Below are 257144 nucleotides of genomic sequence, written 5' to 3'. Positions count from 1 at the left end.
TACGTACAGTAATTGTAATATTATTTTACGTACGGTGAATGTAAAATTATTTTACGTACAGTAATTGTAAAAATAATTGCTGAAGGGTACATCGGTAATTATTATTTACTGAAATAGTATTTACGATGAAATAGTACATGGATATACATGTATACGTAAATAGTATGTACATGTACAGAAATACGTAAATAGTATGTACTCGTATATGAATACGTAATTAATATATATTTGTACAGTAACACGTGAATAGTAATTATGTGAATAGTAATTTTGTAAGAAACTAAAAATTGCTGAACAGTAAAACATTATTACTGTTTCGACATTTAAGGTTTTACGTAACGCTTCTAAATTCACTTCTTATCTATTCTAGGTGATCGACACAACAAGTAAATGATTCGCTTGCGGAATTCTGGAAATTACGCTCAGGATTATAAGGTGAGTAAAATCTCACAGTGATGAATCTACCTTTGTGGAGATTCATGATTACGCTAAATTTAAAAGAATAAACTATGATATGTATATGATATAGTTGATTGTGTATGTGTACAATTGGTAAAATAGGTACATATATATGGTTTGCTATATTATATAGTGTCGTAATTTCCATTTGCGAATGAGTTCATTATAGCGTTACTATTTATTTATTTATTTGAGCATGTCACTTTGATTTGTACAATATCATGTGATGATTGTTTGTACGTGGTTTTAACTTGAGTTATGTTAAAACGTTTTTGTGGTGTGTGGACCTGTCTTCGGACGTGTTGGCATGTCGGAACCTAGACTTGGTCGGGCGACAGTTACGATACAGTTAGAGTTCTAGTCTGTCTGTCGGGGTACTAACATGAGGGGTAACAGAGGTGTATATGCGCTTATTAGTACCCATATTTTGGATGTTCGGTAGCAAGTGGTTGCCTAATGTCGGGCGGCGTACTAACATGAGGGGTAACATAGGTGTACTAGCGCTCATGAGTACCCGTATTATAAATGTATTTGGATAAACAGAGGGGTTGCCTGATTTCTCATTAGCACTTATATTTTCAAATATCATTGGATAACCAGAGGGGCCGTCCAATGACTCATTAGTGCATTTATGATTAATGCTTTTTGTATGTTCTTATGTATTTATATGTGAGTTATGTTGTTGTTTTACTCATACGAGCTGCAAAGCTTACCAGGTTTGTGTTTACAATCACAGTGCACCTATTCGATGGTGTAGAGGATAGTTCCGCAGGTGTGGATTAGCGGAATCGACGGACAACTCCGAAGACTTGAAGTTGTTTTATTTTATCTTGTGGTAAGGATTGAGAGAATTTTTACATTTCCATTTAATATAATGCTTGAATTATAAATTTAGTTTGTAATAATCAATGTAACTGAGTTGTACCATAAACTCAGTAATGATCCGTTGTGACATTAAAATAATTTCGATTTATTGAGATTGTTTTAGAGTTTTTCATGGCTTGGGATTCGAGTTTCATACTTGAAACTTCGGGGTCGTGACAGTTGGTATCAAAGCCTAAGTTGTGTATTTGGCGATTTATCAATATCATCTAGGAGCGATGGCCCGACTGCAGCGGACCCCCATCACATGCTCTTAGGTATTGATATGTCCCTGGGTACGCAAAAGTGTTAGGAGCTACTCCTTAATGGTTGGTCCTCTAGTAAGTATTGTGACAATACTTCGATGATTCACCTTCTTTCTGAACTCATAAGTTAATATATGTTGGATCTATTTTGTTTAGATTCAAGACTTCACATTTATTGACTAAGTGTTTAAATGTTTCAAGGTGATGAATTTGGAGAAGGACTGTGCACAGGGCCGAGGACGGGCGAGAAGTCGAGGCCGAGGTAGGGCTGGAGGCAGAGTCCCCAATATGGAGAACCTCTATAAGGAGGCGGCACCACAGGAAGAACAGGTTGACCTCGCGGCTGTTATTAGATAGTCGAGTGCTTAAGCTGATCGAGGACATCAGTACTCTGTACGCCTTCATTTCATGGGGGCTTGGATCATATGGTAGCGGACCATTGGATTGAGAGTATGGAAACCTACTTCGAGATGGTGGTGTGCTCTGAGATAGAGAAGAGGATGATAGCCACATTCTTCTTAAAGGATGATGCTCTGGATTGGTGGAAGAGCACGAGGCGGACTGTGGATGTGTCTACCTTGACCTGAGATGGTTTCACAACACTCTTTATAGAAAATTATTTTCCAACTATAGTGCAGGAGGATCTAGAACTTGAGTTCCTTGAGCTAGTACAGGGAGATATGATTGTCAGGGAGTATGAGGCCCGATTTCCACAGTTGTATCGATTTGTCAGACCACTGGGTGCAACCTCCTTAGCCCAGAAGTTTCTACGAAGACTTAAGCAAGAATACAAGACCATCATATCAGCACTTTGTCTGTCTACCAATGAGTTGATGTATGAGAGTGCCCTGAATTGGGAGTTCACAACGTCTTACCTTGCCTACTAGCATGTCGGGCATTCACAACGTCTTCCACATTTCCATGTTGAGGAGGTACGTACCAGATGAGTCACATGTAATTGATCGTAGTACCATAGAGGTGAAGGAAAATGCCACGTTTGTTATTGAACCGGTTCGTATTCTGGACAGATCCACAAAGAAGCTCATGAGGAAAGAAGTAGAGTTAGTCAAAGTATTGTGGAGCCATCATGATAAGGGTGATGCCTCTTGGGAATTAGAGTATGATATGAAGGCAAGATATTCGCAACTGTTTGTTGAGTAGAGAACCTGAATTTCGGGACGAAATTCCTTTAAGGGGGGTAGATTGTAATGACCCGATTTTTCAGAATCAATTATATGAGTTCTTAGGACTTAAATAAATTTTGTAAAATTAATAAACCGCATTTGTTTCGCTTCGCGATGTGTCGAAATCGAAAACGGAACCGTATTCGAAAAACTAAATTGGAAAAACATTATGTTTCCGCGACGCGAGAATCGACTTTTACTCCGTCGCTCGTTTCTAAAAACTTCCTTCACGAGAGTTGTAGAGCTCGTTGATACGAGTTCGTGGAAATGTCACATGTTCAAATTGGACGTTGTACGTGGAAGTTATTAACAACGGAAGTTAGTTTCCGATTTTAGAAATACGTAGAGAATTTTAAAGATAGGGTTTCCATTTTCGAAAACCCCTCTCACCCGCCTCCCTCTTCTCTCTCTCTCTCTCTCTCTCTCTCTCCCCATTCTCTCCCTCCCTAAGAGAATTTCGCCGGCAATCTCGCCGACCAGACCACCGTGGGCCTCACCGCCTCCCCCAAAACCTTCGCAAGGCCCTCCGCATCCAACCCCGAGCTCGACACGCCTCATGTCGCCGTTGTGAGCTCTTGCGCGACAACCCGAGGCCCCGCAACTTCCTCCGCCGTCCGAGCTGCTCCTCTGGCGGCTAGCACATCTCCACCTCTCCTCATCCCTAGTGCCACCTGCAAGGCGATCGGAGCCAAATCGCGTCGCCGTCCCACCCTCTGCTCAAGCTCAAATCACCGCCTTGTTCGAGCTCTTCCGGCGACTTCCGGCCGTCCTAGTGCTTCGCATATGTATGGAAATGCATTTAGATGATTATATTGTGTGATTGCGTGTGGTTTGGGTGCATTTGTGGAGGAATCAGAGGAGGAGGAGGATTGTGAGAACCGCCGCCTTAGGCGAAGCGTGAAAGAGCGTGAGGAGGATAGGAGGCGGTCTTGGGCCGTGGAAGGGAAGAGGGGAAGGAAATGAGGAGTTTTAGGCGGCGGCGCGTTCGAGCGGCGCGTGAGTTCCACGCGCGGCCACTGTGGAGAGGCGCGGTCGCCGGAGGTGGCGTATGAACCCCACGTGCGGCGGCGCGTAAACAGTGATTTTCAAAACAGTAAATTTTGTAAAATTATTTTACGTACGGTGAATGTAAAAAATCATTTACGAACGGTGAATGTAAAAAGTAATTTGCGTACAGTAATTGTAAAATTATTTTACATACGGTGAATGTAAAAATAATTACTAAAGGGTACATCTGTAATTATTATTTACAGAAACAGTATTTACGATGAAATAGTAAATGGATGTATAGGTATATGAAAATTGTATGTACACGTACATAAATACGTAAATATTATATACTCATATAGGAATACGTAATTAATATATTTGTACAGTAATACATGAATAATTATGTGAACAGTAATTTCGTAAAAAAAAAAACCAGAAATTGCTGAACAGTAAAACATTATTACTATTTCGGCATTTAAGGTTTTACGTAACGCTTCTAAATTCACTTCTTATCTATTTTAGGTGATCGACACAACAAGTAAAGGATTCGCTTGCGGAATTGTGGAAATTACACTGAGGATTATAAGGTGAGTAAAATCTCACATTGATGAATCTACCCTTGTGGAGATTCATGATTACGCTAAATTTAAAAGAATGAACTATGCTATCTATATGATATAGTAGATTGTGTATGTGTATGTGTATAATTGGTAAAATAGGTACATGTATATGGTTTGCTATATTATAAACTGTCGTAATTTCCGTTTGCGAATGAGTTCATTATAGCGTTGATATTTATTTATTTGAGCATGTCACTTTGATTTGTACAATATCATGTGATGATTGTTTGTACGTGGTTTTAACTTGAGTTATGTTAAAACGTTTTTGTGGTCTGTGGACCTGTCGTCAGACGTGTTGGCATGTCGGAACCTAGCCTTGGTCGGCCGACAGTTACGATACAGTTAGAGCTCTAGTCTGTCTGCCGGGGTACTAACATGAGGGGTAACAGACGTGTACCAGCGCTTATGAGTACCCATATTTTGGATGTTGGGTAGCAAATGGTTTCCAAATGTCGGGCGGCGTACTAACATGAGTGGTAACAGAGGTGTAACAGCACTCATGAGTACCTGTATTATAAATGTATTTGGTTAAACAGAGGGGTTGCCCGTTTTCTCATGAGCACATATATTTTCAAATATCATTGGATAACCAGAGGGGCCGTCCAATGACTCATGAGTGTATTTATGATTAATGCTTTGTATATGTTCTTATGTATCTATATGTGAATTATATTGTTGTTTTACTCATATGAGTTGCAAAGCTTACCAGGTTTGTGTTTACAATCCCGGTGCACCTATTCGATGGTGTAGGGGATAGTTCCGCATGTGTGGATTAGCGGAATCGACGGACAACTCCGAAGACTTGAAGTTGTTTTATTTTATCTTATGGTAAGGATTGAGAGGATTTTTACATTTCCATTTGATATAATGCTTGAATTATAAATTTAGTTTGTAATAATCAATGTAACTGAGTTCTACCATGAACTCAGTAATGATCCGCTGTGACATTAAAATGATTTTGATTTATTGAGATTGTTTTAGAGTTTTTCATGGTTTCAGATTCGAGTTTCATACTTGAAATTTCGAGGTCGTGACAATATTTCTTCCTCAAACTGTGAAGGTTCATAAAAATAAATAATAATAAAAGGGAAGAAACAAAAAAAAAGGACATTAACAACTCATTGAATTTTCATATACAATATATATAACGTGATCGCATGCTAAAAGATATTTACAAACTACTCAAAAGTATCAACAGTAATTTAGGTTACAAATAATTAATTACTTAATTTGATAAAGCAAATAAGGACCAAATAAGGACCAAATAATGGCAAGTTGCCACATGTTATAAAATATTTTACTTTTTTACCTCTATTTAACTCATAGTGTTTGCTACTATCAATGGAAATGTTATCTGCTACTGTCGATTATAAAAACTAATTGCTACTGTTGACTATAAAAACTAACTGTTACTGTCGAGTTAAAACCTAGTTGCTACTGTCGATTTGGAAGGTACATGATATTGTCGACTTTGAATCTAATTGCTACTGTCGACTTGGACTGCTACTGTCGACTATAAATCTAGCTGCTACTGTGTTTTTTGGTGAGCAAAATATCAAATTTTCTCAAAACATATGCAATATGGTACTTGAATGAAAGCTCATGACATAAGAAACAACTTTATATATTGGCTCACTTCCAAATTGCCGATGGTTTGGCTGGAAAACTTAAATTTCCGAAAAAAAAAATACTAAAAATGAGGAGAGCGAAATTTGTTAGATGTATGAGTGATATTTGGTAATTTTCACGAAAACAATGGTATTTTGGATATTTTACATTAATTAATTAACAATTTTTTACTTATTCTTTAGGCTTGAGCTTATGTCCTAATTTGAATAAGAAATATGAAAAGTGAGTTTTTAATTAATTTAAATGTGGTCTAATACCATTAAGTAATTAAAAAAAAATTTCTAAAATTTGAAACATGCTTAGGTTTGTAAACCTTTTAATAACATAAACTGATGTTGATGTTGTACGTACTTTATTAACGTAATGAATGACTTTTTGGTAGTGTACGTGAAAGTAAGTTACACAATAAACTACAACGTACATCTACGAATTACGACGGCGTACGTTTAAACTTATCGAAAATATATTAGTACCGAATGTATAAAGTCCGATGATGATAACGTGTGTAGAAATGAAGTTTCAAAAGTACGTTGTAAGTTTGCCACAAAAGTTAGGTATATGTAGAGTTTGGTCACGAAGCAAACTATTCTTTACGTGGCTTCGTCAACCGACTAAATCCATGCCGCTGGTCCAGCTATATAAGTCTATATGGCTAAGAAATTCATTCTATTACTTTCCCTAATATTGTCTCATAATTTGAAAGCTTCATCAGATTCGTAATTATATTAGGCAGCTACATCTCTAGCTTTCATCAACATGGGTGTTCTTGCTACGATTGCGAAGAATTTGGATACCATAATCGGGTACGTATTTAGCTTAATGTCATCATCGAGTTTAAACTATTAATCACAAGATTGTTCGACTCTCATGTTGAACTTCGCATTCTGAAAATTATGTATGTCCTAAAGGATTTGGCATAAACAAAATATAAATGTGTGTACTTCTTCTACATTTAAAAAAAACGTAAACTATATGGATGATATTAAAACTTGTAATTTCTATTATTATGCTAATTTGAATTCGTTATCCTTGTGATTTAATCTGATTTCATCTACTTTTTCATTTTGTAGGCCAGGAATTACACTTATTTTTCCTTTGTAAGTAAAGCAACGAAATCTTATATATTATTACATTTACTGTAAAACCAATGATTAAAGGCAACAATTAATTAGCTAGAGTGACTAAACGTCAATAATTCTTCTCGATGGATAATCTTATAAACAGATATGCAACAATGAGGGCAATAGAGACCCCTTCGGCACTAGACGATCAGCAGTGGCTTACATATTGGGTTTTATATTCTTTCATCACATTATTCGAGCTGTTCTGCTGGAAAGTCCTGGCTTGGTATGCTTGTTTCTAGCTTATATATATATATATAAATTCAGAAAAGATATAAATTAATTCTTATTAATATCATAATTTTGCATGCATGGAATTACAGTACGTCGATATATTGATCCGAGGTTTCTGGGTGTGCAGGATTCCAATATGGCCATATATGAAGCTGTTGTTTTGCATGTGGTTGGTGTTGCCAAAATTCAATGGGGCAGCCTACATCTATGAAAATGTTGTAAGGAAATATGTGAAGCCTGGTGAGTATATCAATTTCGTCAGCTTCTCATCATCAAAGCGCCCAGAGGGACAGAATAAGGTCCTCCAGATGATGAGCCTGGATGCCAGGAAATCCGTAGAGCGTTTTATCGATCAATATGGGCCCGCAGCTTTCGAAAGAGTCGTCAAAGCAGTACGTGAAAATTCAATGACTGATTGTAGTGTGTTTATATATATACTATAAAATCCTATTCAGTGTCATTTATGACTACTATTGAAACACTTCAGTTCTGGGGTAATCTATTTTGCAGGCTGAAAGAGAGGCAAAGAAGCACTGAAGTGTAATAATCCTAAATTTTTAAAACAATATTAGTTTGATTTGAATTCTATAAAGTTATGAAATTCAATTAAAACGAATGTGATTAGTTGCGATGTGACGAAACGAAAAACGGAAACGTTCTCGGAACGTTTAATTAGAAAAACGTTACGTTTCCGAACGAATTTTATCGACTTTTATTCCGTCGCTCGTTTGGGAAAATGTCCTTCACGAAAGTTGTAGGGCTCGTCGATACGAGTTTGTGGATATGTGACGCGTTCTAATCGGACAATGTACGTACAAGTTATTAACGTCGGAAGTTAGTTTCCGATTTGGAAACTAGTATAAATAGGATAATTGTGTTTAGGGTTTTCCATTTCAGGAAAACCCTTCTCTCTCATTTCACTCCGCCTCCCTCTCCCTCTCGCCCGACCCTTTCTTCTCCCTCTCGGCTGCACCTCGATCTCCCTCCTCCGAGAGAGGTGCTCCTCACCGCCGACATCAGCAGCATCACGACCACGACGCGACCATTCCCCAAGCAAGGCACGGTCTCCAACGACGCTGTAAAGCTCAGCGCGACTCACAGGGATCGAATACAGTCGGTCCAATGGAACCATCATCTCCGGTGACGCACGTGCACGGAGGAGGGCTTTTCGACGCCGATCCTTGCCTTGGTGCCCTCTACCTTCAACTTGGAGGCCAAATCCATCGATCTGAGTTCTTCCCGAAGAGTTTAAGTACCATCGGCGATCCGAGCCGTTCCGACGTCAAATCAGAGGTTTTAGCTTCGATTAAGGTATGATTTGATGTAATTGATGGTTGATTGTGATTGTTGATGAATTTGTGGATTGATTGGAGAAGATCGGAGGTGTGGGAAGAGGAGGCGTTACCGCCGCCTAGAGGTGGCGCGTGGGAATGCATGGGTTAGCTTAGGAAGGGTCTGAGGTGGTGGGAAGAAAGAGGAGGAGGTGGAGAAGAGTTTGGGCGCGGCGGTGGCGTGCTACGTGCCGGTTTTGGGCTCGGCGCGTGTGCCCCACGCGCTGCCACAGTGAGTGGCGCGTAAGCGCCACGCGCGGCCTGCCGGAGGTGTCGCGTGTACCCCACGCGCCGCCACGTGCGGCGGCGTGAACAGTGATTCCGAGAAGGGTATTTTGGTAATTTACTTACGTACGGTAAATGTAAATTTTATTTACGTACGGTAAATGTAATTAAATTTTACGTACGGTAAATGTAAATATAAATTACTTTCAGTAATTGTAAAAAGTAATTTGTAAAAGGTAATTTAGTAAATTTTATTTACTGAGATTGTATTTACATTTAAATAGTATGTATACGTACAGAAATACGTAAACATTATGTATACGTACAGAAACAGTATGTATACGTACAGAAACAGTATGCATACGTACAGAAATACGTAAATAGTAGGTATACGTACAGAAATACATATTATTTTGTATATTTGTACATTAATACATGAACAGTAACAGTGAATAGTGACAGTGAATAGTAACTGTGAACAGTACATTCGTAAAACCGAAAATTGCTGAACAGTAACCGATTATTACTGTTTCGGCATTTAAAGGTTTACGAAACGTTTCTAAAATCATTTTCTTATCTTTTCAAGGTGATCTATAAAGCGAGAAAAGGAATTATCTTTGGAAATTGTGGAATTCCGCTCGACTCGATAAGGTGAGTAAAATCTCACATAAGTACGAATCTACCCTCGCGGTGATTCAATATTTTGCAAGAGTATTTAATAATGAATGACAAACATGTATACAATATAGTGGATTACATATATACTGTATAAATGGTAATAAGTACATATATATATAGTTCATTATATTATATACTGTTATTAATTCATTAGAAATGGTCATTTCAATGACGAGAAATTGTGTATTGAGCATGTGTTTGTGAAATATGACATGTATAGGAAATAGTGGACTATATATATATTGTATAAATGGTAAATAAGTACGAATATATATAGTTTGCTATATAATATACTATTATGATTTTTATTGTGATTATATCGAGCATAATTTTGAAACGTACAATATGATGTGTGATTATTGTACGTGATTTTAACACGGAAATTGTTAAAATATGTGATTTTTCTTCGGACGTGATGTTTGTACAATATGATGTGAGATTATTGTACATGTTTGGCAAGTCGGAACCTAGCCTTTGGCCGGGCGAAAGTTACGATACAGTTAGAGCTCTAGTCTGTCCGCCATAGTACTACATGGGAGGTAATAGGTGGTTATCTGCTCATGAGTACTCAGATTGTTTTGGATGTTTGGTAGCGGGTGGTTACCCAATGTCAGCTTAGTACTGTATGTGAGGTAACTGGTGGTTATCTGCTCATGGGTACTCAGATTATTTTGGATGTTGGGTAGCGGGTGGCTATCCAATATCGGCGGTGTCTTACGAGAGGGGTAACAGATGTGTACCAGCGTTCTTGGTACCCGTATTATAAATGCATTGGGTAACCAGAAGGGTTACTTAATTTTCTCATGAGCGTTTCATTTCATATTCCTTTGGGACAACCAGATGGGCTGTCCATTGACTCATGAGGGCATTTATATTTTTTGATTTGTGATTTTTCGTATATTTTGATATGCGAATTATATTTTAATTTTACTCATACGAGCTATAAGCTTACCGGGTTTGTGTTTACAATCCCGGTGCACCAATTCGATGGTGTAGGGGATAATTCCGCAGGTGCTGATTAGTGGAGATTGAGTGACGACTCCGGAGGCTCGAAGTCGTTCGTATCCTGCTTGTGGTGAGGTTTCTAGCGAGGATTTGTGTGTGAGAATTGGTGTGGTTTTATTTGTGAGTTTTGTGAGAGATTGTGAGGATTATTACATTCCATCTTATGTAATGTTAAATTATAAATTTGGGTTGTAATAATTGGTGTTCTGAGTTGTATTGAGAACTCAGTGATGATCCGCTGTGCACTTAAATGATTTCGATTTCATTGAGATTGTTTTTGGTGTTCTAACGACTTTGGAAATTTTGAGTTTTTAAAGCTCGAAATTTTAGGGTCGTTACAGTTGGTATCAGAGCCTAAGTGTGTATTTGGCGATTATCAATATCATCCGGGAGCGATGATCCGACTGCAGGCGGGCACCCATCACATGCTCCTCGGTATTGATATGTCGTCGGGTACGCGAGAGTGTTTTAGGAGCCATACCTTATAGTTTGGTCCTCTAGGGAGTATCGTGATGATACTTCGATGATTCATCGTATTCTGAATTTCATGTTGATGTCTATTGAATCTGTTTTAGTTGAATTCGAGACTTCACAAGTATTGATTAAGTGTTTCGTTGTTTGAAGGTGATGAACGCTGATAAGGGCCGAGGACGGGCGAGAGGCCGTGGTCGAGGTAGGGCCGCAGGCCGAGTCCGCAACGTGGAGAACCTGTATGAGGAGGCCGCTCAATAGGAGGCGCAGGTTGAGCCAGCTCCTGCGGTTAGAGATAACGGTCGAGTGTTGAAGCTGATCAAGGATATTAGTGCACTGTCAGCGCCGACCTTTCATGGAGGATTAGATCATATGGTAGCTGACCATTGGATCGAGGGTATGGAGACTTATTTTGAGATGATAGAGTGCACAGAGATTGAGAAGAGAAAGATAGCTACATTCTTTCTCAAAGGTGATGCTCTAGACTGGTGGAAGAGCATGAGACAGACTGTGGATGTGTCTACATTCACATGGGGAGGTTTCACCACCATATTCCGAGAAAAGTATTTTCCAGCCTCAGTACAAGAGGACTTAGAGTTGGAGTTTCTAGCACTGGTGCAGGGAGACATGACCATTAGAGAGTATGACGCTCGATTCTCGCATTTGTATCGGTATGTCAGGCCTATGGGTACGACCGCTTTAGCTCAGAAGTATCTACGAGGGCTGAAACAGGAGTACAAGACCATGATATCAGTCCTTTGCCTGACTACTAGGGAGTTGATATTTGAGAGTGCGATGAGCTTCGAGCAGGCTGATAAGACTCGAGCAGGAGATGTGGGAAGTAGGGATGCAAAGGGAAAAGGCAAGGCAATCTGTACGGGCAGCGAGCACTCAGGGCCGAAGGGTAGGCATGGAAGAGGCCAAGACCCTACTATCAGGCCCCGACAAGGGCACCACCCCTAGCTATCAGGGCTGCACCAATTAGACCATTTGCATTGGTGAGGTGTTATGGCTGCAATGAGATGGGACATTACGCCTCAGCATGTCCGAAACCGAAAAGAGCAGGTTGCCACCGGTGCGGGCAAGTGGGACACATAGCTAGAGATTGTACACAACCCCTTCCGGGTAGACAGGAACGGCCGCAGAGACAACTACCAGCGGGCCAAGCTAGAGTGTTCGCAGTGGGTCAGCGAGACACAGGGGTGGAAGGTACATTATCACTTTTTGACTACCTTACTAGAGTACTGTTTGATACGGGAGCATCGCATTCATTTATTGCTAGTTCGGTAGTAGAGATGCTAGGATTGATTCCTACATCTCTTGGGAACGCTTTATGTGTCACTTCGCCCCTCGGAGTGTCACTTGAGTTAGAGACAATCTGCAAAGCTTGTCCGATTTTGATTGGAAGTAGAGAGTTCTCTGCTTCGTTGATTGTGATTCCGGATCACACTTATGATGTGATCCTGGGGATTGATTGGTTGAGACCAAAACATGCTGTGATTGATTGTTTTGACATGGTGGTGTCATTTCATAGACCTGGGGAGCCAGTGTTTCATTATCGTTGCCTCAAGTCTGATAACGCCATGAGATCAGGAGTTTTGGCACATGTGGAGTCAGTGGATCAGAAAGTAACTATCGCAGACATTGTGGTAGTATCTGAGTTTGGTGAAGTGTTCCAAGAGATACCGGGGCTACCTCCTCGAATAGTGGTAGAATTCTGCATTGATGTAGTACCCGGTACAGCACCTGTGTCAAAGGCGCCCTATAGAATGGGACAGAATGAACTTAAGGAGCTGAAGGTGCAAATCGATGAGCTACTAGACCAAGGGTTCATTAGACCTAGTGTTTCACCTTGGGGAGCACCGGTGTTGTTCGTGAAGAAGAAAGATGGTTCTCTGCGGTTATGTGTAAACTACAGAGAACTGAACAAGGTGACCATCAAGAATAGGTACCCCTTACCTAGGATTGATGACTTGTTCGATCAGCTCAAAGGTGCTACGGTGTTCTCTAAGATTGATTTGAGATCCGGTTATCATCAGCTCAGAGTGAAGGAAGAAGATATATCGAAGACAGCCTTCAGGACCCGGTATGGACATTATGAGTTTGTTGTCATGCCATTTGGTATAACGAATGCACCAGCTATCTTCATGAGTTTGATGAACCAAGTATTTAGTCCGTACTTGGATGAGTTCGTGGTGGTGTTTGTGGATGACATTCTGATATACTCCAAGACACAAGAAGAACATGTGGTGCACCTGAGAACAGTGTTGCAGACCTTGAAGGAGGCGAGACTGTATGCCAAGTTAGAGAAGTGTGAGTTCTGGAAAGAAGAGGTCAAATTCCTTGGTCATGTTGTCTCAAAAGATGGAGTACTAGTGGACCCTTCAAAGGTAGAGGCAGTAAAGAATTGGAGTCGTCCAAAGAACCCTACAGAGATTCGTAGTTTCCTCGGTTTGGCAGGTTACTACAGGAGGTTTATCGAGGAGTTTTCTAGTATTGCATCTTCATTGACCAAGCTGACCAAGAAAGATACTCCGTTCGTGTGGACGGATGCATGTGAGGAAGCATTCAACAAACTAAAGATCAGATTGACCACCGCTCCAGTGTTGACGATTCCATCAAGTGGTGGTGGCTATGTCATTTACAGTGATGCTTCGCTCCAAGGTTTGGGTTGTGTGTTGATGCAGCATGGAGGAGTTGTTGCTTATGGCTCGAGACAGTTGAAGATTCATGAGAAGAATTATCCGACACACGACCTAGAGCTTGCGGCAGTTGTGTTTGCCCTGAAGATTTGGAGACATTACTTGTATGGAGAGAAGTTTCAACTCTTTTCAGATCATAAGAGTTTGAAGTACTTGTTTTCTCAGAAGGAGCTGAATATGAGTCAGATGAGATGGATGGAACTCCTCAAGGACTATGACTTCACATTAGAGTACCACTCGGGGAAGGCAAATGTGGTGGCCGATGCCTTGAGCAGGAAACCGAGAGGCGTGGTGGCCTCACTTATGGTCCAGGAATGGTTCATGCTCGAAACTGCATCGGAGTTTGATTTAGTACCATCGGGAGGAGAACCAAGGGTTTTACTTGGTAGTGTCACGGTGCAACCCATATTGATCACGAGGATCATACAGGGTCAGGCACAGGATAGACTCTCATAAGCTAAGTTGGCAGATCTTGTAGTTGATACGCTTGATGAGTGCCCTTCTGAGTGGAGAGTTGGACTCGATGGAGGGTTGAGGTTTGGGGCAATATTGTGTGTCCCAGATTGTGATGATCTTCGGGAGGAGGTCCTTCGTACGGCACATCGTTCACGTTATACCGTTCATCTAGGGAACACCAAGATGTACAAAGACCTTTGCAGGCAATTCTGGTGGAACGGTATGAAGAATGATGTAGCGGAGTTTGTATCGAAGTGCCTTACATGTCAGCAAGTGAAAGCAGAACATCAACGACCAGCTGGCATGTTGAAACCACTGACTATTTCTCTTTGGAAGTGGGAGCAGATATCTATGGATTTTGTGACCGGATTGCCAAGATCGAAGAAGGGTCACGATGCCATATGGGTGATTGTCGATCGGTTGACGAAGTCGGCTCATTTTCTCCCAGTGTCGATGAAGTACTCAGTGGACGTGCTTGGGAAACTATATGTGGATGAGGTAGTGAGACTTCATGGTGCTCCAGTTTCTGTTGTTTCTGATCGAGATGCACGTTTCACTTCGAAGTTCTGGGGTGGTTTGCAGAAGGCGATGGGCACCATCTTGGATATGAGTACAGCTTTCCACCCTCAGACTGATGGACAGACGGAAAGGGTGAATCAGGTGATGGAAGACATGTTGAGAGCATGTGTGCTGGATTTCAAGGGTAGTTGGGAAGATCATTTGAGATTGATTGAGTTTGCCTATAACAACAGCTACCATTCTAGCATTGGCATGGCACCTTATGAGGCACTTTATGGTAGACCATGTCGTTCACCGATCTGTTGGGCCGAAGTTGGTGATGAGGCACTGATGGGTCCAGAGGTGGTTCAGGACACCACGGAGAAGATCTCGATCATTCGGGATAGAATCCGGACCGCTCAGAGCAGACAGAAGAGTTATGCGGACTTGAAGAGGAGACAGGTGGAATTTGAGATCGGTGATCATGTGTTCTTGAAAGTTTCACCCATGAGGGGTGTAGTGAGATTCGGCAAGAAGGGAAAGTTGGCACCGAGGTACGTTGGGCCCTTTGAGATACTTGAGATGGTGGGTGAACTAGCATATCGACTAGCCCTGCCTACTAGCATGTCGATCGTTCACAACGTCTTCCACATTTCCATGCTGAGGAAGTATATACCAGATGAGTCACATGTGATCGATCATAGCACCATTGAAGTGAAGGAAAATGCCACTTTTGTTGTTTAGCCGGTTGGTATTCTAGATAGATCCACAAAGAAGCTTCGGAGGAGAGAAGTTGAGCTAGTCAAGGTGTTGTGGAGTCACCATGATGAGGGTGATGCATCTTGGGAGCTAGAGTCAGACATGATGACCAGATATCCACAGTTGTTTTTTGAGTGAGTTTGAATTTCGGGACAAAATTCCTTTAAGGGGGTAGATTGTAATAACCCTAAATTTTTAAAACAATATTAGTTTGATTTGAATTCTATAAAGTTGTGAAATTCAATTAAAACGAATGTGATTAGTTGCGATGTGACGAAACGAAAAACGGAAACGTTCTCGGAACGTTTAATTAGAAAAACGTTACGTTTCCGAACGAATTTTATCGACTTTTATTCCGTCGCTCGTTTGCGAAAACGTCCTTCACGAAAGTTGTAGGGCTCGTCGATACGAGTTTGTGGATATGTGACGCGTTCTAATCGGACGATGTACGTAAAAGTTATTAATGTCGGAAGTTAGTTTCCGATTTGGAAACTAGTATAAATAGGATAATTGTGTTTAGGATTTTCCATTTCAGAAAAACCCTTCTCTCTCATTTCACTCCGCCGCCCTCTCCCTCTCGCCCGACCCTTTCTTCTCCCTCTCGGCTGCACCTCGATCTCCCTCCTCCGAGGGAGGTGCTCCTCACCGCCGACATCAGCAGCATCACGACCACGACGCGACCATTCCCCAAGCAAGGCACGGTCTCCAGCGACGCTGTAAAGCTCGGCGCGACTCACAGGGATCAAACACAGTCGGTCCAATCGAACCATCATCTCCGGTGACGCACGTGCACGGAGGAGGGCTTTTTGAAGCCGATCCTTGCCTTGGTGCCCTCTGCCTTCAACTTGGAGGCCAAATCCATCGATCTGATTTCTTCCCGAAGAGTTTAAGTACCATCGGCGATCCGAGCCGTTTCGACGTCAAATCTGAGGTTTTAGCTTCGATTAAGGTATGATTTGATGTAATTGATGGTTGATTGTAATTGTTGATGAATTTGTGGATTGATTGGAGAAGATCGGAAGTGTGGGAAGATGAGGGGTTATCGCCACCTAGAGGCGGCGCGTGGGAGTGCATGGGTTAGCTTTGGAATGGTCTGAGGTGGTGGGAAGAAAGAGGAGGAGGAGGAGAAGAGATTGGGCGCGGCGGTGGCGTACTACGCGCCGGTTTTGGGCTCGGCGCGTATGCCCCATGCGCTGCCACAGTGAGTGGCGCGTGAGCGCCACGCGCGGCCTGCCGGCGGTGGCGCGTGCACCCCACGTGCAGCGGCGTGAACAGTGATTCCGAGAAGGGTATTTTGGTAATTTACTTACGTACGGTAAATGTAAATGTAAATTTTATTTACGTACGGTAAATGTAATTAAATTTTACGTACGGTAAATATAAATATAAATTACTTATTTACTAAGATTGTATTTACATTTAAATAGTATGTATACGTACAGAAATACGTAAACATTATGTATACGTACAGAAACAGTATGTATACGTACAGAAACAGTATGCATACGTACAGAAATACGTATTATTTTGTATATTTGTACATTAATACATGAACAGTAACAGTGAATAGTGACAGTAAATAGTGACAGTGAATAGTAACTGTGAACAGTACATTCGTAAAACCGAAAATTGCTGAACAGTAACCGATTTTTACTGTTTCGGCATTGAAAGGTTTACGAAACGTTTCTAAAATCATTTTCTTATCTTTTCAAGGTGATCTATAAAGCGAGGAAAGGAATTATCTTCGGAAATTGTGGAATTACGCTCGACTCGTTAAGGTGAGTAAAATCTCACATAAGTACGAATCTACCCTCGCGGTGATTCAATATTTTGCAAGAGTATTTAATAATGAATGACAAACATGTATACAATATAGTGGATTACATATATACTGTATAAATGGTAATAAGTACATATATATATAGTTCATTATATTATATACTGTTATTAATTCATTAGAAATGGTCATTTCAATGACGAGAAATTGTGTATTGAGCATGTGTTTGTGAAATATGACATGTATAGGAAATAGTGGACTATGTATATATTGTATAAATGGTAAATAAGTATGAATATATATAGTTTGCTATATAATATACTATTATGATTTTTATTGTGATTATATCGAGCATAATTTTGAAACGTACAATATGATGTGTGATTATTGTACGTGATTTTAACACGGAAATTGTTAAAATATGTGATTTTTCTTCGGACGTGATGTTTGTACAATATGATGTGAGATTATTGTACATGTTTGGCAAGTCGGAACCTAGCCTTTGGCCGGGCGAAAGTTACGATACAGTTAGAGCTCTAGTCTGTCCGCCATAGTACTACATGGGAGGTAACGGGTGGTTATCTGCTCATGAGTACTCAGATTGTTTTGGATGTTGGGTAGCGGGTGGTTACCCAATGTCAGCTTAGTACTGCATGTGAGGTAACGGGTGGTTATCTGCTCATGGGTACTCAGATTGTTTTGGATGTTGGGTAGCGGGTGGCTATCCAGTATCGACGGTGTGTTACGAGAGGGGTAACAGATGTTTACCAGCGTTCTTGGTACCCGTATTATAAATGCATTGGGTAACCAGAAGGGTTACTTAATTTTCTCATGAGCGTTTCATTTCATATTCTTTTGGGACAACCAGATGGGCTGGCCATTGACTTATGAGGGCATTTATATTTTTTGATTTGTGATTTTTCGTATATTTTGATATGCGAATTATATTTTGATTTTACTCATACGAGCTATAAGCTTACCGGGTTTATGTTTACAATCCCGGTGCACCAATTCGATGGTGTAGGGGATAATTCCGCAGGTGCTGATTAGTGGAGATTGAGTGACGACTCCGGAGGCTCGAAGTCGTTCGTATCCTGCTTGTGGTGAGGTTTCTAGCGAGGATTTGTGTGTGAGAATTGGTGTGGTTTTATTTGTGAGTTTTGTGAGAGATTGTGAGGATTATTACATTCCATCTTATGTAATGTTAAATTATAAATTTGGGTTGTAATAATTGGTGTTCTGAGTTGTATTGAGAACTCAGTGATGATCCGCTGTGCACTTAAATGATTTCGATTTCATTGAGATTGTTTTTGGTGTTCTAACGACTTTAGAAATTTTGGGTTTTTAAAGCTCGAAATTTTAGGGTCGTTACATGAAGTGATCCGGCCGGATATTTACGCAAGGTTCACGACATTGATGCATGAAGCAGAATATGAACTAGCTAGTAGTATGGGTGTAATTAATGGGTTCAGCTGCTGTGCAGCAATGTATAATATACATACATAATTGAATGTTGGATATAGGGTTGTTAGAAAATACACGTATTGTGTGTGAGAGTGTGTTTGGTAGATTCTGCAGCTGCATAGGATGCAGCTACGTACAACAGAATTTCCCGTAATTATATGCATGGTTTATCATTTGTGTGTAGCAGATCACCTGCACATTTATGGTTGTGCTGAATGAAATATCAACTTGTTTTTCTGTAAACTTTAAGTTCATTAGATACTCCCTCTGTTTTTTAATATAAGTCGTTTTAGGAGTTTGCAACAGATTAAAAAATAATTTTAATGACAATGTAACCCATATTTAAGACTTCATTGCTCTTAATTACTACTCATCATTTTTCTCTTTTATTCGTGTCATTATTGTGGCTCAGAAATAAATTAGGAAATACTATAGAATTAAAACTAAAACGACTTATATATTAAAACGAAAATCAAAACTTAAAACGATTTATATTTAAAAACGGAGAGAGTATAATATATTAAAAATATTATATGATTCATGTATGCAATGGTGGATTTATAGGGCAGAACCAGATAAGTTTTAGAAGGTTACTTTGAGTTTGAACATGACATTATTTTAGTTCAGTTTCAGACTCTGAGCTGATGTTTGGCAGTTATATATATGATACTAGTTTTATTTGGTTTGAATGTCATGGGGTTTTAAATTTATAAAGAAGATTATGTTACCAATATGACTTAAGGAGAGCCTCTCGCTACGTCAAAAGCTAGGCATAATTAGTGAAAGAGCACTGTTAAGGCGTCAGATTCGACTCATAATCCTATATATGTGGCATACATTGTCATCTTGCCACGTCACTGACATCAGTAATTAAAATAGTTATTAAATGTCATTTTAATGAAAAGACAATCATATCCTTATTAATTCAACGGTTCTAAATCATTATAAAAATTATATTTTTGTGGTTCTTTTTTTTATCATTTCTTTTTATCATCACGATAATGCTTCCAAAATATAATTAAAATTTAATATTTACAAAATTATGCTTGAAATATATATATATATATATATATATGTGTGTGTGTGTGTGTGTGTGCAAAAAGTAAAATTCATCCGATTAAAATATAGACATGTGTATCCTAAATAATTTTGTTTGAAATATTTTCATATTTTTGTAATCTAATTAATAATTCGATTGAGAATATATGGTAATTGTAGTAATTAATTATAGCCATTAATATAATTCGTAAATGTAAATAAGATTTAGAAATTGAAAAAGTGATGTGTCACAATCCCGAAATTTCAAGTGTTAAACTCGAAATCGAAGTCATGAAAAACTCTAAACCAATCTCAAATGAATCGAAATCAGCTCATACTCACAGCGTATCGTAACTGAGTTCATGGTACATCTCAGCCGATTTGATTATTACAAAACCATTTTATACTTCAAGCATTATAACAAATGGAAATGTAAATTCCTCTAAATCATCACCACAAATAGAATTAAGGAAACTTCTACATCTTCAGAGTAGCCCTCATATTCTATCACCATCGAATAGGTGCACCAAGATTGTAAACACAAACCCGGTAAGCTTTGCAGCTCGTTTGAGTAAATCAACAGTATAACGCATGGTATACAAGAGAAAATATTGAAAACATTTAATTATAAATGCACTCATAAGTCACAGGACGGCCCATCTGGATGTCCAATAATATCTGAAAATATAAGTGCTCATGAGACATTGGGCAACCCATCTGTTTACCTAAATTACATTTATAATACGGGTACTCATGTGTAACGACCCCAAATTTTGAGCATAAAAACTCAAAATTTCAAAGTCGTGAAACACCAAAAAAATCTCAATGAATCGAAATCATTTTAAATGCCACAACGGATCATCTCTGAGTTCAAAATACAACTCAGTCAAACCGATTATTACAAACCAAATCATAATTTAACATTATAACAAATGGAAATGTATAATCCTCACAACAACCTCACAAGATAATCACACAAAATCCTCACACAGGCTGGAACTGAATATCTTCAAGTCCTCTGAGCGGTCCTTCAATTCCCGCTAAACCACACCTGCGGAGTTATCTACTACACCATCGAATTGGTGCAACGGGATTGTAAAAACAAACCCGGTAAGCTTTACAGCTCGTACGAGTAAAAACAACAATAAAACTCGCATATCAATATATACGGAAATCCACAAAAAAACATCAAATATAAATGCACTCATGAGTTAATAGACGGCCCGTCTGGTTGTCTAAAATATGAAAATGAAAGTGCTCATGAGAAATTGGGCAACCCCTCTGTTTACCCAAATGCATTTATAATACGGGTACTAATGAACGCTGGTACACATCGGTTACCCCTCACGTAGTACACCGCCGACATTGGGCAACCTCCTGCTACCCAACATCCAAAAATATGAGTACTCATGAGCCGATAACCCATATGTTACCTCACGTGCAGTACTCCGGTAGACAGACTAGAGCTCTAACTGTATCGTAACTTTCGCCCGGCCAAAGACTAGATTCCGACATGCCAAACACGTCTGAAGACTGGTCCGAAGACATATCAACATTTTAACAATCTCCATGTTAAAATCACGTACAATAATCATCACCTCATATTGTACAAAAATCAAGTCCGAAGACAAAACTCGTCAGAAGACATCAATCACGTCCGAAGACAAATCAACATTTTAACAATCTCCATGTTAAAATCACGTACAATAATCATCAGCTCATATTGTACAAATTAAATCACACGTTCGATATATAACTCTCGTCATCAAAATGACATAATCACGATAAAATCATAACAGTATAATATTATATAGCAAACTATATATATATATGTACCTATTTACCATTTATACAATATATATATATATAATCCACTATATCATATACATGTCATATTTCATTCTTAAAAATTCTGCAAAATCTTGAATCTCCGCAAGGGTAGATTCGTAAATATGTGAGATTTTACTCACCTTCTTTCCTGCGTGCAACTTCCACGACACTGAAAGTAATTTCCTCACTCGTTTCGTCAGTCACCTAATAGCATGATAAATGCTTAGAAAATGATACTTGGGGTGTTGTTCATAAAACATTGTTCACAGAACACTGTTTATGTTTTACTAATCACTGTTTTTACTAAAATAATGTTCACAGTTACCGTTTTTACAAAGCACTGTTACAGAACACTATTCCCCGTACTATTCATGTAGCGTCACTGTTCACCGACTGCCACCAATGATCACTAAATTTCACCACCACAATCTAAATGACATTCCTAACAACTTCCTAGTTCACCACAAAGTCTAATTTTGAGCCTAAATACTTCAATTTAACAAGAACCGAAAAGCCCCAATTTAAAAACCTAGAATTTATTTTCTTCGATTCTCCTAGCACACAACGATTGGGGTTAAATCTTTTGGAGGGTTTGTAGTATGGAATGAGACCTTCAAAATGAAACAAGAATCGTATCAATTGGTTGCCGGAGGAGGGAGATCCGACGAGTTGAAATTCGGCGAAATATGCATTTTTGTGAGAACTTCCGGGCTTCACCGCTCTTAAACGGAGGCGATATGGCGGGTGACGCTACCACCAATCGACAGGGGATGCAGCAACCTTTCAAACGTGACCGGTGCGCTGCTCTATGGTGGCCGGACGGCGGAGATCCGGCGGCCCAAAGTCGGCTGCTCGGGAGAGAAATTTCTGGATTTTTTTCAGGGTGAACAGTACCCGTGAACAGTACCACTCCGAATTTCTGATTTTTTTTCCCCTTTTTCTCTTTAATTCCCCTATTTATACTATTTTCCAAAATTGTCCAAATATCTTTTGATTCGTAACTTCTTCATACGAATTCTGATTTAAGCGTGTCTCGTTTCCACTAATTCGTATCGACGAGGTCTACGACTTTCATATAAGAAGTTTCCTAAGAATCTCAATGAGTCAAAAGTCAACTTTTAGACTCGTCAAATTGAACGTTTCCGAACAATTAATATTTCGAACCCTTTCGTTTTCATTCTCAGCTAATAAAATTGGACAATGACCAACTTAATAATATCCGTGAACTCATTGGAAATTAGACATGAATTTTTCGGGTTATTACATCATGAGACCCAGATACTCATCTGTTACCCCTCATGCAGTACGCCGCCAGACAATGGGCAACCTATCTATTACCCAATGTCACAAAAATATGGGTACTCATGAGACCCAGATAACCCATCTGTTATCCCTCATGCAGTACACCGGCAGACAGACTAGAGCTCTAACTGATTCGTAACTGTCACCCGGCCAAGGCTAGGATCTGATACTGCTAACACGTCCGAAGACAGAAAAATATTTTAACATGACTCAAGTTAAAACCACGTACAATAAAATCCTCACATATTATTGTACAACAACCAAGCGACTCTTGCTCAAATAAAGTAAATATTGGTGCTAAAATACAACCCCTTTGGAGATAAGAATGAGACCGTATATAATATAACAACTCATATATATGTATCATATTTACCATTTATACACATACATAACCCACTATATCATATACGTATAGTAGTTTGGTCTTTTAAATAAAACGTAAATATGAATCTCCGCCAATGGTAGATTTGTCATAGTGAGATTTACTCACCTTATGTTCCTGAGTGTAATTCCACAATGCCGACAGCAAATCCTTTACTTGTTTTGTCGATCACCTAGTTGTATAATAAAGTGGTTAGAAACGTTATGTAAAACCTCAAATGCCGAATCAGTACTACTGTTTTACTGTTCAACAATTTACGGTTTTTACGTAATTACTGTTTCATTGTAATTACTGTTCCAGTAAATACTAATCACCGATTTACTATTTAGAAAATTACTTTTTATAATTAATGTACATAAATTACTTTTACATTACTGTACAGAAATTACTTTTTATAATTTACTGTATATAAATTACTTTTTAATGTATATAAGTTACTTTTTTTATTAAAAAAACACTATTCGAAAACCTTATTCTTGCTCGGTTCTATTAGCATCAGAAAAGGATGGATCGACAATTTCGATAGTGTGATTCAATTGCTGGTTTCATTAGCTTGCTTGCCAATAAAGGATGCTTAGTCCCTTGGCGTCTAAAGAGTTTATTATTTAGCTAACTTTGCGGTGGATGATGATGGACAATATTGGTGAGATCGACACTTGCCTTCCCTTTACTTCGATCGGCTACTTTTGTTGATAATTATATTTCTCCACGCTTAACCTAGCTAGCTAGCATCACGAGTTCACGACACGTACTTTGTATTGCTGTTCCAAGAGGTTAACAGGCCAAAGGTATGTTTCAGAAGTAGCTAGAAAGTTTGCAAGAGAAACAAAGTAAGGTATATGTATGAATTTTGATTTAAAAAAAAGGGTATATGTATGAATCATTTAACGAAAATTCTTTACTTGGCTTTGTCAACAGACTCAACCCTGCATGCATAAATATTAAAAGTAATTTATATTTATGCACATATAAACCATTACTTTCCCACCAATCTCTTGAAGGCATATTATTTTGTCTCATAATCAGGACAATATATTGCAGGGCGAAATTACTTGTGAAATCATAGAGGCGCGCAAGTCAGGCAACTATAGCACTTTCATCATGGGTGTTCTTGCAGCGATTGCTAAGAATTTGGATACGCTGATCGGGTAAGGTTTATGCCAAAAAGAAATCATACCCAACCGGCATATTTAATATATCTCCTCTATTTTATATAGTTTAAGCTGTAAATATTGCTAGTGTAGGGTATTTTTGTACGTTGAGCCCCTGGAAAATTCTAACAAAATAAAAAATAACCCAAGGAATAACATGCATGACTATATGAACTGTTGACCAGCGAAATATATAGGATATTACTGTATGAACAAGATTATCTGAATTTTTGTTTTCTATCCTGCAGGCCCGGAGTGACACTTCTTTATCCTCTGTAAGTACAGCACACCCCCACAAATCTCGATCTTAATGTTTATTTGAGAACATTTATCGATCAATATTTTTTTTTTTGAGGAAACATTTAATTTAAGGCCTTAGGCTAGAAGTTTAGGGATAGCTAGCCAGAAGTATTAACTATGATTATACAGATATGCAACAATGAGGGCAATAGAGAGCGCTTCCACACTAGACGATCAGCAGTGGCTTACATATTGGGTGATATATTCCTTTATCATATTATTCGAGTTCTTCTGCTGTAAATTCCTCGCTTGGTACGTTAATTAACTTCCTGAATAATAATTATAGCTTTGCATGCATGCATGGATTTGATTAATAAAGTAGAACGTTAATTAATTGGGGAATTGAGTGCAGGATCCCAATATGGCCATATGTGAAGTTGTTGTTCTGCATCTGGCTCGTGTTGCCAACATTCAACGGGGCAGCCTATATATATGATAATATTGTGAGAAAATATGTGAAGCCCGGGCACTACATAAATTGGAGTTCATCGTCATCCTCCAAACACCCAGAGGGACAGAAGAAGGTCATCCAAATGATGAGCCTCGACGGAAGGAGGTCGGTGGAGAGTTTTATCGATCACCATGGACCTGAGGCTTTCGAAAGGGTCGTTAAAGCGGTACATACAAACTATAACCAACATATACTCGATTCAATATGCTTAGGTCCTACGTCTGGCCGATTCATACTTCTGGGGGTTAATTTACTTTGCAGGCTGAAAGAGAAGCTAGGAAGCACTGAGATGATCTAGCTAGTTCGTAAGGAAAGACATGCAGCTCAGATCGGTGAACATATATATATATGAGCCAGTAGTCAAATATATACGCAAGTCAATTCTTTGTTTGTGTAAAGAATGAACTAATAGAAGTACAGAACTTTTCTCCTTTTTTAACATATTTAGCATAAAATATCATTTATGCTTTCATTTATACTTAAAAATGGTGTAACAGAGGACCGATGCCTCCAAAACTCTTATAAATTTGAAGAATATACGACAGTGATTGAGTTGAAATTAGATCTTTTAATTCCAAAAGTCTTTGGCCACTTCCACTTCAAATTAATTGGGGTAGTAAAACAAATAATTTCAACCATACGAGCACGAAATGGGTATATTGTACATGTATACAAGACTCGTGTAGCAAGTGAATTTGGGACAAACGTGATTCGACTTTCTCTAAATCTACTGATCAAACATAGTATACAAATTCTGATCACAACATCTACCGCATGTGATTTGATATGCCAAACTTTTCATCAAACACATTTTCGATTATTCTAGCAGGAAAGGAGTACGTCGTGCTAGACGTCATGATCCATTTTACACCTTAAGAAGACGCAATTAGTATTACTGCAATGGTGGATCTAATTAGGGGGCGCCAGTTTAATTTGGAGTGAAATTTATCAGTCACTAATGTTTTAAATAGCTAGGAAGCAAACTGTATGCCTCAAATAGGTTTTTTAAGTTTTAGTCCCTGCAAGTTTCTGGGAATTGTGCAGAAAGAGTTTAAGAACAAGGTGTTTGATGATTTCTAGTCTAATGCTATTAGAGGTACTTTCTTCCTGCCCGCAGGAATGATGTCTTGAAAATCCGCCTCAGAATTTCATGCATGAAATCCTCTTTGTACATAACTACGTGTTCTATTGTTTTAAGCTACAAATAACAAATTATCACTTTTGCCTATCCTAAAGTTACTTCAAAACATTTTCTCTAAACAGGGGGAACAACACTTGCACACTCATCTTCTGCAATTCCACCAAGCACGTTTAATCACCCAGTACACGATTGAAGTTTGAAAGGAACTAGGGAACTATACAGTAACCATGAGCACATGATTAAACCAAATATCCCAACATTACAATGTCATATTTTACAGATGTCACATTGAAAAAACCTGACTACAGAAGAAAGATGCATTCTAAAATCTCCAAGCTAACTGGAAGTGTTGGAGTTGGTACTTCAAGTAGAACAACCCCTGTTACATTCACAAAATGTGATCTCTGTTAAAGATTAGTAACCGGTAAAGTAATGAAGAGTAAGCAAAAATAGGTTTGTTTTGATTGGACTTACTCTTAGAACTTGTAAATTTTTGTTGATTTCGTCTGAGGGTCAGGTTCTGTACAGCCATTTGTTGCTGCAACAAAAGGGATAGTTGAATGCATTGGCCTGCAGTTATCTTGTTCCACATTCGGAGTGGGTTTAATGATATGTTTTGCCCCTGCAGATAGTTTCATGGGACCTGATCTCCCTACATCATCCACTTTGGAAGACTCGATGCGGAAACTTCCCAATCCATCCTTTCGAGTTTCATGTAGGATGCACTCCGAACCACTTGCTTGCTTCTGACTTGATTCAAGCCCAAGTGCTCTGAAATTTGACTGCATTTCATCAATGAAATCCCCATTTGACGACAATCCTGCCATGACTCTTGACTTCTCTTGCACTTCTAAGTTGATTATGTTAGGAAGGTTTGTTGAATCAACTGCTAATCTCTTGGTTTTCTTGCATGGATAAAGGTCTTTGATACCAAACCTTTGAGGTTTCATTCTGCCTTTCAGATCCTTTCTGTTTCTGTAGCTCATCATGGCAGAACTGGGATTTTCTTCTGGAATGACTTGAAAACATTGATGCGAAGCCGCAGTTTGAGGAACTTGTGACCTCTTCACTTGTAAATGAGATGATTCGGATGAATAATGCATGGAGGGGGCATTGAGATTGTTATTTCTGGGCATGATATGATGAAGGTATTTGCTAGTGGTACTAGGAAAAACCTGTGCCTGAGGAGGTGTAATTGGCGGGTTTCGCTGAAGTGTTGCATGCAACAACCAAGGAGGCAGGCCAGCCTTTGAAGAATTCTGAAACCATGATGGTTGGAAATTTTCTCTACACTCTGGATTTAGGAAAGGGAAGTCAAATGCTGATTTTCTAAAATGAGGTTGATGCGGCTTGTAACTGGTTTCTGGTCTTAAAATTCCATGCTCATAGGTAACTTGCGGAGTAGAGAATACAGGTGGCTGAGAACCAAACAGTTGAGATTGTAGAGATTCAGTTCTAGGTATGAAAGGTGTGCGAAAATTGTGTTCCCCATTGAACATTGCAGGTGAAGGTGACTGAGAAAAATGCAGACAACTAACAGTTGGGCTTTTGGAGGTGGTATGGCTGCTGTACTCAAAACCCGAGCTACTATGACATGCCTGGTAGGGGTGAGGAAACCTAAACTCTGGAGCTTTCATCCGTAAATTTGATTGTTGAGCCTGTTCACTGCACTCGGATACCATTTCTTTCATTTTTGTTGATGTTGTCGGTTGATAAAATTTCTGATGGAAATTCTGCTTCAATAAAGGATTCAGCAAGGAGTTATTTGAAGGACAATGCTCAGTTATAATTTCCTTATCCATCCAAACCTTTTCATCCTCAAACCCTTGAATCTGTCTGCTACTATTACCAATTGCAACATCTTTTCCCATTAACCGCATTGTTGGTTGATTCATATTCAGCGGCATGGGGCATGAAATTTCTTTGGGAACCATTCTGCCTATGTTTTCGTTCTGTACCTGGTCAAACTGCCTGCATCTACTGCTAGAGATACTGAATAAATCCAGGTCTGAATTAAGAGGACGAAAAGAGTGCCTGCTTCTACTCTCAAAATCAAGCTGGTGCACGTCTGGTCTCTGAGCATTTCCGAAGTAAGTAATACCTACTCTATCTGTAAATTGTGAACTGGAATTCCCCCTCACATGATTCTGCAACGGAAACAAATTCAACTGATCAGTTGGAAGTTCCGTCTCTTGAAAATGCTGGTTGTATGCAGGTAAGCTACTGGAGGATCTGGCTACAGTATTCAACTTCCCCAGCTGATCAAAACCACTTCCACCCTTTGAACTAAACTGTATTAGCTCACCATGTGAATTGAGAGGCAAACCATAAAACTTATCATCCAAAAGCCTTTCCGTAAAGGTAAGTGGTCTTTGTTTCCACTGTGGAAAATGATATGAGCTACCTACTATGTCCATAGGCGGACGTATTGATTGGTAGGGCAGACCATGATCGCTCATTCTATCTCCACCTACGATGTTCATAGGTGGACATATGGATTGGTAGCGCAACACACGATCGCCCATTCTATCTCCCTCAGATTGTGACAGAAACTGAACTCTCCCTTGTGCATTCTCATTAGAAATGAAATTACGTATAGAAGGTTCAAAAAATGCTCCAGAATTTTCTTTTGAACTCGGTGCAGAAACTCCATGGTCAGGATGCACAAAATGATCGATCATCTTGCCACTGGGACCAAAACCTCTGGGAACCCTATCTCCTTGAGTATCTTCACAGGAATCTTCTAGAGCAGATATCAGCCTAGGAATGCCAGCATATGCAGGTTCACGTGCAGTGGTCAGGTAGCCTTGATTGAACATGTGCAAATCAGTATCTGGAACTGCAGCAACTGTATTTGCAGGCTCTGATTTCTCAGCCAAATGCTTTGCCTTTTCTTGATGATTAATATGTGTCCTAAGGAAACTCGGTATACCTACGTGATCATCAAGTTCAGGATATTCATTCCTGCCAGCTTTACTGAAAGCCTCGATTCCGTTATCAGTGCCAACAGAAACATCGTTTTCTCTTCTGTCTACCTCAACTGGGGATGCTTCTTTATCACTATCAGCAGACTGATCCTTCTCCGATGAACTGGTTAGTGTATCAGAAAATAAGTTATGCTCAAAAGAAGATTTTTCATTCTTACTTGGACCAAGTATGGCATCCTTGCCAGAGAACCTGACATGCCTTCTTAAATGTTGAAAACCACAAGTATTTTCTTGATTATCATGTTCCATTCTGTATGTAGAGTTCTGCCTACAAAGAAGATGATTCTTGAGAATGCTGCGAGTGGGAGACACTGGCCTTTTCTGCTTTGGAATGAATTTGGATGTTTGAGCTACTTTTCTCTTCTCCGTACATAAATTTTTCACATTTGGTGTCCTTGCACGACCAGTTCCAGGATCAGAAACATCTACTGCAACCTTCTTATGCAGCTTTTTGGCAAAATTGACTGGAGATTGCTGTTTGAGCTTGCAAGAATTTTCCTGAACCAGAAAGGAAGTCATTACACCATGGCATATGATACTTTCTTATAACACTACAAAAACAGCCTGAAGGTCAAAAATATGAATTTTACATATGGTACAAGACTTTGATCTTTGTAAAACGGTCAACCATATAAATTATGTTATCCTACTCAATACACCTATGGTGGTCATCACTCTCATCTATACTACTATATAAAGCCAGCACCCTCCAAAATCACCAAAATATTTGCCTAGAATGCCCTTTTTATTAGACTCAATTACACAAGGATTATGTGTTATAAAAATCAAAATAGATGTAACCACAATTATAATCTGTTTTTTTTTCATCATTACACAATAACTAATAAATTAACATGTGCATCGCACCGGTATGAGTCTAGTGTCAAGTAAATTTCACTTCACAATAACCCTTGCTCATCCTTCTCATTTTTTCTTCATGTGGTGCAGTAAATAAAAAAATTCTTTATTGTTTAATTATAACTTTGTTTTGATCTAGAGCATTTAATTATAATATAGAAGATACAAGCATTATGATCAATCCTGTACCAATCAACATGTATATCTTGTGTGCAAAGGGACTGTACTAAGCTAAATCAATAAATAATTTACCACATCTTGTATACTTGGTATGTGATTAAGTTTATTTCTGATTCTTCCACACTATGTATCATATACAGATAAAAAAAAGGCTGCACAATCGATTGCATAATTATAGCATGATGCAAGAAAAAATCAACAACATGCCCAGCTTGGCTCTATCAATTGTGAAAAACAAAAAACAGAAGACGGACGAAATTTTATTTGAAAGGTTTGAAGAATCTCAGCGTTAGCTTCATGGTGCAGCTTATGAAGGTAACAATGACTGGCACGTAACGATTCTCATTAACTCGATAAAGCTATAAAACTTTGAAGTCTTAATAAAATAAACGATGACCCAGCCAGAGAGTTATTTACTGCACTTAACCCAATCATGCACTTGATTCTTTCTAACCATATGCCTAGCTCAAGCAGTCTTGAAATTTAGCTAACTGCCTAACTCATTGCAGAATATATATGACATGTTGAATTCCATTATAAAGTCTCTAAGATGTCATAAAATTATACATCTACCTCAAGAGGTTGCCAACACATGCAATCAGTTTCATAACAGAAGTATATTGGTTCACAGAAACAACTGTCCTTGTTCAGATTAACTGTACGTGTCAATCAAAACGGCCGCATCCTCCCAGGGAGAATCACTGAATTAGACTTGATCATGTGAGCATGTAAGAGCAACCAAGCTACACTCCAACAGTCTCCAATGGGTTCTTCCTCAAGAGGATTGAGTAAGAAAAAAAAAACACATACACACACACATATATATTTATCATAGATGACCTTATTCACATATTTCAATGTAACTTCAGATGAGATGATTCCCAATCATCACATCTCAGTTACCATCTTTCTTCCCATCTTTGCTTCCAATTTAGATTTCTTTATGACAACATATCCATATATGTATAATATGATGATCACTTTCTAAAACTAATCAGACTAATAATTGGATCTTCTATATTGAAACACCTATATAGTTTCAAACTTTCAATACTTCTGAATTACTTGGCCATGCCAGAAAGATTAAGAAAATAATTTACCAATATACTGCTCCAGATTCAAAGACAAACACCCATTGAACTCTTCTTAATTCGACATTATTCCAAGATCTCAAGAAACACGATCCAGACAAACAGTTCATGCAGGCATAATAAGCTCCAGTAAACAATATATCGTTCATGTGATCATGATGTTTTCTTGTTCTAATCCTAGAAAATTAATCCCGACAACCAAATTAGGCATGCAAATCATACCAATATATATATATATGGCATTCCAACTCCAAATCATCAGTACACTTAACTTTCACCAGTATCATCTATATGACCTTCAAACACATAAAATAATGAACAAATGGATGTCTGGTTTCAGAAGTTGAAATGGTGGAAAATCCCAAAACTGTTAATACCAACATCTCAGCTCGCCAGCTGAATGTGAATGCTCAAAGATGTATATATTCAGTTAGTGTTTCATGATGTTCATCTTATATCTGGCCGAAATTAATAAGTCCAACGCCTATGCATGATAAGCTCTAAAACGAATGGACAGACAAACATCGCGGTACTCTTCTTACTCTTCACTAGCAACTACCAAGAAGTTCATACAAAACAACACTGCATGCCGATATCGATCACCTGACAAGTTACTAATGATACGCTGGCCATAAATTCGGTGTTGATTCTCCAGATGATCATCAACCAACCCATTAAACCAAAAACCTCTAGTTGCCCAGTTCTTAATCTTCAACTTCTATATAATATATTCATATCCCACGTATCAAATACTAGCTAGGCATCTGATCATACCCAAATTAATATGATTTTATCTTCTCCAAAAGACTAGAGCAGGGAAGCAATTCAAATCATTATTGAGCCTGGCTACTAGCCTGTTAAACGCATGATACACTTGGAATGCTAAACTAGCGAGGACAAAAACCCTCCATGAGCCTATATAAAAGCTCTACATTTCTGCCCAAGCCGTACTGAACACCAGCTGGAGAACCACCCCCACAAAAATCTCTTAATTGATACTGTTTAAAAAAAAACTTTTTTCATCGAGTAGTTGACACCTATGGCTGTAGTACAATCACAACCCCAACACCACTCACTGCTTCAAACGTATTGCAGTGTTTTTCTGCAGCCTTTTGACCAGTAATTTTATGCACAGTGTTAAACAGAAGGGAGCAGAAGAAGCCAGTGGAAAGAATATTGTAGCAATCAATTTACCACCCCCCAATAGTAATTAATCAACAAATATTTCTTGCTATGAATCATGAAGAATCACACACCCAATGACCACTAATCGAAATCAAAGCTTAATGATAGCACTACGTACCTTGTTTTTCTTCGTCTTCTTCTTGTTGAACTTCTTGTGGCAATTGTTGTTGTCTTCCAAAAGTACCACAGGCTTCTGTTTCTTTCTTCTCTTCGCCTTATCCTCTAGTATTGTAGCAGCAAGGATTTGATCTAGGTCTGAATCTTCCTCACAAACTTCCTCCTCATTAGTCTCATCAACTGTTGGGATCGGCGGCGCCACAGCGAAAATATCGGCTATCGATCTCTTCTTGGGTGCCTTGGACTTGGCCTTGGCGGCGCCTCCTCTCTTCCCCACCGGCCTCGGCTCCTCCCTAGACGCGTGAACAAGACACCTACTGGCATGCGCGTGGACAGCATTGGCACTCGCCGCTTCGAAATCTTTACAAACCGGAGTAACAAACGTCGACCCGGAAGCTTTCTCGGCCACCTCAACCTCCTCCTCCTCATGAGTTTCAGGCATAGCAGTGAATTGACGGTCGTCGTTGGATGGGATTTCTTCAGCGCTCTCTTTGTTGGTGAGGGTGATGAGGGTCTCCTCCTCTTGAGGTTGGAAATTGGATTTGATGCGATCGAGCTCATGGGACCACAGCTTGAACTTGGTGACAGTGATCGGCGGTAGCAAGGACTCAGCTTCCTCTCTGCTCATAACCTTATCATCATCACCATGATCGTCGTCGATGAAAGGACAACACTTGAACACGTCCACGCTCCTCATCTTCGCCGCGTACTCCCTAAAACACAAGAAAATAAATCAGAAGTTCAGAACCAGCAAACAATAAACCATAGAAAAAGGCTTGAAAAGACACAGGCTGAGTGAGCTTACCGGATGGAGAAGGCTTCAAACGCAACAGCCATGGTGGATTCTGGAGAAGAAACGAGCGAGGGCGCTAGAGATAAGGGTTTGGAGAGATTCTGAGCTAGCAAAGCTAGGGAAGAAAAGAAAGCTAGAGACTTTTAGAGAGAGAGAGAGAGAGAGAGAGAGGGAGTGAGGTGGAGAAAGTAAGAGAGAGAATGGGGTTTGTTTGTTTGTTGTAAATATTATTAGATGCATTAAATAGTAGTATTTTTCCCGCTCGAGAGAGAAAGGAAAGGGGGAAGATGGGGTCTGAGACTGACAGACTGAGAGGACACTGAACTGTGTGAAGAGGTGGTGGTGCTATTTTCAATAATTTTTAGTTATCCTTTTGCTTCTCTCTCTCTCTCTCTCTCTCTCTCTCTCTCTCTCTCTCTCTCTCTCTCTCTCTCTCTCTCTCTCTCTCTCTCTCTCTCAGTTTGCTTTCCCCTTATTTATGAGAGAAAGCGATGTATGAGACCCCAACCAAGGTGCTAAAGCGACCCAACACAACTAGACCATCACAATGTCTAATTCTTTCCTTCCCTCCATCTCCATCCCCATCCCATCTCTCTCATCCTCCATTCCCAACCCCATCCCATATTACCTAATTTATAATTTAGTTTTTATATAATTCTAACTTACAAATTTAGTATGTGGAAGCTGTAAATTAGTGATGTATTCAATTAGGATTCTATAGGATTTTCTTGTATTTGAAGAATCTTTTGAAATCTTGTGGTATTCAATTAAGATTTTAAACAATCCATTGAAATCTCAAGGTATTCAATTAAGATTTCAAAAACTTCTATGAATTCTAGTGGTATTCAAAAAATCGATTGATTTTGAATGATTTCATTTATTAGTTGATTTTGTTGGATTTTGAAGTATTTTTACACTATATCATGCTTGTTAGAAATCAAGCATCTAGACATGAGATTTTGATGTATTCTCTCTCTCTCTCAATAAGATCGAAATTTTTTATGTTTGTTCAAATCAATACATAGGAATGTTTGTTATTTGCTTAACATGTATGCATAAAGAATGTCGTTCCGATGAATTTTCTCCTAAAATATAAAATGATGAAGAACTTGATATGGAAGACGAGAATCTTGAACTACTTTCTCAAAGTCAACTACAACAAAGAGCATAGGCTAATGCTTGGAGACTATATTGTTGAAGCTATGTGGGAAGATAGACCACGGAATGGTGATAATGAAAGTCAAAAAGATAACAATGATATTGAAGACAATGCGAATGAAAATAATGAGGACAATGCGAATGAGAGGGATCATGAAGACTATGATGACAATGAGGTCGGAATGGATGAGTATGCAGCCTGTTAAAAAAGAAAACCAATTTATTAATTCTCCATGTTCTATATTTTATTATTTAATAATAATATAAAAATCATACATGCACTTGTGAAATCCAAGCAAATCAAGACAAATCTGGTAAATACAATACAATGAAATCTGGCTGAATCTATGTGGAGTTGAAATAATCTATGGATTTTCAGAATCCATTGATTATAATAAATCAATCAGAATCATTTGAAATCAGAGTTGAATACACCCCCTTAGCATGTGGAAGCTGTAAATTAGTGATTTTCAGAGTAGGTGAAAAAAGTAAATGATCTTAATTAGTGGATTTAAAGTCCCTAATTTTCATTTTAGATGATTTTTTTTTCATTTCGGACTTTCAAATTCATAATTTTGTAATCTATATATTTCGTGTTTAATTATTTTTTTAGTTAGTGTTAAATTATTTTAAGCAATTCATATGGTGTCTCTTCTGTCTTAGTAGTAATACTTAATCGGTAGGATTTGGCATTTTAACATACATGCATTTTTTATATAACAGAAAATTTACCTCACAAGGTCAATGTTAGTTGAAAATAAAAGAAAAATCACAAAGATGGTTTTGATGGGGGCAACGGATTTCTTTTTCGGCGGAACTCTTTGGCTACAGCTCGGGTTCCTCCTAGGTAGACGATTGTTGGTTCTGTGGTTTGTGCTGGTCTCCGTCTATGGCAAGCAACGGTCACAACTCACAAGTGATGGATTCGGCTCTGTTGGTAGGGTTTGTCATTTTCTCATGCCTATAATTGATAAATCTAATAGAAAAGCCTAGTTTTGTTGTGTTAATATTGGTTTAATATATCGTGTGATTGTATCGTACTAAATTCATCAGTGTATCTATAAAAATATCGACTGACTTTTTATTTGTTATTTTCTTTTGTTATAAAAATGAGTGTAACCAAGGGTGAACTTCTCCAACATTCCAATTTATCACAAAAACAAAATAAATATTTCCAGTACCATTTGCTCTAATAGCATTAATCTCTCCTTGTAAGTGAGATGGTGTGAGGTCGACTTACAACAAACTCATTGTACCATATTTAGTTGTTGTATTTGATAAAATAAATATAAGGGAGGGGCATATATAAAGTGATAACTAAAACTTAAGGTCATTAAAATTTTATATTTGTGGGGGATTTGATCTTGAGTGGGCTTGATATTAACAAAACTTTAAAAATTAACATACAAACTATAGTAAATGAACATATGACATATACTTTGTTAATTATTTCCCAAATTCTTGAGTTCCCCACTAACACACCTAAATCCGGGCCTGCATCTTTGTACATTGAAATTTAAGACTCTATCGAACTCCAACCTATATGTTCCTCTTATGTTGCTAAGCCTGTCGATCTAATCTTAATGACCTGCTCGTCTCTCAGTACGTAGTTAATCGAATTACTTTAACTTGGTCAATGTTGGCGCATTTTGTTGTCAGAGTTGCAAATAATTAAGTGAGCTTTAAAAAGTAGAAAAAAGGAGACGAACATATGGTCTTTTCTTTTACTAATACATGCAAAAGAGCTTAAAATTAGAGGATCCCCAGGGATTGAAACGTCCTGATCAATATCATCAGGCCGGGTAACTTACCAAAGACCATATGATGATATTTATGAATGTGCTTGAAAGTGAGAGATTTGGACTAGATTGCCCCTAGGGCTCAGATATAGAAGGTCTCGATCGGAACTCGGATAATAGTTGACATCTGTGGAGTTTGGCAAATGAGAACTAGTATTGAAATATAATCGATCAGTTAATCTTTGACGATTATGGCGACTGTTCTATATATATGATCAAGTAGTGATCGATTTCAGATCATGCAGAAAACTGTTTTTCACGGTATCATACATCATGTTTATCTATCTATATATATATATAAGATATTGGTCACTGTTCACAGTTTTACAAACTCGACAGTTTATTTTTTAAGTTTCAATTTCGACTGATTACTTCTTATACTTTTCAAATTCGAATAATCTGGTTATTCTGTCATCTTTCCATCCAATTTGAGTGTAATAGTTTGAGAAGTAACTAATATTTTGTTTATATATATATATATATATATATATATATATATATATATCTTGTTAATAATTTTGAATAATTTGCATATCATCGATCATCATATGATATACCGACTCGCAGAAGTTGAAGAACTATTCAGCAAATCATCAACATAGGATTCTGCTAGCTATATATATATATATATTCTGCACGTACGTACAATACAATTGCCTTGTATCATTAAGACAGATGAATGAAGCTCTGGTCCAACTAGCTAGTTCTGAATTCTATTTAAACTGAAGAATGCAATCCATTACTCTAATATATACTTGCACGTACCCAAATTCACCAGATCGAGCAAAGACATGAATTCCAAGTCTGCTTCTGCTCTAACCCTAGCGTAGTTTGAAATCATCTATGTGAACAATGGTCTACCGTCTACATGCAGTTATTTTGCTTATGGAATTTGGAGTTTTCAAACTCACATGCAGTTACCTGTTATATACTGAATTAACTTTCTTAGCTGTGGAACACTGGAACTTCTGAGTGTTCAGACATTTTAGTGAAATCCAGGCCCTACTTGATCGATATTTAACCTCACCATATCAATACACTATACAGATGTTGTTTATAATAGTGGACCACGATTGACATACATGCAGTACAAATAAATTTATCACGTATGGAAGCTACATCAATGGCCTGTTGGTCCCCGAAGAGACCATGGATTAAATAGCATGGCACAAATTTGTAACTTATAGCTTCTTTCTCCGGTCCAGAGCCACCTCTAAATAACTTAGCTTGGCTAGCTTTGCAACATTGAAAATTAGAGATTTGGATATATGTATGTATGTATGTATAAATATATGTATTATGTCCCTCTTAGCTTGCACAGAATGATGCATAAAAATCATTTAGAAACAATATATACGTACGTAGAAGTGTAGACCAATTTGTGCAAAAGCGCGCCTGCAGGACATATATACCTAACAAGCTAAGAAATTAAAATATAGATGATTAATCTTAATCAACAAAGTGGAGAACTTCAACGTAGAAAGTTAAACTAATTAGAATTAAGTTAACGTCAATGCTCGTTAGTTCGTTCGAAAGTGTATGTTGATCAACGATCTAAACAATCTAAAGTTTCGTATATTGATAATGCTCGCTAGATCATTGGAAAGTGAGCATTTTTTTCGAAATAACGTTATATTATTTTATATTTGCAGGCAATTAAGAAAATGTTAGGAAGCTTTACAATATTCAGCGATGTATAAATCTCCAAGTTTATAATCACGATAGGTACACAGCCTACTTACACTACTCAACTTTATATAAGTAACTTTAAAGTAGAGTTCGACCTTGAAATTAAAGTACAAATTAAGTTCTTTATTTAAGGACTCAGCTTTCTAATTAAATAGTTCAGACAAGTTTAGCGAATTGTAAACACTTCATTTTTTCCCAAACCTTGTTTTGATTTGGATTCGTATGCATGTTATAGTATTTCGATCTCATGAAAAATCGCTTAATATCGATCTAATCGTATGTTTTGAATCATCGTTCTTTTTGGATTTCATTTGTAAGAATTCGACGAACTTAATTGTCTGAAGATCCGTTGTCTAAATATCTAATTTGAAAGTGAATCGTATAGCTCTCTAGATTATGTATCAATGTAAATTCAAGGTAATCGAAGTTTTCTCAAGAGAAATTATAGTAGATGGTACGGTGTTGACATGGTTGGAGAGTGAGCCTTCCGGTACGTACTTGCAGCAAAGTAGATGAACAGTGATTTAACACTATGGGGGGGCATGCAAGATCATGATGGTGACCGTTGATTTCTCTAACCCTATTTCTTAAAGAGGCATCTATTCTCCCTTCCACGAGACCCCACCCTACTTGCTTTAGAGGATCATGCATCATGCTTCCCATAACATACATACATCCATGCATGTATGCATGCAATGGAGTCATGCATAGACCTGCCACATATATACGTAGACTCGTAGAGATATATTTATTCATGTGATGATGGCGACAGGCGCTCCACTACGAGCTAAAAGTGGGTCCCACCTACCGGAAACATCTGTCCCGCGGATAATTACATGCTTCTACTTATTGAAAAATTGAAAAGAAAAAAGGTGAATATATATATATTTTTTGTTTTTTTAAATGGTGAATACATATCGTTCATTTCACTGTTCGTTGCCATCACCCAGTGAAAAAGAAGAATCTACAACTCAGCTGTACACAACACCTCTAACAACAATACGACAACATTGCAGATACTATATTTTTCTGCAAAGATATATGTGTCTGTATCTATATACAGTCTCTTGAAAGTTGAAACTATTATTGGCACATAATCGCTAATTACATATAAACGTACACAAAGTAAACGGTTTAAACAAAATGTCAATCGTATTCTATTTTCTACCCAAGAATATTTTTTGTTTACTTCAAATTTTGCACTCTATTATTTGTGTTAACATGGGTTGAATTGTGTATACATATATAATGTGTATAATATTCACATTGTCCTTTTTTTTTTTTTCTGTTTTACTTCTTTTAACATGTATGTGTGTAACTTAGACGCGGGCTCTAAAATAACAGACTGTCACTTATTGTGAATCGTTTGATCTACTTGAGACCCACATTGATCGCGCTACACCTTATTTTTTATCCTAATCGGAGGACTACTACCCGGCTGCGCGCTGGACGCCTATAGAAAATCACCAGCACTTCGATAAGGGATCGAAGAATAAAACAAGCACCAATATTAAGTCGTGGTAAACTCTCAAAATAGGATGAATGGAAGAAGGCCTTTATGAAATATATTGATGCAGCATTGAAAACCCAAAGAGATTCGAGTACTTCAACAACTGATTGTACACTCTAATGCATGTAGCACACTAGCTCGATCCAATCTTTTAGCTCATAATTAACAAGCTACTGAAAAGCTACAATTACAGGAGAACAACGATGAACTATATACCCTAGCTATCAGTGCAGCCATACCCCTAACTGACCTAACCAATTCAAGTTAACTGATTTTAATTAGTAGCTAGCTCCACACATGTAAGTTCATTTACAACCGGCCATATACCTCCGCCGTGTAAAACAGTCACGGCAGATCGTTGCCCCAACGAGATCGATCCATCCTCAACTACAGTGAGGTATAACAACGTTAACACGCATGAGCAGGATTGTAGAATGAACGAGGTACTGGTATTTCAAGAATTGTTGTCGTAATTTTCTTAAACTGGGATGGATCATTTCATAAGCCAGTGTACTCTCTCGTATCAGTCGTATGAACTCAAGGATATTTAGCTCCTTCGTACGACTAACCGGCAGGTATAGATACTGTTCGAAGGAACTATCACATCTCATCATAATATGGCATTCACACTTTCACAGGCAGCTGATTCTTCTTCAATCAGATCAGACTGATGAGAGCATCGAGCAACTAATTGAAGTGGGAATTAACTGTTTAATTTCGCTTTCTCATCAAGAAATTAGGGCTAGTTTTCCCGCCTTTTTTCTTTTGTTTAATCGTTTTCAGAAGCAGCTTTCTATTTCTGTCCTCTTCCTTCCTGACGCACGTGCTGTGGTGTCCGGCCATGGAAGTACGTGCGGTGCACCACTAAATACTAAAGGATGTCACTACCGATTTCTAAACTAATTCTCAGTTTCTCACCCAAAATAATAAACAACAAGATAATTAAGTAATAATTAGGTGATTTATTAGATGAAAATTTAACCTAACGCTAACCATGATCTGATGATCTATGCGTACAGGCATCTCAGTCAATTTCATAAACCTATTGCAGTCTTGCACAACGTCATGTAGTAGAGAATTAGGTACGTATAAAATTAAAGTATATATGGAAGATTACGTTTTCTTTGCTTTCATGTTGTAATATAGAAGCTTTACGTCTTCTCAGCATGTACGTGTAATCGTGTAGATATTATTGGTGGCTGGCGTCTTTAATTTTAAGAAGCTTTAATTAGCAGTGGCAAGGTGTGTATATATGCTTAACCCTATGCATCAAAGGATCGGACTTGATCGAATTCATCGAAACAAGGGTTTCGTGTATTTAGAGCTAGTTCATCAGCAGCGAATAAGGTAAATCCTAATTAATTTAGCTTTGTATTGGTCTCGTCTTCTCCAGAGACCTTATTGAGATTTAAGTATTGAGAAGTGGCCGGTCGAGAGAGACGAGATAGTTTTTTAAGTGTGGGTGTGTAACAATGATCAAGATGTCCTTCAACGTTCAAAGTTTAAACCACGGTGGGTGACGCCACACATGAAACATGTCTCCAACAAAAATTTGGTGCTTAAATGTAATCTTATTTGATTTCTACTCTAAGTGTTATTGAATTCGATTACATGCAAATTTAGAATAGGTCCTAAGTCAATCTAAATGTTAATTGAAATTTTGCATGATTAGATGATCCGCTAAGGCTCTAATTATATTGGTGTCTATAAAGTATGTAATTGGTCGAATTAGAATGCATGATAAGTTCGAACTTGTAATTATGTAGTGTAATGGTAAATTTGGTTTAAGTTTGTTAAAGAGAAGTCGATCATGTAAATAGTAATTTAGGTTTTATTTTAGTAATTAATATTCAATCTCAAACCCCCCTTTATTTGTTAACACTAAAAGTTTAGAGTTCCTTTCAATTTCCCGGACTGAACGATCCCTGCTTATTCTATACTAACGATGGTGTTTTACATAATTTATTATAGACATTTTAATTAACACTCTATCAATATGTGCCGCCTAAGGTAATATCAGGCGATATATATGAAAAAAAAGTCTTGTGTCGCCTAATAGCCCTCACAACAACAGGCTACTAAGCGACATATGTGGATTTCAACATAAGGCGACAGAAGGTTATAGGTTGCCTGAAGCTCTTTTATGGCTGATTAATAAGTCATCTAGCAACATATAAGCGTCACTTCAATGAGTTACAGGTGACATATATTTGTCGTGGTTGTGCATTGTAGATGACAGATAAGTGTTGTTGAGTTGTAGGTAAATGTAATATATATGTTGTTGTAGTGCAACCATAATGACACATAATGTCCTTGTAACTCATTTTTTATTTATGTATATGTCGTGTGATTGTTAATACGACAAGCTATAACATGTGATTTCTCTCCATATATTTGTCATTGTTGTCTTGTTCAGGCATCATATAATTTTATTTTGTATTGTTGTTTTGGCATTTAGATCACACATTTGTATTCTTTGAGTATCAAAAAGACGACATATATCATAAAATTTGTACTACTTTTATCCAGATGAAAATAACACATATATGTCGTTCTTGCCTTCTTAAAAGTACACATTATAAAACATATATATATGTTGCTCAAAAACTAACCACCTAAAATTCAATATAAATTTTAAGTGCCAAAAGTAGATACAACATGTCACAACTTAATTAACTAGCTATAAGAGCCAACGACTTCAGCAACATAATTTTGTAAGGACTGGGAAATGTAATAACTCTATTTTTAAAATAATATTTGGTTTGATTTGAATTCCATAAAGTTGTGAAATTCAATTATAATAAATTTGATTGTTTGCAAATTTACGAAACGGAAACGGAAACGTTCTCGGAACGTTTAATTTGAAAAACATAACGTTACCGCAACTTATATATCGACTTTTATTCCGTTGCTCACGAAAGTTGTAGAGCCTATCGATACGAGTTCGTAGACGCGTCACGCGTTCGAATCAGACGTCGTACGTAAAAGTTATTAACGACGGAAGTTAGTTTCCGATTTTAGAGGGAGATATAAAAGGAAACTTTGTGAAATAGGGTTTCCATTTTCAGAAAACCCACGTCTTCATTCGCCCCGCGCCTCCCTCGAGCTCTCTCTCTCCTCTTTCGAGCTCTCTCTCCTCTTTCGAGCTCTCTCTCCCTCCGAACTACCTCGTTGGCGATCTTGCCCTCCAGTCCTCCGTGGCCCGCACCGCCGTGCCCAAAAGGATCGCGCGACCTTCCTCTCCAACCCCCGAGCTTGCGACGTGCTAGCTCGCCATCGAAACCTCCTTCTCTCTCCCCGAGCCTCCCTCTGCTTCGCACCACGACCTCAGCCTCCAAGCCGCCGTTTCCCTCACCGCCGGTCCCTGGAGCACCGCGCGACACTCCTTAGTCGACCCCGAGGTCAACACGCCCAAGCACGCAGTGCAGGAGCTTCACCAACGACGTGAAGATCCTGCGATTCCACCGACGACTTCTCGAGCTCTCCGGCGACGATCCGACGATTCAAAAACGTGATTGAGGTGAGGGTTAGCTTAATTAGGTTGTTGTGATGCCTTGTTGTTGATTTGTGGTGGTTTGGTTTCAATTTGGAGGGATCAGATGAGAATGGATTTGGGGAAGATGTAGCCGCCTTAGGCGGCGCGTGGGGGAGCGTGGGAGGTGTAGGAGGTGGTCTGCGACCGTAGGAAGGAAGAGGAGGAGATGAGGGAGAGTTTTGGGGCGGCGGTGGCGTGATACGCGCCGTGTTTGGCATCGGCGCGTGTGCCCCACGCGCGGCCTACCGGAGGTGGCGCGTGCACCCCACGTGCCGCCACGTGCGGCGGCGTGGACAGTGTTTCCGAAAAGGGTAATTTTGTAATTTATTTTTACGTACGGTAAATGTGAAAAAGTGATTTACGTACGGTAAATGTAAATGTAAATTACTTTTAGTAAAGGTAAAAAGTAATTTTAGAAGGGTAATTCGGTAATTATTATTTACTGAGACAGTACGTACATTTGAATAGTATTTGTACGTACAGAAATACGTAAACAGTATGTACTCGTACAGAGATACGTATTGGATGTGTATTTGTACATTAATACATGAATAGTAAATACGTGAATAGTACTCGGTGAACAGTAAATTCGTAAAACCGAAAATTGTTTAACAGTAACTGATTATTACTGTTTCGGCATTTAAAGGTTTACGAAACGTTTCTAAATTCTTTTCTTATCTTTTCAAGGTGATCGATAAATCAAGGAAATGAATTATCTTCGGAAATTATGGAATTACGCTCGAGTCGATAAGGTGAGTAAAATCTCACATATTTACGAATCTACCCTTGCGGTGAATTCAAGATTTTTACAAGAGTTTTAAATATTGAAATACGACATGTATATGATATAGTGAAATATATATATTCGTATAAATGGTAAATAAGTACTTATATATATAGTTTGCTATATTATATACTGTTATGAATTCATTGGAATTAGTCATTTCGATGACGAGAATTATATGACGAGCATGTGAATTAATTTGTACAATATGAGGTGTGATTATTGTACGTGATTTTAATATGTGTTTGTTAAACGTTTTGTCTTCGGACGTGTTTATGAATTATGACACGTATACGATATAGTGGATTATATATATATTGTATAAATGGTAAATAAGTACATATATATATATATATATAGTTTGCTATATAATGTACTGTTATGATTTTATCGTGATGATGTCATTTCGATGACCAGATTTTATCGAGCATGTGATTTTGATTTGTACAATATGATGTGTGATTATTGTACGTGATTTTAACATGGAGATTGTTAAAATATGGATTTGTCTTCGGACTTGATGTTTGTACAATATGATGTGAGATTATTGTACGTGTTTGGCAAGTCGGAACCTAGCCTTTGGCCGGGCGAAAGTTACGATACAGTTAGAGCTCTAGTCTGTCTGCCGGAGTACTGCATGTGAGGTAACGGGTGGTTATCGGCTCATGAGTACTCAGATTGTTTTGGATGTTGGGTAGCGGGTGGTTACCCAATATCGGCGATGTACTACGTGAGGGGTAACAGATGTGTACCAGCGTTCATTAGTACCCGTATTATAAATGTTTTTGTGTAACCAGAAGGGTTGCCCGATTTGTCATGAGCACTTTCATTTCATCTATTTATTTTGGGACAACCAGATGGGCCGTCCATTGACTCATGAGGACATTTATATTTGTTGATTTGTGATTTTTCGTATATATTGATATGCGAAGTATATTTTCATTTTACTCATACGAGCTATAAGCTTACCGGGTTTGTGTTTACAATCCCGGTGCACCAATTCGATGGTGTAGGGGATAATTCCGCAGGTGTTGATTAGTGGAGATTGAGTGACGACTCCGGAGACTCGAAGTCGTTCGTATCCTGCTTGTGGTGAGGTTTCTAGCGTGGATTTGTGTGTGAGGATTGGTGTGGATTTATTTGTGAGTTTTGTGAGAGATTGCGAGGATTATTACATTTCCATCTTATGTAATGTTGAATTATAAATTTGGGTTGTAATAATTGGTTTTCTGAGTTGTATTGAGAACTCTGTAATGATCCGCTGTGCATTTTAAATGATTTCGATTTCATTGAAATTATTTAGTGTTTAACGACTTTGAAATTTCGAGTTCTATACTCGAAATTTTAGGATCGGTTACAGGGAAATGCTTGGACACATCCCACTGGTTACTTCTTCTTTGTAGTCCACTAGACTTTGTTAATGAGATCTCTAACATATGAAAGCTGCTTACAAAATAAGGGTTAACCTGCAAAAGAGAAGAAACCCAATTTTAAAACTAATTTATGTACAATAAATTAGAATTTAGAATAGGAACAGACAATCATAACAAATTGAATTAGCATTAATCGGCTTTGACAAAACCATAAAAGGTACTCCAACAAGTTTCAAAGCATTAAACGCATAAGGGTTTTATTTGGTTACCTAATATATAGAAAGGTCATACAATACCACAATCTCTACATAAATTACCACTAAGGACAATTGCCAAGGTCAGTCTCCCTTCCGCATAACTGTTATTAACCTGCACATATTGATTGATGCAAACACATAACTTCAGTGCTTGTAGTACCACCACTATTAACTTATTAAGTTTTAGTGGAAAGTTACAAAATTGCACAAATTTTATAATTGAGTACAATAGAGTGACTTCAACAATAAAAAAATTAGAAACCTACAAAGTCTTACATTTAGTATCAGTTATGTCAGGGATCAGATGTGAACAATGCCACTGTTCGCCAGTCTACAAAACAAAACACATGCATTATCATTGTTCCTATGTATGATGAAACACAGAAACCGTAACAATACTGAAGATAATACTAATGCAATTAAATTTCCTTGTTTATAAGTGATAAAAGAACCAGTTGCAACATAAATCTCTAATATATACGAGAAATAAAAACAAAAATTATAGCCCAGCATGTACCAAACAGGAAAAAAATGATAATAAGGAAGTGCTTATAACTAAAGGAGATCAAAGTCAATCAAGAGACTTAACTAATCTAATGGTATTTGATAATCAATTTAACAAGAATATCAAATCAAATTCAAACCAATAAATTCGTATAGCAATGGGATACAAGAACTTCCAAAAGGTCACAAGCTGATATAAGGTTCTTATCAGATGATTATGCATAGTATCACACAATTGGCTGATGAATTGACAAAATAAGTAGGTCTAAGACCCAAGATATAGAGTTTACAAAGACTACCAGGAGAAACACAAACTCATATATACACCATGAAGTATGATTTATGATGCTTCTAGAGGTACCTTAATAGAAGCTTCCTCAACGATAGACATTCGAGAGAGACGATCATAATCTAAGCCAATCCTCTTCCTCAACTCTTCAACGTCAAAGTTGAACTTGATGTCATATATAATTTGGAACAACAAAATAGTGATCAAGATGATTAAGTGAAAAGTAAATTATTTTTGATGGTTATCAGCATGTATGGAAACTATTGTTAGTCTATTTGGTTGGCTGCATGACAATCTGATAAACATAAATGAAGCCTTCCAAGAATCGACAGACATCTCAAGGCCCAACAACCCCTATTGTATTGAAGAAGTCGATCAAAAATATTACTAGAAACATAGTATTATAATAAGAAAAGAAAAGTATGGATAAACCAAAAGAGCAAACGTGAAAATCCAGAACGACTGCATTGTAGGGAAAACTCCAAATGCACTATATGATCCATTCCTTCATAATTCTAAACATACTATATTATTTTCCCTCCAATTCAATATGCTTGAGAAATTGTAATTATAGTTTTATTTTGTGAAAAAAAAGTTCCCAAAATACTCATTCAGTCTGCAACATATATAGAAACTCGTAATCAATGTCATAAATATTTCCTTCAACAACCATCTAACCAAATAACAACTAGCCTCATGCTAGAAATGTAATAACCCTATTTTTCAAAACAATATTTAGTTTGATTTGAATTCTATAAAGTTGTGAAATTCAATTAAAATGAATTTGATTGTTTGCGATTTTACGAAACGGAAACGGAAACGTTCTCGGAACGTTTAATTAGAAAAAACGTTACGTTTCCGAACGAATATATCGACTTTTATTCCGACGCTCGGTTGTGAAAACTTCCTTCACGAAAATTGTAGAGCTCGTCGATACGAGTTCGTGGACGCTTCACACGTTCGAATCGGAGGTTGTACGTGAAAGTTATTAGCGTCGGAAGTTAATTTCCGATTTTGGAAACGAGTATAAAAATGACATTTTTCTGATTAGGGTTTCCATTTCTGGAAACCACACTCTCTCACCTCTCACCCGCCTCCCTCAGCTCTCTCTCTCCCCGATTCTACTTCTCTCTCCCTCCGAAAATCCCTCTCGTCGATCTGCCACCCTCCGGGCCGCCGTGACGTGCACCACCCAGCTCAACGTCGTCGCAAGGACTACAACAGCCACCCTCCAGCTCGCCAGCTCGTGCCCCGTCGTCGCGAAGTCGCTAGGATGTCGCCAAGTTTATGCATATTTCCTCCGCCGCTGCCTAGCCTCTCCGGTGCTCCCCACGGTTCAAACAAGGTAAGGGTTGATTGAATCGAGTTGTTGTGATGTTGTTGTTGTGTTTTTGGATGGATTTGTGGAAGATTGGAGTAGATCGAGGAGGAGGGGTTACCGCCGCCTTAGGCGGCGCGTGTGCGTGCGTGGAGGGAGTAGGAGACGGCGTGAGGCCGTGGAGGAGAAGAGGGAGGAGAAAGGAAGAGAAATGGGGCGGCGGTGGCGTGATACGCGTCGTTAGTGGTGTCGGCGTGTGGGCCCCACGCACGGGCTGTCGGAGGTGGCGCGTGAACAGTGTTTCCGAATGGTAATTTTGTAATTTATTTTTACGTACTGTAAATGTAAAAAGGTGATTTATGTACGGTAAATGTAAAATTTATTTACGTACGGTAAATGTAAATGTAAATGTAAATTACTTTTAGTAATTGTAAAAAGTAATTTTGGAAGGGTAATTCAGTAATGATTATTTACTGAGACAGTATGTACATTTAAATAGTATTTAAACGTAAAAAAATACGTAAACAGTATGTACTCGTACAGAAATACGTATTGGATGTGTATTTGTAGAGTAATACATGAATAGTAAATACATGGATAGTACACAGTAAATTCGTAAAACCGAAAATTGCTTAACAGTAACCGATTATTACTGTTTCGGCATTTAAAGGTTTACGAAACGTTTCTAAAATCATTTTCTTATCTTTTCAAGGTGATCTATAAAGCGAGGAAAGGAATTATCTTCGGAAATTATGGAATTACGCTCGACTCGTTAAGGTGAGTAAAATCTCACATAAGTACGAATCTACCCTCGCGGTGATTCAATATTTTGCAAGAGTATTTAATAATGAATGACAAACATGTATACAATATAGTGGATTACATATATACTGTATAAATGGTAATAAGTACATATATATATAGTTTGCTATATTATATACTGTTATGAATTTATTGGAATTGGTCATTTCGATGACGAGAATTAAATATTGAGCATGTGATTTAATTTGTACAATATGAGGTGTGATTATTGTACGTGATTTTAACATGGTGTTTGTTAAAACGTTTTGTCTTCGGACGTGTTTATGAAATATGATATGTATATGATATAGCGGATTATATATATATATTGTATAAATGGTAAATAGGTACATATATATATAGTTTGCTATATAATATACTGTTATGATTTTATCGTGATGATGTCATTTTGATGACGAGATTGTATATCGAGCATGTGATTTTGATTTGTACAATATGATGTGTGATTATTGTACGTGATTTTAACATGGAAATTGTTAAAATGTTGATTTGTCTTCAGACTTGATTTTTGTACAATATGATGTGAGATTATTGTACGTGTTTGGCAAGTCGAAACCTAGCCTTTGGCCGGGCGAAAGTTACGATACAGTTAGAGCTCTAGTCTGTCTGCCGGAGTACAGCATGTGAGGTAATGGGTGGTTATCGGCTCATGAGTACTCATATTGTTTTGGATGTTGGGTAGCGGGTGGTTACCCAATATCGGCGGTGTACTACGTGAGGGGTAACAGATGTGTACCAGCGTTCATTAGTACTCGTATTATAAATGCATTTGGGTAACCAGAAGGGTTGCCCAATTTCTCATGAGCACTTTCGTTTTCATATTTTGGACAACGAGACGGGTCGTCCATCGACTCATGAGTGCATTTATATTTGTTGTTTTTGTGGATTTCCGTATATATTGATATGCGAGTTTTATTGTTGTTTTTACTCATACGAGCTGTAAAGCTTACCGGGTTTGTGTTTACAATCCCAGTGCACCAATTCGATGATATAGTGGATACTCCGCAGGTGTGGATTAGCGGGAATTGACGGACCGCTCAGAGGACTTGAAGATATTTAGTTCTAGCTTGTGTGAGGATTTTACATTTCCATTTTATGTAATGTTGAATTATAAATTGGGTTTGTAATAATTGGTTGTCTGAGTTGTATTGTGAACTCAGTAATGATCCGCTGTGCATTTAAACGATTTCGATTCGTTGAGATTGTTTTAGTGTTGTACGACTTTAATATTTTGAGTTTTTATGCTCAAAATTTTAGGGTCGTTACAAGAAGCCTCAACTCAAAGTAATGTATAACCACCCAACAGTTCACATACCAAATCCTGAACAAAAACATAAGTACCTGAGCAGACGTATTGAGTTGGAGGAGAGTGTAGAGCCACAACATTTTAACTGATCTAGAATTGTTGTTAACAGGCTAACTTAGATGTGGAGCTTCTCCAAGTATCTTGATGTACTTACTAATCTCCTTCTGCGCTACATTAGCCGTAATTGAAATCTCCTATATTACAAAATCAAACCGCCAATTCATCACAAATTAGCAACCACAAATTGCCATTCATCCATAACAACACAATTAGTAACAAACCTAGATTTCACTTCAATAATTACAATAATTGAAAAAAGAAAGGAGAGAATCAAGTTACCTGAAGGGTTCTGGACTCTTAGGCCTCCCTTATGGTTTAGACTAAAGCAACAATAGCTAGGGCTTCAACGTTGCGATTCCTCAAGTAAGTAATGGAGCAACAATCCCTAAACAACTTAAACGCGTGGTCTGAAATATTAGATTCCAATCCCAGAATCGAAGCCATGTCTATGGTCAACCACGACGGTTAACGATGTGGAGGCTGCAGAGGTACAGAGCTCGAGCACGCACTCAAGTTCTGCAAGGTGGCCGAAGAAAGAGAGGGAGGAGCGGAGGTAGAGTGGGGTGGGCTTGAGGGACCAGGTCAAGAAGGCAGTGATGAAGCCCCTGGGCTGATGATGGCGGAGATGCTCGGAGGTGGAGCATGTCTCCGATTCGTTAGGGGTTTGCTCGGTTTTGAATGGAGAATCAGGTGATGGCAGTGAGCTGATGAGATGATGGCCGGAGCTGGAGCTTTCGGCACTATCAAATGGAAGAAGAAAGAGAGAGAAAGAGAGAGAGAGAGAGAGAGAGAGAGAGAGAGAGAGAGAGAGAGAGAGAGAGAGAGAGAGAGAGAGAGAGAGAGTGAATGAAGTTAGGGTTTTCACTGTTTTTTATTTATACTAAAGTGAATTCGAATGCGATGCCTTTATTTATTTAAGTTATGCCAAATTTTCGGACAAGTTAAGGTGACATATATATATATATATATATATATATATATATATCTCGTCATATCTAATACAACTTATTTAAACAACTTGTCTTTAGGGCACCAAGCTCTGGGAGCCTCCAAAAAACGTACGGGGCCAATTTCTATATAATTAAGTGACACATATATGTTGTCCTATCTAGCAAACAAGTTTTTGTACTAATTAGCTCTAGGTAAACAAGTTTGAGAGGGAAATATCTCTCCAAAAAAATGGGCCAATTTTTTTGTATGATTAAGTGACAGATGCATGTCTTCCTATCTAGAAACTCTAAGACAACAAGTTTGAGATGGAGAACTGTCAAATTATCCCTCTAAAAATTGGGTAAAAGAATGTTGTATATCAAAACGACATATAAATGTGGACTGATTGTTGCTTTTGTTTTTGTCAACTTTAGAATTTCTCCAGAATTAAGAGCAACACTCACACGACATATATAAGTCGCATGAATATTGCCCATTTTTCATTCGAAACTAATTTGACTTCATGACTCTATTGAGACGACATATATAGAAAGATATGTTACTACAATCCTCCAAACCACACTTAACCCAACATATGTCGCTTGATATGTGTCGCTTATAGGCATAATTGGCCTAGTGAGAGGTTGAATGTAGGGTTGGGCATATATCGGTTCGGGTCGGTTTTAGGCTCAAAGCGAATCCAAAACATTTCAAACAGTTTCCTAAGTTTTCAAACCGATCTCCGAATTTGAATAGGTCGGGCTGAATATTTTGATTTAACAAAATTTTTGGTTCGGTTTCAAACCACACCAGAATGCAAAATGTTTTTGCAATTTTCCAGAGGTAGGATTCGATATCCCAACCTCTTAGGTGCACCACAACACCCAAACCACTACAACAAACATATATTTTGTTAATATTTATGTATAGTGTGTATATATTTAGAATATGAAATAAATTATTAAAATGACAAAACTAAGATTTGAACCCATAACCAAATATATATCAACCTTGCGCCTTACCACTGCACTAGAAGGCATTTTAGATGTATTTTTTTTACTAATAGTATATATATATAGTATTTTTTAATAATTAATTTAAATTCGGTCGGTTCGGTTTTTAAGCGATCGGTTTAACCACCTAAACTATATCTAAACCGGTTTCGGTTCGGTTTTCGCTATTCTCCAAACTATATTATTTCGGTTCGGTTATCCAAATCATATTTTCGGTTCGGTTCGGTTAGTTTTCCTTGTTAAATCGGTTTTATGCCCGCCGATAGTCGAATGGGCTCGCTTGAGGCTCGGTGGTGTCACAATCCCTCCAATAGACTTCAAAAATCCCATAAAAGAAGTTTTAGCCCTAGTCAAAGTCGTCAATGACTTTTCCAAAGATGCATCCATAGTAAAATTGGGCTTGTTGACCGGTCCAGGCCCAAAATTTTCAAGACCCGGCTGGGACATTCCTACCGAAAAGGACGGGATTTCTAACCCAGGTTTGTTGATTCACATGGAAACTCTGATTCGACATCCCCGCCGTGTCCACCTCCTCAAATACCTGGCTTTCTTGCTGCCCCGACTATCGAAGAAGACTCGTCGCCGTCTCTGTTTGAAGCTACCAGTCCCCTGTCACAAACCCGATCACCATGGCCATTTATATCTTTTGATGTAACAAATAAGGTTTGGAGTCTCCCCCCATTGATCTATTCAACTTTATGATTTATTGATTGATTGTACGATAAAAGGCATAGAAATTTACCATGATAAATGAAATCTTAACTCAAGCACGGACGAAGAGATGGGCTGAGGTAAGCTGCAGCCCGCCTTAGATTTTGGGGAAAACAAATTTCATCTATATATAATTGTATAGACAATTGTATATGAGATCAATTGATCAATACACAAACCCATTGAAAAGAAAAAAACAACATGTAGTCTAAAAACCCCATTTAATTAACCCATCTAAAAACCCATTCTTTTCTCTTCTCTGACTTTTCTCGGCTTCTCTTCTCTCTTTTCCCTTCTCATTCCAATTTGCAAACTGTCATAGACCACAATGCAACCCTATAATTTGCTATTCTCTTCTCTCTTTCTCAAGAGAAGTCCTCATTCCTCAACAATCAACAATTCAACCTCTTCAGATCTTCTCCTAGTTCTCCTAATCAAGGTATTACAATTATTTTTTCTTCTAATATTAAATTTATTTGACGAAATTAGATCAAAATTGGGGATTTTTTTATTTGGGTGATCAAATTCATTGATCCTAGAGAATGTTATTGAGTTATTATTATTAATATATAGTGTCCAATTACCCAAGACAGTGGCAATTTCTTTATTGTGTTTTTGTTTGAGAGATGAATTCTTTATCATTTGGATTAGATTACTTAGTTTATTGCAGATTAGTAATGAGTTAGTAGTGAGATTGATAATCTTTATGCTTTTTTGTTTTGCTTTTAGGTGTTTTTAATGACTGATCAAACTCAAAATCCTAAGCTATCCAAAATATAGAAGAAAGTAGATGTATACTTTCAAAAGAAATCAAAGGATGATGTTGTGATTGATGATATTCCTTGTTCGGTTGAGCTTGAAGCCCCTGAACTTTCTAATTTTGTGAGAGTGCAGTCTCATGAATTTGATGTTAATCACATTGAGCGTGATCCAGGAAAGCGTCATTCTATCTTGTCATATCCAATTAATGACCGAGATGAGGTTCGGATAAAATATATACTTGCTGGTCCATATCAATCAAAATTAGAAAAGTATCCAACACATGGTTGTGGGGTTCAAGATCGCAGATTTAAAGCAAAATGGTTTGATAAATATCTTCAACTTGAGTACTCGGATGCATATGACAAAGCATTTTATTTTTACCATGGTTTCTTTTTGCTAGCAGTAACAGGTAGTCATGTTCACTTTTGTTGGGTTCAACAATTGAAGAAAGGCTGGTGGAGACAAATGTGCCTTTAACAAGCATGCATGTAGGGAAGACTTGCTCTCCAAATGTTCATTTAAATGTGTGTAGTCATATTGATAAAGTCATGAATCCACAACCACCATAATTGATACAGCAAAATCGGTTGCGACTCAAGGTTACTATAGAGGCCGTAAGATTGTTAGCAGAACAAGCACTTGTTTTTAGAGGTGATGATAAATCTGTTGATTCCTCTAATCGTGAAAGTGTTATTGCGACAATGGAGTCATATGGGAAAATGAGTGAGGAAGTTGCAAAGTTCATCTTAGAAAATGTCCCTCGAAATGCTACTTATACTTCACCAAAAGTTCAAAACAAAATTATGAGTATTTTTGCCAATAGAGTTAGAAGAAAAATTTGTGAAGAGATTTGTGAGGCTAAGTTTTGTTTGCTTGTCGATGAATCACTTGATGAGTCTAATAAAGAACAAATGGCAATTATCTAAAGATTTCTTGATTCTCATGGGTTCATTTGTGAACGATTCTTCCATGTGGTAAGTGTTGGTGATACTTGTGTTGCAACTCTTAAGATTAAGATTAATAGTGTTCTACTGAATATAATCTTTAAGTTGAAAATTTTTGTGGCCAAGGATATGATGGTGATAGCAACATGCGTGGTGAGTGGAATGTATTGCAAACTTTGTTTTTGCAGAAGTGTCCATATGCATATTATGTACACTGTTTTGCACATCGCCCATATCTTCCTTTAAATACTGCAGCAAAAGATGTAGTAGTTGTTTTTTTATTCTTTCAAATGCTTACTAACATTATTAATGTTGTAGACTCATCTGCTAAGCATGTTTCTGAGTTGAAATCTGCTTAGAAAATTAAAGTTGTGGAACAAATTGCTGATGGGGAACTTGAAACAGGAAGGGGAGCTAATCAGACATGTAATTTGCAAAGAGTTGGAGCTACTCGGTGGAGTTCAAGGTATTATTCTATCAAGAACTTGATGAAATTATATAATTCAACTAGTTCAGTTTTGAAAAACATGAGGGATGATGGACTCAATGGAAAAATATGTGGACAAGCTTTGGGTGCTTGTACAGCTCTAAGATAATTTGATTTTGTGTTTTGTCTATTGTTATTGGATAAAACTATGAGAATCACAAATGCTCTTTGTAAGTCTTTGCAAGAACAGTCTCAAAAAATAATAAATGCTATGAATATGGTTTCTAGTACAAAAGGTTGTCTTCAAAAGTTGAGACAAGATGGTTGGGCTGATTTATTCGCTAATGTTGTATCATTTTGTGACACACATTCCATTGGTACTCCAAATTTTAGTGCTCGTCATATGGAAGGTATGAATCATCCCTGTCAACAACAAAATTGTGTCACTATTGAGCATTATTATCGTGTTGAAATATTCAATAATGTGATTGATTTTCAATTTATGGAACTAAACAGTAGATTCAATGAGCAATCAAGGGAGCTCTTGATTCTTAATTCAACATTGGATCCTAAATCGGATTTTCAATCATTTGACATTGATAAAATATGTTCTTTGGCTGAGAAGTTTTATCCTAATGATATGCCTGATGTGAATGATCTAAAAGACCTGTTGGAGCACTTTGAGTACCATTTATCTGAACTTTCAGAATTTCAAGATTTATGTACCCTTTCTAAGTTATATTAAGAGTTTGTTAAGACAAGGACACCATTCTTATTGATTGAGAGACTAGTTCGTCTTGTGATAACTCTTCATGTTTCTACAACTACAATAGAGAAAACGTTTTCAGCTATGAAGCTTATTAAGAACCGACTTCGAAGCAAGATGAGTGATGATTTTCTTGCAGATCTAATGACAGTCTATATTGAAAGAGAAATTGTCGATTCTATTGATTCAAATTTGGTTATAGATGAGTTTTATGCATTAAGTAACCGAAGAGCACAATTTAAGTAGTTTGTGGATATGTAGTTTTCTTGTAATACTTAAAATAAATGTAGTCTCTCTCACTTTTGAATCCTGGTTCGTCCATGTCTCAACTTATTGCCTTATTGGAGAAAATGATAACATGTTTGTTTAGATGAGCAATACACTGTAAGGTCCTTAACCTTTTAGTAACGCAATATATATGGACGCATGCACTTAACCCTCGCTAGCAATTAGTAATCATTCGTCCGTCCACATATAAAGTACTTCAGTATCTAATTAAAGTTCATCAAAAGGAAGTTAGATTTTCATAATTAGGTTGGATTTGGTATGAGCATAGTCATTATTAATGATTCATGCGATTTGGCGCACACGACTGTCAACAGGCTTTACGTCATAGTCGTCGAAAGTCGAAACCTCGAAGGATTTCCCAAGCTAAGCCCTCGATAAGATATATCAGCAGTACTCGATCGAAATATAATCCACTAACCCTCGTATACTTTTTTTTCTTTTGTAGATGAAAGGGGCATGCATTGTATACTGTATACACGCACACACTCTAGAAACTAGGAGAATTATATAGTGCTCTGGAACATGTTATGCATTCCGAATTATACAATCGTCATTATACATGAGTATGAAAAAATAAAATTAATTATCAACCACGTAGTTTCAGGTGTATATTATTACTTTGGACACCATAAACAAACCCCTTAGACCTACAGTAGAGTGAAATCGACAACAAACACATTCAAAAATTTTGCATGCATGTATATGCACGAGAAGCATATATGGTTAATTGGTTGATCGACTATTATGAAGAAAGAGAATATATGTCAATATGTGGTTAGTTTGATTTTAAGGGCACACAAAAACTTGGAAAAATGAAAACCTTCCTAGCGAGATAGACTGTTCGTGGAATCCCATACAAAGTTGAATGTGTTTATTGGGTACCTGTAATTTAACTGGAGATCGAGACCGAACAAACGTACATAGTTGAAAATTTCAAGGATTTGAAAATGAATTGATAAAAAGGACCCCCGACCCAACTTGCACGTAAGTGGAAAAAGCAAGCTGAGGCTACGTACCCAAATTTAGACCATGCACAGAAACCCAGATCCTTTGTCTCCTCTGTTGTCCCCTTCCCCCCAATTTCAGCTTCTGAATAGTTTTGATTTTCAGAGAGAACAGATCGACTAGTCCAAACTCCAACAAACAATCTTTGCATAAATTGCATAGCCAAGAGCAAAGAAACAAACCCAGCTAAACTAATATATGCTGGATCATTGATCATCATCTACCTGGGTTAAATAATGAATCCGATCCATATGTTGTATAGCTGGGTAGCTACAGGTTTGAAGTTAAAAGCTCGCAGCAGCAGTAGTACTATCTTTGTAAGCTTATGATGCAGGCGCAGATTGCAGACACTTATTTATGTACTCCATCGTCAGATAGTAGTAACAAAGCAAACTAATAATCAATGAGGCAGTTTTCACCATTTGGCACGGTCTCTGTAATAGTACCTGCAGGCTGCAGCATCCAGTTACGGTCAATTTTCAGTTCACTTTCATCCTCATCCACAGAAAAAACCGATCATATTTTCCTTCTTTACCCTTTTCACGATCAGCATCTCTCTCTCTCTCTCTCTCTCTCTCTCATATAGAAACTGACGAGGGATATCGGAGATACTCGATCAGTAAGAGCAAGAAGGGATGCATGGAACTATGAAAGGAGATCGTATCTATACACGTACAGATGATGGCTAGCTCATCGCTATACAGATATATATGATTCAAAGAACAAATTAACGATCTCAGAAGTGGTGGTCTTAATTATATCCCGCGCGAATGTACGTTCAGTGCCATGATCACTTGGCTAGCTACATCTATAGGGTTCATTCCGGTGCGTAGCTAAATTAGATGAGATTTCGGGCCACTAGGGTTGAAACCTATATGGTTATTGCGATCTTAAATCGATTTAACTATACAATAGCAACTAGATGAGATTTATTTCCACTTCTTGGGTTGAAACATGAAACAATATAATGTGGGCGTTCATCTGAGAGTTAGGAGATCGACTGGCCAGACGGTTTTAGACATGCATATATACCTGTTCTTTTTAGCACGGTAACAATCGAAAGGCATCAGTAGTTACTTCCGTACTCATTTTTAGTGTAATTAGTAATTACTAGATTCCAACCATGGATTATAAAGGAAGGGAGATATATATAAATCATATAATGATATAGAGTCATCTATATATGATTGAGAACGGCTTTAGTGTTGTAGGTGCATCCATGTATGATACAATGATATTAGTGATCGAGTCTTGTATATTATATCTTGTTATGTAAATTTCAACCAAATAACAATTGATGAACTAGAAAACAGCTAGATGGTTAAAAAAATACATAATTAGATCATGAAGTGTTTGATTAACGAATAGTAACTAATACTTGAGAAAAGAAGGATTTATACGTGAAATGTAAAAGAAAAAATGGAGACCTTTTTTTTTCTTTTTGAGAAAAGAAAAAAAATGGAGACTTGTCATTTCACTTCTATCAACAATACCGAGTGATTTCTTCTTCTCAAATTCCAATCAAAGAGGAATCAACTAAACTAGAATAATGTTGATTTCATTTTTGTAAATGAAATTATTGAAATTGTTTTATGTGCATAATACATGCCACACTAGTATTTTCAGATGAAACATAGCCAACATAGATCTCACGTTTGAGAATGATAAGAACACTTTAAATCAAAGTAATAATTAATAAAAGCCCAGAACGAAAAAAACAAAAGCCCAAGGATTGCAAATACAGGGAGAGCTCTCCAGTTGCAAATAAAGAGATGCCTCCATTTCGAACGTGAGGGATACTATTATCTGGGTCTGATTCATACACCAATTCGGGAAAGAAAGTATCGAACTTTCTCTAAACCCAGATTCCAAACGCATCATGAAAGGTAAATTTCCCATCTTTCTTCCTTTCATCACACACTGTTTTTGTTTCCTATAGATGAAGTATATTGCATTATGTAGTCGATGCTACCTATCATTGTCTGTGAGTCTTTGAGTATAAGCCTAGTTTAGGCAAAACCTTGGGAACCCAGAAGGTAGTTTAGGGGATATGATACTGGGTAAGAAGCTCTTAGCTTTAGTAGAGTCTGTACACAGAAATTTCAGCACAAAAGTTAGTTACAAAAGCAAGAAATGGCCTCAGGATGGATATAGAACCAAAGACAAACCCAAGAAGGGAGGAATTGAGAACACAAAAACCAAAGTTCAATGGACTGATGAGCAGATACAAATCATATCTGCCATTTCTGAGGGGAAATCTGTGTTCATTACCGGTTCGGCGGGCACTGGAAAAACAATCTTGGTTCAGCATGTTATCAAATTGTTGAAAAAGCAGCATGGAGCCTCTAAGGTTTATGTCACAGCACCTACTGGTGTTGCGGCTTGTGCCATTGGGGGGCAGACTCTTCATTCTTTCGCCAGTATTGGATATCCAATGGCTGATAGAGAGACTTTGCTGCATAGGATTGTCCTCAATAACAAGGCTTACAAGCGGTGGTTGAAAGTTAAGGCATTGGTCATTGATGAGATTAGCATGGTGGATACTGAGTTTTTTGAGAGCCTTGAATATATTGCCAGAAATATACGAGAAGTTGATACAAGTTGGGGTGGGATTCAGATTGTTGTGAGTGGGGATTTCTTTCAGTTGCCTCCCATTAAACCACATAAGAACTTAGGGGGAAAAGAATTTGCATTTGAAGCCGATTGTTGGAATTCTAGCTTTGACTTGCAGGTTAATCTTACAAAGGTGTTTCGCCAATCAGACCCTCAGCTTATCAAGTTACTTAATGGGATAAGAAGAGGAGAGAGTAACCCTGAAGACTTGAAGTTTCTTGAACAATGTTGCTCCGAGGGTGAGCCAGATACTTCTGTGGTAAAACTCTATCCAAGGATTGAAGATGTGAATAGAGTGAATGCAAGTAGATTGAAAAGCTTAGGCAATAAACTTGTTGTCTATACAGCTGTTGATAGTGGTGAGGAGTCTAGGAAACCACAGCTAGAACAGGGAATAGCCCCTAAGGAAGTTATATTGTGTAAAAATGCGAGGGTGATGTTGGTCAAGAATTTGAATACTTGGCGTGGCCTAGTGAATGGTGCTACTGGTACGGTTCAGGGATTTTATGCGCCTGCAAATAAGGATTTAACAGGCATATGCCATGCTGCTCTACCGATAGTCAAGTTTGATTCAGGGCCAGAACTGTTGATTGAACCAGAAACATGGGTTGTGACAGAGGGGGATAAGGTTGTCGCTAAACGGAAGCAGGTGCCTCTAATATTGGCATGGGCTTCAAGTATTCACAAGTGTCAGGGTATGACTCTTGACCGCCTTCATACTGATCTCTCTAAAGCTTTTGAGAATGGAATGGTTTATGTTGCTCTTTCCCGTGTACGAAGCTTGAAAGGCCTGTATTTATCTGGATTTGATTGCTGGAAAATAATGGTGCACCCTAAGGTTTTGCAGTTCTATAGAAGTTTTTGTGGTGAATTGTCTCAGGAGGGAAATGATGACCACAATAGCCAGCAACAAGATAGCATGAGCCGCACTGGTAATGACATTCAAAGCCAGAATAGCACTAGCCGAAGTGGTAATGGCAGCCACGAAGATGATGGCAGCAAATATGTGCTGGTTCACCTGGAATAAAAAAGGTGGAACAAGTACCTTTTCTCTATTCCTTAATTCTTGACCTTCACATCAGCATAAGGTTGAAATTTGAATCCATAGTTTACCATTTATCTCATCCTGGTTTTCCTGGCATTCACTCCAAAAAAGATTGAGATAAGATAGATAATTTGGACTCTGTAGTGTAGAGTGGAAATAGATCATTGTCTTTGAATAGGGCTTTCTGGCTGAGATCCTACAATGTACCGTTTAATTACGCAATATTAATTTTTTTTTTTTGCATAATTATATGTTCCCTCTCTTTCCATTTTGTTTAACTTGTTGATAGGACAAATAAGAGTATATGAATTACTCCCATTTCTTTTTCTTTCCCTTCAATTTCATGTACATCCTTCCTGCACTGCGATACATCTGCCTACAATATTTCTTCAATGATAGCTTGTCCGTAAATTGTCACCATCTTGCTGGTTCTATACAGGGAAAACACATGTATTACCTAAATTTTGTTGAACCCTCCTAACAAAGAGCATATTACACCACAGGATACCGGGCGAGATGAAGTTTGTACTTTGAACACCTCTAAAGTGATAAGCTTAAGTTTTCTTCATTCGCAGATTTCTTCAATCGCTCAGCTGCCTTTTCAACCTACAAAAGCATATATTAATTTCTTCACTATATGCTCATAATCTTGGATAGGTGACATTTTTCATATATTGAACTTTAATTTACCTGAGCATTCCAGTTTGTTCTGGCAGTGAGGACAACTAGAGCTACTGTTTGTAAGAAAACTCCAATAATCATCCCCCACCAAATACCCTGAAAAAAGATTGTAAAAGATGCATCGTATTCTGTTATGAGTCTCAAAGAAATAACTTAATCGAGGAGAATGGTAAAAAATTTAACTTACTGCCACTCCCATTCTAAGTTTGAAGCCAAGAACACACCCAATTGGAAGACCAATGAAATAGTAACAGAACAAGTTAATATAAGCCACAACACCTTGCCATCCACTTCCAATAGCCACTCCTGAATATTTGCACACGTTCAGAGTTAGAACTGATAATCGTTAGAGTTTCAAGACCTGTTTTTTTTTTTTTAATTCATAAATGAATACCTGAGAGTATAGGCTGAATCCCATTCAGAAACATAGAGATGGCAAGCAGTGGAGTTAAATCCGACACTGACTTGATGACCTCGGCATCGCTCGCGAAGAGCTTGCTTAGCTGAACTCGGAGGATCAGTACAATCACACTGAAGACTACACTAATCAGGACGCAGGTCACGTTGGCCACAAACACTGAGAATCTGGCCACCTTTGGATGACCTGCCCCGAGTTCATTACCGACTCGAACACTGCATGAGGCTAGTTTCGGTCATAATCCAGTAATTTATTAAACTTGTTTTGCCAAGGAATAATTGTCATCTCTTAAGATAAGTCACGAACCTGGCAGCTGCACTTAGGCCTAACATAAATGTTATATCCCAGTTCAAGTAATTCATGCTGCAATTGCATCATATCAGCACATGTAAAGTAGTTAAATACCAATGTCAGATTACAATAGGAACTTATGCTTAATAGATTGTTCAAATAAAAGGTTTACCAGATAGAAATGGAGTCTAGGGAGATTGTAGAGTTAGGGAGGAGCCCTGACAGTAGCACTAGCCCTTGGCTGTACCATATCTCCAAACTACATCAAAATGATTTGATCAGTCCAACATGTATCTGAAATAAATTCAAAAGGAAGTAGAACTTAAGAGGGAGATTGTAGACCTACCACAGCATGAAAGCAGAGGCAACGGTGAACTTAAAATAAGGCCAAATTCCCCTGAAGGCTTTGCTAGAGAAGCCAGTCCAAGTTTTCTCACACTTGGGGCTCAGAACAATGTAAATTCCAGATACAATTACAAGCAACCACCAAGAGAAGCTGAGAGTAAGAGCAGCTCCCATTAGTCCAAATTTCACAACATCAATCACCAACCAAGTGAGGAGAGTGTGAAGAAGTAAAATTCCGACAGACATGATTGCCAAAGGGTTCACTATGTTCTGTGCTTGAAGGAACCTTTGCTGGGGACAGTTTATGGCAAATGCATAGAGTTGAGGGATTAAACCCCTGCAAAAGATTTGGCCCTTTTCTGCTATTATATGTGATTGTCCTATAGCTATAAGCATTGGTCCTGACCACCAATATAGAGATGTAAGGAGGATTGCTGCTCCTAAATGCAGTATGAATGCTCTTTGGCATATGATCCCCATTGCTCCCAAGTGTTTGGCTCCGTATGCTTGTCCACACAGTGTTTGCACAGCAGTTGCCATTCCCAACTTGCAATTCAAAGCCAGAAATCAAGTGCTCAGATTATGTAGAATAATAGGTATTGTTTTCATAATTTACAAGACAAAGCCTTTTGTCACAGATCCAAAAACATAACATTATAAGGAATAACATCTGGGGTGCATACCATGATGCCATAAGCAAGGCCTTGAATTCCCACACAAGCAATGGAGGCTCCAGCAAGCTCCAATGGACTCAAATGGCCACAAAACATGAGAGTGACAAAGCTGAGCATATAGTTGGCTATAGAGATAATGATTGATGAAGTTGATAAACTCCATAGGAGACCTGACTCCCATGCCACAAGCCTAGGCAACCATTTGCATGCAACTCCTTTTTGCTCGAGAAACTCTTCAACTGCTGCGGATGATGACAAGTTCGGACTCGAAGTCTCGTTCTGGCTCTCCATTTTCACTGAAGTTATGAGATCTGAATCGTCAAGAATTCTTCTTCTCAGCCTCTCCTTTTGTGTTTTGGTAAGCATGAAGGTTATGAATTATGCGACTAAATGACTACAGTCGAACTGTAGCTAGATTCCCTTAAATGGTTTGGAAACGAAGGCAAGTATATATACCGTATTTATTACAGCAGATTTGGTAATAATCAATCACTAATGTTCGAAAAGAAGTAATACATGCGAACGTTTTTATTACATGGCATTTTAAGGAATTTAAGAAGAGTTATTTGGGTACATACCATGTGCTACCAATTAAATCACTTCCTAAGCGATCACTTCAGAGTCTTCATGAACTATAAAGAATCTCTATATATTATACAATAGCAAACCCGAATTGAACCTCATCTGCATTTGCAAATTCCAATACTGTAGGTCATTACTGCAATCTAGAAGAGTGATACGACAACAACCGTATACGGCTGCTCCGATTAGCTGTTTGAGGTAAATGCATTTATGCAGATGAAGAGAAAGAGAGAAAGCGGTGGCAGATGAGGAAGTAAACAGAATGATGGTGTCTATATATATAGGAGTAATGTAGGAGATGAGGAAGAAGACCCAGACCTAGCTTCTAGTTTGGCATCAATATTCGAAAGACAAAAAACATAATCCCAAAACTCAAATCGATGCAAGCGGCGGCAGAATACAATGGAGCAAAACACAACCGGGATACACTTGGCAAATATTGGAGATACCGCGGGACACATTTTGATTTCTTGTAGCCATAATACTATGTCAACCCTTTCTTGCATCACAAACATTCTAACCACGACTAACGAGCTAATCATAGCTCTAAGTCTTGCTCTCTTGCAGGAGGCACGTCACTTTACGTACCCAACAGGAGCTTTCACGAATCATTTGCATTAGTTTATAGATATATAAAAGTACGTTAATGGATTCAGTACGTTGAGGGAATAAATCGTGTACTTAAGTATTATGCTTAGAATGTGTATAGGAAATTAGGAATGAGTATATTAACACGTACAAAAACAATCCTTCATGCAAAATGTAAGTTCCTCAAGTAGCCCCATTAATTCGATCGATCAAGGAGTTTCTTATCCAACTTATATACCGGAATGTGTTGTTTCTTATGTACGTCCTCATAATGATTATAGAAAGATTTCAAAGATAGAAGATCCCTTGCCATACAGTGTGGTCCAGAATTGGTTGTAACTTTTGGTACGCAGCAATGAAACAATATAAGTGTTTTTATGAAACAAGTTGTGTTTTATTCATATGGCTTTGTGGCCAGAAACTTTATACAAGACTTATACTATTACATGTGAGCTTTAACAAGCTCTGATACTATCTATGCTAGGTGGAAAGATCTTCGCGGTTTTTCCTGTTCATCCCACCACCGCGAGAAACTCGAGATTAAGTTGCACCAGTTGAAGGCCGATTGGAACCAGCTTGATGCCAAACATATGTTCTAATTGGAAAACTGGTGGTAGCATGAGGGATCCAGAGCTTTGATTTGTACACTTCTCCTGATGTTCCTTCAAAGAAGGGAGATTGGAGGATATTACTCACTAGGAACAACCCTTAATGCAGGGCAGATCCCTAGTGCTGAACTACAAAGAAGGGAGGATGTGAGGGTGGAATAAGACTCCCACCTCACATTTGAGGGTAGAATAAGACTCTCAGAGGATTGCTACTGAGCTTGCAAGTCTGGGGGATGAAACTTAAGAAACCTAAGGGGTTTCGAAGGAAGAAAGGGAGCAGACATGGTTAGAGGCTGCGGAAGAGAGTGTTGTGTGTTCTTTCCTTAGGGTTTCGTTTTATAGCAGAAGAAACTTGGATTCAAGGGCTGAGATTGGAGATACAGATTTGGAGATCGCGCCCGGGATTTATTGCAGCAATAGTGGTCAAACTGAAACGATTTGTGCGTTTTCCAGTATTGATTGCTCCTATTTTCGAGAGTTTGCATGCAAACTTGGTCGGTGGTGAATTGAGTTGGGCTCTGGCCATGGGCCTTTATTTGGGTTTTTGACGGGTCAAGGAGATTCAAGTAGGGTGAGCAAACAGAGATAAATTGCAATTCTTACTACTAAAATACTTTGATGTTCAAATTACATTCTATGTCCAACAAGGCGGATATCTAGGAGAAGTTTGCCAGTATCATTGGCTTTCTCGCATATCAGGTTGTTGATCCTCCTTTCTTCAGCCTCAGAGGCCGCCAGTTGCCTTTTGCGCTCATATATCTGGGGTACGGTACTTCTTATCTCTTCCTCCACAGCCTTGAGTTCCCTAGCTTGCTCAGCTTCAAGCTCCGCTATTTGTTACCGCAATGCACTCATTTGTTGTGAATGGCTGGTCTTGACATGCTGAAGCTTGGTCTTAAGTTGGGCAGGGCTTTGCGCAATAAAGTGTCTAGCATCAGCATTGTGTTGCGACAGACTATGAGATTGGTTCCTCAAAGTTTGGCATTCTGCCATGAGGCATAGAATGGTGCTCAATGCATGTTCAACCTTCGCTACTAGGCTGGGATCAGGTGAGTGTAGCTTGAGGTAGCGAAGGGCATCTTTCACCTGAGCCAGGCGAGTTGGATCAGTTAGATCTTCAGAAGATAGTTCCGCAAGTTGTGCCCGGGCCTGGACGAGTTCTTGAGACTCTAGGGATATTAAGGGGCTGGCAAGACCCAGCATATCATCTAGAAGATCTTCCAGAGATGGACTAGGATGATTCTCTGATGGATCAACAGCTGGTGTGGATCCAGAGGCTCCAACAGTTAGCACAATTGGCGGGCTAGAAGTAGTCGCGATTGCCACAACCTACAGAGAGTAAAGAACAATTAATAAGACAGTTAAGTGTTTACAAAGGGGAACAAAAACATATAAACCAGGATGTGGTTAAGGGTTTTACCCCATCAGATTGAGAAGAAGGAACATTGTTTCCTGGAAGGGGTTGTGGTGCAACATCAGGGCTCACTGAGGCCGCATTCGCGAGGGGACGTTCCACACTTTCACCTTTTTGATGAGAGCTGGTCACACCTTCTTTATCTCCTACCGCATTCTCCAGAATTTGAGTCGAATAGGAGTGGGAGAGTACTGTCGTTGGGTTGTTTAATGTTTGTGGTTCCAAGGTCCGAGTGCTCGCCACCGGGATAGGAGGAGTAGCTTGAATGGGTTCTCTGTACACGACCACAGCCTGGTGGATAGCAGTCGCGACTTCTATGGTAGGCGACTGAGCGTTAACATGAACCTGTGTTAGAGACCATGAAGGATATCATTGATTCACAGACGATCAACATAGGGTAAATGAATTACATCTTAGCAAACAACAAAGTGTTGCTTGGGGGGCAACAGTGTGTTTAACTACTTACCACAATGTCTTCCATTGTGGTGGCAACAGTTGGAAGGGTAGACAGAGATGGTGAGGTTGGGTTCTCGCAAACCTACAAATCAGGTAAGAATCAGTCAAAGTGGTTCATGAATGGATCGCCAGTTAGAACAAATAGGGTGTTCTTTTTACCTCAATTGCGGTCTCTGGGTTGTTGGTCCCAGTCGCTGGCTCAGGGTTGACCTGGTTCGTTGATGCACGCGGTATTACATCAGTCGCGAGCGAGGCAGAGGTGCTTGAGGCAGCTATCCTTCTCCTCTGAATCAGCTGAGGGTCACAGGCATTGGTTAGTGGCGAAGGTGGCAACAGCTCTAAAGAAAATCAAATAGGGATGAAAACTTACAAGGTTGAAGTCTATGGCGTCATGATCATCCTCGTCGTTGTCAGATTCCATTACCCTCCCTCGTTTGCGGCCTTGAGAGGAGGAAGCACCAGCTGTGTTCTGAAAAACTTGCAACATGAATCGGTTAGCGTTTTTTAATCAATATTGGTATAGGACTTTGGGAGTTCTAAGGAGAGTTAGGATTATACCCTTGAGGGAACAATTCTGACATCATTTGGAATAACTGTTCGCAGCAAGTCCTCATCACCGGGAACCTCAGGATCTTCCTATAAGTATCTTCTGAGCCCCGTCTGGAAGATGTATTGAAAGATGATTCGTGATCGTTGCTCCCACTGGCCAGAATTGATCTTTTTCCACCATTGGGGATAAGCTTTGTCGACACGAAAGCAGCGAAGGATACTCTCACTGGCTATCACAGGAAATAGGGTAGGTTGCAGCTGAAACTGGGGCTGGTGCCCAGGATTGGTGTCAGTGACGGGAACCATGGGGCGCCGCCATGAAGAAAATAGGTTCAGACTCTCAACGGGAGGGAATGGAACCATTTGAGCCATGCCTAACTGCCTCGCGAAGAGACGGGGGACATAGTGTTCTACTCCATTGCAGGGATGTCAGGGTAAGTCCGCCATTGAAACAACCTGTTCAAACAGATACCGACTCTCTCCGTCATAGCGTCTGAGGATTAGAAAGCCTCCGCGGATGGCATCAGGGTGAGTGCGGTCTAGGAGCAGCCGTGCGGAGTCAAGAACTGAGGCATCCAGGGTATAGAAATACTCGAAGCATGTTGCGTAGCGAAGAGTAAAGTTGGGTTCCAAACCGACAAATGCTTCTCCCAACACTTCTGTTAGACGAAAGTCCCTTGCATTTTCATTCCGCAATTGCACAAAATAGACCTGTATCTAGAGGTCTAGAATCCACATAGGCCCTGAGAGCTTATGATAATTGAGGGGTTCCATAGTAAGTGCGCGCGCATACGGTAGAGTTCTGCCAGAACTATTGGTGCTAGACCCACAGTGTGGCCATTGTAGAGAAGGGTCACGAGCTTCAGGTGGTGCCCAATCATCTTCTTGGAGTTGGAGCAGAACATGAACTTTGATAGCCAAAATTCTAAGAAGGCGATTCCAGCATTGGCAGTATGGTTGCGATCAAAACTAGAAAGCCAGAAGCCATACGATTGATAGATACCAACCTCGCGGGTGGCGGTGATCGGGCACTCAACATCAAAATAATCCTGATCTCTATAGGGCCTGGTACCAACTGGTAGACCTACGATAGCATATATGTCTAGCAGAGATATACCCATTTGACCAAATTGAAAGTCGAAGGTATTACTTGCGGAATTCCAGAAGCAAGCAGCGGTCATGATGACACATCTGTTGCCTCCATCTTGAGTCAGGTTGAAGGAGAGGTCGATACTTTCCAAGATTCCTGCTGCTTCCCAGATATCGCGATCGATCAAGCAGCGACCTTCATACCATGTTCGCATGGCTTCAGAAACAATGGTCCATGCTCCGACAGGGGACCCGTGATGACTGTACAATTGCCATGCCCTGAAGGTGGTCGGGGTGTTCCTAAAGGCAAGCGGAGGAGTTCGCGAGCGGTGGTGATAGTCGGTGTTGATGTACTCTGAGATTACGGCAAGAGAAGGGCCCAAGAACACAATGATGTCGTCAATCACTCCGATGGTGGTGCGATTGGTGGGTTCGTTGTTTGGGTAGTCGAGAAGAGGCCTTGCACTTGCCTGGGCATCACGTTGGTTGGGTCTTGGTGCCATTGTTATCAGAGGTTAAGAATTTCAAAAGAGGGCTTTCTGGGTTTTCTGATGATAGAGCAATCGGGTTGGATGAACTTGTAGGGTTCGAGATCGCGATTTATATAAGAACTGAAGGGGTTTCTGAAATCGAAACAGACCGGGTTCGGGGAAGTGTCGTGTTTGCTCGATTGAAACTGGTTTGAGTTTCTGAAACAGTAAGTGTTTCTCGCGTACTTCAGCTCGAAAGGTGGTAGTGGTTTGAGGTGAAGCCGCGCGTCAGTTGGCAATGGGGGAACGTAAAGCGTTTCAGATTATTGTAAAAAGATAACCGTTTGGGGTTTTTTCTTCTAGCCCTTTTCAATTTCGCGGGGTCTTCAATTTCAAGGTCTGGGGGGCAATGTTTGGGCCTAAAATAATACTCTGGTATTATCTAGACTATTTAGGCTTGTGGACCGGTTATTTGGGGAAAATATATCACAGAGCAAGATTACTTGCCGTATTGGAATAGATTTAGGGGACTATCGCTGTATAGAATCTGAGTTGATTAAGGAAGGTGAATCTAAATCAACTAAGAGATTCTCAAGACTTAATGCGTAAGAAAGAACAATTTGTGTTCTCTATATAAGGGGGTCGAATGTGCAGAATAACAGACGCAACGTCAAAACAAACTATCGCGCAACCGCATAGTCAAATCTCCACACGGAGTAAAAGTCTGATTCGCTTCGGCAACCAAGTCTCCCATCGGATTGGAGCTACCCAGATTTACGCCTTGCGCTGCATGTAGTAAACAAGTCCGATTAACCTCGGCAACTAGAGTCAAGTCCATCGAGACGCTAGCCTAGCTTCTAGCAAACACAAAAGTCTGCACTAGTCAGCAAATCTCATTCGCGAGAGAGTCCTGCTATTAACGACACAATATAAGCTCTATTTTCCCCAAGCGATCTAAAGTAAGATCGGTCATCTACTTGAGGTGGAGTGAAAGGTACCTAGTAACTCCGGTTGTGTATAGGTCATTCGAATTTAAGCGGTTTATCAGCATCTGCGGAGCAATCGTTTGAGAAGAAGACAGTACGTGAGCGCAATCATCGTCAAACAAAGCAAGAGTTGTACCTAACTCAAAGGTACTGGCACACCGGCAACAACAGAGAACGAAGGGTCGAACCGTCTAGGGTTCGACACCAGGACTTGCTGATTGTTCTCTGAGGAGGATCCGTTTTCCCAGCTCGAACAGTAGATTCAGTACGTTGAGGGAATAAATCGTGTACTTAAGTATTATGCTTAGAATGTGTATAGGAAATTAGGAATGAGTATATTAACACGTACAAAAACAATCCTTCATGCAAAATTTAAGTTCCTCAAGTAGCCCCATTAATTCGATCGATCAAGGAGTTTCTTATCCAATTTATATACCGGAATGTGTTGTTTGTTATGTACGTCCTCATAATGATTATAGAAAGATTTCAAAGATAGAAGATCCCTTGCCATACAGTGTGGTGTTGAATTGGTCATGTGTCTCATACTTAGCTTGGTGCGACCGTGCGAGCGGCGTACAGCATACTTCCGACTTTCCAAGGTACGTGGTGTTATCACAAACATAAGAATTATAAAGGAAAAGATATTAAAATTATAACTGAACAAGTTATTCTACGTAATGCGTATGGCGGTATGAGAATAGCAGAAATATATTGGAATAATTTCAAGTGAGTTTCAATGCACAGAGTAAGTAGATTCCTCTATTTATTTGGGTTTAGGGTATCCGATCGAGTACGCACTACGCAGTACGTACATTGTTGGAAATATAGGGAAGCAAAGTTTAATTCTTTCTCTTCCTCATATTGATTATATTGTTAGATTTGACACTATATAGTAGCTAGCTCTCAAGTTCATCAGCTGCCTTAGCTTCGTCGCAGTCTGACGAACAGGGCTGCCAGAATCAAGGTCTAAACTTGATTGACCGAAACTTTGAAAATTACGACCTTTGTTAGCATAAACTTACAACCTCGATCTTAAATCACTGACATGAAGCACCACATTGTTATTAGACTTAACAAATTGCACGACCTAAACAAGAACCTCAAACATAATGTATATAAATTCTGTCTTAGATATGAATGATCATATGATGAGTACGTAGTCAACAGAATTGAACCGAAAAATATAGACTAGTCTTAGTATCATAGTGGGGTCCAAGGACTAAAAAATCGGCCATCTCAACTAAGTCCATTTATTGTTACATTATGCATTGTTATAATATATGTATTTTCTTTAATTACTAGTCTTAATTTATAAAAATGATTTATTAATCCCAACTAATTATACTACTTTTTTTCCGTCCTTTAATAATTTAATTATTCACTATAAGTTAATTGTTAGCTGATTTTAAATATTTTTTCTTAACTTTGCTACACTATAAATAAAAGATTGTTGCACCACTACTCTTTTCCTTTGTTCTTCTTGAATTTTTTTTTTACCACTTACGTACTATCATATAGATTAATGATGAACTTATGGGGGTAAATTTAGCAATAAATTATCTACTATATTCATTTTCAAGTCAATTAGATGCTAAATTATAAAGTCATTTTTAAGAATTATCGACGATTGTTTCACCTTAAAGTACTACAACTCATTATAGACTAATAGTTATACCTAACTTTTTTATTATAAAATATAGTAGATAATTGATCAAAGAAACATCCCTCAAAATTTCCATCAAATTTCTCAATTAATTTTCAAGATCGATATTTTCCCGAAATGGAACATTTTTTGGACCCTTGATATTTCCGTTCTCGCCGATATTTTAGTTCTGGTGTGGTCTATACAAAACGACGTCGGTTAGATCCCGACCTAATAGAGTAACAGGGCATCTCAACTCGAGAGTCAAAAACATACCACTTGGAGCTTCTCCCAAACTCAAAAACTCCACCGAATTCCAAAATGGCCGATGACCACCACCACCACCACCACCGCCCCCACCGCCTCTCCCTCCCTCAACGCCCCACCACCTTCGCCTCCACCACTCCCACCGCGACCACCTCCCGCCAATACCCCCTCTACCCCTTCACCCCCTCCTCCACCTCCGTCACTCCCTCCAAACACCGCCTCTCCTCCTCCCTCGCCGCCGCAAACGGCGGAGCCTCAAGCAAATCCTCACTCTCCTTCCTCTTCCTCCTCCTCCTCTCCCTCCGATCACTCTACTCCCTCCTCCCCTTCCTCCGCTCCTCCTCCCCTTCCTTCTCTCTCTTCCCCTTCTCCTTCCTCGTCTCCCTCCTCTCCTTCCTCCTCACCCTCTCTTTCTCTCTTCTCACCTCCTCCTCCTCCGCCGCCGCCGCCAAAGACCCCTTCCGCCGTAACCCCACCCAACCCATCTTCTCCCTCACTCTCATCTCCCAATCCCAGCACAAGCTCCTCGTCGCCAAATCGATCCTCCTCGCCGCCGTCTTCCTCCTCCGCTTCCAAGCCCTCCGCTACTGCGGCACCGCCGCCATGATCCTCGCCGAGATGTCCGGAAATGTCGCCGCACGGTTCTTGGCCGAGGGAACCAAACAAAGAACCATCAATAATGATCGCAACCGCTCTTCCAAGATTCGCGGGTTCCTCGCATTGGTGACTGGGCTGTTCTTGCTGTCCATGAGCTGGGACCGAACACAATGCTTCCCCTTTTCGGCGAAATTTGTTTCCAAATTGGGAGCCGAGGAATGCGTGAGGTTCTGGCCAATGCTGCTGCCGTTTCTCTCCGGATTTTTAGGGTGTTACGAGAGGGTTTCGATGAATTGGGGGAGTATTAGGCAGCTGGGGAGGAAGAGGGTTCGTGTGATTTCGTTGTTTTTCACTACTGTTGTGCTGTTCATTCCTGCTGTTGTTAGCGTTTTTATGTTTCAAGGTGAGGGAGATGGAGTTTCGATTGGGAGCATGGGGTGGCCTTTGGCGAACACTGTTGTTTTCGGCGTGCTTTTGAGCGAGGGGTATAGTGATGAGAGGTTGGTGAGTTCTAAAGATTTTCGGAGGGAGTATTTGGTTACCTTTTTGTGTACCGTTGTTTTGGAGTTGTTCTATTTTGCGGAATTGTCACTTTGGGGGTTGTTGCTTTGTGGTATGCTGCTTTACATTGCTGTTAGGGAGTTGGATCCTTTTGATTATCTTGAACTGGGGATGGAGTCCTCGGAATCATTTAGTGCATCTGTTATGAAGCCTATTAGGCATATTTTGAGTGAGAGGAAGTCCCGGAAGATTGCGCTCTTCCTTCTGATTAATACTGCGTACATGTTTGTGGAATTCATTGCTGGTTTCATGAGTAATAGTCTGGGGCTGATATCAGATGCCTGTCACATGTTGTTTGATTGTGCTGCTCTGGCGATTGGGTTATATGCTTCGTATATTTCGCGTTTGCCTGCAAATCATGAGTTTAATTATGGCCGTGGGAGATTTGAGGTTCTTGCCGGATATACTAATGCTGTTTTTCTGGTTTTGGTTGGCGCACTAATAGTATTGGAATCACTTGAGAGGATTTTGGACCCTCAGGAGATGTCGACTAGCAGTTTACTAGTTGTTTCGATTGGAGGGCTTCTTGTCAATGTGGTCGGTTTAATCTTCTTCCATGAGGAGCATCATCATGCCCATGGTGGAACTGGATCATGCTCCCACTCCCACAGTCATCAACATCGGCATGCATCTGCTGGACATAATCATGGTGAAAAGATTGAGGAGTGTATAGCTATTTCTCAAGAATCATGTGCCAGCCATGATCACGATCACCAACATGGCAGTTCTGTTGCCTGCAAAGATCATCTGCATGACCGCAGCCACCAGCATGATCACCACGACCATAGCCACCAGCATGACCACCACGACCACAGCCACCAGCATGACCACCACGATCACAGTCACCAGCATGACCACCACGACCACAGCCACCAGCTTGATCACAGCCACAAGCACGGCCACCAGCATAATGATCAATGCAGCCACAGTCACCAACATGGTCCCGAACTAGAAAGATTGCCTACTGAAAAATCAACCAAGCATCAGCACCAGCACATTGACCACAACATGGAAGGAATATTTCTGCATGTTCTGGCTGACACCTTGGGAAGTGTCGGAGTTGTTATATCAACGCTCTTAATTAAATACAAAGGATGGCTTGTCGCTGATCCCGCCTGCTCAATATTTATCTCCGTCTTGATTGTATCTTCAGTCATCCCATTGCTCAGAAACTCTGCAGAAGTCTTGCTGCAAAGAGTTCCTAGGGCACATGAGCAGGATTTGAGAAAAGCTCTTAATGATGTTAGGAAAATAAGGGGGGTTTCCGGTATTCGGAACATGCATGTATGGAGTTTCACAAACTCAGATGTAGTGGGAACGCTCCATCTTCATGTTTCTACAGAGATTGACAAAGGTTCTGCAAAAGCTCAGGTATCGCACTTATTACATGATGCCGGTATCAAGGATTTAACAGTGCAGTTGGAATGTGTCGAGTGATAGCACTATTAACTTCTCACTTGTTCATTGTGTGCTTAAAGTTATTAATGCGTTGAGAAACTACTTCAAGTAGTCTGTTGCAGTTACTAATGGGTTCGTAGAACATGAGATAGGTTTTGTCAAACACACTTTTGATACAAATATCAATGAGAATTTGAAGATCAGCAGTGCATCTTTCTTTCTTTCTCACCTTGCACAATCACAAAGAATATGTGGAACACAGACAAGTCAAGGAGAAAAACTTGAAATCTTAGAAGGGCCTAGTTCAACAACTGAACTCCTAAAAGTGTAACCATCTTACAAATTAATCTCTGCCAGAAAAACCTTCCTCAGATCAAGGAGAAATAACAACAGAAATCTTGCATGAAAGCAATGGTTACTCATCTCCATGTAGAGGGGGAAGAATGGCTGCTGGGACTTGAACGACCCTTCTTCACCATGTTCTCCAGGTTCTGGAGACACATAAGTGGCATACCCTGTATACAATACAAGAAATTGCAGAAGCCAATTTACAATCGTCGCCAAATTGGCTGATTTTCAAAAGACAAATTCCACAAGATATATAAGTGGGCTTAGAAAGTTTTAGTTCTAAGAATCCCATAGACAAAGTGCTCACCTTCCAGCGTCTTTTCCGAGCATACTGGTCGTTAATGTTGTCCAAACTCTTAATTATTTGCTTGAATGTCGGTCTCCTGAATGGGTCCTGACTCCAACATTGCTCAATCAACCTGCCAAAAAAAAACAGAAAGCTTTCTTAACATGGAAATCTCCTTAGAGAACATAATAACAGGGTACCAGCTACTTTTCATTCTTTAGTCTACAGCATAATTCTATATCTATCCATACAGCAAGTGAAACCAAGAAAAAGTATTAATTAATTTTTATGTTTATTCTTTTCAAAATTTTGCTGCCCTACTATTCTTTGATGAACAATAGAAGCTCAATCAACTTACTCCTTTAATCCATGTGCGTAAAGCTTTGGTGAAGCTCTAAACGGTGGGCGCTCATTTGCAACATATGCTTTAGGTACATCCTTTTCTGGTTTTGTATAAAATGGTAGACAACCTTCAATCATCTGGGGAAAATGGGAAATGAGTAAATGACTAAACATTATTCGTAATCATTGACAATGTAAATCCTTGGAGAAAAAAAAAAGAGAAATTAATTGAGTGCTCTATGTAACGAAAGTAGACCAAATAACAATAAAGCTTTCCAGATTTCAACCAGCAGGAAAGAAGTTATATATACAGACAAAATGCTTTGAACCCGGCTGATAGGCAGGAAACGGTGTTCCTGATAATGTAGCTGTGCCAAAGGCTGCATCATGTAAGATTATGACTACATAATGGCATGGGCGCATCGGTTCCATATATAAACATGTATGAACAAAAGTGTAAAGAAGATCATATCACAAAGAAGAGGATGCATGGAAACATACACATATCATCAATATGACAGAGAGTATACCTCTTGCAAGATCAAGGCAAATGAAAAGACATCCACTTTCATATCATATTCTTCATTTCTGTAAACTTCAGGAGCCACGTATCTCCCTGTTCAATGAAGATTACATCATTTAACAACAGCAGCTGCAGATAGGTGCTACCGCACAGAATCAAAACTGCAAAAGTTTATAACCCCTATGTTTATAGGACAAAGAAACATTAAAGCTCTAAATCTCCAACAGAACTGCAAGAGCCTATTTTATTGTCTATTGTGATTAGCAACCTCCGTATATTTTTTTTATATATTTTTTTAATAAAGGACAGAAATGATAGGATGAGTCCATAATTTTACAAGATAGCACTATTCTAAGAAATTGAGAATGAACACTTCAAGAAAGAAGATAACATACAAGAAGTGTTTTGACTTGTCACTGGTCTGTCTTCTTTAACCGTCTTTGCGACTATCAATTGCTTGCTCACTCCAAAGTCTGCAACTTTCAGATGCCCAGAATCATCCCGCAATAGGTTTCTGTTATCTTACTCACGAACAATTAAGAAACTATCACAGTTTCAATAATTTAGTTATTGATGGTGCATGATTCAAGCCAGCTTAAAAAGATATGATGATTTATATGCTCAGTGAATATACATAATACAACAACAACAACAACAAAAAATTGAATTTGTATGTAAATACGCCACAAGAATTAAGTAATAGCCATGACATGACACATAATGAGAGAAAAAAGAGAAGAAGCATACGAGGGCTCCAGATCTCGATGAATTATTGCTTCAGGCTTATGCTCATGCAAATAATTCATCCCCCTGCAAGATATTCAGGTACTATAAGCTAGAGCATATATTATCATCTACTTCTATCAACTGTAATACCGAAAAACTCAATCAAATTTATTGTTGGAGAAATGCAAATGCAAGAAGTTAAATTTTGATTAATATAAAGTTCTGGCATGACCACCAAGTAGATGAAATAGGATTGGTTATATCTGATATAGAAAATTGAAGGATTACACCTCATTCACTTAAAAATATACACCAGAAATTTCACCAGAAGATTAATGACATCAAAAATACTATGTAGCCTTAAACATTAAAAGTATGTCCAGTTGTCAACACTAGCCTTTCTGATTTACACAATTACAATGCCTCAATGAAAATTGCAAACGATTTTAGTAAAAAGGCCACTGGAGAACCGACTAACCTGGCAATGTCAAGTGCAAATTTCACTGCTGCTGTTGGCTTCAAGGCACCTTTTCTTTTTAGATATAAACAAAAGTCTCCCTGCAGTAATAAAATCAAATCTTACCTTACAAAAGCTTCAATATTTATAAACTGTTTCTGATGTCAAGTAAGCATCTGATATATGCATACATACGTCTCAATTGTGCATCCTACATCTATAATGTGTCGATGCCCAAATCTGCCATTAATTCATAAACTCAAAAATCCATCAATGTAGATGTCTATTGGTCACCAAACAACTTATTTTGTGCACAGTGATGAAGGCCTTATTAAGTAGCCATGGCATCACAATCTAAAACCCCTCAAAATTTGAACATTTTCTTTTATGTTTTACCAAATATAAGCTTCCCTTATCCAAATAGGAACAACATAACAAGTGAAATCAAGCTAAACTCTTCTCATTCTTGCACAGTTGCACCACACCTTTGGTAGATATTCTGTGACAATCATCATCGGACTGCTTTGTGTTACAGCACCCAAAAATTGGACAACATTGGGGTGTCGAATTTTCTGAAGTAAAGCAAGCTCATCCCTGAATGCATTCCTGATTTTCCATTGAACAAGTAAAACTCCGGTCAAAAGAAAATAGATACCTAAATTGCACTCTAAACTAAAAACAGAAACAAAAGGACAGACAAGGCAACATGAATAAAGCAAGGCAGACCTACACTTTATACTCATCAGCAAAAACTTTCTCCTCAAGTGTCTTAACTGCAACCTGAATTCCGCGCCATGAGGCAATGCAGTAGGTTCCCTAGCAAACACATCCCAAATAACAAACACCATAATGAACATCAGTATGCAACCAGCACCAGCATCCCCAGAAAACAGTCCAGACTTGATACCTTAACCAATTCTAATCCGTACCCAACCGAGTCTTTTTGTTAAGCAGGCGCCCACATGACCCGAAACCATACATGCATTTTAAGTTTAAACAGTCAAATTCCTCATTTCCTTCCCCCGTACTAATATTCACACCACCAAAAGTACAGACATCACTCACATTACCTTGGTTATGTCAACACTATTCGAAAAATCAAGCTCCTTGGGATCAATCTCATACTCCGGCACCTCCCGCGCATTCTCCACATGCATAGGAGCCATCTAAAAATCCAAAACCAACTCACTCCACACGAATAATCGAAAACTCGACACATTCAATCCCAAAAAAAAAAAAGTTCACAAAGTGCAGTAAACCCACCGGAGGCTTAGCTCCGTGCTGCTCCAGAAGCTTGATGACGTCATCGTTCTTATAGTACACGGCATCCGCTAGAGGCTATGTGTTTGAATTACAACAACAACAACAAAAAAACCAGACCAAAAACCACATGAGCAGCTTTAAGTGAAACTTGAACTGAAGCAGCAGATGAGGAAGTGGGGTGGAAATTACCGTACTGCCCCAGAGGTCGTGGAGGTGGACGTCGGCGCCGCGGCGGAGGAGGAGGTGGACGACGTCGGTCTGGCCCTGGCAGGCGGCGACGTGGAGGGCGGTACGGCCGTCGATGTCGGTGAAGTTGACATTGGTGCCGGAGTCGAGGAGGTCCTGGATGCCTTGCAGGTCGCCCTCGTTGGCCAAGTACATGAGGCGGACACGAGGGTCGATGACGCCGTCGTCGTCGCAGACCGGGACGACCGGGTCGGGTGCGAGCGAGGACTGGCGGCCGAGAGTGAAGCGGGCCGTGGCGGAGTCCTGGCGGTCCATACGGGTCTTCGGAGCTTACAGAGTGGGGGATGGGAATAGAGTGGTCGGAGGGAATAAATAAAGACAAATTGATTCGACGAAGAAGTCGAGAAGGAGATGCCGCCCCAATGGGTTTAGTCAACGAATTTGTGACTGTAGAGAAATTCTTTAGTTGATTGAATCAGACAACAAAAGCTTATGGCCTCTTCAGTACGACCAAGTGTCCTCAAAGTATCGGACTCGTTATGTGGGCTGTGAGAAGTGATAACTGAGAATTTGTCTCCAGATTTCGTGGAAGTTAGACGATTTATCATTGAATTACTTATTTCTGTTCGCATAATTTTCTAAAATAAAATTGAAAAAGTAATTTCACTCGAGTATTCTCTAGTACTGCTCGCGACAAGCCGTTCCGTTAAAGCATTTGTCTCATTACTCTCATACAAGATCTCAACGTTGCATGTTTGATTTTCATTAGTAACAACTTCATTGATTTACACGTTCGAGCTCAAGATAGCCATGAGTTTCTTCTACATTTGCTTGATTTGATTCTCATTAATGTGACTCATTCCAATAGGTGAGAGATCGAACTCAATTAAGATAATTTAATCTATGTAGGAAATAAGAATTCAGATATTGACGCTATGGTCTGATAGGAAGACAGAGAAGATAAGGAAAGAGGAGAACAACAAAATTTGACATTGTTAAGAACCCTATCAAATTTGACAGTATTAAAACTCTTGTCAAATCCACGTAGGATTCAACACTTACGCTAGAGTACTATTCCTCTGTCATTTCTTCCCCTTTTTGCACTACTGTGTCATTTGACATGTCCGTTGGAGTTGCTCTAAAATATGTGTTCAATTTAACTTATGGGGTGGAGTTGAAATATGACTAAATTGTCAAACTCCACCTCAGTTGTTAAATTTAAAATTTTCATTCAAATTTGATTCCATTGTTGGAGTTGCTTTTATATAATTACGATTTTTTTGAAGAGAGAATTCATTCATATAGAGCAAACACAAGCCAAGCAGGCCATTACATATCCACCCGTTAACAACCTAGGGGTAGGTAATGCTTCATGATTCACGGTATCATAATGATACATATGATAGACCTACTATTAAATCTACTTATGCACCATGCAAGGAAAAAAACCTACACCATAACAAGCATGGATTCGGCAACAACAAAACCAAAAAATAAAAACCAAACCAAAATAAAGTTCAACAATGAAAAATAGACACCTCCATCTCTAACAAAGGCATCGAGGCACAAAAAGTCAAAAAAAAAACTAAACTTGCTCCTTTCCCTTAGAGTTAGGGGTGGGAGGTTTGTCATCGTAGATATATGTCAAAACTTGCTCACTCGACACCTTATTTGGTTGAGATGGCTTCTTAATCTTTTGACCCGGAGGACATCTAGGGCCAAGTTCTTTGGTGGCTGCTCTTCTGCAACCTTGCTATCAGAGTCAGACTTATGAACAAAAGTACCCTCGGGGCTCTCCATGGGTCCCAACAATTTTGGAGTGAATTTCGTCGGGAATTCTGGAATTTTCAGCTTCTTTGGAGGAGCATCACTTTGTGACTCAGCGAGGATGTTAGCAATCGAGTGTGCAAGCTTTTTTTTGGGATGGGTTAGTATCTTTCTTCCTCTTGGGTTGATGTCATTTTCGTCCCCAAAACATGGCACATGTGAAGGACTGTGCTGATAATTAATTGGGACAAGAGCCAAGCTATCATCTGATTCTCATATAACAGCTTCATGCTTAATATAACAAGTTTTCGAACCTTGTTTAGCGCATGAGCAGATTGGCCACTTGGGCAACTAGCATTTAGGTCAAACATGAGTCACAAGCTAGAAGGCTAACATGCTCATTAGTACCAGAAAAATTAAACAAACTCTTATTTAGAACCAAACTTTTGGAATGGTAGGCAAGGTGGTGAGTTTTGGTGCTCCTTTCTTCAACGGAGATTGCACATGAGCATTGAAAGGAGATGAATAACATTGGCCTTCCTCATGCCATATGAGATTGCATTTTTTGTAGCGGCCATTTAGATTGTCATAATACAATGACACCTCATTTTTAACTTGATCAAAGAATTTGATGAGCTTTTCAAGAATAAAAGGCCGGGCAAGGTGATGGGAAACTCTAACCTTGATTTTTGTATGAAGCACGCCATTCTCTATCATCCCATCCAAGAAACTATCCGGTCACCATTGAGACCCATTTGATTCAATTTGGTTTCTCAAAATTTGGAGGGAAGTTGATGAGAGAGACCCATAAACATAGATGCTCCATCGACACATATTGGATGTCGGCAATGCCATCATATTATGCAAATACCACCGGTGCTCTGCCATAATACCAATGCCCTCCTGTGATCACACGATTCGCGATTCGTCTAAATTTTCGGGCTTGCACTTGAAATAAACCTTCAAATTTATAGATTAGTCTAAAGTGAGAACGTATATCTATGGCAGAGAATTTCATCTTCACCAAAGGACGTGCTAGGAGAAAAGATTGACCAAAACCCCGAGGTTCATCGTCTTGGTCCTGAATATTTGAGATGTCGAACACATTTTGGCTTGCAATTGCCAATGAATGTGTGAAGTTTTGGGTGATTGCATCTATGTTTGCCATGGAGAAGCAATATGGAGAGGGATGACAATCAAAGATAGCCAAACCTATACTAGCTAGAATTTTGAATGGCCAAGGGAGGGAACGGCGCTTTAGGGTTTCTGATTTACAAATTACGTAAGACTTAAGTTGAGAAGAGTTTAACTATAGATAATCTCTTAACTTTTTATCTTGTGTGTCAAACCCTCTTATATAATTAAGATTGAGTGAACATTATCACTAATTATCCTCCAATTTAAAGAAAAATACATCTAAATAATGTACATATTCTAGATGTACATAGTAATGCAATATGACTCACGGACTCACATGAGCAACTAACTAGTGACACTCTTTATTAAGGGGAGGGTAACTTAGTGACACTATAAATTATTAGGGCATATGCCCCCGTAAGCTAAAAGTCATATATGGCCTGTGTCATGCACTTATGGTATGCCAATACACATTTCTCTAATTTGGCAAATGAGCTTTAGGATTTGAGTTGGCCAAATTTGACTTTTTATTTCCATAAGTTTCATTGATTTTTTTTTATTTTCTTTTTATATAGTTATTTAATATATAGGAAATGATTGATTTACTATTTAAATGTCTTATTTATAATATTTTTTAAATATAAAAACTACTATATAGTAATGACTTCATTGTGATTTTTCATATGAACTTAATATTTGATAGTGGTCATGTTTTTAAAGATTTTTTTTATAGAATATAGTCTTTATTCATAATTATCATCATATTCAAACTAGCCGTTATTGTTATTTTTAGACTATCTTTACAGAGTTTCTTTTTAGGATTATCATCTCCACTACTCACTGACATTATTTTCATAATTTTCTTCAATAACTGATTCTTGACGTGAAGCTTTTTTCTTTCCAAACACCATTGTTGATTTAATGCAACTTAATTATAGAGTAGAATCCTTACCGACTTTAGATACAAATATAATCCTTATCAAACAACAAAATCAATGGTCATAAATTCTGAAGAGGTTGATTTTACGAAACTATCCCTTATTATATACTAGGAGACTAATATAACTTATGGAGGATATATGGGTAAATAAACAAAAAAACACAACTAAATATCATCTGAGATTACATTCAGATTCAAGTATCCTAAAGTCCTAAACTCCCACCCGGCCGCAAGACCCAGTTCATTCCTTGAAAAACCAGTTCAACTTTTATCCCAATTTTGAAGACCGACCTCCACCTCTTGTTTCTCATTGCAATTCACAAACTCTTCCTCTAAGAATCTATTTCCCCATATATTCAGAGACCCGCCTCTGGTTTGATCCGCCAGCTGAAGATAGCGACCCGGGTCGCTGAATTTATGCCAAACATGGAAACTTATAAATCTGATGTTTCGCGAGCTGAAGAACTGAAGCTTCTTGCAAATGAAGCATTTAAAGGTGATCCTCTTTCGACCATCCGTTACCTCCTTTTCTCCTTTAGTTCGTTGAATTCTTCCATACCAAATATTGTTAATGATATTACTGTACTGTGCCCAAATGTTAAGAAATGAGAAACTTTGCAAGCAGACCATTTTTAATGTTAGAGATTACTTTTGGATATTGTGCTTCTCATACTTTTACCATTATTTCAGCCCATAAGTATTCTCAAGCTATTGATCTGTATTCCCAAGCGATTGAGCAAAACAGCCAGAATGCCGTTTACTGGGCCAATCGTTCGTTTGCTCACCTTAAACTGGAGGAATATGGAAGTGCCATACAAGATGCTTCAAAGGCTATTGAAGTTGATCCCAGATATTCAAAGGCATGCTTTGTGCTCTAAATGTTATGTGTCACTACATGGATGATTATATACTGATTGCTGTCTATTGTTGCAGGGGTACTACAGGCGCGGTGCAGCTTCTCTCGCTATGGGGAAATTCAAAGAAGCACTAAAGGATTTCCAGCAGGTACTTCTTCTAAAATTTGATAACTATAATCTTATAGTAAATAAATACGATGAAGAAGTTGGTATTATTCTTAAAAAGTTGATAGCCTAACTTTTATTTATTTATTTAACTTTCAATATCAACATCTCTTATAGTATGTCTGTTTGATGTTGGTGTAATTACTTGGAAGGTTTCAAAGTTTTTCACCCTGTGAATTTCAGTTTCTGCGTAGTGAGTTACTTTGTAGCACGATGCATCTGATAGTAGATAAACTAAACAAATGAGAAATTTCCATTCATGCACATCGTTAAGAAGTTGGGTTAATTTAGTCTGTATCAAATTGCACTTCTGTAAATGTCTTGGATAGTTTTAGCTCTCAATATCCGCACTTATTTGTTACTCATGTATATTGTATACCATTTACTGCTCATTACTGAACTTTTGATAGTTATGGTTCATGACCTGAACATGACAGATAAATTCTAACCTTGTGGTTAAAATCAAATCAAGTTTCCAAAACTGATTAAATATATGGTTACGTGAGATAAGACAGTCTTAGTTTGGCTGTAACAATATAATGATGATCTGTACAACATTTACCAGACATAATGTTTAAGCTTATGCAAGAAATTCAGCTTTTATTGTGGCAAAATTTCTCTAAAATTTGCCATTGTATAATTTATCTTACTTAATGTAAAATAGGTTAAAAGACTCTGTCCAAATGATCCGGATGCTACCAAGAAACTGAAGGAATGCGAAAAGGCAGTAATGAAGCTTAAATTTGCCGAGGCAATTTCTGTTCCAGAGTCCCAAAGGCGTCCTGTAGCTGATTCTATTAATTATCGTTCTATAGGTACTATTTTCTTCCTTTCCACTTGATTCACTTCTTGTTTTTCATGAGCTTTTCAACTTTATCTGCTTATGATATGTAGATTCTTCTTCTTTTTTTCTTTCTTTTTGCCTCTTCTGCCATCAAACTTTTGCAGGAGCTCATAGTACTATACTATGTTTAGAAAAATATCTTTAATCGCAAAATCTCTTGGAGTTGCTGACAAATGTGTCTGAAGCTAATAACAATATATTGTAAGAATGTCATTCATTTAAAATCCAGCAAAATGCATGCATTCTGTCGCACCTGTTTGCTTACTTATGGTTGGAAATTTCTTGAACTTAAATGTTGGCTCTCATCAACTTGGGTATGTTTCACTTTCTTGGAAATTGCATGATACAAGTTGTTTTACACCGGTTTCTTTCAATGTTTGGTGTTACCACTCCCTCTATATCAATATTTCCTCCACCAGAGTAGTGCTGAAAAAGGAATTCAGATTCTTATAACCCCACTCCTGTGGATATTTTTTCACATCAGTGTAATTTTGCTATGTCAGCAAACAAAGGCTGTAAATTATATCTACATAGAAGCTGATTAGCTGATACATGTAGACATAGAGTTTCTGTAGCAGCTGCCATAAGTTATGAGTAATAGTGTCATGAAGTATGAATGGCTTTACAAGGTTTATTAGCATTAATTGCATGTAGGTGCTGAATATTGTGGCTAAGTCATGGGACTGATGGATTAGGATTGAAATGGTGATATTAAGAGATGATATCGCACCGCAGTCCCTTCATTCCCTACTTACATTTTGTATTTGACAATAGATCATGTCTAAATTCTGGAAGTCCTGCTACTGTTATACAGTCTAGGCTCATTCTTTTTATAAAGGCTATAGGGTCAAACCATAATCCTTGGTTACCTTGTCACCACTTATGTTGAATCAGCAGTTAGTAGGGGAACCTGTGGATAAACGAGTATGAACTGGGTCTGAGTCTGATATGGAGGGCCCCTACTGTCTTCCACATATATATCGGTCCATCCTCTATCTGTTGTCAAGTGTAGTGCTATGTTTCTGGGCTAGTTTGTTCATTAGTCTTGAACCAGTCTCTGAAACATCTGTCAACTGATTCGGTATAGTCAGTAAACCTAATTCTTAAAAAAAGCTTGATCAACATTAGGTCAATTTCAATCCATTCGTAAAATTCTCTTAATGTTCACTATTATAGTGTCTATTAAAAGATTATTTTAGTATTCTTATATATTGTATCATTATAGGAACGGGTCCCACATCATCATCAGTGTCCACTGAAGTTACCGTAGCAGTTCTGGCATTAGCAGTTGGGGTAGCAATGGTTATTATTGGAACAGCAGGGGCTCCAGTTGTGGCCATAATAGTGGTGGTGGTCCTTGGGGCCCGATGGTGGCGTGGAATCCATGGTGGTGTTTATACCAAGAGTCGAGTAAATGACCTAGGTTTGAGTTCATAATCCTAGTATTAGAGAATAGTAACAAGACACTCATTGCTTTCAGTGTTAGAAAATTAGTTATTAAAGAAATAAAAGATGTTCAGCAGGAAATCTCTTTTCTTTGGAACTAGATAACATATTAGAAATTGATATATTTGTCAACTGCTAATGTATACATTGTCTAGAATAGAATTCAGTCTAATCTGCTTGGGGAGTTGAAAAGTAGCTGGGATGTGATCTACTTTACTGACCCAAGGGGGTAGATTAAGTCCTTCTATCTTCTTGTTCATATATGGAGTATCTCTTTTATAGGTCAGACTTAGGTTAAGTTAGCTTATTCCTTGTTCTATGTTGTCTGAATTTATAGGTTGTCACTTGAAATTAATACAAACACTGAATTAGTTTATTATTCCAAGAGAAGATTATTAAACAAGTGATATCCAAATATTCGTCTTAAAGAAATTAAAGTGGCTAAATATCATAAAATAAAGTGAACATGAAATATTAATGAGTAGATTTATTTTCCTTGTGGCTTTTGTGAATATGATGCAATTGAGTGCTGATGCCTTTTGTGGATGAAAAAATTTGCGAGTTGTAACACAACTCAAAACTCCTGTGTAGATACATTGATCTCTGTTTTTCTATAGGTTAAGGAACCTTGTGCATTGGAACACTCATCTTCAAAAAAATTTCATTTAATTGATTGTCATCTCTTTTATATATTTTGGAGCTCATTTACAGTACCTGTTTTAGCACTGAGTAGTTGATGAATGGGTGTGTTTTTAAAATTTCAGAAGTGGAGCCACAATATTCTGGAGCAAGGATAGACGGAGATGTTGTTACTTTGGATTTTGTGAAGAAAATGATGGAGGATTTTAAGAATCAGAAGACTTTACACCAAAGGTATGTGTGGGATTATGGGATGCACAAACAGTCTTCTGACTACATTTTTTTTATTGCTTACTAACATGTTGCAAGTATTGTAGGTATGCATTCCAAATTGTGTTACAAACAAAAGATTTGTTGCAAAAGCTGCCGTCTCTTGTGGATATAAGTGTTCCAAATGGCAACCATTTTACTGTTTGTGGTGACGTTCATGGTCAGGTAATTACATTATATGGTTCTGATGTTCCTAAAAATTTCTCATCTTTTTAAATTCTTGTTTCTTGTGGCCGCATTCCTGTATGCATAACCTTTTTTTTTTTTGCTTGTAATGACTGCAGTTCTATGATCTCCTAAATATTTTTGAGCTCAATGGGCTTCCTTCGGAGGAGAATCCTTATCTATTTAATGGTGACTTTGTGGACAGAGGATCATTTTCGCTGGAGGTCATCTTAACATTGTTTGCGTTCAAGTGCATGTCTCCATCAGGTGGATCCTGTTGTTCAGTTATTTGGTTGTCCATTCTAATTGCTACATCGTTTTGGTCTCATACCATTCGGTCACGTTATAGCTGTGGCACAAACTTGCTTGTTCAATATCACTATCATTTTCATTAATAATTTTCCCCAAAAACTTTAGTCTATTATGGCTACATTTTTGGACTTCAGTTATGTATTACACTTTGCTTTCAACTATAATGTTGACCTCTTTGTTTTATTTTCAGCAATATATCTTGCACGAGGGAACCATGAAAGCAAGAGCATGAACAGGATATATGGTTTTGAGGGCGAGGTCCAGTCCAAGTTAAGCGAAAAATTTGTGGAACTATTTGCTGAAGTGTTCTGTTGTTTACCGTTGGCTCATGTTATAAACGGCAAGGTGTTTGTAGTTCATGGGGGTCTCTTTAGTGTTGATGGGGTGAAACTAAGTGACATTAGAGCAATTAATCGGTTTTGTGAACCTCCTGAGGAAGGTAATTTAATATTTTCCTCTTGCTCATGCATCTGGATATTGTCTGTTATTAGTCTCAAGTCTCGACCTGGTCAATCAAATCCAAAATTCTGACTAAAAAAACTTCTGTAATTGATCTGTTTTCATTCTTTTTCCTCTGGATTTCATCAGGATTGATGTGTGAACTGCTGTGGAGTGACCCACAACCTGCTCCAGGAAGAGGCCCTAGTAAGCGAGGCGTAGGTCTTTCTTTTGGTGGTGATGTCACAAAAAGATTTTTACAGGACAACAAATTAGGTTTGTCTACGATGATATATTATTACAGTTAAACTTGGCTACTTTACCAAAGAGTGTGAGAGGTTAAACATGGTTGAATGAATTTACAGATTTAGTAGTGCGCTCTCATGAAGTGAAGGATGAGGGATATGAGATTGAGCATGATGGTAAACTCATCACTGTTTTTTCTGCTCCAAATTACTGTGATCAGGTAATTGAATGATGGCTGCTTGGCTCATCACTGATTGAAGCCGGTTTAAATTATCTGTTGAAGGCTCTTTTTCTGCAGAATGAAAGTTTGAAAAACTTCTGGCTAGAATCAATAATATACAATGGTTTATAATTTGCAGATGGGTAACAAAGGCGCCTTCATCCGTTTCGAAGCACCAGATTTGAAGCCAAATATTGTTACTTTTTCAGCTGTGGTTAGTGTCTATTAAATTGCTCATTTTTTTTCATTCTCTCTTTCTAGTTGTGTTCCCCAGAAGTTTCCTTGTTTTGCACCCATGAAATTTACTGTTTTGTGTGGAATTGCAGCCGCATCCTGATGTGAAGCCAATGGCGTATGCGAATAACTTCCTCCGTCTCTTTCAGTAGTCTACATAGGTGAATCAAAGGGATAAAGCTTATCCGTTTTTTTTTTCCTCCCTATGAGCTGAATAGAAATCTGCAATGTAGGTTACTAGAGAAGAGATGGTTCATGTTTGACATACCTGTTTTTTGTGTACTTCTCACTACTAGGAGGAATATTTCAGTCAATTTCTTTGATATTCTATTGTTCTTGTGCTTGCTCCAAGCTAAGTTTTAATGAAATTCATAAGCACATGAATGGCTGCTGGCTAAATTGCAGGGCTCTTTCCTATATTTATGTTTTGGTGGTCTTTCCCTGGGTTTATTGGATATCCAAAAGTTTTCGTATAGATTCATCGAATATGACTTGCGGTTTTAATTTTCAAAATGCTATGTAATTGTAGCAGTATGTATACCTGCAATGCAAGTAGGTTTGGATAAAGCATAACGGGGCATCCTGATGATAAGGGGTTGTTAACAAAGAAGAAAACTTAACCATTTGATGTGATAATGCCGTAGAACTGATCCTTACCAACGGTGAGCTTGCTACATGTAACAGCCGCTATGAGAATTTGATACGGAGTTGGCGAGATTTGAGAACATGGATACCGGCTGTTAATAACTGTGTAGAATCGACTCTTCTATTAGTGAGTTCTTGAGGTTTGCCTACTAGTAAGTTCTGATGAAATATTGGTTGTCAAACACAAGGGTTCAGTTTTTTTTTACCCTGCTGTAGCAAAACAGAAAGTGTGGTTTTGACACTTTGTAAGGTAATTTTACTTGATCATTTTTACTTGGTGATTTTCGACAGTTTAAAGAAAAATTACATAATCAAACCACTAATACAATCAAAACCTAACTCATCAATGATCAAACAACAGAGCATGACTAGCAGCTAAGAAGTTTACTTCCTCTTCACATGCTTGAAAAAAACTATATTGAGAAAATTGGCTAACTTGAGAATATCGTGAACAATAGTTTTAATTCTCCAAGGACTTTGAACTTGACTAGTTACAGTGTCAATCAAAAGCTTCGAATCACCTTCCATTTCAACGTCAGAAAAACCATTCAACGAAGCAGCATGCAAGCCTGCTCTAAGAGCCAAAGCCTCAGTAGTAGAAATCAATAAAATGAAGTGGTAAGATATATGATAAAGCAGAGCGCCAAAATCATTGTTATAAAGAAGGAAAATGAGAAGTAGAATTCTATACCGGTTTCAAACATGTCATTGTTGAATGATACACGTTATCAATCTTGTTCACACGGTCAGTAACTGATTATGAAATTCATGCTCAACCACTATTAGATGTAAATCCAAGGGTGAGGAGAATCTTTTTAAAATTGAGTTATTTTGTTTTCAACCCTTGAATTTACATCTAATGGTGGTTGAGTATGAATTTCATGGTCAGCTACTGACTGTGTGAACGAGACTGTACACGTTATAAGGGATGTCTCTCGTGGTTTTACGTTTTAGTGTCTCATTTTATTTTTAGTTATTGAAAAAAGAAAAGAAAAAAAAAGAATATTGGACTTCAATTGGGCCAGACGAAATTTTGGAAATGGGGCTGCCGGGTCAGGAGTAATAAAGACCCGCCCAAAAGCGAGCCTTAATAGTGAGAAATCAGAGTTGATGCTTCCATCGTCGTTTCGAGGATTGAATTTGGTTGGGACTTCCTCATCTCTCTCCGGCGTCGTTTTGGTCGAATTCACATTTCAGGTTTGTTTATAACCCCGCCCTTCTCTCTCTTTTTCTCTCTCTAAACCCTTTCTCTCTCCTCTCATCCTCATCCCCCCCCTTTCTCTCTCTCCTCTCCTCTCCGTTCGGTAGTTGACCCCCAAAACGCACCAAGCTCTCACTTGTCACCACCGCCATTGTTTTAAGCCTCACTCTTTGAGTTTCTGATTAAAAAACCAATAACGATGATTGCCCACTCAAAATTATTGAATTCGGATTTCTGATTAGGGTTTTGGTTTCCCTAAGCTCCTAAATTTAGGGGGGTTAAGCTTCGGCAATTGTATCTTGTTCTATTTAGTTGGTTATTGCAGAGTTACATATGTGATATTACGACTGCTTTGCTTTCTTGGATGAAATGTTAATGAATGAAGCATGGCTTAGTGGGTTTGTTTATGTTCAATTGGATTGTGTTTGGATTTTGGAAGACAAAAGTGAACAGCTTTGGAGGTCTTCAGTTTTCTCTTTACTTGCTGTGGACGACTTAGTAATTCAGTTTCGATTACTGATTTTCATAGTATTGTGATTTTAGTTATCTTGAGCAGATAAAGAATGTATGTTCGACTAGCATTGTTTGTTTTTAGCATTGGAAATATAGTATTATCTCTGTTTTTGTCTCTTGGAACTTCTCTGTGTTGCTTTACGAACTTTAAGACGTTTGTATGTAATGGGAAGGTTTTGGCTATTTGTTTGTATCATTGCCTTTGAAGAAATGTGATGTTTTTGTAGGTCTCCTGGTTCCCTTATAACACGCGACAGAAAAAGGAGGATACATGAGAACTAGGGAAGCTAATGTCTCAAATGATATCTTTGTTCTTTCATGTCGCCGATGTAGAACTTTTTCCCAATAATGGTGTCCAGTGTACATATAAAAAAGCGAACCTTGTAGATTGATATATACTTGTGTCATGTTAACAAAAGTATTGGGATTAAGTATAATATGAAAATTATACAAGCAATAGCATTAGAATTGCTGGAGTCAGAACATGCTGAAGTTGCAGACTTTTCCGTCTCTAATTATCTTCAAATTCTAGTATAGGGCATATTGGAATTTGCAAGTCAAGCTGACTGGAGCTAAAGCTCATACATTGTTGATTTGATGTAAGTTAGAGCCAAATGTTAACCTTACTTATTTCCTTCTAAATTTCTTGTTCCAGAAAGTAGATTACATGTGATTATAAAAATATATTTTGCCTGCTAGTTATTTTATGGAGATGGTAATATTTACTGTACATTGTGGATAGTTTTATGTCCGCGTAGGTAATGGAGGAATTGTCAATAGCAGACCCTTATGGGACAAATCCTGGGCCAATTGATGGTTCGGTGCTATATGATCAGGAGAAGCATGTCTCCTCAGCTGTTTGGGATGGACAGGTGTGGGTGACCTTTAAATGTGGCTCTATATTTATTTATTTCTATGTTCCTTTTGTATTTACTGAAATGATTTACCAATCTGGATGCGTATAAAACCTACAGGAGCGTGGTGCACTTAGATGTCACGAACACACTTCAAAGCTCGATCAATGGACTCTGACGGAAACACAATTGGAGTTGGTAGAGAAAGCAGGATTTGGCTACTTAAGGTTGATTCCTGCTATTAGTCTAGACAACCCACTCATTTCTGCACTAGTTGAAAGATGGAGGAAGGAAACAAACACTTTTCACCTGAATGTAGGAGAAATGACAGTAACCCTGAAGGATGTTGCATTTTTGCTTGGACTATCAATTGACGGAGACCCTGTAATGGGTGTAACGTATACCACCTGTAACTCAGTTTGTGAAAGATTTCTAGGAAAAACACCAGAGTCTAATTATGTTAGTGGTGGAATGGTTAAGCTAAGCTGGTTGAAAGATACCTATTCGCTTTGTCCTGAAGATGCACCACTTGAAGTGATTAAGTACCATACACGTGCCTACCTTTTATATCTTGTTGGAAGCACAATATTTTCCACTACCACTGGGAATAAAGTCCCTGTCATGTACCTTCCATTGTTTGAAGATTTTGACCAATGTGGGAAATATGCCTGGGGAGCAGGAGCCTTGGCATTCTTGTACAGAGCACTTGGCAATGCATCTCAGAGATCCCAAAGTACAATTAGTGGTTGTCTGACACTTCTTCAGGTTAATTGCATGCCCTAGACTTTGTTTATTTCTCATTTGCTAGATTTTTATTGTCTTCTGTATGTTTTTGATCGTATGTATTTGTTATATTTTACAGTGCTGGAGTTACTTTTACCTGAAGATTGGACGACCAAAGCTTAGTCAAGATTTAAATCATTCTCGTTTTCCTCTTGTGCTTAGCTGGAAAGGAAAACAAAGTGGGCCTACAACAAACCGAGATGTTGTTTTTTACCGTAAAGTTCTTGATTCCCTGAAAGAATGTGATGTAAGTTTTTTTTTCCTTTTCCATATCTGCATTGATAGCTTATATAATTTACACTCCCTTACTGTCAAGTGTAGAAGCATAATAATTACGGTATTGACCTATAGGTGGAGTGGCTTCCTTATAAACATCTGGACAGTCGTGTTATCCCAAAAAAAATATTGAATGATCTGAGAATAGCAAAGTCGAAAACAATGCTAATTTGTTTTGACAAGGCAGAAAGGCATCTCCCAGATCGTTGTCAAAGGCAATTTGGTGACCCCCAGCCTATCCCAGAGGATGTAGAGCGATGGGAGAGAAAAAGTCGCGGAGTTGATGGTGGAGTTGATTTGTCAACAAAACTGGAGTCAGAGCTGAATGAATGGTCAGAGCGTCGATTTCATATTGTGGAAAGGGATGATGATGCAGATGAAAGTGAGTACATGCAGTGGTACCTGAAAATCACACGTAAATTTGTCGGGAGGCCTATATCCCTCTCATCTGAGTTTCAAAGAACGGTAAGACTAATCATTATAATTCTTGTAGTTGTTGTTAAGTGCTAATATAAAGCAATCAGGATTCTTATATGGTTACATCTGAACTTGGCAGAATGCTGGTTTGAGAGATATCGCACACATAGCAGATACATTCTCAACAAGGGGTTTGGATCCTGAACAAGCTGACTTAATATTGAGGATCAGGGATATTGCCCATGAATGTTTGAGGGACCAGATTGGTTGTCCAGCTACAGCGTCACCCACCTCACAGAATGAACTTGGCAAAAGGATAAGAGGGAAGGAGAGGGTAAGAAGAAGAGGTGCAGGAAAGCGTTTGCGGAAGGATCATCCACTTCATTATCACACTGCTAGTGAAGATGATCGATCTCCGTTTTCTGGTGCCACTGTTGTGGTTGATAGGTTACAATCATATCATGCACATAGAGAGGAGGATCATTTGCCCCTCTATACTGTTCAAAATGAGGTCAATGCTTTACATATGATCAACGGGGATGTTGACATTGGTTTCGATCAGTCAGAGCTGGTCCAGGTGACTGGTGAGGAATGTAACTCTGAGCTAAACCATGCAGTTGTGAAGGTTGATGAAACCCACTTATTTGAAGCAACTGAAACGATAAATGACTCACAAATTTGTAATGCCATGAATGAGGTCAAGGACATTCAAATATCTGATTCAACAAAGGTTGATTCTCACATTTGCAATGCAAGGAACGTCATTGATTCACAGCTCTCTGATGCACCGGAGGGGGTTACGAACTCACAGATTTGCAATGCAGATGAGGAGGTTGATGTTTCACATGTTATTGATGCAACACAGGAGGTTACTGACTCTTGTCTCTCTGCAACATCTGTAAAGATTGATGATCCCGAGCTTCCTGAACCTAACACTGGAAGTGAGGGACGAACAACTAAGTTGGAAACGGAGATTCCAGAATGTTCTCCTGAGGGATCTCAGGATATTGCAAACCAGAGTAGTGTTGTATTATGAAGTACTGGTGCGATCATGAAGTTTTGCTGAGCTAATCGTTCTACATGATTTAGAAGATGTTGACTAACATTGTTTAGTTGTATGTACAATCCTATTCCGATTATGTTGGCCTTGCATAGTATGTTCTTATTATTTGATTGCATGACTAGCAATCACATACTCATCATACGCATCATTGTATATATGGCTTGATTTTTGGCTAGTTGGCAATAAGATGCCTTTATTCATGATGTTCAGAGTACTATAATACTCTGTAACGTTTGAGATTTTATTAATATGATCTACTTGTTAGATATTTCACTTAATGTCCTGAACTTTAGTCTGTTTTCTGCCTATGAAAGTTCAATATTGTGCGCGAGTGACCTTTCAATACGGTTTATCTAGAATACAATATACAGAGAGTTGCATGTCATTAGTTATGCATCTTTCTGCATTTGTCTACCCCCGTGTAAGTTTTGTTCATTGAGCAAAACAACTAGTCTTTCAACTTCTCTAAATCTTATTTTGTACCTAGAAGTTTCCCAAACCCAGTTTGCAGAGACTGCTTATAAATGGCTCTTGTTGTCGAGCTTCACAAACTATAGGAGACGTGAAACTCAAATAAGCTAGGTGAGATATTCGACCCTAGACAACATTAATCTTTAAAGCCCGTGTCGTCCTTACTACTACTTGTATGAGGATAAACTTTGGCAATTTGGATTCAGTTGGATGAATGGAATTTATCTGCGGAAGCATAGTACTTCATACATAAAGTGATGAAACATGTAGGACTTTGGATGTGTGCTATTGACTTTTATTGTCAAAATCCAGATACCATTCGTTCTGTTAAGTGATAACCATTTCAATTCAAGTTAGGTCTGAACTGAACTGTTATGTTTGAGATAAAAACGTCATGATTTTCTGTGATGGTCATGGGTACAATTTAAGGCTTTTGTTTACTAAACTCAACATTTAGTACCTGAATTTGAGGCTAGGTACAGACAAAGGATCACAATACTTTTATACGAGGGATACAATTCCAATGTAACTATTGTGAATTACATATATAATGCCAATAATGTAATAGACACTCCATTTTGAGTGTCATTAAACCCCGATTGACAGCCAACACGAACGAACAAAAGGGTGAATTTGAGAAGGTATGCTTTAGAAAAAAGAGGATGGATTGAGCAGATACATTTGAATTTACATTTGATTTTGTCCAGCAGATGAGGAATAAAGAAATGTCCATCAACAATAATTTCTGTGATGCCTTTCGATGATGTTTATGTGGCGAGTTAAAATTTATCAATAATGTGAGAACATGTAGAAAGTACTGAAACACAAATAATGATTCTGTAATCTATAATTTAACTAATGTCTTTTCCAAGATGGGTAGGTGACTAGTTGCTGATCTTAGCTATAGTAAAAGATTCAATGAGTATGGTTGGGATTAGTTTAGTAATGGTACTTTTTGTACTAAACTAAGTTCCAGGAATGATGTTGGTCATCATATATTCACATTCTACTCTCAAGTTACATCAAGTTAATAAGCATTTTGAATCCGTTTGATAACACCACCTAAGTAGTAAGTACTGTGTGCTTAGTTGCTTGGTGTGGTAATCTGCAATGGTTTGGCTTGCAGTAGGGACATTTTGAACAGTAATGATCCCTCCAAACTCCAAATCCAAATCCAAATCTAAAGCAAAGAAAAATATGCTCTGAAAAGGGAAACATGCACCTTATTTTTCCCAACACTCAACTTTCTGCCTTATTAATTCTTCAACTATTGAGTCTGGAGTCTTGACCCTACCTTAGTTTTCAAAGTATCAAACTTCTCACTCAAATGTCATGACCCCCCGTCCTCTTCTGATTATCACCACTCCACCTATCACCTCAATCACTTCTTTCACAGCGCTTTCTCATTCTCTCCCTCACTCAAACACAGAGGCACTTAATCATCTCCCAGACTTAAGCTGATACCAGTGCAGAAAAAAAATGCTGCAACAGACCAAGCCTCCATACCTTGACACAATGCACTGTTCCTTCTCAAACCCCTTCCCTCTAGTTCTGCTTCTTCTGATCCTCCCACTCTCTTCTTCTATTCCTTCCGTCACAAGCTCAAATGCACATCATTCCACCAACATCATCAACATGGTTCCATCTGAAGCAGAAACTCTCTTCAAAATCATGGAGTCCATGTCCTCTGATCAAAATTGGAGAGTCTCCTTTCCCCAACCATGTAAACCAGGCTCAACATGGCCAGGAATAGAGTGCAAACTAGGAACAGATAACCACCTTCATGTCTCAAGGCTTGACTTTGGCAATCATCCAAATCCAAGTTGCAAGAGAACAGCTACATTTCCTTCAGAAATCTCTGCCCTTCCACATCTTCAATCTGTGTTCTTCTTCAACTGCTTCACTCACACTAAGACCAGTTTCTCTGTTTCAAGGGCCTCCAATGCTTCTTCACTTCAACAGCTCAGTCTCCGATCAAATCCGTCACTAGTCGGTCCAATCCCACCTCAGATTTCATCACTCAAGTCCCTTGAAATCCTTACATTGTCTCAAAATCGCCTGACCGGAAAAATCCCACTGGAGATTTTCAGCTTGAGCAGCTTAGTACATCTTGATTTGAGCTACAATATGCTGACAAGCACTATTCCAGTCCAACTAGGCAGTCTCAGAAACCTTCAAGGCCTTGATTTTAGCTACAATATGCTCACTGGTTCAATACCAAACACAATAGGGGAGCTGATGTTGCTTCAGAAAGTAGACTTCAGCTCAAACTTTCTCACTGGAGGCATTCCTGATGGAATTGAAAAGCTCAGTTTATTGAATTTCCTGGCTTTGAGCAACAACAAGTTGCATGGACTATTCCCGAAAGGTTTGGAGAAACTGCAGAGCTTGCAGTATCTAATTTTAGATGGTAATCCAATGAACATAACTCTGCCATTGGAGCTTGGTAAGTTGGTGAAACTTCAGGAACTGAGGCTTGCTGATTCTGGGTACTCAGGCACTATACCAGAAAGCTTTTCACAGCTCAAGAACTTGAGCACTTTGTCATTGCAGAACAACCGTCTAAGTGGTGAGATTCCCTTTAGTTTTGGCAGTCTCTCACACCTATACCACTTGAATCTTAGTAGGAACATGTTGGTTGGTGTTGTGCCTTTCAATTCAAGTTTCTTGAGCAGGCTGGGAAGGAACTTGGATCTTAGTGGAAACCCAGGTCTCTGTTTGAGTCCCTCTGTAGCACACAGTTTGAAGATTGGAGTTAATGTATGTGGAATCAGTAGCAATGGTTCTGCTATCCTGCCATTGAAGAACTCTCAAGCTTCATCTGGGCTCTCTAAGCCATTCTTTCTCTTTGCACCTGCTTTATGTGTTTTGGGACTGTATCAGATTTTGCTTGTAGTATAATATTCTTAATCTCACAGTATATATATTTGTACTCCACCCTAGTTTCTCAATGATTATGTTACTTGGTATCTGTAGAAGTTTTTAATATGTAGAATGTCTAATAGAACTAAGAAGTTTATGCTTTCTGGGACTCTTGAGTATGGTATGAGCAGATGCCATGTTTAGAAGAAATGTAAGACTTCTTTCTGCTATACAAGTTTCCATATTTAGCAGAGGCCTATTTGCTACAAATCACATTTGGATTATAACCTGTGTGAGCATCATTTCTTCACAACCAAGCCATGTGCTCTAGCCATAAAGCTGAGTATAATGTGGTTAAATATCAAGAAGGTAACATTTGCGTTACATGGATCTGAAAGAGTTACAATTTGATCATCTGGTTTAAACTTTTTGCTTCAAATGTTGAAAGACCTTGTTGTATATTGTGCAAATATTTCCATGGAAATTTGGTGCTCCTGATTTTGACACTAATTAAAAGGTTTCTATTGGTATGCAAGAGGAAGCATCACCTGACACTTATTTCTGGGGAACATGTGTTGCTGTCTTTAGATTGCTATGTTCTATGTCACAAGACTAAATTGATTGAGGGTTGAAGATTGATAGAGATAGGCCATATGATTGCTGGGAACTGGGACCAGAGAGATGTTTTTTTTTTCTTTAATTTGGAAGGTAGAAAAATCAATCTGAAACGTCAAGTTTACCCAAATCATATTTACAAATGCAATATTCCCAAGCGATTGATAGATGAGATTAGCAACATAAATGGTAAGTGAGCTTGTAGAACGTGCTTAGGTAGAATATCCAATGGTCTAAATATCGTTTTCGGCATTGTATCGGTCGAGAGGTAAAACGATATATCGGGGGATATATCGGTTTTATCGGGGATATATCGGTTTTATCGGATTTGCTTATTTTCAATAAAATTTATAAAATTATACTTCAATATGTACCAAATAAACTAAAAAACGGTACTAAGTAAACTAAAGAAAATAAATACTTGATTTAATGACAATTAAAGTACACGAACGACATCTAATAATAAAAATAGGTATTTAAGAATGATTATTTAGTCTTGAAATTCATCATATATATTTAAAATTTATATAAATTAAAAATATATATGAAAAAATGAAAAAAAACATATAAGTTTTTCAAAAAAAAGAGGAAATAAATATTAAAAAATTAAACAAAAATTGAAAAAATAATAAAAAAATCAAAGTTTGACCGATATTTGACCGTTGACCATCATTTTTGTGTTGACCGATATGCTCATATCGTATCGGATTCGAAATATCAGTGATATATCGGCGATATATCAGGGATATATCGGCGATATCGCCGATATTTCGAACAGAGAGAATATCACATTCACTCTCTTAAACTCTTTAAGCTTTCCTTTACAAAAAAAAAAAACTCTGTAAGCTTAAAAACAAGAATCAAACAAAGTGAAAAAGAAACTACAATGGTGGGGTATGTGAGGACAATGCTTGATGAAACAAGACCACCAGAGAGGACTGATCATCAAAGGACGCATGAACATTGCAATAGAGCTGGATTCCATGCCTCCTTTTACAAATCGCGAACACTTCACTGTTTACATAACAGTATTTTTACGTACACAATTACTGCTTTCTTATTTATTGTCCCTTTCAAAATGACCCACTTACCCCATTCCATTTTGAATCTGAATTAGCCAACCCTATATATGATCATATACTCCATAACTCCATCGTGTTCGTGAACGCTAATGTCTTCGCAAAAATTTAAACTTTCAAACTTGAGAGTCCCACGTAGGGTCCTCACATCTAATTGGTCTAATATCACTGCTCAATTCACCCAAGCCCCATTCATTTCTATGGTTAGTTTCACCATTGTCTTATTGTCTTGTTCTGTTAATTTATCCAGAATCAACAATTAGGTTATACCACGCGGTTCGATTCATAATTAATTTGATATAAAACATGTTAACTAAATCTATACCAACAGTAAACTGTATCTATATTCTGATTCTGAAATATTTAACATACCTGATGAATATCTAGTAGCTATATATATTTCCCATGCACACGCACGTAATTGTGATGAAGTGAAATTTTGTAAAATTCACATGAAAACATTAAGTAAAAGGCCCATGAACGTGACCAAACCATTAATGGGGAGAAGAATCAAAAACCTTGTTCCAATTTTGGGAAACAGTTCAAACAAGTAGAATCCAAAAACTTCACACGCACAGCTTGAACCTTCCCCTTCCGAAATGCCATAAATGTGTTCTTCTAACACAGTCAGTAGTCACAACCACCATCGACTTTTCATGTTTACATCCATGAATAAATCACTGCTGGAAGCCTCATCACTATGTCTCTTCCAAGCCAAGTTCTGGCAAATATGTATGAAGAAGGAAGAGGGAAACCCTTCTGCGAATACTGGGTTTTGGTTTATGCAGATAGATGTGCGTGGTGGGGTAAACAGAAAACCCCAGGGTATGTTGATGCTGATAGATATAACTGTGTGTCACTTTCTCTGTGGAGCCAAAGATACACCAAAGTTTTGCAGAGCCCTCACGTGGATAAGCAGTAGTGTGTTCGGGACTGTTCGCGCGCAGTACAAGGTTTTAGACGGTTTTGTTATATTTTCTCTTTGAATCTGAAATAGTATTTCTCAGTTCCCTTTTCTCTTTCTCCTACTTTGAGAAGGGAGATACTTCCAACCAAGATTCAACAGTTTCGATCGTGTGCAATCATGCAAGTGCGAGGGGCGTGCGCCTTTATGAACGCATCATCTCAGGGGCCATTTTCATGTTGATCTCTCATGCATTTTCATTGGAATATATATAACAGCTCACGACCTCTCTATAATGTATAAATATATATGTCCTGGAGCCTGGAGGGGACAACACAGAGAGGTGGCCGGTGTGATTATTGCAGTCAGTATTCAACTATTTACACTGTAGAGGAATATAATTCAAGTCCATTAGCTATAATTCAAGTGTAGGAGTAATTTTCTTCTCACGTACAAAATGCATTTCATTCATGAGACCGTTGAACTTCGAACTCCCGTCACGAATTCTAGCTCGACATCTTGACCTATATATATTGTTAGGATGTGATGAGAATTTGATTAGGAAAGTAAGTCTTAGTTGAATTTGGTTACTCTTCCTAATTGGACATGATTTTATGTCTAAGTTTATTCTTTTCAATAATTTGTACTTTTCTAGTATGAAAAAGTTTTTATTTTTATATGACAAATTAGATTGTAATTGGTGTGCCTATATATATAAGACATAGGTAGTAAACCAAGGTGTGGCTGTCATGACTTAGTTCATGGATGTGGTCATCAGGGTGTGACCTTCACGGTAAGGTGTATATAGTTATCGACAAATGAGTGTATATCTCTTGTGTAAGGGAGCATAGATGACTAGGATGAGGATAACTCTTCTTGGAAAATTCTATGAGTGTGGGTGTACATAAGTTATGAGATTTAGCTCAAATGTAGATTGTACTGTTATATTTCTCATAGTGAAGAACACGGTATCTCTCGAAGGATGTAGATATAGGTTTATGCCGAACCACATTAATATTAGTGTTCTCTTGTTGATTGTCTTATGGTTTGTTTACTTTTCTATCGGTATATTTTGTGAGCCATGTTGGGAGATATCCTAATTCCCTAACAATTGGTATCAAAGTCGATGGTTCGGCTGGGGAACGTCATCATTCATGGTGGAGTCAAGCAAACGGTCAAGGTGGCAACTCAAAGGTGCATTAGGTGGAGTCAGCTTGGGTGAAGCAGACTCAAGACAAATCCTAATCAAGGTGAGATTGCAAGGGATCTTTTTGACTCAAGGGAATGATGAGGTGAGAGGTATATCTCGTCAATGTGATTCGTGATGTCAACGATTGTGCTTGTTCGTCGTTTGTGGTATTCGTTTGTCGAAGAATTGCATGTTGATCGTGGAGTTCATCAAGGCCTCAAATATGGACTTGTAGTTTGAGGTGGAATAATTTGATAGAAAAGGGAGTTTCACTCTTTGGGTACAGAGTGTGGAGGACATCATAGTTCAATGGAGCTTAACAAAATGTTGAAGGGAAAAGATATGAAACCAGATAAGACAACGGGTAATGCAAAGAAAGACTTCATGGGGTTTCATGATTATAGCAGGTCTAAATCCAAGCGCATCAGTGCTACAAGTGTTGTGACTAGGGTCATGTAAAGTGGAAAGCTTTGTTGGTACTATGGTAGCGGAAAATGATTTTCATATGGAGATGCTCTCACAATCTTCATAGGTGTTACATGTTCTCGGCTGAATATCAAAATTGAGATTGACGTGCTTTGGGTGGTGTGATGATGTCCTAAAGTTATTAGAGAATTTGGATATTCAGGAGCCAATTGGTTTCCAAAGAACTATAAGTGCTTTATAGCAGGTTGAGCCATTATAATCACACATGGTGGAATGGTCCTCATACAAGGAGAATATATTAAAAGGTATCATATGTTATATTTGACCTCGATGGTGAATGAGAAACAAGGTGCACAAAGATGAGTCTTATTTGTGGGTACAAAAAAGATGTCGTTGAAAAGTTTTCTGGTGTTCAGATGATGGTGAGAAGGAAATTCCTGCTAGAGAAGAGGTCTTTTTGAGGTTCCTCTTCAGAGTGAGCTGGTGATATTGACTCAGTGCAGTTACACATAGGATTGGCCATTACGAATAAGGGAGGACTACAATTGATTCGGGCTATGTGTTGCTGGTGCCAAAAAATGCCAATGGCTAAAGATGGTACGAGGTGTCTTGCATGGAATTCTCATCAATGTGGATATTGTTAGGATGTGATGAGAATTTGATTAGGAAAGTAAGTCATAGTTAAACTTGGTTACTCTTCCTAATTGGAGATAGTTTATGTCAAAGTTTATTCTTTTTCAGGATTTTTTTTTCCTATAACCAATTGGATTATAATTGGTGTGCCTATATATAGGAGACATAAGTAGTAAACCAAGGTGTGGCTGTCATGACTTTGTTCGTGGATGTGGTCATCAAGGCGTGGCGATCACGGTAAGGTGGATGCGGTCATCGATAAGGGAGTGTGTATCTCTTGTGTAAGGGAGCAGAGATGAATAGGGTGAGGATAACTCTTGAGTGATGGCGTGTTCTTGGGAAATTCTATGAGTGTGGGTGTACATAAGTTATGGGTTTTTGGTTATGAGATTTAGCTTAAATGTAGCTTGTATTGTTATATTTCTCATAGTGAATAACATAATGTCTCTTGGAGGATGTAGGCATATGTTTATGCATAACTTCGTTAATCTCGGTGTTCTTTTGTTGTTTGTCTTATGGTTTGTTTAATTTTCTATTAGTATATTCTGTGAGCCATGTTGGGAGGGATCCTAATTCCCTAACATATATGACTGTTATATGATGGTAAGCTAAGCACCAAAAGAATTTTATTACCTCATTGTGATACCCTGTTTACTAATTTAATAACAAATTTGTTGTCATTTTGGCAAACAAAGTGATATTTTGGGTAAATATAGTTCTGAGTTGTAATTATTTTACATATAACATTTTATAAGATTATAAATAAATAGTTGTTAATGTGGTAAATTTGTTTAGTTATTTGTAAATATAAAAAATACATGTTGTAATTTTTTCTCAATATTATAAATTTAGTTCAATAAAATTGTAATTTTAGTTTAAAAATTTGTAATTGAAAATATGTTATACCTCAATGTATTGTAAATGACCCCAAGCACCAAAAAGAGAGATTATTCTTTTGATTAATTGTATGTATAAGTTATAATTAACTGGTATGTAATGTCTTAACACTAAGCTTGATCTTTATCGATCTCTTGCTTGTGTTTTATGCTGATGACTATTAGGAATATAAATATAAATGTAACTTTCTTTTACTTTCTCTCCAAGACTTTTTCTGATCTTTCTAAAGCTTCTAGTGCTCTCTAGTTGTGAGACAGATGTCCACTACTCAGCCGGTCTTTCTCTTGTATAAATAGTTTAGAGATGAGTGTTGCGGCCTCCAAGTAGTAACTCTAGCTCTTTGAAGTTTATCAAACATTTTCAATCTACCTCAAAGCTATTAATGACCATATCATGCATCAGCAAGTTGGAGCATGATTGTATGAGTTCGTAGTACAAGCTGTGGTTCGAAGCCTTTCCTTAATTTGATATCCCGCATTCATTTTCTATTGATCTTTTGTCTTCGATCTCCACACCTGATCGATGTAGTGATCATAAAAGAGCCAAATGCAGGTGTTGGTTGCCAACCTATCTAGCTTGCATGCGCACGTCATTTGGCGGTGGTGCTAGAATACTTCGTCATTTTGGCAAATTCAGTAATGGAAATTTCGTTAGCAGCTAAGGACTTTAATTAGTGGTGGAACTAGGAAGTTATATGAATGATGGAAAAAACGATTTTTATTTGTGTAATTTTTTTTAAAACTATATTATTCTTAAATTAGGTATGTCGATATTTGTTATTAGAATGAAGGTCATTCAAATTAATCTATGCACGCCTCTGTTTTGATCTTTCATTCTATATAAGAAGAGATGATATCTTGTATGATATTCATTTATAAACTTTTTCAATCTCACAATTGTAAATTTAAATAAAAAACAAATTTATCTATTAAAAAAATTATGAATTTAAAAACTAAACTAGTAAACACTAAAACAGAAATGTCCAACATAACAATAAAAAAGATGAAAATAGTATAAAGTTTTGAATTTTTTTGTGTGAACAATCTGATTTAATAATATAAAAGATTTCCTTTGTACTATATAAAAAAGTAAGAATCTGAGTGGGGACAGTGGCCCCGCCGGTTGCCCCTAGTTCCGCCTTTGACTTCAACGTCTTGCTTTTCGATCGATCTTAACTAAATGAATGTGCGGGTGAATGCACAATTGCATACACTCTTGTTGCATATAATAGAATGGGCTCTTGAACACTGGAGTATCTTAGTTATTATGCATTAATGCATACGTGCGTGCTTGGTGTACTTCGTGCTTAATCCAATTTTTGTAGTGGAATTAAAGTAGGATTTGATCTGATTTGGAAATAGGAGTGAAAATAACATGGAGTACATAGCCTCACCTGAATCATAAACGTAGTGAGATTAACTTCACCACCAACACCAAAATTGAAAATCGTAGTAAGAAGGTTCTTCGAGTTCCAATTCTCTCTCAGTTCAATTAAACAAAAATCATTGACATTTTGGGCCGAATGTTTGCCTTTCTCTCCTTCTACCCCTCTGTGAAAGCCCAAACCCGAATCCGTTACTAAAACCTCCCCCTCTTCGCTCACTTTGCTCAGTTTGCTGTCACAAAAAAAAACATCACACAATGTCCACGACATGGAAGCTCCTGAAGCAACTCCGACCACCGCGCACTCCCACCGCTTCCTCGCTCCTCCACCGCCCTCGATTCCCCTACTTCCACAATGCCACTCGTCTCTTCTCCGACGCGCCTCCTCCTCTGCCTCCTCCATCCATCGAGCCTCCGTCGATTCCACCGCCTCAAAACCCTCACGCTCCCTCGCCGTCATCTCTGAACCAAACCGAGCTCGCTAAGTTTGCCGCCATTGCCGGAACCTGGTGAGATAAAATCTCCTTACAAAATCTCAATTCCTGCATTTCAGCTCTGATTCTTTGATCAAGAACTAAACAAATTTACTTGCCGAATATAATTCTTTGTATGAAAAAGGTGGGATTCTGAAGGACCATTCAAGCCTTTACACGCGTTGAATCCGACGAGGCTCGCCTTCATTCGCTCCACGCTGTGTCGTCATTTTAGGTCAAAAGTTCAGTTCTTTTTCCGCTCTAGTTTTGAGTTTAATGGATGTTGAAAATGCTAAGTGATTGAGAATTAGGTTAGTTTAGTTATAAAGAAAAGTGTGATTTTAAGCAGTTTTATGAGGACTGATTACGAAAGGTGGATGCTTTTTGGAGCTTTTCTTACAATCGGCTGTGTTTGTGATTTCAGGAGGGATCCAATGTCTGCTAGGCCCTTTGAGGGGCTCAAGTTTATTGATGTTGGCTGTGGTGGTGGAATTCTCTCTGAGGTATGTTATATATCATCTTTGCTTTTCGCTTAAAAGCACAGCCCCCGTGTTGAATACTTGAATTAGTCATTTCGGCATTGGGGATCAGATGGTGTTTCCGGGCTGAACTTGTCCCTGGCAGACACATTGTTCTCCATGAGAGTGGCAGCTTTACTGTTCATGTCGCGATTCATTGCTTCTCTTTATGGCATTTGAACCATTTTGTTTGATTTCAATTAATCTAGTTAGATTTTGTTCATCCATTACATCTGAACCAGCCTGTTATTTTCTTTATGATTACTGTGTGACTGAGCTGATACTCTAGCTTAAACGCGTGTAAGGTCAAGGGGTGATGTTAATCTTTACCCTTATTTAGCCTTTAGCACGGATGGGAGCTTCTGTAACGGGAGTTGATGCTGTTGAGAAAAACATCAAGATAGCTCGCCTTCATGCTGTAAGTCCATAACTCTTAGATTTGAGGTTTGAGTAATTCTGGTGTTCAAGCGGCTTCTCTGTATACATTAGGATATTTCTAAACATTAGTCATTCACACAGGATTTGGATCCGGTGACCTCAAGCATTGAATATCATTGCACAACAGCTGGTACATCCTAATCTAGTTCATAGTCTTTTTAGCGAGCTGTCTGGTTATCAACTCTAGTGTGTTCATATACTGTATTAAATCTCTTGCATAGATGCATAGATATCCACCATTAATGTCATACTTATTGCCTCAGTTTGATATGTATAGCTTGTTACCTATAACATTGTCAAATCCAGTATAGTAGTGAGTAATACCTGAGTTCCCTATGATATGACTGGAATTGTCTCCTATTTGTAGTTCTATAATGTTCAAATGCAAAATATTCAAATATATAATTATACCTCATTTAGTAATTGTATTTATAACCACTCAGTTAGTACATATTCTTTAGTCCCTGCACCTTTTCTTGTGTAAACTCAAGGTTTAAGTTTTTCAATCATGCACAGAAAAACTAGTCGAGGAACAGAGGAGTTTTGATGCTGTGTTTGCTTTAGAGGTATGTTCTTGCATGTACATAAAGTCATGTTTGTCATTTTTATACAGTTTATGTTGGATTTGTGTGTAAATTGATTATCACTTTAGGTAATTGAGCATGTGGCAAATCCTGCTGAATTCTGCAAATCTCTGTCCGCCTTAACTGTTTCTGATGGAGCTACTTTGATTTCAACTATTAACCGTTCTATGAGAGCATATGTTACCGCAATTATTGCTGCCGAGTATCTCCTCCACTGGGTATCTAGCAGTTCCTTTACTTCTGCTGAAGTTGATTCACCATACAACCTGTATTATTTTCTTATACAATGGTCTTGCTTCATGTTATGTTCTATTGTTGCTTCCTTTATGTTAAGATATTATATCCTCGTTACGTTGCTATCATAAATACTTGTGTGCTTAGTTATCCCATTAAATAAGTATTGTGTGGTTTTATTAGTTGGTGATTTTCATATTTAGCATATACTCCTGAATATCTATAATCTGTGATTCATTTGTGCAAGTATTGTGTTTCCAAGTGAACGTTTGTTATATGAGGATATCAAGAAAGCCCATTCAGTTTTGTCCTATCTAGAAAGTAAACTTGAAATCTAAATTTTGACCCTTTGGCTAATTCAAAATTCGTAAGTAATGTCTATCATTGGGACTTCTAAACATTTGAGAAATAGGACTTCAAAATAAGTTATCAGTGATTAACCATTATCCACTTTTAATCTGGTTAGGTCTGCAAGTAAAACATGCACTGAGGCTATAGATTTGTTCTATATGAAAGATGTACTCTTCCTGTTTATTATCCATCTATCCTCCAGTTGTAGGTTTTTCACTTGTAGATGTCATCCTTGACTTGATCTGAATTGATCCTTTTGCAGCTTCCGAAAGGTACACATCAATGGTCCAGTTTTCTTACTCCTGAAGAACTAGTCTTAATCCTGGAACGTGCTTCTATCTCGGTAAGCCAAACCCCCTTTTGTTGCTGGACTCAGCATGCTCTACTCATTCTGCTACATGTATATAGCTGCTTTATTTCTGCACTGGTGGTAACTCTGTATGCTGTTTTTTTGGTTTTGTGCAGGTCCAAGAGATGGCTGGATTTGCGTACAACCCTTTGACAGGAAGATGGTATTTATCAGATGACATTAGTGTAAACTTTATCGCTTACGGTACCAAAACAGAAACAGTCGCTTCATAAAAACAGCAGTTCTGCCCATGTTGTCTCTCTGAAAAATTGTATATCAAGAATTTTGTGTTAACATCCCCCTCTGCCCGTCATTATCTTTGGAGATCCTTAACCTAATGAGGAAGAGAGAAATTGTATACAAATCTTATCATACTGAAAAATGCTCAGCTGATATCACCTCTCGCATTACATTACTTTCAAATCAGATGACCATTTCCATCTTCAAATGAATCAGAGGGCCTTGAAATGTATATAGCAATAATGTTTTCGTCATCAAAGTTGCTCACAAGAAAAAAAATTCGGTGGTTTAATCACTAGAAAGTAAAAACTGCCGGTCAATGTGGATGCTTTAAATTTCCTCGGAAATTTAAAGCATCAAGATTCAAGATAATTGTATTATATAACTACGTCGATAATGTTATCCAAACAGTTCAGTATTGAGCTTCCCGAGAGGAACAAGTTGCCGCGTCACCGCGCAGGGGCCCACCGATCCCATAATATTTTCGCGCTACATTATGGTCGTACACGTTTTAACCATCACACCTGTTCACGTCAGGTAAAAACTGCAACGGTAAAAACACTAAAACGTATAAAAGTAACAATCCGGAGTAGTCAGTGATCTGATCTTCTCTTCCGTAACATTCTGGACAAAACAAGTAGTAGTTTCTACGTCTCTTCTCCTCTTTATAAGCTCCCGGAGGATTTCAACACAGAAATTAGAAACACTAAAATGTCAGACGAATTTCCGGTGAGAGCTCGCGGTCGGTTGGCCGTCCTCACGGCCCACCTCGCCGCCGCGACCCTCGCCGAGCCCGCGGAGCTCGAGCCGCAGTGCTTGTCGGCCGGGAGCGTCGTCCCGCCCCCGGGGAACCTCCGCGGCGCTTTGACCGTCGTTGACGAACGCACCGGTAAGCGGTACCAGGTCCAGGTCTCCGAGGAAGGAACGATCAAGGCAACTGATCTCAAAAAGGTAAACAGTGTTGAATTGAATTGGAGTTTGCTCGTGGTGTGGAATTTGAATTGGGGTTGGTGTTTGATGTGCAGATTAGTACGGGGAAGAATGATAAGGGATTGAAGCTGTATGATCCGGGGTATCTGAACACGGCGCCGGTTCGGTCTTCGATTTGTTATATTGATGGAGATGAGGGGATTCTTAGGTACAGGGGTTACCCTATTGAGGAGTTGGCTGAGAGTAGTACTTTTTTGGAAGTTGCTTATCTCCTCAGTAAGCACTAGTCTTCTCTATTTGTAGTAATTTAAGCTATGATAGGTGTGTGCTGTGTGTATGTGTTTGCTTGATGTCACTTGTTTTTCTCATGTGTTCAGTTTCCGTTTTGCTGATAATATCAATTTTCTTTGCTACTGCTTTTGTGCGCGCGCGCAGTGTATGGGAATTTGCCGTCTCAAAGCCAACTAGCCGATTGGGAGTTTGCTGTTGCTCAGCATTCAGCTGTACCACAGGGGATTTTGGTGAGCTTGTGAAAAGCTAGTTCGCGAAAGAATTTTGAACTGTTTTGTTTGGAAAGCCAATTGAGTTTTGAAATTTTGATTGCTTGTGTTTGATCAATCATTTATTATGCAAAGAATGGAGGTAGTACATGCCTGAGAAAGTGTTGGCTTTTCTTTCTGTAGGATATTATACAAGCAATACCTCATGATGCACATCCGATGGGTGTACTTGTCAGCGCAATGAGCGCTCTCTCTGTTTTTCACCCTGATGCCAATCCTGCCCTCAGAGTAAGTTTTTATAGTTTTGTTGGTTCCTGACAAGATGTTCATTTGTGGGCGGAAGTGATATAAGATCAAACCATGCCTTTGTTTAAGCTGGGTGACGTTTTCAAGTTTTTGTTGCACCAATTTGCCTTTGTAGATTCAGGATTGTCATCTCATTAATACAATATGTACTTGAGTTACTGATATGTTACATGGTATTCCTTTGATTGACTTTTCCAAGTTTCTGTTGCAGTATTCTGGGTCCTTGTAGATTTAGGATGTTACTTCATAAATAGAAAACAAATGATACTTACAGATACTTTGCATGGATTTTGGTGGCAATGGTAATAATATAGAGGTGACTGAGATTTCTGTTATATCTGATCATGCGTTTTACATCAATACAGGGGCAAGACCTATACCAGTCGAAGCAAGTGAGAGACAAACAAATTGCACGGATTCTTGGAAAGGTTTGCATGTTCTATTTTAATTTCTTATGTTTTTTTTTTGCTGGTTTAAAAATTCTAGTTACCATAACCTCAGCTACCAATGCTTTTTAATTTCTGCAATTTATGTAGCCTGTACTTCCGAGTTACTGTCAGTGATTAGTATTCTGTCATATAAATTCTTATTAAACTGAATTCATTTCCAGGCACCAACTATTGCAGCAGCAGCTTATTTGAGATTGGCAGGAAGGCCCCCAGTGCTACCATCGAACAACCTTTCTTATTCCGAGAATTTCTTATACATGCTAGACTCCTTGTAAGTAACACTGAAATACCTTGTTTCCTTGTCTCGTGTCTTTTTGACTTTTTTTTGGGACTCTTAGACAGATTGTAAATTTTTACTGTCTTCAAATACTTTCTCTGCCGTCCTGTATTGTAATATCAAATTTCGGTCATTCTCTTAAGATTTTCTTTTTGACAAACCTGCAGGGGCAATAGAGATTATAAACCAAATCCCCGACTAGCTCGAGTACTGGACATTCTCTTCATTCTGCATGCTGAGCATGAGATGAATTGCTCAACAGCTGCTGCTCGGCATCTGGCTTCAAGGTAAAATCTCAGACTTCGAACAAAAGATCCTCAGAACATACAACTGGAACAAAGTTTGTTTTTTGTTTTGTTTTGTTTTTTTTAGCGATACATCTGCATCTGTAATTGTAGTGGTGTGGATGTTTACACCGCCCTTGCTGGAGCTGTTGGAGCTCTATATGGTCCTCTCCATGGTGGAGCAAATGAGGTAATTGCTTGTATATCTCACTTTTATGAGTAATATAATCTTGCCACAAAACAAAATGCTAAGTTGAAGTCCATTATGTACAGTATTGTACGATTGGAATTTACAAAGTTGATAGGATAAATACTGTTCCACTCATCATTGTCATTATGTGTCCTGCAAATAGCATTCATCTTCATGCTGTTTTGCCTTGATTTGTGCAGGCTGTGCTTAAGATGCTAAGTGAAATTGGATCGGTTGAAAACATTCCAGAATTCATTGAGGGTGTGAAGAGCAGGTATATATGCTTACACCTAACTGGTTAAGTGACCTGTGAAGGGGCCTTATGTGGTTTTTTATATTTTTATATGTTATGAAATTTTGTTTTATATTTGTCTAGAAAGCGAAAGATGTCTGGTTTCGGGCATCGCGTATACAAGAACTATGATCCTAGAGCGAAGGTCATAAGAAAGTTGGCAGATGAAGTATTCTCCATTGTTGGAAGGGATCCACTGATCGAGGTATTTTTCTGATCTTCATACTGAAATCTACCCCAGGAAAGGAAGAGGGAGGATAGATCACTGTAGTTGCTGTATTCCTGTAAAGCTGTTGGTACTTTTCATTTATTTTATAGGATAAAAACCAAAAGACTTAGTGCAGTTATCTTATGTCATATGCAGGTAGCTGTTGCTCTGGAGAAGGCTGCACTATCCGACGATTATTTTGTTAAGAGGAAGCTGTATCCAAATGTTGATTTCTATTCTGGGTTGATATATAGGTACTTGTCCTTGTATAAAGATAAGAAAGTTTGCAAGTTTTCCTGTTTTCACTCTGGTAGGAAAGTAATGATTTCTTTTTCAACAGGGCAATGGGATTTCCAACAGAATTCTTCCCAGTTTTGTTTGCAATCCCTCGAATGGCTGGTTACTTGGCACACTGGAGAGAATCCCTGGATGATCCTGATAATAAGATTATGAGGCCTGCACAGGTTAGTTCTATTATTTGTTTAGGCGCCTTGACTATCTTTCTCATTTTCCTCTGCAATTTTCTGCAAATGAATTTCATATCTTGATCATTAGTCTGCTTCTAGGAGTTTCTGGTTGTGCTGTTTCTCAGCTTTTTTATCTTTCTGTTATTCAGGTATATATTGGCGCGTGGCTGCGGCACTTCATGCCATTGAAAGAACGGATAGTGAGCACTGATGCAGACAAACTGTCTCAAGTTTCTGTTTCTAATGCCTCTAGGCGTCGTTTGTCTGGATCCGGAGTTTAGGCAATTCCCCCATGTAAAACATCACAGAAAGAAAGTAAGTTTCATGAGAACTTATTCCTCCGGGCAAAGCAGGACTGCTGGGGTTCTTGGGTTAAGTTTCGTTTATAGCTTGAATAAGCAGACCTTGGTGTCTATACATGTATTCGACCAAATGTTATACTCGGAGTTGTTATTTCTCTCCATCTTTGCCTTTTGGTACGCTCCAATGAAGTGTAAATTACTCTACTTATGTCATTCCCTACGAGCTTTCAACCTCAATACTTCCAGGAATATCAGTACTGTAGTAGTTTAACTCGTTGGCCTTATTACTATAGGATTAAAACTGGAGAATATTAGCATACTCAACAGTGTTTGATTGAAGTACACGTCGACTAATGAAGTCAGTCTTTCCATTCAAAATATTTCCACATTGAAATTTACACTTCCTGTTCCTTCTCTAATAACTATAGTTTGGTCTTTTCACTAAAACAAGAAAAAATCACTGCAGGTCTTAAAATGAAAAGACTAGATTTCAGTCATTTCACTCTCTAAACGAGGTAACTTTGTATTGCGTATATGCCTGAACGCATCCAATCATTGTATTCGTTTAAAACTCTATTAGTGTAACAGAGGTGTTGAGATCATGGTCTAATAATTGTTTTTTAATTATGGAACTTGTGGGTGAGCAAGTTAGCAACTGTAAAAAAAAAAAATTTTTAGATTTATTCTTCGTCAACTTACACTCTTATCACTCCTGAGAATATACCTTACAAGGTGATTAATAAACTACAGAACGAATTAGGCAATTCAAAAATTTAACTATTTGATTTTTTACTTCTTTCTGGTTTTATTAATAGAAGATTTATTTCTTTAGCCGGTAGCTAATTAAAGCGGGAGGAGCTCCACGTAGGCACACGATAACCGGGCCTCTTTAATACCCCGAACCCGACTCAGCAGAAACCAATTTGTATCACGGAAGCTTCGCAGCAACAAAGATCAAACTTCACATTTCGTTTACAGATTTTAACTCTTCGCCACCTCTATCTCTCTGTTAGTCACTCACCGCCGGCGAGTTTCCGGTCCCCGGAGAAGACCTCTCCTCTCCTTACTATAACCCTAGCCGATCGCATCAGGTTCAATTTCTGATCTCTATTGTTCTTGCTCTTCTTTATCCACTCTCGTTTGGATCAACAATTTCGTTTCATGAATCTGTTCTCTTAAAGAAGCTTCATCTATAGTTACTTCGATCAAAATTGAGCGGAGTGAAAACGAGGATTTAGGATTGTGTAAAGAAACAAATTCGAATCTGATCTGAGATTTTTACCGTCGCAAAGAGCTGTGTGTATTGGGATTAGTTGATTACGGATTAGGTTTAGTGCTTAGCTTTGTCGATGGTTGTTGTAATTTGTTGCAAATGCAGTGGGATTGATTTTACATATGATCAAATGCTGGTTCTGTTTTTGAAGATTGTGTGGTGATCATTTTGTTTTTTTCTAATTTGGAATCGGATTTTTGAGATTCTTTAAGGTATTTTAAGTGTGTTCTAGCTAATGAGGAATCGAAAGGTACTCATGATATTGAGGTAGGGAGGTTTCGAATAATTAGGTGTGTGTTTATAACAGTGTATATCTCGAAATTCGATTGTTTATTTCTATCATGACAAAGTGGCTGTCGTGCTGATGGATGAACATGAGTTACTGTTTGGTGCTTGTATATATTGTTCATGGTAAATAGGCCAAAAAGTGTGTAGAATTCTTATGGTTGTTATGGGGTGAGTATGTGTATGTCCTTACAAAAGAAAGTCAAAATCGGTTTTTGCTTCTCAGAAGTTTCATGTCGTTATTTGATTTTTGTAAGCTTGTCAAACGGGATTAGAAAGTGAAGAGAGTTGTGTCGCAGTCTATAATTCCAACCGTATGAGCTGTAAATGTACTGATTTTATTATTCTTGTGTTTTTTTTACATTTGGCTGTGGCTAATTGTATTTTTGTTCTTTAAGAAAATAATACTGATTACATTCCTTCCTGATTTAGATCTTTGAAAATATGTCGGGGCAAAGCCAGCGTTTGAATGTGGTTCCCACTGTGACAATGCTTGGAGTTATGAAAGCTCGTCTTGTTGGGGCGACGAGAGGTCATGCTCTCCTCAAGAAGAAGAGTGATGCTTTAACTGTTCAATTTCGTGCAATTCTTAAAAAGATTGTGTCAACCAAAGAGTCAATGGGAGATATTATGAAAACCTCCTCCTTCGCACTTACTGAAGCCAAGTATGTTGCGGGTGAGAACATCAAACACATTGTTCTTGAAAATGTCAACACTGCCTCTCTTAAAGTTCGATCAAAGACAGAGAATGTTGCTGGTGTAAAGCTCCCAAAATTTGAATACTTTACTGAAGGTGAAACCAAGAATGACCTCACTGGATTGGCCAGGGGTGGACAACAGGTTCAACTGTGCAAGGCTGCTTATGTGAAAGCAATTGAGGTTCTTGTGGAGCTTGCTTCACTTCAGACATCATTTTTAACACTTGATGAAGCAATCAAGAGCACAAATCGCAGGGTCAATGCCCTGGAGAATGTGGTGAAGCCTAGGTTGGAGAATACGATAACTTATATCAAGGGGGAGTTGGATGAGCTGGAAAGGGAGGACTTCTTTAGGTTAAAGAAGATACAGGGATTTAAGAAGAGGGAAATTGAGAGACAGATGGCATCTGCTAAGAACTTCTCGGACGAACAGGCTGCAGAAGTTTTGTCTTTAAAGAAGGGTATTTCACTGAATTCAGCTCAAAATTTGTTGTCTGGAGGTATGGGAAAAGACGAGGATATCATTTTCTGATCGGGATATTAGCTTTATATCTTGGTTCTTACTTCTTAGAATGTGTGATTCTGGCTGTGCTTGTTGTTAAGAGGTAAATTCCTATTTTTATTTAGCTGAACAGTTTTTATGTACTGAATAAAAGCTCCATATCCTAAATGTATGTTTCTATTTGTTGTGTATTATTTGTCACTAAACTTTCATCAATCAGGGGTTTTGATTTTATTGTCTGGCATATCCTTGGTTTATTTACGTATAGTACTACAACGTTGCTGTGTGAATCACTCTGCGGTGATGCAATGTCGTGTCTACTTTGCGTATGAAGCTGTATGCGTTTTAGGTAGAAGTGGATGGCTGTATAATTTGGAGGAAGCTTGACATTGTATAGATCAATTGGGGTAGTCATTGTGAACCTGTGGAAAGCACAACAGGTAATTAAGCTTGCATATTGTTGCGGTTACATATCCCTCTTTTTTTTTTTTTCCAAGATCCATGTGTCGAATTGTGCTCATAATTCTTCATGTACTTCGTCTTCCGAACGCTTGCCAAAATTAATAAGGTGATCCAAACTTTCAAATTAGTGCACTATGCTAATTCCGGGATAGCTTTAGTTTTATACTTACCGACAAGCTAGACATATCTTATATCTGCTACACATGAATAAATCGGACTTTAACCACTAAGAATTCAAACAAATTACACTTATCCATTCCCAATAGGAAATGCGTTACAATTACACACAATGATAGTATGAAAAAAACACGACATGTTCCAGATATTAGATTAAGACATATCAGAAATGATACATGCATTAGATTGACTTGAAATACAGTAGTGTTTGTACATCCGATGACGAACTGGGGTTCATATGAGACCCGGTCGATGTAGAAACAGCTTCCCAAGCTTCGGCTATTTCCGATTGGACACATTCAACCTCGGTAATGTGATGTCGGGTATCAGAAGGTCTACTTGCTGTCAGAATTCTCTCCAACTCTGCTGCTATTTCTTTCATAGTGGGACGCTTCTTTCCTTTCATATTCAAGCAACGTTTAGCAAGATTAGCAACTGCCAAGATCTCTTCTTTTGTACCTCCCTTCATAACTTCAGCATCAAGAATATCAAACAAGCAAGCCTCCTCCATGGAAACAATAAAAAAAGTTGCTAGACTTCTCCCTTCTTGTCTCCCATCATGTGACCTTGTCACAGTAAACTGGTTTTTGCCCCGTCAAGAGCTCGATAAGGATTACTCCAAAACTATAAACATCACTCTTGTCCGTAAATTGGCTTGACCGGAACTATTCAGGGTCCAATATCCTAATGTTCCATTTACATGTGTCATGGTAAGATGCGTTTTCTCAATAGAAACAGACCTTGATGTCCCAAAATCCGCAACTTTTGCTCTATATTTATCATCCAAGAGTATGTTCGAAGACTTGATGTCTCGATGATAAATGGGCATTGAGGCAGATGAATGCAAGTAGGAAAGGAAAGGGCTCCAGAAACTTCAATACCAACTCGTAACCGCACTTCCCATGTAAGAGGAAAGTCCTCGTCACGACTGTGAATGTATCGAGAGAGGGTACCGTTTGGCAGGAATTCATAGACCAGTAGAGGAACTTCACTCTCTAAACAACATCCCAAGAGTTTCACCACATTTCTGTGGTTTATTTGTGAAAGAATGACAATTTCATTAATGAATTGATTCACTTCTCCTCCATCTCCTATTTTTGACTTCTTGACAGCAACAATTTTTCCATCTGTTAACATTCCTTTAGAAACAGTACCCTGTCCTCCTTCACCAAGAATTCTGTCTACATGGAACCGATTTGTGGCTTTTGTTAACTCCTTTTCGTTGAACAATTTAATCCTCTCAACATTAACTTCACCGGAAGATAATTGTTGCTCCAACAACAAACCACCATTGATTCTGAAAAACTTTTGCTTGCGCTTAATGTTTTTCCATTTCTTTATGAATTTGTGCAACCACCAAGTGCCAATGATAAGAACTAACAATCCAACGATACTGCAAGGAACTGAATATATTGATAAATAAAATTAGAAACTTTATAACTTGACGAAGAAGCTACTTAAGTAACAAATGTGTTTATTTTCATATAATTATTTATCTTCCCTAAACGTAAAGCTAACAAGTGTTGGTAATCAAAAGGCTTACGTATAATGCCCAGTTTAAGTGGCGGAGGTTGTGAGGCATAGCATAGATATCCCCCATCAGAATTGATACAAATATTACCAGAACCGCATACATCAGGGCGTTCTGGATCCTCACACTCGTTGATATCTGAAATTTAATCAATCACGATAAGTTACTAAAGTCAAAACTGATTATTGAAGAAATTATAGTTATATCAACAGTGTCTGAAAATGAAGTTATTTAGTGCATCCACAGCAAGAAGGGGATTGGTAGAAGCTTACCTTGACATCCACCACGAAAATAGGGGTTTCCTTGGTAGCCCGTTGAGCACGAACATGGACCAAAAATTGATTCGCAATTCCTGTTCACGTTATCCTCGGTAGAATTCTCTATTTCTCCATATATCCGCCAATCTAAAACAATGGGGACGTCATCCATCTGAGCAATGGCAGAAGTATTCGTTGAACTTGACGTATTCTATTATTTTGTGAACTTATAAATGCCAGGTAAATATATTTCAATCATTTATATATTTTTTGATACATTTTGATGCAGGATTTAAAGCTGCTTTATTTTTGCAGAAGTCTATTATATTTAGCCAGACTCCTAAAACTAGTGGGAGGGCCGGCCACTGGAAACCTACTCTTATGGGATTGGTTGTCACAATCTGTTTTAATATGATATGATTTTGGCAGAACAATAGGATATGCTGAAACTTAAGCATAAATATGAAGGCAGAATCAGCTTAACATTGACCCATAGCATGATGATCCAAATAATATAAAAAAAAAACAAATGAACAAAAATGATAATTACTGAGTAATAGCACAACAGAGGGCAACCAAAATGAAGACGAGCCTAAGAATTCGAAGCCACTGCCAAGATTTTATGGAAATGACCCGTGTTGCAGAGCTCAGTCGATTATTCAGTCCGACACATCTCCCTTTACACATACAAGAACATTCAGAAAGGCATCTTCTTTGGCTTGAACGTCCTCTCGATGGGCTTACTCTGCTTAGAAGAGGAACCCAATTGGTTCCCGGAAAACACATTGGAGTTCCTAATGGGAGGGGCACTGTAATACAAGGCAGATAATATGAGAGGCATGTAAATTCATTAAATGCCCAAATAGAATGATATATGTTTACCTTCTCTGGATAGCAGTTCTCTTCATAACTGCAGCATTTCTCACCTCAGGACTGCTCAAAAGGAAAGAACCAAAAAAAAAAAAAATCAGTCCCAGGAATGTAAAATACAATTTGTGATTGAGCATAAGGCTTCAAGATCATCGGGACACTGATAACTCCCTGAGTATATATGGAGACCTTTTTTGATACAACATGTTTTGGGTAAAAATTTGGTAAATGAGGACAAGTTTTGTGTAAAGCAGTTCACTTTATGCAACCAATCTCATGTTTACCGAAAAGAAAATATTGTAATCAGAGCCTTGGCACTGGTGTTCACCAAGGACCTAATACCTAAAACATCTTGCATCCCATATGGATTATAAAGTATTAGGCTACATGATACTGTGGTATACAACATATTGGATGATAACAAGAAGCATATAAGCACACAAGTCAAATGGGTACGCCACACATTTTGTGTAAAGCATACGGTTGTAGAATTACGGTACCTTTTAAGATAGTCTAATTTTGCTTTCTTCAGCAAGTTGCTCTTTGTGTTGGAAACGTTGTAGCTGCCTGCAAAAATGTATCACAATCACATGAAGGAAAGAGATTCAGTCTGTACTCTATTTAATGTATTATTCTTTCAGGGACTGATTCGGATAAACTCAAGTTAGATGATATCAAGATCCAACTATAAGCGAACAGAAAACTACCTCCTCCACCCCATCTTCTTTTATTGCTTGACGGTGGAACCTTTTCACAGATACGAACTTGCCGGCTTTGTTTACCTGCAAATGACTAATTTGTAAGTCTTTCCCTTTGATACACTTCAATTTGGAGCAATAGCATATTACACACTACCACTACACCAATCGTTGAAACTAGAATTGTGACTTTTGCAAGCCAACCACAAAGTTTATAATTTAATATAATGTTCCTTGCTTCGCTAGAATAAGATGATGGAATCATACGTGCATCTTCTTTTTTATATAAGTTCTTCAACCGGTCAGCTGCTTCATTTTCAGCCTCATCCACTTCCCTCAATTTTGCCTGATGTAACCATCCAGTCAATTAGTTATACAAATTTATCATAGAAGCATTGTAGATTCATTACTATTCTGCATCATGTACCCAAAATAAAAATATATGCTATCAGAAAGAGCATTGCTTTGCGAAAACTAAGAGAAAAACTTGAGTGCTTCATGATCAGAATAAAGAATAAATTCTTTATAAATAAGATAAGGCCTCCATTGCCGAAGAGCCTGCATTTCAAATTTGGCTGGCCAAAAATTAAGAAAAACCCACCTGATACAATTGCAACCATCTGAAATTGACTTTCCTTTTCTCCATCCTTTTGATCACCATATTAGTCCTCTCAATCCCGAAATCCTTCTCATAGAATTTCTTCCACAACTCATCAGTCACTGGGCTCAAATCCCTACCCTACAAATAACAACACAACAAACATATCAGAATAATTGGTAGAGCATAATGAAAAAATTTCAGGAAAAACATCACCGAACTACTTACTTTTGTACTCTTCTCGATATGCATCAGCTGGTCTTTTGTACAATGTGGCAAGATTTGCTCAAGAAAATCAAAATCCGTTCCGCCAACATCCCCAAGGTACCTTATATTATCTATAGCCATATGAATGCACAGTTCAACCAAAGATGGAGCTGCTATTCCTTTCCCATTCGCTCTAAAAAATTCTCCATCCATGCTACCTGATCACTTCTTCTCAGCCTATGCCCCCAAAGACTATTACGTACCTAAAGAAATAATGCATAGTATAAACATCAGATACTTTCATTCGAGGTAATCAACATTCTCCATATGACAAAGACACAACCCAACTGATCTGAATTCAACAAAGAAGTAGGCTCTATTTATTACCGGGAAAAAAACAACCTGTATATGCTTCGAACAATAGTTAAGCCTCTACACCCAATTACCAACCTCTCTTTACCCATCATGCCATGAAATATAGAATTGAATCAGTAAACTAACTGTTTCCAAAATATTTAAGCTGAAAACTTGATCATGATCAGCAATGGACCTTAGGCCATATAACTCTGAACACTGATCCCACAGAGCTGAACATATAAATCCATGAGCTTCATCAGCAAACAATCACAGAACAACAAACAAACCAAAATCCCTATCAATTCAAAAAAACACAAACCCACATCCAATTACAGCAAAAGGGTCAACCTTTAGCTATAAATATCATTTAACAGAAGAACACAATCCAGATTGATCGAAATGCAAATCCCATATCCAATCCAATCCAACCCAACATGTCCAAATACAGAAATTCATAAAGCTCAAATCTTGACCCGGAAAAAAAGAAGAATACGAGAAATGAAAATAGAAATAGAAATGAGGGCTGTGGGTTACTCACCGAGTGATCGGAGACGGAAAGAGTACGTTGACGGAGGCGAGGTGAATTACTGGGGATTTCTATTTTTAATTTAAAAGGAAAGAATATATTTCTTTTTTTGGGTAAGATGAACAAGTCTATATGACAGATGAACTCCGGTTTGGTTTTTTGCTTATGTTATAAAGATACCAGGTGGCTGAGTGACTCATGGCCTCATGCTAAAGTGCGCCTGCGGTTAAAAGCTAACGGATCTTTTGATTATTCTCTCCTCCCGAGATACTGGAATTCTTAACTAACCATTACGTCACTGTTATCTTTACCCGCCATAAAGCGGTAAATATTCTTGTAAATAACCTCACTTGTAACAAAATTAAAATTTAAACACACTGAGACCCTTTAAAATAAATGTACGAGTTGTAAATGACCAACTAGTGAAATTCAAACATTCAATTCACTATTTTCCTTGACAAAGTTCCAGTAATGGAAGCATCCACAGAACTCTTGAGTGATGGCATTTCAGAATGTTGGCTACAATTCCAGCTACCCATCATGAAAATTAGAGAAGGATTAATAACTTTAAGATGTTAAACCTTTAAACATTATGTTGCTCCTCTTCGTCCAATTGCGGAATACTCTGTAGACCTCAAGCACCTTCTCAGGTTTCAATTGGGAGTGTAGAAATGAAACTGTAATCTGATTTGCTCAAATCTAATCTGCCTATTTTTTCAAGATAAATTACATTGTTTCAAAATCATCTTTTTAACAAGCACAACAATCAAGTCTAGCAGCTAGCATGGTATGTCCTCATCTGCTATCAATGGAGGAACAAATCTGCAATTCTGAAGGGTCTGCTCAAAAATGTGACCTACTCTAAGCAACTTCTCCTGCGAAATAGATAGGGAGGTTTAAGTATTGAGTACTACGATTAATCAATATTTACTAATTAACAAGCAAAAAAGTCTCAATACTAAATTGTTATGTGTAGTGCTGTAAGGTAAGTGCAGATGCAGTACCTCACTGAATGCTGCACCAACCATTTGAAGACCAACCGGAAGGCCTGCTGAGCCCCCTTCGGCAAATCCACATGGCAGAACCAATGCAGGTAGACCTGCCAAGTTAACATTAACCTGTATATAGAATCAAGTGGAAACAGGTTAGAGCTGTCTAGTCATCTACCATTCACCGGCATTGAGGTGTTTGAAGAAGAAAAAGCATTCATGTTATGTAGAGATACTAGTGTTGAGTAAGTCACTGTAAGTGTTCACTGGAATCGCAGGATGAGACCGATCAGTTCACACTAGAAAAACAGTGCAAATTTTAACCATATACTCCTTGTCATAGCCCACAGAAGTTGGGGTCACAGGTTTGAAATGTCCAACCAGTTTAGCTCTATGTCTTACAAATGCTAGTATGGACTACAATTGAACATAAACAAAAAGTAAAATACCGGCCAAACATTGTTCACAACTCAACACCGCATCAAACATAACCACAGCAGGCAAAAGACCCACAGTAAAATTGCTCTAAGGTCTAAACCCTAAACAAGATATCTGAACTTGTCCTACATATTAAAATATATAACATGTGCAAATACCTGTTCTAGAACTCTGATGATTAAGAAGAAAGCTGAATAACGAATAGTTAGGCTTAAATAAGTTGAACTGAGTACTGATAAACAAGAACATAATTTGTTTTCTACATGTCTAACTATAATGATTCAACCATCATAGAACTCCCAGTACATACACACAAGTATGGGGTGCTCGAGGCTCACCGTCATTATGTCACCCACATACATTGCCAGCGGATCATCTTTCTTTTCTCCTGGAAGATACAAGAAAATAAGTGAATACTGAAAAATTATGTAACGTGAAGCAAAGTAGAAAAGAATGTATGCGGAGTTCAGTATACCAATTTTATACGCAGCAGATGGGGCAGCAGGTGAAATTAGGATGTCATATTCACCCAGTGCCTCCTTGAAGCTTTTTCGGATTATAGTCCTCACCTAAATCACTATCACAATCATTAATTCCTTCTTGGTTGGAATAAAGCAAAGGACTACCTAATCATCACCAACTCAGTGCCTTGGAAGAAAACTAGTAAATCGGCTTTGTCTGATACATTATTTCAAATTCCAGATATCAATGAAGAACAAAAAAACTAAGCCAAGAAACATTCATGAAAAAAAAATTCATTTGGAATGCAATAGATTTCCATTGGTTTCTTCCATATTATAATGTCAGAAGGCAAAAATTAATGCAGCACTAACACAATTTCTTTTAGAAACAAGTTTTTTAGCATGGTTGACATACCTGCTGGGCTCGTTTATAATATGCATCATAATAACCAGCTGAAAGGGCGTAAGTTCCAGTTAGAATTCTCCTCTTGACCTGGAACGGAAAAAGCGTTAAATCAGGTCACTAGGACACTAGCTTGTATAAGTAACTAAAATTGCAATGTCCCAACGCCAGGTTTTGACTACACCAAGAGCACTGCAGAAATGCTGCTCATGAAATGGAATTTTTAAGTCTAATAGTATTGACTAGCCACTATATATAGAGTACCTCAGAGCCAAATCCCTTTGCTCGCGAATCCATGTATTGAGAGTTCAGCTCATCAGTAGCAACTTGGTTTCCGTACCTGGATATTGCGACAAAGATAATGGATCATGTTAACATACCATCTTGTGAGGGAAGCTTCTGGTTATGTAAGATATTTTTTTCCCAAATCTAAACAAGCTTCTAGACCCACAACTGACTCTCAGACACTTGGGTCCTTTCAAGTTTCAACTAGTCAATTAGTTGCTGAATATCACATTCGGTTTTGGGATCTGATGAAATCATTTAATATTTTTCTTTTGGATAATGATGTCCTCTACTTAAAAATTAAAATGAAGTACACTTGTGTATTTCAAAGTAATCTAGATGTAAAATAAATCTTTTTGAAATCCCAAATGAAAAGCTAGATTAATTAGTGTTTCATATACAATTTTTACCATTTTACCTGAGACCGTCATAACGTGATAAGTTCGAAGATGACTCAGATGAAGCAATAACATAATAGGCTGGCAATCCAAGTGAGAAAGACGGTAATGAGACCTGCATGTTAATGGTTCAAGAAGTCAATGACAGAACATAAAAAAACGAGCATTTAAAATGAAAAACATATAATGGAAGAAAGCATACATCTCCTATGGAGCATCCCAATTCTTCAAGATGCAATGCAGCAGTACGAATTGCAGAAGATACTCCGATATCAACACCATCATTGAGAGTTTCACGGATCAGACCAACTTTTAGTCCTTTCAGAGGTTTAGAATCTAGCAAACTAATGGAACCAAATTGAGATGCAAGGTCCGGAATCTCCTGAAGAGAAATAAATTCCTACATGTCACGCAAACATATCTAGAAAAGTGGTCTCTTGTGTCTTTTATTTTAAAGATCGTACAAACCAACAATTTTGATTCATAAGTTTTACAGAGAATATTCTCAGAATAAAAAATGACATGATGAGGTTGCTTTTACTGCTATAATTGTGCATCGTGAAGTCCAAATTGGTAGCCATGGTACTAGACTACTGGTAGAGCCTCTGACATTTTTTTTGGAGGTTTCTGGAGTACCAAATAGTTGAAGCACATTTTCAAGGTGATTAATATATTATGGTAATCAGATCACAATTCATGCCTATCAAGTTTGCAAAAAATATAACCTTAGTGGAAATACGTGCGTACTAAATAAAATACTTACACGCTTACTGCTGGTGGCATCAAGTCTATCGTGACCAGAAATTGCATGGAGAAGAATTCCAGCATCAGCAACAGATGTCCCGAAGCAGCCAATAACATCAAGTGATGACGCATACGCCATAAGTCCAAACCTCGATACGCGCCCATACGTCGGCTTCAACCCAACAACACCACAAAATGATGCTGGCTGCCTCACACTTCCACCAGTATCACTTCCCAACGATACCATACTCTGTCTAGCAGACACAGCCGCAGCCGAGCCTCCTGATGACCCTCCTGGCACCCTAGTCGTGTCCCACGGGTTTGCAGTCACCTAATGAACCAACAGATGCACCACCTGAGTAAACCAACTCCAGTTACCATTGACAAACTTCCCCTAGCCCCACCTTCTTCAAGTCTCAATTAAACCAAGCTTTTTCAATGCTCAGCAAGAAAAAAGGGTCACTCACATTCTACATCTCACATAAAAACACTAAACCAACTCCCCTATTGAACCACATTTTCAGTTCTTACTCCACAAAAAAAAAACCCCCCACATTTTTCTTTTCCGTCCATCTTAACAAAAATAACGAAATCTAAAGCCCACAAAAGCTTTTAGGGGCACATTCATAATGTACATCAAACACTAACACTAGCTTCTTCAGTATTCAACTACATCTACTATTCATCAAAACTGAACTAAAAGAAGGAAACTTTCACTGTCCGCAATTCAACTACATCAAGGATCACTCACACTCTACATGCCACTTACATCACTACACCAATTTACTCATCTATTGAACTACATTTTCAGTTCTCACTCCATAAACCAATCCTACATCTTTCTTCTCATCCGATCAAACAACCCAAGAAAGCTTTCCAACACTCAGAATCAAAGGGACCAACTCACATTCCAAACACACGTCAAGTTTTCATTTGAACTCAACTAAAAATTGAAACTTTCACAGAACCCAATATTTAACAGACAAAATTAAAGCGACCCAGAAGGGTCAAAAACCTGAAAGGCCGAGCCTTCGGTGGTGCTGCCCATCCCAAACTCATCCATGTTGGTCTTCCCCACCACAATCCCACCCAGCTCCTTAATCTTCCTGACCGCCGTCGCATCATACGGCGGCGTATACCCCTCCAAAACCCTCGACCCCGCCGTGGACGGCATATCCGCCGTGCATATGTTGTCCTTCACGGCGACGAGGACGCCGGCGAGGGGCCCGAGCTCCTCATTGCGGCGGAGCTTGTCGTCGAGGTCGCGGGCCTGGGCGAGGACGGCGGAGTCAGAGACGTGGAGGAAGGAGCGGAGGTGGGGCTCGGTGCGGCGGAGGCGGGATAGGAAGGACTCGGCGAGCTCGGCGGCGGAGATTTGGCGGGAGAGGAGGGAGTCGCGGGTGGAGAGGATTTGGGATTGGGAGGTGGACTGGGATTGGTCTGTGAGAGTGGAGTGGGTGACGGGCTGTGAGGATAAGGAGGAGAAGGGTTTAAGGGAGGTGCGGCGGCGGAAGTGGGAGAGTGAGCGCGGTGGTTGGAGTGTGGATAGCATTTTCAAAGCTTCAAATGTGAGAGCAAGAGATGCAGAAAGAGAGAGGGCTATATACATTTGGGTTCGGGTCGGGTGCAATTCGGGTTTGGGCAATTGAATTCTGTTTCTTCTTTGTTTTTGTTTTTGTTTTTTTTTAATTCTCTTCTTTAAAGGTGTTCGAAATGGATAAAATCATATCGGATGTAACAACTATTTGTGTGCACTTGATCTGTTGGACGTTATAGTAGCGAAGTAGCGAGACTAAAATACGAGTTGAGAAGAAATTCTTGAGTGTGGTAATTATAAACTTAACTCATAATTTGTAAGAACAGAATAGTTAGACAATTGCTTGTGATATTGGTGACACTTCTCAACCAAATCAAGTTCGGGAAAATTAGTAGGAAGACTGAATTTGCCTAAAAAAAATGTAGGAAAACTGTACTACAGATATTGGGATCCGTTTCTATTCATATTAATTAAGAAATTTCATCTATAGAGTATCATGTTTGATCCTTTATTTTTGAGGAGTTACATAATATGGTGAGCAGATCAACACTCGGAAGGCAAGGGAACCCGATTGCGATATTCTGCAAGAGCCCACAGTGGGAATATATTCCGATACGCTGCATAATGTAGCATGCAGTTCTTCTTGAAGGCTCCAGTGATTTCCTGCCATATTTATTCAATGTTTACTGTAGTTACAAAACAACACTTCAAGTACTGCATAAAATTAACAGACTATATATAATTTCCGTATATATTCTTCACTTGCTACCTTGATGCATGTTATTTGTTATACAAAGAAAGATATATACCTGTTGGGGAAAATCACCATTTTCCAGTTGTGAATTGATTATAAACTTTGCTGCACGATGAAGAGGTCTCGGGTCTCTTTCTGCTTGTCCCGCATGAATGAGACCCATCATAGCCCAAGCAGTCTGTACTAGATTGGATCGGTCTCCTTCTAGATGAATATATGTCTGTATGACCCAAGTCAGAGAGATCGATATTGAGTTACACATCTTAGTTAAAGAAGTATTAAACTATTAATTAGAAACTCAAAGCCTGAATTACCATTCGTGGACATGAAAGAAAGCTCTCTCCCCAACCACCATTCTCTCTCTGCACCGCAAGTAGAAAGCTACTTCCTTTTCGCATGGCTGTGCAAGTGTTGTAGGTTTTCCCAGCAGCTGCCAATCCTCCTAGTGCAAACCAGGTACCATATGTGAAGCAAATTCCCCACTCTCCATACCTGTTCAAATGCATGTTTATAAGAGTTTACTTAGTCACGTTCCTTTCATTTATGTGCTTCGTGAAACCAATACAATTTCACATCGATCATAAGTCAATTGCCTGGAAAAGAGCATATACCATGACCCATCAGGCATTTGTGTGTTTTCAAGATACTGTGTGGCATTGGAGATAGAACGTTCGACCTCTTCCTTCCTGTGCCCAGGGTATAGCTTCTTAAACAAAACTAAAGCTTGGATTGCTGCTGAAGTGCACTCAACATGTTCATGCTCAATCATAATGTCCGCCATGATTTCTGTTGGATTTAGCAGCTGAGGAAATAAAATGAGTAAGAATTGATATGCCAACTCATTTGATAGAGTTTCATTTTTTTTTGGGAATGATCAACTCATTTGTTAAAACTCTTACTTCTAGCCACTCTGCTGCTCCTGCTGGTTCCCAGGCTGGAAAACCACCATTCGTGCTCTACAGTGATATGTAACGTCAGAGCATTTTATTATGAGTAGAGAAATGTAATGAACCAGTGAATCGAGTAGAGAGACACAATTATACTCTTTATGTCGACAAGTTAATTATTTAAGTTACATCACCTGTAGGGAAAGTAGAACATTGACAGAATCATACAAGCACTCGGTTTCCATTTTTTCACCAACTATCTCCGATGGCATCACCGATAACAGAAGGCAACACTGTGAAGTGCTTATGATGAGAAAACCATGTAGTAATAAGTAATAACCATTAGGCTATGGTAGATAGTAATAAGTAATAATTTTCAAGTCAAATTTACCTTTAAACCTTCTGCAGTGCAATCAGAAACTTGCCAACCATGATCTTGATCGGAGAAAGTCCACGATCCTTTAGAGATGTGGCGATACATGCTTTTGAAGTCACCAGATGGGTTGTTCTTGACCTTCAAGATTCAAGTGCATATATATATATATATATATATATAGTCACTAGGCTAATCGAACGCATTCACTCAATTTTACATATACTTGAACAAAAATTACAATATACATGATTCAAATTACAACATTGAGAACAATATTATCATAGTATATATGTAAACCAATGTATCACTTGTTTACAAAAATTTAGACAAAATTAAATTACAACATTGACCACTATGAATTTGTTCAAAAACCTAGTGTGTTATTGAATGTATAACATGCAAACCGGTTATAATTTTCTCTCCAATCAAATAATTGGACTTAGATTTGAAAAAGAAGAAAAACATCCATGACAATATATTGGCAAGTGACTTAACTAGAACAAGATATATATAAACCTGGGATTTCTTTATGAAGTCATGTCCGCTAGCGAGTGTTGGTCCAATTTCATCCGTGAGATTGCTAGCAATCAACGCTTGAATGGCAAAACTAGTATCCCACTCTTGACTTCCAAAACTCTGCAAATCAATATTTATGAGCTGGTAAATTACTAATATTGAGAATAAAACACACACACACATGCGCGTTGTATCTAGCTTGTTGTGACAGCGTACTAACTTGCATCTTCATCCCATCTTCAGCAACCCATAAATAATCAGGGATCCTTGCGAGATGCTTCTTGAAATAGTCCCCATTTGGATCTTCAGCCCAACAGGCGAGCATACATAACACCTATATTGTCAAGCAAATACCAGAACTTCAGTTAGGACTAGGATAATTCTTGAATATAAGGAAACTATTTTCTCCATACACCTTATTACCTTTTCCACACACCCCATGGTAATGTATCGGCTGTTCTCATCTTCGTAATGAATATGCCTCATCGTCAATTGAAGAGCCTTTTCTCTGATCAACTGGTTGAAGGGCCAACTAGTAAGAAGAGGCTCTGTGCAGATGTAGAAGCTATCCCAAAGGAGGTCCTGTATCCAAGGATGAGGGTAGTAGATATCCTCCTGCATGAGATTAGTGTGATAAGGTGATTCAGCTCTTGCATATAAACTATTGAATTATGGCATGAAATTTGAAGTAAACAAAGTTGACATACTCACTTTGGCACATAGGTGACGTACTTTCTTCCAATTGATTTCATTGTAAGGTTGTAAAAAGAGTTCATCCCTCAATTCAAGAATGAGAGGTGTAACTGGGCCAACGAACCTTCTTCCGTAAAGGTATGACATTGGCATGTAAACCATCCTACAGTAACACCAAATTTTTGCTGCATTTAAATATATGATGAAGTGATTAGAATCAAAGTCAATCAAACTAAAAACATGCACCAACACATGGAAATTAGCACCAATAGGAGTTATGGCATTTCAAGATGGAAAATGGAAAAAAAAAATTGCTTATTTTAAAGGAGAGCAGTCAACTGTGCCAATTACCTGGATGCATAGGAAGAAATGAAGGAAGAATCCAAAACTCTGGGGGCATAGGGTTGCTTCCAGACCAATCAAACAAACCAAGTATCTACAGGAAATAGTTTCATACGTACGTATTGTCATTTGTCAAAATTATTCTTTTGTATATCTCAGTATAAGGCTATAAGCACATGCAGCATTTGAGCCTAATGCAACTACACACTGTTGGAAAATCATGCATATGGTTTATTCAATTGAAAATGCAGAAGAAGTAAAGAATAGTTCAAGGAGAACAAATCCAGATTACCGCATTGGTATATCCTTGGTAGGAAACAAAACAGTACAACCTTTTCCTTATATATTCCTATATAGCCTGTTGCGCTGTTAACAGAAATATCCTTTCAATATAAGTTTTAACCTCAATTTTTAACAAACAACACCCCGATCAGTACAAAAATATAGTTTGTAAAATTTAAAGTACAATGGTAGTTATATAGTAAGCCAGTTAATTTGGTCCATTAAAATCTCTTATTTGAAACAAATTAATTAAGTACGTAATGATCAACATCAGTGAAACTGAACAGATTTATCAGCCATGGGATAAATGTTTCTACCGAAAGCCAGGTTTTTCCCCAAGAGGGTATGTGCGTGACACCACCATGATCAAGAATCCACTTTCTTGCTCTTGGACAAGCTTTGTCTTGGCCACCATCATCAGGTCCTTCTCCGAGAATACGCATACAAATGTAGCTGAGAGCTGTGGTGAACATAATGCTGTGACCTTCAATATGTAGTCCCCACCCACCATCTTCATTCTGGTATACCGCACAATATACATGAATAATCAACATTGTCTATACGGTTGCAGATTGAAGTATGCAGAATTAATAGCTGGATATATAAAAAACTGCGGCTAATATCAAACTATGACTACAGGGACCTGATGATAGTATATGTAACGCAAAATTTCTTTACGATGCTCATTTGAGAATACACTGTTAAGATGTCCTGTAATGTACATAACCATGACCTGAAAATTTAGGGTAGAAAGTAAACATTCAGACATTCAGTTGGTAGTTTATAAACTTACAACATAGCACGTACTTAGTAAAAGAATTTTATTTTAGAGAGAAAAGAGAGAGAGAGATAAATTGGTATAAACTTTATACTAATAAAAAATGAGAGCTCCAAATTGTCATTATTTTGAGATACGTAACGTTTTAAAAATAAGATTATGAATGTATTGTAGTATTTTATTTATTTTACTACTCTAAATAGTTATATAAAACAAATATTCAAAATACATAATATTTTTTATTTTAATTGTGTCATATAATGCTAATGGGCCGAGCGGCCTGCTTTTTGGCACGATACGGGCCCTGCCCGACATGACCTTGGGCCGTAGGCCGGGCCGGGCTTAATATTTAAGCAAATGGCCCGATCCGAGTCCGACACGATAAATAAATAAGTCGGTCCGAACCCGGTTTTGGCCTGTTTAAAATGGACCGACCCGGCCCGTTTGCCACCTCTACCTCCAATTGTAACACAATTAAAGAAAATAGCAAAACTTTTACAATTAACACATGATTAAGTATTTTATAAATCGATCTATGTATTAGCATGCGTACTGTGATTGTAAACACTTAACACATGCTACCAATCATAACTTTTAATTTTCGAGATTCTAGTTAGACTTAATTGAATGATCACCAATATTGCCCAGTTTGTTTAAGGTTAATTTGAAAGGTGGATCGATCATCGATGGGATGCGTCTGCACTCGCACACTTGTATATATGTATCTCTGATCTTTATTTAATTTACAAACGTTTAAGAGGGTACTGATGGTCTGATGGATGACGTACTGTAAATAATACTGGCCCACACGTTTATTTTTCAGAACTTATTTAAAAAAAATAACTGTAAAATGTAGTTATCGTAGAAAGAAGTTAGATATGTAAAATAACTTCTTGATTCATTATTTTTTTAAAAATTTTTATTATTATTTATTAATTTAATTTTTATGACTATATCCTTCATATATTAAAATCTATTTTCATTTAATCTATAATCCAGGATTATTAATGCATTTTCACAAGACTTTTGGTTGACAAAACTTGTTTTGGTTATAATGGTATAGATTTATACTTTAGGTCTAGAGAAGATAATTACTGACCAGAGGAGGAAGGAAGAACAAAGGGCCTGCATTTTCCGCAGGCCAATGGCCATCGCTTGCCTGCAAAGCTGAGAAGAAGTGGACAGACCTTCTCAGTGCATCTGTGGTCTTTTCATGTGTGATAACCTCGCCATCTTGAACTGTAACCGAAGGGATTGTTTGATTGAAGTTCTTCTCTCTTAGGAACTGTAAGTATGTACGTATAAAATAAAATAAAATAAAATGAATAATTAAATTAATAATCTATTAATACCATCCAGAATTTAACATGAAATTAAACATTATAATAGAAAAAAAATATCAAACATCATTTAACGTCATAACCCTAATAGCTAGATTGAGCTCCGAAGCGACGAAGTTTTCCGTTTGCTTAATGAGGGCAAAATGCCAAAATTAGTGACTAACTAAAAGAACATTTCGGTGCAAGCGTATGTATAGACCAAGGTCTGAAAAATCGACATTTTCGACGAAATATCGGTGAAAATTTCGTTTTTCTCGGGTGACGAAATTATCTCATCATACCAAGTTTGTTTCGTGCGATATATTCGAAATATCGCGATATATGACGATATTTCGGATAATTAACCGAAACTTGCCTTATATCGTCACTATTTCCGCGGCCCAACAACACAAATTCAGCCCATTTAAGCCAAATAAGTTCGAATTCAACAAAATTCTCTAACAAGGGATTCAAACCATGGTTGTGAGAGTGTAAAACAAACATCCAAACCATGGGTGCAGCAACAACAAATGTTGGGTAATGCCAACTTTTAATCTATATACCACCAAAACATCCAAAACTTCAGTTTATAAAGTATAATTACATGTTATCCAAAAAAATAATTACATGTTCTTATACATCTTATACTCAAATAAAATGTAATATTAGTAAATTATCATGGATTATATATAAAGTTGTGAGGACTTAATTTACTAAGTCATTTTCAATAAATATATATCATATATATCTAGAAGTAAGGTAGATAGTTGATATAATAAACTTAATGTATACATGTCATTTAGTGTATAGACTTTAAACATTACCACCAACTTTCATAAAATCAATCGATTTTTTTATCACTATCGATATATCTCGAAATTTCCATTTTTCGGACCGTCGATATTTCCACAATCGTGGATATTTTAGTCCTTGGTATAGACAAGGCAGGTTACCGAAAGACGAAAGTTTTGAAGTACCTTAGGGAACATTAATACCGACGCAGCGATGCCGATGAAAAGATGGACGTACATCAACTAAGAAAAGTAATCCATTGTATAAATGTACCTGCAATCTCCAAAGAAGATCACCACTAGGCTTAACCTGATGGCGTTTGTTGTAGAAATGAAGACGAGCTGCTTCAACCTCTGCTCTCTCTTCAGCAGTTCCTGCATTAGGATCAAACTCCCAAGTTTGCCTTCCCACAAAGTTGTTTGTGCTGTGAAGGTAACCCGAGAAATTACTTTCTCCACCTTCTGCAACCTTAAGCTTCCACATGTTAATATTGCTAGTTTCAATATGTGGACGTCAAGTATGTAGCGAGATTAGTTGCCTTCCTTTATAATGATACATTCATTGATACGCTAGTAGATGAAAATTACTGAGCAAATTTTTAAATTTCTTGTATTAATAGAGATCGGGTCAAAACACGGTAAACTTTATATAGAACCGTCTATTCAATAATTTAAAATCTTTAATAAATTCTAGAAGGTCATTCATCGATCTTAGTCTATTTATGTGATACAAAACACAAACAAAAAAATATGTTGGAAGTGCTGCCAATCCCACAGGCACAATAAAACTAGAGTTGTTTTTATTTTATTTTAAATGATGATGAAATTCAAGAGTTGTGGAAAAAAAATGTCATACACTCCACAACATAACAGATTCATGAAAGTTACACTACATCCTCTCAATTATTGCGCATCCACTCAATTGCTTTTCCACGACAAAGTGGGTACATCATATGTAAAAAAATGTTTAAGACGTGTTAATACAGATCGGGTCAAAACATGGTAAACTTTATATAGAACCGTCTATTCAATAATTTAAAATCTTCAATAATTTATAAAAGGCCATTCATTGATCTTAGTCTATTTATGTGATACAAAACACAAACACATAAATGTGCTGGAAGCCCCACGGGCACAATAAAACTAGAGTTGTTTTTATTTTTTTTAATGATGATGAAATTCAAGAGTTGCGAGAAAAAAAAAACATGTCATACACTCCACAACATAACAGATTTATGAAAGTTACACTACATCCTCTCAATTGTTGCGCATCCACTCAATTGCTTGTGCATGACAAAGTGGGTACATCATACGTAAAAAAAACGTTTAAGACGTGTTAATAGAAATCGGGTCAAAACACGGTAAACTTTATATAGAACCGTCTATTTAATAATTTAAAATCTTCAATAATTTATAAAAGGCCATTCATCGATCTTAGTCTATTTATGTGATACAAAACACAAACACATAAATGTGCTGGAAGTGCTGCCAATCCCACAGGCACAATAAAACTAGAGTTATTTTTGTTTTCTAATGATGATAAAATTCAAGAGTTGCGGAAAACAAACATGTCATACGCTCCACAACATAACAAATTCATGAATGTTACACTTCATCCTTTCAATTGTTGCGCATCCACTCATTTTCTTATCCACGACAAAGTGGGTACATCATACGTAAAAAAAAAAATTTAAGACGTGTTAATAGAGATCGGGTCAAAACACGGTAAACTTTATATAGAACTGTCTATTCAATAATTTAAAATCTTCAATAACTTCTAAAAGATCATTCATCAATCTTAGTCTATTTATGTGATACAAAACACAAACACATAAATGTGCTGGAAGTGCTGCCAATCCCACAGGCACAATAAAACTATAGTTGTTTTTATTTTTTTAATGATGATGAAATTCAAGAGTTGCGGAAAAAAAAATGTCATACACTCCACAACATAACAGATTCATGAAAGTTACACTACATCCTCTCAATTGTTGCGCATCCACTCAATTTCTTGTCCACGACAAAGTGGGTACATCATACCTAAAAGAGTTCGGCTTTATTCTACCGAGGTAGACCTATACCAATTTTTTTTAAAGACGTGTCACTTTCTGAGTTGTTGACCACTGTTAATAAAGACAAGAGTATTTTGGACACAAATACTCCCATGTATTCCATCACTATACGAAGATGTTGTAAATACGAAGGGGTGAAAATATAGAGGGTAATTTGGTGGGTTAAATTCGTATATTGGGTTTTTTTCACCAACACAACAACTGTGAAGATCGATGAACATTAAGCTGAAGAGATGATGGAAACGGCTTCTCCTTTCTCGTGTCGAAAGTTGCGGATCTTGATGGTGTTGCTGGAGTTGGGGATCGAAAAGTGAGCATAGACGAATCCATCTGGTGACACCGGTGATGGGTTGTCAACATGGCTAAACCAAGCATCGATCTTCGGCTTATTTTTGTCCGGATTCATCTTCAATTTTCCAAGGGTAACATGTTATTCCATTCGCTGTCGTCTTCTTCTCCATGGCAACGACGGTGAAGAGATAATCTAAGGCCAAAAGCGCTGATTGGTTTCAACCTCCTTCCGATGACTGATTGGGCTTCTCCTGCTTGCATCAGCCATGACTTCTGTCTTTATTTGGCTCAAGCCGGCTGCCAGATCGTCGCCGCGTCGATCGCCTCCATTCTATTTGTGAGGAAATCAACAAGCTTTCCACCACCGCGCCGCTGCAGACGAGGGTTATCGCCGTCGAGCTCGACGTCAGCGCCGACGGCTCTGCTAATCATTATTAGACAACACTGCTAGGATTGAGGGCTGGTTAGATGGGAATTGGGAAGAACATCATTACAAAAAATTAGGGAGTATTAAGCACATTTATATGTGGCTCAAGTGTGGGTTTGTGGTGTGGCCAACCCCCATAATCTCACAAACTCCATGTAAATGTGGCTTGTTAATTATATTATAATTAATACTCATGTTTTTTACAGTGCGTACGTACGTAGAGTGTTTTTGAGGGAACCACCATCATTAAAATTAGGGTTCATCTGAAACAAGTGACCGAGACTAAAGCAGAACCTTGCAAACAAAACTGATGGCATCTGAATGTACATTACCTAGCTGGTACACGTTCATTTCTACACCACACCATTTTCCATGCTTCGCTTTCCTTATCTTATCTAGGTTCGCAGGATGAAGTTGTTTTGTATTATTGTAGATTTGTAGATATATAGTACAAAACAATTGATGCGATCACAATCATGGCTATAATTTTCCAATATTCCTGTCTTCACTGTGTTCCCATGGTTCTATAATTGCGATTTGAATTTTCATTTTGATTGATCAGGTGATAGTGTTTTGTTTGTTGGAATTCGTTTGTTTAGCTGGTCTGTAGTGGGGTCGTCTACAATACCTTGAAGTATAACCTAAGTAGCATGGACACGGATACTTGTGTCCGTATTGGACACGGATACTTGGAAATTTTTTTGGACACGGACACGTGGTGGATACGTTAATTAAATATTATATATATATATTTATTTAAAAAATTAATTTATAAATTTGAAAGTATTTAGAATTTTAGATGTATATATATGTCAAAGTGTGTATTAAAATGATGAAAACATAATTTGTTAGAATGACTAAGGACTTAATAAGTACCTTGGATAACTAAGGTTCGAATCTCACCACAAGCATTCTTATTTTTATCGCGAGTTTCTCTCTTTATATATATTAAAGTGTGCATAAATATAACAAAAACTGAATTTGTTAGAATGGTTGAGGAATTGTTGAGTGTCTGGATGATCAAGATTCGAATCTCACCATAAGCACATTCACTTTCATTATGAGTTGGTGTGTGTCCGATTTTGATACTCGTGTGTCCGGGCCGTGTCCACAGTCAGTTCGCGTGTCCAAACGTGTCCGTGTCCATGTCAGACATGCAATACGCTGCCCATAGTACGTGTCCGTGCTTCATAGAGAATAACATACTCTCCATTACAATTTTATTGAACTAAATTTACAACATTGAGAACAAATTTATAATATGTGTTTTTTATATTTACAAATAACTAAATAAAATTACCATATTGACAACTATTTGTTCATAATTTTGTAAAATATTATGGATGAAGTAATTATAACTAATATAACTATATTACCCAAAACATCTACCTGTATATCACAATGACAATAAATTTATTGTGATATTAGTAAATACATGTATCACATGCCTCGAGGTATCTAAACAATTCTGGTATGTAGCTATCTCTTGTTAATCTTTCCCTCTCAAGTTTGTCTTCAGCTGGTTGTTTCTTCTTTTGTCTCAATAGAATTTATAGTTACCAAAACAAAACAAGTGATAGTGCTTGATAACAAAAGATGTTATAGTGAAGTAATGAACCTCAATAGACAGTGATTAACTTGGGTATGATATTGTAAATTGGGGTCATTGTATACCATACAAACATTTGTAATTGATTGAACAAAATTACGACATTGACAATAAAATTATCACATTTTATACATTTACATATAATTAAACAAAATTATCATCATTACAATAATTTGTTTAAAAACTTATAAAATGTGGTAAGTGAAGTAATTACCTATAATAGAACTACAATTACTTAAATAATTATTTGTTTTACCACAATGGGAATATATTTCTGTAAGCTGCATAATGTAGCATGCAGTTCTTTTGGAAGGCTCCAGTGAGTTCCTGCCATATTAATGCAGTGTTTAATTAGTAGTTACAAAACAATGGAAGTGCCACGTAAAACTAACATATCCAAGTTAATTTGTGTGTATCTTCTTCACCGCCCAGATGCAAGTTAATTTTGTTATGCATAGAAAGATACCTGCTGAGGAAAATCACCATTTTCCAGTTGAGAATTGATTATAAATTTTGCTGCACGATGAAGAGGTGTCGGGTCTCTTTCTGAATGAGACCCATCTTAGCCCAAGCAGTCTGTACTAGATTAGATCGGTTTCCTTCGAGAGAAATGTATGTCTGTTTTACCCAAGTCAGAAAGATATATTACTTGCATATCTTAGTTAATTAACGAAGGACGACTAATTAAGAAACTCAAATCTTGAAATATATACCTTCTGTGGACATGAAAGATAGCTCTCTCCCCAACCACCGTTATCTCCCTGCGCCGCAAGTAGAAAGCTAACTCCATTGCGCATGGCCGCACAAGTGCTATAAGTCTTCCCGGAAGCTGCCAATCCTGTTAGTGCAAACCAGGTACCATATGTGAAGCAAACTCCCCAATCTCCATACCTATTAACATGCTAGTATTATTAATAATCAAGTTTTTTCTTATTTGTTTTTCACCTATGTGGCACCAACATAATCTTCTATCATAAGTACCATGAACCATCCAACATTTGTACGCTTTCAAGGTAGTGTGTGGCATCAGAGATGGAATGTTCAATCTCTTCCTTCCTGTGCCCGGGGTGTAGCTTCTTGAAAAAAACTAAAGCCTGGATTGCAGATGCAGTGCACTCAACATATTCATGCTCAATAACAATGTCCTCAAAGAACTCTGTTGGATTTAATAGCTGAGGTGACAAAACGTGTGAGATTAATATGGCAACTTAACTAATCATCACATGATTAACTCATTTGTTAAAATTCTTACTTCTAACCACTTCGCTGCCCCTGCTGGTTCCCAGGCTGCAAAACCACCATTTATGCTCTGAAGTGATATTTAAAGTATGTCAAACAATTTTTTATGAGTAAAGAGAAGTAATAAACTAAAGATCCAGCTAGAAAGGGACAGGTTGAAACAGCTGAAATTAAGTTGATCAAAATCATTGAATGTAAGGTTACGTCCGTAGCTCTTGTGTAGGGTGAAATAGAAGACTAAATAGTTTCTTTTTCTAAATTTGATTGCTAATTTAGACTAGTTATATCACCTGTAGGGAAAGTAGAATATTGACAGAATCATATAGGCGCTCGATTTCCATTTTTTCACCAACTATCTCCGGTGGCAGCATCGATAACAGAAGGCAACACTGTGGAAGTAACTATCGTGAGAAAATCATGCATGGAGTAATAAACCAAGAGGCTATGGAGGAAAAGAATAATTGGCTTCAAATATATACCTTTAAACCTTCTGCAGTGCAATCAGAAACTTGCCATCCGTGATCTTGATCGGAGAAAGTCCAAGATCCTTTAGATATGTGGCGGTACATGGTTTTGAAGTCACCAGATGGGTTGTTCTTGACCTTCAAAATGTGAGTGTAGAGTCATTAGCTAGTCTTAAGAACTCTGAACACAATATTGGGTGGAATAACATTTCTAATTTTCTAATAAAGAGCATGTAATAACCCTAAATTTCAAACAATAATTGAGTTTGATTTGAATTCTATAAAATTGTGAAATTTCATTAGAATGAATGTGTTTGGTTACGACGTTTTGAAACGAGTAACGGTTACGTTCTCGGAACGTTTAATTCAAAAAAAACGTTACGTTTCCGAACGAATTTATCGACTTTTATTCCGTCGCTCGGTTGCGAAAACTTTCTTCACGAAAGTTGTAGAGCTCGTCGTTACGAGTTTGTGGATATGTGACGCGTTCGAATCGGACGTTGTATGTAAAAGTTATTATTGACGGAAGATAGTTTCCGATTTTAAGGGGGGGTATAAAATGACATTTTGTGAAGTAGGGTTTCTATTTTCAGAAACCCTCTTCTCTCTTCTCTCTCTCTTCCGCCGCCCCCTCTCTTTTCTCTCTCTCTTTTCTTTCTTCCTTCCCGAGCTTCCTTCCTCTCTCTCTCTCTCCCTCTCGACCCCGAGCTCTCTCTCCCATCTCCCATCTCCCTCTCCCTCTCGAACCGAACCCTCTATCTCTCTTTCTCTCTCGCCTCTTCCCCGATCCCACGCGGAGAGATCGAAGCTCGGGGACCTCATCGCCGTGCTTCCCCATCGTCGACGAGCTCGGGCAAGCTCGCCACCACCCCTCCTCACCCTGGAGCCCCCGCGCCAAAGAGTTGAGCCTCGAATCGCCGTCTACCTCCACTGCTGCTCGACCTCCTCCACCGGCACCTCAAATCATCGTCGATTCAAGGTTCAAGGTAAGGATTGATGATTTTGATGTTGTGCGTGTGCTTGTTTGATGATTTGAGGGTGATTGGGAGATTAGGGATTCGATTTGGAGAGATTGGGGAAGAAATCGGCAGTGAAGGAGGGTGGGAGATACCGCCGCCTAGAGGCGGCGCGTGAGGAGGCTATGGATAGCCTAGGGGTAGTCGGAGGCCGTAGAAAGATAGGGGAGGAGGAGGGGGAGAGTTTAGGCACGGCGGTGGCATCACACGCGCCTTGGTTGGCGTCGGCGCGTGTGCGGCGGTGTGAGTAGTTTTGACAGAAGGGTATTTTGGTAATTTACTGTGTACGGTAAATGTAAATGTAAATTTTATTTACGTACGGTAAATATAATTAAATTTTACCTACGGTAAATGTAAATATAAATTACTTTCAGTAATTGTAAAAAGTAATTTGTAAAAGGGTAATTTAGTAAATTTTAATTACTGAGTTTGTATTTACATTTAAACAGTACGTATACGTACAGAAATACGAATATAGTATTTATACGTACAGAAATACGTACATAGTATTTATACGTACAGAAAATACGTATATAGTACTTATACGTACAGAAATACGTATATAGTATTTATACGTACAGAAATACGTATTAATTGTGTATTTGTACAGTAACCGTGAACAGTAACAATGAACAGTAACAATGAACAGTAACTTCGAAAAACCGAAAATTGCTGAACAGTAACCAATTATTACTGTTTCGGCATTTAAAGGTTTTCGAAACGATGCTAAATTCTTTTCTTATCTTTTCAAGGTGATCGTTAAATCAAGGAAAAGAATTATCATCGGGAATTATGGAATTACGCTCGCGTCGATAAGGTGAGTAAAATCTCACATATTTACGAATCTACCCTTGCGGTGATTCAAGATTTTGCAAGAGTATTTAATAATGAATTACAACATGTATACAATTTAGTGGATTATATATATATATATATATATATATACTGTATAATGGTAATAAGTGCATATATATATATAGTTCATTATATTATATACTGTTATTAATTCATTAGAAAATGATCATTTTGATTGACGGAAGATTGTGTATCGAGCATGTGTTGTGAAATATGACATGTATAAAATATAGTGGACTATATATATCTTGTATAAATGGTAAATAAGTACGAATATATATAGTTTGCTATATAATATACTGTTATGATTTTATTGTGAATGTATTGAGCATGTGTTTTGAATTGTACAATATGATGAGAGATTATTGTACGTGATTTTAAAATTGAGATTGTTAAAATATTGATTTGTCTTCGGACATGAATTGGTACAATATGATGTGAGATTATTGTACGTGATTTTAACATTGAGATTGTTAAAATGTGAATTGTCTTCGGATCTGATATTTGGTACAATATGATGTGAGATTATTGTACGTGTTTGGCAAGTCGAAACCTAGCCTTTGGCCGGGCGAAAGTTACGATACAGTTAGAGCTCTAGTCTGTCTGCCTTAGTACTGCATGTGAGGTAACATGTGGTTATCTGCTCATGGGTACTCAGTTTATTTTGGATGTTGGGTAGCGGGTGGCTATCCAATATCAGCGGTGTATTACGAGAGGGGTAACAGATGTGTACCAGCGTTCTTGGTACCTGTATTATAAATGCATTGGGTAACCAGAAGGGTTACTTAATTTTCTCATGAGCGTTTCATTTCATTTTCTTTGGGACAACCAGATGGGCTGTCCATTGACTCATGAGGGCATTTATATTTGTGTTCTGTGATCTTTCGTATATTTTGATATGCGAATTATATTTTGATTTTTACTCATACGAGCTATAAGCTTACCGGGTTTGTGTTTACAATCCCGGTGCACCAATTCGATGGTGTAGGGGATAATTCCGCAGGGGCTGATTAGTGGAGGTTGAGTGACGACTACAGAGGCTCGACGTCGTCATATCCTACTTGTGGTGAGGTTTCAGCGTGGATTTGTGTGTGAGAATTTGTGTAATTTTATTTGTGAGATTTGTGAGTGATTTCCGAGGATTATTACATTTCCATTTATGTATGGATTATAAATTTGGGTTGTAATAATTTGGTTGCCTGAGTTGTATTGAGAACTCAGAATTGATCCGCTGTTACATTTTAATGATTTCGATTTATTTGAGATTGTTTTGTGTTTAACGACTTTAGAATTTTGAGTTTTTAAGCTCGAAATTTTAAGGTCGTTACAGAACATGACCTAATTAGAAGTTTATGACTAAATATAAATAGAACTGAGATTTCTTTATGAAGTCATGTCCTCTAGCAAGCGCTGGTTCAACTTCATCCGTGAGATTACTAGCAAGCAAAGCTTGAATGGCGAAACCAGCATCCCACTGCTGACTGCCAAAACTCTGCACCACAATATCTAGTAAACTTCAATGTTGAAAAGGATGAAAGAAAACTTTCATATAAATAAGATTTTTTCATGCATGTACTAACTGGGATTGTTCACGCGCCACCCTCCGGCAGCCACGCGTAGGGCAAACGATTTCCTTCCTACACCGTCCTAGGCCTATTACCTAGTCCTTGCCTGTAACGACCCCAAAATTTCGAGCTTAAAAACTCAAAATTCTAAAGTCGTTAAACACAAAATAATCTCAATAAAATCGAAATCATTAAAGTGTCACAGCGGATCAATTCTGAGTTCTCAATACAACTCAGACGAACCAATTATTACAACCCAAATTTATAATCCATACATAAAATGGAAATGTAATAATCCTCACAACTCACTCACAAATCTCACAAATAAAATCACACCAGTTCTCACACACAAATCCACGCTAAAACCTCACCACAAGTAGGATGCGAAGGACTTCGAGCCTCCGGATTCGTTGCTCAATCTCCACTAATCAGCACCTGCAGAGTTATCCCCTACACCATCGGATTGGTGCACCGGGATTGTAAACACAAACCCGGTAAGCTTATAGCTCGTATGAGTAAAATGAAAATAAAACTCGCATATTAATGCATATGCGAAAATCCACAAATCAAACAAATATAAATGCATTCATGAGTCAATGGACGGCCCATCTGGTTGTCCCAAAGAAATATGAAAAGAAGTTCTCATGAGAAATTAAGTAACCTTTCTGGTTACCCAAATGCATTTATAATACGGGTACCAAGAACGCTGGTACACATCTGTTACCCCTCTCGTAATACACCGCCGATATTGGGTAGCCACCCGCTACCCAACATCCAAAACAATCTGAGTACCCATGAGCAGATAACCACCAGTTACCTCACATGCAGTACTATGGCAGACAGACTAGAGCTCTAACTGTATCGTAACTTTCGCCCGGCCAAAGGCTAGGTTCCGACTTGCCAAACACGTACAATAATCTCACATCATATTGTACCAATCACGTCCGAAGACAAATCAACATTTTAACAATCTCAATGTTAAAAATCACGTACAACAATCTCACATCATATTGTACAATTCAAATCACATGCTCAATATATTCACAATAAAATCATAACAGTATATTATATAGCAAACTATATATATTCGTACTTATTTACCATTTATACAATATATATATAGTCCACTATATCATATACATGTCATACTTCACAACACATGCTCAATACACAATCTTCCGTCATCAAAATGATTATTTCTAATGAATTAATAACAGTATATAATATAATGAACTATATATATATGCACTTATTACCATTATATAGTATATATATATAATCCACTAAATTGTATACATGTTGTAATTCATTATTAAATACTCTTGAAAAATCTTGAATCACCGCGAGGGTAGATTCGTAAATATGTGAGATTTTACTCACCTTATTGACTTGAGCGAAATTCCACAATTCCCGAAGATAATTCATTTCCTCGATTTAACGATCAGCTTGAAAAGATAAGAAAAGAATTTAGAATCGTTTCGTAAACTTTTAAATGCCGAAACAGTAATAATAGGTTACTGTTCAGCAATTTTCGGTTTTACGAAGTTACTGCTTAGTGTTACTGTTCACTGTTACTATTCATGGTTACTGTACAAATATTCAATTAATACGTATTTCTGTACGTATAAATACTATATACGTATTTCTGTACGTATAAATACTATATATGTATTTTTTGTACGTATAAATACTATATATGTATTTATGTACGTATACGTACTGTTTAAATGTAAATACAATCTCAGTAAATAGAATTTACTAAATTACCCTTTTACAAATTACTTTTTACATTTACTGAAAGTAATTTATATTTACATTTACCGTAGGTAAAATTTAATTACATTTACCGTGCGTAAATAAAATTTACATATACGTTTACCGTACTTAAGTAAATTACCAGAATACCCTTCTCGGAATCACTGTTCACACGCCGCCGCACGTGGCGGCGCGTGGGGTACACGCGCCACCTCCGGCGGCCGCGCGTGGCGGTCACGCGCCACTCACTGTGGCAGCGCGTGGGGCACACGCGGCGAGCCCAGGAACGGCGCGTAGCTTGCCACCGCCGCACCCAATCTCTCCTCCTCCTCCTCCTCTTCCTTCCCACAACCACAGACCCCTCCTAAACTAACCCACGCACCCCCATGCGCCGCCTCTAGGCGGCGGTAAGCCCTCCTCCTCACACACCTCCGATCTCCTCAATTCGATCCCAAAATTCATCAACAATCACAATCCAACCATCAATTACAACAAATCATACCTTAATCGAAGCTAAAACCTCCGATTTGACGTTGGAAAGATCGGATCGTCGGTGGAGTTTCGATTCTTCGGGGAGGACTTGGGTGCCCCTGGGTCGATAGCGGAGGGCTCTAAGGGCGAGGATCGGCGTCGTGGAGCTCTCCCCCGTGCCCTTGCGTCGCCGAAGTGGTGCTCGATGGTGGCGCGATGCTTGCGGTCTCGGGTTGGAGCGCGGAGGTTCACGACATCGCTAGGAGATGCGTCGACCTCGGGGTCTGCAGAGAAGAGTCGTGCGGTGCTCCTGTGCTAGGCGGTGGAGACCACGGCCGAACGGTGATGGAGATCGTCGGCGAGGACAGTGAGGGAGAGAGAGAGAGAGCTCGGGGAGGGAGAAAATCGCGAGGGGAGGGAGAGAAAAGGGAAAAAGGGAGGCGGGGTGAAGGGTTTCCGAAAATGGAAACCCTAACCCTTCAGTTTTTCCTTTTATACCCTTTTCCAAATCGAAAACTAACTTCCGTTGTTAATAACTTTTACGTACGACGTCCGATTCAAACGCGTCACATATGCACGAACTCGTATCGACGAACCCTACAACTTTCGTGAAGGAAGTTTTCGCAACCGAGTGACGGATTAAAAGTCGATATATTCGTTCGGAAACGTAACGTTTTTCGAATTAAACGTTTCCGAGAACGTAACCGTTACTCGTTTCATAACGTCATAACCAATCACATTCATTCTAATGAAATTTCACAATTTTATAGAATTCAATCAAACTCAAAAATTGTTTTGAAATTTAGGGTTATTACACTGCCACCCTCATCTGCTCCCATGCACCGCCCTAGACGGCGGCACGCGCAACACCACCACTTCCACCCAAACTTCATCAAATCAACAAACTTCCAACATCAAAGATGAAGATTATGAGGAGTAGATCGTAACCATACCTATGGTTCGCCCCAAATCGGCCGGAGATCGCCGCTGCAAGATTTCAGATCGGGGATTGAAGATCAGAACTGAAACAACTTGATTCGAGCTTCACCGCCTGTGGATTCGTGTCTAGGAGGAGAGAGGACCTGCGACGGTCGCCTCATGCCCTGCTCTCGGAACTGAAATGGCTCGATTCGAGCTCAACAAAGCCCTCATTGTGCTTTGTAAGGCATGGCTGGAACGCTGCACGGGGTGGATCGCCACCACCACGGTTCGACGCGGCTCAGCCGTGCAGTTTAACGACACCAATGGTGTCGAGCACGGTGGCCGGAGGAGAAGCTCAGTGCGAAAATGAAGGTCGGGGAGACAAGCTGCGGAAAATTACTAGTTTTGGAAAGTTTCTAAAAATGTCCCTTTATAGCCTTTCAAAATCGGAAACCAAACTTTTGTTGCTAACAACTTTCACATACGACATTCAATTAAGGTGTGCTGCGTGTCCACGAACTCGCATCGACGAGCTCTACAACTTCCGTGAATGAAATTTTCATAGATGAGCGATGGAATAAAAGTCAACTCTCGAGCCACAAAAAACTTAATGTTTTTCAACTTAAATTTCCGAAATCAGTTTCGTTTCGCAAAGACATCGACTAGAAGGCATAAAAAGACAATTTTACTTGAATTACCAAGCTAATAATTTACAAGAAATGATACGAATTTAAACCCGAAAATTCGGGGTATTATATGCATCTTCATCCCATCCTCAACAACCTATAGATAATATGGGATCCTTGCGAGATGCTTCTTAAACGAGTCCCCGGTTGGATTGTAATAACCCGATTTTGCGGGTTCAATTTGTATGAATTCGTAGAAATGTATAAACTTGGTAAGTTTATTAAATCGAGTATTTTTCGCTTCACGATGATGTCAAATCGAAAACGGAACCGTCTTCGGAAATCTAAATTGGAAAAACGTTATGTTTCCGCGACGCGGGAGTCGACTTTTACTCCGTCGCTCATTTTTGAAAACTCCTTCATGAAAGTTGTAGATCTCGTCGATATGATTTCGTGGACACGTAACGCGTTCTAATCGGACGTCGTACATGAAAGTTATTAATGACGGAAGTTAGTTTCCGATTTTAGAAAAGGGTATAAAAAGGAATTTTTAGGAACTAGGGTTTTCAATTTCGGAAACCCTCATTCTCTCCCTTTCACCCCGCATCCCTCCCCCTCTCTCACCCCGACCCTCTCTCTTCTCCAATTTCGGAGATTCATAATTACACTTACTTTAAAAGATCAAACTACGATATGTATATGGTATAGTGAGTTATGTATGTGTATAAATAGTGAATTCGATACATATATATGAGTTGCTATATTATATACTTTCACATTTCTATATTATATACAGAGATTATTTATCGCATTGATATTTTTTTATTTAAGCATGAATCACTTGTCTTTTTGTACAATAACATGTGAGGAATGTATTGTGCGTGGTTTTAACTTGAGTTATGTTAAAACGTTTTTCTGTCTTCGGACGTGTTGGCATGTTGGAACCTAGCCTTGGTCGGGCGACGGTTATGATTCAGTTAGAGCTCTAATCTGTCTGCCGGTGTACTGGCATGAGAGGTAACAGATGGATTACCAGCTTATGAGTACCCATATTTTTGGATATTGGGTAACAGATGAGTACCTGGGTCTCATGAGTACCCGTATTATAAATGTGTTTGAGTAAACAGATGGGTTGCCCGATTTCTCATGAGCACTTGTTTTTTTAGATATTATTGGACAACCAGATGGGTCGTCCAATAACTCATGAGTACATTTATAATTAAATATTTTCAGTATTTTTCTTTTGTATTTATATGCGAGTTATATTGTTGTTTTACTCATACGAACTGCAAAGCTTACCGGGTTTGTGTTTACCTGCATTCTTAAATAAAATAAAGATACCTGCATTCTCCAAAGAAGATCACCACTGGCCTTAACCTGATGGCGGTTTTTGTAGAAATGAAGACGAGCTGCTTCAACCTCAGCTCGCTCTTCATCGGTCCCTGCATCGGGATCAAACTCCCATGTCTGCCTTCCGACGAAGTTGTTCGTGCTGTATATGTAAGGTGAGGAATCCTCCCCACCTTCTGCAACCTTAAGCTTCCACATGTTATGGAATGCCGCTATATATGATTGCGAACTTCAATGGACTTACAAGTATAGTTCCTGGTCGCACTAAGGCCACTGCTGCATGCTGATTCCACCTTCTGCAACCTTAAGCTTCCACATGTTATGGAATGCCGCTATATATGATTGCGAACTTCAATGGACGTACAAGTATAGTTCCTGGTCGCACTAAGGCCACTGCTGCATGCTGATTCCAATAATTATGCATATATATAGCCTTCCTAGAAGAATATATATACGTTGGTTTTCACAAACCCTACATTCACAGATTCGATCTCATTCTGTGGCATTTGAGGGAGCTCCGCATACGTACATGACACTTAAATAGAAGGCCAGAGTCCTCGTGAGAAACTACCCGATGTACTTATTAGTTATCACTATTAATTTAACCCCAAACCACTATTGACCTTTAATGTAGATTCTAGCACGTGCCTCACGTACTATCTTACCATCCACCAGACGCCACATATTAATTAATACAGCTTAAAGATATCTTACCATCTACATACACATGCATCCATGTCAAAATCATAATATTTGATACAAGATAAACAGTCTCATCCTCAAAGAAAACTGTTGGGAGTTTGGACGGTAACGCAGCACATTAATGTTCGTTGCGCGCTGTTATGATCGAGTTCCTCTCATTGTCCCTTTCATTAAATGTGAAACTCTAGCTAGAGAGGATGAGATGAACATATAATCGAACACGTACGTAACCCCCCACACCAATCCATATCCGTACTTCCGCTGTTTCGTTAATTTCGTATGTTCCATGCCATGTACGTCAGTACGTAGTTCCCCGTCCCCGTGCCATAACGAGGGCATCTTCTAGTACTGTAGATAACTAAGGTTGCGGAAATAAGAACTTTCTTTTCCCTGGCTGTCTCGCACACTTTCCAGTTTCCACCAACCGCACGGACAGGGATGAGTCTTGCTCACTTGTGAACGATAATTTCACAGACCAATACATCAGGGACAAGTCTGTTCACTAAAGAACAATAATTTCAGACCAATCTATCGTCCACGGCATTCCACAATAGCATTTAGCACTTGGAGTGATAATGATATGACAAATACAACCGAAACTTTTCTTGCCACAAACATCACTATGTTTTACCAGTCAGTACACGACAATAATACAATACAGTACAGGCAGTGACACACAAAGTATACAAAAGTAAAACTGCCAAGATCCTAACGCATCAAATGTACAGAGAACATTTCCAATGGCACCAACATTACACTAGGATACACTTCATGTTTATGTTGAAGGTTTAAAAATACTCTGATAAGTCTGCTTGATTCTCCAGATCCCAGATGACAACTTTTCCATCCAATCCTGTTATCCAAATAAAAGTGTTAAGAGAAATGAAAGATACTTCCCCATATATTAGATAGGGTTAAATGAACAATTGGAACCAAGTTTGTATACATTTACTGACCTGATGTACTGAAGCGCATTACTTTAGAACTCCATGAAGTTCCAAGCGGCACAATACAACTACAGTTACAAGAAAACATGTCACACATTTAACACCAAAATATAACCGATTCATACATGTAACCCTACATTCTCCCACAGGTGTTGCTCATCCACTCAATTACTTGTCTAGGACAGGTAGAGTGGGTGGTGCGTAACATATACAGTGGAAGTTGGGATACCAAACATAGAATGTCTGACAGAAGAAACAGCAAAGTACTTGATGCAGTTCTCATGGACGGTTCCTTGTGGTCTTGAATGATCATTAGTATCATTGCCCAATCCATGTTTGGGTTGGCCATAAAGCGTCCGAAATGCTCCGGAAAGCTGTAAGCAAAAACATGTAAGACATTGAGCTCATACACAGTAGAAATATCCATCCCATATTTGGGAAAACTGAAGTCCCCTGTGAGATACTCCACATGGTCCAAAAACTAATGTTATAGCAGAGCATAAATATGCTTTTAACTACTTAGGGCTTTCCAAAAATTTGAACATGCTAAACGACAGACAGATCAGAGGTGCACACGCCAATTAAAAGTAGTGCAGTAATGAGAGTTGTGATTGATCCTCTTTGCCCTGCTCTACATGCTTTTATCAGCAGCACAAAGCAAATACATTAATGTTACCAACTCAAGACAATGCCATCATTTAACATCCCTGTGTTACCAACTCAGGATAATGCCACCAAAAGTTCATCGCCAGTTCCCCACCCCCATTGAATATGATCACCATAGTGAAGTAGATAGTAGATGGGAGTCCTTTGGAATTCCACATTCCATTAGTTAACCTTGTCCTCATTTCAGTTAAAAGTAGAGTGCCAAGATCACTCCCCACTTCTTTTAATAATTCAAAGAATCCAAATTCAAGACCCCATTACAAGGAAAAGTGAAGCTTGTGTCCTCACTCTCTCACACCCACACAAGCAGTTATACAACAACATAATAATCAACCAGGTACCTGTGAACCATATTTTGGACCTGAAGATGTAATCTTTCTTTCCCCAAGAAATCTGATAAAGCTCCTACAGAGAAAAGAAAGTTAATACCTCGGTTCAAATGCTACAGCCATCGAGCCAAAAATTTACCAATAGTAGATACATTACCATATTCCTCTTTCATCTGCTGCAAAAACCATGGGGTTGCAATCGAATCCCACACCAATGACTAGTCTCTCAGAAAGAAATAAGACCTGAAATGTGCCACATTGATTGCCAGCATTCAGATAGAAAAACTTCATTGATTACATATGGAGAGGATATCTATAGTCGAAAGTTAAGAAGAGAGGATGCTGACCCACATCACGAAGTGGCAAATCACGGAATGCAACATTTTGAGCCAAAGGAGAAGGTCCCACCTCATCGACAAAGTAAATCATAGAGTTATGGCCTGAGTAGTCAAGAAGCAGAGATGATAAGAACAAAACTAGTAATGCCAGCCGGCAAACTGGTATTTAAAATGATACGTATCAATATATACTAAACCAAACAGAACATACTAATAAGTATGCAGAGGGAAGATATGTCTGACCTACATATGCTAAGGTGTTTCCACTTGGTGACCACCTCACACCAAATGCCCAACACGACGATAGATCAAGCTGAAGAATTAGCTGTTTAACCAAATAATAAAAGGTGAGGTGTGCTTGAAATATCTCAAAAAATGCATACGTAAGGTAGCTCCATAATATATGGCTAGTCCAAAACAAAACCAAACATCAGTTCTTGAATTATGGCTTGTATAGAAGGATGATACCTTAAAAAATCTAATTTTATTATATCACAGAAAACCATGCAGGTTAGAATAAAACATTGGTTTTCAAAAATCTAATCATCAGAGTTGTTTGAAACAACAAATCAGTACAAAAAATATAGGACATAAAACAGTTGCTACCAAATCATCGTACACCTACTGCCTTAACTAGGAAATGGGATTTTTTTTTTCAGAAACTAGCTCAACTTTAACATTTTTACTTTGACAAAACAGTTAGACTATTCATAAAGAGAAATTCTATTAAGGCTAAGCCGAGGAAGAATATCATTTAAATAAAGAGAAAAAATGGAAGGATCAGGGGACAAATGCATTAACTCTTGTCATCTATACAAGCTTAAGTTCGAGATATCAAGGGATGCATTACTAAAATTACACGATTTACGATTTAAGAATTTGCACCTCCCCAAACTTTGCATCTGAAGATGAGCCTGCTTTTGATTCCCTGAGAAATTGCAAGTATTAAAATCACATGTAACAAAATTAGCACAAGAAATTAACAACCTATGATAAATGAATCTCTACACGTATGTGTAACATACTTTGCATCGACGACCTTAATATAAGTGGAAAATATTCGGCATTTTCCATCTGTAGATGCTGTTGCTAGAAGAATCTGTAAGAAATAAACCGAGTATGAATAGTTAAACATGGTAAATGCCTATACTCTTCGCATTTATAATAAAAAAGCAAATATTAAACATTTGTCAATAGTAAAATGCCTATCAAGAAAGCCTATCAAGTTTGCTACTTTACACAGAAGGTAAAATAAAAGTAATAAACAAATAGTCAATGTTACTTGAACTTATAAATTATGCTATTTTGCCACACAAAACCAACAGAAGAAAAGGTTTAAGAGAAATAAAGTTTACAACCCAATTTGTAAACCACACACTGTTTACTTTTTCTTCCATATAAACCCCTTTTAGTTATTCATCTCTCTTGTATCAGTTCTAAAGAACTATATTTCTGGATAGACCTGTGCTTCTAACAAGATTCGCAATAATGGTGATTTGAAGAATGGTGGTGTTATGGAGAATGAAGATGTTGGGACTAGTGCACTTAGACAATTGCCAATTTCAACTGACTTGAATTCATGGACAAGTGTCATATTAGCCAGAGCTTAACTATGATGGAACTGAACCACTAAGATTCAAACAGAGATAGACTCTCCTAATGGATGAGATTAGGTTGTTTTTAAGCAATTTCACTAGCATTGATTGTGTCCAAATCGGTGGTTTTGAAGGAAATGAGCCCGAAATCTTCATGAGTGTGACTTTGGGTGTCATGGCCGGCAAGAAGACTTCACTTGCTGGATGAATGAATCAAACACACAATGCCAATAATTTCTGCAGCTGGACACTTGTTTAATCTTTGTTGTTATTGTATGATATCGCGTTTTGAAGCCAGTAGGTAAACCAAGATGCTAGAGAAAGAGGGAGTTGTCTGTCCAACACTGGGATAGAATCAATGGCAAAGACAATATATAGATGGTAGGGGAAATCTGGGCATTTTATAAATCAAAGAGCAAATGGGAGTGTGGTTTACAAAAAGGGATGTGTGGACTTCACTCGCCTTTTTTTAATACTGAGAGACAGTTCTGTTGTGCAAACTGAACCCCCTAGTTCTATAGATAAAATTCAACCAGAAAAGAAATGAAAAAAGGATTGATGTCCTACAAGTAACTTCTTGACAATGAATAACCTGTAACCCAAACAAGTGCGTTATCCAATGTGCATGATGTTTCCCCAACCCACATGCACGGCAAGGGGCTTGCAACCATCATGAATACAATTACTACCTTGGACCTTTCCTAAATAGGTTGGTGTCAATCTACAAACATGCAACTATTACAAGAAGCACATGAAACAGTGGGTACTGGAGAAAATACATACATTATTGGGATGCCAAGCAACACTTGTAACAGAAGAGTCGTGTCTTTTTCTGATAAGTTTACTGACCCACCTGAAAAATGTAAAGACAAAAATTAACACAGAACCAACAAAAAACAATCTACTTCGAAGCAATTATACATCAAATGCTATTGTACTAACCAGTGATCACAAAAATAACAAAATATATATATATATATATATAATAGACAACTGAAAGGTTGATTACCAGTTATTCTCTTGCTCATAATAGCATATGCAAACAGTTTTTGCCCCGCTACCGACAGCAAACTTGTTTTCTGAGGACACAGAAATTAGCAACAGTGAAGAATGTACATATACATTGGGATTTCCAAGAACTTATAGAAAATCTACATTGGAGTATCACCAAGAAAGGTGAAAACCAACCAGAAAACAAAGCATTTTGTGAAACATTTTGGTCAATACAACTTCATCAAATGGACGTTCTGGCGAATATAGAATGTATAATTTTAGAAGCTTTACTACCTAATGGGTGAGCATAAACAAGACTTCCACTGTAATCAATTTCTCAGAAGATAATATTAAGTTCTCAAATATATGTGGAACATGTAATTTTCTTCTAAAATGATGCTTTTGATATGATAGAGAAACTCTGGACAAGTGCCTGCATGAAAATAATTTATAAGAGCACAGAACAGAAAGCATCTAACATAGAAAAATTAGCTGAGAGCAGACAAATCATCATTTTCCACAGCCCCTCCTCTCTTTTTTTTTCATTAATCTATTTACTTTTAAATGCACCTTCAGAGGGTTCTTCCTTTAGAAAATTTCCTGAATCAAAGAAAGTGCATAATACACCTTCAGAGGGTTTTGGACCATCGAATGAATTGACTGGAATACACATAGATGCTAATACATAACACTAATGCTAATGACCGACTGTCCTACAAATCCAGTCCGAGATCTAGTGCTCTTAATCTGGACATCTCGTACATGATGTTGTGGAAAGACATTATGGCCCTTATAGGAGATATATAAGTATGTAATCCCAGAGTTAGTTTGATACGGATGGTGTCTAAAGATTTCAGATTCAGAAAGTGAAGTGATTCAATACCTTTTGGACTCCACTGAACACAAAGTGCAGCACGATTCAGCCGAAGGATAACAAGTGTTGGTACCCACTCTGATCCTTCTAGGTTCCAGACATAACTAAAAAGAATACAGTTTTGTGAAATAGAGAATAATGAATAAACAAAGGATACAAAAACAAATAACTTGTGCATGTCTCAGAGAGAGAGAGAGAGAGAGAGAGAGAGAGAGGGGGGGGGTCCCTTATAGACATCACAAAATAAATATATCACAAACCAGACAAATACTCACGAATTCCGATCATGAGATGAAGTAACTATTTTGTTTGACTTTGAACTCCAGTCTATCCCGGAAATAATTTGGTCATGCTGTGCACAAACCACCATAATATTAGTTGTGTGTACTGACTTCAGAAATCAAAGACGAACGAAATATCAATCAATCATAAATTTATAAGCAAAGATACACAAACTAACTGTAGAAAAAGGGCTGGCAAGTTTGTTACAAGGAAATGGCTTTCCTAAAAAGGAACGAGAAAAAGAACATAACACAGGGAAAGGAAGCCCTCTACGAAAACTCAAGAACTTAGAGCTAGTAAAACAAAAGAAACTAATATGGTAAACACGGCAGCATCTCCAAGAATAAGAGATGGCATGAGGAAACACAAAGCATCCCTATACTCAAACAATGGGAAATTGGACTTTTTCCACCAAAACCCCGCCTCTTCATCCCTTCCTCCCTCAATAATCCTCCTATAGTCCTATTCCTCTCCATCCACACCACCCACAATATTGCTAGCATTTCGAATGAGCGTCCTACTAATAATATCCTTCATGCAGGGAACTGTATCATCAATTTCTCATCAAGTGTGGAGGTGGAAAACACAAAACAGACCCCCCAAATTAAAACTGGAAAAAAAATTGCTGTTAAAGATATTGAAATGTACTATCAAACCCCACATATATATTCACTATTCCATTTTCAAATTCTAGCCTTGACATTTTCACTTTTTGACTACTGATAAGATATACCAAAGACAGAAAATGGAGACAAAAAACAAGAAGTGAAAGGAATACATAAGAAGCATCATTAACTGAGAAAAAGAAGTCTCTTAATTAACAGCACATCCACCTAGATGCTTGCACAAGTTGGAGGGCATGAAATTCCAGGAACCCATCAGAGCTGTATCATTTAGCAAGTATCACACATTACAGGGAGGGAGGTTTATCAAAACCTTGACATCTCCAATTCATTCTCTTAATAAATTCTGTACATTTACAATACTACTTAAACTACTTTCTGATTGCCTCAACTGAATCTCATTTCGGCAAGTTACGACTCTCTCATAAACTCTCTTCCCTCCCATTTCTATTGAGTTTGCATTAAAATATCACATTATAACTGAATTTCATCAACAATCATGGCAAGCCCATGAGTCTGAAACACAGTACCTTCTGGAGAACATGCAGCTTTTCCCATTTGGATTGCATCAGTTTATAGATGTGAACTTCATTGTTATTTGGGCAAAATGCCAGCACTACAAAAGTAACAACATCAAATATTGTTCAATCAAAATTTGATCTTTAAACTAAAAAAAACTACACAGTATATACCATCAATTACCAGACAATAGTAAAGCTTCAAGCTTTATGAAACCCAATATAAACCAAAAGAGAAAATAATGATCAGAAGCCAAAACCCAAAAACATTACTTGAGCGATCAGGGCTCCAAGCATGGCAAGTGATGCACTCAGCAAAACGGTGCACTTCGACGGCGGCCATTGCTTCAGAAAGTTTGAAGCTTAAAGCAAATTCTGGGGTTGATAGCTAAACTAGCGTGGGTTTGAAGACTCGGGAATTGAAGTAAAACAAGTTTAAAGGGAGAGAATGTGAATTTCAGAGATCTGAAGCTTCAAATCAGATCCAATGTTTCTTTCGCATTCTGTTCTGTTTTAACTTGGCATTAGCCACGTGCTTGGGGCATGCCCCCCAAACTTATTTCTAAATTAAGACTCATTTTATTATCTTATCAAAAACGATTTGCTCAGTACCATTTGGTCTGATGACAACTGTGACATAAGTCTCTTTCTTCTCGAGGTCGTAAGTTCGACTAACAATGAGAAGTTGTACTATGCAATGTGCTCCATCATCAGCTCAATTAAACTCACTCTCTATAGATGAATAGGAAAACCAGACTATACAAAAGGCTCTCGACTCTTAGATATTATACAATGTAACCATCAGGTTTAATTGAACTCTGGCATAAAAGATGACCACTCTCTTCTGATTCAATACATGAGCCAGAGGTATCGGTACATGGACCGTTAATTGACATGCTCTGAGTAGGGCTTGGATTCAGCCAGAAGTGATTTCTGATGGCCTTGTACTTGGAGTTAACGGCTGAGAAGCCAGGATCAGAAAGAAGGTCTTGGACTTCTGTTCTTCCTTCAAGCATGCTCACAACTTCGGACATCTTAGGCCTTAGAGTAGGAGAGGCATTGGTGCAGAGGAGAGCAACATTTAGCATCACCATTGTCTCCTCTGATGAATAATCTGAACCCAAGGCTGGATCAACCAACTCCAATAGACTCCCCCTCTCTTGCAGAACATAAGCCTGAAATAAATCCAATTTGAGACAAGGAACTAATTAATGCTGAAAGGAAACTAAAACGAAGAGTTGATCAGAATGATATGCAAATATAAATCATTGGACAAACGTACATATGCATTATAGTTTTCATATAATTATATTGGTTCCCTAAGCTGAATTCAACAAATGAAGCAGTGACTGCTTCTAAGAAATAGCATACATTATATATTTAAAAAAACCATACTATTAATTACCTGAACTTTGCAAATTAAGGAATTTTGTCAAGAAGTAGCAATCATAAACGACGAAGAAAATGAAACAAGTTTCAATGCGTTTTAGTGTTACCCAGTCAAGAAGGTAGACAAATTCCTCCTTTGGCCTATAGTTTGTATTGCTCTTTCCACTAACAATTTCTAGTGCAACAACTCCAAAGCTATAGACATCTGCTTTTGCAGTTAAGTAGCCACGCATAGCATACTCAGGAGCCATATAACCACTGGTGAGAAGAACCAAAGTAAGTAACCAAAGAAAATATTGTTGAATACTTGGTAGCGATGAGGAATTGTATGATAGCATTTTAATATCACCTCAGAGGTTGTATCGATCTCAGTAGCTTCACCTTAGTTTTTGTAACAATAAAGATTGAATCTTCAATTTATAAGAAATAAAAGACTTAATTGTAAATGAACCTACATGGTTCCAGCAATCCGAGTGCTAATGTGGGTGTCGCCATCCTCATTAAGCTTCGCTAAGCCAAAATCTGAGATCTTAGCGTTGAAATTCTTATCCAGCAACACATTGCTTGTCTTGATATCACGAATTCACGATGCACTATTTTTATTCCGGATTCTTCATGTAGATAGGCCAAACCTCTAGCAATACCTAGGCAAATGTTCTTCCTAGTAGGCCAATCTAACTTCAATCTGCAAGTAGGGTCTCTTGCTGTAAATGATCAGAAAAATTTCCCACTTTCCATCAGAAATACTAAATTTGAAAATGATGTTCCAAATCTTATACATCTTAAACTTCTATTCTCACCGAAAAGAGCACGCGATACACAGTTATTCTCCATGTACTCATAAATTAACAACATCTGGTTTCCTTCAACACAACATCCGTATAGCTTCACAAGGTTTGGATGTTGCAATGCAGAAATCATTCCTATCTCATTTACGAATTCTCGATTTCCTTGCTTTGATTTCGAGGATAGCTGCTTCACTGCAATTACTGTGCCGTCTGCTAAAAGACCCTATACAAAAATTAGAGTACAATTAGTCTTTGATTGTGGGATCTACACATTCCTATACTCAATTGACTGTTATAATTAACTTATATTACACTATCTTGCTTGAATTACATACAACAATCATCTCTATATATACATGTATAAAGATTGCTCCACTCCTCATGGTGCTCCACTATCATGGTGATCCATTATCATGGTGCTCCACTATCATGGTGCTCCACTATCATGGTGCTCCAATACCCGTTAGTGCTCATACTCCCACTCAAATTGGCGCATACATATCAACCATGCCCAACTTGCCAGGTGAGTCATAAAAACTTTTTTTAGATATTCCTTTTGTGAGCATATCGGCAAGTTGTTCTTCTGTAGGAACAAAAGGAAAACTAATAATCTTCGCATCTAGTTTTTCCTTTATAAAGTGACGATCAACCTCCACATGTTTTGTACGATCATGTTGCACAGGATTCTGTGAAATATCAATAGCTGCTTTGTTGTCACAGTACAGCTGCATCGCACATTTAAGCTTAATACCCAAATCTTGTAGCAAGTTTCTAAGCCATAACAATTCACATACCCCCTGAGCCATACCTCTGTACTCTGCTTCAGCACTAGATCGAGCTACCACCTTTTATTTCTTACTCTTCCATGTAACAAGATTACCCCCAACAAAGGTAAAGTACCCTGATGTGGATCTCCGATCTGTAATATTTCCAGCCCAGTCTGTATCTGTGAAGCCACAAACCTCAAAGATATTTTTGTGTTTAGAAAACATTACTCCTCTTCTTGGGGCTGACTTCAAGTACCTCAAAATCCTTACAACAGCATCCATGTGGTCCACGCTGGGATTATGCATGAACTGACTCACTACACTTACTGCATATGTAACATCTGGTCTGGTATGTGATAAATAAATCAGACGTCCAACTAGCCTCTGGTACCGAGTTTTTTCAGTCGGTACTTGATCTGGATACTCTGCTAACCGATGGTTTTGCTCAATAGGAGTATCAATGGGAGTGCAATCCAGCATACCGGTCTCTGTTAGCAGATCGAGGATGTACTTCTTCTGACACAGATAAATACCATTACTTCCCCGGGCTACCTCAATGCCCAAGAAGTACTTGAGTGTACCTAAGTCTTTCATCTCAAATTCTGTGGCTAGCGGTTTCTGTAATCTATCCACCTCAACAATATCATTTCCAGTAACTACCATATTATCAACATATATAATTAGGGCTGTTACCTTCCCTTGCTGATGTCTTAGAAATAGTGTGTGGTCTGAATTACTCTGAATGTAGCCAATTCTCCTCATGAATTGTGAGAATCTTCCAAACCAGGCACAAGGTGACTGTTTAAGACCATACAAAGATTTTCTCAATCTGCATACATAGTTACTTGGAGAAGCGGCCGCATATCCCGGCGGAAGATCCATGTACACTTCTTCTGTAAGTTCTCCATGAAGGAACGCATTTTTAACATCAAACTATCTGAGTGGCCAGTTTAAGTTAGCAGCACAAGAGAGCAATACCCGAATAGTGTTCATCTTTGCAACAGGTGCAAATGTCTCATCATAGTCTATGTCATATGTCTGGGTGAACCCTTTTGCTACTAGGCGTGCTTTATACCGGCTCACTGACCCATCTGGATTATGCTTTACTGTAAACACCCAACGACATCCCACAGTCTTCTTGCCATGTGGTGGTGATACAAGCTCCAAAGTATTGTTCTTTTGTAATGCTTCCATCTCTTCCTCCATTGCTTTTCTCCATTTTGGATCTCTCAATGCATCCTGCACTTTGTTAGGTACATGATATTTGATTCACAAATGATTCATATGACTTAGACAATCTTTTGGTAGACATAAAGTTTGCCACATGATACTTAGCTTTTGCCTGAAGGGTAGGTTCATATTTTTTTGTTGGCTGACCCCGAGTAGACCTATTTGGCAAGGCATATTATCTACTATTAGCATCACTAGTATTAGTCCCAATAGAATGACTAACCTCGTATGAGTGATCTTCCGTACCAGGAGAGTTTTGGTCAGTAGTATGAGAGGCAGTTGTGTTGTCATCTTCTGGTGCTTGAATCGCTGGAGTGACTATATCGGAATCACTCGGTGGTGCTTGTATAACGGACATATCGGTAATCTCAATTGGTCCGGTCATCATATCTACTAGATTACTTCTCTCCCCCTCTCCATGATACAGCTCTTCGAAGTATAAATTCTCCCCCTGAAGAGTAGTATCAGAAGAGGGAAAATAACTCATATCCTCAAAGAAAGTGACATCCATAGTGACATAGTACTTCTTGGTAGGTGGATGATAGCACCGGTACCCTTTCTGATGTCCTCCATACCCAACAAACACACATTTAATGGCCCGAACATCTAACTTAGATCTCTGATGTTTTGGAAGATGGACAAAAACAACACAACCGAAAACACGGGCAGGAAGATTATGAAAAGAAGGTAAGGAGACATGAGATGCAAGTACCTCATATGGAACTTTTCCTTGAAGAACACGAGAGGGAAGACGATTAATGAGGTGGGCAGAAGTGAGGACAGCATCACCCCAAAGGTATTTGGGCATATGGGCACTAAAAAGAATACACCGAGCCATGTCAAGTAAATGACGATTTTTTCTTTCAGAAACTCCATTCTGCTCAGGTGTATAAGGACACGCTGTTTGATGAACAATCCCATGTGTGTTAAGGAACTCCCGAAAAACATGATTCACATATTCCCCCCCCCCATTATAAGAACGAAGAATTCGAACTGTGGCATTATATTGTGTTTTAACAGGGGCATAGAAAGTTTGGAAAGCGGGAAAAACTTCATTTTTTGTTTTGAGGAGAAAAATCCATAAAAGACGGGTGCAATCATCAATAAATGACACATAATATCGCATCTCGGACACAGTAGATTCTTGGGAGGGTCCCCAAATATCAGAATGAATTAATTCGAAAGGAAGAAGATGTTTATTAGAAGTACTACGGGAATAAGTAGATCGATGACTCTTACCCAAAACACATGTCTCACAATGTAAAAGGGACTCATCCACACTATGAAACAAAGTAGGCATAGATGATTTCATAACACTAAAGGATGGATGCCCTAAGCGACGATGCCATAACCAAACTTCACTTAACTTGTCAGAAGTGGAGATTAAAGCGGTCCGAGATGGTGTCCCTGGTTTCGCCCCCGCATATGTCTGATCCAGATGAAACAACCGGCCCCTCAGATACCCCCGACCAATTAACTCTCCGGTGAGAAGATCCTGAAAAATCACATACATAGGAAAAAATGTCACAGAGCACTTAGCGTCAGAGTTTAATTGGGGGACAGAGATCAAATGATGAGATAAGGCAGGAACATATAGCACATTTTGAAGCTCTATTGTGGGAGTAATACGAACCAACCCTTTTCCTAATACGGGAAATGCCTCACCATTAGCATCAGTAACATATGGTACTGGTGGAGGAGACAATACGGTAAAATAAAATTTGTCATAAGTCATATGATCAAACGCACCCAAATCAATAATCCAAGTATCAAAACCAACAAAGTGAGAAATATTTAAAGCCATACCAATTTTTCCACGACCAGCTATAGAGGCAGTAGGGTTTGCTCCGCCTGCGGTATGATGATCGTGTCCAACCACACCATAGATATCGGGGTCCTGGACTAGTTGAAAAGCTGCTTTCGCCTTGGGATGATGATGGGGCCTCTTAGGCCGAAGATGTGGATACAGCTTCCAACAGGTTGCGCGAGCATGGTTAGTATCCTGACAATAAGAACAAGGAGGGCGTGGTTGATTCCCGAAACCTGGTGGTGGTCCTCGTTGAACTGGAGATGAAGTTGCCTGCTGTAGAGGTGGTGCGGAAGATCTAGCACGGATAGTAAGGCTGGAAACGTCAACTTGTGCCTGATGAAGGCTTTCCTCGTGAGATTCATCCTTACGGATATATGTGAAAGCTGTAATTAAGCTAGGAGGTTCGGTTTGGCGGAGCAATTCCCCTTTCGCACTGTTATGTTTAGTATCAAGACCTTTCAGGAAATGGTGAACTCGCTCAAGCTCCTTCTCACGTTGGTACCAAACAATATCCTCCTGATGTTTGATCAGGCAAGGACGTTTCATATCAATCTCAGCCCAAATATTTCTTAGTTTGGTGAAATATTGCGCCACCGGTTGCCCATCATGTTGCATCGCCAAAGCGGTGCACATTAACTCATGAACCTGTATGAAATCAGAGTCATTAGTATATAAGCCTTCAAGTGTCAGCCATATTGCCTGCGCAGTGTCACATGCCTCCACCAGATCAATTATCTCGTCATTCATAGATTTCCACAAGACGGACATCACAAGACCATCATCATCGTCCCACTTAGTGTAGGCAATAATATCATCTTTGCTAGGAGCATGAGTGGCTCCGGTTACATGCCCCATCTTGTGCATACCTCGAAGATGAGCCGCCATAAGTCTCTTCCATTTACGGATATTAGTTCCATTAAGTTTAGTACCCCCAAAGGACCCACTGTCAGAACTCTTGACAGATACTTCAAATTTCGGAACATCAGCTTCGTCTCCAGAACCCATTGAAATAAAGAAATTCAAAAAATCAGGAATTATACAGCGGAAGTACCAAAAAAAAGGTATAAATATGTCTTGGGTGCACGTGCACTATTAGTGAACCTACACTGACACAAGACAACCAATTCTGGGCTGGGTCGGATCCGGGTCAGGTCAGATGCGGGCCGGGTTGGATGCAGGCCGGGTCGGATGTGGGCCGGTTCGGATGCGGGCTGGGTCAAAAAAGCAGTTTCGGAGACGACAATTTTCAGCGGCTGAGCGTGGGAGCTTGCGGCGTTGCTGTTCTTCTCGCAGTGGTGCGACGTGCTTGAGGCGATCGTCTAGCTCTGGGAGGCGAAGTCGGAAGCGAATACAGGCGGATGAAAATTCTGATGGATGAGAGTACTGGATCGGCGAGGAGAGTGGGAAGGTACTGTTCGCCGGGTGAATCAAGAAGTGGATTCAACGACGGTGAGGTGCAGCGGAGTCTGGCGAGGGGATAGCGAGTCCGCCGGAACGTGGTGTCGCGATTCCGGGTATAGGTGAAGGAGAAGCTTGCCGGGTCGGGTATGGCACAGCCCGGGTAAGTTCCGAGCTGGTGAAAGGAGGTCCGTCTTCTTGGCCGAGTCCTTGCGTTGCCCTGGACGTGGATCTCAAGGAGGTCGTCAGCTCCGGTGGATGATTTTTCAGTCGTGACAGTGCCCCACACCCTTGAGGAGCTGAAAAAACAGAAGCTCCGAGCTAGCTGCCGGAGAAAGGAAAGAAGGAAAAAATTCCCTGAAAAACAGAGCAAGATGCTCTGATACCAAATTAACTTATATTACACTATCTTGCTTGAATTACATACAACAATCATCTCTATATATACATGTATAAAGATTGCTCCACTCCTTATGGTGCTCCACTATCATGGTGCTCCACTACCCGTTAGTGCTCATAGTTATCAGGAAAAAAAAATCTAAAAAGAACAACTCAATACCTTATAGACTGATCCAAAGCCGCCCTCACCAAGTTTGTAATCTGCATTGAAGTTTCTTGTCGCAACTTTTATTTGTTTTAAAGTAAATAACCCTGTTTGCAAATCCATGCCTCTGAGCTCTGCTTGGATGTCCATTAGCATAAATTATTAAACTATATTTTGTGTACATAGAGAAAAATTAAACAATGCAAGACAAGGTAGAATTTAAAGCAGTAGACAGAAGGATAATAATTAAGACTATGACCGCACTAGACTTCAACACGTTTCAAACCTTTACCAGTAGCGATCTTTCCTCCTATGTAAGCCCTTTCTCCACATGATACCTAAGACCAAAAGCAAAAGCAGAAGAGCTGCAGTTGATATTCCAATTGATATTGTGGCTTTCTTCTTTTTACTATCACCTACAGGAACTTCAAAGTCTGCAAAAAGATGTACGTTCATAGTCAAACAAATCTAAAATAAGGTGTTAACATGTGCATTTCATTAAAAGGTTATACTGCATCATCAAAATATCAAATGAATATAGTTCTAATTCATGAATGATTTCAAGTAGGATAATAAAAGTGGGAGTTTAACTTATAAAGACTCACTAGGATCCACTGATATAGCTGATATGAGAGGACCATAAAATCCTCTATCTGGGATGCCAGTAGTTCCTTTTCCAGCCCAGTAAAAGTGGATCTTGAGTGTATTACTTGAAACCACTGAAGTGAATGTCTTTATGATGCGCTTACCAGTACCACCAGCTTCCTTTTCTATATTGAAGTCTTTTAGAACTCGTTTATCCTATATTTAAAGAATAGTACAAGTTAAATTCTAATCATATAAGATCAAGATTCGGTTTGCTTAAATATTGAGTCACAATTACCTGAATGTACACATCGAAGACACGCTCCCCAAGACTGCTAAAAGAATTGTCATTAGTAAATATAATCTCAGCAAAGTGGAGTTTGATGGTATAGTTTCCATTCATGAGACAAAGTCCATAATAGGTAAGAGAAATGGCAGATGCGCGTGCTGTTGTGTACAGTTCTGACTCGATAACTGACACATTGGAAAGTGCAGATGTATTGGATTTGATATAGATATCTGCATCAACGTCATTATCCATGAAGTTTCTTGTGCTGCTAAAGGCCCAATTCTTATCCTGGGACGCATAATAGAATGAAGCACCTTTTTGTTCTGTATCAGCTTCATACTTAATCCCACCTAAAGTCATCTCCCTTCCACCACAATTAACATGTAAGGAGTAACGATCTGTTGTCCATCATGACAAATCAAAAATGTTGGTAAGAAATTTCTCTCAATATGCTATTTGAATTTATGTAAAAATAGATTGAGATAGATCAAACATGTGGAGGTCCAGATTGGAACCAAAATATAATCTTACTTGGTGTTGAAGCAGGACATGGATAATTTCTTTTCAAGCATGTCTTGCCTCTAACTCTGTAACAACTAAGAATGTGAGAACGATAACAGAATGGCGATAGCTGGCACGTATGATCACAAAAGGAAAAGGCAAAAAGATCCTCCTATAGTTCAGAATTTTACATATTATCAGCCGAAGAGGAATAGCTCTCTACCAAATTTCTGCAATAAAGCACCAAGGCATTGTCTTTAAAGCATTCTACGAAGTGATAGGCTAAGATTCAAGAGAAATATTAGTATAGTATTTTTATACTCACACACTCCCTCTATCACAATCGGTAGGAATTGAGCTTGAGCTTTCCAAAGTGAAGTTGTTGTAAGAGAAATCCCTGCATACCAAATTTCAACTCATTAATCATATTAAAAGAGTAGCCTCATAAGTAAAGCAGAATAGCTGCTGTATTTGTATTTCATACACTGTCTTTATTCGTTTCAACACCCATTCAGGTATAGTTCCAGTAAGCTTGTTTGCTGTTAAATATCTGCAGTCAAAAGGATAGTCTCTTTTTTGTTAATAGAAATCAGATTGTGAAGATAAAAACTTAAGGACATCTACTCACATCACATGAAATCAACTTTTGTCAGTTGGTCGAACGATGCTGGTAATTTGCCGGTCAACTCATTATAGCTGAGGTCACTACAATAGATAGCTTGAGTTAAAAGTTAAAAGTGAAAATAGGTAACTAAAGTATTCAAGATTACAATGTCAAACGACTTCCTTCTGATGCTTGAAATTAATGTTATATTAATAATAGAAAAATCAATTAGGCGTAACAAAGCCATTGTTAAAAATACTTACAAGTTTTTCAATTTTTTCATATCAGCAATATATTGTGGGATTTCTCCATATAATAAGCAGTTCCGAGGTATTTCATTATACACCCAATTTTCTAACCCTATTTTAATCTAAACCCACTCCCATAATTTTGACATTTAGTCTAAACTATTAGGTTTTATTTTAAGAAAAATTACATTAATTGCCACTATTTAAATCTGTTAACTATAAGTCAATTACCAAAAATAACATGATAATTAAATACCTTAATTGTAGATCTTTTCCATCTTTCAATTGGTCCCTTTTTATTTACAATTTTTATTAAATTTATCATGGTCATATTGATGTAGTTTTCCTAATTGAAATATTTTAATAAATTTCATTCTTGGATAATCTAAACTTTCTATTTTAGAGGGAATGTTTCATCTTATTTGTCCAAGTAAAAGTTGATTTGATTTTTACTTTTTCTTTATCTATGTATTAGGATTATTTTTCTCGTCAACCTATTTCTTAGATATATATATATATATATATATATATGATGCGAGTTAACTATGTACATTAGCTTGAAAGTCTTTATACAATGACTATTCATTAAGGTACCTGATTATCAGACTTTTTGTTGTTGTAAGATACCTGAATAATAGATTTTTTGCTCTCTTTGTTAGGTTACTTACTATGTTATACCTATAATTGAAGAAGATAACACATTGCATTTAGGTTACACTCGAACCTCAATTACATATATATTAGCTATATTTGTAGGTAAAACTACGAATGTGGTAGAAAAAAGAAATCAAAAAACAAAAGACATACCTTACAAGTAGACAAACACCAAATGTGAGTCTAGAAGTGAAAACAAAATCACTAAAAACAATTTGTGAATTTCTTGATCTAATCACATACCCTATTCTTTTTTTTCAAAACTCAGATGTTTTTCATAAGCACAAGTAAGAAGTATGGTATGTATGATTGCCTAGACAAACATCTTGCATCTCCAGATTTTGAAGCCATAATTGGATTTTATATAAAAAATGGATACTATTGAAATGACTCAATGAGAATATTTTGACATATATAGAGTAATCACTTGAATTTAATAGAGTAATTAATTATGGGAAGTAAGATGAATTTGAATTACAATCAGCAACTATAATTAAGGAAGATTTGTGTACTCATATTAAAAGGGCAATATAGTCAATCTATGATTCACATTGGGTGTAGATTGAAAAAGATTATAGGTGTGGATCTAATTTTAAAAAGTGTCTTCATTATCGGGCTTATCTCTAATTTACTCATTTCTTTCTTTATGATTCCAACTCACAGTGTTTTCAAGGAAGCCATTTTACTCAAAGGCGGGAACTTTGACCCTCGACCTTTTAAGTCCGTTATCCTCCTAAAAGACATTAGAGAGGTAAGGCCACAACTTCATAGTCTTATGTGAAAGAAAGACATAAGAGACAATAGAATCACTTACAAATCAACCAAACTTGTTAGGGCTGATATACTAGAAGGTATAGGACCCTGAAGAGAGCAACCTTGAATTAGCCTGTAAGGTACAAATGACAATCAGTAAAACTATATGCCATGCTTGAACTAATATAACGATAAGGGGGACACTTACAATTTTGAAATCTGCGTCCAGTTTCCAATGAAATCAGGTATCTTTCCAGACAAGTTGTTATCAGTTATCCTCCTAAAATGATTGCAGAAACAAAACATATCAGGCCATCCAGGGACATCATTGACTTCAAAGATAAACCATCAACATATTTTCAGAAACCTGAAACAGTCAACAATGTGATCATATGCATGCAGATATGAAGTCAAATGTAAATCGTGTAATTTTTGGCATGCATCCCAATGAACTGGTTAAAAGAGCTAAAACAACTTCTTGCCCATTTAGTACATATATTGCAGTCTATAAAGTAGTTCAACCTGGGTTTTATTGTGTTATATATGAAGTTTTAGTTAGTGTATTATGTTGACAAATCCAATAGATTACCAAGGTATGCTTGCTTACATGTCAAGCAAGTTTATCAACTTTTCTAGTGCTTGTGGCAATTCCCCGTTGAATAAATTTGATGATAAAATACTGCAGAAAAGTAATGATAACATCAATACAGAAATTGCAAAAGAAATACAGAAATCTTGGATTTTGTTTAATGAAATATTGAATAACTAATTGCAAAGGCAGTGATGAGACATTACAGCTTTTCTAACTTGACCAACTTTCCGATTTCCGATGGTATGGGCCCTGAGAAAAGGTTTACTTCGATGCTCCTGCGAGGGAATAGCTCAAAGAGTATTATTTACTTCCATCACCGAAACTGGAATGGTGTTTTAAGCGGTGTATGTTGGAGTGAGTTGGAAAGAAGCTGTCTTAGGAGCATGAGCATGTTACTCATGGTGGAATTAACATCTATGCTTAATTATTAGAATTAGTGTTAAACAACAGTACAATATTCTCTCATCTTCCCTATAAATAGATAGGTTAGTCTTGTATCAATTCATAAGAGAAAATATCAATATACAAACCTCTATATTCAAGTTGGTATCAGAGCATTGCTCTGTTTTTTACCTGGGATTTTTAGTTTTTTCTGTTTGGGTGTGAACTGGGCTAGTATCCTCAGTTGGTAGCCAATTTTCTTATTTCCGAGAAGATTCTTGCATTGTGTGACCATCCCTCAGCGTGCAGTCTTGTAGAACCGCACTGTGTTCACTCAAAAAACCCTCCACGTTTGCATCCCGACACCGTCACAGAACCCTCTACGGTCCCGCGCTGGTATCACTGCATCACTCGCGCCGGTATCACCTCTGCCTGGTCCTCCTCTGCCTTGTTGCAGACTTCCGACCCTTAAACGACGACGCCGGCGTCATCTTCCTCTCCTCAACGGCCGTCTCCTCCCGGTCCGAGAATACCCCGGCGATTTCCTTGGTCTACCACCGCTGAGAAGACCTCCACCGCTTCCGCCGCTGCAAGTCGTGGATCGCCGCTGCATCTCGCTGCAAATCCAAAACGACCCGGATTCGACCCGCCCGGCCCAGCTTACATTCAACCCGTCCGGCCCGGCCCAATCTAGATCCAACCCGACCAGATTCGACCCGACCCAACCCGGTCCGCCCCGACCCGACCAGATCCGCCCCGGCCCGACTCGGTCAAATCCGACCCAGCCACCTTTATCAGCGCTGGTGCACCGACGGTGCCCGTGCACCTGCGATAGGTTCATTTTAGTTTTTTTTTTTTGTGTTTCCGCTGTATAATTCCTGATTTTTCATTTCTTTTCAATGGGTTCTGGAGACGAATCTGATATTCTGAAATTTGAAGTATCTGTCAAGAGTTCTGACAGTGGGTCATTTGGAGGAACTAAACTCAATGGGACTAATTTCCGTAAATGGAAACGACTTATGACGGCTCATCTTCGAGGCATGCACAAGATGGGGCATGTAACCGGTGTAACTAAAGCTCCTAGTCCCGATGATATTATTGTCTACACTAAGTGGGATGACGATGATGACCTTGTCATGTCCATCTTGTGGAAAGCTATGAATGACGAGATCATTGATCTGGTAGAAGCATGCGACACTTCGCATGCAATATGGCTGACACTTGAAGGTTTATATACTAATGACTCTGATTTCATAGAGGTTCATGAGTTAATGTGCACTGCTTTAGCAATGCAACAAGATGGGCAACCGGTGGCGCAATATTTCACCAAACTTAAAAATATTTGGGCTGAGATTGATATGAAACGTCCATGCATGATCATACATCAAGAGGATATTATTTGGTACCAACGTGAGAAGGAGCTTGAACGAGTTCACCATTTCCTGAAAGGTCTTGATGCAAAACATAACAGTGCGAAAGGGGAATTGCTCCGGCAGACCGAACCCCCTAGTCTCATTGCAGCTTTCACATATATCTGTAAGGATGAATCTCACCAGGAACGCCTTCATCAGACACAAATTGTCGTTTCCAGTCTTACTATTCGCGCTAGATCTTCTGCACCACCCCTTCAACAGGCCATTTCAGCTCCACCTCATCAACGAGGACCACCACCAGGCTTCGGGAATCAGCCCCGCCCTCCTTGCTCTTATTGTCATGATACTAACCATGCTCGTGCGACCTGTTGGAAGTTGTATCCTCACCTTCGTCCTAAAAGGCCTCATTCTCGTCCTCAGGCGAAGGCAGCTATTCAGCTCGTCCAGGAACCTGATATCTATCGTGTGGTGGGACATGATCATCATACAGCCGGCGGCGCAATACCTTCCGCATCCATCGCCGGCCGTGGCAAAATTGGTATGGCTTTAAATATTTCTAACTTTGTTGGTTTTGATACTTGGATTATTGATTCGGGTGCATCTGCTCATATGACTTATGACAAATCTTATTTTACCATATTGTCTCCTCCACTAGTACCCTATGTGACTAATGCTAATGGTGAGGCCTTTCCAGTCTTAGGGAAAGGGTCAGTTCGTATTACTCCCACAATAGAGCTTCACAATGTGCTCTATATATCTGCTTTATCTCATCATTTGATATCTGTTCCCCAATTGAACGCTGATGCTAAGTGCTCTGTAACATTTTTTCCTATGTATGTGATATTTCAGGATCTTCTCACCGGGGAGTTAATTGGTCGGGGGTATCTGAGGGGCCGGTTGTTTCATCTGGATCCGACATATGCTGGGGAAAAACCAGGGGCACAGTCTCGGACCGCTTTAATCTCCACTTCTGACAAGCTAAGTGAAGTTTGGTTATGGCATCGTCGCCTAGGGCATCCACCCTTTAGTATTATGAAAAAATCTATGCCTACTTTGTTTATTAGTGTGGATGAGTCACTTTTACGGTGTGAGACATGTGTTTTAGGCAAGAGTCATCGGTCTACTTATTCCCCTAATACTTCTAATAAACATATTCTTCCTTTCGAATTAATTCACTCTGATGTTTGGGGACCCTCCAAAGAGCCTACTGTGTCATGGATGCGGTATTATGTGTCATTTATTGATGATTGCACCCGTCTTTCATGGATTGTTCTCCTCAAAACTAAAGATGAAGTTTTTCCGGGTTTTCAAGCCTTCTATACCAATGTTCAAATACTTGGGAGCTTGTTTCTCCACCACATGGCAAGAAGGCAGTGGGATGTCGTTGGGTGTTTACAGTGAAGCATAATCCAGATGGGTCAGTGAACCGGTATAAAGCACGCCTAGTAGCAAAAGGGTTCACCCAGATATATGGCATAGACTATGATGAGACATTTGCACCTGTTGCAAAGATGAACACTATTCGGGTATTGCTCTCTTTTGCTTCTACCTTAAACTGGCCACTTAGACAGTTTGATGTTGAGAATGCATTCCTTCATGGAGAACTTACAGAGGAAGTGTACATGGATCTTCCTCCTGGATATGTGGTAGCTTCTCCCGATAACTTTGTATGCAGATTGAGGAAGTCTTTGTATGGTCTTAAACAGTCTCCTCGTGCTTGGTTTGAAAGATTTTCACAATTCATGAGGAAAATTGGCTACATGCAGAGTAATTCAGACCACACATTATTTCTCAAACACCAACAAGGGAAGGTAACAGTCTTAATTATACATGTTGACGATATGATAGTGACTGGCAATGATACTATTGAGGTGGATAGATTACAGAAGCAGCTGGCCACAGAGTTTGAGATGAAAGATCTAGGTACACTCAAGTACTTCTTGGGCATTGAGGTAGCCCGGGGAAGTGATGGTATCTATTTGTGTCAGAGGAAGTATATCCTTGATCTACTAACAGAGACATGTATGTTAGATTTCACTCCAATTGATACTCCTATTGAGCAGAACCATCGGTTAGCAGAATACCCAGATCAAGTGCTCACTGACAAAACTCGTTACCAGAGGCTAGTTGGACGCCTGATTTATTTGTCACATACCAGACCAAATGTTGCATATGCAGTAAGTGTAGTGAGTCAGTTCATGCATAATCCCAGTGTGGATCATATGGATGTTGTTGTGAGAATTTTGAGGTACTTGAAGTCAGCTCCAGGGAGAGGAGTAATGTTTTCTAACCACAACAATATCCTTGAGATTTGTGGCTTCACAGATGCAGACTGGGCTGGAAATATTACGGATCGGATGTCCACGTCAGGGTACTTTACCTTTGTTGGAGGCAACCTTGTTACGTGGATGAGTAAAAAAAATGTGGTAGCTCGATCTAGTGCTGAAGCAGAATACAGAGGAATGGCTCAGGGAGTGTGCGAGTTGTTATGGCTTAGGAATTTGCTACAAGATTTGGGTGTTAAGCCCAAATGTGCTATACAGTTGTACTGTGACAACAAGGCAGCTATTGATATTTCACAAAATCCTGTGCAGCATGATCGTACAAAACATGTAGAGGTTGATCGTCACTTTATAAAGGAGAAGCTAGACGCTAAGATCATTTGTTTTCCGTTTGTTCCTACAGAAGAGCAGCTTGCGGATATACTCACAAAAGGAGTGTCTAAGAAGGTCTTTTATGACTCACTTAGCAAGTTGGGCATGGTTGATATGTATGCGCCAACTTGAGGATGAGTGTTGGAGTGAGCTGGAAAGAAGCTGTGTTAGGAGCATGAGCATGTTACTCATGGTGGAGTTAACATCTATGCTTAATTATTAGAATTAGTGTTAAACATCAGTACAATATTCTCTCATCTTCCCTATAAATAGATAGGTTAGTCTTGTATCAATTCATAAGAGAAAATATCAATATACAAACCTCTATATTCAAGTTGTTGGAGAGGAGAGATCTCACATCTAAAAAGTGACAAAGAAAATAAAGCTTATAAGTGGGTGGATAATAACCAATTGTACCGAGGCCTTTTGTGATTAAAACCCAACACATGTGAGGTGGCTAAGTTGGGACAATATCGGTACAGTTGGTCTACGTGTCACGATTGTCGCTATTTAACGGTGTACATATAGGGAGCCAAGTGTACTGAACATGATAAAGATATACAACAGTTTGGCCAACCACATCAACCAAATACAACTTGTTTATCTAAGTTTATGATTATCGAATACTGAATATGGATATGAGAACATTGGAGTACGTATACAGTATATCAGTATATGTCATGTTGAGTCTCACAAATCAACATGAGATACTCAATTCTCAATCTCTTATTGGCATAGAAAAATAAATCATTTATACAACAGTGGTCCAAGTGAACCAATATGAAAAGTGAAGAAAGAATTAAACATGCATACAAGTTTCTGAGCGTGGTTGGTGAGGACCTTCGGGAATGGACCTGACAATCTGTTCCCCATAAGACCTCTGCGAGATTCAACAGAAAAGCAAGATATATAATTACTGTATGATTGAATAAATAATAGTCCCTAATTTAATAACAAACAGAAATACTAACAGGTGCTCCAACTGCATGATTGCCCATTGAGAAGGTATGGAACATTGGAACCAGTAAGAAGGTTTCTACTCAAATCTCTACACAAAGAAGAAGGGGTTCCAAGATTAGTGGATGATGAAGAACTCAGAATTGCTGAGGTAAGTTGCTTGATTCTATTAATCTCATCTTTACATATTTATACTGAGAGATTTACAATTTAGATCCATAGGTTTTGCTATCAACATAATGACAGAATCAATTACAGATCAATCTACAATCTCTATTGCATAATTACAGCTATGTCAAGATAGATTAGGAAATAGAGTAGGAAGACTGATCTGGTTGTGTTGCTAGAGAATATCAGCCCTGATTTGTTGTTGTGTTGACATTGGATGAACTGAGATGGCTAACACCCCCCCCCCCCCCCCCCGGCAAGCTGATGGGCCTACTGGGGACAGGAAGCTTGGCAAATAATCCACTGAAAACGATCTTTGGAAAGACCCTTGGTAAAAATGTCAGCTAGTTGGTCTTGAGAAGAGATATAACCAACTTGGAGCTCCTTGTGAGTTACCTTCTCACGGATATAATGATAATGAAAGATGGGCAGCGGTATAGGCCAGTTGACGATACTCAGTCTCAGTACTTGAACGAGAAACCTCATTCTGCTTCTTTGAACTCCAAGAGATAAGATTAGAGCCCAAATATATACAAGTGCCACCAGTTGAAATTCTAGTGTCAGGATCACCAGCATAATCAGAGTCACAGTAAGCAACCAAATTCAGAGAGCTAGGAGCATAAAACAAGCCAGAAGTTGGAGTATGTTTCAGATACCGCAAAATACGTTTCACAGCTACCCAGTGAACAGTAGTAGGAGAATGTAAAAACTGACATAATTGGTTGACAACATAAGAAATATCAGGGTGAGTGAGAGTAAGGTACTGCAGGGCTACCACAACACTCCTATATTCGGTTCCATCAGCCAATGGAGTGCCATCAGTGAGACTGAGCCGCTTACTACTGGATGGAGTAGAGACTGGACTAGCATCTAGCATATGAGTCCGATGAAGCAGGTCCATGGTGTATTTAGTCTGAGACAAGGACAAGCCTTTGTGCGTACGGTCTGCCTCAATACCAAAAAAATAGTGCAAGGGACCCAAATCCTTCATGGAAAATAATTTACTTAAATTATTAATAAGAGCATGAATTTGAGAAGGATGAGTACCAGTGATCAGAATGTCATCAACATAAATAAGGAGAAACAGCTTGACATCATTGGACATGTATATGAATAAGGATGAGTCTGCATGAGAAGCACAAAACCCCAACTCTTCCAAATAATTTGAGAAACAAGAGAACCAAGTTCGTGGTGCTTGCTTGAGGCCATATAATGAACGACGCAGCTTACACACATGTGTAGGTAGATCAGTATTAACAAACCCCTGCGGCTGCTGCATATAAACTTCCTCGCAGGAGCATCGAAGTTAACTGATGATCAATATACATGTGTGATGGCTCGTGTTTGAGTCTACTACTCAATTTGGTCATTTCCATAACTTACTTCTAATGAGTGGGGGAAATGCCTTGGTAGAACACTTTGGTTTTGGTAGGATCGACATTTTTGTCCACCCATCGAGCCCAAGTTTTTAAAGCTACATGGCGATCCATGTCTTCATGTAAATTGTCTCCATCTTGAATTAAATTCCACCTGCATAGATTAAACAATAACAGTTATGTATGCAACTCATCGGAATGCAAACAATTACGTTCAAGCCTGAGTGATGATATGATCTCACGGTTTCCTTCCTGAGTGGAGCCACCAATGCCATGAGTTGAAAATCAATACATCAGTGTCTTTCCATGCTTTCTGATCCGTATGATCAATGGAGTCCAGCTTCAAAACCCTCCCATATCTTTCTTCTACAATGTCCACAAGAAATGCAATGCGTTGAAGCATCAAATAAGCATTGTGAATCTGCATGTTTTGAGTTAGGATTAAGTATACGAACTAATAACTGAGTAAAATCGTAGAAAGATACTGCTATAAACTTTGAAGATTAATACTGTTGTTAAAACCCATTGCTAAGTCTTACAGAAATTTACCAGGAATGTCATCGTAGAGATGCTTTCTGTTCTTTCAATAGTGTATTTAGATTGTGGTGAGGCTGCATGAATCATACATGTTAGAGATTGCCACTGGTTTAAACTTAGCGAGTCTACAATAAACATGATGCGCTTATCTCTCAACCTCTCCAATAAATCTTCACCATCAAACCTATAAATTCATTAATTCATAGTAAGAAAACAGTTGAAAAATTGTTCAACTGACTTGATTAAGATTTAGCTAGCTACCTAAAATAATACCAAACCGTTTAACCAATTTTTTTTTTGAATAATTTAATCTGAAAATTTCTTTATAGACACTAATTAATTAATTAGCAATTGAAAAACTAAGGATTTCTCATCAGCTAGACTTGCAGGTTTTTGTTAGTAGTGTACTCTGACATTCGATGTCCGCATTCGATGTTAACATCGATCCCTATCCCAAGATTAAATTTAAGGAACAACAAATGAAACCCTTTGTAAATACAGATCTATACCGAGGAACGTAGAAGCCTACACTATGACCAAATCAAGATGAAAGATCAAATCTTCACTTATCGATATTTAGCGAGAACGTACTAAGAAGACGCACCTTGGTAACATGCATGAAAATGGTTGCCATCTATATTTGAGATAGTGTTTGTCAGGTCGACCATTTTGTTGGCACTCGAATGCCTTCTTTATGAAGTGCATAGACTGGAATCATAAAGTGGATAAGAATCGTCATAAACCCAGCTTCCTCGGTAAATATCACACTAGTCCAAGTTCTCGTGTGCATGCTTCCCACGTACATGGTCGTGTTGAAGTAGTAGCACCAAAATGCAATGGCTATGGTTCCAAATGCACCCATATGGAAGAAACTAATGGAGAACGAGAGGAACCAGATCGTACGGATCGAGTTCTCTGAAGCTCTCAAGGGATTATATAGAGGAAAATTAATTTCTTATTGTAAATCAATCCTGGAATTTATGAATGAAATGGCCTTTTTTTTTTGGAAACCTTTTTTTATTTATTTAACAAAAGAGGGGGACAAAAGAACCTGACCTTCTATGTCAGATAAACTCCAACAAATAGGATAAACAAAAGCTCAATCCGGCATGTGTATACCTACACATGAAAAACCATAGATATAAAAACCCCTAGCAAATAACAAATCCTCAGCCAAGAAACTCTTAATTAAAGGACAAGATGAAACTAGTAGCATTGAAAGACATTTGTGAGATACCAAGAATAGAGAAAATAGACATATCGTGATGTTTCTTGTAAGAATGAAAATAATGTATAGCAGATTCTCTAAACAATTCCAAAAGATGACGTTGGGCTTCCAACACATTAAAAATCTTACATTCGAAACGCACCAGATTCCTAGTGATCTAAATAAACTAAATTAGATTACATACTAGAAACCAAAATCGACGTTTAGGTATTGGGAACGCTGAAACACTAACACCATTAAACAGTTTATCAAGGGTACCACAAGACGAATATGAATGAGAAAATAGAAGGCAAACTCATTTCTATAAAGCCACAATTTCAAAACAATGAAATGGCCATAGGCATCTTATCAAATGCAGTTAAGGCAAATGTTTCAAACGTGTAGGGAGATCTGTCAGCAGTTAGCGAGATTTTTTTTTTTTTTGCAGTTAAAGGTGCCCAAATTAATCAATTGTCGAGGACTAATTAATCAAAGTTTAATTGAAGGACGTAGATTTATGGCTGACGTACAATCACATTTGAGATGCATATCATACTGTGCGTTAGGATTTACAATTTAATCAATTTATATATGTTGAGCCCGTATTTTGTTTTCTTTATCCTGATAGAACTTCTCTCTTGATCACCAAGATAGAACTTCTCTCGTCCTTATCCCTAGTTGCAGTGCAACACATAAAGCTGATCTTAATCAACTAGTGCAAATGAATGAGTCATCTTTTCTTGAACTCATGATGTGCTTGTTGCCCAAGTAGTCACTAGTGGATTGAGATATTTGATTTCAAAAAGCAAAAACTTGTGGAAGACAGGCGGTGTTTCTAATGAGCTCGCACAGATGAATTGGATTCATCGTTCGGTTGAGCTGAAATGGTGGCTTAGTGATCTCTCTACTGGTCGAGATCACTCGATAGCACAATTTAGATCTGACTATAAATCAAATGTACACCACCACACCAGGACACCATGCACACCGGCCAGCACGTATGGCTGCAGCTAGTTAGCCTTGCCGCACCAAGCTCACACCTTCAACTGAAAATGCTAGTAACAAAGACCAAAAAGATTGCCGAAATAGAACCCTGTTCTTCTTTCTCTTTTCCTTGGAAGTCATATAGGGAAACAGTAATTAAGTAAGGTTTAGAAATTACTCAATTTGATAGTGAACTACCTACAGATGAATCAACAGTTTATAAAGTGAAATGGAAAACTACAGACAGCTTTGTAAATAGGTAAGCAGCATATCTCTGTTTCTGACTTATGAGACAACGATCTTTACTGTCCCTCATTTCAGGAAGATCAAGACTGAACTCAAAACCATGATCATGTCAGATGATTACAGTAAAAACACAACTGCCTTACGAGTTACCAAATACCGGCAGGCAGGGTAAACATGTCTAATAATACCTGTTGCCAGCACCAGAATCAGTAACAAACAGAAAGAGGACCGTCCCTATTATACACAACACAACCGTTCATGAACTGTAAACGTAAACCAGCTGAGGTCAATTTATATTATTCGATCTCCAAGTAACAATGTGTCTTAACAGAAACCATGTTTGGTCAATATTATCATTCCACATTCGGAAAGATAATGAAAGGAGCATAAGCAACCCAATTAACCTGGATCACTTGCAAGTTTTCAGCTAGCAAAGAGAATTGTTCTTCTACACGGTCCTAATTCCTATATCCTCTATATGAGTATAGTTCACCTAACTAAAAAAGATGTAATTAAAACGAGTGTTCCATTATAATGATGTATAAAGTCGCCAACGGACCAAATGATAGCACAACAGGATGGTCTTTGCATTTAAAGGTAAAATAAAAACTCCTGGGAGTTGTAATCCTTGGTATGTACTTTGAAATCCATTAGAACGCCACATCTGCCTGGGAATGCAAATGAACCATCTCAGAATACAAGGCCTCTACATCACGGGGGCTGCTAATGAGCTTGACAGGATCTCCTCACCAGATCAAGGTTTGTCCATCTGTGTATGGATCCCAACTGCACAAACAAATAACCAACCTGTCAAGAAGAGGGCACAATACAAATGCAATCACAGGGAAGCAAAGCCAAACACTCAAACAAACATAAGATACTTCCAACGAACTTGCCAGTTAGGTTTTTCTATCACAAATCAAATACAGCTCTTTGTACATGTTGGGAAGTAAATCATGGAAGTTGCAGATGATGGCATGGAATGCAAGCTTGGTACTTGCACATCAATCAAGTCCACTACACCAACCCAATTCAAAAGGAGGTAACCTTACTACCTTAGTATACAAGTACAACACTACCAAACAGAACGCAGACAAGCAACTCGAGTCAATTTACAGATGCTGAGAAACACAAGGGATTTACCTCTCACACAAGGGATCAACTTCTTCCTTTTCTTAAAATCTCCGCCCAAGTGCCCTTTGCCGATTGTGGTTTCCAGGTTTCAGATGTGGATTCCTATGGCCAAGCCCCTGCTTGGGGAGATCATGCAATTCCATTACCTGTACTGTACGTTGCTTCTTGGCATTCTCAGCTTGTTGATAACTCTCCTGGAGTTTTCTTTTTGTAGCTTCAAGCTTCACTTGGACTGCGACTTCATCTGAACACTTGTATTTATCTTGCTGCTGACCAGTGACTTGCCTCTTTTGAATGGTCGACGTATCTGTTCTTTGTACAATATTTGTTACATTACTGACACCTTTTTGCTCCATACTTATTTTGGGAGGTCTGCGAGGGCCAGTGCTGGTGTTTGAGGGCCTATTAGGCTTCATCACATCAACTTCTTGTTTCACCATCACGGGTTCACTCTTTATCTTCCTGGGAGGCACATTTCCCTCATCACTTAAATATTGTGGTTCCTGCTTCACAACCAGTGACGGTTTTCTCCCATTCCCACGATTCCTACCATACTGCCCATTGTTTCGAGGATTCCCATAATCTTCCATACCATCAAAAAACTCGGACAGTTCCATCGAGGCGGTCTGAGTAGCAAAGAAAGCCCCCTCATCCAATGGAGGAGTAGGCAGTCCTTCCTCAAAGTCATCATCAACCGAAGGATCAACATCATCCGAAATAACTTCAGTCCCCCCGGAAGCAATAGCTGTAGTAGCATTCACCCATTCATCCACCATCACCTTCCACCCATCAATCAGCGTCCTAACAAGGTTACGAATCTTGGCCGATCCATGCTTCCTGAGGCGGTTAACCGCCTTCCCTATCTCGGTCGCCTTGAGTGTCTCCACAGACAGAGCCATCAGTTCAAGCTTCCTCAATGACTCGTACAACACAGCATCAGACTGCCACAAAAAAAAAAACATTTCGGAACTATCAAACAAACTACCCTGAAAAACTGGCACAAACACAACTCTAACAACACAATCAAAGTAGTGAAGTACCTCATGTTCACTATTGTGGAAGACCTCTTTGATCCTCAAAACCTCCTCGAAAACTTGAGACTCTTCTTCAATCTCATCCGTCAAAGCCTCGGCCAATCCGTAGCTGTAATTGCTGTCCTTGACCTGATCATCATTATCTCCGCTGCTATTGACCTTGCTCTCCTTACTTGCTCCGGCCCCAAACTCCCGACCCCGATCATCAACATCCTCAATCTCATGATCACACGGCACAACCAGCTCGACCTTATCGCAACCGGAGCACCGGCTCATCCGGGAAGAAAACAACAGCTCGGCGACGCGATCGCGCCGCAGCCGGAACTCCTTGGGGCAGTCCGCGGCGGCGACCATGATGGCGTGGTCGATGATGCCGAATATATCGGAATTCGCCGCCCGGAAAAAGCTCCTCCAGTAATCCATTGACGACTTGGCCGTGGCCGCCATGACCGGAAATTTAAAGTATCCGGGATTTGAAAAACGGATCAGATTGTGCTGATCATCGGATTATGATGATGATCGGTTTCGTCTAAATCGAAATCAAAGTTTAGGAAAATCCAGAATTGACCGGAGGAGTGGGGATTAAAAATTCACCAAACTTTCTTTTGGGGGAAAATTTGGATAGGGGAGGGGGATTGGTGACGAGGGTAGTTAGGGAATGGGAGATTGAGATTGAAGAAGGAGGAGACCGGGGGGTGCTGGTGGAGGGTGACACCAAGGAAGGTTCGGGCCCTTCAGGTTTTTGGTTTTTTGACCGATTTTTATTTCTTATTTCATTTCGGTGTCACATTCCCACCTTGCGTTTTCTTTTTTCTTTTTTTGGGTTTTCTGGTAGGGATTATCTCAAGGAGGTGACGAAAGAGATAACTGCTTACTTGTATGGGACAGTTGCCTGACTACGTGCTATGAACCCAGTTAAAGGCTTTCCTTATTTTACATGCGGTCAATGCGGAATGATATTCCACCTGTCTTGATATATGAGGATGGAATACGAATACGGAAAGAATACACACATAACAGTAATGTAGGTACGTAGTTGTTTTTGTATACCATTTATGTTGAATACGGAAAGAATTGAAAATACATTGTTTTTTTAGCTTGTTGAAAGTTATAATTTCACACTTGACGATCGAGATATGAATAAGAAGAAGAAATTCATTGGCGGCTTGGTTCGGAGACAAAAACTTTACCGGTATTCTATAATAGCGTTTACGTTGGAATGTGAGTAATCATTTACGTATTTTAGGTGAGATAGAATTTGAGTATTAGAGTCTACCAAGGGAAAACAACTTACGCAAACATATTTTATTTGCAGAGAGCAGCAAAAAAGCAATCCATTTAAGACTTGGATTTGTATTAAAGTTTGAGCAAAATAAGCACTTATTATGTTTGACACGTTTTTTTTAATAAGATGTTTATTTGTAAAATTTAGTTTAATTAAGAATCATGATTTTGAAAAGCAGATCAATTCGTGCTTATAAAAAACTGAGTATTTTTCACCTAATCCCAAACTGCTTATTTATTCACGATAGAATTTTAAGAAGGCGCCCACTGAATGAAGCATGTTGAGCTAATAATCGAAATAGTATCTCTGCCCAATTTGGAATTGCTGTGTTTGTTAGATTTCCTGATCTTGTTACAACAAGATGAACCAGAACAGTCAAAATGAGATTACGCGACAATCAGTAACGTCAAAACTAAGACTTCTCCGGAAAAACTATGCACCAGTAAACCAAATCGCCATGTGATGATAACAATAACACATAAAGAATGACGAAATTGAAGGTCAAAAGTCCCGGTAGGCCTGTGACCGAAAGAAATGGTCGTGGTAGGCGGAACCTTGACTTTGATACTCAACTCTCTCTTAAACACATTATTGAATGAGGGATTGGATAGGGATGGAATCCAGTTCTCACATGCTAGTGCTTGCTGCATTTGCTGGGAATGTTCCCTTATGCTGTCGAGACTCTAGAGCATTCATTTACCTTTAAACCTCTGGTGTTTGTTGCAGAAATGTTGAAAGTATCCACCTATACCACTGTAGATCACTCTGCTGCGTCATTTTGCTTATATGGTTTGTTGAAGATTTGCATCATTTCATCATAGTTCTATGGTTTAGAGTTTAGAGTATGTATGTGTATGGAGACGGTATACAAAAATAAACACGAGGGAAGCGGAGGTAAAATTAGGAGTACAAAATTTTGCTCCACAGTCGGAGGCGGAATTGTTGAAACCATTGCAAAACTGTATTGAGGATGAAAGCTTACAGCTGAAGAGGATCAAACTCAATTATACGAGTTCCCAGCTTTGAAACTGGGAGAGCATGTGGATTTTCAATTACATCAGAAAATAAAGCTACTAACAAACATCAAGGGCTTGAGAAATCGTAGAAGCGTAGTTTCAAATATGTAATTTTTACCACACCTTTGCAGAGTTTCAACTGCACGGTGGTGACTCCAACTGTTAGATTAGTCATCTGCAACAAAGGCAAACTGTTAGATTAGTTTAATCCAAGTATTAAACTAACACCAAGATCCAATGATAATGTTAACAAGAATATCAAATCAATAATGTGCAAGTCTCATTCCCACCATTGATATGCATAGCAATTATGTTGTTAGATTGTCAACTAATACAATAATTATCATTCATAGTGAGGTTCAGTTCACAGTCTAACAACATAGAACGATAAATATCTGGTAACACGACATTACCTCAGACAATATATACGCGAACTAATATATTATGGTCCACAAAACAGAAAAATACCAACCATGAACAAGGTACAAGCCTTATAGTTCATGTCGACAATGTGGTTATCAGGGAAAACAGTCCTAACAGTTTTTCCTAAGAGATTGCAATCTAATACTTATTTCTTAAATAAAACATATTTCACTTAACATTGAGACTAACATACATATATAGAGCCTAAATTTTTTATACATGATTCTATATCAGATAGTGTAGGACCGTAGGTGGTTGTTAAAGATTCTTGATGATATCCGGTTACAATGGCTATATGGAAAGCTCTCATCATATCATTTTATTCGTGTTTCTCTCTCTACTAGTGATGACATTACTTGCACAGAGACAAAAGGGGTTACAAAATGAAAGCCTGATTAGACACAACTGAAAATTGAGGGATCATGTGCACGTTTCAATTTTCATCAATCATAGCTCTAGAAGTTTAGTGGATGCAGGTATGCCACATATTAAGCCATCAAAAAATCCATATTTTGTGGCCTATGCTCATGCATGCAAAGATGACTTCACTATTATTTTCTTTTTTCACTTCAGATGTAAAATAAATTGCTAACTCACCATTTGAAGGATCTACATGTACAAAAAAACTGGCTGCAACTATGAGATAACACAGGATAAGCATCAATCCTTTGAAGTAGTTTGACGTCCCTTCCTATAGAAGGAGGCAATGAATCTCAGACAAAAATGTTTCTGCAGCGACTAGACTAAATATTAATGGAATGATGATAAATGTATTGTGCAGAAAATTGGAGATGCATAACAAACCTGTAACATGAATGCCACTACAAGCACTGTAATAAAGAGTGTAGCAGTCTCAAAGAGTTGAAAATTCAAGTCCATAGGCTCTCCCATGATCCACCCAACAACCACACAAAAGGGAATCTACAATTACGAAAACGAAGTTATCAGCCTTTCCTTCTATGAGGTATTATGAGAATAAAAAGTCTTCACTTTTGCCAGATAAACAGTGAGTGCAATGAGGGAGTCCTGTTTTATGTAATGTGATTGACTCAACAAAAAATATCACAAACTAGCGAGCCTAATAGAGGTAAGTGAGGGATCAAAACATTATCTCCTATGTCAAAGGAATGCAAGAAGAAAGTCAAGTCCTCACCACAAACATGGATATTTGTGTCGACGATCCAATCGCAACTCCAAGTGTAATGTCCTGTAGATAGAGTAATTCTGTTAATCAAACTAATGAAATCACTAGAATGATACTTTTTGAATCTCAAAACACTCACAAGCTTATCTTTCATGGCAAACATGATGGCACTTGCATGCTCTGCAGCATTTCCTACAATAGGGAGCAAAATGACACTGATAAATGCCACGGGGATGTTGAAAGAGTCTGAAGCTCCCTGCAAGAAACCAAATATATCTTTAGCTGTAAAACAAAATAATTACACAATACCAAATACCAATAAACCAAAAGTTTAAACTGTTCTTCACCACTGTTAATTACAAAATAGATTAACAACAAAACAGAGAAATGTCATTTGGCAAAGGACAGAGAATGAAGAGCAAGTTGAAGTCTGACAACTAATTCTGCAGCAAAAAGTTATGAACATTTGAACAAGTTTGCATGAAGAGGTAGAGCATATGAAGCATCAAGAAGGTTTGTAAAGTTCTAACAACCAGAGTAATGATGACAAGTTTGCACTTTGAGCAGCTCATGAAGATTTAATTAAGCAACTTTTTGTTTCAGGAAACTGGGACTTCATTAGCAGATTCATAACGCCAAGAATGAGACAAAACAACTAAGTATAATTTGATGGATGCTGTTCCTTGGGTGAATTTACGAAACTTGGAAAGCTCAATTCCAACATCTCAAGCTTAACAGGCATCCAAATCATAGTTAGCACTTAGCAGTATATCAAATACACATACCTGTATAGCATCGACAAGGTATCCAGACAAAATGGATACCCACACAGTTAAAATAGAAAGCCAACCAATTGCTTCCCAGTGAGTTATCTCAGGAATCTCATCGTCATCACATTCTTCATTGTTGTCTCCTTCCTGTAACAATTTCAAAAGTGATGATGAACAAAGGAACTAAATTGGACCAGAAAAATCATCCTGATATCTTCAAAAATATTAAGCAAACTTAACTAACCTCAAGAATGGGGTTATAAAGACTACGGTGACTTTTGAGTTGAAAGAATAGGTAGCTTGCATATGCCACGAGCATTATACAGCTACTAAATCTTGAAAGAGCCAACTCTGATTTCCCAAAATGCACCTCTGTGTGTGTAAAATGAAGCACAGCTGGAAACATTATTCCCATTACAGCCATCAACAACAATCCAGAATTCACAACGGCAGCCGACTATTGTGAAGATAAACACATTTCAGAAAATTTTCATCAGACCAAGTTTGAATGACTATCGAAGTGCTATTGTAATGGACAAGCTCATTTAAATATGTGATCTACCTTGTTGAACTCCTGAACTTTGTTGTAATGAATGATCCCCCCAGAGAAGAAGGCACATCCCAGAACCAAGAGCATGTTTGACAAGATTGACCCCAGCAACGACTGTTGAACAACCCTAATCATTCCATTCTTCAATGCATAAATCGATATAATCATTTCTGTTGCATTTCCAAATGTGGCATTCAAAAGCCCCCCAACTGCAAACAGTAAGTGGATTTATAAGGATATGAATTTGGATACAAGCAAAGTACCTATCCATATGTATTAAGTAAATTGAAAGACCGACTATCTAGCACTGTGAGCTTAGGTTAACAATATAAACCTAACCAGCAATCTCTATTGAAATTCTAGCTTTTCTAATCAACCAAAAGCAGCTGGCATACGTTGATGTCTAATAGTACCTGTTGGCCCTGTGTAGAAAGCGAGCTGCCTGCACCACAACATTTGACCAACTCCAACATTAGCAGGGGACAAGATAACAAGTCTTAAAATAATGTAAGCTATCACTTACTCAGTCGCATATCCTAGACGTTCTGCCAAAGGTATGATGCCCAATAAGCTGAAGAAAAAGACCCATCCCTAACATATACAAAGTAACTATCAATGAATTATTACATGGGTGAAGTTAAATTAAAGTTATGGATATAGAACTAAGAATGTGTTCAAGAGAATCAATATTTTGAATAATATGACAATTATTAACAAAAGATCATAAAGTTATTAGTCCAAGTTTAAAAGAATTTCTGAGGTAAAAAACCAAGACAAATTCTTCTACACATTCCCGCTTCCTAAACCCTACTGATAATTCATCGTAGTGATAAAATATAGGAGGAGCACATACATGCTTTCCAGTAATGTAATGTAGCAGTATTGCCAGTGGACCAAACGGTAGCAACATGTTGATTTTCGCTTTTAATAAAACAATATAAATACTCCTCACGGCTCGTATCCCTATATGTCTTGCAATCCACGAGTTTGCTATAACCGGCCGAGAAGGCAAATGAATCATCTCGAAATCCAAGGCCTCTACTTTATTCGTAGCTGCTGATGAGCTAAATGGGATCTCCTCATCGGATTCAAGGTCTACCTTTCCGTCAATGGCTCCCATCTGCATACAAATTAGTGAAATTACCAATCAATGTAGATTGAATCATAAACCAGAAGGGCAATTACACCAAAGCATTACTCACTAGACCAAAAGGATATGTTAATTGGTGAAGTAAATCAAAACATTGACAGCAACTGAAAATACGGAGGTTTAGACATTTGAATTTTATTCTCGAATACTTGCTTCCCTACAGACTTTCTCAGCAACACAGTAATGCAGCTGCACCAGGACCCCAGAAAAAAAAATAAGATACTTTTACTTAATTGGTAAAGCAAGTCGGCACATTGATACCAATTACTCATTATTCATGGTACAAGTCATTCAACCTTGGGCACTTATTTGCAGAAGATCAACTCAGCCAAAAGCAGTAATTATAATGATGACCTATAACAATACATATCCAAAGGAACAATATATAATCACTTTAAGGAGTTTAAGAGCTTGGAACACAAAACAAAGGCAGAAGAACCAGCTTTCACAGTAAATTTGACAGCTTCTGAAAGTTGGAAGTAACTTAATGTTGCAGAAGAAGCCACATGGAATTCAAGCTGGGTACTTGCAGATCAATCTAAACTTCCAATCAACACCTATCCACTTTAAAAGAACTCAACTTTTACCTTTGAGTGACAAACCACAACACTACCAAACATAACACTGTAAACAGATCAATTTAATCCACAGAGACCTGGCAATAAAAGACAAAGGAAGTACCTCAAGACCCAGAAGCAGAAAAGAATTGGATTTGATCCAAAATGGATCAACTTTTTTCAAATCCCTGGCCTTTTTGAGAGATTAGAGGAGAAGAAAAGGTGGGTGTGTCTGTAACTGTAACTGGAGCCTACCACTCTGAAAGTTGATGTAATCACATCAGCAGCTTTGGTAGCTCCGACCAAAGATTGATACAACGAAGAAGAAGATGAGTAGTCAACAGTGGAGAGAAGGAGTTGAAAGCCGGCAACCAACAAACATTAGTTGAAGACATAAGTAAACTAAACACCACGAAGGTTCTCAGAAGTGACCTTTTTCAGGGTTTAGAATTCTAAATTGTTTTTCTGATCTTTGAATTTTCTTTTGTGCCCGACTCGAGATCTTTCTCTGTATCGAAAAAAAAAACTCATCTTGTAACAAAAATTTGAAAACAAAACTCATATTTCTTGCTTGATCTAGATTCATTTATAAGTTGTTTTTTTTATCTGAGATTCATTTGACGAGCTCATTGTTTTGTTAAATGGTTTAGCCTCGTAATAAAATTTAGTGTCGTTTATGGCTTTTCTAAATAATTAAAAATGTAAAACAAATAGAGGAACCGATAATACATTAAAGATTTTATTCAGACTTTAAAATTTATAGTTGCTAATGACCTATAGGTCTTTCTACTTCTTTTGACACAATGAGTAACGGCCCTTAAATACTGGTGTTGGCCAAAAATCCCAACATAATGATTGACCTCCTTTTCCGTTGTTTGAAAAATCTGCAACTCGGAGGGCTGGAATTTTTGAAATTGCGGAGGGTACTTTCCCAGTGAATTCATTGTTATCAAGATTCAAGGTATCAAGTGATTTCAAATTCCCTAGCGAAGCAGGAATGCTGCCTGATAATTGGTTCCCACTTAGGCTGAGATATACGAGTCTCTTCAAGTTACCAAGCTCAGACGGAATTGTTCCCCAGAGTCTATTGTAAGGAAGTTCCAGACGTCCGAGAGCTGGAAGTTGTCCAAGTTCCGATGGTAGAGCTCCCCAGAGGTTCTTGTTATGTACGACTAGTGAAGTGGTCTGATTTTCCGAGTTGCAGGTGACACCATACCAAGTGCATTGGTTGGGGAGGCGGAGATCCCAATCAAGCACTTCATCAGGATCTCTTACGCCCATCCTAAATACATCCAAAGCTTGCATCTCAGGAGTGAGAGGCCAAGTATATGCTGGAATAAGGCATGTGATTAGAGTTGATAGCAGCAACATCCACCAAATCGCGTCTATCGTCATAGTTTCGCTCTCTTTACTAGTTTTGATAGCGCTTTAGTGCAAAAAAGCAATCAAGGTAGGGTTGATTGATCGATAATCCACTCCATGAGCCACTAATTATATATATATATATATATATATATATATATATAACGAAAGATCCCACATATACATTTTCTTCCAAAATAATTTCTTATCTTGACCCAAAGAATTTATAGAAATTCCATAACGAATGAGATATTTCAGAACGTAGACTATGGTAAAGTTATTTCTAAATTATCAGTTTCATGCAAACAATGTATCTGTAAATTCAAATATTTGGAAACAAACCACATGTGTTTTATTAAAAGGTTTCAAAATATATATGTTTCCATTTGTAATCTTTATTTCCATTTGAAACGTTGGTCATAGGTCATAGACTTTAGTCTCCTTAATTCAGTTGATTGTCATTGATGATTGTGTGTATATATATATATATATATATATATATATATATATATATAATCAATTTGGGATTTTGTCACCACCATTCTGATCATAACCTTCCCCTTAATTTTTCTGTTTTGATCCATTTCCTCTGTTTTGAATCTTTGTAATTAGTGTCTTTATATCCCTTGTTGTTACATAAGTTTCTGACCTTAAATCGTCATAATCAAATCGTTATTGCACTGATCATTCCTTTCCTATTAAAGCTCTAGTTTTTAGTAACGTGCATATAACAAAAATGTACATCTTCTCTATTTCCTATTGCATCCCGCCAGTGAGAGTTTCAAGCTGCAACTCGATAAGATCTAAGTATGTACACGGTGTACGGTAGGGTAGACCGTTTACACTTGCAACCCGAAGATATAATCTCCAAATGGCGGTAATCTACCTTTAAGGTAGTGACCTATACGCCTCAAGCCCTGAACCTACAATTTCTTTCCTCGATTAAATCATCATTCATCTCTATACAGTATTTTGACTATTTTCCTAGAATAAAAATAATATTTGAGGTTTCACGATTGAACCACTGTTTAGAAAATTTTCCTTTGTTTCTCAATTCGCTCCAAACCCCCGGTTAAAAAAAAAAAGGACCTTGGGAAGTGATGTAGTGTGACGACTCATGAGTGTCTCTCACAATCACTGGCCTATCCAGATAAGGGCGGGAGGAATTAATTGATTTTAATTTATTAATGGTATAAAATAGAAAGGTCCAAATAGAAATTGACCCTTCTAATCTAAAATAAATAGAGGAAAATTGAAAAATTGTACCATCTCACATCATAATTAGAAAAAAAGTTACTACTTGTTTCTCCATTATAAAAAAAGTCATCTCATTTAATTAAAAATTAAAAAATAATCAACAAGATTTAAACAATATGGGAGTTATATTTACACCTCCAATATTGTCGTGTATATCTCAACAATTTTTTATACTTTTATTTGATTAGGTCAACTCACTAAAAAGACATTAAGGACAAATAGATAAATAATAAAAAGACAATAACAATAACCCTTTAATTGTTGTTCTTCAATCCCATCATACGATCTTCATGCACCTCATTAGTCTAAATACACAACTCAAAACTTTGGTTGCTTCCCTAATTTCGGAGAAGTTGTTGGGAAAAAAAAATTTATACACCAAATTTATAGTATGAATCCTTTCTAACAAAAAAAAAGAGAGGTTAGAACATCATGATTAAGTATGCATACATCTCTTCAAAATTCGTAGGGTGTCCAAGCAAGTTTAGGCCTTTACAAATATAATGGAAACAATGACATATTGTTAGATATAGAGTCATAGAGCTAGTCATAGGGTATTTTGGTAAAGATTTGGAGGTATACATAGGTTTTTAAATATTTTAAAAATAAAAAGGAGATATATTAAGTAATGGAGGTATGCTAAGTAATATTGGGGTGCAAATAGAACGCCCCTAAATAAAATTAGAAAACAGTCACTTTTAAAATATTTTCCTGACTCTTTTATCCTTTCTTACACTCTTTTTCTTTTTCCTTCCGGCCATAACTTTTTGTCGTCCGGTAATGAATTTAAGTATGGTTGGTACCGTTGGAAAAATTTATTTCCCCTCTTTCATTTGAATCATATACACTCGGAACCGACCATCGTACAAGGCACAGAGGGGTACCGCTGTCCATGGTGGTGCTCTAGGCTATTGCAGCGAAACCAGACATCAAGGCTCCCTAATTCTAGTTATTCTCTTCATTCTAAGTATATCTATACTAATATCCTTTGAATTTTAACATAATTTCGCGTACTTAGACATTTCTCTCAGCATATGAGACTAACTGTCACACTACTTATTACACTACCTGCTACACTACCTGGACCAAAACAATGTTTAGAGTTAGGATTTTGAGTTTACAGTTTAGCGTTTACGCTAAACCCTAAACTCTAAATGATTTAGCATTTTGGGTTTAGGGTTTAACGTCACACTAACTGTCACACTACCATATCACTCTACCTGTCACACTACATATCACTTTACCTGTCACACCATCTGTCACACTGTTTTCTATGACTATGTTGTGATAAGAAATGTGAAAAAAAAGACTAGAAATAACGAAAATTTGTATATTGTTATGTCTTAAAGTTCTCCGATCAAATCATACGATCCAAATATTGACATTAATGTTGTCGTACAGAACATCATTAGTCATATCACCAGTCATACTATCAGTCACACAAAATATTCGTTAGCTACACTATCAGTCACACTACTAGTCACAACACCCAACATTTTTTGTGACATGTACTGTGACGAGTAGTGTGACATCTAAATTACACTTGTAAATGTGACAAGTAAACTAATAGTCATACTACCAGCCACACTATCAGTCACACTAACTTTATTTTGTGACAAGTAATGTGACATGTAGTGTGATGGATAGTGTGACAGATAGTGTGACGGGTAATATGACTCATGATAATTGAATCTGATATGAGCAACAAGTATTCTCAGGCAACCGATCTCGGGGCACTCAAAATACTTCTATGGGCACCCATCTTCTCCAAATTTGCAAATCGCGCCCTACAACCTCCAACATGCAGTTTGCATTTGCATCATGTTCAAACTCCTCATGTTGTTGCCGTAAATATTTTAAACTTTTAGGGGTAACTGTATAACAAAATTAGAAAAGTGACTATTTTATAATTTTGAAAACTTAGGTAATTTTTTTTTAATTTAGGGTGTCAAAATAGACTTTTTTTTATGAGAAGTTTAATATTTTTTCATATAAATAAATTATTCATATATATGATTTGTGTAATTAGTTTTTTTTTCTATTTATCTATTAACTTAACTGACATTCTTTTAATCTGTTAAATGTTTTGTTACTTATCAAAAATAAGTTTGATTTAATGTTTGGTGTTTGATATATATTTAAATATTGTATTTTTTAACATAAGGTAAGAAGATGAACACACTAATAAAAAATTAAGTATTTAAATTTAGAACAAAATACTGGTCACTCTTTATACTTTGACTCTCTCAACAGTTTAGTCATTCAAGTTTTAATTTGGACTGATCACTCTTTAAATTCTTATTTTACAATAAATTACTAAATTCCATCATCCTCGTCAAAAAAGTGTGTTAGATGTCTGATGCGGGGGAGTTTGATGACACATGGCACCACCTGCTAGAACTTTGAATGTTAAATGATAGCTAGGCCCCTGCTAAGTAATCCCACCACCGCAGGCCCCAAACCCAAACAAAGATTATGAATTGACAAAACCCTTGAATCTAGTTGATTGTGAAGGGTACTCATCTCTGATGGTGATTTGGCAAAGTGAGGTGAGATATGGTGTTTGAGGGTTGGAAAAATACCATGTGCAGATGCTTGCGGATGGAAAGAGGAACAAAATTACAAGAGGGGTTTTCAGATCTGAGGATTCATGATAGGGATGATGGAGATCTATCTAGTATGTGGGTGGTGATTATTTTGTTGTGAAGTGAAAGAGAGATGGTGATAACAGAGAGATCCAGCGGATATGAGATAGGCTAAAGGGACCTAGGATAAGGCCGGAATGACCTGAACTTCCGATCAACTGTCGGTGGGATAGCTAGAGGGAAAAAAGTGTTGTAGTTAAGAGAGTAAATCACGTTACAGTACGTCTTCTTAATGATATTGTGTTATGTCTTTCTCGTAGGTTATCGAGATCCTTTGATTTGTGTTTTATGGTTATGTGCCATCATGTGCCATCATGATATGGATGAGCATGGAATTTTATCTTAGCAAGTAAAAGCTAAAATAATATCATCATATCCATTCTTTTAAAGTCATGGCCTAATCCTTTGCCTTCTCTCTAGCTATCTTTCTTTCTTTCTCCCTTGATATGCATATAGTGATAATCATGTCTGAACTATCTCACTGTATTTGGGGTTTGGGGTCTGCCATGGCGGGTTCCGGAGAGTGCGAAACAAGGTGATATTGAGATGAGAGTCAGGGGCATAATTGACATATAATTTTCAAACTCTGAAGAGGTGGTGCCACGTGGCGTCTCATCTTTTCTATTTTAGTTGGCTAACAGACTGTTTGGATTGAGGATGACGAATGAAGTAATTTGTTGTAAATTGAGAGTTTGAGAAGTTATCAGTCGAAATTAAAACTAGAATGACGAAACTATCGAGAGACTCAAAGTATAAGGAGTGATCAGTATTTTGTTCTTAAGTTTATATATTTTTATAAAGATTTTGTTTGATGACTCATTTGTACCCTAGTAAGTTTAGAATTCTGACCCCGCTATTGAATAATATCAATTTTTGTATGATAAATTCCTTCAATGGTACCTGAGATATGTTCAATTGGACACTTTAGTACTTATTGTTTCAAAGATGACAATTTGGTACCTCAAGTAAGGTTTTATATGACACTTTAGTACTTATGTTGACTCATGAGAGGGTAAAATATGTATTTATGTATATATTTAGAATTATACAATAAAACATGAGTTTTAGGTGTTAATTATCCTCCAATCTCATTTTATGCGTTTAAGTTAATATTTTTTTGTCACATTGATGGTATAAGTCAGTTTTATGTTTATGAAATTCAATCGTCTAATAAACCTACTCTGCGAGGTTATATTTAATTAATCAAAAACATTCTCGTATGTATTTAAATAACAAATTCTAGATTTCCTAAACAAAAACCAAATTTTCATCTTTAATTAAAGCTTAAAATTTTCACATTTTATTTTCTCGCACACGATACAAAAATGATGAATAACAAGGTGATAGCTAGAAATTAGCCTTAAACCCATAAAAATTATATTTGTATTTTTATTTGATAAATAATATGTAAATGTCAATTTTACACTCTATATTTAATAAAGAAGTCAACATAAGTACTAAAGTGTCACATAAAATAGAAACTTTAGGTACTAAGATGTCCTCTTTGAAACATTAGGTATTCAAATTTCTACACCTAAAGTACTATAGAAGGAATTTATCCATTTTTGTAATCTTTTCTAGTCTTTGTTACTAGCATTTCAGTTGAAGGTGTGAGCTTGGTGCGGCAAGGCTAGCTTGCTGCAGCCATATGTGCGTGGCGTCCTGGTGTGGTGGTGTACATTTGATTCATAGTCAGATGGGGTTATAATCTAACATGTGCTATCGAGTGATCTCCACCGCTAGAGAGCTCACTAAGCTCACCATTTCAGTTCAACCGAATGATGAATCCAAATCATCTGTGCGAGCTCATTAAACTTTATCATGTTTAGCTCATTAGAAACATCTCCTGTCTTCCACAAGTTTTTGCTTTCTGAAATCCAATATTTCACTCTCCCACTAGTGATACTTAGGCAACAAGAACATCATGAGTTCAAGAAAAGGTGACTCACTTGCACTAGTAAAGATCACCTTTACGTGCACACTTGCACGGTTGCACCACAACAAGGGATAAAGAAGAGAGAACTACTAACAGGATAAAGAAAATTAAATAAGGGCCCGGGCGGGCGCAACATATATAAATTCTAAATTCTAATTCCTAAAGCACAATAGGCATGTCAAATGTGATTATACGTCAGCCATGAATCCACATCCTTCAATTAACTTTGATTAATTAGTCCTCGGCAATTGATTAATTTGGGCACTTCAAGTCACCCTCAACTTAAAAAAAAGTTAGTCTGGTGCGATACAGATTGGGGTTACAGAATTTTATTTGAAGTGTATTTTTAAAACATAATATTTTTATGTAATTTTGTTTCTTACAAATGATAATTTTGATAAAATACAATAGTAAAATATGTGTAATTTTATAATTTTAATAAAATTAGAGAATGGTAAATTTGACAGTTCACAATTTAGTGAAACTTTTAGATGCTCGTTTTAAAGTAGTAGAGATATTGCCAACTGCTAACAGTTTATAACCCCCATTCTCTAGCTACACGTTTGAAACATTTGACAACTGCAATTGCTAAGATGCCTACGGCCATTTATTTATCCATAGGATTGATTTACAATACGAAATTAATTTTCCCATCAATTTTTCTCTATATAAATCCATATCATCCCTTAAGAGCTCCAGAAAACTCGATCCGTACGATCGGGTTCCTCTCATTGGCCATTAGTTTCTTCCATATGGCTGCATTGGGAACCATTGCCATTGCATTTTTCGGTGCTACTACTTCAACATGAACATGTACATGGGAAGCATGCATGCATATGAGAACTTGGACAAGTGTGATATTTATCAAGGAAGTGGGTTTATGACGATTCTTATATATATCCTCTATATGATTCAAGTCTATGCAACTTAAAGAGAAGGCGTTCGAGTGCCAACAAAACGGCCAACCTGATGAAGACTATCTCAAATATAGATGGCAACCAGCTTCATATAGGCATGCATGTTACCTTAAGGTGAGTCTTGATTAAAACTGAAGTCCCTTGTTCATTGTTTAACTGTTATCATACCATGAATGATTTTATAGGTTTAATGGTGAAGATTTATTGGAGAGATTGAGAAATAAGCGCATCATGTTTATTGGAGACTCGCTAAGTTTGAATCAGTGGCAATCTCTCACATGTATAGTTCATGCAGCCTCACCACAATCTAAATACACTCTTGAAAGAACAGGAAGCATCTCCACGATGACATTCCCGGTAAATTTCTGTAAGCTTAAATTAGCATTTGGTTTAAACAATAATATATACTATATCGTCAAGAAGTTAATATATATATATATATGTCGTCCGTACAATGCGGATTCGGCGATTCCGGCCACCAGTGACGCGCAACGACGGCGCCGACCAGCATAGCCGCACTCCCCTCCTCTCGACGCTCCTGTCTGTGCCGGCCGGAGCTGTAGCGCAAGCCTACGGCGGTCGGAATCTCGAAATCTCCGCACGATGCCCAGAAATTTGAAATTTCGAGATTCTGGCCTGTCTACGCCGGTGCTACAGCTCTAGCTGGCACAGACATGAGCGTCAGAAGGAGCCGAATCCGCACCGTGCGGATGTTCGCAGCCGAGAAGTTCTATATTTATATATATATATATATAGCACAATCTTTTTCGCTTTACTGCTAGTTCGCATACTTAATGTTAATCCTAACTCAATGCATGCAGTCACAATGCTTCTTTGATGCTTCAACGCAATGCATTTCTTGTTGACATTAATTGTAGAAGAAAGTCGACACGGGAGGATTTTGAAGCTGGACTCCATTGATCATAAAGATCAGAAAGCATGGAAAGACACTGATGTATTGATTTTCAATTCAGGGCATTGGTGACTTCACACAGGAAGGAAACAACCGTGAGATCATATCACCACTGAGGCCTTGAATATTGTAATTATATGAATTCGAAAGAATTACATACAACGTACTACTGTTGTTGTTTAATTAATTTACGCAGGTGTGATTTTATTCAAGATGGAGACGATTTACATGAAGACATGGATCGCCTTGTTGCTTATGAGAAAGCCTTAAACACTTGGGCTCGATGGGTGGATAAAAATGTCGATCCTACCAAAACTGAAGTGCTCTACCAAGGCATTTCACCCACTCATTGGAAGTAAGTTATGGAATTCATCAAATTGAGCAGTAGACTCAAACATGAGCCATTACACATGCATTTATCAGTTGTAATTAAAGTGTTGACATTCTCGTCTTACATTCTTATGTTGTTAGTTGTTACTAAACTTTAAGATAGATCGACCTTTTGGTTGTGAAAATCAACAGTTCCAGTTATTGGGGGTACCCTGAAGGGAAGAACTGCAGCAGAGAAACACGACCGCTGATAGCGCCACCATACCCAAGAAGCGGCACCCGGCAGAGGTGATTGTGGAAAAAGTATATATTAAGCAACATGTCAAAGCAGGTGGGTTTGCTCAACGTAAGATGCTCACCCATCCATATATGGCAACAGAGGTCAGAAGGCACCACGGCATGGACTGCACTCACTGCAGCCACTGGTGTGTAGCTGGAGTTTCTGATACTTGGAAAACAATGTTTTATACACCGAAGTCATTCGAACTTAGACTGTTTACTTGTGAGATATGACGCAAGTGTTATGGGTTGTGGTTGGAGTGTTGGACCCTTTTTTGCTTCTGTGTCAATTAGACCCTGATTCAGCTGGTTCCTTTTTTTGAAATGGATAAAAAAAATTACCTGCTTCACTGAATGATAATATCTTCTTCCTTTCCCAGTAAATTTTTACAAATGTTAATAAAGTAAACTAGGCACATTAAAATAATAATTAGGGGCCGAGCTACAGCAAGAGAGAGTGGGACTCAAGTCCCACCTAAAATTGTAGGGAGAAAAAAAAACTTACATATAATATATATATTAACATGGGATAATTAGAGTTTTATATATGTATTAGTCTCATCCAAAATGTCAAAATTATAAGCCAAACACTTATTGTTTAAGCCCGGAAGCCCATGATGTATCGACTGTTTTGGTCAATGGCTGAAACGTCAACAAACAATCGTAGTTAAACAAAGCGCGCAACACCTTTCATCTCCCTTTATGAGTTTGTTCTATTTCTTCAATTCTTTTGTTCGTCCAACAAAGCTCTCCACTTTCCAGTCTCCACTCCGGTATTGGTAAGTCACTTTCATTCACTCCAAACTCTATCTAAAATTAATCAATCTCTGAGAAAGATTATTGCCATAATATTTGTCTTTATATCAATTGTAAGTATTCAAATCAATTCAATTTTGGGGTAATTCATTATACACCCAAAAATCAACACCCATTTTAAAATAAACCCACCTCTACAACTCTTTCAATTAGGTTGAATAAAAAAAGAAAAATAAATTATTTAATATAAGAAACTAAACTTGTTATTGATCAAAATTACTTTTCTTGCCACTGATATAAATAACAATAAGATATTTCTAAATCAGTTAATTATAGCTTCCATCCAATTCTTGTTGCAAATTATGTACAAAATTTCAGCTCACTATATTAATATTTTTATTACAAATTTGTAATTCCTTGTCTTAATTCACGTTGTTTTTAATTAATTTTATGTCTTAATTATGAATTATTCTATAATACTAACTATTTTATTTCAATCAATTTCATAATTATTGAGAAAATCATGGAACTTTTTAATAAAACATATGAAAAAGTTAGGTGAAAATGGATTTCGATTTATAGAAGATATGTATATATATGTAGTTTTTTGGCTATATGCATAGGATATTTAATTAGGTACTTTTGTAGTTAACTTGAGGTTTTGAAAATCATTTGGTGTGTAGGAAATTTATTTTTATATTTATTTTTGTTTGATACCTATGTATTAGACTCATTCTTTTATTATACCTCTTCGTTAGATTTGTCACTACATTATACCTATATTTTAGTTAGAAGGTTATAGTACTCAAGCCCTACATAATAGGTAAATTAGAAATGTAAATAACTATAACTAAAAAACTATCTCGATCATAATAATATACCTAAAAAGAAGATAAAAATAACAAAAAACAAGATCACCATGTACCTTATAATTAGATATCATTCGTGCTTGTAAAAAGACACCAAATATGAGTGTAAAAGTGAATATGCAAAACTCTTACTCTCATTCGAGTCATTTCTTCCACTTCTCCAACCATTTCTTTTATTTCAAAGTATTTTTCTGATTATCAGTCAGTCTGTTGAGTCACATGCAAGAAAAATTATTGATGCTTGTCTTCTTCCCCTAATTTCTTTGAAGCAAGTAAAAGTTTTTTCTAAAGATTCAAATGAAATGAGACTTTGAACTCTAGGTAAAATATGAAATTGTATTACCTGCACATTAGGAAATAAAAATCTATCACAAGTATATGTATATATATATACACACACACGCGCGCGCGCACTTAAGGTATAAAATTAAGAAAGTCATAATGTAATTGATTATGATGCATTTAAATGGAGCTAAATTTTAGTTTAGCATTCAAAATTCAAACTTATGTTGAAATTGAGAAAATACTAAATTTTGTTTTAGTCAATCTGAAGGGCAAAATGGTGAAGACATAAAGAAATGAATAAAAGTAACAATAATAAATGCTTAGTATATATATGAATTGGGTCTAAATCTAAACAAAAATAGGGTATGGATTTATTTTTAAAAGGGGGCTCTAAAATTGGGTTTATCTCTAATTTTCTCTTCAATTTTTATCAAAATGAAATTGGGGAAAAATTAGGGTTTTTAGTTGGGTCACATTGAGAATGAATATGCTGATTTCATTATTAATGATTTTGTGATAGAAAAATTTGAGGTTTCAAGTACTCGTAGAGTAAAATTTAGTTAGCTGAGTTAGGTTTGCATCTATATATTTTGTATTACAATATGATTGTATATGTACCTTATATAATTTGTGATACATTCGAATGATTATTGAGCTTATTTTCAATTTATATTAGAATGGTGTCGTTGGGTCTTCAGGTAAGCTTATTACAGTCTAAGAGAGACCTTTGAAAAATGAGGCAAGCCCAAATTCTCAAGCGACTACCATGCGAGCATATTATGCCATATCACTAAACACTAGACGTAGACCCAAGCTACGTTTTTATTGGGACTTATAGATGGGGATGTGGTGCGGAAGGTAACGATTCTTGTGAGGCTTATCGCTAAGACGAGTTTTGTAAATAATTTCGGGCTTGGGGACCGAAATTCATGCATGACAGACCAAAGTCTTAATATGGGCTAGCGAGAGAAATACAAGCAACTCTGACTCACCCTCAAAACCCAATATAGCCATTTATTCAAAAGCCTAATAGCTTCATCATCTTCCCAACACATATGTCTTTTGTTGCTGGTATTAATGCCGCTCCATTCTAAGTAAAAATTCAAAATCTTCACAAACCCTTCGAAGACACTCTTTACTCACTGTTCAATGAATCATAATCACAGTTCCCCATACTAGATTTTGAGGAGCCAAACTTCCCAAATTCACAGCACCATGAATCCAAAAAAAGCCACTGTCATATATCTTTGCTTCACTGTTCTTCAGCCTATAGCCTAGACAATGGTTCATCGTCTTTTCACCAATTTGGTATTGTAATAACCCTAAATTTCAATACATTTTTTTTGATTTAATTTGAATTCTATAAAGTTATGAATTTCAGTTTAAATGAATATAATTGTTTGCAACTTTACGGAACGGAAACGGAAACGTTATCCGAACGTTTGATTCGAAAAATATTACGTTTCCGAACGATTATATCGACTTTTATTCCGTCGCTCGGTTTCAAAAACTTTCTTCACGAAAGTTGTAGAGCTCGTCGATACGAGTTCGTGGATATGTGATGCGTTCTAATCGGACGACGTACGTAAAAGTTATTAACGTCGGAAGTTAGTTTCCGATTTGGAAACTAGTATAAATAGATATTTATGGGATTAGGGTTTCCATAATTAGAAACTCTCCCTCTCTCCTTTCGACCCGCCTCCCTCCTTCTCTCTCTCCCTCCCGACTCTCTCTCCCCTCAAACTCTCTCCCTCCGAACCTCCTCAACACCGGCGATCTCTACCTTCGGGCTGCCGTGGTCATCACCGCCTAGCCCAAGAGCACCGCACGGCTCTCCTCTACGAACCTCGAGGTCGTCGCAGCACCTCGTGACGTCGTGAGCCTCCACACTCCAACCCGAGGCTGCAAGCTCCATCGCCACCATCGAGAGCACCACCTTGGCGACGTGAGGGCACGAAGAGAGCATCACGAAGCCGATCATCGCCCTTGGAGCTTCTGCCATCGATTTAGGGGCAAAAACCCCACGATTCAAGCCCTCCCCGAGGAATCGAAGAACCGCCAGCGATCCAAGCATTCCGAAGCCAAATTGGAGTTCGTGGATTCGATCTAAGGTACGATTGATGTAATTGATGGATTGTTTGTGGTTGTGGATGAATTTTTGGTTCGATTGGTGAAGATTAGAGGTGTGGGAGGAGGAGGGGTTACCGCCGCCTAGAGGCGGCGCGTGGCAGCGAGTGGGTTGGCTTAGGAGGGGTCTGAGGATGTGGGAAGGAAGAGGAGGAGGAGGAGAAGAGTTTGGACCCGGCGGTGGCGTGATGCTCGCCGTGATTGGTGTCGGCGCGTGGGCCCCACGCGCGGCCTGCCGGAGGTGGCGCGTGTATTCCACGCGCCGCCGCGCCGCACGTGATCAGTGATTCCGAGAAGGGTATTTTGGTAATTTACTACGTATGGTAAATGTAAATGTAAATTTTATTTACGTACGGTAAATGTAAATTAAATTTTACGTACGGTAAATGTAAATATAAATTACTTTCAGTAATTGTAAAAAGTAATTTGTAAAAGGTAATTAGTAAATTTTATTTACTGAGATTGTATTTACATTTAAATAATATGTATACGTACAGAAATACGTAAACATTATGTATACGTACAGAAACAGTATGTATACGTACAGAAATACGCAAATAGTATGTATACATACAAAATACGTATTATTTTGTGTATTTGTACAGTAATACATGAACAGTACTGTGAATAGTGACAGTGAATATGATGTGAGATTATTGTACGTGATTTTAACATTGAGATTGTTAAAATGTTGATTTGTCTTCGGACGTGATTTGGTACAATATGATGTGAGATTATTGTACGTGTTTGGCAAGTCGGAACCTAGCCTTTGGCCGGGCGAAAGTTACGATACAGTTAGAGCTCTAGTCTGTCTTCCTTACTACTGCATGTGAGGTAACGGGTGGTTATCTGCTCATGGGTACTCATATTGTTTTAGATGTTGGGTAGCGGGTGACTATCCAATATCGGCGGTGTATTACGAGAGGGGTAACAAATGTGTACCAGCGTTCTTGGTACCCGTATTATAAATGCATTGGGTAACCAGAAGGGTTACTTGATTTTCTCATGAGCGTTTCATTTCATATTCCTTTGGGACAACCAGATGGGCTGTCCATTGACTCATGAGGGCATTTATATTTGTTGATTTGTGATTTTTCGTATATTTTGATATGCGAATTATATTTTGATTTTACTCATACGAGCTATAAGCTTACCGGGTTTGTGTTTACAATCCCGGTGTACCAATTCGATGGTGTAGGGGATAATTCCGCAGGTGCTGATTAGTGGAGATTGAGTGACGACTCCGGAGGCTCGAAGTCGTTCGTATCCTGCTTGTGGTGAGGTTTTCTAGCAAGGATTTGTGTGTGAGAATTGTTGTGGTTTTATTTGTGAGCTTTGTGAGAGATTGTGAGGATTATTACATTCCATCTTATGTAATGTTAAATTATAAATTTGGGTTGTAATAATTGGTTTTCTGAGTTGTATTGAGAACTCAGTGATGATCCGCTGTGCTCTTAAATGATTTCGATTTCATTGAGATTATTTTGTGTTTAACGACTTTAGAATTTTGAGTTTTTAAGCTCGAAATTTTGGGGTCGTTACAGGTATCATAGAAGAAATCAATCTTAAAAGTATAGCAACCATCTACCTCAAATTGAAGTCTTTACTAGCAATCTTCTTCCCCTACCTCGGCTATAACAACCAACTCCATTGCCGCTGGTGATCAACTCAGAAACCACCAGAAATCTTTAGGCAAGAGATCAAGTTTCATCTATGAATACTATACCCTTGATACCCAATAAGTCCCAATCCATAGCCTGTAATCATGCCCTCTCTCACTAAACTCACAGGCTTCTAGTTCCCCACCACTCATTTTCAAGTTTTGTTGCTCTCGTGGAAGAAAGATGGATGTTATTACAATCGATGTTGTTACTAATGAATTGATTACAACAATTTTGTTCCAATGACTCACCCTCGATTGATTTTGGATCTGGTTTCACTTAATTAAGAGGGGTTTATTGCTTAAAATCCACACGCACAAAACACCCAAACAAAATCACCATATATATGCAAGTAATTCCAGATTGAGGAGCGGTGCATGTGGCTAGTAAAACGCCCACGTACACAAAACCAATCGTCATCATGCTTCCATCCAAAAATTGCTTATAATCTTGTATCGATCTATTTATATAAACATTGGTTCGCTAATTATGTCCATATATCAATGTGAGAATACGATCGAGCTGTGTCATGAAAACGCGTTGTTGCATTGCTACTCTAGCTAATTAGCACTTCTATTAGTCCTATATATGTCATTATAGACGGTGACGGATCTAGTGTCTAAAAATTAGGTGAGCGGAAAAAAAAGTAACAAAATATAGTTATGTTGTTACAATAAAATGAAATCATTGTTATTATGGTATCATCCAATCTAGCTAGTTTTATACAACACACTAGTCCAGAAAATCAATAATATGTTGGTTATCATATCGTAATAAGGTGCTATATCATGCATGATAGTGTTGAAACCCTTATTTCTAACCCAGCTGAAATTTTTTTTTAGCCTGGTATGATTAAAACTTGCCCAGCAGGTGGTGGTGGGCACGCCATCTCTAAGATCCGCCTCTGATTATAGCTTACTCAGTGCCTAAGTAGTCATATGGTGATTATAATGTTGTTGTCTTCTTGATCGTAAATAATTTTCACATTATGTATTTATGTAGCTAGTCATCCTCGATCTGCATCAGAATAAACCTAACATCCGATTAGAAGGCTACTCTTGCTTAATTCCCTGGCTTTCCAGAGTTTAGGTCGATCTGCTTGATGATAGGCATACATCCTTCCTCCTTTATACATTATTTTTCGATTTTAATTTAGTTTTATTCATAGCATTACAATATATATATATATATATATATATATATATATATATATATATAGTTTCATTCATTTAAGTATCACAAACTTCCTTTCTTATCTGTCCAAAATTTGGGTGTGCCTAAGAGCCATTTACAAAAACAACGATATAGAAAGAACGGACCATGATATATATGTGCACTTTCATGATAGAGTACGTACTTCAACTTGAACCTGCATGGCTGCATCCACTTTTTTTTATATACGAACATGCATACACTTTAATTGTTCTTCGTCTTCTTTCTTTCTTTCTTTCTTTTGGTCAATTAAATTGCACCATTTGAAACACGTAAATTTCGAATACAAGGTTAGCAAATGACATGTTGTCCCGTTGAGATAGCAATATAGGAGAATACTGTATTTATCTATCAATCTCTAGCAGTCTTGTTCGATCTATATATATGTTGCAAAATATTTGTATGTACGTATTACATGAATAGTGACAAATTAGCTGGGTCTAGTTAAGACTTCTAATTAATTAAGTAGAGTTCTCACATTTTATGTTCACATTCCATTGAATGAAGAATTAGCTGGGTCTAGTTAAGACTTCTAATTAATTAAGTAGAGCTTTTATGTTCACATTCCATTGATATCGATCGAAAACAGTATACCTTATTGGTTCAAGATACTCCGTAAAATGATCAAAGTTGAATTCTGTCATCTAAACTTTCTTATTTTGCAGTAGCTAGCTATGTTCAGTGTGCCACAAGTTGTTCGCATTATTGAGCTTCAAGAGGCAAAACAAAGAATTTTATTTTATTTATAAAGATGATTGCAAAACAAAGAAAACCCCGAAAATGATATCGGTGAAGCAATTGAATGACACTGAACACTATTTAAACTACACATTCAAGCTCTTGGAGTCCCACATTCATTTTCCTCTGTAAAAAAAAAAAAACTCTTGGTGTCCCACGCCACGGCACCACATGATGCATTCATCCTTTCTTTTTGCATGTCTCGTCTTCAGTTTCACTGCATGTTTCATCCCTGCTGCAAGTTTAGGACAAGCAGCCATACCTATGCTTCACAGCGAGGAAGGTACCCCCATTTATAAGTTTATCAGCTTCTTCGTTGTCGTTAACACAGCCATTTGGCATTTCTTACAATAGTAGACTACTAGTTAAAGAGTGATCGAAAAGCTTATCAATTAACATTTTGAATACATGCATGGGGATCATTCTTGAGCGAGATCATTTCAGTTAAGCTCAGTTTCGTCAATTAAGTTGATTCTGAGTCAGGAACTAGCAAGTGACGTAGCTGAATTGGGTTTCTCATAGTATTCATTAAGTAGAACCATTGCATTGATGATTGATTGGTCTCGAAGCAATTTCTAGGAATTAGACAAGTAGGTCCTTTTGTTCATATACGTTGCCTTATGGGGTAATCTTAACGTGGACAGTGAATGCATTGAAAGATATAGCGAAGAGATTGGGGAAGAAGGACTGGGACTTTGCGAAAGATCCTTGCTCAGGAAATGGGAAATGGAGAGTTCTTGTACCCGGGATGAAAATCATTGAGAGCTCTGTATCATGTGATTGCAGCTTCAACAACTATTCCTCATGCCACATAGTTAGCTTGTAAGTTAATAGATTCATGACAAAATATATACTGTAGATTAATTCTAGTCTAAGTTGCAACATAATGATTTGAGTTGGGTTTTCCCTTCGATTTAACTGCAGAGCTTTAAAGGCACAGAATTTAACTGGGACACTGCCACCGGAGTTATCAAAGCTTCATTACCTCAAGAAATTGTAAAAAATCTAAACCGATTCACATTCCTATTCTGAAATTTCTGTGTTTCTGCTTTCAATTCTTGTAAACAAGGTATCATCCATTAATCTTGGAGACGCTTCTTCGTTTTGTAGAGATTTGAGTAGAAACCTCTTTACTGGTTCCAACCGTTCCATACCTTCTCAATGGGCAATCATGCAATTGGAGGACTTGTGAGCATTTAATTACTAAATTCTTGATTATTAAAATAATAGAATAATTCTATATCTTGCTTTTGTGTTGAATCTTGCAGAGGTCTTATGGGGAACAGATTGTCAGGTCCATTTCCAAGAGTCCTCACCAATATCACCACCCTCAGAAACTTGTATGGATGTTTAATTCTTTCTTGAATTCTCATGTGTTCTGTTATATTCTCATAATCTCATTGTAGTATAGATGAATACTTTTTTAGTATGATTTATTTATGCCAATAAGTTGTTGGATCTTTCTCTGAACTATATGTACGTCTATACGCACTCCAATCAATTCCTCATGTTCATTGTGAAACTCAACGTGACATATACGCACTCCAGTCATTAGTATTTGGTTGAGTCAAATGCTTTCATTTCAAATAATCATATACTGCATGAACAATTGAAATTAAATTTGGTCCAATTTGTTACATCACTTGCATGTCTTTCATTGAGATATTTTTTGATTTTGTCAGATTCAAATATAACATGTGACTTGCACTGTCAATATTGACATAATTTCACTCCAACGGATATGTCACTTCATATAGTAATATAGTATTTTTGTTTAAAATTTTATCTTTTAACTGTTGATAGTCTTGATCTTTTTTATTTTTATTTATTTATGGAAGTTAATAGTCTTGATCTTGATAGTTAATACTCCCCCAATTCAAGCAATTCAAACCCCTCCAACCTTGTTCATCGATAAAGGTGACAGGTAGGCCAAAAAGTCTGAATCCAGCATGGGCCCAGTTTGAGCCCGTTATTGTAATCGGCCGGGCTAAGTCTAGATATTTTAGCCTATGAGCCCAACACGACTCAGACACGATAATTCATGGGCCGGTTCGTTAGCACATAATTTTATATCATTTATATAAAATTTTAAACAATTATAATAATGAGAATTGAGTATCAGACATTTTAAATCAAAATATTTTAATTATTTTATTATTTTAACTTCATTATTTCACAAATATTATCAAAATAGTGAAGAAAAACGTAATTATTTTGACATATGTAACATTTTAGAAATAAGATTATGAAATATGTTGTAGTATTTTATTTATTTTACTATTTAAAATAGTTATATAAGATAAATATTCTAATTACATAAATTTTTTATTCTAATAAAATATTTATAATGCAAATGGGATGGGCTGGCATTTTTTTGGCCCGTCACGACATGGACTTGGGCCGTGGGCTGGATCAGGCTTAATGTTTAAGCCAATAAACAGGTTTGAGTCCGACACGATAAATAAATCGGCCGGCCCGACTCCCAAACACGGCATGGGCACGGTTTTGACATGCATAAAATCGGCTGGACCGGCCCAGTCCGTTTGCCACCTCTACCGATCGACAAAAAAAAATAAACTTTTTCTCATCAATTATCTATTCCATCTGACCCTCTCTCTAAAATGGGAGATCTATTGGGTGTCCCTTCTATCTCTGCCCAGTCCTCTTTCTGCGTCTGCAACCAAAATTGTGGAAAAAGATAATGGATTCAGTAGCTTCTGTATGGAGCCCTGTCAAATTTGACAGTGCGAGCGAGCTCTATGCCAAATACACCAAGACCACGTACGTAGGATTTAGCAATTTTACTGGAGTTGAGTTGCCCTGCCGTTTTTTTAATTTCTTTTTCCGTTTTTGCTCCACCCTATCATTTGATAGATCCCACTGGGGATGGCCTTAAGTTCAGTAGACTTGGCTCTCTATACACTGCTTAAAGCGCCATTGTAATAGAAGTAAATAATACTTTGAGCATTTTCCTCTCAGGAGCATCGAAGGAAATTAACCTTTTCTCAGGGCTCATTCCATCCGAAATTGGAAAGTTGGTCAACTTGGAAAAGCTGTAATGTCTCATCACTGCATGTGCTATGAGTTATTGAAAGTCCTAATAATAATATGTTCCTAGATTTTTGTATTTCGTTACTGCATTGATATTATCCTTACTTTCTGCAGCATTTTATCGTCAAATCTATTCACCGGAGAATTTCCGCAAGCACTAGCGGAGTTGATCAACTTGCTTGACATGTAAGCATGCATATCTTTGTAATCTTGTGAATTTATCAGCCTATTGGGCACAGTAACCAAAACTTCAGAACTTCATAAAAGGTGATCCACAAATGTAACACAAAATTAAATTGCAATAGACATAATATGCATGAGGTTATTTTAGCTCTTCTTACCAGTTCACGGGGCTGCCAACGGCTACAGAATTTGCACTTGATTAGTCATGTCGCATATCATTCGACAGAATCCTTGATTGCTATGGTTTTTCTGATATTGAAACGTTTCTGGAATTCATTTTAGGAGGATAACTGACAACAACTTCTCTGGGAAGATACCTGATTTCATTGGAAATTGGACGCATCTTTCAAAACTGTAGGCCTTCCCCTTGTACTTTTATTAGTTCAAGCATGGTATAGTTTTACTGATTGTCATTTTTACAGGTTGATTCAAGGTTGCCTTCTTGAGGGTCCTATACCTTCAAGAATATCAGGCCTAACAAACTTGATTGATCTGTAAGCAATTCTATCGTTTCATATGTCTTCCAAATTCGGAGTATGAGGTTGTGGTCTTACCGTTCTGATGTATTTTAGGAGGATCACCGACTTGAAAGGTGGAGGGTCACGGTTCCCGCCTTTGGATAAATTGTCTAAATTGAAAACACTGTAAGTTGGAATCATAAAGACTTATGTTTTAGTTTCATTAGTTTCAAAATGCAAGTCAGTAGTTGATCTAAAAAGTGCAATACAGGGAGGAACTGCTTATTGTATGGAGAAATCCCACAATATGTCGGTTATATGAAATCATTGAAAACCCTGTAAGTATTTTTAACAATGACTTAATTGATTTTTCAATTATTAAAATGACATTTCAAGCATCAGTAGGAATCTTGAATAGTTTATTTACCTATTGTCTCTTCAAACTTCTAACTCAAGCTATATATTTAGTGACCTCAGCTATAATCAGTTGACCGGAAAAGTACCAGCATCGTTCGACCAATTGACGAAAGCTGATTTCATGTGAGTAGATGTCCCACATAAGTTTTTATCTTCACAATCTGATTCCCATTAACAAAAAGAGACTATCCTTTGACTGCAGATACTTAACAGCAAACAAGCTTCCTGGCACAGTACCTGGATGGGTCTTGAAACGAATCAGGACAGTGTATGAATACAAAACTGTAGCATATATTCTGTTTTACTAATAAGGCTACTGTTTTAGTGTGATTAATTAGTTGAAAATTGGTAATGCAGGGATTTCTCCTCCAACAACTTCATTTGGGAAAGCTCAAGCTCAGTTCCTACTCAATGTGATAGTGGGAATGTGTGAGTATGCTATACAAATAATTTCTCTAAAATCCTAGCTGATCACTGTGTAGAGTGCTTTAAAGAATATGCCTTGGTGTTTATTGCAGAAATTTGGTGGAGAGCTATTCCTCTGCAGCTGATAATATGTAAGGCTTTTTAAGAGAATCTTATCGCTTTCTGTTTTTGTGATCATACGTGCCAACTTTTGTCATTCTTTTATCATTCTCACATCTTTGGTTGTTACATATCTAGAGGTAAGACATGCTTGGAAAGAAATTATCCATGTCCAGCTTTAACACCAAGTAAGATTATCGTTTGGTTCCAATCTGGACCTCCACATGTTTGATTTACTTCAATTTATTTTTACATCAATTTATTTAAATAGCATATATTGAGATAAATTTCTTGAGAATTTTTTTTATTTGTCGTGATGGAAAACAGATCGTTACTCTTTACATGTCAATTGTGGTGGAAGGGAGATGACTTTAGGAGGAAATAAGTATGAAGCTGATACAGAACAAAAAGGTGCTTCATTCTATTACGCGTCTCCGGATGAGAACTGGGCCTTTAGCAGCACTGGAAACTTCATGGATAATGATGTTGAAGCAGATAACTATATCACATCCAATACATCTGCACTTTCCAATGTGTCAGTTAGCGAATCAGAACTGTACACAACAGCACGCGCATCTGCCATTTCTCTTACCTATTATGGACTTTGTCTCATGAATGGAAACTATACCATCAAACTCCACTTTGCTGAGATTATATTTACTGAAGACAATTCTTTTAGCAGTCTCGGGGAGCGTGTCTTCGATGTGTACATCCAGGTAATTGTGACTCAATATTTAAACAAACCTAAACTTGATCCTATATGATTAAGAGTTTAACTTGTACTATTCTTTGATTACAGGATAGACGAGTTCTAAAAGACTTCAATATAGAAAAGGAAGCCGGTGGTACTGGTAAGGCTCTTTCAAAGATGTTCACTTCAGTTGTTCAAGGTAATACACTCAAGATCCATCTTTACTGGGCTGGAAAAGGAACTACAGGCATCCCAGATAGGGGATTTTACGGTCCGCTCATATCTGCTATATCAGTAGATCCTAGTAAGTCGTTCTAAGTTTAACATCCACTTTTACTTATCCTACTTAGAATCAGGAACTTTATTCATTTGATACTTTTGATGATGCACTGATGCAGTGTAACTTTTTTTAACGAAATGCACATGTTAAGCTGAGCTTATTTTAATTTCGTTTGCAGACTTTGAAGTTCCTCAAGATGGTATTAAAAAGAAAGTCATATTATCCATTGGATTATCAACTGCAGCACTTCTTCTGCTTCTGGTCTTCGGAATCATGTGGGAAAAGGTGTTAGGACTAATAGCAAATACCCTTATGTTATTTTGGGCTTATGCCTTTGGACTCTATGCTTATGTAGTTAATGGGCTCAGGTAGGGTTGTAGCAAATATGGAGCTATATAAACCTTCTTGCCTCCATTGTAAGATCTTATCCAATGAATATCAAACTTGTCTAATTTATCTTGTTTCAATTCCCTTTAATTTCCTGCTTTAATTTCAAATGTTGATTTAATTTCCTCTTTCAAATCCCTTGATGGATTCGTATCCTATCAAAAGGGCTACATAAGAGGAAAGATCCCTAGTGATAAAGGTTGAAACATGTTGAAGTCCTTCTATTTTAACTTTACCTTGTTCACAATGTCTGAATTGTTCAACTGTTCTAATGTCTTAATTGATATCCAAGCAGAGCTCAGGCGTGGATTTGCAAACAGGGCTATTTCCTTTAAAACAGATTAAAGCTGCTACAAAAAACTTCGATGCAGAAAAACAAACTTGGTGAGGGCGGCTTTGGATCGGTCTATAAGGTAACAAATTGCTTCTTTTTATGTTCTACCATCTGAGTAGTTCATTTTTTTTCTGTTTATCAGTTGATTGAGCATAGGAATGTGTAGATCCCACTAATTATACTCTAATTTTTGAATAGGGTCTTTTAGCAGACGGCACAATAATTGCAGTGTAGCAGCTATCCTCGAAATCAAAGCAAGGAAATCGAGAATATGTCAATGATTTCTGCATTGCAACATCCGAACCTTGTGAAGCTGTACAGATGTTGTGTTGAAGGAAACCACATGCTGCTGATTTATGGTTTTCTGGAATTATCAACTGCAAGTCCTTAATTTGTACGTTTATCAACCAATTTTATGGTTTTGCAGTCCTTAATTATTAATACGGTTTTCTGGAAACATTAAATTATATGAAAGCTATTATGCATATGTACGTTTTATAATTCTTATGAACTTTTCATTTTGGTTTCCTTTCACCATTAGTTCCTTGTCTCAAATTGGTTTCATATGAGGCTTATGTTCTGCAAGAGAGGGGGAGTCTATTGGAGTTGGTTGATCCAGCCTTGGGTTCAGAATATTCATCAGAGGAGACAATGGTTATGCTAAATGTTGCTCTCCTGTGCACCAGTGCCTCTCCTACTCTAAGGCCTAAAATGTCCCAAGTTGTGAGCATGCTTGAAGGAAGAACAGAAGTCCAAGAGCTTATCAGCTCAGCCGTTATCTCAAGCACAAGGCCATCAGAAAGCACTTCTGGGGAGAATCCAAGCCTTACTCAAAGCATGTCAATTAACAGTTCATGTACCGCTTAATGACAGAATCTTCAGTGTCTTTATTCTAGCATTCGATCTAATAATTGTATTAGCTGAATCATAGGTTTAGATTGATATGGTATATTGCAAAACTGATGTTCTAGTTTCCTATATATTGGAAACTCTGTAATTGATAGAATCAATATATTTCACTTTCTACATGGTATCAATAGTCCAGGGTTAATCTCTATTCAATCGTGTCTTCGTTCCTGGTTTCCTCTTTCTCCTATTCTCTCTTCTATTCGATCTTCCATAAAACATTCCAGAGAAGAGTGATTGGGAATAAAACAATCCATGCTCGACTCCTCCTGTATATATTGATATATCTTATGATTCTTATCCGATAAATACATGTCATTAACAGAAAGATATGGATTGGTTACACAGAATATGAACGCCTATCATTAAGAACAATGATAACATCATTAAGAACATTATCAGTTGGAGGACTCCTAGGTCCTAGCTTAATCAGGACTCCTGCAGACGCATTGGAATTAAATTTGACCCATTAGCAACATCAAGAAGCTTAATGCTAGAACACTCAAATTTCCACCTAGGCCCTTCATTTGCACACTTTTTTTTTTGTTACAACTGGGACCTAAGAGGCCCAAACAAAAAGAACAAGCAATTTAAAGGTTGACGCAAACATCATTAATTCTAACTCTAGTAATACCAGCTAAATCATCAAGATAGGCCTGAGTAGCATGAACATGAGGGTCTTCAAAGACAATTAAACCCAAGTCATGAGAAATGTTGTTTTTAACTAAGACATCTGCAACCATGTTGCATTCTGTGAAGATATGAGTAAGCTTGATGTTCTACATTTTGGAGATCATAGAGGCACAACTAGCAAGAAGAGAACCAAGATGGTGCATACAAAAATTGTCTTTTTGCATGAGTTGAATCAAGACAATCGAATCTTATTCAATTTCCACATTACTAACATTACCATTGTAGTGATTGGATATAAGTTTGAGACCATACAACAGACCCTAAGCCTCTGCATCCAAGATTTCACCAATGCCAAGATTCATTTGAAAAGTCCTAGACCCAATTCCCAAACTGATCTCTCAAGACACCTCCAACACCAATTTTCCCCGAGCAACAACCAGCGGTGGACGCACATGGGGTCAGTGAGGGCAGCTGCCCCCACTTAGTTTCGACATCTGGAAACTGACCAGTTTTTTTTTTGATAATATATATGATTGTATGACCGTATTGGGCTATTAGGGGTTAGGGGTCAACCGACGATACCAAGTTACCAACTCTCTTTAATATAATTGTGGAAGGATATAATTTATCTATAATAAAATGTCAACCAAAAGATCACCAAAACCTTCCTTTTCATATTGTGTCTTTCTTGTAGGACTCCAAGTCCCAAGTCACCAAAAGTTATGTTTCTCGATAAAAAGAAGCAACCTTGCTCTAATACAGAATAGAAAGAAAAGCAACTAAAATCGAATTTGAATGTTGGTAGAGTTCATTCTCCGATCAAATCAAGTTATTCAACCTGTTTGATATGCAGGTTTGTTCTTTCTTCATCTCCTCTGTTTTCTTCCTGTAATGGTGAATTGATTCACTTTAATCTTTACTTAAATTACAGATTTGAAAGATTATAGAAGATGAAGAGATTCTTAAAAAGAAAATCATCAGATTTGTCTTCCCCAATTATACAAACTAAAAGATCAAAACATAGTTGTATTGAAATTGACTTGGGTGATCTTCCTTCTGATCTTGGATTAAGGATTAAAATGTCAGAGTATCATCTTGATTTCAGGGATAAAATACGAAGGGAATATTTGTTAAGAGGCCCATGTCAACCTAAAGATCAATTATTTATCCAAACACATAAAAGAGAAAACAAACGGAGGCTTGTTTGTGCTTGGTTAGATGAATTCTCAAATTGGTTAGAGTATAGCGTCTCTAAAAATGCAATTGTTGACATAGGCTTATGCTCAGCCATAATCATCGTAACTATTAGCACACTAAGGCTCATAAGTAACCCAGCCCCGCAGTACCAGCAGAAAGTTAGCCACACCAGCTGTGTAACGAGCCGCCCCGCGGCAAAAGCCGACTACGGGCGCGTCCTCACACGCATCTCAAAGGGAGCTCCAGAGAACACCTTAACTAGACTTAGTCTCACATTGGAAGATGAGTGAATGATCTACCTCAACTCAACTATAAAAGGTCAAACCCTTGACCTCATAAGGTAGGCAAACTAAACCACTCATTGTTACTCTGCATAAATTACCACCGACATGACTTAAGCATCGGAGAGTTGAAGACCACGCCGCCGTGGTCTCCACTCTGACGATTCGTGCTACTTGTGACATGAACAAGAACAAGGAGCACGGTGTATCTTGTGAACGAATAGTGAAGCGTATTGTCACAACGCAGTACACTATATTAACAACAACATTTTGTTTATGTTTATTTGCTTATTACTTTGTCACTAGTACTTCCTGTTGCAACAACCATAGTTGAAAGAGCTTTCTCTGTCATGAATACTGTGAAGAATCGAATCTGTAATCGTATGGGAGACCGGTGTATGAATGATTGTTTAGTTGTAAATCTTGAGAATGATATATTCAATTCCATTGATAATGAGTCTATTATTCAGCGGTTTCATAAGATGACACCTCGTAGATGATAGAGTGATAATTAAAACGTCTATAATAAACCTTGTAAAATATCATCATTAGTATAGAATAAGTATGGATCGTTCTTTCCAGAGAATTGAAGGGAACTCTAAACTTTTAGTGTTAACAAATAATGGGGAGTTTGAGAATGATTATTAACTACTAAAATAAAATTTAAAATACTATTTACATGATCGACTTCTCTTAAACCAAATTTACCATTACACCACATAATTACAAGTTCGAACCTATCATGCATTCTAATTCGACCAATTACATACTTTTTAAACACCAATACAATAAGAGTCTTAGGAGATCATCTAATCATGCAAGATTTCAATTAACATTTAGATTGACTTAGAGCCTAATCTAAATTTGCATGCAATCGAATTCAATAACACTTAGAGTAGAAATCAAACAAGATTACATTTAACCACCAAATCTTTATTGGAGACATGTTTCATGTATGACGTCACCCACCATGGTTTCACATGCAAATTTCCAGAATTTTTACCACTTATAATCAACACAAACCCAACCTACTTAGGGCATGATTCAATTTGTGTCAATATTGTTGATGCATCTAGCACTCAAACACAATCTTAAGGACTGCATCCAAGCACTAAATTCATATGTACATATCTGAAAATTATCTAAAAGTATGAGAAAAATGATTAGAACACAACAATAGAAATACAAACTCATTAATTATAAGAAACCATCAATTCGGCAAAGATCCAAAAATCCAATAAAATAATTTGAAAATTTCGATTCTTAATACAAAACAATAATCCCACACAAACATCATACTATAATCTTCATAGACAAAGTATTGTAGAAAATCAAAAACGAACAAACTCATGGAGATGAGTTGCGAGAATCACACGTTGTAGGAACCTTGGAGGTGCGTCTTCAATGGTGATTTTGGTGGAGATGGAATTGGTATATGGGAGAGAATGACTTGCTGTTTTGGTGAAGAATGTTTGAGGTAGTATTTTGGTAGTTGACTCTTGAATGCAAATGAGAAGTGATATTATTTGAGAAGTGAAGCTATTCATATATAGAGAAAAGATGGAGTGTTTGAACTTGCTTCTTTTTTCTTATAATAATGTCATGTTTTATTTCCTAAATCATGTCATGTTTTATTCCCTAAACCATGCCATGTTTTATTCATTTAATGTTTATCTTCTATTTAATTGTTGCATGACTTGTTGTTGATAGAACTCCATGTGCATGGTTTCTCCTTATTTTCCTCCAATATTATTTCTTAAATCCAATATGAAAATAAGAAAATAAAATCATAAGTAAGAGATAATTAGTTTCGAAACCTAACAATGATTCCTAGTGCAAGAATGACTCTCAAAATATCGCTAATGCGACCAAAACGTAGAAAGATGAAGATTCATAATCCAACTAGGTTTCCTAGTCCTACAAGGATTCGTACTCAAAGTATGACTATAGACCAATTATGCGTTTTTAACTCATGTAGCACAAAAATGCATCAAATACCGCCCAAGACTCTTACTACAACTGAATGACTCAATAATACAACAATAAGGGCTAAGCAAAGTACAAATTGAGGTAAAAACATGTTAAGAACGTCGCACAAAGTGCTACTATTAGTAGAGGACAATTGTAGATGATTCAAAGTAGTCCACCTTTTGTTTCTTACTATTCTAGTGTTGTGCTTAGTTGAATCTTTTGTGCTATGTATTGAAGTTTATTTTTACAAGTTGAAAGGCAGAGAATGCTGGTATGGTTTAGGGATCTTTTACAACTTGTATGAATTGATAATTTTGAATTGTAAAGTTCATCTCTGTCCAGGTTCATCTTTTTTTATTTATTTTTCCCCATACATGAAACTTTGTGCGTCCGCCACTGGCAACAACTACGAGTGTCATCCAATGTTTTAAAAAACCAGCATCAAAGTTCGTCTGATGCTTAAAAAGCTTAAAGCTACTTATAAAATGCCTCTGTTTTTTTGTCTAGGCAGTAAGGCTTAAAAAACTTACATCTTTCACGCTTATAGCTACGTTTTTCACGTCTTTTACTACGCCTTAGAAAATAAACTTTTTAGATATATTTTTATATTAATATATATATATATTGTGTTTTAAATTGATGAAAACTATCTAATAAGTTGGGATTATAAATTTCATTATATCTAAATGTAATATATTGGTAAGTTTTCATGTATATATGTATAATTTGTATGTATATAATCATCAATTCATATTTAACTACTAATTTTTTTATAACATAAGGCTTACACATTATGCACCTCAAGTTTTAAGATTCAAAACTCTAAAAAAAACGTGTTAGGTGCGCATTCGCTTTTTTAAAACATTTGTGTCATCAATGTTCAATTTAAAGCAATGTGCAGGGGGCCTAGACCAAGAAAGCATGCTGTAACATATTTGCACTCAACATTTAGGTTTGGAAATTTGAGTTCGAAAAAGTTTTAAGGGTATATATATATAGTCCATATCCATAGTGAACCTTCCATATGAAATAACAGAGTAAAGTTCTAATTTTAGCACACTTTTCGGTCAAATTTTTTCATCACAAGTGATTCAATATTTAGGTATGCTATTCAAGATCATCTCTGCAAAATTTCATCCAATTCAGTTATTGTTAAAGTACTGAAATTAGATTAATGAACAAATTAAATCTGTTTAATGTAAACCATTCATGTAAATCTCAATTTTGAAAGCTCAAACTATTGTCAAATTGAATGAAATTTTACAGAGATAATATTGAATAACATACCTAAATATTAATTCACTTATGATAAAAAATTTGACCGAAAAGTGTGCTAAAATTGGAACTTCAGTATGTAATTTCAGAGTAAAGGTTCACTATGGATAGAGATTGTATATATATATATATACATGGCTCTTCAGGTGCAGACGTCCCGATTTCGGCGACGGTAGACCGCGACGGCGCGACGGACCAATACAGCTGCACTACCCACCTCTCGGCGATCTCGTCTGTGTCGGCCGGAGCTCAATCGGCGACACACGACGGCCGAAATCTGCAAAAATCTGTGATGCACGGATACGTGGGAAAATTTGAATGCCCGTATCGTACCCGTATCCGATACGGGTACAGAATGGATACGCTACATTTACGTATCATTGGCTAAAAATACGCACCCACAATATGTAGTGTATAGTCAACTCACCAGATACGGTCAAAATACGTTCTGGATACGTTTAGGGTATAATTATTATTGCCACGTTAAAAAACTCAGAAAACCTAGATCTAATCCTCCAAGATCTATTGTGAAAATGAAGTAGTAGATCTTTGACAGAAGAGTAGCAACACACAATTTGGATTCTCAAATCATGAAACACTCAGATAAAACAAAATCACTATAAAACCAGAATATAAACCATGCTTTGTAGAGACAAGAAAACAACTTTGAACCCTTGTCTGTGTTCAATAATAAAAACCCATCAAAACGATATGTGAGAAATCTAATCTCTACCACCATCTTTAACTACCTGCAACCCTCTTTAAATCAAGCGTTTGTCACAACTCCCACTCAATCATCCCTTCAATTTTGCCATTCCTACAAGGTCTAAAGCAAACAAAATCAAGACCACGATAGATACCAACCTTAATTGTAATCTAGATGAAACCCGAAAGTAATCTTCCTCTGAAATCCAAAATCTTCTTTCCCAGGCTTTCTCCCTCTTCTTCTTCTTTCTTTTCCTTCCAGTCCCCTCTTCCTCTTTGTTTTTCCTCCCCTCCCCTTTTTTTTTCTCTTTCTTTTCCTCTCCCTCTTTCCTCCAGTACCCCTCTCCTAAATTAACTTAGGGCTAAACAAAACTTATGCTCAGTGGGCTTTTCCCAAGCCGCCACCACGTGGATCGTGCATACTAACCAAAACAACACTACCAATTCTAATTAAAAAAAAACATAGGTGAACCAATAAAATAAATAATTAAACTGAATATTAAAGAAAAAATATATTAAAAAAATTATATTATTTTACAAAACGTATCCAAAACACTACATTTTAAAAAATAACGTATCCCGTGTCATGCCGTATCCGTATCCCGTACCCGTATCCGTACTTGTGCATCATAGTCCGGACCTACGTAACCAAGAACGCCTATATATATATTGGTTATTTTTGTGATCATTGGTTAGTACAATAGCATTTGATGTACGATTACTTCAGAGTAGATTGGTTTTTGTTGGTTCTGTGTTAATCTTTGTCTTTGCATTTTTCAGGTGGGTCAGTAAACTCATCAGAAAAAGACATGACTCTTCTGTTACAAGTGTTGCTTGGCATCCCAATAATGTATGTATTTTCTCCGTACCCAGTGTTTCATGCGCTTCTTGTATATAGTTACATGTTTATAGATTGACACCAACCTATTGAGGAAAGGTTCACGCCAAAAATCAAGTTTCTGAGCAGATTTCACCCTCGCGGGTCGCTGATGGAGCTCCGACTGACACATACTGGATCACCGAGAGGTGCGGAGTGCGCCTGTCGTGGTCCGTCCCGCTATTGCAGTATGTGATCACCGAAATCGTCGAATCCGTACCTTACATAAGGTACAGACGTCCGCACCCGAAAATTCTGATCGATATTATAATTTAGAAATTTGTTTGGGGCATACCCCAAGAATGCCAAGTTTGTTTTGAAAGAAACATTGGATCTGATATGAAGCTCCAGATCTCTGAAATTCACATGCTCCAAGTTTAAGCATTGAATCTTTAAACTTGTTTTACTTCAATTCCCAAGTCTTGAAAGCCCCAAGTCTTGAAACACTAGTTTAACTATCATCCCAGAATCTGCTTAAAGCTTCAAATTTTCTGAAGCAATGGCCGCCGTCGAAGTGCACCGTTTTGCTGAGTGCATCACTTGCCATGCTTGGAGCCCTGATCGCTCAAGTAATGTTCTTGGGTTTTGGTTTCTGATCATTGGTTTCTCTTTTAGTTTATTGGAATTTATAAAGCCTGAAGCTTTACTATTGTCTGGTAATTGATGTAGTTTAAAGATCCAAGTTTGATTGAACAATATTTGATGTTGGCTTTTTTTGTAGTGCTGGCATTTTGCCCAAATAACAATGAAGTTCACATCTATACACTGATGCAATCCAAATGGGAAAAGCTGCATGTTCTCCAGAAGGTACTGTGTTTCAGACTAATGGGCTTGCCATGATTGTTGATGAAGTTCAGTTATAATGTGATATTTCAATGCAAACTCAATAGAAATGGGAGGGAAGAGAATTTATGAGAGAGTTGTAACTTGGCGAAATGAGATACTGTTGGGGCAATCAGAAAGTAGTTCTAGTAGTAATGTAAATGTATGGAATTTATTAAGAGAATTACTTGGAGATGTCAAGGTTTTTGATAAACCTCCCTCCCTGTAATGTATGATACTTGCTAAGTAATACAAATCTGATGGCTTCCTGGAGTTTCCTGCCCTCCAACTTATGCAAGCATCTAGGTGGATGTGCTGTTAAGGCTCTTTTGTTTCTCAGTTATTGATGCTTCTTTTGTATTCCTTTTGCTCTTTTTTCTGTCTTTGGTATATCTTATCTGTAGTCAAAAAGTGAAATTGTCAAGGCTAGAATTTGTTTATGAGATAGTGTGTGTGTGTGCGTGTGTGTGTATATATATATATATATATATATATATATATATATATATATTTGATTGTACAGTTTGATCTCTTTAACAGCAAATTTGTTTTTTTTTTCAGTTTTAATTTGGGGGTCTGTTTTGCATTTTCAACCTCCACACTTGATGAGGAATTGATGATACAGTTCCCTGCATGAAGGATATTATTAGTCAAAGTCTCATCGAAAAGCTAGCAATATTGTGGGTGGTGTGGATGGAGAACAATAGGATTATAGGAGGATTATTGAGGGAGGAAGGGATGAAGAGGCGGGAGGAGGGGAGTGCGGCTGTGCTGGTCGGCGCCGTCGTTGTGCGTCGCCGGTAGCCGGAATGACCGAATCCAGACCGTCCGGACCCTATATAGCATGGATACGGGAAAACTAGATATGTCCGTATCGTACCCGTGTCGGATACGGGTACGGTATGGATACGCCATATACACGTATCCATGGATGAAGAAACGTATCTTGACTATGCAGTGCAAAGTCAACCCAACGGATACGGTTCGGATACGATTTGGATACGTTTTAGGGTATAATCATCATTTTAACGTTAAAAATCAGTAAAACCTAATCTATAACCATTCAGCCGCACATTCTCTCCATCTCCAATAATAGATACCGAGAGTTGAACCCAGACTAGAGGGAGGTGAACCCAGACTAGAGGCTTTATTGCATTTCACGCGCCACACTCACTCTACTTCTCGGGTCTCCGGAACTCGCTTCGCCTCAACCATTGAGCCGCTGACCACATTCGCCTGAGAGATTGCATTGCTGGAAATGAGAGTTGGAGGAGGAGGAGTAGGGCCGACGATTGGAATTTAGAGCTGGCGACATTTATTGATTAGGTTTGCGGAAATGGCGTGAGGTTAGAGTAAATGCGAGTGTGTGTTTGAGAGAGAGTTGATTGAAGTACCGAGCGAGCATTGGTGTGATTGATTTGATTGGTTTGGAATTGAGAGAGAGGGAGAGGGATGGAGTCTAGGATGGATCAGTATGAGCTGATGGAGCAGATCAGGCGGGGAGCTTTCGGAGCTGCGATTTTGGTGCATCACAAGGCCGAGAGGAAGAAGTGAGCTTTGAGCTTGAATGTTTGTGTAATGCTGAGGGTTTTAGGTGGGGAGGTTTGATTGTGTGTAATGCTGATTTGGTGTTTGATGTGTTTTTCAGGTATGTGTTGAAGAAGATCTGGCTTGCCGGAGATCGGCTCATCAGGAGGTGTGCTTTCGAGTTCAATACTTTGACTTCCAGTTCTTGATATAGTTTTGCTGCTTGTTTAATATATATATATATATATATATATATATATATATTAAATATTATTTTAAAAAACGTATCCAAAACGCTACGTACTTAAAAAAACGAATCCCCGCATCATGCCGTACCCGTATCCGTGTCCCGTACCCGTAATGGTGTATCATAGGTTCACGGTAGTAATTGAAAACATGATAGTTGCAACCCCCTTGCGGTGCATGTGGGTTGGGGAAACATCATGCACATTGGATAACACACTTGTCACCGAAATGGTGGGAGATTTGGGTTACGGGTCTCTCATCGTCAAGAAGTTACTTGTAGGACGTCAATCCTTTATATTTCTTTTCCGGTTGAATTTTATCTATAGAACTGGGGGGTTCAGTTTGCATTACAGAACTGTCTCTCAGTAATAAAAAAGGCGAATGAAGTCCACACACTCCCATTTGCTCTTTGATTTATAAAACTCCCAGATTTCCCCTACCATCTTTCTATATTTTCTTTGCCATTGATTGTATGCCAGTGTTGGACAGACAACTCCCTCTTTCTCTACATCGTCTTTCTCTTCGCAAATCAAGAATTTCCGGTTCACCTACTGGCTTCAAAACTCGATTTCATACGATAACAACGAAGATTATACGAAGTGTTTAGCTGCAGAAATTATTGGCATTGTGTGTTTGATTCATTCATCCAGCAAGCAAAGTCTTCTTGCCGTGCCATGATCCCCACAGTCACAATCATGAACCTTTCTGGGCTCATTTCCTTCAAAACCATTGATTTGGACACAATTAGTGCCAGTGAAATCGCTGAAAAACAACCCAATTTCATCTGGAAGGATAGTCAATCTCCATTTGAATCTTAGTGGTTCAGTTCCATCGGATTTAAGCTCCGGCCAAATGATTCTTGTCCATGAATTCAAGTCGGATGAAATTGGCAACTGCCTAAGTGCACTAGTCCCAACATCTTCATTCTCCATAACACCGCCATTTTTCATATCACCAGCATTGCGAATCTTATTGGAAGAACAGGTCTGGCATCCAGAAACATAGTTCTTTAGAACTGATACAAGAGAGATGAAGAACCGGTGAGGGGTTTTTATGGAAGAAAAAGTAAACAGTGTGGTCTAAAAATTGGGACGTAAACTTCATTTCTCTTAAATCTTTTCTTTTGTTGTTTTAGTGTAGCAAAATAGCATAATTTATATGTTCAAGTTACATTGTTTATTTCTTTTATTTTACCTTCTGTGTAAAGTAGTTACTTTGATAGGCTTTCTTGATAGGCATTTTACTTTTGACAAATGTTTAATGTTTAATAGTTTATTATTAATGCTAAGAGTATAGGCATTTATTGTGTTTAACTACACGTACTCGGCTTATTTCTTACAGATTCTTCTAACAACAGCATCTACAGATGGAAAATGCCGAATATTTTCCACTTATATCAAGGTCGTCGATGAAAAGTATGTTACACATAGGTAGTTCATTTCTTGTGCTAATTTTGTTACATAAGAGTTTAATACTTGCGAATCCCCAGGGAATCAAAAGCAGGCTCGTCTTCAGATGCAAAGTTTGGAGAGGTGCAAATTCTATCCTTGAAATCATGTAATTTTTTGAAGTAATGTGTCTCGAACGTAAGCTCGTATAGGTGACAAGTGTTAATGCTTTTGTCCTTGATCCTTCCATTTTTCTCTATATGTAAATGATATTCTTTCTTGGCTTAGCCTCAATAGAATTTCTCATCATGAATAGTGCAACTGTTTTGTCAAAATAAATATGTTAAAGTTTAGCTAGTTCTTGAAAAAAAAAATAACTTGTATCTCATTTACTAGTTAAGGCAATACGTGTACGATGATTTGGTAGTGTTGTTTTCTGTCCTATTTTGCTTGTAATGGTTTGTTGTTTCAAACAACAACTCTGATAATTAGATTTTCGGAAACCAATGTTTTATTCTAATCTGCTTGGTATTCTTTAATATAATATAATTAGATTTTAAGGTATCATCCTTCAGTACAAGCCATAAATCAAGAACTGATGTTTGGTTTTGTTTTGGAGCCATATATTATGGAGCCACTTTATGTATGCATTTTTTTGAGATATTTCAAGCACACCTCACCTTTTATTATTTGGTTAAACAGCTAATTCTTCAGCTTGATATATTGTGTTGTTGGGCATTTGGTGTGAGGTGGTCACCAAGTGGAAACACCTTAGCATATGTAGGTCAGACATATGTTCTCTCTGCATACTTATTAGAAAGTTCTGTTTGGTTTAGCATATATTGATAGGTATCATTTCAATTACCAGTTTGCTGGCTGGCATTACTAGTTTTATTCTTATAATCTCTGTTTCTTGACTACTCAGGCCATAACTCTCTGATTTACTTTGTCGATGAGGTGGGACCTTCTCCTTTGGCTCAAAATGTTGTGTTCCATGATTTGCCTCTCCGTGATGTGGGTCAGCATCCTCTCTTGTTAACTTTATGGCACTATAGATATCCTCTCCATACATATTCAATCTAATTTTTCTATCTGAATAGAAGGGAATCTATGTGGCACATTTCAGGTCTTATTTCTTTCAGAGAGATTAGTCAATGGTGTGGGATTCGATTGCAACCCCATAGTTTTTGCAGCAGATGAAAGAGGAATATGGTAATATCTTTAGTTTTGATTAATTTTTGGCTCGATGGCCGTTGCATTTGAATAATAATACCGAAGTAGTAACTTTGTTTTCCTCTGTAGGAGCTTTATCAGATTTATTGGGGAAAGAAAGATTACATCTTCAGGTCCAAAATATGGTTCACAGGTACCTGGTTGATTATTTTGTGTTTGTAGTATAACGGCCTGTGTGGGTGTGCGAGAGAGTTTCACATTTCCCTGTAGTGGGATAATGTGGATCTTTTAAACTTATTAAAAGTGGGGAGTGATTTGGCACTCTACTTTTAACTGAAATGAGGACAAGGTTGACTAATGGAATGTGGAATTCCAAAGGACTCCCAAAAGAAAATGAATCTACAGTCTATTTCACTATATGGTGATCATATTCAATGGGGGTAGGGATGAACTCTTGGTGGCATTATCCTGAGTTGGTGACACAGGGATGTTAAATGATGGCACTGTCCTGAGTTGGTAACATGAATGCATTTGCTTTGTGCTGCTGATAAAAGCACGTAGAACAGGGCAAAGAGGATCAATCATAACTCTCATTACTGCACTACTTTAATTGGTGAGTGAACCTGTTCTGTCCTTAGTTAAGCATGTGCAAATTTTTGGAAAGCCTTAGTAGTTAAAAACATATTTATGCTCTGCTATGACATTAGTTTTTGGACCGTGTGTAGTTAATAGGGAGTATTTTACGGGGAACTTCAGTTTTCCCAAATATGGATGGATATTTCTACTGTGTATGAGCTGGTTGTCTTACGTGTTTTTTCTTACAGCTTTCTGGAGCATTTCGGACGCTATATGGCCAACCAAAACATGGATTGGGCAATGATACAAATGATCATTCAAGACCACAAGGAACCGTCCATGAGAACTTGCTGTTTCTGCTGTCAGACATTCCTTGTTTGGTATCCCAACTTCCGCTGGAATGTTATCCACGACCCACTCTACCTGTCCTAGACAAGTAATTGAGTGGATGAGCAACAACTGTGGGAGGATGTAGCGTTACATATATGAATCTGTTATATTTTGGTGTTAAATGTGTGACATGTTTTCTTGTAACTGTAGTTGTATTGTGCCGCTTGGAACTTCAGGGAGTTCTAAAGTAATGTGCTTCAGTACATCAGGTCAGTAAATTGATACAAAATTGGTTCCAATTGTTCATTTAACCCTATCTAATATATGGGGAAGTATCTTTCATTGCTCTTAACGCCTTTAGATGGATAACAGGATTGGATGGAAAAGACGAAAAGTTGTTTGTCAGAGTATTTTTAAACCTTCAACATAAACATGAAGTATATCGGAAATTTTCTCTGTATATTTGGTGTGTACGGGCAATTTGCAATATTTCTACAGAAGCCTAGGAGAAAAGCTAAAGATCTGGTGGTTTTACTTTTGTATACCTTGTGTGGTGGTTTTAGTTTTGTATACTGTGTATCACTCTGCCTGTACTGTATTGTATTGTCTTGTGTACTGACTGGCAAAAAAGAGTGAATGTTTAGAAAATTTTTGGTTCTATTTGTCTTGTCATTATCACTCCAAGCCATTGAATGCCTCTAGTCCTCTACAATGCTATCTGGTATGTTATAGCTAAATGCTCTTGTGGAATGCTGCGGACGATAAATTGGTCTAAAATTATTGTTCATTAGTGAACAGACTTGTCCCTGATGGATTGGTCTGTGAAATAATTGTTCACAAGTGAATAGACTTGTCCCTGTTCGTGCGTTTAGTGGAATGTGTGCAAGACATCCAGGAAAAAGAAAATATCACCACAGCACTGGTAATCTTATTTCCACAAGTAAATAGTAGAGTCCCAAGTTTTTGTGACATCTTGCCCGCCATTGGTAGTCTTTCCACAGAAAATAGCAGCTACAAGTGCCATCTGACAAGACTTTCTCCGCCGCTGATGGTCTTATTTCCTCCAAGAATTGCCATCTCACAAAACTTTTACGCCATTGGTAAGTCTTCTTTCCTCTTAAGAAGAAGATCGATGCTGAGGCATTCATGGGGACGATGACATCCATTTTGAGGTTAAAGGAGCCTGGCAATTCATTAGTGTGGCGCTTGATACAGGCTCAAGTTTGTTGTGGTCGGTGACTGCAAACATACGGTTCATGACAAAACCTGATAGCAAGTGGCTCTGCTAGCGGGTTTTGATAGCCTCTATGCTGCGTTCGGTTGAGGGTTTTGGCTTAAATCTTGCCCTAACCACTGAGGGGGCGACTATCACAAAAGCTTAAACTTTATATAAATTACTCGGCAAAATATATCACAAGAAACCACTAGAAGATATAAATACAATTAGACAGGAAGCTACGTACCAAGGATTCTGTGTGAAGCACTTTGACCTAGTGGGGGATTGATTAGCATTTAGAATTTTCACAAGTAGTAGTGATGATGCAATTGTTGAGTAGCAATGTCATCGAAAGAAAAACAAATGTAGTTCCTTAAGAGTGTTTTACGCTCACCCGTACTGTTTACATAGGTGATTGCATTGCGATCGATCTGATAGGTTTCCTAAATTTATAGTTTGGCTGATCCACTAAATCAACATTTAGACAAAAAATTTAGAGTAAATAATCCGAGGTTTTTCGATTCACATTATTATACAACGTCTCTGTTGGACACTTGGCACCAAATCAACGCTGTTATGTACGTACTTCTCGATAATTCATACTGAACACTTGCTTTGGGTTGTTTCTTGAAGCACACTAAGTCATCAGACTTATTATCATTACAGATGCCCTCTACACCATCATTTGTTAATTAATTGTTACCAAACACCGAATCATCTAACCAATCAAAGAAAGCACATACTGATCTTTAGAAACTTTCATGAGATTTATAACACTTCAAACCATTTCAACACGTACAAGAATGTACAAAAAACCAAGATCCTAATCTGTTTAATCTGTATGCTCACTTGCTCAGTAGGCGACTTCATTCTGGGGACCTAGAACTGATAAAGTACGGGGAAGTTAAACATACATAAGATTCTAGCGTGGCTACCAGTGAAATCGACCACTATGTCACTTCAGGTGCGTGTCGATGCCTTGGTGCTCCCTAATTTGTCAAACTGCATCTTAATTAACAGTGAGATTTGCCAAACTGCATCTTAATTAACAAAAGCAATGAGAATAAGCATGTGTTCCTTCAAGAACAAAGAGTCATATGGAGCATATATATCCCACTAAGGGATCCCTTCTTTGAGTCTTTTAAAAGGAATAGCTTAATCATCAACTTTTTGATGACATTTTCACATCTTTACCGTTCAACTTTTAGGGTCTAATGTGTAGATTAACTCTGTAAACTTTCAGCTAAAATGGTGATCGATAAGGTATCGAACTTGGAGAAATAAATAGACGCACTAAATTTGTCAAACCTAAACCGTTGATACTTATAATTTTAAATCCTAGTTTTGAATGTCTTAAACACCTCCATCTTTGCTGAAATTTTACCGAGCTGATCTACATATTGTAATCTAAATGTTGAACGGTGGAGATGTTGAAATGTGATCAAGAAGTTTGTCAAGTGACCTATCTCTTTAAAAGACCCAAAAAAAGAATCCCATAGTGGAAGACCCCTATCTGTTCCGGCAACCGGCCACGCGCAATAATGGCACGGATGGTACCAGCTGCACTTCCCCTCTCCCGGTGCTTCTGTCTGTGCTAGCTGGAACTCCAACATTGGCCTATGGCGGCCAGAATCTGGAAATTTTCGAAATCTACTCTCAAACTTAAAATTTTCAAAAGTTTTAAGATTCCGACAGCCGTGGGCCGGCGCTGGAGCTCCACCTGACACATACAGGAGCACCGAGAGGGGGGACTGTAGCCGACACTATCCGTGCTGTCGTTGTGCGTCGTCGGAACGGAGAAATCCGCAGCTGAGAAGTATTATATATATATATATATAGTCTATATCCAGAGTGAAGCTTCACTCTGAAAATTCAGAGTGAAGTTCCAATTTTGGCACACTTTTCAGTCAAATTTTTTCACCATAAAAAATTCAATATTTAGATATGTTATTCAAGATCATCTCTATAAATTTTCATCCAATTTGATAATGGTTTGAGCTTTTAAAATTGAGATTTACACGAATGCTTCACGTTGAACAGTTTTAATTCATTCATTGATTTAATCTAATTTCAATACCTTAAAGATGTCTGAATTAGGTGAAATTTTGTAGAGATGATCTTGAATAGCATACCTAAATATTAAATCGCTTATGGTGAAAAAAATTGACCGAAAAATGTATCAAAATTGGAACTTCACTCTGTAAATATTCAATCTCTAGTATCCTGTATCCTAAAAAATGCTATTAAGATTTACCTTCCCCTAATAATTTCCAACTCTTACAGAAATCAAGGTATGGAACTGTCAATTTTAGAGGGCAGATATAAAATCCAAATTCCCACTTCCAGATTCGTATATCCAAAGTGGATGGCCTAACAACTATATATAGAAAACAATCAATCCCAGGTTCCTAATGATACTGGCTATAGGACCATGACTAATCAATCACATTCTCACCAAGACAACAAAGAAACAATCAACCACAATATATATAACTTGTAATGAAAGCGATTTTTTGAATAAGAATAACGTTTCTTCAAACTGAGGAGAAGGATGAGTCCCAGATGATATATAGTTCCTATTTCTCGTAACCATGAATGCATTCACAATAGATATAAGTTCGGTGCGATACTGATTGATCACAACACTATTAAGTAGTAGTAAATTAAGCTAAAAATAAAAGGGCCATATGGCAAGTTCTTCCATGATCATCCAAGAACAAAAAAAATAAAAAATAAAAACGAATCATGTATTACTGAGGAACCTGTGTCTGTCCACCTCCTTTGCCGGAGATAAATGGGTGCTGCAGCAACTGTGCCGCCGACATTCTCTTCTGGGGGTCTCTTTGCAAACAGCAGGCAATGAAATGCTTCAACTCTGTGGAGGCAGTCTGAGGAGCTTCCGGAGGCTGACACATGCATATTGCCCAAACTAAGCTCGACCAGGATCCTTCTTTGTAGCGATCCACAGGAAAGGGGTACCGACCTGCGTAAAGTTCCAAGATGCTGACCCCAAAGCTCCAAATATCGCCGGCGTAAGCGTTGTACAGCTTGCCCTGATTGAGATCTGTGTTGATCCTCTCCGGGCACATGTATGCTACGTTTCCCACACACGAGTTCCAAGGGTCCATAGTCTTGGCCAAAACTCTTCCAACGAAATCAGCAATTTTGACTTCATTTCGAGTGTTGATCAAGAGATTAGCGGGCTTGATATCGCGGTGGGCGACGCGCCTACTGTGGAGATGGGCCAAGCCGGTGAGGATCTGCCTAGCCAAATTGGAAAGAGTTTTCTCGTTGTGGATGTGCTTGCCCTTTAACGAACCTCTGCTCATGAATTCTAGCAGCACATGTATCTCGCCGTTGTGATTGAACATGTTGTGGCACTTGACGACGTTAGGGTTATCAACTTCGCGGAGAACTTGGACCTCTTCGAAGATCTGACACAAGACAGAGTCCTCGTGGTCGGAGCAGATTACTTTCAAGGCGTAAAGCCGGCCGCTCGGCTTGTGAATGACTTTGTAGACCGTGGCGCCGCAGGCTCCCCTTTCCATCAGTCTTTGCAACTGCTCTAAATCAGAGAAGTTGATCAGGAGTGACTCCGATACCGGCAGACCCAAGCTGGGAACCGGACAATGAGGTTCGAATATGGGAATTTCGTCCATAGAGAAACATTTACCATGTTTGACTGGGTGTATCCTATTACAGGCCGAAGATGACCGCCAAGACGTCGTCAACCTAGTTTCACGGAGCCGAGCCGAACGGCTTCTGATGCAGTTGACCTCCCCCTCCGGCTCCAAGACGTTGATCAGAAATTCCTCCGGCGTAGCCGAGGTAGGACTCAACCGGGGAGCAGGTTGGGGTACGGGACGGTGGTGTATCCTATCACAGGCCGAAGATGACCGCGTCGTCAACCTAGTTTCACGGCGCCGAGCCGAACGGCTTCTGATGCAATTGATCGCCCCCTCCGGCTCCAAGACTTTGATCAGAAGTTCCTCCGGCGGAGCCGAGGTAGGACCCAACCGGGGAGCAGGTTGGGGTACGGGACGGTGGTGTATCCTATTACAGGCCGAAGATGACCGCCAAGACGTCGTCAACCTAGTTTCATGGAGCCGAGCCGAACGGCTTCTGATGCAATTGATCGCCCCCTCCGGCTCCAAGACGTTGATCAGAAGTTCCTCCGGCGGAGCCGAGGTAGGACCCAACCGGGGAGCAGGTTGGGGTACGGGACGGTGGTACATCGAGAACATGCTACGAAGCTTGTTACCAATCTTTGTCCAGCGAGTAGGTTTAGAACTTGAAGGTGACTTCGACATAGGCATTATTGCGTAATCAACTTTCGATTAGTTAATCACTTCTTAGTACGCTCTTTGTATAGATTACTGTTTAAGAAACATAGGTTCTATGTATAGCTAATCAACTTCTTTTATAGCGCAAATACGTAAGCCCTCGATCTTTGTTTCGTCAAAACAAACGAAACATGCTGTTTGATCAACAAGAAAGTAATTACTAATTACTAGTCTTATTCATGAAGGAGAACGACACTAATTAAACTAAGAAAATAAATGACCAGTCGATGATGATAGACTCCAAAATAAAGCGAATTAAGGCCACGACCAAGACTGATGCATTAAAAGGTAAACCAGCAATGATCAATGGAACCGGAAAATAGAAACGCTAATCAAACTAGTAATTCAAGTCAAAGAAACTTAATCACATGCCTACGAATTAAACACGGTTCTAGGCTTCTCTAGAAGTCGTAAAAAGGCAAAAAAGAAAACCAACGTGTATTTAAACCGGTCATAAATTCCGTACAGAGCAACGTCAGTAGGGACCGGAAAAATGCACACATCATTCAATGATTTCAATCTGGAACGTCGAAGTCCACACAGTAGGGCTGAATTTGGTTCTATACATAGAGATACATCATACATGTACGTATGTGCTAATGAAAGTGACAGGTTACTTGAATGCACAATGAGTGACTTTGATTTGCGCCTTTTAAACCAAATGCGCGTTTTTATAAAAACAATAGTTCCATTAAACCAGTCAGAAGACATTTACAACATAAGTTGTGGCACAAACGCCTATAAATGACAGACAAATAAAAGCGCAAAAAAAAATCTAAAACTACTAATTACAAACCGAGTATTCCATGAAATTTCTATAAAAAATAATACTATCACCTAAGGACCTCAATTGATGTGTAACAAATAATGTCAAGAGTTAAATGGAAGGATTAATTATACCTAGTATAATTAAGTAAGAGCCAAAGGGATATCCACAGAGCTACATTTCACTCATCCAGCAAACCCTCGTTGAGGCAGTGGAAGAACAACTTATGAGGCACGAGTACGGGTACGTGACACGGGATCCGAGTACGACATGATACAAGATACATATTTTTCTAAAATGTAGTGTTTTAGATACGTTTTATAAAATAATTTTTAATATACATATAATAAATTCTAAAATTCGATCAAACAAGCAATTAGAACACCTAAATCTCATCAATTTTACAATAAACATAAGTTCATGAATTAAATACGTAATCCAAATCAATCAATCCATGCCTACAATTTGAGTAAGACCCAATATGAAGACTAGTTCTTCTACTTCATATGTCATAACCTACAATTTCCTACCTGAAATCCTGATATTACAAACATGCAAATTCTACTGATGAAAGATTGAAATCCAGATTGAAAGATTAAAAGGTTGAAAACGTACCGGAAGAGGTCGGACTAGGCCGCATGGGTTGTTGGAAAAGTTAGTCGACTCCTAAATCCTCAGACCGTGAAATGATGCCATTTCTTTTTCCCAATTTTGATCTTCGTTCTCTCACCACCGCTTTCTTCACCGATCGTCCCAACTTCACCCCAACCCGAATCCTCGAACCGCTTCGCGTCTCCGCCCGCCACACCCCGACTACTACCTCCACCGACGTAGCCTTCGTTTTAAACAAAACAACCGACCCACGGTGGTCGGTTTGTACTGCCGACGAGCTTCACTACGTCGACGTTCCTGACTATGTTTGGAACCTCACTCTCTGGCGCACCTTCCCTCTGACTTCGATGGTTGTTGGCCTTTCTGGGAGACGAGCGTCGTTCTCTGTCTTTGAAATCAAAGTAATATGACTTTAACTCTGAGTAGGTTTTATCAAGTTTTTAAGTTTTTAACGTGACAAATGACAAATATACCCCCAATATGTATCCAAAACGTACTCTAACTGTATCCACAAAATTGACTATTTACTACATAGTTTGGGTGCGTATTTTCATCTAAGGATACATGTATATAGTGTATCAGGCTCGTACCCGTATCTAATACGAGTACAATACATGCATTCCTCTTTTATAACGTATCGGTGCATCATAGAGAACAACACCCGGAGCAGGTAGACCAGGCTTCTTGCTCGGCTTAGGAGTCTTATTTCGACTACCCAAGAGCCGCCCACCTTTCTTTTTTGGCGATGGTAACACCTCAAATTTTGCCTCCTCCCTAAGCTTCCTTCACCTTGCAGTTGCTAAGAAAGCTCTAAGCCTAGCATGTAGCCCAACAGTGGGAGGACTCCCCGGCCCAACAAGCCCAGGCCCTGCCTCAGCCGAAATGCCCCTTCGGTCAACCCTACTTTGAAACTAGGCAAGTATATAAATACCGCTAAATTATACAAACGATTACCATTCGATCAAGACGACTGAAATAGATTAGGGCGGTCAATTGAAACTCATCCCTTGTTAGCTAAACACGCTAACACATGAATTTGACTACGAGTGTAGCTTGTGATGTGGCACGAAGAATTTTTTTGGGTCTTAATTAGGTTATGCTTGGGCCTTTGGATATATGCAAAAGTCCTAGGTCCTCCTGAAATCTAAATCCACTCGATGCAACTCAAGTTCATCTTGTTTTTGGTTCATTTTTTTAGTTCTTTTCATTCTTAAGATTCATGAGTCTAGTTTGAACTTAATATTGTACTCGATAGAACGATGAATTGAATATTACATTTGTATATTAGATGTCAAGACCTAATGTTAAAAACAAAAAATATAAACGCACGCACGAGTACATATCGAGCGTGCAGGAAGGCTAGTCTGCAATTAAGCATTTGATGAGCTTCACACCGGAATCTCTCAAGTCTCGTTGATATAGTGTACCATACCTTGAACTCTTGAAGAAAAGAAATGGCCGGGTCGAGTAGCGGGTAATCTTCCTCACTAATCTTGTGTAAGTAACAAAACGGAAAATAAGTAGCGTTACTTCAACTTGAATAGGTAATGTTCCAAGTAAAAAGATACAGTGGTAAGATATTGATTATTGCTCTTAAATTGATTGATTTCATATACAGATTACAATGGTATATATAGCCTAATTCACACTAATCACTCCGTGATTTACGGAGGGAATCACGGGCCATGATTCCCGGCTGGATTCACGCCGACACTCCCCCTCAAGTTGGTGCATACATATCAACCATGCCCAACTTGCTAAGTGAATCATAAAAGGCCCTTTTAGACACTCCTTTTGTGAGCATATCGACGAGTTGCTCTTCTGTAGAAACAAAAGGAAAACTAATGATCTTCAAGTCTAGTTTTTCTTTTATAAAGTGACGATCAACCTCCACATGTTTCGTACGATCATGTTGCACATGATTATATGAAATATCAATAGATGCCTTGTTGTCACAGTACAACTGCATAGCACATTTAGGCTTAATACCCAAATCTTGTAGCAAATTTATAAGCCATAACAATTTGCACACTCCTTGAGCCATACCTATGTATTCAGCTTCAGCACTAGATCGAGCTACCACATTTTGTTTCTTACTCTTCCATGTAACAAGATTACCCCCAACAAAGGTAAAGTACCCTGATGTGGATCTCCGATCTGTAATATTTCCAGCCCAGTCTGCATCTGTGAAGCCACAAATTTCAAGGATATTATTGTGATTAGAGAACATTACTCCTCTCCCCGGAGCTGACTTCAAGTACCTCAAGATCCTTACAACAACATCCATGTGGTCCTCGCTGAAATTATGCATGAACTGACTTACTACACTTACTGCATATGCAACATCTGGTCTGGTATGTGATAGATAAATCAGGCGTCTAACTAGCATATGATAACGAGGTTTTTTAGTAGGGACTTGATCTGGATACTCTGCTAACCGATGGTTCTGCTCAATAGGAGTATCAATGGGAGTGCAGTTCAACATACATGTCTCTGTTAGTAGATCAAAGATGTACTTCCTCTGACACAGATAGATACCATCACTACCCCGGGTTACTTCAATGCCTAAGAAGTACTTGAGTGTACCTAAGTCCTTCATCTCAAACTCTGTGGCAAGCTATTTCTGTAATCTATCCACTTCAACAGTATCATTCCCAGTAACTACCATATCATCAACATATATAATTAGGGTTGTTACGTGTTGATGTTTGAGAAATAACATGTGGTCTAAAATACTCTGTTTGTAGCCAATCTTCCTCATGAATTGTGAGAATCTTCCAAACCAAGCACGAGGTGACTGTTTAAGACCATACAAAGACTTTCTCAATCTGCATACGGAGTTACTTGGAGAAGCGACCACATATCCAAGCGGAAGATCCATGTATACTTCCTCTGTTAGTTCTCCATGAAGGAATGCATTCTTAACATCAAACTGCCTAAGTGGCCAATTCAAGTTAGCAGCGATAGAAAGCAATACCCGGATAGTGTTTATCTTTGCAACAGGTGCAAATGTCTCATCATAGTCTATGACATATGTCTGGGTAAACCCCTTCGCTACTAAGCGTGCTTTATACCGCCTTATTGACCCATCTGGATTATGCTTCACTGTAAACACCCAACGACATCCTACAGTCTTCTTGCCATATGGTGGAGGTATAAGTTCCCAAGTATTGTTCTTTTGTAATGCTTCCATCTCTTCCTCCATTGCTTTCCTCCATTTTGGATCTCCCAATGCATCCTGCACTTTGTTAGGTACTAATACAGTAGATATTTGATTCACAAATGACTCATATGACTTAGATAATCTTTTGGTAGATATAAAATTCGCTACTCGATAATCTTTTTGTTGGTTGACCCCGAGTAGACCTATTTGGCAAAACATATTGTCTACTATTAGCTCTAATAGAATGACTAACCTCATGTGAGTGATCTTTTGGACCAGGAGAGCATTGGTAAGGGGTATAAATAGCTGTACGGGAGTCATGAGGGGCAGTTGTGTTGTCAGCTTTTGGTGCCTCAATCTCAGGTGGTGCTTGTGTTGCTGACACATTGGTAATCTCAACGGAACCTATTACCATATCAACTGACTCACTTGTCTCCCCCTCTCCATGATACAGCTCTTCAAAATATGAATTCTCCCCCTGAAGAGCAGTATCAGAAGAGGGAAAATAACTCATGTCCTTAAAAAAGGTAACATCCATGGTGACATAGTACTTCCGAGTAGGGGGATGATAGCACCGGTACCCTTTCTGATGTCCTCCGTACCCAACAAACACACATTTAACTGCCCGGACATCCAACTTAGAACGTTGATGTGGTGGAAGATGAATAAAAACAACACAACCGAAAACACGGGCAGGAAGATTATGAAAAGAGGGTAATGAGACATGAGATGCAAGCACCTCATAGGGAACTTTCCCTTGAAGGAAACGAGAGGGAAGACGATTAATAAGGTGGGCGGTAGTAATGACAGCATCACCCCAAAGGTATTTAGGTATGTGGACACTAAAAAGAATACACCAAGCCATGTCAAGTAAATGACGATTTTTTCTTTCAGAAACCCTATTTTGCTTAGGTGTGTAAGGACACGTTGTTTGATGAACAATCCCGTGTGTGTTAAAGAACTCCTGAAAGTGATGATTCACATATTCCCCCTCCCCATTGTCAGAACGAAGAACTCGAATGGTGGCATTATATTGTGTTTGGACAGAGGTATGAAAGGCACGAAAAGCTGGAAAAACCTCATCTTTAGTTTTACGAAGAACAATCCATGAAAGACGTGTGCAATCATCAATAAATGACACAAAATATCGCATTCCTGACACAGTAGACTTTTTAGAGGGTCCCCAAACATCAGAATGAATTAGTTCAAAAGGAAGAAAACTTTTAGTAGAAGTGCTAGGGGAATAAGTAGATCGATGACTCTTGTCCAAAACACATATCTCACAACATAAAGAAGACTCGTCCACACTAATAAACAAAGTAGGCATAGATTTTTTCATAACACTAAAAGATGGATGCCCTAAGCGACGATGTCATAAGTGGAGAGTAAAGCGGTCCGAGACTGTCCCCTTGGTTTTTCCCCTGCGTATGTCAGATCCAGATGAAACAACCGGCCCCTCAGATACCCCCGACCAATTACCCGTCCGGTGAGAAGATCCTGAAATATCACATACATAGGAAAAAAAATGTTACAGAGCACTGAGCGTCAGCGTTCAATTGGGGAACATATATCAAATGATGAGATAAAGCAGGTACATAGAGTACGTTGTGAAGCTCTATGGTGGGAGTAATACGAACGGATCATGTCCCTAACACGGGGAATGCCTCACCATTAGCATTAGTAACATAGGGTATGGGTGGAGGGGACAATACGGTAAAGTAAGATTTATCATAAGTCATATGATCAGATGCACCAGAATCAATAATCCAAGTATCAAAACTAACAAAGTGAGAAATATTGAAGGCCATACCAATTTGACCACGGCCAACGATGGATGTTGTAGGTGCTCCGCCAGCAGTATGATGATCATGGCCAACCACACCATAGATATCGGGTTCCGGAACTAAGTGAAGAGCTGCTCTTGCCTGGGGACGATAATTAGGCCTCTTGGGCCTAAGATGTGGATATAATTTCTAAGAGGTCGCATGAGCATGGTTAGTATCATGGCAATAAGAGCAAGGAGGGCGAGGCTGATTCCCGAAACCTGGTGGTGGTCCTTGTCGATGAAGGGGAGCGAAAGTTGCTTGCGGAAGGGGTGGTGCCGGAGATCGAGAATGAATAGTAAGGCTGGAAATGACAGCCGGTGCCGGAAGAATACTCTCCTGTTGAGACGCATCCTTTCGGATATAGGTGAAAGCGGCGAGTAGGCTAGGTGGTTCGGTCATTCGGAGCAATTCGCCTTTCGCACTGGTATGCTTGGCGTCAAGACCTTTCAGGAAATGGTGAACTCGTTCAAGCTCCTTCTCCTTGTGGTACCAAACAATATCCTCTTGATTTTTTTTATTATAGAGATGATAGAGATGATAGGTCAACTATTCTACCAATATACAATTGAGAATTTATTGATGCATTGAACACATTGATAGTTTTGTCAATGGTAAATATTTGTAAGCTTGTATGTCAAGGATTGTGTGTTATTATTGGTGTGACATGCTCATCTTTAACACTACACCTCAAGTTGGCGCATACACATCAATCATGCCTAACTTGCTAAGTAAATCATAAAAAACTTTTCTAGAAACACATTTTGTTAATATATCTGTTAACTGTTGTTGTGTGGAAACAAAAGGAAAGCTGATGAGATTGACATCTAGCTTTTCTTTTATGAAGTGACGATCAACCTCTACATGTTTAGTGCGATCATGTTGTATTAGATTTTGTGAGATATCAATTGCTACCCGGTTGTCACAGTTAGTTTCATGGTACTTTTTAATTTGACACCCAAATCAAGTAACAAGTTTCTCAGCCATAGTAACTCACACATACCATGATACATACTTCTGTACTCAGCTTCCGCACTGGATCGTGCCACAACTGTTTGTTTCTTGCTCTTCTATGTAACCAAATTTCCTCCCACAAATGTGAAGTAACTTGATGATGACCGTCTGTCTGTGATATTTCCAGCCCAATCTGCATCTGTGAAGCCACATACTTCAAGAATATTGTTGTGTTTAGAAAACATCACTCCTCTCCCCGGAGCTGACTTCATGTACCTTAAAATTCTCACAGCACCATTCATGTGATCCTCACTTGGATTATGCATGAATTGACTTACCACACTTACTGCATATGCAACATCTGGTGTAGTATGAGTCAAGTAAATCAATCGTCCAACTAGTCTCTCATAACGAGCTCGATCAGTAGGTATCTGATCTGGATATTCTGTTAAATGATGATTTTGCTCAATAGGAGTGTCAACATGTGTGCAATCTAACATGCATGTTTCTGCCAGTAGATTGAGGATGTACTTTCTTTGACACAAGTAGATCCCTTCACTTTCGATGGCTACTTCAATGACTAAGAAGTACCTTAGTTCACCCAAGTTCTTCATCTCAAACTCAGAGGCTAACTGTTTTTGTAATCTATCAATCTCCACAGTGTCATAGATAATCAAGGTTGTAATCTTTCCTTGTTGATGTTTTAGAAACAAAGTATGGTATGAATTACTCTGCTTGTAACCAACCTTCCGCATGAACTGTGAGAATCTTTCAAACTAAGCACGGGGTGACTGTTTGAGGCCATATATGGATTTTCTTAATTTGCACACAAAGTTACTAGGTGATGCAGCTACATATCCAGGTGGAAGACTCATGTATACCTCCTCGATTAACTCTCCATGAATAAATGTGTTCTTGACATCAAATTGCCGAAGTGGCCAGTTTGAACTTGTAGCCAATGAAAGCAGGACCCGAATAGTATTCATTTTAGCAACGGGAGCAAATGTCTCTTCATAGTCTATACCATATATCTGAGTGAACCAATTTGCTACATGTCGTGCTTTATACCGGCTCACAGATCCATCGCATTATTTTTACTATAAACACCCAGCGACAACCTACAACCTTCTTTTCATCTGGTAGAGAAACAAGTTCCCATGTATTATTCTTCTGCTACGCTTCCATCTCTTCCTCCATTGATTTCCTCAATTTTGGGTCATCCAATGCATCATGCATTTTGTTAGGTACTGATACAACATATATTTAATTCACAAATGATTCATATGACTTGGATAATCTTCTAGTGGACATATAATTGGCTACTAGATACTTAAATTTGGCTTGTAGAGTAGGTTCATATCTTTTAGTTGACTGACCACGAGTAGACCTATTTGGTAACACATATTGACTATTGTTAGACTTACTACTACTGAAATCAGTAGACAGACTAACCTCTTGAGTATGATTTTCAGTACCAGAGAGATGTGAGTCAGGGGTAGGAATGATGACATGAGGGGCCGGTTCTGGTACTTGGATGTTTGGAGGCTCGCAAATTAAATGTTCTTTGAGAGTTGATGAGTTAATAATTTCAACTAGATTCGTCAAAGTTTCACTCTCCTGAATGACTTCTTCTAATTCATCTCCCTCTCAATGATACAACTCTTCGAAATATGAATGCTCCATTTGAAGAATTGTATCAGAAGAGGTAAAATAACTCATATCCTCAAAGAAAGTAACATCCATAGTGACATAGTACTTTCCAGTATGAGGATGATAACACTTGTACCCTTTCTGATGTCCTCCATATCCAACAAAATCACATTTGAGTGTCCGAGCATCCAACTTAGATCTTTGATTTTAGGTACATGAACAAAAGCAACACAACCAAAGACACGTGCATGAAGATTGTGAAATGAATATAAGGAAACATGGGATGCAAGTACCTCAAAGGGAATTTTTCCTGACAAGACACTAGACGAAAGACGATTGATGAGGTGAGAAGAGACTAAGACAGCATCGCCCCAAAGATATTTAGGCATATGAGCACTATATAGAAGAGAGCGAGCCATATCAAGCAAATGACGATTTTTCCTCTCTGACACTCTGTTTTATTCAGGTGTTTGTGGACATGTAGTTTGATGAATTATCCCATGAGATTTAAAAAACTCTTGGAAAACATGATTAACATATTCTCCCCCATTGTTTGAACTATCAGATGTCAATGTCATGGCAGCACGAGACTATGCTCCTGGTTTCTCTCCTGCGTATGTTTGATCCAGATGGAACAACCTGCCCCTCAGATACCCTCGACCAATTAACTCCCTGATGAGAAGATTCTGAAAGATCACATTCATGGGATAAAAGGTCATAGAGCATTTAGATTTAGTATTCAACTGTGGAACATATATCAAATGATGAGACAAGTCCGGCACATATAACACATTAAGAAGCTCTATTGTGTGAGTGATACAGACTGATTGTTTTCCTAAACCTGGAAAGGCCTCACCATTGGCATTAGTAACATAGGATAACATAGGATACTGATGGAGGAGATAATTTAGCAAAATAAGATTTATCATAAGTCATATGATCTGAAGTACCATAATCAATAATTCATGTATCAGAACCAACAGAGTTAGAAATATTTAAAGCCATACTAATCTTACCACGACCAGCTATAAAGGCTGTAGAAGTAGCTTCACCTACTGTATGATGATCCTGACTGGTTACACCATAGAAATCTGGTTCTTGGACCACCTGAACAACTTCTTTCGCCTTAGGACGATAATAATGCTTCTTTGGTTTGAGATGCGGGTGCAACTTCCAACAAGTCTCTCGAAAATGGCCTGAATCATCACAGTAAGAGCAATGAGGACGAGGACGATTCCCAAAGCCAGGTGGTGGTCCTTGATGATAAATTGGAACTGAATTTGATTGCTAAAGAAGTGGTGCTGGAGATCTCGCTTGAACAGTAAGACTATAAACTTCAACTTGTGCTTGGTTGAGATTTTCTCGTTGAGACTCATCCTTACAGATATATGTGAAAGTTAAAGTCAAGCTATGGGGTTCTGTCATTCTCAGCAGCTCTCCTTTAAGACTGTTATGCATTGCATCAAGACCTCTAAGGAAATGGTGAACTCACTCAAGCTCCTTTTCGTTCTCGTACCAAACAATATCCTCCTGCTTCTTGATCTTGCAAGGACGCTTCATATCAATCTCAGCCCAAATAGTTTTCAGTTTGGTGAAGTATTATGCCACTGGCTGCCCATTTTGTTGCATTGCTGAAGCTGTGTATTGTGTATTTGTATTCAAAGTATATAAAAGAAACTAATTTCATTTTGTTTCTTCTTACTTTTTTATTTGTTCGTGTCTACGCCAGTAAAAAAAATGTTACTACTTCATAAATAGTCGAAAGGGTAAATTTCACGAACTTGTATGCAATCAGACTTATTAGTGTATATGTTTTCCAATGTCTTCCAGATTACCCGTGCAGTATCACATTGCTCCACAAAGTCTACTATCTCCTCATTCATGGCTTTATACAAGACTGGCATTACAAGACCATCATCATCTTCCCACTTAGTATAGGCATCAACATCATCTTCACTAGGGGTCTTAATTATCCCAGTTACATGCCCCATCTTGTGCATTCCTCGGAGATGAGTTGTCATGATTCTCTTCCATTTACGAAAATTGGTTCCATTGAGTTTGGATCTCCCAAAGGAACTACTTTCAAAATTCTTGATAGATACTTCAAACTTCTGGCCCTCATGGGCTGAGTTTTCAATTCAATTGCCCATCGTAAAATAATAAGTAAATGAGTAGTTATATAGCGGAAACAAAACTAAAAATAAGACCCTATTTCTCAAATATATGTTTATCAATAATAAATATCTTAAATTTATTTAATTAGAGATTAGGATTTTTTTTCCTATTCAATATTCCTTTTAATATTGTTTTTTGCTAATTTCTATATAAATATAATTAAATAAAAATAAATCAGCCTCAGGTGTATTTGCACTGTCGGTGGATCTTCTCTGTCTTGGGTGCACTTTCACTGCCGGTGTAACTGCTATGTTAGTGGATCTTCTCTGCCTTGGGTGTACCTTCACTACCGGTGTATTTGCACCATCAACAGAAACAATCTAGCATATACTCTCAATGGTCTAAATAGCGGTTATCGGCATCGTATCGATTTTGTAAAATAAGGATATAACGATGATATATCGAGATATATCGGATTATATCGGATTTATCGTTTTTGTTAATTTTTAATTTAAATTTAATATATTTATAAACATATACTTCAAAATATTCAAAATATACCAAATAATATTAACTACTAAGTACTAATTGAACAAAAATAGGTGCATAAAAGATAGATTGAGATATTGATTATGCATTGATGCATTATAAACTCTCTCATCATCGGAATCAAAGTCAAACTCATCTTCTCCATTATCTTCATCCTCATCTTACGAGATAAAATCATCTTCATAAAGCTCTCTTACCTCTCAGACTTCCCACAAGGGTGGTATCTCACTACCCACTTTAGACACTTGTTCATCTATTGTCAAATCTTCAATGACATAACCTTCAGCAAGCCATTATTGTACTTCCCTAACTTCTTTGGCAAGTAGTACCTCATTTCCCTTATCCTTTCTTCGGTTTTTGTTGATGATTTTGGCATTGAATTAAACATATACCGACTTGCTCACCCTTGCAGTATCTAGCCTATTCTTCTTCTTTGTGTGTATCTCTTGAAATGTGCTCTAATTTCCTCACACTCGGATGAGCTTGTGGTTGCGTTGAAAGATCTGAAGCTACGAAGGGCGAAGCAGCGAAGCCTTTTGCCTATTTGCGTTGAAATTCCTCAAAATGCATCGTCTCCTTAAAAAAAAGTCACCGAAAAAAAAAGTCCACCGAAATATCAGGTCAAACTCGGTTTGACCCGATATATCGCATGTTGACCCGATATTTTGAATTGACCGATATATTGAGGCGATATGACATTTATCCTATCAGTTTCTAAATATCAGCGATATATCGGCAATATATCGCCGATGTATCCCGATATTTAGAACACTTTATACTCTACGTACTTTTGCTGGACTTTATGGTCAAAGCGGGTCGGTTTGCAAATGACGTCGGATTGATAGCAGAGCGACGTCAGGTTAAAGACGTCAGGTTAAGGATGAGTGACCGACACGGGTCGAGTTGTTGAAGATGACACCAGATTTGTAAACGAAGTGACGCCGAACTGAAGAAGCCGGTCTTGAGACCCGGTGGAGGAGGGACTAGGTGCTGGAGATGCACAGAAGATGCCGGAATGAGAATGCCGAACTGGAGATGCACTGCGGACTTGAGAGAGAGAGATGACCGTCGTTCTAGTAATAGAATACGACGTTGATGGATTCCAATAGGTGACGATGATGAATTCGAATGACTGAATTTCTTAAACTCCAGGAAATTAGAAAAGAGAGACAAGAGACAAAGTAGGTGTGTGTAACTGAAACTGGAGCCTACCACTATGAAAGTTGAGGTAATCATATCAGCAGCTTTGGTAGCTCGGATCAGAAATTGATACAGCAAAGAAGAAGATGAGTAGTCAGTACTCATTAGTGGAGAGAAGGAGTTGAAAGCCGGCAACCAGCAAAGTGAGCAAACATTAGTTGAAGACATAAGGAAGTTAACTAAACACCACGAAGGTTCTGAGAAGTGAGAAGGTCATCTTTTCAGACTTCAGAATTCTGATCTTTGAATTTTCTTTTGTGTCATACTCCATCCAATCACTGATCTTTCTTACTTGATTTAGATTCAAAAATATTGTATTTATACGTATTGCATATATTTGTGTCTTAATGTGCTTGGCGATTCTTTGTCTTTAAGTGTCATATAAAGTAAATTTTTGTAAAGAGTAAAGAGTAAAGAGTAAAGAGTTTGTAGAAAATACCTAGTATGAGGATCTAAATTACTATTTGTCATTTGTTTGCGAAGCTAGCTATAACTTAAGTGATCCCTCAAATTTCAGTCAATGTCTACTGACTACTATTGTCTAATGTGTTCATTCACGTTTAGAGATACAAATTCGTTTATATTTTTCTTAATTTATCTCATCGAAGTCATGGATCCATTTTCAATTTTTTTGGTATATTTCAGCATTGCATAAGAGGGATATGCAAATGAAAAAAAAATCCATATAAATAATTTGGGAGATGAAGACTCCAGAGTATAGAGTATAGACGTACAACATTGGAAATGAGATGTGTAGTTTTAGACTTTCTAGATTTGTCGTAACTTTGGAGATCTTTGAGGCACCTCAATATTGAAAAGGATCAAGTGATCAACCACACTGGCAGTTTACCTATATATGCTGCAATTGTCTAGTTTGTGTTTAGCACAATTCATTTGTTCTTACAAATAAATATCATGGAAAGATGATAATATTGCTCTTTCTTTTAAGGAAAAGTAGCACAATCACTTCAACGTACCAACCCGTGTACTAAATTAGGCAAGGAATAACTTAACCTATAAAGGTGGCTTTGCGATATATCTGCCGACCTCTTCAGAATAAAACCCAAATCCTTACAGTAAGCCCAAAGCCGAAGACGGTGTAAAAAATTATTGAAGTTATGATTATGTGCAGTGGAAGCTTGTAGGGAGTTTGCAGGAGTAGAAGGCAGGGCTGCATGCACAGCTGCAGCCCCTGCATTGGGTGGTTGTCGTTTGGCGCTTCTAGCGTCGTTCTCACCTTTTTCTTGGTGGTCCTTTTCGTTGTTTGGTGTCGCTCTATGCTCAATTGCTGCATTCAATGTAGGATCGTGAAGAAGTGATCTTGCAGTTTTTCCTCTCTGGTGTTTCTGCTTGCTAGTCTCGCATGCTGCATCTTTTCCATGCTTTCTAATTAATTAGATGTTAGACTTTTTCCTTTAGTTGTTGTGTATAATAGTGTTAGTACTGTTGCTTTTCTTTTTTCTCTCGTTGTATTTATAGCCTTCTGTTGAAGTTTTGGTTACATAACTTCATACATTTTGGAAAATTCTCCAACTTCATCTTCTCTAGTCTTTGTTCACATTTCAACGTGGTATCAGAGCATGCTTCTGATTAGCCTCATTTTCATTCTTCATTACATTATCTTCTTGTTGTTTCACTCTAGTAAATTATGGCCGGAGGAGACGCTTTAGACAAGGACTCTACTTAAGGTTCTGCTTCATCTGCAGCTGGAGTAAATGATTCCAATACCAACCTTCGACTCACTGCTACTTTCTTAATGAGTTCAACTACTTATCGTGGTCAAGAGAGATCAAACATGCTCTTGGAGGAAAGAGGCTGCTTGGCTCCATTAATGGCTCAGTCAAAATCCCTTACACCTCAGCTGCTGAGTATGATGCATGGTTCGCTCAGATTCAGCTTTTGGTGGCTTGGATATTAAATTACATGGAACCAAAGATGTGTGAGATCTTTCGTTATGCTGAATTATCATTCCAACTGTGGCAAGATGTCAAAGATCTATATGGTGACTTGAACAACACTGCACGTATCTTTGAGCTCAAAAGAGAAATGTCTGAGTTGCAATGAGGCAACTCTTCATTTTTGCAATATCTTGGAATCTTGAAGACTATGTGGAATGAGCTTGACCAGTATCGTCCAATTATTACTGACATGAAGATTTTGATGAAAATGGCTGAAGATGATCAAGTATTCTTGTTACTTGGAAATCTAAGTTCTGAATATGATGATATCAAGAGCCATTTACTCATGGCATCTGAGCTTCCCACTTTCCAAGTAGTATGTACCACTATTCATAGAGAGGAAACAAGGAGGAAGGTGATGAAGCTGGTATGTCTGTGATGGAGCAAAACAATGAGGCAAGAGCTTTTGCTAGCTCAAGCTCAAACGCTAGGCCTTATAAGGGAAGAAGACCAGATCTCAAATGCACTCATTGTGTGTCAATTGGTAGATTTGGAATTGGTCATGAGGAAAAGACATGTTAGATCTTACATCAGGAATTGAAGCCAAAGTTCAACAATGAGTTCAAAAGCCAAAAAGGAAAGATGAAGATGTCTTATGCTCCTAGAGCTAATGTTGCTGAGGAATATGCATATGAGGTTATGGAAAACTTTACTGCCAACCCTATCACTCTTATCCAATTTGCAGCCTTCTTGCAACAAAAAAAAATTGAAGCAAGTGATGAAGATGCAACTGCCATGCTTGGCAAGTTTGCAAGTTATCTTGTTGTGGTAACTTGGCTTCTAGTGATGAGATTCCAGGTATCATTTGTGTCATTTCTACTGCACTCGATTTAAGTAAAGATCATGATTTTTGGATTATTGACTCAAAAAACAACTCACCATATGACACATGATTCATCTTGATTAGATCATTTTAGCCTTTTTTAAAAACCTTCTTGGTGTCTGTTGTAAATGGGAGTAGAGTGCCTATATTAGGAAAGGGAAACATGAATCTTTTTTCTGATCATAAACAGTCTAGTGTCATGTATGTGCCTTATTTTCCTTTCAAACTCTTATATGTTGGGAAATTAACTCATTTTTTGGATTTTTGAGTCTTTTTTTCAACAACCAATGTCATATTACAGGATCGAGTGACAAAGAAGAAGATTGGTGAGAGATTTTTCCTAAATAGCATGTACTATATTTCAACTTCCCCAACTTTGCAAAGAGTTTTGCTTGCTGAATTGCAGTCATCTACTTGACAGCAGTTGTGGCACATGCGTCTAGCTCATCCTCCAACTCATGTTTTGTCTCATCTATTTTCCAAACCTATCTTAGATTGTGAAACATGTCACAAATCTAAGTCTACCAGATTAGCTTTTCCAAACTTAGACTCTAGAGATTCTAGAGAGTTTGAGCTTATTCACTCTGATGTATAGGGACCTGTAAAAATGAAATCTTTTTATGGTTATCATTATTAAGTCACTTTCATTGATGACTAATATAGAACCACTTTCGTCTATCTATTGAAACATAAAAATGAAGTCAAGAAAAACTTTGAGGATTTTCATAATTTGGTTAAAACCCACTTTTCCTCAAGTATATGCATGCTGAGATCTGATAATGGGACATAATATACTTGTAGAGCAATGACTGAATATCTCAGTTCAAATGACATTTTACATCAAACCAGCTATGTTGAAACCCTCAACAGAATGGTGTTTCAAAGAAAAAAACTAGAGCTATAATGATTCAAGCAAACGTTCCAAAGAGATTTTGGTTAAATTATATTCAAACTGCTACCTATATTATCAACAAACTACCTTTCTTGAGTTTAAATCTCCATATTCAATCCTAAAAGGAAGAGATGTTAGTCTTCATCATCTCAGAATTTTTGGTTGTGTATGTTTTGTTCATGTGTAGTTATCATCGTGATAAGCTTGATCCTCGAGCTCTGAAGTGTGCTTCTTTAGGATATTCATAATCTAAAAAGGGATATAAGTATTATGATCCTATTTCCAGAAAAATTATTGTATCTCGTGATGTTAGATTTGATGAGTTCAACTTTTTCTTTCAAAGCCATGAGAATGATTTGTTGCAGGGGGAGCTGTTTGATATGCCTACAACAATGCCTGCAAATAGGTCAACAGAATGCCTACAGATACTCCTACTGATGGGTCTGCAGAGGTGTCTACAAAAGTGCATGCAGAGGTATTTACAGAAGTGTCTGTAGAAGGATCTACAACAAGATATATAGATATACCTCATTCTTCTGACACTGATACTTCTCCTTCTAGAACCTGTGTGAATCATCAAAATGAAGAGTATCAAAATAGGAGAGTTACTTCTAATCATGGTAATCAAGAAATTCAAGGTCAACCTGCTCCTAGGAGAAACCCTAGTTGAACTAGGAATCTGCTTGCAAGATTGCAGGGATTTGAGGTGTTTAAACCTAAACATCCTCTTGGAAACTTGGTTATTCCAGTAAATGCATCATCCTCATATTGTACATTCATCACCAAAATCAGTCATGTCACAGAACCTAGAAGTTTTGCAGAAGCTAATGAGTCTATTGTTTGGAAACAAGCAATGATGGATGAACTCAAAGAGTTAGATGATAACTAGACTTGGAGTATTGTTACTGCACCAAAAGGACATAAAGTTGTTAGTGCTTGATGGGTTTATAAAGTCAAGTTTCATTCCAATGGAGAAGTGGAAAGGTGCAAGGCAAGGCTAGTGGCACATGGTTTCACTCAAACATTCGGTGTTGATTATAAAGAGACTTTTGCTCTTGTAGCCAAGATGAACACTATTAGAGTTTTTTTTGTCTATTGCTATTAATTCTAGATGGTCATTGTATCAAAAGGAAGTGAAAAATGCTTTCCTTCATGGAGAGCAAGAAGAAGATGTCTTCATGAAACTTCCACATGGACATCCTAGAGAGCATGAACCAGGATTGGCCTGCAAGCTACAAAAAGCCATTTATGGCCTAAAGAAATCTCCTAGAACATGGTACTCTAAGCTCAGCTTTGTTCATTACAAGCAGTGTTCTAAAAAGTGGCCGCCTAGGCGCTAGGCGGCGGGTGACCGCTTTGATTTTTGCTTGTGTGGCCAGCTTAGGCGTTTTGTGGATTAAGCGGCCGCCTAGGCAGTCCTAGGCGGTCCAAAACAGTTGACTTAAAAAAAACCTAAAAATGCTAAAATGTAATAGAGCTGCATAAGCTTTCTGATGAGATCTTCTTTCGTGATCTCCATTTCTGCATATCACAACTTCGATCTGTCGGCCCTCTCTCCGTCTGATTTCCTTCGGCTTCCTCTCTCTCTCTATCGCTCACCTCTCACCGAACTTTGGGTTTCCGTAACTGTAGGTACAACTCTCTCCTCTCTGTATTTTGTGATTGATAGTATTGGCAATCAGTATTTTGGGGTCATAATCAAAAGAGTTTGCAGACTTGGACTTTTGAGCTTTTGTTTCTGCGAAAGGATGATTATTTTAAACTTAGTTATTCATCTAGTATGCTTTCTCATTTCAATTTTACTGGCCCTTTGTTTTATGGATTTCTTGGAAATCCAATATCTCAAGTATAATCCATCTGAACTTTCACTTGCTTCTCCCTTTTGTTCCTTGCTAATAAATGGTTGATGGCATTAATCAAAAGAGTTTGCGAACTTGGACTTTTGAGCCTTTGTTTCTGTGAAGCGATGATTGTTTTAGACTTTAGTTATTCATCTAGTATGCTTTCTCATTTCAATTTTACTGGCCCTTTGTTTTATGGATTTCTTGGACATCCAGTATCTCGAGTATAATCCATCTGAACTTTCACTTGCTTCTCCCTTTTGTTCCTTGCTAATAAATGGTTGATGGCATTAATAAACTTCTAAATTTATGAAGTTGGCAACATATATCTAACCTTAAACTTCGTTCCTTTTTTAATTGTAGCCTGGTTCTGCGGGAACAAAATTGCTTGCGTTGAAATTTTTGGAAACACTTGTGTTGCTATTCACATCAGACACAAATGATTCTGAAAAACCAATTGCAGAAGGTATTGCAATACAACTTTGATGCCCTCTTTTTATTTTTATTTTTTTTTTAATCAATCAAAGATTCAGGCATCTCATTACATGAAATAGGCTCTTGGAGATTCATGTATTTTTGGAGTTTTGCTACTGATTTAGTTGTGGATGATACAGGATATAGAAGAGGTTTTAATATTTCATACCTGGTTGGTGGACACCCTATTCTTGACTCGTACATGCTCATGTCAGAAGCAAATACGTGTTGCTGTCTGCTAGTAATCCCCGGGGTTCCTTAACAGTTGCCGCTGTCAATTGGTGAGTGCTCGCAATTTGGGCCACGTTTGGTCATTTGGTTAGATTTTTGCTTTTATGTGATTCCATAGTCACATTTTATTAGGAAGCCCATTTCTTTAATGTTATACCTTATCATGGATTTGAACTTAAAGTGGTGCATCACGTCTCTTCACATACTGATGCCCTTAAATATCTTCAGATTAATGAAGGATTAAGTATTTAACATATAGAAGGTAAACGGAGTTCATGTCAGCCTTAGTACAAGTTCAACTGCTTGCATGTGATAATATTGCAGCATGATGACCAGCTCTCTTATGAGGAGGTAATATTTTGGACTTCTTGTGCCACACATACTATCAATCTTATGCTTCAAGCAATCGGTAACCTTCCAAGATTCAATGTTGTGATTGAAAAGGCGAAGGCATTCACTATCTTTATCTATGCACATCACAAGACCTTGAATTTGATGAGGAAACATACCAAGAAGCGTGACATAGTGAGGCTAGGAGTTACTAGATTTGCAACTAGTTTTCTAACTTTGCAAAGCTTGATGGATAAGAAGAGTGAGTTGAGGTGCATGGTTGCTTGTGATGAGTGGGCTAATTGCAAACATTCTAAAAGTCCTAAGGGAAAGTTGGCATATAGTACCATATTGAGTGCCTCTTTTTGGAATGGTGTAACACTTTGCTGACAAGTGTTTGATCCTTTATTTAAGGTACTACGCCTTGTGGATAGGGATAGGAGGCCATCAATGAGATTTTTATATGGAGAATTACTCAAGGCAAAGGAAGAGATTAAAGAGGCATTCAAAAATGTTGAGTCCAATTATCGTCCAATTATCGATATTATTGATGACAAAGCCCGGGGTCGCCTAGATCAACCGCTGCATTTGGCGAGTTACCTTCTAAACCCTTATTACTTTTATAAGAATGAAAAGATACAATTTGATTCCGTTGTCATGGATGGTTTCTTTCATTGTGTTGAGAACTTCTTTTGCGGCAATGAAGTTGTTCAACATGGTGTGGCAAATGAAGAGTTTTTGTTGTATAAGGGAAAAGAAGGTGGATTTGGAAGAACACTAGCTAAGTTGGGATGTGATAAACATGATCACGAGTATAATCCGGGTAAGAAACTCTAATCTTGTGAAAAATATTAGATGTATAGTTATTAACTTAATAATTTATTTCCTCCAATTCCTTAGTTTTGTTTTGATTGCATATTGTTATTAATTTTAATTGTTCATATGTAGTTGGATGGTGGTGTAACTATGGAAATGGCGCACCCAATTTACAAAAAATGGCGAGAAGAATACTTTCTTTAACTACAAGTTCATCCGGATGTGAGAGAAATTGGAGTACCTTTGAGGGGGTAAGTCTAGTCATTAAAATGTCTACAAAAATTAAGTATATTGCATATAGTAACCAAAATTAATAAGTTGCTAATACTTGTTTTAATTTTATGATTTTTATCTTAATGTAGATCCACAAAAAAAAAATAGACTAGATGTTTCAAGGTTGAACAATTTAGTCTATGTTCAATTTAATGCCAAAATTATCAATAAAAGGAGAAGGATACAAGAGTTGGAAGTAAATGTGCTACTTGTTAATGAAGCTAGTAATGCTCAAGGGTGGATTGTTGATGGAGGTGATGATGAAGAAGATGAGTTGGATATTCATATTAGTGAGGTTACTAGTGTGGATGGAGTGACTTTGGGAGTGGATAGTGTGCCTAGCCGGTCTAGGACTAGAAGTTCTAGGGGTGTCAAAGTGAGAGAATTTCATGATGAAAATTTCATTTCGGATGATGACACCGAAGATGAGGAAGAAGACATGGATATTGAGTTTGAATCCGATACCGAAGTAGTTATGGAAAGAGTTGGACAAGAGGAATTTGAGGTATAGTCTTCCATTTGTTTTAAATTTTTAATATTTACCTTTTATTCTAAATTTCTAATATTATGGTATGAATTTATTTTGATTTTTGAACATTAATATTGAGCATTTTTTACTTATTATACATGTTTAACCATATTAATACTATTAAATACATGTATAAAAATAAATAAATATTTAATAATTCAAAACCGCCTAGGCGCAGTCTAGGCGGCCGCCTAGCCGTCTAGGCACTAGGCGATGACTGTCCGCCCAGCTACCGCCTAGCGTTTTTTCAAACCTTGATTACAAGTGTGGTTTTAGCGTGGAGTTGGTGATTCATCTATGTGGATGATCTAATCATTACAGGAGATATTGAGGATGAGATTAAAGCTCTCAAATCTACATTGCATGTTGCCTTCTTTATTAAAGATCTTGGTCATCTCAGATACTTTCTTGGTATTGAGATGGATCACTCTCCATCATGTCTTTCCCTAAATCAAAGAAAGTACATTATTGATTTGCTTGAAAAAACCGATATGGCTTCGTGCAAACCTGCCAAAACTCCCTTTCTTAGTTAGCACAAGCTTGACACAAAAGGTGAACCATTTCACAATATCATTGCATATCAGAGATTAGTAGGAATGCTTATTTATCTCACTATTACAAGACATGATATCACCTATATATGGAGTGAGTTTACTAAGTCAATTTATGCACTCTCCAACGTTACATCACCATAATCTTGTTAAGAGACTTTTGAGTTTCAATGGGTCGATTACTTGAGGAATTACAATGCACAAGCATAGTAATTTAAAGTTGGAGGGATTTACTGACTTAGATTGGGCAGGAAATGTGACTGATCGCAAGTCTACTACAGACTATTGTACATTTGTTGGTGATAATCTTGTTACATGGAAAAGTAAAAACAATCAGTAGTGGCTCGATCTAGTGCAAAGACAAAATATAGGGTCATGGCATCTACTGCTTGTGAGCTCATTGGACTTAAAACTCTTCTTGGTGATCTCGGTATTCGGTGTTCCTTGCCTATCACTCTTCATTGTGACAATCAAGCGGCAATGAATATCGCAACTAATCATGTCTTTCATGAACGTACCAAACATATAGAGGTTAATTGTCACTTTCTTAGAGATCAAGTCCAATCTGGTATCATTGTCACAAAGTATGTTTGCTCATATGATCAATTAGCTGATGTATTTACCAAGCCCTGCCTTATGCTCAATTTGGTCGCTTGTTGGTCAAACTTGGTTCTTATTTCTCTCTAGCTTGCGCTTGAGGGGGAGTATTGAAGTTATGATTATGTGCAGTGGAAGCTTGCAGGGAGTTTGCAGGGGTAGAAGGCAGGGCTACACGCACAGCTACAGCCCCTGCATTGGTAGTTGCCGTTTGGCGCTTCTAGCGTCGTTCTCACCAGAGATTTAGACTTTTTCCTTTAGTTGTTGTGTATAATAGTGTTAGTATTGTTGCTTTTCTTTTTCCTCTGGTTGTATTTATAGCCTTCTGTTGAAGTTTTGGTTACATAATACATTTTGGAAAATTCTCAACTTCATCTTCCCTATTCTCTGTTTACATTTCAACAAAATAAGATCGGAGAATCATTAGAAAAGCAGCATACTGCATACCCAACCCTGACCAAAGAAAAGTAGATATCAAACCCTGACCATTGTAGTCTCTGATAATGGGAGGCCCTAACAACCATCAGAACGGGGAACAACGTACCTCTGATGATGGGATCGATACCCTAACCTAGAGACCTCCCTTCCGAGATTATACATGAGATTCTACCAGGGGCGGGTTGATGCCTTGGCGCTCCATATCCCTAGCTAATTAATCTCTGATCCGAGATTGGTCAAACTGCATCGATCTTAATTAACAAAATCAATGAGAATGAGCATGTGTGTTCCTTCAAAGACAAAGAGTCATATGGACCACCCAATATATATATATATATATATATATGGAGATTGAAGAGGAAATCCACAGTTCGTGTATTCTTTGAATCTCAATGAGCGTCTCAGTTATGATGATCATGATTCAGTATCCACTGATCTCAACTCTGTATTTAATGAGCTAGGAAGGCTGGTATGTACGTGTGGGAGTGATGTTCCTCTGCATCGGCTTTGTTGTTTTTCCGATTACTGTACTTGGGAGAAGATTATTTGGTTAACCCAGCAACCAGGGATCGGAATCCAAGAAAATTGCTATCACATGCATGCAAGTTCCTTTGATGATTTACATTTTACACAGACATGCAAAATAGTATTGTCGTAGAATTGATTGTATTAGCCTTGTGCCGATACGTACAGTGAACTAAAAATTTCAAAAGTCACTCTCTATTATCCTAAACAATGATTTTAGCATTTACCTTTCCCTAGTAATTTCAAATTCTTACAGAAATCAAGGTATGGAACTGTGGATTTTAAAGTGCAGATATCAAATCCAAATTCACCTGAAAATAGAAAGCCTAATCCAAATCCAAATTCCCACCTCCAGATCCGTATATCTAAAGTGGATGGCCTATTAACTAACAAATATAGAAAACAATCAATCACAGGTTCCTAATGATACTAGTTATAGGACCATGACTAATCAATCACATTATCACCAAGCTAGACAACAAAAATTCAAGCAATCACATACTGTATATAACTTGTAATGAAAAAGATTTTTTTTTTTTAATAAGAATACATTTCTTCAAACTGACGAGAAGGATGAGTCCCAGATGATATAGTTCCCATTTCTCGTAACCATGCATGCATTCACAATAGATATAAGTTCGATGCGATATACTGATTAACCACAACACTAGTAAGTAGTAGTAAAGCTAAAAATAAAAGGGCCATATGGCAAGTTCTTCCATGATCATCTTTATCCAAGAACAAAAAAAATAAAAAATAAACGAATTATGTAATACTGATGAACCTGTGTCTATCCACCTCCTTTGCCGGAGATAAATGGGTGCTGCAACAACTGTGCCGCTGACATTCTCTTCTGGGGGTCTCTTTGCAAACAGCAGGCAATAAAATGCTTCAACTCTGCGGAGGCAGTCGGAGGAGCTTCTGGAGGCTGACACATGCATATTGCCCAAACTAAGCTCGACCAGGATCCTTCTTTGTAGCGATCCACAGGAAAGGGGTACCGACCTGCGTAAAGTTCCAAGATGCTGACCCCAAAGCTCCAAATATCGCCGGCGTAAGCGTTGTACAGCTTGCCCTGATTGAGATCTGTGTTGATCCTCTCCGGGCACATGTATGCTACGTTTCCAACACATGAGTTCCATGGGTCCATAGTCTTGGCGAAGCTTCTTCCAACGAAATCAGCAATTTTAACTTCATTTCGGTTGTTGACCAAGAAATTAGCGGGCTTGATATCGCGGTGCGCAACGCGCCGTCGATGGAGATAGGCCAAGCCGGTGAGGATCTGCCTAGCCAAATCGGAAAGAGCTTTCTCGTTGTGGATGTGCTTGCGCTGTAACGAACCTCCGCTCATGAATTCTAGCAGCACATGTATCTCGCCGTTGTGGTTGAACATGTCGTAGCACTTGACGACGTTAGGGTTAGCAACTTCGCGGAGAACTTGGAACTCTTCGAAGATATGACACAGGAAAGAGTCCTCGTGGTCGAAGCAGATCACTTTCACGGCGTAAAGCCGGCTGCTCGGCTTGTGAATGGCTTTGTAGACGGTGCCGCCGGCTCCCCTTTTAATCGGTTTTTGCTCCCGCTCTAAATCAGAGAAGTTGATCAGAAGTGACTCCGGTACCGGCAGCGCCAAGCTGGGAACCGGAGGAGGAGGTTTGAATATGGAAATTTGATCCATAGAGAAACTTTTACCATGTTTCACTGGGTGTATACTATTACAGGCGGCTGAAGATGACCGGCAAGACATCGTCAACCTATTTTCACGGATCCGAGCCGAACGGCTTCTGATGCAATTGATCGCCCGCTCCGGCTCCAAGACGTTGATCAGATGTTCCTCCGGCGTAGCCGACAAAGGACCCAACGGAGGAGCAGGTTGGGGTACGGGACGGTGGCGCATCGAGAATATACTACGAAGCTTGTTACGAAGCTTTGTCCAGCGAGTAGGTTTAGAACTTGAAGGTGACTTCGACATTGGCATTATTGCTTAATCAAATTTTGGTGATTAGTTAATCCTTCTTAGTACGCTCTTTATCTAGATTACTTTTTAGAAGCATAGGTTCTGATCCATTACCTCTAATTTTCTGCTTTTATAGCGGAAATACGTATGCCCTCCTTGTTTCGTCAGAACAAACGAAACATGTTGTTGTTTGGCCCACAAGAAAGTAATTTCCAGTCATATTCATGAAGAAGAACGATACTAATATTCTAATAAATAAATTATTAGACCACAAGTTAAGGCAAAGGTGCGGCGAAGACCAAGACGGACACATTAGAAAAGTAAAACCAGCAATGACCAATGGAACTGGAAAATAAAAATGCTAATCAAACTAGTCATTCAAGTCAAAAAGCTTGATCAAATGCCTGCGCATCATACACGGTTCAACAACAACCTTCCTATAAACTAAGATGGGCTTCTCTAGAAGTCGTAAAAGGGTAACAAAAAACAACGTATTCAAACCGACCAAAATCAACGTCAGTAGTGACTGGAAAAATGCACTCATCATTCAGTGATTTCAATCTAGGACGTCGAAGTCCAAACAGTAGCGCTGAATTTGGTTCTATACATACAAATACATGTATGTGCTGATGATATAGTGAAAGGGACTTGAAAGCTCAATGAGTGACTTTGATTTGTAACTTTTAAACCACGGTAGTATATGCAGCTAAATTAGACAAAAGATTACCATTCAAGACAACTGAAATAGATTAGATTGGGCGGTCAATTCAAACTCATCCCTTGCTAGCTAAATGCCAACACATGAATTTGACTATGAGTGACGTAGCTTGTGCTGTAGCACGAAGAATATTGTGGGTCTTGATTAGGTTATGCTTGTGCCTTTGGATATATGCAAAAGTCCTAGGTCCTGGCGAGGAAACCTAAATTCACTCGATGCAAGTCAAGTTCAGCTTGTTTTTGGTTCATTTTTGGCTCTTTTCGTTCTTAAGATTCGTAAGTCAAGTTTGAACTCAATATGATACTTGATAGAATGATGAATTGAGCTTGAATTTTAATATATATATATATATATATATATATATATATATATATATATATTGGACTAGTAAGGCTCGCGAACAACTCCGCTTACATTTATGAAACGACTACAATTCTTACAGCATACTGAGTAAACGGATGGTAATTTCTTCGAACTTAAGAGCTTTTATATGTATATAACCATACGTCCATGCAATGCAAAGTCGTTGAACAATCGTGACCCCTGAGCTTGTAATTGTAGACTTCTGACTATTTCTAAAATTTCAAATGCACCACATGCATGCACGAGCGAATGCAATGAGAGCAGCATGCGAAAGATGCAACCTTGAGCCAATTTTCTTGACCGAAACCTACTCAAAAATTATGTCGAATATTACGTACATAATTTTTCTTCATAAGAACTCAAGAAATTACCTGATCATGTTTTGAAAAAGGAAGTTACCTGGTCATTGATATTGACAAAAATTTATGTACATTTGGAACATCCTAGCTTTCAGTGATAAAGCTGGCTCCTCCTTTCAATAATGATAGTAACGCTAGCTCCTCTTCCTTGTCAGATAACGGACTTTGTTTAGTCTGAATTCTGAAAGACTGAAAATAGCTAGCTCACTTGTTCTAATTAAATTAGTAAGGAGAAAGCTCCTGATTGATTACATCGCTGAAAGAAGAGCAGCACCTCAAATTACAAAGAATTTGCGTATGCTAAATTCGTTATTGAAAGCAATATGCAATTACGCATTTGATGAGGTCCGACAATATATATATATAGTCTCTATCTAGAGTGAAGCTTCACTCTGAAATTACAGAGTGAAGTTCCAATTTTGACACATTTTTCGGTCAATTTTTTTCACCATAAGCAATTCAATATTTAGGTATGGTATTCAAGATCATATCTACAAAATTTTATCTAATTCAGAGTGAAGCTTCACTCTGGATAGAGACTGTATATATATATATATATATATAAAGGCCCTTCTACTAAGGGATCCATTTTTTGGGTGTTTTAAGTGGATAGTTCATTCATCAACTTTTCGATTACATTTTCACATCTCCACCGTTCAATTTTTAGAGTCTAATGTGTAGATCACCTCTGTAAAATTTCAGCCAAAATGATGATCGTTAAGGTATCAAACTTGGTGAATATAATGGACGCACCAAATCTGTCAAATCAGAACCGTTCATGTTTATAAGTTTAAATTCCAATTTTGAATACTTTAAACACCTCCATTTTAGATGAAATTTTACAGAAGTGATTTATACATTAGACTTTAAAAGTTGAACGGTGGAGATGTGAAAATATAATCGACAAGTTGGTCAAGTGATCTATCCTTTTTTAAAACAAAAAAAAAATGGGTCACTCGCTAGAAGGGCTATATATATAATATATATATATATATATATAGAGGGTCCTTCTACTAAGGGATTTTTTTTGTCTTTTAAAGGATATCTCATTAACCTACTTTTAGACTAAATTTCAACATCTCCACCGTTCAACTTTTAGAGTTTAATGTGTAGATCACTCATGTAAAATTTCAGTCAAAATGATGATTATTAAGGTATCAAACTTGACGAAAGCAATGGACGCACCAAATCTGTCAAACCTGAACCGTTCATGCTTATAAGTTTAAATCACAGTTTTGAATGCCTTAAACACCTCTATTTTGGCTGAAATTTTACATATGTGATATACACATTATACTCTAAATGTTGAATGGTGGAGATGTTAAAATGTGATCGAGAAGTTAGTCAAGTGACCTATCTATTTTTTAGACCCTAAAAAGGGATCCTTTAGTGGAATGGCCTATATATAGAAAAGAAAATGTAACTAAGGGCCTATATATATAGAAAATAAAATGTTGTTGATATAACGTTCTCTTGAAGAAAAGAATTGGCCGGGTCCAGACTGATCTTGTTGAACAAAACGGAAAACAAGTAGCCTTACTTCCAACTTTTTTTTTTTGACAAAGCCTTACTTCAACTTGAATAGGTAATGTTCCAAGTAAAAAGATACGTTTGATTGGCGAACCACCATATACTAGATAATGAAATGAACCAGAGAAAAGTAGTCCCACATTCGATACTTGAGATTTTAATGAAAACAATTGGATCTAGATGAACAAAGATAGTCCTCTGTACGGTCGTCATACCAATCGGAATGTTCTTATGAAATCCTCGCGCTCCTCTGCACGTAATCGAATTGTTGTAGCACGAAGGCTGTTCTGAAGATCTACTCCAATACTGGGCAATTCTCATACTTGGGAAAACACTGGTGTAATCACCCCACTGATTCGTTATGCTAGTCACCTTCCTACCCATCGAGGCCAAATTACTTTGATATGCAAAGTACATGATTATGTTGCCGTTGTTTACTGGGTATGGTCAGGGACGGTAGTAGAAGTCTTCATACTCGTTAACTCGTGTGGTTA

At 38.1% G+C, this 257144-nt stretch overlaps 26 protein-coding genes, 2 long non-coding RNA genes and 4 pseudogenes across 35 annotated transcripts; 15 read left to right on the top strand and 17 right to left on the bottom strand.

Annotated features, from left to right (window-relative positions):
- Window positions 1–6699: 6699 nt before the first annotated feature.
- Window positions 6700–7901, top strand: LOC126799844 (HVA22-like protein f). Its single transcript, XM_050527107.1, has 5 exons — window positions 6700–6812; window positions 7080–7106; window positions 7234–7356; window positions 7492–7756; window positions 7875–7901. The coding sequence occupies exons 1-5, from the start codon at window positions 6766–6768 to the stop codon at window positions 7899–7901; spliced, it is 489 nt and encodes a 162-aa protein (XP_050383064.1). The 5' UTR covers window positions 6700–6765.
- Window positions 7902–24317: 16416 nt separating this feature from the next.
- Window positions 24318–25625, top strand: LOC126799881 (HVA22-like protein f). Its single transcript, XM_050527146.1, has 5 exons — window positions 24318–24430; window positions 24682–24708; window positions 24863–24985; window positions 25086–25350; window positions 25446–25625. Exons 1-5 carry the CDS (start codon window positions 24384–24386, stop codon window positions 25470–25472), a joined length of 489 nt encoding a protein of 162 aa, XP_050383103.1. The 5' UTR covers window positions 24318–24383; the 3' UTR covers window positions 25473–25625.
- An 890-nt stretch (window positions 25626–26515) lies between these two features.
- Window positions 26516–33648, bottom strand: LOC126798898 (uncharacterized). The gene is made up of 4 exons (XM_050525980.1): window positions 33549–33648; window positions 32745–33456; window positions 26800–29810; window positions 26516–26704 (listed from the first exon to the last, which is right to left on the bottom strand). Exons 1-3 carry the CDS (start codon window positions 33578–33580, stop codon window positions 26802–26804), a joined length of 3753 nt encoding a protein of 1250 aa, XP_050381937.1. The 5' UTR covers window positions 33581–33648; the 3' UTR covers window positions 26516–26704; window positions 26800–26801.
- A 25188-nt stretch (window positions 33649–58836) lies between these two features.
- On the top strand, window positions 58837–60426 carry LOC126797234 (ATP-dependent DNA helicase PIF1-like). Its single transcript, XM_050523895.1, has one exon. It carries the CDS (start codon window positions 58837–58839, stop codon window positions 60424–60426), a length of 1590 nt encoding a protein of 529 aa, XP_050379852.1.
- A 479-nt stretch (window positions 60427–60905) lies between these two features.
- LOC126797230 (protein DETOXIFICATION 41-like) lies at window positions 60906–63144 on the bottom strand. The gene is made up of 8 exons (XM_050523891.1): window positions 62863–63144; window positions 62181–62725; window positions 62007–62093; window positions 61850–61906; window positions 61520–61758; window positions 61313–61431; window positions 61135–61221; window positions 60906–61050 (listed from the first exon to the last, which is right to left on the bottom strand). Exons 1-8 carry the CDS (start codon window positions 63142–63144, stop codon window positions 60985–60987), a joined length of 1482 nt encoding a protein of 493 aa, XP_050379848.1. The 3' UTR covers window positions 60906–60984.
- An 8414-nt stretch (window positions 63145–71558) lies between these two features.
- On the top strand, window positions 71559–74269 carry LOC126798059 (uncharacterized). Its single transcript, XM_050524884.1, has one exon. The coding sequence runs from the start codon at window positions 71559–71561 to the stop codon at window positions 74097–74099; it is 2541 nt and encodes an 846-aa protein (XP_050380841.1). The 3' UTR covers window positions 74100–74269.
- Window positions 74247–78758, bottom strand: LOC126798060 (integrin-linked protein kinase 1). The gene is made up of 12 exons (XM_050524885.1): window positions 78195–78758; window positions 78006–78080; window positions 77813–77908; window positions 77473–77558; window positions 77228–77348; window positions 76764–76843; window positions 76307–76369; window positions 75955–76073; window positions 75567–75652; window positions 75053–75174; window positions 74716–74827; window positions 74247–74575 (listed from the first exon to the last, which is right to left on the bottom strand). Exons 1-12 carry the CDS (start codon window positions 78504–78506, stop codon window positions 74480–74482), a joined length of 1368 nt encoding a protein of 455 aa, XP_050380842.1. The 5' UTR covers window positions 78507–78758; the 3' UTR covers window positions 74247–74479.
- Window positions 78759–82259: 3501 nt separating this feature from the next.
- Window positions 82260–88290, top strand: LOC126798356 (serine/threonine-protein phosphatase 5). Of its 2 annotated transcripts, XM_050525299.1 has the most exons (13): window positions 82260–82531; window positions 82726–82895; window positions 82969–83040; window positions 83722–83872; window positions 85127–85324; window positions 86112–86220; window positions 86304–86421; window positions 86541–86688; window positions 86924–87172; window positions 87322–87447; window positions 87537–87637; window positions 87777–87851; window positions 87964–88290. In XM_050525299.1, the coding sequence occupies exons 1-13, from the start codon at window positions 82453–82455 to the stop codon at window positions 88021–88023; spliced, it is 1656 nt and encodes a 551-aa protein (XP_050381256.1). In that variant the 5' UTR covers window positions 82260–82452; the 3' UTR covers window positions 88024–88290. The 2 variants fall into 2 exon arrangements, with proteins under 2 accessions (XP_050381256.1, XP_050381257.1); XM_050525300.1 differs by lacking the exon at window positions 85127–85324 and having other exon boundaries at window positions 82261–82531.
- Window positions 88291–89644: 1354 nt separating this feature from the next.
- LOC126797508 (protein MAIN-LIKE 2) lies at window positions 89645–93826 on the top strand. 3 transcript variants are annotated; one of them, XM_050524137.1, is made up of 7 exons: window positions 89679–89713; window positions 90763–90829; window positions 90973–91102; window positions 91205–91849; window positions 91947–92114; window positions 92219–92608; window positions 92700–93826. In XM_050524137.1, the coding sequence occupies exons 3-7, from the start codon at window positions 90992–90994 to the stop codon at window positions 93594–93596; spliced, it is 2211 nt and encodes a 736-aa protein (XP_050380094.1). In that variant the 5' UTR covers window positions 89679–89713; window positions 90763–90829; window positions 90973–90991; the 3' UTR covers window positions 93597–93826. The 3 variants fall into 3 exon arrangements, with proteins under 3 accessions (XP_050380093.1, XP_050380094.1, XP_050380095.1); XM_050524138.1 differs by having other exon boundaries at window positions 89682–89713; window positions 90768–90829; XM_050524136.1 differs by lacking the exon at window positions 90763–90829 and having other exon boundaries at window positions 89645–89713.
- A 1624-nt stretch (window positions 93827–95450) lies between these two features.
- LOC126799813 (receptor like protein 29) lies at window positions 95451–97038 on the top strand. Its single transcript, XM_050527072.1, has one exon. It carries the CDS (start codon window positions 95574–95576, stop codon window positions 96993–96995), a length of 1422 nt encoding a protein of 473 aa, XP_050383029.1. The 5' UTR covers window positions 95451–95573; the 3' UTR covers window positions 96996–97038.
- A 7302-nt stretch (window positions 97039–104340) lies between these two features.
- Window positions 104341–107406, top strand: LOC126799305 (ubiquinone biosynthesis O-methyltransferase, mitochondrial). Its single transcript, XM_050526477.1, has 9 exons — window positions 104341–104591; window positions 104701–104790; window positions 104980–105058; window positions 105414–105491; window positions 105593–105641; window positions 106028–106077; window positions 106164–106313; window positions 106943–107023; window positions 107146–107406. Exons 1-9 carry the CDS (start codon window positions 104341–104343, stop codon window positions 107260–107262), a joined length of 945 nt encoding a protein of 314 aa, XP_050382434.1. The 3' UTR covers window positions 107263–107406.
- Window positions 107407–107886: 480 nt separating this feature from the next.
- On the top strand, window positions 107887–111711 carry LOC126801247 (citrate synthase, glyoxysomal). The gene is made up of 13 exons (XM_050528741.1): window positions 107887–108220; window positions 108295–108475; window positions 108635–108720; window positions 108883–108987; window positions 109371–109433; window positions 109616–109725; window positions 109899–110018; window positions 110130–110205; window positions 110406–110479; window positions 110582–110702; window positions 110862–110959; window positions 111046–111169; window positions 111322–111711. Exons 1-13 carry the CDS (start codon window positions 107981–107983, stop codon window positions 111451–111453), a joined length of 1530 nt encoding a protein of 509 aa, XP_050384698.1. The 5' UTR covers window positions 107887–107980; the 3' UTR covers window positions 111454–111711.
- Window positions 111712–112411: 700 nt separating this feature from the next.
- LOC126799123 (V-type proton ATPase subunit D) lies at window positions 112412–114718 on the top strand. Of its 2 annotated transcripts, XR_007672595.1 has the most exons (3): window positions 112412–112565; window positions 113465–114335; window positions 114582–114718. XR_007672595.1 is itself a non-coding variant. In XM_050526247.1 (2 exons), the coding sequence occupies exon 2, from the start codon at window positions 113477–113479 to the stop codon at window positions 114260–114262; it is 786 nt and encodes a 261-aa protein (XP_050382204.1). In that variant the 5' UTR covers window positions 112412–112565; window positions 113465–113476; the 3' UTR covers window positions 114263–114421. The 2 variants fall into 2 exon arrangements, 1 of the variants encoding a protein (XP_050382204.1); XM_050526247.1 differs by lacking the exon at window positions 114582–114718 and having other exon boundaries at window positions 113465–114421.
- Window positions 114719–115052: 334 nt separating this feature from the next.
- LOC126797680 (putative wall-associated receptor kinase-like 11) lies at window positions 115053–117118 on the bottom strand. Its single transcript, XM_050524362.1, is given in 6 exon segments — window positions 115053–115448; window positions 115450–115550; window positions 115553–115730; window positions 115733–116274; window positions 116415–116540; window positions 116675–117118. Coding segments are annotated over 6 exon segments (1500 nt in total). The 5' UTR covers window positions 116832–117118.
- Window positions 117119–117150: 32 nt separating this feature from the next.
- LOC126797681 (elongin-A) lies at window positions 117151–120056 on the bottom strand. 2 transcript variants are annotated; one of them, XM_050524364.1, is made up of 8 exons: window positions 119928–120056; window positions 119054–119295; window positions 118829–118966; window positions 118495–118573; window positions 118237–118311; window positions 118030–118096; window positions 117542–117592; window positions 117151–117468 (listed from the first exon to the last, which is right to left on the bottom strand). In XM_050524364.1, the coding sequence occupies exons 2-8, from the start codon at window positions 119243–119245 to the stop codon at window positions 117357–117359; spliced, it is 714 nt and encodes a 237-aa protein (XP_050380321.1). In that variant the 5' UTR covers window positions 119246–119295; window positions 119928–120056; the 3' UTR covers window positions 117151–117356. The 2 variants fall into 2 exon arrangements, with proteins under 2 accessions (XP_050380321.1, XP_050380320.1); XM_050524363.1 differs by lacking the exon at window positions 119928–120056 and adding an exon at window positions 119583–119752.
- Window positions 120057–120327: 271 nt separating this feature from the next.
- Window positions 120328–125189, bottom strand: LOC126798151 (glutamyl-tRNA(Gln) amidotransferase subunit A, chloroplastic/mitochondrial). Its single transcript, XM_050525008.1, has 10 exons — window positions 124649–125189; window positions 123653–123964; window positions 123092–123271; window positions 122910–123004; window positions 122471–122546; window positions 122219–122296; window positions 121818–121911; window positions 121681–121730; window positions 120920–121033; window positions 120328–120790 (listed from the first exon to the last, which is right to left on the bottom strand). Exons 1-10 carry the CDS (start codon window positions 125183–125185, stop codon window positions 120695–120697), a joined length of 1632 nt encoding a protein of 543 aa, XP_050380965.1. The 5' UTR covers window positions 125186–125189; the 3' UTR covers window positions 120328–120694.
- Window positions 125190–125590: 401 nt separating this feature from the next.
- LOC126800569 (beta-amyrin synthase-like) lies at window positions 125591–132406 on the bottom strand. 3 transcript variants are annotated; one of them, XM_050527950.1, is made up of 16 exons: window positions 132183–132406; window positions 130898–131083; window positions 129664–129753; window positions 129338–129538; window positions 128748–128832; window positions 128415–128581; window positions 128127–128318; window positions 127924–128037; window positions 127704–127823; window positions 127203–127325; window positions 127006–127104; window positions 126824–126880; window positions 126536–126726; window positions 126239–126416; window positions 125980–126144; window positions 125591–125833 (listed from the first exon to the last, which is right to left on the bottom strand). In XM_050527950.1, the coding sequence occupies exons 1-16, from the start codon at window positions 132390–132392 to the stop codon at window positions 125714–125716; spliced, it is 2298 nt and encodes a 765-aa protein (XP_050383907.1). In that variant the 5' UTR covers window positions 132393–132406; the 3' UTR covers window positions 125591–125713. The 3 variants fall into 3 exon arrangements, with proteins under 3 accessions (XP_050383907.1, XP_050383908.1, XP_050383909.1); XM_050527951.1 differs by having other exon boundaries at window positions 128127–128285; XM_050527952.1 differs by lacking the exon at window positions 129664–129753.
- A 4153-nt stretch (window positions 132407–136559) lies between these two features.
- On the bottom strand, window positions 136560–146767 carry LOC126797229 (beta-amyrin synthase-like; annotated as a pseudogene).
- Window positions 146768–147787: 1020 nt separating this feature from the next.
- LOC126796678 (actin-related protein 2/3 complex subunit 1B-like) lies at window positions 147788–154900 on the bottom strand. The gene is made up of 15 exons (XM_050523416.1): window positions 154710–154900; window positions 154449–154534; window positions 153289–153365; window positions 153023–153117; window positions 152156–152225; window positions 151930–151999; window positions 150577–150650; window positions 150437–150479; window positions 149795–149876; window positions 149565–149653; window positions 149371–149456; window positions 149226–149289; window positions 148486–148592; window positions 148228–148286; window positions 147788–148124 (listed from the first exon to the last, which is right to left on the bottom strand). Exons 1-15 carry the CDS (start codon window positions 154777–154779, stop codon window positions 148060–148062), a joined length of 1137 nt encoding a protein of 378 aa, XP_050379373.1. The 5' UTR covers window positions 154780–154900; the 3' UTR covers window positions 147788–148059.
- Window positions 154901–155191: 291 nt separating this feature from the next.
- LOC126799670 (probable LRR receptor-like serine/threonine-protein kinase At1g07650) lies at window positions 155192–166921 on the bottom strand. The gene is given in 20 exon segments (XM_050526917.1): window positions 155192–155611; window positions 155933–156083; window positions 156281–156411; window positions 156414–156529; window positions 156626–156836; window positions 162378–162496; window positions 162649–162688; window positions 162690–162796; window positions 162968–163163; window positions 163246–163634; window positions 163768–163823; window positions 163929–163967; window positions 164063–164134; window positions 164222–164287; window positions 164371–164442; window positions 165905–165976; window positions 166058–166129; window positions 166205–166276; window positions 166604–166675; window positions 166792–166921. Coding segments are annotated over 19 exon segments (2373 nt in total). The 5' UTR covers window positions 166606–166675; window positions 166792–166921; the 3' UTR covers window positions 155192–155221.
- A 5600-nt stretch (window positions 166922–172521) lies between these two features.
- Window positions 172522–173022, bottom strand: LOC126797228 (uncharacterized mitochondrial protein AtMg00810-like). The gene has a single exon (XM_050523890.1). The coding sequence runs from the start codon at window positions 173020–173022 to the stop codon at window positions 172522–172524; it is 501 nt and encodes a 166-aa protein (XP_050379847.1).
- A 484-nt stretch (window positions 173023–173506) lies between these two features.
- LOC126799674 (protein trichome birefringence-like 43) lies at window positions 173507–174896 on the bottom strand (annotated as a pseudogene).
- Window positions 174897–176732: 1836 nt separating this feature from the next.
- Window positions 176733–179281, bottom strand: LOC126799672 (probable mediator of RNA polymerase II transcription subunit 26b). Its single transcript, XM_050526919.1, has 3 exons — window positions 178646–179281; window positions 177615–178546; window positions 176733–177257 (listed from the first exon to the last, which is right to left on the bottom strand). Exons 1-2 carry the CDS (start codon window positions 179084–179086, stop codon window positions 177647–177649), a joined length of 1341 nt encoding a protein of 446 aa, XP_050382876.1. The 5' UTR covers window positions 179087–179281; the 3' UTR covers window positions 176733–177257; window positions 177615–177646.
- A 1605-nt stretch (window positions 179282–180886) lies between these two features.
- Window positions 180887–185900, bottom strand: LOC126799673 (vacuolar cation/proton exchanger 2-like). The gene is made up of 12 exons (XM_050526920.1): window positions 185659–185900; window positions 184681–184947; window positions 184351–184418; window positions 184241–184269; window positions 183840–184036; window positions 183522–183734; window positions 183293–183424; window positions 182647–182763; window positions 182517–182570; window positions 182168–182284; window positions 181961–182054; window positions 180887–181115 (listed from the first exon to the last, which is right to left on the bottom strand). The coding sequence occupies exons 2-12, from the start codon at window positions 184945–184947 to the stop codon at window positions 181108–181110; spliced, it is 1296 nt and encodes a 431-aa protein (XP_050382877.1). The 5' UTR covers window positions 185659–185900; the 3' UTR covers window positions 180887–181107.
- A 420-nt stretch (window positions 185901–186320) lies between these two features.
- On the bottom strand, window positions 186321–186929 carry LOC126797227 (leucine-rich repeat protein 1-like). The gene has a single exon (XM_050523889.1). It carries the CDS (start codon window positions 186927–186929, stop codon window positions 186321–186323), a length of 609 nt encoding a protein of 202 aa, XP_050379846.1.
- A 6557-nt stretch (window positions 186930–193486) lies between these two features.
- LOC126797226 (protein trichome birefringence-like 43) lies at window positions 193487–195385 on the top strand (annotated as a pseudogene).
- Window positions 195386–202863: 7478 nt separating this feature from the next.
- Window positions 202864–208798, top strand: LOC126797225 (probable LRR receptor-like serine/threonine-protein kinase At1g07650; annotated as a pseudogene).
- A 66-nt stretch (window positions 208799–208864) lies between these two features.
- On the top strand, window positions 208865–209799 carry LOC126799677 (uncharacterized). The gene is made up of 3 exons (XR_007672644.1): window positions 208865–209012; window positions 209109–209226; window positions 209346–209799. It is a non-coding gene; the product is annotated as an uncharacterized LOC126799677 (long non-coding RNA).
- LOC126797223 (actin-related protein 2/3 complex subunit 1B-like) lies at window positions 209799–223346 on the top strand. Its single transcript, XM_050523888.1, has 11 exons — window positions 209799–210003; window positions 216749–216806; window positions 216896–216965; window positions 220929–221002; window positions 221077–221119; window positions 221678–221759; window positions 221901–221989; window positions 222102–222187; window positions 222278–222341; window positions 222973–223160; window positions 223265–223346. Exons 1-11 carry the CDS (start codon window positions 209799–209801, stop codon window positions 223329–223331), a joined length of 1026 nt encoding a protein of 341 aa, XP_050379845.1. The 3' UTR covers window positions 223332–223346.
- On the top strand, window positions 217281–218620 carry LOC126799675 (uncharacterized). The gene is made up of 3 exons (XR_007672643.1): window positions 217281–217561; window positions 217714–217799; window positions 218376–218620. It is a non-coding gene; the product is annotated as an uncharacterized LOC126799675 (long non-coding RNA).
- Window positions 223347–226838: 3492 nt separating the features above from the next.
- Window positions 226839–228768, bottom strand: LOC126799671 (mitogen-activated protein kinase kinase 5-like). Its single transcript, XM_050526918.1, has one exon. The coding sequence runs from the start codon at window positions 228584–228586 to the stop codon at window positions 227021–227023; it is 1566 nt and encodes a 521-aa protein (XP_050382875.1). The 5' UTR covers window positions 228587–228768; the 3' UTR covers window positions 226839–227020.
- Window positions 228769–252410: 23642 nt separating this feature from the next.
- On the bottom strand, window positions 252411–253764 carry LOC126798765 (mitogen-activated protein kinase kinase 5-like). The gene has a single exon (XM_050525816.1). It carries the CDS (start codon window positions 253699–253701, stop codon window positions 252514–252516), a length of 1188 nt encoding a protein of 395 aa, XP_050381773.1. The 5' UTR covers window positions 253702–253764; the 3' UTR covers window positions 252411–252513.
- Window positions 253765–257144: the final 3380 nt, after the last annotated feature.

Source organism: Argentina anserina, chromosome 6 (genome assembly GCF_933775445.1).
Source record: "Argentina anserina chromosome 6, drPotAnse1.1, whole genome shotgun sequence".
Lineage (NCBI taxonomy): Eukaryota > Viridiplantae > Streptophyta > Magnoliopsida > Rosales > Rosaceae > Argentina > Argentina anserina.
This window is presented reverse-complemented; position numbering and strand designations above follow the sequence as displayed.

Coding starts and splice junctions, on each gene's coding strand:
- LOC126799844 (XM_050527107.1), top strand. CDS start 6,766: ATGGGTGTTCTTGCTACGATTGCGAAGAATTTGGATACCATAATCGG. Junction 6,813..7,079: donor AATTTGGATACCATAATCGG/GTACGTATTTAG, acceptor TTCATTTTGTAG/GCCAGGAATTACACTTATTT. Junction 7,757..7,874: donor TCGAAAGAGTCGTCAAAGCA/GTACGTGAAAAT, acceptor TCTATTTTGCAG/GCTGAAAGAGAGGCAAAGAA.
- LOC126799881 (XM_050527146.1), top strand. CDS start 24,384: ATGGGTGTTCTTGCAGCGATTGCTAAGAATTTGGATACGCTGATCGG. Junction 24,709..24,862: donor GTGACACTTCTTTATCCTCT/GTAAGTACAGCA, acceptor ATGATTATACAG/ATATGCAACAATGAGGGCAA. Junction 25,351..25,445: donor TCGAAAGGGTCGTTAAAGCG/GTACATACAAAC, acceptor TTTACTTTGCAG/GCTGAAAGAGAAGCTAGGAA.
- LOC126798898 (XM_050525980.1), bottom strand. CDS start 33,580: ATGGCTGTTGCGTTTGAAGCCTTCTCCATCCG. Junction 33,457..33,548: donor TTTGAAGCCTTCTCCATCCG/GTAAGCTCACTC, acceptor CTTGTGTTTTAG/GGAGTACGCGGCGAAGATGA. Junction 29,811..32,744: donor AGAAGACGAAGAAAAACAAG/GTACGTAGTGCT, acceptor TTTCTGGTTCAG/GAAAATTCTTGCAAGCTCAA.
- LOC126797234 (XM_050523895.1), top strand. CDS start 58,837: ATGATACTGGGTAAGAAGCTCTTAGCTTTAGTAGAGTCTGTACACAGA.
- LOC126797230 (XM_050523891.1), bottom strand. CDS start 63,144: ATGGAGAGCCAGAACGAGACTTCGAGTCCGAACTTGTCATCATCCGCA. Junction 61,907..62,006: donor CTAGACTCCATTTCTATCTG/GTAAACCTTTTA, acceptor ATGCAATTGCAG/CATGAATTACTTGAACTGGG. Junction 61,432..61,519: donor GATTCAGCCTATACTCTCAG/GTATTCATTTAT, acceptor GCAAATATTCAG/GAGTGGCTATTGGAAGTGGA.
- LOC126798059 (XM_050524884.1), top strand. CDS start 71,559: ATGGCCGATGACCACCACCACCACCACCACCGCCCCCACCGCCTCTCC.
- LOC126798060 (XM_050524885.1), bottom strand. CDS start 78,506: ATGGACCGCCAGGACTCCGCCACGGCCCGCTTCACTCTCGGCCGCCAG. Junction 75,653..75,954: donor GACAAGTCAAAACACTTCTT/GTATGTTATCTT, acceptor TTCATTGAACAG/GGAGATACGTGGCTCCTGAA. Junction 74,828..75,052: donor TACGCACATGGATTAAAGGA/GTAAGTTGATTG, acceptor TTTTTTTGGCAG/GTTGATTGAGCAATGTTGGA.
- LOC126798356 (XM_050525299.1), top strand. CDS start 82,453: ATGCCAAACATGGAAACTTATAAATCTGATGTTTCGCGAGCTGAAGAA. Junction 87,173..87,321: donor TTGTGAACCTCCTGAGGAAG/GTAATTTAATAT, acceptor GGATTTCATCAG/GATTGATGTGTGAACTGCTG. Junction 87,852..87,963: donor TTGTTACTTTTTCAGCTGTG/GTTAGTGTCTAT, acceptor GTGGAATTGCAG/CCGCATCCTGATGTGAAGCC.
- LOC126797508 (XM_050524136.1), top strand. CDS start 90,992: ATGGAGGAATTGTCAATAGCAGACCCTTATGGGACAAATCCTGGGCCA. Junction 91,850..91,946: donor GTTGTCTGACACTTCTTCAG/GTTAATTGCATG, acceptor TATATTTTACAG/TGCTGGAGTTACTTTTACCT. Junction 92,609..92,699: donor CATCTGAGTTTCAAAGAACG/GTAAGACTAATC, acceptor TGAACTTGGCAG/AATGCTGGTTTGAGAGATAT.
- LOC126799813 (XM_050527072.1), top strand. CDS start 95,574: ATGCTGCAACAGACCAAGCCTCCATACCTTGACACAATGCACTGTTCC.
- LOC126799305 (XM_050526477.1), top strand. CDS start 104,341: ATGTCCACGACATGGAAGCTCCTGAAGCAACTCCGACCACCGCGCACT. Junction 104,791..104,979: donor ACGCTGTGTCGTCATTTTAG/GTCAAAAGTTCA, acceptor TTGTGATTTCAG/GAGGGATCCAATGTCTGCTA. Junction 105,059..105,413: donor GTGGTGGAATTCTCTCTGAG/GTATGTTATATA, acceptor ACCCTTATTTAG/CCTTTAGCACGGATGGGAGC.
- LOC126801247 (XM_050528741.1), top strand. CDS start 107,981: ATGTCAGACGAATTTCCGGTGAGAGCTCGCGGTCGGTTGGCCGTCCTC. Junction 108,476..108,634: donor GGAAGTTGCTTATCTCCTCA/GTAAGCACTAGT, acceptor GCGCGCGCGCAG/TGTATGGGAATTTGCCGTCT. Junction 110,703..110,861: donor GAAGGGATCCACTGATCGAG/GTATTTTTCTGA, acceptor TGTCATATGCAG/GTAGCTGTTGCTCTGGAGAA.
- LOC126799123 (XM_050526247.1), top strand. CDS start 113,477: ATGTCGGGGCAAAGCCAGCGTTTGAATGTGGTTCCCACTGTGACAATG.
- LOC126797681 (XM_050524364.1), bottom strand. CDS start 119,245: ATGGATGGAGAATTTTTTAGAGCGAATGGGAAAGGAATAGCAGCTCCA. Junction 118,967..119,053: donor ATATCGAGAAGAGTACAAAA/GTAAGTAGTTCG, acceptor TGTTATTTGTAG/GGTAGGGATTTGAGCCCAGT. Junction 118,574..118,828: donor GATGGTTGCAATTGTATCAG/GTGGGTTTTTCT, acceptor TGGTTACATCAG/GCAAAATTGAGGGAAGTGGA.
- LOC126798151 (XM_050525008.1), bottom strand. CDS start 125,185: ATGCTATCCACACTCCAACCACCGCGCTCACTCTCCCACTTCCGCCGC. Junction 123,272..123,652: donor ATGCCACCAGCAGTAAGCGT/GTAAGTATTTTA, acceptor ATTTCTCTTCAG/GAGATTCCGGACCTTGCATC. Junction 121,912..122,218: donor ATTATAAACGAGCCCAGCAG/GTATGTCAACCA, acceptor ATAGTGATTTAG/GTGAGGACTATAATCCGAAA.
- LOC126800569 (XM_050527950.1), bottom strand. CDS start 132,392: ATGTGGAAGCTTAAGGTTGCAGAAGGTGGAGAAAGTAATTTCTCGGGT. Junction 129,754..130,897: donor TGTTCTTCCTTCCTCCTCTG/GTCAGTAATTAT, acceptor CTAAATTTTCAG/GTCATGGTTATGTACATTAC. Junction 126,417..126,535: donor CAAATGCCTGATGGGTCATG/GTATATGCTCTT, acceptor GCATTTGAACAG/GTATGGAGAGTGGGGAATTT.
- LOC126796678 (XM_050523416.1), bottom strand. CDS start 154,779: ATGGCCGCCGTCGAAGTGCACCGTTTTGCTGAGTGCATCACTTGCCAT. Junction 152,226..153,022: donor TGTTCAGTGGAGTCCAAAAG/GTATTGAATCAC, acceptor CTGTGTCCTCAG/AAAACAAGTTTGCTGTCGGT. Junction 149,877..150,436: donor CAGATGCAAAGTTTGGGGAG/GTGCAAATTCTT, acceptor TTGGTTAAACAG/CTAATTCTTCAGCTTGATCT.
- LOC126797228 (XM_050523890.1), bottom strand. CDS start 173,022: ATGGACCTGCTTCATCGGACTCATATGCTAGATGCTAGTCCAGTCTCT.
- LOC126799672 (XM_050526919.1), bottom strand. CDS start 179,086: ATGGCGGCCACGGCCAAGTCGTCAATGGATTACTGGAGGAGCTTTTTC. Junction 178,547..178,645: donor TCCACAATAGTGAACATGAG/GTACTTCACTAC, acceptor TTTTTGTGGCAG/TCTGATGCTGTGTTGTACGA.
- LOC126799673 (XM_050526920.1), bottom strand. CDS start 184,947: ATGGGAGCCATTGACGGAAAGGTAGACCTTGAATCCGATGAGGAGATC. Junction 183,735..183,839: donor AAGTTCAGGAGTTCAACAAG/GTAGATCACATA, acceptor TCTTCACAATAG/TCGGCTGCCGTTGTGAATTC. Junction 182,285..182,516: donor CACAAATATCCATGTTTGTG/GTGAGGACTTGA, acceptor TCGTAATTGTAG/ATTCCCTTTTGTGTGGTTGT.
- LOC126797227 (XM_050523889.1), bottom strand. CDS start 186,929: ATGACGATAGACGCGATTTGGTGGATGTTGCTGCTATCAACTCTAATC.
- LOC126797223 (XM_050523888.1), top strand. CDS start 209,799: ATGGTTATGCTAAATGTTGCTCTCCTGTGCACCAGTGCCTCTCCTACT. Junction 221,760..221,900: donor AAACACCTTAGCATATGTAG/GTCAGACATATG, acceptor TTGACTACTCAG/GCCATAACTCTCTGATTTAC. Junction 222,188..222,277: donor GCAGATGAAAGAGGAATATG/GTAATATCTTTA, acceptor TTTCCTCTGTAG/GAGCTTTATCAGATTTATTG.
- LOC126799671 (XM_050526918.1), bottom strand. CDS start 228,586: ATGCCTATGTCGAAGTCACCTTCAAGTTCTAAACCTACTCGCTGGACA.
- LOC126798765 (XM_050525816.1), bottom strand. CDS start 253,701: ATGCCAATGTCGAAGTCACCTTCAAGTTCTAAACCTACTCGCTGGACA.